Source organism: Camelus dromedarius, chromosome 22 (assembly GCF_036321535.1).
Source record: "Camelus dromedarius isolate mCamDro1 chromosome 22, mCamDro1.pat, whole genome shotgun sequence".
Lineage (NCBI taxonomy): Eukaryota > Metazoa > Chordata > Mammalia > Artiodactyla > Camelidae > Camelus > Camelus dromedarius.
The window spans coordinates 31,353,609-31,627,926 of NC_087457.1; the positions used below are offsets into that span (position 1 = coordinate 31,353,609).

A 274,318-nucleotide genomic window follows, 5' to 3' on the forward strand; every position below is an offset into this window, starting at 1 on the left:
TGTGCAAATTTAATGCCTTTTCCACTTTAACTACGCATTTACTACCCACACACTTCTGCAGTGTGACGCACCACAGCCAAAGCAGCACGAATTTCTTTTTCCCTCGTCACAATTTCAGGACAGGAGGCTAGTTCTTACCGTAGGTCTCAGCATCCTCCGCCTAAGGCTTATTTCTTTCCTAACAAGTGAAGAACGCTCACCTATGAAAGGAAGCACTTTTAGTCTGCTCTTTGGCGTATCCGAATCGTCAGCATCCCTAAGGTAAGAGTCACGTGAACACAAGCGCTCGACGTGGAGCCCGCGGATTCGATGGCCCAGCGGCAAATACGTGAGTAAGGGCGGGAAATCTCTGGACAGCGGGGTGGAAGCCGGCCTCGCGAGAGTTCACCCACGGGACTCAGAGTATCGCGAGATTTAAAACCTCGGACCCGCGGGAACGGGGTGAGTAGGGACCGCTGTACCTGAAGTCCTCGTCAACATGTGTGGAGGGAGTAGGGTCGAATTCCGTCTGCGGAGCGCGGTCAGCCAGTCAGCCGGCAGCCTTTGAGCCCAGGCCATGCTTTTCCCGGGAGGATCCGGGGGCGGCGGCGGGGGAGGAGGGCGGGCCGGGGTACCGCGGCCTGGCCCATCCGCCCAGCTCGGACTCCGCCACAGCGCAGCCTCGCTCGGGAGCGCCCGCGGCCTGGCCGAGCCGAGGTCCTGGCCCCTCTGCATCGTGGCCTGGGCGACAGCCCCTCCTGCACAATCCGGCGTCCCCTTTTTTCTTCCACAAAAAACCTTCCGCAGTCCTGTCTCCTCCCGGTGCCTGCTTCCCAGGGAGCTCACCTGACTCCAAGAGTGGTCCAAGAGAGCCAGAGGAAAGACGCGGTCCCGGGACTGGACACTGACCACCGCCCGTCTGGCAAAGAGGACACCACCCCAAGCAGTGTGGGGGCCAGCAAGAGCCCCGGCACAAAGAGGCAACTTGGCTGCTGAAAAAGGACTGGTGGTGACTTGGGAGCCTCTTCTTGTGGATGGAAATGTGGCTGATACATCTGAGAAGTTGGACGGTGGACTGGGCTGGTTGTCATTAGGTCGTGGCACTAACGAAGCTTAATAATGTTTAACATTAATTGCAAATCAAACATGAAGAGCAGAGTGTCTCCTTGATAGCCTAAAAGAGGCTGATTTTCTCTCTTGGGAGAAAGGGAAGAAAGCTTGAGACACAACTGAGGATTTACACTAGAGTCACCGATCTTCAAAGGCAATTGAAGTTTCGGCTGAAGCAGGTCTGCTATGCCAATCTCCTGGCCCTGACTCCTGAGTTGAGGATATCTGGGCAGATGCCTCTTGGGATTTTGGTTCCCCAGATTTTTAAAAATTATTATTTATAAATCTTATCTTTTTTAGAGCAGTTTTAGGTTCACAGCAAAATTGAATAGAAAGTAAAGAGTTTCCACATATGCCAGTGTCCCAGTTCCCAGCACCCAGACTCATTTGACCCTCAGAGCCCGCAAAGGTGAACCTCTCTCCCTGTCAAGAATGGGCCCACTTCCGTGGAGGAGAAAAGTGCAGCTCTCTCCCCGGCAAGCCCACAGGGGTTTTCTCAGGATATGACCCCACCCCTCTTGTGGCTGCCAGGCCTGTAACCATGGTTAAGTCGTGGCATAACCCAGACAGGGACTTGCTAGACCTGCTAGAGGAATAAAGGGCCAAAGCCACGGAGGAACTGCAGGAATTAGCAGGCACCCACCAGCAGCCACTTAGGATGGCTGGAGTCAGGGAGTCCTTGTGGGATTGGAATGGGAGGTTTCTTGATCAAGGGGTCTGGAATATAAGACAAGACCAGGGAGAGTTTATTAACTTGGAGTGTTCTCTTGTGATTCAGGACTTAACAACCTGCCAAGGACCCCAGAGAGTGATGCAGGGAGCCTCCTAGCAGCCTGGAGAAAACAATGGTCCATGTTGAACAAAACTGAAATTCCTGAATTACTATGACAGATGGTAGAGAACTGATTGAGAGGCTCGGAAAATTGGACCTGCTAGGGTGATAATATTTGTGTGAGGCCAGAAAATCATTCAAGTTTTCTCCCCCACAGGAAGGCTCAGAGGACATTGGATGCTCAGAGGCCTACAAATTAGCCGGTAAGAGGGCATCAGCTTCACTAAGAGTCAGTGGCGACACGTGTGCAGACCAGTGCTGAGAGTACAGGGAGCTGTGATGGAACTTTCCCAATTGATAGCAGCAGAGATGCTGGGCCTGAAGCAGTGAAGCTAGTTACTGGCTTCTAAACGCCAGCATCTGGGGGGCTGGGTTCACAATGATCATAACAACCATCAAGGTCAGAGTACAGCCAGTGGGATTTGACTCATAGGGTATGGAGATAATTAACATTACCTGGGTTCCCTAGCAGAAAATTGTATGTGCAACCAACGAGGGTACTATGTGATCAAAAGACAGCAAGAATTGCTGAGCAGGAGGCAGAGGGCTGTCACACCCTATAAAAAGTTACAATCCTGAGCCCATTTTCAAAGCTGGGAGCCATTAACTAAAGAGATGGCTGTGACCACAGGAGGCAAGGCCCTGCAAATGCACACTGTAGTGATTCTTCTGCTTGTTCCCCAAAGGAACCTAAAATAATTTGCTGAGGAGACTGCACACTAGGAAAGGAGAATGCCCCGGCGTTTCAGGGACACAAGGTCTAAGTTGGTATAGAGGGCCAAATAACCAAATTAACCCCTTGCCCTCCCTATTAGGCTGAGAGCAAAGGGGTTCAGGTAATTACTAGAGTCCTGGACAAAATCCAGCTTATGTTGGGGCTCTGGGTCTGTAAAACCACCCAGTGGTCTTTTCTAAACTTCCCGAGAGTATAATTATGATTGACTTACTTGAAAATCGGAATAACTTTCACATTGGATTCTCAGCTTGTATGGTCAGAGCTATGAGAATGGGGATTGGCAAGTGTTTTAAGTCTCTGAAATTACCCCTGCCCCAGCCAAAAGAGTAAGTAGAAGGTATCGTATGCCAGAAAGGACAGCAGATCAATGACATCCTAGAAGGTGGGGAGGTGGTGGTTCTATTATTGCTCATTTCATTTGTCAGGATGACTCTTGGCAACAAACGGATGGGTCCTAGAGAATGATTACAGACTTCTTCAAGTAGTTGGTTGAGCAACTGTCATGGTCAAGGTGGTATGATGTCTAGAGCAGTGAATATGACCTCAGGTTCATAGCAGGCAGCTTGTGATTTAGCTAATGCACATTTTTCTTTCCCAGTCGACACAGAGTATTAGAGAACATTAGGTTCTCTTGGAAAAGAAACACAGATTTGCCCCCAAGGTTTCTTACCTATCCCACTCTCTGTCATAACATAGTCAGAAGAGATGTGGACTTTCAGGACATCCTACAAAACACTGCATCGATCCATTTTATCAATGACATGGTGCTGATTTGGCAGGATGAGAAAGAAGGCCCTTTGAAGACACTTGTTCTCTGAGAACAGGAGATAAATTCTGTCAAGATTCAGAGATCTGCGGCTTCAGTACAGGTTTTAGGGGTTCAGTGGTCAAGGACATGCCAGGACATTCCCTTCATTGTAAAAGGCAAATTGTTGCATTTTGAGTTCCCTGCTGCAGAGAAGAGAGCACAGTTCTTGGTGGGTCTCTTCAGGGTCTGGAGGCAGCACATTCCAGACATAGGACCACTGTTGTGGTCCATACCTGGGGCAGTGAGCATTCTGCAGTTAACACCTGAAGACACAAGGAAGCCCCAGTTCAGGAGCAACACTCTGTGAGGATGGGGTCCTGTCTCCCAGGGTACATGCTGCACACTTAACTCTAAACTTGTATCAGTGCTGTGGTTCCCAAGGGGAAGATTTGGTTTAGGTGCAGGAGTGAGCCAGCGTCGTTCCCAGTGACCCATCCCAGCACCTCTGGTCTCCACTGGGTTACAGGTCCTCTTCCTCAAAGGAGAACAATGACCATAACAGTTAACACTTAATAGCCCCTCACTATGTGCCAGACACTGTAAGAAGTGGTCTGTGTGTGTTAATGTACTTCATCCCAACATTGCCAGGTATTTACTATCATTAACCTCTGGTTAACGTTGAGACCAAAGCACAAAAAGGAAACTTGCCCAAGTTCACACGTTCACCAAGCGTAAAACTCAACCACTGTGAATACCAAGATGTATGACAAAGCAGGTCAGACAGCATCCAGCTGATACTGGGCAGAAGATCTAACTGTCACATGAGATCTGACAGTCAGGCCTTCACAGTGTTCTGGGGCTCAGTGGCACATCAGAAGCTATTTACTTAAAGAGAAGGCATGATTTTGCCCCAGAATCACTAGAGCCCCCTCTGTTTCTCTCAGCACAGGGTCTGTTCAGCACCCATAGGCTCTGCTGAGCCATGAGAGCCAGATGTAAGAGCTGCTTGCATTGCACCAGCGGGAGAGCATTCTTGTTCTTTGGGTCAGACTGGCTATTACAGCCTCTGCATGTGGATCAGTGCAGCTCACAGATACGTAATTTATTTTTCTTTCAAAACTGAAACATTACTTTCTTTCATTTTGGAAGAGGAGATACTTTGGACCATAGGACTCTCGTAAATCTTATGAAAGTGGAAGGTCCTTGTGCTTCTGTGGCATTTACTTTCCAGGCTGTGGCACTTGTGTGTGTCATCTCACTGAGGTGATAGGGACCCCGCTGTGTTTTCTGTCTGCATGATGTCAGTAGGGTCGTGGCCAGTGTGATGGCCTGAGCATTGATGAGGTAATTACTTGTCCCTGCAGAATGACTTGGGACACAGAACAAGCAAGTTGCTATAACCCCGTGGCAGGACAGTGAAGATGTATGGCTGTCTCTGTCACATGAAAATAAATTTCTGCTATTTACTGCTTTTGGAGATAGAGGGAAAAAAGCATTTATCAAATAAGTGGGTGGTTAGGAAGGGCTATATTGATTTGTTCCAATGAAGAGACCACATCTTGTACAAAATTGCAATATTGAATCCCCACTTGATTAAACTTCTGATAATTTATTGTCATTCGTTGTGATCTGTCTTTTTCACTAGCCAAGCTGGACAGTTAACTACAGAAGTGATGCTGAGCTCCACTCCTACATCTTTCAAGTCTTTAATGCTGTCGCAGATTTTTGTAATTTCATCAGGTCTGTGGTAGTGCCTTTGATGTATTCCTGAAGCACATAGGAAAACCTCCAGAAGATTCCACTTAGCCATTCCTAAAAGTAATAATAGCAAAATCTCCTGTGGTTTTTCAACTGTCCTGACATTATTTTGAGAACTTTGCCTATATTAATTCAGCTAACCCCCAACAACCCTAAGAGGGACATGGTATTATCATCCAACTTTACAGTAGGAATTATAACAGGTCAAGGAGCCAATGTGGTTTCCATGTGTTGATTCTTGTTTTCTCGTTATTCCTGTCAGTTATGTACTGTACAGTAGCCCCACACTTGACTGGTGAATACTGAAACATTGCTCCTAGGGGAAATGTATGCGTATATGTGTAACATAGAGTACACCCTTAACTTCTAAAAACAGCTCATCCTATAGCCTTTATTTTAGAAAAGTGAAAACAAAATTCCAAAGTGTCAGGTCTCCGTCAGTAGAAAAGTATTCCTTTTGTATAGCTCCTGCAGGTTATTCTATGTCTCCTCATCCTTTATGAAATGCTCATAAATGCCATCTTTGTCATGTACCTTTTTTTTATAATTTATGGTAATATGGTAATATGTGACATTTCTATCCCCTCTCCTGAGAAAGAAGTATTAAATGGGTTTTTTTGAAAGTTTACTATGTCCCAGGCATTGTTTTAAGCTGCACACAGGATTTAAATCACTAAATCTTCACAAAATGCTGTGAAGGAGGTGCTAGTGTTGTGCCCAATTTACAGATGAGGAGAACAAGGAACCGAGGGGCTAGTTCACTTGCCCCAGGTCACAGAGCAGGTAGGGAGAAGACCCACCCAGCAGGCTGGCTTCAGAGCCTGCATGTGACTGTAATCTTGGGCCTATATGTTGATCGAAGATGGCACGGCAGAGTTTGCATTCTGTTGCTCATACCAAATGTCCCAGTTTGACTCTCCTAGCTTTGTGGGCTCCATGCTGCAATTCAGCCTTTGTCTGAGTGAGGGCCACAGACCTGGGCATCTTCCTATGTGACTGAGAAGTCAGTCCTGTCACCTGTTGTGTGTGTGCAGTTTGGTGTCTAGTAACAGACCTCTCCCTTGGTCCTTATTGTCAACTTCTAATCTGTTTTAGCTGACATAGGCTATTTTTTGTTTTAAACATGTTGCATATTGAGTCTTCCTTTTTCCTGATAATAAAAAAAATTAACAAAAGGATTAGAGAGTCCTCTCTCACTGGATTAAGTACTCTTAGAATGCCTAGGGCACTATCTTTGTCTATTTGGTTTAAATGATAAGAGGGGTGGAAAATTTACCAAATTGCTATTTAGTCCTTATGGATAAATCTCTGGGATTAGAAATGAATTAAGAGATTTATGGGAATTGGTAAGCATTCTAAATTCCTACATTCAAAGAAAGATAATTGATGCTATAAGTAATAACATGATATAAAAAATTTTTGAACTATTTCACATAAAAAACAGAATCACTGATAAAGTACATCAGGAATCAAATGCTCATTATATTTCATAAAATTTAATTTATTCTTTGATTGCATTTTTACACTATATTGAAAAACAGAATTGGGTGTTGAGTGTTTGAGAAATCAGGTTTAATTGGAAATGTAAGTGAGCCCATCTACTACTCTGTTTCTGTATTCTGATAACAAAACGTGTAAACATTTGGGGAGGCTCCAGGGATTTTCAGATTTCAAATCTTTTTTCAGAGATGCCTTGAAGCATCTTAAAATAATAAATACTGAAGATCCTTTTGGTTCCAAATGTTTTTAATTTATTCCCATGTTTAGACCAAAGAAACATATTAAAACCTGGCAATTCTTTTACTTCTGACTTTTTAAAACAAAATTTTAAAAGTTTCCATGGTTATGGAAAAGAGCAACAGTGTGGCATTTTACCTTTTGTGGCCATTTTCGAAGTATAACTAGAAACAAAGTTCCATTATTATAAAGAAGATAATGTGTCCAAAACAACAAACAAACAGTTGCTGTTTATCTTGGGGAAAATCAAGTAAAAAATTCTTGAAATATGGCAGTAGCTCTATTTTCATAGTGAGCAGTCCAATTTCTTGTCAGTTTTATTCAGGAATCTTCCAAGAAACTTTCTGGCACTTTATCTCACTCTGATGGAACAAGTGAAAGAAAGCCAGATTTATATACTAAGGTGATTGATCCTCCAAGTTGCATGCAACTTTCTGGCTGATCGATTTATACACCTGGTTTGTTTCTGACACAACTGTCTTCAGAGTAGTTCACCTCTTTTAAATTACCAGCAACTCTTCTGATAACCCATCCAGATGTTCACCAACTATATAATCCATATCATTTACAATACCATAATTATCCTTTGTTCTATGTCTAGTAAATATTTTTACTGGTTTTGTTTTGGTTTTTTTGCCACTCACTTGAACAGTCTGTAGCATTTAAAATGACAAATTTGCATTTAAAATTTGCATGCTGATAGTTATTTTATAAGGCAGGCAAAATCTGGAAGAAAAGTTTGGGCAATCGGCAATCATCTTCCAAATCCCAAGAAGATCAGCAAGCGAAGGAGTGTTTATCAATCCATCTGGAAACCAGTGGCAAGGACCTCCCCCCCCCCCCCGACTAGCACATGACAGCCATGAGCTAATGCACCCACCACCAGGCAGAGGGAAGCCGCTGGGGTCATCCCTGTTACAAACCCGTGAAATCTGATGACACGACAGAGTTTATAACCCTGACAGGCAAGGAACCTGAGAAGTCAGTCGAGGGGAGGCAGACAGGGACAGGGGTCCCTCCCTGCTCCACTTTGATCATCCTGTAAATATTTGGTCTAATTTCCATATGCTGATTCGTTTCTTTCTATACCCAGAGGACAAGAAGACATTTTGCAGTATTAGATCTTGTTCATGGCAAATATCAAAACCTCAGTAATTGATTTAGAATTTAATGTCATATGGAGAAAAGGCTAACTCTCCTCTTGATAATTCTTCTCAATAAAAATAAATTGGCTCATCTCTCTCAGTGTCTGCACTGTTTAGTACTTTATTGCCATAGGATTATTAAAATTTGTTTTGAACCAACCAACCAACATTTTTTTAGTTAGTTTAAGATTTTCTAGGGGCGGGAGGTAGGTTGATTATCTCCTTTTGGTTTTGTTATTTTGTAAAACATTCCATCTTTCCAAAGTCAAGGTAAAAATTTAAAATATTCAGACAACTTTAGCTTCTAATCCTACCCCTGCTCCCTGCATCCTCCCTCTCCAGATAGGTGGTATTTTTATTAGCTTTTGGATTAACCTTCCATTGTTTCTTTTTAAAATAAAAGCAAGTATATGCAAACACACACATGCATACACAAATATGTGTGTACACACACATTCACAAACTGATTTTTTCATAAACACTATTCTGAACCCTGCTTTCTTTCAAAAACACATCCTGGGATTCCAGATCCCAGTATATAAAAATATTCTTCATTCTATTTTATAACTGCATCGGCACCACTGTGTGGATGCCTCACAATTTATTCAACCCTTCTTGTCATGATGGATATTTGGGTTGTTTCTTGTATTTTACTGTTACAAATGATGCTGTAATACCCTGTGCTTACATCATTTTTCCTTAATTTCCTGCTAACCAACTCATTTTAAAGAAAAACCAGAGTTCACATATAATCCATGTGATTTGCAATTACCCATCAGGTGTTCCACACAAACCCAGAGGAACCATTTCAGAATTCAATGCAGAGATTTCAAGTGACGCTTCAGAAAGCTTATCCCACTTGAGAAAAACAGAAAAAGTGAACCGAGCACAGAAAAGTAACCAAGTTCTGCGTGGGTTTCCTTACAGGGAAGTAAAACCTGTGAAAGATGTGAGACCCCTAGCAGGCTGAGCCATCTGGTGAACTAACAAGCAGTAAATAACCATTACAGCAACACAGACCTTAGAAAGCCTTGTTGTATTACGACCCTTTATTATCCACCCCCAGCAACAACTGGGAAGTCAAACGGTGGCTTCTCTGAATTCATAAGAACTAGACAGAATGTGTTGAGGAAAAGTTCTGGTGATTTTTAGGACGAGTTTCTAGTAGATCCATTTCATCATCATCATCTCATTTTTACTCACCACCATGTAAAATAGTATTTCAAATAAAATAATGTGAACCCAAAATGCTGATGATGGTTCCATGTTTGGTGCTCTCCAAGAATAAAATTTATGATTTAATTTCAAGCCTTACATGTATTAAAGGGATTGAGATTTTAAAATGTTAAACCACATCCAATAACTTGCTTTTAAAGCAGTAGGAAACCCTGTAAGTTGTTCTTTCCACTCCATTTCTCTCTTTCCTTGATTTTTAATGGTGCATGCTTATCATTCAAGACAATGTACTCTTGTTAAAACGGCCATTGACTAGGTAAGCTGAGGAACCAGGAAAAAAGGCAAGGGAATTAAATTCAGTTTACAGGTGAGCTGAATGGCCGCAGAAAAGGTAGGAGTGTGAAGTCACAAGGCAATAATTCCCATCACAATTTAAGTGACCTTCAGCAAGTTACTTAACATCTTGGTACTTATTTCCTCATCTGTAAAATGAAAATAACAGTAGTGCCTATCTCGTATGTTTGTTGTGACAGTTAAATGAGTTAATATTTGAAGCATTTCCTCTTAGAACAGAGTAAGTGTTCAATAAACTTTAGCTATTGTCATGTCTAAATTATTACTATGCTTAGACCCATATTGGAAGAGACATTGGTGGGCTCAACTGTAACCTTTATATCTTCCCAACTGTCCACATGATTGAGTGGAGACAACAGTCTTCCAAATTAATGTAGGCGCCTAGATGTCTAAAGAGAAAACCAGAACCTTCCCCAGGAAGTAGTACCAGAACACAACAATGCATGAAAAAAAATGTGCTATAGAATCTCCCAAATTCTCCAATATACAAGATGGCCAGAATTGTATTGAGCTGCAAAATTATTAAACAGTCGTTTGCATAACAGAGAATTCAAATGAAACTATCATAATAAGTTAGCTTTAAAACTTCCAGATTAAGCATCCTCTAGTAATGTATTTTCTTTTTCTGTTCTGTTTTGCTCCCTTCCACAAACCTAATTTAAGTTTTTCTGTTCTGTTTCAGTGTCAGTGCAGTCATAATGTTTATGCTGTTTACATCGGTGCTTTGGTGATACTCTTATTTTTATTTCTTCTTTTCTGGATTGAATGAGCCATGAGGGAAAGAATATTTATTCTGTTCACCACTATTTTCTTCATTCCTATTACCAAGGGCAGCTTTTGAAAAAATTACCTGATATTAACCAATTCAGTTTTGAAAAATGTTTGAGAAAGAAGGTATTGGGAGTTATAAAATAATTAATGTTCAAATATTTTCTTTGACAATTTTTAGTAGTTAGTATCTGTTAATTCCAAATTCCAAATTCATCCTTCCCCCATCCTTTCCCCTTTGGTAGCCGTAAGTTTGCTTTCTATGCCTGTAAGTCTGTTTCTGTTTTGTAAGTTCATTTGTATTCCACATAGAAGTGATATCATATGATATTACTCTTTCTGTATCTGACTTATTTCACTTAGTATGATAATCTCTAGGTCCATCCATGCTGCTACTAATGGCATTATTCTTTTTTATGGTGGAATAATATTTCATTATACACACACACACACACACACACACACTCACACACTCACACACACTACATCTTCTTTATACAATCATCTGTCAAGTTCCACACTTGCTATTCTCTGGCCTTCTTAAGACAGTATCTTTGTCCTTTAAGCTGGATTGCATGCCCGGGCCAGGCTGAGACGAAGCAGGCTGGCAGGATGGAGTACATTTCACCTCCACCTCTTTGCTTCTGGTCATCATGAGGGCTTAGGACTGCAGAGAATTCAGGCAATTGAAACAACCTGCTTTTATTAAGAAAGCCAACAGTTAAGTAACTGTAAAAGTGAATATTACCAGGTCATCTTTTTAAAAATGGAGAAAATAAAGGAAGTAAAAAATTTAGGTCATCTCAGCTCCCTTCCAACATATTTTTTAAAAAGCTTGTTGGACGTTATGACTTAAACTGAAATAGGCATGAGTATTAGATGGTAACAGCCCTCTGCTGTCACTCTCATGCTAACAAAAGACTATTTTAAGTTCCATTATGATGAGAACACAGAGTTTAGACAACCCCAGCTTCTCGCACAATAATACACCTTTTGAATTAAGTTAATAGTCAATTCACGTAAGTTGAATCCTGCAGAAAGCCAAGTCTTCTTACTATTAAAATTCAGTTTTGCCTGCTGTTACTATTCACTTGAATTGAGTTTACCGTTAGACCTTTTATTCTCAAAAGTTTCTTTAGGGAAGTTGTTTTGCTGGCATCAAATACTGTGACTGGAACTATATCAATATGTTATAGGGATGTAATTCATCATCACGTAAAGAGGTATTATTTAAACTCAAGCACTAGAGAGAGAAGAGTTCCAAAGTCATATCCTTTAATCTTGGCAGATAAGAGTTGACCACATGTGTGGTAGAGAATACTGAAGAGTTGGTCAAATGTCTACTGACTGTCCTGATGTAACCTCACTGGTTAAACTTACCTCATTGGTGCAATGGTGCGCATCACAATGCTTTATGGGTAGAGTTTCAGGCTGTCAGCTGTCCATTATAATTTGGAATCATGTTTCCAAGCAGTGTAGACATAAAATTTTTTTACTCGTATTTTGATGGTATATATACCTTCATGAGATGTATTTTTAAATCTCACTATATTATATAATCAATATTAAACTAGAATTCAGGGTTTTTTTGTCAAGGATGTTTGCATCTATGTTTATGAAGAATATTGGTCTTTTTCTGGCAACGTCTTAATCAGGGTTTGATATCAGAGTCATGCTGGCTTCATGAAATGAATTGGTGAACTCTTTTCTCCAAGAGTTTGTCTAGGATAGGTACTGTTTTCTGCTGCCATGTTTGGTAGAATTCATCAGTGAAGCCATCATGGCCTGAAGTTTCATTGTGGAAATAAATGCTTTTGTTTATGAATTCAATTTCTTTAATAGATATAGGGCTCTTCTGATTTTCCTTTCTTCCTGTCACAATTTTAGTAATTTTTGTCCATTTCTTTGAAGTTGTCAAATTTGTAGCCATAAAGTTGTTTATCCTTCTGTAGAATTGGTATATTATCTATTGCTGCATAAACAAAAACTTAGAAATTTAAAACAAGCATTTAAATCTCACATGGGTTCTTGGATTCTGGGTGAGGCATCCACCCAGTGTAATTAGCTGGGTGGTTCTGTCTCAGCCTTTCTCATGAATTTGCCGTCAAAATATCACCTAAGGCGGTGGTCATCTGGAGGGTTGACTGGGAATGGAGGGTCTGCCTTCAGGGCTGCTCATGCACAAGCCTGACAGATTGATGCTAGTTGCTGGTAGGAGTCCTTGTCACATGAACCTCACCACCAGGTTTCTTATTTGTGGTGCATGACAGCTGACTGCTCTCAGAGTGAGTGAGCTAATAGCTAGAAAAGTGAAAGTCATGGTGTCTTTCAGGCCCAGCCTTGGGAGTCACATTTGGTCATTTTCACAGTGTCTTTTTGGCCCTGCTTGTTATCTCTGTTAATATTGGAGAGAAATGCCTAAAGGAGGCAGGGATAATTAGGGCCGTCCTAGAGGCTGGCTAACACAGATCTATCATTCCCGATATTTATAATACGTGCTCTCTTACTCTGTTTTTTTCCTTCAATGGTCTAGCTAAAGGTATTTTAAGTTTTATTGATACTTTCAAAGAGCCATCTTTTGGCTTTATTACATTTCTCTACTACTTGTCTGTTTTCTATTTCACTGATTTCTGTTCTGTTATGATTTTGAGGGAGTTTTTTTTTTTGTTTTCCTTTAAAGAGTGTTGAGTTTTGTTTGACGGGCAGATAAGTGCTTTTCAGCGGAGAGAAGGAGCAATTGTAGGGCTTACCTCATTTGTTCCGGTTTTGTCAGGGGGCACAGTCCTGTGCTGCCTGTTGTCCAACATCTAAGAGCAGATTTCTTTCTATATTTTTCTCTTTCCCTTCTGGCTTATGGCTAGAGGGTGAGTCCTGTACCAGTTACTCCACCGTGTAGAAGCAAAAGTCCTAAACACACGGTTGAGTTATGGTCTGGCTAAATTAACCAATCTAGTAGTTTGGTTTAACTCTGTATATTCTGAAATTTGAAGATACTCTTTCATGACTTTTTTTTTTTAAATCTGTGACACCATGACAAATAAATGTCCCATTGATGTTTGATTGTTAGTTTTTACTTGGTCAGCTCTGTGGCAGCTGGGGGCATGACGGTTGAGCACATCCCTTCAGAGTCAGAGCACTTTGGGGAGTACACCGCAAGGTTACGTGGTAAAGGGCATGGATAGAGCATGTGTGAAGAATTAGAACACGATGGCTATCAATCTACCATCTCAGAGATCAAACTGTTGAAGAAAGAAGATGACAAAATCTAAATTGGCTAAAATTCAATAAAATTCTGCCAACAAGAAAAAGAAATACAAGTGAGAAATTTAATTCGGTTATAGAAAAATAAAGAAAATGTCTTGGACATTTTGATGTGAATACTGAGGAAGATACACCTGTTCCTGCTCCTGTACAGCTGTGTCAATACAGGACATCCATAAAGAGCATGGACTGTCAGATCAGACTGCCTGCTTTCAGATCCAAGATCAGCCACTTACTGCTTGTGTGACACGAAGACCTTAAAACATTTAATCTTTTAAGCTACAGTCTCATTATCTACAAAAGGGGACAATAGTTACCTCAATGGACAATGGTGAGAGTTAACAGTGAAAATGTTTCTAAAGTATAGAAACATTTCCACATATGTGACATCATAAACCAAGGTTCAGCAAACTTTTTATGTAAAGGAGCAGGAAGTAAATATTTTAGACTTTGACAGTCATACGGTTTCTGTTGCAACCATTTAATTCTCCTGTTGTCGTGTGAAAGAAGCCATAGATAAAATGTAAGTTAGTGGGCATGTCTGTTTTCGAGTAAAACTTCATTTACAAAAATAGTCAGTGGTCCATATTTGGTCCATGGTCCATAATTTCCCAACCACTGCAAACTATAATTAGTGGATCTATCATCTGTAACTCCATTTTAAATTACTGTACTTCAGAAGCCATGTCCTTATTTTGTTGTGTTTTTATATCTCCTCGCCAGTGCCTGGCATAAAATAGGTGCTTTACTCAAAGATTTTTTAAAAAATAATTATTTATTGAGCCTCTACCAAGCACCAGAGCACCAGTAAAATGCCTACTCATATTCTGATATAGTCTCTGCCTACTCTTGCTTCTCTCCCCAAGGAAGAAAGATGGAAATTCTACCTGAAGAGTTAGAAAGGACTGAGCCCCTTCTAATATAAACAGCCCTGCTAATAAGCTTTATCTTCTTCCAGCATTTAGATCACTTATGTTTCCTTTGCACCTTGCAGAAGCTGTTAACCTACTCCCAGTGCCACCAGGGCATGTTTTCACTCCTCATTATCTGGCCCCATTCTCTGGACAGGACATTACAAGTTTCCTTGCATGATCATTTCACTTTGAACCTAATGGAAGGGTGGGTTCAGTTTCTGATCCTCCAAGTGTTTGAGCCAGGACGGTCTGTGTAACTCTGCTCCATTAATGATGAGGAAAGCAATGTATAATGTTTAATGAAGAGGATATCCTGTCCCTGCCCTGTCCCCCATCCCTGCCTTCACACGCCCATCACACGACTCCGCTAACCTCAACAAATACACCCTGATGGGATTTATGTCCCTAAGGCTCATCCTATCACAAGGTTCTATTAACTTCTTCACCATGCTATTTCAGAGAGCATAGTAGAAAGTAATTTTCATCTTCAGCTCTCTTTACAGATAAAATAAGACAATTATAGTGCCATAAAATGGTCATTTTTGCTCATATTAAGAGACAGGGGGAGTCATTGCAAAACATCAAATTAATTCCATTGCTATCCTGGCCAATAAAGCAAGGATATGTAAACTCATAAATTTTCTGTGCATGTTCCTTTGGGGAAAAAAACGTAGATGGCTACATCACAAGCACTGAAAGCTCTATTCCAGTGTCCGTAAGTGTGTTTGTGTGTATGCTTGTGTATGAGAGAGGGAGAAGCTATAATATAAACACACTTAAAAACCGCTACATCTTAACCAAGGCAGGGTTGGCACCGCTTAACTGGCTTGGGTCATGTGGTAAAAATGACTACTTAGCCTTGTTTAAAATCAGAGCTTCCTATGTTGGCTGCCGGTGCAGATCCCACCTAGAGAAGCAAAAACAATGACCTGACAGCAGAGACATTAGGGATGGGTGTTGATGAAAAGATTTCCTTGTATTATTTTCATTTGGTTTCCTGCTTGCTTCATCGATGCTTGATAGACTTGGGTGCCAAAAAATAGAGATTACTTTTATGGAGCATCTTGTGAATGTATTTCCTCTAAAACTTGATGATCTTCACCTTAGTGATCTAACAGAGCACGGTCTCCACCGCAATTAGAAACAAATGGCCGGGATGTGCGTAATCACAAAATGCCCCAGGGAAATAGGCTGAGGCAGCTCAGATAAGCTCCCGCCCACCTGCGGTCATTGTCTTCCAAGCTCCAGCGGGATGCCACCCACGGCTGTGCTGGTACTCCTGTTGTCAGCATTCCTGGAGACGGTACTCTTCGTTCCAGTATGTGACTAGGACATATTTCTGCTTCACACTGGTAGCCCCTGTCTTCAAGTTCTGTGCGTTTCTCCCTTGGCCTCATTCTAACACCTGAGCAGCCCCATTCACTCTATACTGGGGTTTCCCAACTGCAGCATTTTTGACATTTGAGCTGCATCATTCTTTGTTGAGTGTAGTGGTGGTTACCCCATGCACTCTAGGCTGTTTAGCAGTGCCCCTGGCCTCCACCCACTAAATGCCAGTAGCTCCTCCCCAAACCCCTGCGTTGTGACAACCAAAAATGTCTCCAGATATTACCAAAGTTCCCCTGGGGGTGCAGGGCACAAAATTACCCCCGATTGAAACTTAGTGCTATATATTAAGTTGATTTTTATACCAGTGGTTTCCACAACCACATAAACTCTGACATAATTTATAATTTATCTTGTCCTTAAATAAGCATCTCTCAATACATCATTTTGAAAATAAGGAATGGAGATCCAAGGCGATGGATTCAATTAGCCAAGGTGACTTAGCTCACTGATGACAAAGCCAAGGCTAGACCTCATTTCATCACAGTGCTGCTTCTCACATGTAAAGAGTATGACACTTCTGCTCTGTGCTACACCAAAACCCATCATTAAGTAGCTATGTTCTAAGAGTTAGGATGAACCCCCACAGAGAATCTTCTCAGTTTCTAAGGTACTCTCAATTTATTGCTATAGTTTTTTAAGAACACATTTGGCACACAATAAAAAATATCGTGACACTTGAGAAGACAACATTTAAAAAAAAAAGCAGAATTAAATGGTAGTAAAAACAGATTCACAGGGAACTAAAATTATTATGCTTTTTGAGTTCCAGTAAATAAAAGACAGGATGAAGAAGCTGGACAGATAAGTGGAAAATATAAAAGAAGACAAGACAGAGTTGAAAAAAATACCAGTAATAGCAAAAGTAAGAAAGCAATACGTGGGTTTAAGAGCAGATTACCCAGAGCTAGAATTAGTGAGCTAAAAGGCATGTCAGAATAAACCATCCAGACGGAAATGCAAAGACACAGAAAGCTGGAAACATAGGAGAGAAGGTGATGGACACAGGGAATGTGGACAGTGGGTCCAACAAATAGAGATGGCAATTCCAGGAGAAAAAGAAAATAGGACAGAAGAAAACTTGAAAATACAGTGGCTAAAATTTCCAAGACTGCTGAAACATAAAAATAAGTTGAAGCAATAGACACATGTACAACAAATATTTTTTAACGTACACAAAGGAATATTATACTAACATTTTTGAAACCAAACATGAAGATAAAATATTAAAAGCAGTTAGAGAAAAAGGGCACTTTACTTTCAAAAGAGCAAGAGATGCGCTAATAGCTGCGTCTCAGAAAACACAGTGGAGACCAGAGGAAAAGATAGTGCTGAAATTACATTATGCCAACCTATAATTTTGTCAGTGGGGATAGCCTTCAAGAAAGAAGATGAAGTAAAGATACACTCAGATTAAAAAAAAAACAAAACAGAATTTATCACCAGCAGAAGTACACTAAAGAAATACTAAAGTGGGTTGATCGGAAAATAAAACTCATAGTTGCAGACAAGGAAATGCAAGAAGGAATACAGAGCAATGCAAAGGATAATTATGTGGAAAATCCAACTGAACACTGATTATATGACACAATAATTATAATATGCTATAGGCTTTTAAATGTATACCATTAAAATACATTAAAAACTGAAAATGTACTATTTGGAAGGAGTTAAATGAAAGCCAAGACATGTCACAGGTCCTGACCTCATCCACAAAAGGGGTAAAAATACAAGTCAAATATGACTTTGATTAATCAAGAGTGCATCCTATCATCTCTAAGTGACCTTAGAAAATAAGAAAACATATAACCATGGTGTTTTAACCTAATGAACATGTTAAAAACAAAAACTATTCCCCTCACGTCTCAATCCTCCACCCCCTACCCCATCTCCACCCAAACTCTCCAGTAACTAATGTGTTTCAGAAAAGAAGTTGTGATCAGCTGTTCCAAGTGAGGGCCCTGGTTTGTGTTGATAAAGGTGGAGAAATGACCAAGAGGCTTAACAATCCAGAGTCACTGACGGGAGTTGTCTTAATGGCGTAGGAGGGTGCAGATTTAATGGGAATGAGTTCAGGATAGAAAGGGAGGAGGGAAAAGGGGGACAACACAAACAGACAGCTTTGGGGGGAGATTCTTCAGTAAAAGGGAACAGAACGTGAAAGATAGCTAGGGGTGAAGGCGAGATCAATGCCGAGTTACTTTTTCACTCCGGAGGGTAGTATAGGATGTTTGTGCGCTGGTGGAAATGGTCCAGCAGAGAGAAAACCTAGTTCTGTGGAGAGGGAGGGGAGAGATTTCCGGAGCAATGACTCTGAGAGCAAAGCGATAGAATGCAGTGCACAAGGAACGGGTTGACTTAGGAGGAGACAACTCATCCGTCAAGACAGGAGCAGCAGCTGACGGCTGCAGAGCCGAGTAGGTTGGCGGATGTGGGTGGGACCACGGAGGTTCTTTTCTGGTGGTTTTTATTTTTGCAGTGGTAGAAAAAGAATAAAATAGGATTTCCAGGCAGCATAAAAGATCACCGATGTAAAGTGAGACTAGCCAACCATGCTCCATGTCTTTCTTCAACAGCCTGGATGCAAGTTTAAACGAGAGGGGACTTAAGCAGGTTTGTAATTATTTCAGATGGTGGGGAGGGGAGGGGATGGCTTTATCACATGATTTAAACTGGGCAGGGGTGGAAGTGAGAAGCTCTGAGTGGTGAGGAGGGGGTGAAAAGCTGTTGGAATCAGTAGATTATGGGTCCTGATTAAAAATCACTAGTGTTTGGGTCCTTGAAGTAGAGACCTGGAAGCATCTGAGGTGGTGCTGGGAGACGTAGCTGACGAGAATAGTGGAGCTAGGTCGTGGGCAAAGGAAGTGATCAATCCATCAGTCTTAGAATTGTCAGCTAATACTCATTTAACAGGTTTTCAGATCATTCTAAAGTTCAAACCTGATTGTGCCATTACTAGAAGTCCTTTAGGCTACTCCTCCCAAGCTCTGAACTAGTTTTCAGGATAAAATTCAGCCTCAGGAGGTTGGCAGTAAAGTTCCTTCATTATCTGGTCTCTTCTTCCTCCTCCAGCATCAGCAATAACCTCCTTCCCCTCCACCCCTTTCCTAGACTGTTAACTCTGGTCAAAGTACATCATGGACGCTACTCTTTCTGAGACATAGCCCCACAGCCACGTCCTGTTAAACTGAGCTTAGACATTAGATCTGAGTTTAAGCACTTAAGCTGCATGTTCACAATTAACAGCTTCCCACCAATCAGAAGCTCTTTGAGGGCACGGAGTTATCAGTTGAACTCCTCCTCTCCTGCTACCACTTCCATTTATTTGTGGGTTAATTTCATTACTAAGTGAATGAATAAATAAATGAATTAACCAATGTGCATCTACTTGAGACAGAAACCAAGCTAAGGATTTAGCCTTGAGATAGCAGTTAGAAATAGAGATAAAACAGTTCTTGCTGGTGAGAGGGAGTCTCTGGTGGTGGGAGTTGGGTGGGGGGGGGGAGTTGTGGGAAGAAGCTAACTTATCAGTGCATCCCAGTTCTTAAGAACACAGTCAGTAATATGTTAGTAACTAGTAGCCCAGTGGATGCAGTTGGACATTTATCAGTTAATTCCAAAAAGTGAGATATCATTCAAATTAAAAAAGAAGCTAGAAATGGTGTCAGGGTAGATTCTGTATAAATGCCAGCCACCTCTGATAGTTTTGCCTGTAAGCTGACCATTCAGCACCTCTGTTAATTTTTTCCCCAATCTCAAAATGGCTGTAGTACAATCTCAGTTGTTTATATAAAAGAAGTCATTAACGTTTGGCAAGAAACTAGAAACCATGACGTTAGCTCTACCTTTATTTTAAATTCTATTAAGCATCTTTGGTTTCTATGTTCAACTGTTTATTGGTATCTAGGTAGTTATTTAATTAGCTACCTGTTTAGTGAAGCCATTTATTACTGCCCAGATAGCCATAATCAAGGGCAAATAAAGTATGAAAAAGATTAAAACCAATTCATCAGCCAAATATGAGCTCCTATACAAAGGAGAGATTTAATTATTTCAGGTCTGGTATTGAGATTAGCCTGATTGACTTTCTGACTTTGAATCAACAACCTATTATCTCATTTTGAGATAACAATCTGGTGAGCAGTGGTCATATCCCTTGTTTTGCAGGCACAGTCAAGGGAAGGTATGTTCATTTACCTACCATCGCACCTGGCAAAACAAATTACTGCAGCAAGATGGAACACACTATAGTTTTCACTCTAAACTTCATTCTACACTAATTTTCTGTGCTGTTTCAGGTCTTAAGAGGACCAGAGTTTGGGATTTTTTGTGATATTTATACAGAAAGTGGTTTTGTTTTTTTTTTTTTTTTTTGCATTATGGCATTTGCTCCAACGAACACTAATGTTTTGAAAAATGCTGACCTATGAATTGCAGGAGAAAAAGAATTACTTAATTTTCTTGGTTTTTTTTTTTTCCAAAAAATTTTTAAAAGGAGAAGTACAAACTGAAGAATAATTGAAAAATTACACATTTTTATAAGACTCAAACTGAAAATATCAAACCCACAGCCAAAATATGTACATTTAAATCATGTACACATTACCAAATGATTTTCAAGTTAATGCAGGTTACCTCCACTTCTTTGGCTCCCCATTCCCATAAGATAAAGCTGCATCCTTACCATAGCATATCTGCCAGAGTTTCTTCTCACCGACCCTTCTCATATCTTCAATCCTGAGGCTTGCAAAATGCTCTGAACCCTCCATATCTTGTAATGTTCCTTCCATGATGAGACTAGTTTCCATTGCATGCAGAATCTGAGTTAACTTCATTTAAGAAGGAGATGTTTTTCCTAAGGAAGAGTCAGCATGGAAGTGCCAGGAATTAGGGAGCAGAAAGGCATGTGGCGGAAGGATTAGCATGTGCTTAAAGTGGAAACCAAAAAGGAAAACTCCAAGGAATTTAATATGATTTTAGCACATTTTATTTTGTGTGGTTTTAGTTAACCAGAAAATTTGGTACCTAGAAACATAGTGTTATACAAACCAAACTGCATAGTGTGGGCTAAGGCTCTGTACACTCCAAGTGATTTTTTTCCCATATAAAACTTCAGTCTTTTTACCAACTGAAATATAGATGTATCATTAAATGTTCACTCCACAACATCGCTAAATCAGTTGGCTAAGTTAAGTATAAATAATGTCACTCATAGGATGATTGAGTTTTCCCCATAGTAATTTTCAATAAACTATCATACTGAGGTATTAGAAGACCAAGTGGTTGAGCTGACAGTTTTCAATCTCAGGCTTTTATCTTTGGGTAATAGCTTTAGAAATGAAGACTATGCACACATTCTGTCAGGAAAATGAGGGGGCAGATTGATACCTTCACATGGTGTATTTTTATAACCATTGTAACACACTGAACTTAGTTGCTACAAAAGCATAGTAGTTCACCATTTTATATCTTTCTCACCCATTTAAACCATTTTCAAAATTCAAGTAACTGCGTTTCATTCAAAATATATAGTATATGACTATACCAACTCACTGTTTTATTCAAATATCTTTCCTTATGACAACTTAGCAGTTGAGAATGGGCAACTCAAATTTTTTCCTTTAAAACTCTTGAACAAAATTGGAAACTTGGAAAGTTTATTGACATTTTTATTTGATTTTAATTTAAGATAATTTCTTTCATAGTCATTTAAGCTCTCATTTACACTTGAAAGCTGAGAAAGCTGCCCCAAAGTAAATCCTGCAAAGCTCTGATACTGAAGTATTTCAGCTCAGTTCAACTAGGATTTCCTGATTTCGCATGCTGGACACTGGGAGATTACAAAAGGATTAAGAGCATGGCTCCTACCCTCAAAGGTTAATCTGATTGGGAGGGCACAGCATATACACGTGTGGTTCTGTTTCATACATGCTTATGTGTTGAATACCATACGTGGTGCTGTAACTAATTAATGTAACGGTGTGCTTGAATAGAGGTTCAGTGGACAGGAAGTTATTTAAATCTTAATAGCAAAATAAAAGTGAGTTATGAGCATTGATACCATAAAGCATAAAATAAGATGTTATATTAAAAATGATAAGAGATTAGATGTCAAAACTATAACAAGGCAAGCAAGAAAATGGCACTGCAGCTCCAAAATTCAAGAATGTGCCATGAAAATAAATTTTTATGTATCAACAGGTGAGAGGAAAATTATGGGCACAGCAGTATCATGTATCACTGATGTTGAGATGTGCAAATCTGAAGAAGAAGGATAAGATCTTAACCTTTTGGAGGAAAAAAGTTATTGCAGGAAAGGAAGCTTAGAGGCATGCATTACTTAACTATCCTGTGACCCACTCTCACAAAACCCACTCAAAGTATGAGGCTCCTCTAAAAGAATCCACTGTTTCCACCAGATAAGAGTATCCTATTTCAGCAGCATAGTTTAGATAATTGTGGTATAGCTCACATGGCTGCTTATGAGCTCAGATAGACCAATTCTTGTCCTCAAAACACTTACATCAATTCATATTAACTAATGTGATAATCTGCTTAAAATCCATCCCCACCACAAGATTGTATGATCCTTTAGTGTAGCACCTAGCACCACAACTGGTGGGTAGGAATTCAGAAATATTTGTTGAACAAATGAATAGAGAAAGGAAGGCAGGGAAGAAGGAAGCAAGAATCACCCATTCTGTAAAATTTGAAAGACTTCTGCAGGAAGCCCTCTACAGCTTCCCCAGTTGGAAGTGATCTCTCTTCCCTTGTACCTCCATGTCCCTTGTTATCCAGGTCTGCTTTTTATTACCTTTAATTTATCCAAGCCCACCTCCCTCACCATAATGGAACTCATGAATGGTGACCTGTTTTCCCACAGCGTCTACTCAGTATATTGAACAGCAAAGTTACTGAGTTTTTTTGTTTGTTTGTTTTTGTTTTTTTTCACTGAACTGAACTAGATAAGGTGATGGTAGCCTTCATGCATAATCTGTCATTTTGGGAGGCCCAGAATTTGGAAGGAACCATGCTGGAAGGCCTGGAGAGAACTGTATGCTTTCTTACAGCTAATTCAGAAATACGAAGTTCCATATGTAGCTTGCCTGCACACGCTGTTCTGCCATTGCAACAGCCCATTTAACAGGGAAACTCTCTAAGGAAAAAAAAATTCAAACATGCCAACTAAATACACTGTCTTCTGTCTTTAAAATATAAACCACATGCTTTTTATGTTTTAACAGACTCTGGACTCCATCAGCAACTTTGAATACAGTGAACTTAGAGTACCCCCAGGTTTGGAATTTCAAACGCATTGTTGGTCATATACTACGTTGACCCATAGTAGGAATTCTGACTGCTTTCCCAGGAGTGGGACAGGGTTTCACGATCAGTCCACACTCTTTCACCTCATTCCTTTGTGGGCCAGAGCATCTGGGAGATGCATAATGTGGCTAAGGACCAAATCACCATCCACAGTCCGTCCTCCATGGACGCAGAAACCAGACCCACCAACTGGGTCTCAGCTCCATGTTCTTACCAACTGGGCCATCCCACCCACACTGAATTCATTCAGCTGTCCGCAGGAAATGCCATATTGGAAAATCAGCTCATCAGAATCCCAAAAAGGGATTCAAAATTTGGGATATTTTTGGCAGACTCTAGTTTAATACAAATTACTAAAATTTGTAATTATGGAATTAAGATAGCAAATGCTATACTGCATGCTGTTAGTAGTGTTTTCAAAAGATAACTTCTTTATCTTACTACTACCTAATTTCACAATGTTCAGAAATAAGAGACTTGGTCATCGAATGCTTGCGGTCCAAGGAGCCAAGGATGAGAAGGTGGTTGATCCACGGCCTGCACTACACCCTGAGTTGTTTCAGAACCTTCTGGCTATAGTGGGTTGCCCTTCAAGAACTGTAATAGAAAATTTCATCCTGTTCTTTTTACTAGGACCTCTGATGCCTTACTTTTATCTCCATTTCAAAGTCTAAGGGACAGAAGTGTACTGGACAAGAGGATAGTTCATCTCAAAACAATGTTATCTATTGTCCCACTCAAATGTAACTCCTCTTCCACCCTGAGGTCCCCATGAACCCCCACAGGAGCCACTTCCTTAACTAAAAGCTCTCCTAGCTTTGCCTGCTCTGTGTAAAAGCTAAGAGATACGACTTCCAAAAACTAAAAATAGAACATTCCTGCTTCTACCCCCAAAATAAATAAATGTCCAGTTCCCTGGCATTGTAAAAAATTAGACTTAAGGACCCTGAAATAGTTCTAGGGTATCATGCGTGTGGCAATTGATGGATTATATATACTAGCACTGATGTTTTAGAGACGGGGGAGGAATCTTAGATACCAGCCAGTCTAACCGCTTCATTTTCAAAGAAAGAAATCAAGCTTCCACAGCTAGCTGTGGAACAGGGACCAGAGTCCACATGTGACAGGTTGCTCGCCCCACACCCTGCCCTCAGCCCTGTACTGTGCCATTCTTGAATACACTCTGAAGGAAGCAAACAGTGGGTTCAATCTGATGGCAGATAATGAGCACCTCACTGCTGTCCATTAGAATAAGGTCTCAGGAAATGGGAGGAACAGAAAGGCCAAGTGACCCACGCAGAGTACGAAGGTAATTTGTAGCAGAGCTAAGATAGAATCTGAGCTTATTAATTCTTGCTGTCTTTAGAGGGTGCTGAGTTAAAGAGCCCCTCCTGATAGATTTAGATGTAGACATTTGGATCTCAACGGAAAATTGTGATCAGACTTCTAAAGCCCAGAACAGACAGCCAGTCAGGTAAGCAGCAAGTCTCATACGACGGGGCTTTGAAAAGGTGTCGTATTTCTGCCTCGTGTGACACACGCCATACCAAGTCCTTTCGTCCCAGATCTGAGAATCTGGAGCCTGATGTCCTGCAGAATAATTGTTCTCACATGATGCACAATGTATTACTCCTCCCTCAGCTTCGTCCACAGATGGCAATGAAAGTGCTTATTCCTGCTTTGCACCTTGAATTGTGAGCCCTCCCCAGCAATCTAATAGAACTGTAGAATGAAGAAATTGCATAATGTTACTATAATGAATGAGAAGCAGCACTACCTGGGGTCTCATCTATTTCCAGCCAACCTGGCTTTTCAACATGAATAATATCCTAAAGCCCAAACTGCATTGAGTTGCTTCATTGCCTGGTCTTCTGGGTACTGATAAAAATTACCATCTGTATTATGGTGTGATTTATCTATATTTGATGCCCTAAACAAAATTTTCTCTAGCAAAAAAAAAGACTAATTGTGCCTAATGGCCATATCGCTCATATTACAAATGCTTAATTTCTGATAAATATTCTGGGAGCAATTCCAGAGAATATTGGCTGGAAAACAAAGTAAAAAATTTAAAAGGGGGCTTTGTAATTCCTACTTTGGCAAGCAGTGAAAAACATTTTAAACTTTTAAAGAAAAAAATACTACAAAGATTTCAGTGTAATGAAGTTTGAGATGAATGCTTAAAATTCTTTTAGTTTAGGAACCAAAATATGTAATAATGTAAATGGAAATGTTATGTAAGAATACTTCATGGTACAAACATAACTGTTTAAATAGCTTTCTTTTGAATTTTTACTTCTGAATGCTAATGACCCTAAAAAACATTTTTCCTAATATTTCTGATATAGTTACTCCAGAATGACAAGTGCTGTTTCATTCTGTCCACCTGCAAAATGTCAAGCTTTAGAATGATTAGTGCCATCCATATTCTTGAAGAACATATATCTTTAGGCTTAAAGATTTTTTTTAGATTTCAGTGTTATTAGCCATGAATTTAGTACAATTTTCCGATACTGCTTGCAAGAAAAAAAGTGTTGCAAATATATCTAATTTTAAACTTTAAAAATTTTGCTGGTATTTGATTTTCTTTTCCTTCATACTAGCTACATTTATATTTGTTGCATTGTAGGATTGCCTTTACAAGTCCTGGTGCCTCCATAAAGAAGAAATCCAGGTTACGTTTTTTTAAATTCCCATACTTAACAGTTACTGTTTCCTGTAAGAGGAATTATCTTTAGGTATACTAGCACTATTAGGAAACTGAATATTATTCTTTAATTTTTGTTCAGTGCAAATATCAACCATGCCAGTTGCTGCATAAGTTTGAGTTGGATTGTGCCTGTGGAAGCAGGGTTTTTTGTTGAAGGTCAAGTGTTGGTGCTAACTCTCCCATTCAGGAAGAGAGTGCCTGGAGAATTAAAACAGTAAAATAAAGTCAGGGAAAGGAATCAAAAACAATGAATAATCTCTCCCTGCTCCTAAAACTTCCTTGTTAATTTGAGCCAGTGGCAAGAACATAAGCCTATGTGGAAGCTCATTACATCCTAGAAAGTGGGGGTGATATTTCATGGGACTGTTGTGAGAACTGGAGGAGAAAACACGCAGAGAACATCGAAAATGTCTGGCACGCTGAAAGTCCTGACTAAAAGATAATGAGCATTTTCATTATTATTTATTGTTATTTCTAATAATTTACAGCAGATTCCTTCAGTTGAATAACCAACAGGAAGGTAAAAAGAGGGTGGATTGATCTGCTGGCAAGTTATAATTTACAGTTGCTTTTAAGCAGTAAGCTTTCTTCTTTTTTTAATTAAACCTGTGTCTCACTAGATTTGATAAACACAATGATTTATACACGCAAACCACTGGACTTCAGAGCAGTGTTGGTCTTGGGACTGGGACATCTTTAAGGGAAACGCTGAACAAGAAAGGACAATTTAGAAAACGTAACATGACAATGAGACAACCAGAATGTCTGGTAAACAGTAGAAACGCCCTGTCTTCTCCGGTGTCTGTCAGGTCTTCCAAGCGCATGCTCAAATGATCGAACTTGATCCCATAAAAATCCTGTGAGGACAGCAGACCCCATTCGGGTGGTCAAAGCCAGGTTCCTGGGAGGCATCCAGATTCCCCCATGTCTCATCGGGTGCCCAGTAGGAGACTGGGGTCAGAATGCAGGTGTTCTCCCTCCTGGAATCCCCACTAACCCTAGGCTGTCTTTTATGAAGTGTTCACATAAATAACCATTCGACACATAAAAACTGAATAAACTTCTGAGCATTTACAGGTAAGACAAAAGGGTTCATTGCTTTCAGCAGTCTTTGTAATTGGGGGAAACACAATTTCACGAGGCACAAACTCACTTCACCGCTGCGTATGGCTTAACCGTCCTTGTGTGTAGAAGGAGACCACCAAAGAGGCCTCCATCATTTTGCCTCTTTTCTTTGAGTATGGAAGTTGTAAAAGGATAATGAGAGAAGAGAAAAAAGTCCGCAGGAGAACATGAAGCTAGAAACTCAGTAACACAGAAAGTCATCTTTAAAGATGCTCTGCTCTTCCTTCTTCCTGGCGTGCTAAGGTGCACCCCTTTAACTTCCCTCTTTTCTGTAATACTCGTCAACTAAGGAAACTAAAAGGAGAAGGACTTACACGACAGGGAGGACGTAAAGTACAATTCATAAATTTATCTGGGCCCATTTTCTGCTTTAATCAAGCACAAGTGTAAGAGGTGGTCCGTTTTCACAACCTGTTGAAAGTGACTGTTTCCATCATGTTATTCATGTAACACAACCAAATGTCCTCTTACTACTTCTAATCTAACTAACCAGCTTGAGCTTGCTTGTGTCCCCCCCACATTTCTCTGTAGGTATATGTAACAACCTATCACTGCTTTAAACTGTTGAATTACTGTTTTCATGACATTATTCTTTCTGGAGTTAACTTTATCTTTGCTTGTTTGCATAATTCCTCTCTTCTTGTTTTAAATTCCTTTGTCAAAATATAGTCCTATTTATAACAATAAATACAATTTTTTTTCTATTTGACAAATTTCACTGTGGCCAAATCAGGCAAAAATATTTCTGTATATATGAATATGCCAATAACTGATGTCTATCTGTGATGAATTCTGGAGGAAAAAGCACATTTTTATAGGAACCTGTTAGGTATTAGCATTTTGGCATAAGTCACCCAACTGGGAATTGTCTTCTCTGTTATCATAGTTTCTTAAACCTATTAATTCAGTTCATTACAAGAAAATACCCTTTTTATGGAGCATCTAGCATATGAACATGCTTTTTCTTTTGAGTCTTGAGAAAAACAAAAGTAATCAAGCTGCTTTGAATTTTAAACAAGAAAACCATGCTCATGAATTCAGGTAATGAAAGTAATTAGTCACAAATTTTAACTCTGCAATGGAGTATGAAGATGAGATGTGAAATGGACTTTATAAACACTCCACGGACACGTTGCTGAGAATTTTTCAAGCTTTGCTGGTCACATGGCCATTTAAAATAAATCTGCCCTTAACAACGTTGACTCAGAGATCCTAAAAAAAAACAAAAACAAAAAAAACAAAAAAAAACAAGACAATTGTTCATAACATCAACTCATCCTTACTTTTAAAACAAAATAATTTGCTATTATAATTTCTTCTTAAGCAATGTGAGTAGAGATAACACTGGAAATCTTTTCCAAAGAAATGAGATTTCCTCTCATTGTGAAGATGAAAGCACTCCCTCTTAGTCACAGTGAGTAGGGGCAAAAATCAGTCATTTGATTGTTTCTTGGATTTAGGTGTGCCTTCTAAATTGGATGGCATTCTCAGACACTCAGGATACAAGACAACGACTTTCTCTAAACAGTTCCGAAATACAAAAATAATACTTAGTGAAGAGTTGTATGTTCAAAAGACAGTAACATTTAAAATGGCTCCTGAGGGCTCAAAACAAAAATCAGCTAATAAAACTAATCCCAAAGAACCAAACTGAAGTTTAGTATTCTCAGCTAGGTGACACTGTCATTAAACTAGAATTTTGGTTTTAAAATAAGATAGAAGGTATCTTTGCAGTGGAAGGGAACTCATTTCTGTAATATAAATAAGCCTTCTAATGGCAATGGAGAAGTATATCGATTTTAAAGAATAAATGATACAGCTGTCATTTCCTAAGTATAACACTCTACTTTCTTGAGCCTTGTTTTACGGTGTATTTGCTGATCCTGGAAAATGATTCACGTGCTCTTGTGAAAAACGTGTATTTTGCTGTCGCTGGGTGTAGTGTTGTACATATAGATGGATAATAAGTCAGCACTGCTCTGCATGCATATAAGATTTTAATAAAATTTTTCTTAAAAAGAGGAAAAAGATAATATGGACTTTCCAAAATTTGGGAAAATCTTTAATCTCATTAATAATCAGAATGGAAATTTTAGCAACTAGATACTGATTCTTTCCCTGAAAATTAGCGAAGATTTTTATTCCTATGTTTAATGAAGTACCCAGTGTGGTTAAAGGTGCGGCACTCCCCCTCACTGTTGGTGGGAGCAATTTGGTACAACTCTTTCAAAAAACAATTTGGCATCCCACAGTTTTACTTGTGTTCCAAAATTATATTAAAGTGTTATTTGTAAGAGCAAAAATCAGAAATAACTAAAATGTAACTCTTTACAGTGATGTTTATGAAGAGTTCATAAGAAAACATGGAAAGGAAGCAGGAGATATTAACTATTATTTAATTTCTTAAATAGAGTTTGCCCCAAGAACGTGGCATGACAATGCTTCACCATCAGAAATCCTCTCCATGTAACTCACCGTGTCAGAGAATAACCATGTTCGGTGACAGATAATTTCAGAACATTTCAATATTTCATTCCAGTTAACTTGCCTTGTGACTCGATGTGCCTTCGGAAAATGGATTGTCTAATCATTTCCCCCTCTCTGGGGCCCAGGGTCCATGCTTAGCTGGGCAACTGAGGAGCTAAAGTGGGGCAGGGCCCGGCGTCCGCGTCTGTGCCCTCTTTCTTGCTCTTCCTCACATAAAGACTCAGCAAATAACAAAGTCAGACAAGAGACCTTGAGGCTGAGTGCATGCAAAGCATCTGTGAAATCTCTGCAGGCGTCCGTAATTTTTCAAAAGCTCTTTCACAAATTAGCAATAGGAAAGTGCTTGTATTAATACTTCTGAACTCGTGGTGGATATGGAAAATTGACTCAGTGCCCATTTAAATACCCTCCGGTAGAATTCAGCTAAGGATCAGACAGCTAAAAGCTGTATTTTCTGTACTTTTATTACAGCTGGAGTTCTGCGTGGGACCTGGCTTCTGCTACACAGACGTATTACAGGAGAATGGAGGTAAAATGGTAGAGACTGGCTGGTGGTGGTGGCGGTCAGGTTCTTCCGGGGCAGCGGAGGCAGGTCTCAGAGCGTCCGGTCCCAGAAGACCTGGGTACTGGGTGGCAGGCAGCCGCAGTGGTGCTGTGCTGTGGTTGGACGTTTCCCAGGCTGGTCTGCTCCCAGTTAATCAGTAGCCAAGCCCAGGTGTCTGACTTTCTTGTAGATAATATGTTTTACTGAACCCTTTCCTGCTTAAATTGGCTAGATAGAATCTATGGTCTGCCCCAGAGGACCACAAATGATACAGCCACAAACCCCAAACCTCCACAAACATCATAATTAATGGAGGAATATTAGAATTCGCCTCTTTTAAAATTAGGTGTATACTAAGCAAGATCAAAAAACATAGTACTGAATAAAAAAAGTAGAAATGTTTAAAGAGTAATTTAAATGTGGAGAATGTGACTCTCACAATTATGCATGAGATTATCAGAGACATCACCTGACACCCACTACGTTCATGACATAAGATAATCCTCAGACTCAAACACAATTATCCGAAGAAAAATCATACTCCCAGGACCCAGGAAATTTTGTTGTTAAATATCTCAGCCAAATCTCATACTTACTGTAGGTAAGGACCTCTCTGGGCTCTGCATGAGGGAGGATCTATGGGGAAAATCTAACTTAAGCTTTTCCAGGAAGCCAATCCTTCTAGGCCAGTCGCCCAGAATCTAAGATCTGTGAATTTTATAGGAAGGACTCTCTGAGCAAGAGGCAAAGTTTGGCCGTCTGCCTTTACCACTTCTGGGGGTGAAACCTACTTACGCTTAGTGCCTTCCCTCTGGAGGGAAGCAAGGCATTGCTGCCTTCTTGAAAAGTTTAGAAATCTGCAAAAGAGGCAGTGTAGTCACCAGTCTTATTCAAGGTTCCTTTCTTTTCCATCCATTCCATTAAAAATTGCTTGATTTCCGTCTCCTCCGAACCAGATGTTTCTGGCACCCCAATGATACTAGTGTCACAGTGTTTTTCAGACCTGGACCACAGCGGCCGTTTGCACCGCCTCTGGCTGTTACAGCTTAGACCTAGAAAACCTGTTCTAGAGATGACTCCTCCCGCGTGTGCAGTTCACTCTCTACGTTTAATTTGAGAGCACGTGGTGGGGCCTGGCTTGAGAGCCACCGTACAGGGCCTGGAAGCCAGTGTCTTATCCTTCACAGCCCCTTCCTTGACTCTGCATGCGGGACGGACTTTGTTACAGCTCACCCGGCCCTGCTTACCTAAGCTTGGCACTAGTCACCTAAAACTAAAACCTCACTAAGCCTCTGTTCTGTGAAGGCTTAATTTCTGCTGTCTCCATAGAGTCAGCATCTTTCCTGTGGACAAGGCTGTCGTAAGTGGCAATCACTTGTCAAGATCAAAGTCTCACCACGCCCAAGATTTAAAACCGTCCACCCAGGTGGAGGTGATGATGTGCCAACCCCAGGCCTGCCCAACATGCATCACAGTGGAGCGCCATGGTGACAACGCGGGTCTCGCGCAAGCTTGGCCAAGGTCATGAGCTGCGTTGCTTCTGATTTCCTCCACCTGCCTGCCAGCGTCTCCTGCCCCAGATGCAGGAAATCCTATCAGCCTCTTGATTTGAACACACCCTCCAAAACCTGCGAGCTCACCCATGGCGTCTATCCCCGCCAGCCTCACCTCCGGAGAGGCAGAGCGGACCCTGGAAAGAAAGGCTGCAGAGATATTCTAGTGACCTCAAGCGGGAAAGTTCCTTAAAAAATACCCCAGGCTGTTGCCTGACGTGAGGGAGAAGATTTAAGGAGCGGAACAAGCAAATGCGCACTGAAGGGACTGCATCTGGATGATATATTCTGTTAAGACAACAGTAAAGTTGTTCACGTACATTTTGAGAAATGCAGACTTACATTAAGCTTCCTTGGAGGAGGTGCTGTATTAAAACGCTTAAACATTTTTCACTTTATGGTTCAAATAACCCAAAGCACAGAAGAATGGACACATCTGTCTTTCTATCAACATCTACACTGATTGAAAAAGGAGACTCTTGAGTTCAGCTGAGCAGACTTCAGTTGGCTTTATCTGAGCTTCAATAGCTGGAAGAATGGAAGAACAATCAGATGAAGAGGACTGATCTGGAATCTATCATTTATGTACATGCAGTCATCAGGTGTCCACTGACCAGAGCAGACGGGGCAGACAGCAATTCACAAGGCAGGGAGAATGAAACGTGCCTAAGATGGGGGAAGGAATGCTGGCATCTTTAGGGTTTGGGGCGAGAGAGAACTGCATTGTAATCCTGCATTACTGAGGGGATTCCTGGGTGAAGAGCTCCAAAGACAGGCGATGTTTCGGTTGCCTTGCTGATTTTGAACTATTTGTCCCTTGAAGGGCTCTAATCTAGGCTGTGTGTAGCTGTGCACGCGGCAGTCTTGCGCCATCTGAGGCGGTAGCTATATACATGGACAGTTTTCATTTTTCCATGAAGCCCATGTAGAAGAGGCAGTGGGTACAGTCACTGTAATCAGTGACGCTGTTTTACCTAAGTTTTTCATAGCACGGATGTTGACGTATTACGAAGCTCTCAGCACAGAATAAGCAGATGAAAGCACCGTTCCCCTTTCTCACTGGGGAGGAGAATTAATTTTAGGCTTTAGTACCTAAAATCAAATAGCTGGAACAGTGTTTAATGGACTGAAACCCTGAACTCTTAACTGCTGCACCTCTACGATGTTTTGAGATGCTTCCACTAAAGTTTATTTTTTCCATTTCTTCGGCTGTACCTTAATGACCACTTGCACATGAGCTAAAACTAGTGAATGCCCTGAACTAAACAGCTTCGAAGCCCCGGAGTTGTGTATTGTTTGTGCTAAGTTTTTATACTTCCTAGCATGGGAGGTGGACTGAAAGGAGATACAATAAACATTCTAGAAAGGGAGCAACTGGCAGGCTGGGAGATGGAATTAGACGGTAGTAAGAATTAGATGACTTCTTACTCACTACATTCAGTGAGTTCTAAGAAAACTCTCCCGTCAAAACCCGGTGAAACATTCCACCCTCTATAGTTTTCACCAAATCACTTTTGGATTCAACTAAAGGACTGATTTCTGCACAGATTCCTGCCAGGATGCCTTTTATCCTGATCACCCTTTGTGAAAATTAAAAAGTGATGTTTCAGTCACTCCCTGAACTCAGATAACCCTTCTTGAGTTACCTCTCCATCCAATCAATGCCTGATGTCTCTGCTGACTTCCCTGTAATAGCTGAGTTGTTTACATTTTCTCAGGGCATATTTTACAGAGAATTTATCTGTTTAGCAGTGAGAACAATAAGGGATAAAAGAATGGGTAAGCTGGTAAGAACTACAATTTTGTATTTGACCCCACTGTCCGTATCATCCTTCCTGTCCATACCATCAGAAGTCTCACAGGCAGATAATCTACCTTTACATTTAAATTATTTAATACAACACTTAGTAAATTTAATAAACCTTCATAACTACTGCTTTCCATTTGACAGTATAAAAATAAGGAGAAATAAATAAGAGCCATATTTAATTCTCACTGATTACCTACCTGCATGAAGACATCACAGTCAGGTTTTGTGGCTCTTGGGAATTCATTATAAGGCAGCTGTAGTAGAGCATGACAGATACCTTGACAACGAACATTCTTTCTTGAAAGTGGATTCCAAAAGGTTATAAATATAACAGGCAAGAAGAATGCCATGGGTGACTTCAAAAGCCAAAGATTACCAACATGTGGGCCAGAAGTAGTAAAAACAGCCTGTACGTTGCATGAACAGGGTGTAGTTGCTGGCAGTCAAAGTCAAAACATAAAGGAACTCAAAACCTGAAGCATCTGTTAATAAAGAAGGAAAACACACATTTCGCCAAACGTGGCAACAGCACTGATGAATGATTTACACTCGTATTATCAGAAATATTATGCTTTGCACCCTTCACGATGAGAGAAGACCATCCACCAGGGAATCACACTCAAAAGGCGTTGACTTTGAAAGGACGTGTCTGGTACGCAGATCCTGCTGATTCAGAATTTTAAAAACATACATTAAAAGTATAGTAATTCTGAGAATTCTCAACAATGGAGTGTCATTAGCTAACACTGCTGTCTACCTTATCTATCTAAAGATTCCATATAGGAAATACCATAGAGCTGGTACACTCTGCACGAGCAGAGTTCTCTGGTCTTCAGTTTAATACACTTGGGCAGAATCACCTAGTTAACAAACACATATTCACAGGGGTCATGACCCACAAGAATTATCTACAAACCAAGAGAGTAATGTTCCTAGACTATTCAGAAAAGGGTCACAATCCCAGTAAAGTTCCGGAACCAGATTCCCTGGTGTCAGATGCTGGCTGTGCTCCTTCTTAGCTGTGCTGTCTTAAGAGAGTTATGTGTTTTCATTTTCTCATTCGAAAAGTAGTACTAATCTTATAAGTCTACTGAGAAAGAATGCTGCAACAACAAAATTAACAAGTGTGTAATGAATGTCTATAAAAATAATATACTAAAATTGTTTCTTTTTAAATATGTCATTACACCAGTCAGAATGGCCAACATTCAAAAGTTCACAAATGACAAATGCTGGAGAGGCTGTGGAGAAAAGGGAACCCTCCTGCACTGCTGGTGGGAATTCAGTTTGGTGCAGCCACTGTGGAAAACAGTATGGAGATTCCTCAAAAGACTAGGAATAGACTTACCATATGACCCAGGAATCCCGCTCCTGGGCATATATCCAGAAGGAACCCTACTTCAGGATGACACCTGCACCCCAATGTTCATAGCAGCATTATTTACGATAGCCAAGACATGGAAACAGCCTAAATGTCCATCAACAGAGGACTGGATAAAGAAGAAGTGGTATATTTCTACAATGGAATACTACTGAGCCATAAAAACCGACAACATAACGCCATTTGCAGCAACATGGATGCTCCTGGAGAATGTCATTCTAAGTGAAGTAAGCCAGAAAGAAAAAGAAAAATACCATATGAGATCGCTCATATGTGGAATCTAAAAAACAAACAAACAAACAAAGCATAAATACAAAACAGAAATAGACTCACAGACATAGAATATAAACTTGTGGTTGTCAAGGGGGTGGGGGGTGGGAAGAGATAGACTGAGATTTCAAAATTGTAGAATAGATAAACAAGATTATACTGTATAGCACAGGGAAATATATACAAGATCTTATGGTATACACTGGAATTTGACACAACATTATAAAATTATTATAAATCAATAAAAAATGTTAAAAAATAAAAAATAAATAAAAATTTAAAAAAAGATCTTATGGTAGCTCACAGAGAAAAAAATGTGACAATGAATATATACATGTTCATGTATAACTGAAAAATTGTGCTCTACACTGGAATTTGACACAACATTGTAAAATGATTATAAATCAATAAAAAAATTAAAAAAAAGTTTACCATTCTTACACGTGACATTTAATGTAGTACTTTGTGTCACCCTACAAAGAGTAAATCTAAATTGAAGAAGCAAAAAAAAAAAATTGAAAAAAAATTGTGACTCAGATTCTTCCCCCTTTTAAGTCCTATATACGTATGTAATTTCTAATAAGCAACCATAAAGTTTTCTCAAAAATATTAACTGGTTATATTTTAAATAAAATCTTATCACCAAATAATTTCATAAACAAATTTAAAAACTATTCCCAAAGCAAAATACTGTTTTTAGCATGGGATGTGGGAGTATTTTAACCTAGCTGATAAGTTGAGGATTACGGATTCTAAAATTAAGCATGCCTAGCATCTGAAATAAAGTGTGGCTCAGGAGATGATAGAAAACAAGGAATCTAGTGAGAGAGATGATATTTTGGCCAAAGGTGAAGATAACATACACAGTTCTTCATCCATTTTTCTAACTGTTCATTTCCAATACACATGCATGACAGTATCTGAATTGTTAAGCCCACCCACCAAGGGAACCAACTTTATCAGCTGCAGTCCGTGTATGCAGTTGCATTTTTGCTTTTAGTCTTACAGGCCCTGTTCATTTCCACAGTAACTTAGGTCAGCACCTTTGTCCCACCCCTTCAGTAAGGATGTTTCATATATATATGTGTATGTATATATACATATATATATATACACACACACATAGATTATTTTGTTACACTCCCCACTTCATCCTGAGATTCCCCCACTTCCACAATGATGATGTAAAATTAGCACACATTAAGGTTCATTCTCTGCTGTAAAGTTCTGTGAGCTTTGCCAAATGCATAGTGTTATGTACCCACTATTAAAGCATTACACCGAGTTGTCACCACCCCAGAAACAAAACCCTGTGCTTCCCTGTGCTTCCTCTATTCAGCGCTCACCCACAGGAACCTCTGGCAATCACTGATCTTTTTATTATCTCTATAGTTTTTCCTTTTAAAGAGTGTCATATGATTAGAATCAAACAGTAGGTAGACTGGCTTCTTCCAGTTAGTAATACGAATTTAAGTTATTCACATCTTTTCGTGGCTTAATAGTTCATTTATTTTTATTGGTGAATAATATTCCATTGTATGGGTGTACCAGAATTTGTTTATCCATTCTCCTTTTAAGAGATACCTTGGTTTCCAGACTTCGCTGATCATGAATTAAGCTGCTGTGAGCATTCGTGTGCAGATTTTTGTGAGGATGTAAGTTTTCAAATCAATTGGACAAATCAAGGAGCATGATTGCTGGACCTTGTAAGACCATGTTTACCTTTGTATGACACCACCACGCTGTCTTCCAGAACATCTGTACCATTTTGCCTCCCCTCCAGCAATGCATAATTGCTGTTGCCCCACAATCGCAGCAGCAATTGGTATTTTGAGTTTTTTGGATGATAGCCATACTGAATAGGTGTGTAGTAACATCCTTTTGTTATTTTAATTTGCAATTTGTCTAATGAGAAATGATTTTTGGCATCTTTTCATATGCTTAATTTCCATTCGCCTATTTTCTTTGCTAAGATGTCTTTTCAGATCATTTGCCCGTTTTTTGATTGGGTTGTTTGTTTTCTTATTGTTCAGTTTTAAGAATTCTTTGTATATTTTGGATACAAGTTATCAGATGCGTGTTTTGCAAATATTTTCTCCCAGTCTCTGGCTTGTCTTCTCATTCTCTTAACAAATTCTTTCACAGATAAAAAGGTCTTTTTAAATTTTATTTTAATGAAGTCCAATGTATTAATTTTTTCTTCCACGGATCATGCTTTAGGTGTTGTATCTGAAAACCATCACCAGATTCTAGGTCATGTAGAATTTCTCTTATGTCTTCTTACATAAGTTTTATTCATTTTTTATTTAGATCTATGATATATTTTCAGTTAATTTTTATGAAATGTGTGTGGTCTGTATTTAGGTTCATTTTCTTGCTGGACAAGCAATTTTTCATTGTAAGCTCATTGAATTGCTTTTGCTCCTTTGTCAAAGATAAACTGATTATATCTCATTTATCAACTGTATATTTTTTTTACCAGTGCTAGCTGTTTTTATTGCTGTTACTTTTATAGTAAGTCTTGAAACTGGGTAACGTGAGTCCTCCAACTTTGTTCTTTGTTCTTAGTGTTGTGTTGTTGGCCAGTGTAAGTCTTCTCACTTTCCATATAAACTTTTGAGTAAGCTTGACAGTAAATGCAAAATAGCTTGCTGAGACTGTGTTTGGGTTGGCATTGTATTTCCTCATAAATTTCAGAAGTACCACCATCTTCATAATTTGACTTTTCCAGTCCATACACTTAGAATATCTTTCTATATGTTTAGATGTCCTTTGATTCCTTCCACCAGAGTTGTGTTGTTTTCCCTTTATAAATGCTCTACATATTTTGCTAGGTTTTTATACAAGTATTTCATTTGGGGGGGGGGTGCTAGTGTAAGGTGTATCATTTTTCATTTCAAATTCCAGTTGTTCACTGCTAGTATATAGGAGAACCATTGACTTCTGTATATTAACCTTGCATCCTGTGACCTTACTGTATTCATTTATTAGTTTGAGGAGATTTTTTTTTATTTGTCTGTTCTTTGGGATTTCCTACATAGACAATTATGCCATCTACAGATGAAAACAGTTCATTTCTTCTTTTCCAATCTGCCTACATTTTATTTCCTTTCCTTGGATTATGCTGTAACCAGGATTTTCAGTTATGATGTTGAACAGAAGTAGTGAGTGAGGAAGAGCACAGTTGTCTTATTCCTAGTATTAGGGAAAAGAATCCAGTTTTTCACCATCAAGTAGCTGCAGAATTTTTTGTTGATGTTCTTTATTAAGTTGCTGAAGTTCCCCTCAATTCTTTATTTACTGAAAAATTTGATAATGAATGGGTGTTGGGTTCTTTTTCAAAGGCTTTTCTTCTTAGAATACGATCATAGGCATTTTCTTCTTTAGCCTATTGATGTGGCAGGGTACATGACTGATGTTGACCTTTGAGCCAGCCTTGCATGCCTGGAGTAAATCTCACTTGTTTGTGGTGTACAATTATTTTTATGCATTGTTGATTCAACTTGCTAATATTTTGTTTGTTTTACGTTTGTGTTCGTAAGAGGTATTTGTCTTTGGTTTTCTTTTCTTTTATGTCTTTACCTCATTTTGATATTTGGGAAATGCTAGCCTTGTGGCTGTTCAGGACGGTTGTATCCTTACTGATTTTTTCACCTGCTTGATCCATCCATTACTGAAAGAGGGGCATTGAAGTCTTGAATTTACTCCCTCTTCTTGCTGTTCTGTCAGGCTGTATCCAGTCTATTTTTGAGCCTACCAAAGATATCCTTCATTTCTGTTAGTGTTTTTATTTCTAGCATTTCCATTTGATTCTTTCTTAGGTTCCAATCTTCTTGCATTACCAAGCTGTTCTTGCATATTGTGTGCCTCTTCCATTACAGCCCCTAACTTACGAACTCTATGACGTTTCTTGCCCGGTAATTCCAACACCTGTGTTCTGTCTGCATCTGGATCCAGTGATTGCTTTGTTTCCTCAGACGGTGTTCTTCTGTTGCCTTTTATCCTGCCTTTTAACTTTCTGTTGAAGGGTAGACATCCTGTATTGGATAACAGTAGCTGAGGTAAGTCAGCCTTTAGTGTGCGGATTTACGTTAACCTGGTTCGGACTCGGGCTTTCTTGGGTGACTGCTGTACTTGAAGGTGCCGAGTCTGCAGCTGTTGTCCTTGTTTTGTTTCCTCGCTTGCCCTTGAGCTTCCCTAAGTCGTCTTCCTCAGAGAGCATCTGTGTCTTCCGACTCTTTCCGCTGTAATTCGCTGTTATTGTACTGGACCCCAATTAGTGTGTCAGATGTGTGGGAGGAACGTTCTGTAATCTGATGATAAAATCTCAGTCTTTCAGTCGGCCTGTATCTCTGGGCTGTGACCCTCACAGATGTTTTTCCCACCTTCCATAAGACAAGAGGGCTCGAGGGTAGGGTGGGAGGAATGTCCTGTCCGGCCAGGATAGGGATAGGGCTCTGGTAAAGCCTTTTCCCCTGGGGAACAGGCAGTTGCTATGCAGAATACTCTGGGAGCATTTAACATTGGTTACTTTGCTCCTCCCCCTGCCAGAACTTGGAGGGGAACGTTTTTGGATCTTCACCATGAGAACTTGATGAAATTTCTAAAATAAACCTAGGAAAGTTTGGTTACCCCCTAAGACTGCAGCCCCCAGGAGTTTTCCAGACTCAAGCTGGTCTAGTCTTGGCCTCCAGCAGTTCATCAGAAGCTCCCCTCCAGTGTTGCATCAGCCTAAGGGCCTAGCTGTTACAGATCTCAGCTGTGACTAATACTCACTTACCCCTCTGGCTTTCAGGGTGGCAGTAGGCCCTCAGTTCTCTAATGGGTTCAAGAAAAGTCATTGATTTTCAGTTTGTTCAGTGTTTTCTTGTAAGTATGGAAGCTGCAACTTCCATGCTCTCCTATGTCACTACTGAAATTGGAAGATTGCCCTAAATGTTCAAGAGGGAATTTTAGATACTAATTTCACCAACATCCACTTAATCTGTGGTCCATGGATCACCTAAAAATGCATGCAAGTTTGTACAGCATACATGGTGTGTACTTTTCAAGGGGTCTAAAGCTCTTATTAGATTCCCAAAGAGTTGAATGACTTGAAAAAGCTAAGAACATCACGATAGAGAGTAATTCCTTTCATTTTTGTATGTAAACCTGCAACTCAGGTTTCCAGCTAAGGAGTAACAAGAAAACATAAAATACATCACTTTTTGGTTTCATTTGAATATCTTTTAATAGTGCATGTAAAGTCCAAATTAAAAGGCGGTATCTGCCATATATATTCAGTTTGTGAAAAGTTATCCTGCTTCAAAGCTCATCAAGTACTTTTGACAACACAATTTTTAATTTGGATTTACATAAATTCATCTTAACGCCAGGCAAAATATTTTTTTAAGATGTAATTGAAAAGCAGACTTGTCTAGATGCAGGACTAATACAGGGTTCTAACAAGGCAAGGAAAACACTCAGTGATTTATTTCTTTTTAGCTTTTCTAAAAAACAAGGACTTAGCTTCATCAGTTCACGGATGAGAGTAAGCTAACAATTCCAAATCTGATGTTGGAGGTATCTCTCACACTGTATGTTGTACAAATACTGTTAGCAATAAAACAGCGAGATAAAAGATTACTTTTTAATTTTGTATCACTGTGTAAGTCACTGTACTTATTGTCAAGTCTGATTAGATGGCATTGGTGAGAGAAGGTGAAAAAAAGAACTTACATGTGAGCATTAAGTTAAGACAACTTTTATTAAAAGAACATTACGGTGGCAATATCAAATCCCCAGCTGTTCTCTGTCATCTCTGGCAGATAAAAAGGAAAAGAAGCCCCACTGTTTGCAGGGCCACATCCTGTGACTAGTCCATCACCATTTGCTTTTGCTCCGTATTTTACATTACCATCCAACTTCCTACAGGAGTCTCTGAAAGATGAAAGTGGACTCTCACTGAGAATTTCACACAAATGGATTAATTTGTGTCACCATTTTTGGCATGTCGCCATGGATACGGCCGTCTGACGGCCTCAGTGCAGCTGTGAGTTGATTGACGGTCCATTCACAGTCCAAGGCTTTCAAAACCAGTAACATGAAAGAACGCTCATTAGTGGACAAAGACCCCACTTACACATGTGGGTGATGCTTCAAAGAGTGAATGCTACTTCTCAGTAAGTCTGACCTTCATATCAGTATCACCAGTGAGAGTAAGAATTGTGCCATAAAAGAGTATATTTAAAAATGCAGAATTAGTAGATATTTGATACCTCTCTTTCTTTTCTTTTCTTTTCATTTAAACACAGCTAAATGACAACAGAATAGAAACAGGAACAGAAGAGCATTTGTGTTCTAAATCCTATATTTTCTAAAAAAAAAAAATTGAAAGAACAAAATGCCATTTCCTGTTGTAAACTTGTAGACTGGTATATACTTGGATTAATAAAAGGGAATACTTTGTATCGCTCACTGTGAAATGGAAAGTCTGCTTTCTGCACATGTAGCACATTGTGAAGTGTAACACTGGTATTTTACATTGCCACACATGCAAGTGTGCAAAAATGTAAATGTATTTCTCTGTCGTTAAACTTAGCTTGTGTTTAAGCAGCCCCAACGCTGCTTGGTAGTGAAATAACCTTCCTGGTATACTCAAGGTAATTCTAGCGGCCAGGGTTGATCACTCTGGGGTAGCTCCCATCGGTTCAGGAAGCTTCCCCCTCTCATCTCTGATTCTTTTCTCCAGGGGTGGGGTCTGGGTTCCTAAAGTGGGAGGACAGACTGTCCTGACTCACTGTGCCCTCACTGGCCCCTGCAAGACCTGCCCCTCTGGCCTTGAGCACTGGCCCCAGTCCTGCCACCTCTTCTCTGATACTGACATCTTCTGCTGATACTGACATCCCTCCGTGGCCTCCAGTTGTGTGTCCTTGTTTCCGCATGCTCCCCAGCCTCCACGCCAGCCCCTCTGAGTGTCTGCTCAGCCACTTCTGTGTACTTCCTGGGGTGTTCAGAAATGCTTGTCCACTTTCCCAGGCTACAGGAAGGTGCCTGAGACTATGAGGCTGACCTCAGACCTCACTGCGCAGACATCCCTGTACCTGAGGCAGAGAGAAAGAAGCCTTTTGGCTAATGGGACACAGAGGAACTTCGTCAGACTCCATTGAATCACAACTAGTTCTAACTCTTCCCTTCATGTCTCATCAGACTAGTGAACTACGTGTGACGTTGATTTTGACACTTTGATGTTCTTTAGCCATGAGTCTCCCTTTATTTCTATCAAAGGGCCAGAAATAACAACTCCTTCAGGACTTTCAGTGCTCAAGATCCCTGCTGTTTTCCTTGGAATCAGAATCAAAAGACATCATTTGGCACGTAGCCCATGTATAATGTAAGCTAATCCATCAACACGACAGCATAAATGAAACTGAGATCCTACTGTCCTCTCCATTTGATGAATCCAGTAGGATTTACTGTTCTACATCCTCTCTTTTTCTACTAAATTGGGCAGAAACACCAAATCAAAGTGAACATTTTGGATCTGCTTACTAAGAAATACTTAATGTGAATTAAAATTTTAGTACTGAAATGAAGCAGAGCAGTGATCAACTACAGAATGTAGGAATATTTGTGCACATCGTGCAGGTGCATCTTAAATTGAAATACTCTTTGTTAAAACAGTATAATGAATCCATCCTAAAGCAGTGGGATTGAGTAAACATAATGTGCATCACATATGGGAATAAGTCGTGCAGGTAAAATGTGGATCCTGATGGGATATGAAGGATTCCCACTCTATGTCTTTTTCTCTATGTTGTTGTTTACAAATTATCCAAGTTCATTATGGAACTTGGTGGTTCAGAAAGACACCAGAGAGGAAGGGGGAAGCAGCTGGGGGACCTAATCCATGTGATGAAAAGGAAAGGCAATTAATGAGGAGCAAAGAGCTCAGGAGAGAAAACCCATGCGGCAAGATAAAGAGTATAAGGTAGCATTTCCAAAAGAGAGCAAGCAGTAGGCAGCACAGGGAGAGGCAGAGCTTAATTTCCAGCTGTCTGGTTTGTATCTGCTGTAAAGGCTGTTTTCTCCTTCCTCTTAGGTAGTAATGCTACCTCCAGACCTACTTCTCTCTCTTACACTTGTGTTTGGAATCCAGTGGTAGTTAACTCTGAGACGATATTTTGAACAGGAAATAGTAGAAGAATCTTTGTATTCAGTTTTCGGTGAAGCCTCAATCCCAAATCTTTGAAAAAGAAACATGGCCAGAGAAAGGTCAAAAGTCCCAGGCTTTAAAAATATTAAATAACCACTAAATAAAGGAAATAATGAACAACCATCCACTTGGAAAAAGTTGTTTCATTTATAACAATCGTTGTTATAGATGGAGAGGTGGCCGACATGGGCTGTTTTGCAGGGGCTGACTTTTCCATTATATGCAGTTAGAGAACAGGAATAAGGGAAAACTGCTCTTAAAAGAGAATTAAGCAGTCTTTCATCTTAGGAAGGCCACAGTTGGAAATCTCTGTGTGTATCTTTTAAAAAGCTTTAGTTCTTTCTTTCATATGTGAAACCTCTTGGGTGTCGAAAGGGTTTTGAGCAAAATAAAAATTGAAAAACATAAAGCTATGCATAGAAAGTTATAAATTAAACGTAGAAATACATTGTTCTAGATTATAATAAGCACATGGGTAAATAGCTATTAATTTTGCTTCTGGAAATTTCTGATTGTTTTCACCTTTAGTAAAGGAGCATTTTAGTTATTTTAAATTTTTATACCTATCTGTCCAGACAAAGTCATGACATTTCTCTTTCCTAAGACCTTGCATGTCATTTATCAAAACAAAACATATTGGTATCTGGCCATGATATCAGTATTGACTCCTTAATATCATTAATTTATTAAGAATCAATATAACCATATTACTGGCTGAAATTATAATTTTAGAGGGAATTATAAAATCCCTCTTATATATTGTTATTACATATTATTATAAAATCTTAGCATTGGTTGTGATGACGACACATTCAGCAGTTAACAGCAAAGCCTAAATATTTATGTCAATAAGATACCAATATCAGTAAATTGATAAACAATAAAATATCAATAAAATAATACAATTGGATAGTGTTTATGAAAATCTTTTAAGTTAAAATCAAAAATAAAGATTCTTAAATGCTTTGCAGATATTGAAGGATTATGGGGAAAGAAGTCCGTTTAGCAGCTCAGAAGTAGCAGTGGTGGAGAGAGGAGTGGTTTAGGATGTGTGATTCCAGCATGAACGCCTCGGCTGAGGGCAGGTGCGGCACTGACTGCGGGAATTGTCAGCTGTACCTGCGTCATTAGTGGGCCTCACTGCCTGTCATTTTAAGAAATTGAGAGCAACAAAATGCCTCAGAAACGCCCAATTTATATTTCAGAGTAAAATAATACACACTTGATACATTTGAGGAGAAAATTTGACATTGATTTTTAAATAAAATTATCCATAAACAATTTGAACCCGTATCTCAGAGTTTACATTCTCTGTATCTCAGAGTTTGTATTCTCTGCCCACAGTTTACTCTTAATTAAATACTTGGCCTGACAACTTTGAATTTCACAGATTATTTTCTTTCTCTGCCAGTCGCATTTTACTTCCAATTGATATATATATATATATTTCTTTTTAAACCAGTAACTGTATTTAGTCCAGACAGAGTAATATGAACTAACATTTCTTGAGTAGATACCATTGCCAAACACTCTGCTTCATGCTCTATGTACTTTATTTTATTTAAACCTCATAGAACAACTATACCAGGCACTGTTAGTGTCATTTTACAAATAAGCAAATTGAGACACAGAGAGTTTAAACAATTGGACTGAAGTTTCAAAGCTAATAAATGGCAAAGCAAAGATATGAATCTAATTTTGATTATACTTAACCACTTGCAGACAAAGTTCTTAAATGTTCTTGAAGTCTTATTGTATGCTTTATTAATATATCTATCACTTTATTGATGAAGTAGTTTCCATAAGCTTGATTTAGACTAACTAAATGTGATTAACTTAGGCTAAACTAAATATGAGGGTTACATTTTAATCAATTAAGATCAAAAGGCATCAAGGGAAAGTTTTTCAAAGAGGCTGTCAAGTATCTGGGAGCTGAAATTTTAAGAAATGTAAGTATACAACACTCGGGCTGAAGGCAATAACGTCTGTCTTGAGAGTACACAGTTTAGCCCTCAACCTTCATATATGGGGCATGGAGTGTGGAATGGTTTCATGATCTTAGAGTCACTCTTGTTCCAGTTTCCTATTCCTGGTGAAATCCGGGTCACACTCATGTCGTGCTCTCTAATCTATATTTTCCGCTGCATTGACCCAAAGAAGGAACACAATTTTTTCTCTTTGTTTCCCCAAGCAATTAATATCAAAGCCCATAGTGTGTGATAGAATTTAGCTGAGTATTTGAGAGAGCGTTAGCAGAGTCCAGCTAACGTTTGAAAGGTGAGAATTATAGCAGCCTCTGATTCAGATAATCATTTTGAAATCCTTGTTCATTCCTGAATATCCAGCAGAGCTGAGTGTCTCAGTGAGTTTTCTGTGTTGAAAGCCAGCCAAAGAGGTCCCTTCTCACGTCTGGCATTCCCAGATAACAAGTTACCTTCAGCTTCACGCCTCCCATCCAGTACGATGCTCACGACAGTTCTCAGAGAGGCAGCCCCATGACGCTTTGCCTTAAGAAAACAGATACAAAAAGCAAAACTAAAATGGCAGCCAGTAGAACGTAGTAAAATATTTTTTAATCATAATAACGAGAGGGGAATGTATTCCAAGAATGAGAAAACATTTCAATAGGATGACCAAATTTTCTTTAAAAAAAATCAACAAAGTTAAAAACTTTCAGAATGGACTAAACAGTCAGTGGCCAACAGCAGAATTCTATAGAAATGAATAATTTAATGCTAATTTATAGAAAAATTATTTAAAGGAATAATAAGAAATAGTCCCAATAAAAGTAGTGAGAAGAGACATGAAAAACTTAAGTGGAAGTGTGTATGACGTAAGTGAAGAGTAAATACAGACAGTTTATGTTTATGCATGGAGAGATTCAGTCCTGTGGAGATGTCCATTTCCTTCCCACGACTCCAGCATTGTAATGCGGTGACAATGTAATATCAGCCTCAGGGCGTTTTCCCCCAGTGGTTTGTTTGTTTTCTTTTTTATTACAATTAAAATAAGTTGATAATTCATATGGAAGATATCTCTGACCATATATTTCTGTGAACTATTGTATAAGATATTGGGGATAAAATAAGAAACAATAAGAAAAGACACAGCCCCCAAGTCTTGTGGAGTTTTTATTTGTAGTGTGAAAGTTAAAAAGTACACAGATAGATAAAATTACAGAATGTGATGGATAATCAGGTTACTATGGTAACAGGTCAGACCTCATTAGACAACAAAGAGCTCTCTGAGAAGTAACCTTTAAGCTACAACAAAGAACATCTAGAGACAGACATATACATCTAAAAAGACTGAAAATCTATTTACCCGTTCTGTTGAGAGCGATGAAAGGTGTTGGTAATGTTTTCTTCTTTGCATATATTCTTTAAAATTTCTATGATAAACATGAAAAATGTCTAAGAAAAAAAGACATTAAATTCGTTTTTTAAAGAACCATAAATTAAACAATTGTGATTTTTTCTAGAGGGCCCTTTATGTAAGCCACTGCCTTAAACATCAATATATTCTTTAGTGCCTTTCATATAAAAAATTAATCAATGAATGAATATAGATACAGATGAAACACACTTTCTCATAGTCTCTGTTCACAAACATACTCAGAGTACTCTGAGTACTGAAATATCTACAGTCTTTATTTCAGCAATTTATATAATGTATATATATAAATTTGATTAAAAATACAGAATATTACTACTTACCTGATTTTTTAAAATATTCCATATAATTTCATTATGTTATATTTTTTTAAATCCTAGGTTCAGTTAGGCACTAGAAGAAATTAGATGGGTCTCATTTAATTTATTACTTAACTTTGTTTCTATTCATATTTTTAATTTTTTATGAATGTTTTGAATTCATTTCTTTGAAATTTCAGGAAGATATGGACATTGGAACAAACCTTTCACAAATTAGAATGGATTAAAAATTAGTACTTACTTCTAATATATTTGGCCAATGTAAGCCCATTTATGTATTTTTTTTCCTTCAAAATATGGAGATTCAAACATATTATCGTGTAAGTAGAAAGATCATTTTAATAAGGGTTTTATTTTTTTATTTTTTTACTGAGTAACCTTAAGGTCAGGATAGGTAACAACAGATATTTTTTATATTTCCCTTAATTAAACAGCCAATGTCTGAAAAATATACCTCTTACAAATATTGCATTCTAATGCCTTTCAAATGGTCATTTTAAAAGATGGCAACTTATTTGGAATTTCATGTTCTACTAATGTCTCTTTAAATATAATCTCCTATTAAATAGCCCACGAGGCTTCCAAATAAATTCAATGGGTAAAATCCTAGACACGATGGAATTAAAACACATTTCAGCATTAGAGATGCACGGGCCCATGTGAGTTCTACTTCAAGGGATTGCTCCTTAGAGCAGTAATTGGCAAGTGGTTTAAAGCAATCAATTAGAAGTTTCCACGAGTAACTAGGAGCCAAAGCATTGTGGTCTTGGCTCAAGAATACCCCTGTGGAATGAACGTTTAAATCCATCATGAGCGAAGTCCACTTTGTTTTACATGACACTTGTATACCTCATCAAGGGAAGTACTAATCAACATGCAAGAGCTTTCATTTCAACATTTAAAGCTTATAAAGGAGAAGTCGTGGTAGCTTTTCCAAATGATCTCCAGGAGAGGAAAGAGACGCCAGAATAAGCAATGCACGCCTGTTGCCCCGCCAGTGACCTTTATCTTGAGCGAGAGTTACTTCCTGATGTAGATGTTGGAGACGGTTCATTTTGTGTGTGACTTCAGGCCAAACCAGCTCCCTAAAATGAGGTGAAAATGAAACTTTCAATCCTTTGGACCCAAAGGAGGGGGTGAGGTATGACGAGTGCTACTGCTAAACTAGGCTCACTGGTACTTCTGGCAGGATTTTCATTCTCCTCTTGCATAATATGGGCCCCCCTTCCAAGTGTCAAGTAGAGGAAAGACTATGTGGCATTTAAATCCAATTTCAAATATCTTCAATTCACATTTGCTGAACAAGAATCAACAAAAGAGCTCTATAATGAGAGACTTACTGCCAGAAGTTTTCCATAAAGATCTGTAACAACCTGTGTCTAGAAATCCTTGTGCCAAATAGGATGGGGAGAGAGCTGATGAAATGAGGTCATGGGAATAGAAGAACTTGCTTGGGACGTGTTATTAAACTTATTAATATCTTAGTTTGACTCTATGACATAGAATCCAGCTAGCTTATCTTAGCTGGTTTCCAAGTCAATAGATCTGTGAATGATCTTGACTTACAGCTTGGACCTTATCTGCCTCAAGCTTCCCAGGAAACCAGGAAGTCCAGTGCAGAGCCCTCTTCAGCCACAAAGCTTCCTGCAGGGTGGGAACATGACAGTCACTCCATAGGTATCTGATCCGCAAATTTAGGCCCAGAGGTGACCTAAGTCTATTTTTTTATTTCCTCAAAGATTTGAGGAAGAAAGAATGGAAATAGGAAAAAATACCTCTAGGGGTATTATTGATTTCAATCATCAAAATAGTTAGATAATGGAGAAAAACGGAAAAATGATAAATCTATCTCAGTCTCATTTTTCTGAAAAAGAAAGGCTAATCAGAGTTGATTTACGAAGTGTCAGATTTAAAGAAGTTATATCCTGGGAGAATTCACAATTTCTCTTCCCATCATACATCACAGAAAACTACCTATAAAGGATACTGAAGGAAGAGAAAGGCTTTACAAGTATGATGAATCAGAGTTTGTAAGCCTGGGAGAAGGCTGACATCCAGGAAGCAGGTGCTTTTGAAAAGGACTTCAAATTTTAGTTGAGGAGGGGGTAGACTAGTTGTGGACAGGACTAATAATATAGTACCAAGAGCTTCAGAAAAACAGGGTGAGAGGCTCCTTGGTAAGTAATGTAATAGGAAACAATGGTAGTGTTTTGAGGAATTTGAGCACCCAGTATATTCTCTTAAAATCAACTGAGGGATGGAACAAGGCTAACGTTTATCGATCACCTTCTGTATGCCTGTTGCTCCAGTAGCCACATCTGTCCACATGAGGTATTGATTAATTGTAAATCCACTCCATGCGGTGTGGACTTAATGGAATTTGTTCTTCCATTTTAAATGAGGGGGTAGGGGAAGACTGATATTCAGAGTCAGTGTCTTGCCAAAACCCGCACCGCTATTAAAGACCAGGTGGGCTACATGGCGCTAGTGGCCAATCATGGAAGCAACTGAAGAGAATTAAAGCAACTGGAGAATCTGAATTAAATTCAGGAACTTGGCTTCATCTCAGTCACACTGTACTGCTTTCCTTCTCTGGAAACTTGTGTTCTCTGGCCTCTGGATTCTTTCTCAGGATGACTTATCCTGCCTGGAAAGCCTCCTTCACTCTCCCACTTTCTCCCCCATGTTCTCTTGGCCTCTGATGCTCACACTGGGCACTTCCTTCAGGAGCCTGCACCGCTGTCACTGGGGAAGGTGGTTCTCCCTGAGCTCCTCCCAGTCACTACACTCACCAGCCCACGCCTTGACGTCTCTTAACTTGTCTGTTGACCCCTCTTGGCAGCTGAGCTTCTTAAGAGCAAGAATTGTGTCTTTTTCACCGTTTTAACCATGGAGCCTCATTCAGTGCCTAGAACATAGAACAAGTTTTACACAAATTGTCATTGAAAAGGGTGTGGTATTCAAGATAAAGGGAAGAAACATACTCAAACGGAATTACCAAGGTAAAAAGGCAGACCAAGTGTAGACAGAAGAGTAAGGATATATTCTTGCATGGTTTCTGAGCAACAGGATGGCTGTGCCCTCTGAAGGGGGCTGGGAGGGCATGAGGGACCCTCCGCAGTTCAGGGAGCTTAGCGGAGTGCTTAGTGGCAGGAGGAGGGAAAGGAAGATCTTTGAAAGACTGACTGACTGTGCCTTATCCTAAAGAGACTTTCCATTAAACTTGAAATGATTCGAATTTTTTTACCACCCCCCCGGCCCTCCGTGCTCTGGTGCCTAGCTGCTTCTCCAGCCTCGTCCCGCAATTCTAGTTACCTCTCCTTACCTTTGCTACAGATCCAGTGGCTTTCTGGCTCTTTCCGGAACATGCCGAGCATATTCCTACCTCGAGTCTTTACAGGGCTGGTTCCATTTTAGCATTCAAGTTCTCACCTCTTCCAGGAAAGCGTCAACAGTGACAGTACGTGAAACGTCTTCCCCCACCCCCAAGGACCGTCATGCTCTTTCATACTCACTGATCTCTGAATTTATATTTTTTATTTGTTTTATGAGATTTACTTGCTCTTCTTTGATCTCAGCCCTGGAATTTTAAGCAGCATGAGAACAGGTAGGTTCTTGACGGTTTCCCTCTTGAACCCCCATGCCTGGTGCATAGTAAGTGCTTCATCAGTATTTGTGAATAAGAAAAGGAGTTGACCGGCCACCCTGCCATCTTGCTGTGTGACATCGTCAGTGAAATGGATAAACTTGAAAACAGCAGCTAATAGCAGTTAACGTAGTATTACCATATTACTATATTCTGGGCACTGTTCTCAGTGCTTTATGTGGATCCATATATTTAATCGTCAGAAAAAACCTTAAAGTGATCCCAGTTTTGCACGTGAAAAACTAAGGCCCTGAGAGTTTATATTGTTTAGTATAGAACATAGTGTAATGTAGGTACAAGGGAATGTTAAGGTGCATGAAATGACAGCATCTGGTTTTCTGACTTACCATCTGGCTTTTGCTACAGTTCCTAAAATTCATTGCCTGCACATCTCTGACCTTCCCACCATGGAGGAAATTTGTACTTTACCTTTAGGACTTTGCAGCCACTACACTATTTTATCTAAGGTGTCACCTGCAGCATTAGATGTGCCGAACTCTGTTCCCACAGAGCCCTCCACCTAGTTGTGTTAAACCTTACAGCCCATTTACATGGAAAATGTGTTTCCTTAACTATCTCTTGGATGAGACTGAATTCTTTGAGGGCAGGGATGTTGAATTTTTGCCCTGCTATCATTCATCCTGTCATAGCACTGAATACAGAGCAGATTCTCAGAAAGTGTTTCCTGAATGCCATTGTTCATAAACCAAAACATTTTTACTTGTTTATTCCACCAAAGGTAAGAATCCAAATTTTCTGCAGGAAAAAAAATGTATTTTTAAATAATTAATCTCAAAATGACTAGTTTGATCAGAGTAGTATTTTTTTTTACTTTTTATTATGGAATAATCAGGTTAATTCAGTCACATATATCATATTTTAATCATATCAGAGACGCGCATCTTGCAAATATACATTAGCCTTAGAAATGTACATGAATGTGGCTTTTCTTTGGCCGCGTTATTAACAGCATAACTGTGGGGTTTCAGGTTCCCTCGTTGGTAAGCAGTAGTTATCAGACCACTCCCCTAACACGCAGCTAGTTCATTCCAGATCGGAAGCCCTCTAGCAGTTTAACCTTGGGACTTGGTTAAGCAGATCATCTGAAACAGTGGATGTTTTTCTAAGGCTTATCTGATTAATCCAAACCTCTGGAGTCTACTATACCAGACTAGAAATCTTAGGAGGAGAGGTGTTCTCATAATATTTTTCAACACAATTTTGTTTCTGGCTTTAGCCAAAAATAATGTAAAAGAGATCTGTTGACACATTAAGGTCCAAACTTAGACTTTTTTTTTTTTTAAGATTTCAAGAAAAAAAAATGTCTTTGACATTTAAAAAAGTTCCATTCTGGCTTGCAGTTCAAACAAAATATTGACGCCACAACACAAGTGGTGAGTGCATTGGGCATTCCTCCTTCATTTTAACAGCTTATGGTGCGGTTCCCTTTCAGACAGGGACAGAGTCCATTCAGTCTTTCCCTGCCTCTGGCAAATTCATCTCAACTGAAAGGACTAGGAGATGATGAAAAGATAAGAACTCTAAGGAGGGCAGCCTATAATAAGACACACAATAACAGGAAATAGGTGGTGGACACACAGCATTAAAATGTGCCTCAAGTGTGAACTTGGGGGTGGGGAAAGTAAAAACAAAGCCATGGCCAAGGCCAAGGCGCAGAGCAATTCTTTTGTCCTATGAAGGAGGAAAGGTTTGCCTGCGTATTTAGAGAATGTTAATTTTCCCCTGTCAGGCAACTTTAATTGAACCCGTGTTCTAGGAGTGACTAAAGCAATATAAGGTACCATCTGGACTTGAACTTAGAATCTAGTTTGCACACCTACAGATAATTTAACATTTCCAAAAACATTTTAAATGGTTTGAGTAGCATAGGAGCTATTTTGCTTTTAGTGTTCTGCAAAGCAAAAGCACAATTTAATTATCTCAATTTGATATATTAAATACTTGTTTGAAGTGGACTAGAATTCCCAGAAGCTCGTAAGACCCAGCTCCAGTGACAGTAATTAGGGACATAATTCTGTGCAAACCAGAGCGTAAATAAAACCACAATACACAGAACCTGCATGAGAAGAGAAAAGAACCTACCAGTCAAGAGTCAGCCTCTTCAGAGAGGCATTCTGTAAGGTTACAGCATTATCCCAGTGATGCTATGGTGTAAAAGACCATATGGAGAAAATCTTTCCCATTTCCCTTTATTTTTTAAACAAAGTTGGTATCACCTGCCATGATCATCCACCTTATTCATTGGGCTACTTCTATCTTTGGGTTCCCTAAATTAAAGTCTCTCCTCAAAGAACAAGTTTCTGTCACCACAGGAAATATTTAAAAGACTCTAAACGCGACTTTAAATGGAGCCCCAGATCACACGAATGGAGGAAAATGCATAACATCTCAAGGGAGGGAGGGAGGGTGAGATGACAAGAATGTTGCTAGTGGTGTTGCTTTTCCTTTCTCTTAATCCCCCATATTCACATGATAATTGTAAGGTTGTATTTACCCCTGATTTCTAAATAAACCACTCCTTTTCCATAGTTCCTGAAACGATTTCAAGCAAAACCAAGTACAGTTATAAGATGTGCATCTGTATAACCCACCGGCCCATTTGTGAAATGTGGTGCTCATTACTGACAGTGGAATTGGGAGGGAATTTGAAACCCATTTAGAAATGTTAGGAATTATCTCAGGAGGAGTCAGAACCTTATCTGGACTGAAGCTGTCTGGAAAAATATGAAAAGAAAGACTCAAGGGCTAGATTGCTATTTGTGCATCTTAATGCACGGTAGTCACCGCACAGTTGGGTGGAGGTGGCTCATTCTGCTCTCACGGAGGGGACCAGGGAAGGGAATCGGGGGCACTGCCTCAGTGTCCTACCAGCTGCCTGCCTTTCCTCACCCGAAGCAGCAGAGGAGGCTAAAAAACCTGTTTACGGTGGAGCGATGTCTTCCTGCTCACACTGCATTGCACACAAAGCTAAGCATATCATGGAAAGGTTCGCTGTAGTTTTCCTTTTCATTATGTTCTTCTGAATCCTGGGAGAGTTGGAAACAAGAATAAAGACAGAGAATTACTGCGTTGAAGACAGTAAGGAGTTTCAGGGGGATGGTTCTGCCCAGAGCTCTTTTCAAAGCATAAATAATAATAACCACCAGGGTTTGGGAGCTGCCTGGGAGTCCAAACCCGTGGAACCTGGATATGTCTCTGTGGTGAACTGAATTGGGGTCGCACATACAAACAGGTCAAGCCACAGGCCGTTGGCAGTCTGTCCAAGCCACTTGAGGACAGGAGGCATCCAGAAGCCTTTCTGATTCTAACACCAAGTTGGGGATTCCCAGATGAAGAAATGTGTCATTAGAGTCTTGTGGTGCAGACAGAGGGCTAGGCTGGCATGACTAATCCAGAGCAATTTTTGGACTTTCCCTCCACCAGATCTGAAGCATCTCTGAGAAGTCTTCCCCGATGGCCAGTGCTGGTCAGTGACTGCTTCCTTCTCTGACTTTCCCTTGGGATACACTGGCAACAAACCCCAGCAAGGACCCGGCACCAAGGGGCAGGAAAGGAAAGGAATTAAAAATAAGGTGAAGACAAGATGTTAAACAAATATCCAGCTAGCCCCTTTGATGACAATTGCGACAAGGCTGTGAAGAATTAGAGGACACTGGGAGGCACAGCTCCTATCCGCTCTCTCCCATTCGTCACTTAGCATTCAACACTTCATTGCTTTCTGTGGGTGATTAATTTCCCTGCTTCTGAGAGGTGCCCCTGACCTTTCTGGCTAGACTGTAAGCTCAGGAGCAGCAGGGACTTGATCTGAGAGAACATTATCGAGCAGAGATCCTTGCAACAGCCACTGGAGAAGGCACGATGGTTTACTTTTGCTGAACTGAGTCGTGTTAAAGGACACATTTCTGTAACAGAGGAGGGGGTGACTAAGCAAGCTCCTTGTAGCCGCTGCCCGTACTGGGTGGGGCTGTTGAGGATGGGAAGTTTCTCTGGAGGTCTAAGTGGCCACACCCTTCTCGTTTACTATCTGAAGTGTGTGGGAAAGGAAGATAGAATTAACTTGAAAATCCTCCACCTTCTGTACCTTTAAAGGAGGGACCTATCGTTGTAGTCATTGTGCAGTAGAGACCGACCATGAGCCTTCAGAGGCGCAACGGTAGCAGTGGAACCAAGAAGGGGGTGGAAAGATAAATAGTTTCTGGAACATAATTGAGGAGAATTAGTTGGGTTGGAGGAATGCTGGGGATGTAGTGAAAGGAGACTTCGCACCCCTAACTCCTTGTGCTAAACCTCAGATGTTAAGTAATGTTTTGAAGGAGAATCAAGGAAAACAGGATGCACTCAGCATCCAGGGAGTTTTCGTAAGACAGAATCACTCAGATGTCAAGATGACTTTTTACACTCATTACTTCAGGGGAAGCAGGAACTGAATCAGCGCTGAATCCATCCTACCCTCTTCCACCCGGCCCCTCCCTGGGCCCACGTAGCTAGTGCTGCGGGACCTCCCCACCCTCATCTGCATCCGGGCCAACCTGTTCCCTCAACCAAAACTGACCTCTGTGAGTACCACTCACCCAGGATCCTACGTTCTGCTGGGTTATCTGTTGAACTGATTATTGCTAAGGTAGCGGTGACTCACCCCCCACCCCCGATAACCTGTTTTCTTTTTAATAAGAGCATGAAAGATCTTATCTGAGAGGAATGATGATGGAAGTGACGGATTTGACTATGAAGCCTTCTTAATACCTCTCACATCATGTCACACAGGCCCACACCTGCTTCAGCTGTAAAGCACTAGCTCCGCTACGCCGTTCACCAGAACTCTGCACTGACGTTCCCAGGTTCACGCCAGGCACTTGGCACAGCCCCCCAGGTACTACCTTGCATCCCGGAGCCACCTTCCAGCTGCTAGAAGGGGTGCCTCTCTTCAACTATAGCATAAAGAAGATGCCATTCAGGAGGTGCTGTCCGTGAGCTTGCGGTCTTCACGCACATCAACCAGATTTATTCTGTGCTTTGCCCCTTCATCAGTGAACATGACAACGACCACAAGAATTTTCCATAATTCTGGCTACAAAGCTCTCCAGAAATAGAGCATCTATTAAGTTGGCTTTCAGAGTGTAATGTTAGAAAGACCAAAGCCTTCTTAAAACCGCAGAGAGAACAGAGTTGCAGAGTTCGGTACTGTCGGGGAGGAGCTCCAGGCTCCCCACCAGCTCCAGCCCTGTGGTGGCAGTTTTTGTTCTTTCCAGGTTGGCTCCTACCTGCCAAGACCTGCGCTGCACACATAATGCTTATTGTTTTTCTCCCCCACTGTTATTCATGATTGAAATGGCTCGAGAAGGCAGGTGTGGGAAATGAAATATTATTGAAATATAAGGCGGTGATAACCATTCGATTTCAAGCTAAATTTTCTAACTAGGACTTAAATCTTTTAAACTTCATATAATTTCAGAGCCTACCTTTTTTTCTTAAGAGAAAAACACCTTGTACGTTATTTGGTAGATTCAAATATATTTGAAGGAAACCAGAGGAAATTATCTTTGACTGGCAGCGAGGATAAGTGGTTATATATTATAGCTGTCAAATATAACTATTCCTTATAAAGCTGAATGGCAACTGCTTTTTTCCCTACCCTTCTTTTCCTGGCTTTCTCTTTTTGTTTATTCTCAGATGAGAAATTAAAATATATTTCAATTCTGGCTTAACTTGCTCAGATATCAAATAGAATGTGCAAGGTCTCCTTGACAGGGCACCATTACTTGTTAAATAAGATTGGCACACACGGTTAAGAATTCCTTTAATAGTCATGCAAAATAAAGTAGATCGTGGACCATCAATGCTCTCTCTAGTAAGATAAAAATGAACCTCAGCACCAAGAACAAAACCTGAGACCAAGAGAGGCGAAGATCTCATCAAAGTAAAAATGTGACTCATTCGCCTCTTCCTCTTTAAAACAGGACACCATCTAGAAAGCAGATGTCAGTTGCAGTGGGATGATCCCATACACCACGAACTTAACTGTGACAGTCGGGTGCATTTGTGATGGCAACTACAATGGCTAATAAATGTGCACTCTCTCTTTGTGGAGCCAGAGAGTATTACAAAGATAAGGGAGCTCTCTGTGGTCCTCAAACTGTGCTCTAGAAAAACAAGGATTCAGAGAATGTTCTAGGCCACTGCCAGGCTCCTGGGGTCAGTCATCCAAGAAGACAGGTTCCCACTCCTCAGCTCCACGTCCACCTTATCATCTCTCCTTTGGTTTATTTTATGTGTCATGCTCCAGTCCTGTGAACAGGGCCCAGCACATAGCTGGTACTCAGTAAATGTTGAATGACAGAAATTGAGATTCTACCTAAGATTACATATTTAAAGGACCACAGCTAAAAGGAAGGGAGGAAGGGAGGAAAGGAGGAAGGAAGGGAGGAAGGAAGGAAGGAAGAGAGGAAGGAAGGAAGGAAGGAAGGAAGGAAGGAAGGAAGGGAGAGAGGAAGGAAGGAAGGAAGTTTGAAACACCCTGATGGGGTTCAGCACCTGAGGGGTGAAGTAGCTTGCCCAGAGTTACAGCAAGTTATTGTCTGAATCAAGTCCCGACCTCCTGATGGTCTTTATGACACACTTGGCTGCCCTGCACCCTCCCTTCACAGAGTTACAGCTCATGTAATTACGATGCTGTGTCACCCCAGTTCTGCTTACGAAGCTCCAGGCTTTCCTCTGTCTCAGTCTTCCAAACCTTGACTCAAACAGTTTGTAATGGAATTACAGTCAGTGACGCGTTAAGTTAGTAGCCAAAGAAAATACCTAAATACCGTTTTATATGTGATGGCTGGTTGAGGACCACAAGTCATAAACCTTTCTCCTTAAATGAAGCAGGAGATGCTGAACACCAAAACCACGGTTTGGCTGCCTTTCTCTTGTTTCAGCTTCTTTTATCTCATGATTCTTGTAGTTGTGGAAGCAAAGGGCTAAATCCCCCAAAACAGGGCCTGTTAGGGATGCTTCCACTCTGACTCAAACAGGAAATACCAGAAAGGTCATGAGGGAGCTGGTTCCTGAGAGATTTTTAGCCAGGGTTACAAACCCCAGAGAATGCAGTGTGTTAGATAATGTTCAAAAGAAAAATGGCACTGAATTGTAGGGGTTACCAGATAAGTCCCTTCCAAGTCATCTATTACTAATACTTGGATTTCGTTTAAAACCTTTTCACAGTAAATCCGTTATCTATCATCCTTTTGTATATTTTTTTTCTTTAACTGTAGCCTTGTCTTAATTAGGAATTAGTTCTTATTGAATGATCTGTAAGTTATCAATCACCATTATACCAATGCAATATTAGTCCTTAATTTGCCAGAATTACTAATAGTGTAATTAGTAATCCACACTGAATGTGTTTCTCTTTGGTCACACCTAAAGCTAGCACAATGCCAATGCATTAGCAAACAGTGGACTTGAATGACTCTAAGAGAATCTGGAAGTATAAGAAAGAAAAAGCTATCACCACTTTCTTAAAACTAAAAATTAAGCATGTTTTTTAGATGCTGGAATCTTTGAATATACCCTTAATTCTGCACAATCAAATGTAATTTTAAAAATTTTATTCGTGCTAGAAATAGTAATTTTAAATGGTGCCTTCCAGATTTCTAAATATTCTGAATAAAACTAATTACTCTAGTCTGCAGTTTAAATTACAAGAAAATAATTTGAAATAAAAACAGCAGTAAATATAAATGGGAACCTAAAAGAAGTGAGCTTTGGTATTTTGGAACATGGGGCAACAAGTGTTTATCCAGGTATACACTTCACTAGTGTTCTCACCAAATTACTCTTGATCATGGATTGTGTATCTTGGCTAAACAGCTTTTGAGAAAAAGGAAACTCCACTTTACCTCTGGATCCAGTTCTCCAGTATAATGCGTTAGTTCAGAGTACACCAGTGTTGACCTCGCCCAGCGCTGAAAGTTAAAATTAGCAGCGCTCGACTGTAGCAGAAACATTTGAAATTGCTTAGTAGGTGATTCACTTGCTTCTTTTTTTCTCTCAGCAGGAATGAATACTGCTTTTTGCAAGCTGTTCTCTGAGTTTTTATTAAATACCAACAAAAGTGCAACAGTATGAGACAGTGCTTCAAACATAATCACTGCCATTAGCTAGAGTAAACAACAACCAAGGGGCTAGACCTTGGTTTCAACCTACGGCAGGTCTTCAAGTAATCTTGATGCAGAGCAGATTGTATGGAAGGCGGATCACCCGTCTCACTGAAAATTAATATACTTTACCTCTCTAGGACCACCTCCACACACAAGGCTGCTTGTTTTTCACAAGATTATGTGTATTGAAGGAATTCTAAATCCGTCTGCCAGGAGCAGTTTCTAAATACTGATTAACTTAGCATTCAAACAACATCCTCCTGTTATGGCTGTAACACTGACCAAGGCAGAGTCCAACCCTTGGGCAACCTTACCCCGTGAGGATGAAGTGAACCTCTGGGGAGAAGACACAGATTTAAAAGTAAATGGGTGATTCCAACAAATGAAACAAGTTACCCAGTTGTGGTTCTAAGAAGAGGGAGGGGTAAGTGGGTATTAACTTTGTCCTCAGGACAGTGAGGTCTTTGAAAGGACTTGAGTAAGAAAGGATAGCCACATCTGCATTTAGGAAGATGATTCTGGAGGCGGTACAAGGAATGATGCCTCTCAGCCATTAGAAAGCAGCTAGAAGGGAGAGAATGATTCAGCGAAACAAAGGCGGTGATGGAGGAAGATACTAAGAATGAGATCATTTAAAACAAAGGTGCATGGAATTTACAGAGTCTCAGACTGTCTGGACATCAGGGTAATAGAGAAGGAAGATTCAAGGACGGTGCTTCCTGACATTTCCTGGGTTATCATGCAGACGGTGGTGCCATCCAGTGAGAGAGTGAGTATCGAAGAAAGAGCAAATTCGTGCAGCAGGAAGTTGATCAGCTGATCAAAAAAGCAGTACAAAGTGAGACTTACTAGAAGCACCTTTAGAAAATATAGGTAGGATTTAGAGAAATGGCCAAGTCGTTATTACTGTTACAACAGAATGCATTCATAGTTAATTATCATAGTAATTATAGCCAATTTCATAAGAACAAAGCTTTTTCATAATATTGTTTCCCTCATCCTCACTTTTTGCTCATTTCTTATCATCTCAATACTAATCATTGGTCGTAATGATCTTTCCATCAGACCTTCAGATCCTCAAATCTCTAACATAATTAACACGTTCAGATATGAAGAAAAACATAACACATTTTGGCGTCTAAAGTACTTCATGTAAATTCATGTAAATATGAGTTGTCTAATGAACACATTTCTTGTCTTATGCCTTCATATCCCACGGAGTCTTCCTGTCTTGGTAGTTAACACCGGACTACCGGTTACAGAGACAGAGGGATTATTGAATGAGGTTTTAGAAAGAAACCAGGTCCTGTGAACATCAGTCATTACTGGCATCGTGTGTAAGCACAGTGCTGAGTTCTGGGGAGAAGTGAGATGTAAGAAGTGACCCCTAAATAGAGTCCACCACGTGTCTCCAGGTCAGGAGAATAGATGCACGGATGGACGGATGGATGGATAGATGGATAGACAGACAGACAGACAGATAGATAGATAGATAGATAGATAGATAGATAGATAGATAAAGTGACTTTTTGACTGCCTAAAGTTACATGGTGATATAGAACACACATACCATTGAATTAGAGAAAAATGAGTCCTCTCTTATAGGAGAGTTTTTTCCACTCTGCCACTCACACTGAGAAATTTTAAAATATACATAAAGAATATATTCAACTTAAATGGTATACATATACAGACTGTTTGGTATGTAACAAAGAGATGCTTCTGGGGGAGTAAGAAAAGGAAGAGAGGAGACATGATTCCTGTACCCATTACAAATTCAGCTCAGCTGATTAGAACAGAGACCCCACGACGGCTGGCGATCTCACACACACGTGGTCCACATGTAGGAGGGATGTGTACTTAGGAGTAAGCCCCAGTGAGAACGTCAAATCCTCTTTCCTGCCCTTGTACCAGTGTCATGGCCCCTCACTGGTGGCTTTCATCCTTGTTGCTAAATTGTGGTTATTGTGTTTCCTTTTCTGTTTTCTCGATTTCATCTGACTCTGTTACTTGAATGTAAGACCTGTAAACCAGGAACCAGGTCTGTCTTTTTTCCCTGATGTCCCTGAGACCTAGCACAGAGTGTAACACTTGGTAACATATATACTTGTTGAAAAATACTAATCTTAGGATTTTGACATTAAAATAAAAACTTGTCATTCTTTCACAGGGAATCATGGTTATTCCATATTAATCGCTTTGCTTTCAGCTTTTTTGTTGTTTTGTTTCTTGTTCTTATTTAAGTAGAGTTGATTTACAATGTTGTGTTAGTTTCTGGTGTACAGCATAGTGATTCAGTTATATGCATACAGATTCTTTTTCTTATTATTTTTCATTATAGGTTATTACAAGATATTGAACATAGTTCCCTGTGTGCTTTCAACTTCTTATAAATTAATCTCATGCTCACTAATAAGGCAGGGCCAACAAATCTATAGCTCCCCAGGTTTTTTCTTCAGTCTTCCTGCACCCCAGGATCTTCAGTGGTATAAGCTGCATTTTATTAGTCTTTATCCTTTCAAAGTTTGTTACAGCATCTGACACATAATAGGTGTGTAATAAATATTTATTTTTCAAAGAAGAAAAAAGGAAAGATAGCCAGGGAGGTTTTTGGTTGTACTTCATTAATAGAGGCAATGATTAGAGGAAAAGTACTTTTTATTTCAGTGGTCTACTGATGACTTTAAAATTAATAGTTATAAATAACATTTAATAATAATCTGCCATTATTAAACATTTAATATTTGTTACTTATACACTGATTTTATTTTTTATTATATATATATTTATTATTAAACACTTAATAATGGTTGGTCATCAGTCCTAAGCTTTTACTTCCAGTAGGTTTTTACCAACATGTATTTGGAAAAATGTATACGCTCAGGGATTATGAAAAAAACTGCTGACATGTCTTACAGTTAAATAAACAGGCACATCATGGAAGATCGTGTTCTACTTCCTCTTATTTTATTCTGAAAGAAGTGACAGTTCTTAGTATCTAAATACTTTTCACGTTATTTCCAGGACCAAGTTTAGCTGTTTTACAATGTTTATCCTCAGTCCTTCATCACCTTTTGTCACTAAGCTGTTTGAAAGCATGTTAGATGGTGAGAGGTAATCTGGTTCCCTCACGCCTAAGCCTGCAGTGTCTCACCTGTCTCGGAAGTGAGGTGTTGAATGAGAATATCAGCCCTGAGTGTTGTCAGCTCTGGGGAGTCGGTGCCTCTCCGTCTGCACCTTGTGCCAACTCAGGCTGAACACACTGATCGTAACATACGTCTTGAGAAGGAATTCTAGGGAAACACAGGGATCTCCTTGACTTAAACCCTTAGCGCACCCAAGTACGGGAGCAATGATGGAACAATCATCCTAGACACATCTATTGCATGATAAATGACAGTACACCCACTTTTACGCTGAAGGATTTCAAAGAAATTGACAAAAATCTATGATAAGAACCAATCTACCAAGAACAGATCTTTTAAACTGAAAGTTGCATTAGACTTCATATTTTAATGAATTCATGTGAATGAAGAGATTTGTAAATTGTAGATCAAAGTTATACTTATTTTTAATATTCTTCTCTGACTGTTAAAGATAAATTTAAGCATGTACATATTTATATAGTTGCAGCAGAAATGTACAGTGTGCCGTAATCCTAAGCAGTATTCTGGAAGCTAATTAAAGACATGATCTACTCTATTTAATGAATAGCAGTCCATTACAGTTTTTCCTTTGGAAAAATATGATGTGTAAATCAACTAATATGTTAATGATTGTTTATTTTTACCTAAGATATTTCGGTGGCAACTGGATCTGTATCAGTCTAGTGTATAGTAGCTTAAATTGAAGCAAATTAAATTACTTTAGTTGGGGTGAGTTAGGCCAGGATAGGTATGTGCTGGTGGGGTGGATATTTGTCTCATGGGTAAAGGAGGAGACTTTCTCCTCCTAAGTAATGATATGGGCTCAAAGTCATCAGATAAGAGGAAGTCACAACATGCTAACCTGCAAGAGGCATGTCACAGAATACGAGACCATTTGACAAACAGCAAACAGAAACCTGGAAATTAAACTATTTCCCCAAAGCCAGACCGAGTAGAAGCAAACTGCCAGAGCTCTTCCCTGTATGACCTTTTCCTCAGTGGTACCCAGGGAAGAGGGCGGGCCTTCCGAGGGCCACTGCAGAGGGAGCGCTGGTGGATTCTCTGCTGGGGCAGCGCACGTCACCTTTGGAGCTAACGCGTGGGGATCTTGTCACTGTGTAGATTCCGGTTTTGTAGATCTGAGATGAGGCCTTACGTCCTGCATTTTAAGAAATCTTCTGTGGAACACGCTTCAAGGGCCATCTTCTAGGTGAAAGGAAATTCTCTTTCTTTTTTTTTTTTTTACTAGTTTCCATCAGTTCCCCAGCTCACTTACCTCAGAGCAGCAGGTCAGGAAAGGCACAGCTTCACAACAGCCTGAGCACAGATAAACCTTTGAAAAGGAGGAATTAGATTGACTTCAAAGGAATTGCTAAGAAGAGAATGGACATTTATTTAAAAAAACCAAAGTGCACTCATTCAGACTAAAATAAAAGGATAACCTACCTTTTCAGTGAAACTGCCCAGCAAAAAGTAGCCGTCACATTCTTTGAGAAGGAAAATAAGGCTGCACCTCGGGTCTGCACTCAATCTTCTTAAGTTTCTGCACAGTCCGTTTGAGAGGAACATTATGAAGAAACTTCCAGCCTGAACCTTCCTCCTCCTCCCCCTTCCCTAAGAGTCTAATATTCGCGTTTTCTGCAAAGGGAATTTTTCTATTTTGTGGTCGGCCAGGATTAAAAGCTTACTCAGGCCAGAAACATGCTAAGATGAAACACAGTTGTAACTGAGCAAATCCTTCCCCAAAGCCGTATTCAAGAAGAAATGAATATCAGAAATGTTTAATCCGTACCTTTTCCATTTGATGGCCTTTGCAAATTCTTGCTACTTTAAATACAAAAGTAATATTCATTGGGCTACACTGTTTTTCAAAATATGTGCCTATAATCGATTGTCAAATCCTCTTCGAGTCTGTATGGGCCAGTGTTGGGCTCCTTGAATTTCATTAGCTCTATAGTGAAGCACTAGGTAGATAATTTAATTTGGGACTAATGAAATGTATATATTTCCTCAAACAAGTTAAAAGCCTGATGTTCTAACAATTGTTGTATGAAAATACTTTTATTTAAATAACTATAGCAAAAGTAGCTTGTATTCAGTAAAAAGAAATCACAGATTTGAACTGTATGTGTAAATTTCATTAAAAAATTTTATTTTTGCTCCATTATCTTATAAGTCTATACTTTTAACGGAGGGAAAGTCACAGAATGTCTCTATACACTGGCCTTTTCAATTTACATGAACTGTATTCAAAATTCAGAAGAATAGCAGGAAATCCTAATAGATTTAGCACTTGGAGTCTAGGAAAACAGACACATTTGGTAATAACTCCTATATACCCTAATGTCTGAGCAGGCATCAGACAGTTTACTTTGGTTAAGTAATTAGAAATCTATTACATTAGGGTATTTTGGAAATGGGAAATTAAGAATCCTTTTCTTTGCAAGTGGTTATAAAAGGCAAGGAGTTGATTGCTGTTGATTAAAGAATCTGTTACGAGAAGTAGTTTCTCCTTTCTCCCAAAAAGTTGCATTTTTCCCAAAGAGATACTGCAGGCAACAAAAGCAACTTAGGTAGACTTTAACTTGAGACATGAATCTTACACATTAACAGCCAAGAGCTTTAAAAGTCGCATGCAATCCCATAAAAACAATACTGATTTCATTAACGTTGACATAAATGTCAAACTTGATAAACACAAGTTTAAAAGATCTATACAGAAGATATATGCCCATACAGTAGCCTCCCTTACTTATCTGTGGTTCTGCTCTATGAGGATTCAGTTACCCTCTGTCAGCTGCAGTCCAAAGACACTAAAGGGGAAATTCCAAAAGTAAACAATGCATAAGTTTTAAATTGCATGTCTGTTCTGAGTTGTCTGATAAAATCTCTCTCCGTCCAGCTCTGACCTGCCTGGGATCCCCAACCACGGACATCGTCTGCTCCTGACATCCAGCCATCCACTCCGTCATTGCTGATGATCCAGGGTCACTGGGAGCAGATGATTCTCCTGATGTGTCATCAGAAGGTCCACACTAGCCCAACGCTAAATCACAACGCCTGCGTCATCCACCTCACTTCCTCTCCCATCATCGCGAGAAGAAGGGTGAGTACCAAACAGTAAGACCTTATGAGAGAGAATGGTGACATTCACATAACTTTCATTACAGTATTTGTTCTAATTGTCCTATTATATTAGTTATCGCCGTTTGTCTCTTTGCCTGCTTTATCAAAGGTGTGTGTCTTTATGTACAGCTTGGTACTATCTGAGGTTTCAGGCATTCACTAGAGGTCTTGGAATGCACCCCAAGCGGATAGGGAGGGACCACTGTACCCAAAAAAAGTAGACAAAAGATGTATAGCTCTATTTGCCAGAACAATCTTTCAAGTGAGGGAGTTTGTTATGATTGAAGACAATGGCCATTGTAAGGAGAGGTAAATTCGCAAATTATATATTGTAGTTCTGTTTATAGTCTTCAGTTTCTCAGGCAAATAGTTTAATAAAAGCTTATACCTTAATGACAATTGAGCCAAAAAAGATACATGTCTATACAAAAGATCAGAAAGTCTGTACTTTCTTTTTTCATTTATTCATTTTTAAAATTTTTATTCTTACACAATGTTTAAAGGTTACTCTCCATTTACAGTTATTACAAAATTTTGGCTGTATTCCCCGTGTTGTACAATACATCCTTGAGCCTGTCTTACACCCAGTAGTCTGTACCTCCCACTCCCCCACCCCTGTTTGCCCCCCCACCCTCCCCACTGGTAGCCACTAGTTTGTTCCTTACATCTGTGAGCCTGTTTCTTTTATGTTACAGTTACTAGTTTGTTGTATTTTTTAGATTCCACATATAAGCAATCTCATACAGTATTTGTTTTTCTCTGACTTATATTTCACTTAGCATAATGTCCTCCAAGTCCATCCATGTTGCTACAAATGGCAAAATTCCATTTTTTACGGCTGAGTATTATTCGATTGTGTGCGTAGATATATACATGTGCACCACATCTTGTTTATCCAGTCATCTGTTGATGGACGCAGGTTGTTTCCATATCTTGGCAATTATAAATAATGCTGCTGTGAACATTGGGGTGCATGTGTCTTCTGATATCAGATGTGTTCCAAAATTTTGAAGTAGACTAAAAATTACCATCATGTCTGTTTTAAGATATTCTGTTCAGGCATAACTATCCATAGAGAAAATATAAAATGAATAAGATACATTGTCTCAGTTATCAGTTACTACATAACAAACCACCACAAATCAAGTGACTTAAAGCAACAATTGTTTTATTTGCTTGGAATTATGTGGGTCAGTAATTTGGCCTAGCTCAGCCGGCAGGTTCCCTCCCCCTCGTTTTATTGAGATATAATTAGCATACAACATTTTTGCCTGCAAAACTCCTGAACTTCAGATAAAAGCAGTAGAATTCTGTAGCGTCAACAATAACAAGAAAACAGAACATAAGGCCCTCCCATCACACCACACACAGAAATTCCCTGTATGTGAATCATAGACCTAAATGTAAGAATTTTGAAAAGTAAAAAAATTTAAAATAAATACATACAATAAAAAGGCAAACCACATACTGGGGAAAATATTTGCAAAGCACATATTTCATAAAGGAGTTATGTCAGAATAAAGAGCCCTAAAAATTCAATAATAAGAAAACAAATAAAAAATGAGGAAAGATTTGAATAGACAGTAAGGTCTGAAAAAAAAAGAAAAGAAAAGGAGAAGAGATCAGATTTGTGGTTACCAGAGATGAGCAGTGAGGTAGGGGGTATTGGATGAAGGCAGTCAAAAGGTACTTCCATTTATAACATAGATAAGTACCAGGGATGCGTGTACAATGTAATAAATAATAATTAACACACTATATGCTTTATGTGCAAGTTAAGAGAGTAAATCTGAAGAGTCCTAATGACAAGAAAAACTTTGTTTCTGTTTCTTTAATTTTGTATCTGTGTGAGATGAGATGATGGATGTTCACTAAACTGATTGTGATGATCATTTCCTGATGCCTGTAAGCCAAACCATTATGCTGTGCAACCCGAAGCTTACACAGTGCTCTATGTCTATTGTATTGCAATAAGACTGGAAGAAAAAAAACTATAAAATTTCAAGAATAAAACATAAGAGACATCACCATGCTCTTTGGTTGAGCAAAAAATTCTGAGACAAATACCAAAAGCACAATCCATTTTTTCAAAAACTTGATAAATTGGACTTCATCAAAATTTTTAAAAGACACTATTCAGAAAGGCGAGCCTCAGACTAAGAGAAAATATTTGTGAATTATATATCTGGTAAAGGACTAGTTTGTGAAATATATAAAAATACAACTCGATAATAAGATGAAAAACAATTAAATATGGGCAAAAGATTTGAATAGACATTTCATCAAAAACATATACCCAGCACATGAAAAGAATGTTTAGGGGAAAAAAGAATGCTCAGCATCATTAATCTTCAGGGAAATGAAAATTAAAGCAGCAATGAGATACCATTACATACCCTCTTGAATGGAATAATGGATGGACAGTAGCAAGTGTTGGCAAGGTTGTGGAGAACTTGGAACCCTTGAACACTGCTGGTGGGGATGTAAGAAGGTGCAGCCACTTTGGGAGAGAGTTTGGCATTTGCACAGAATGTTAAACCTGTACCACACGACTTGAAAATTCCTCCCTGTCTATTCAGGAAAACACTAGCGTGTGTCCATGTAGACATCACATGCTCACTACTTGTAGAAGCTGTTTTTATTCATATGGTGTAATCTCACAAATATTGTGGCTAACCTGGTTTTAGCCAATGTGGGAAAATTAAAACACAGATTTCTAGTTTTTAAAGTATCATTTAATTTAATTAACTGTTGCTACATTGAAAAAATATCGAATAGGAACTACATGTGTTGTACATCTTCATAAGTTTGTCAGTCAAACAGAAGGAATTACTGTCCTCTGCACTTCATACGGTATTTTTTTTCATGTATCTATATTGATGAAATGACCAAATAGAGAAAGCCAGACTAGGAAGTGCAGCAGGGAAAAAGGGCTGGGGAACACAGCTGCCAGCAGGTGCGAGGGCTGAGGTGGAGAACACACATGGAAGGTGGGGTCTTTCATGGGAGGGACGATGCCTTCAGTTGAAAGGAAGGACAGCAAGGGTCCTGTTGCACAGAGGTCTGTGGTTGGTGGTAGGAAAGGTGAGGGAGGAGTCGCCTGGTGGTTTCTGGTGTCTTCTAAGTGGTTTTCTTTCTAATGCTTTATTTTCTAATGCTGTTTTGATTTCAAGGATGTATGAAAGGAGGTCATTAGATGGAAACGTGAGTTGGAGAGCGTTTCGAGAGAAGGAAGATGACATGAAAAGTCATCTGTGATAGTGGGAAGGGGCGCTTGAGAGAGAAACTAAGCAGCAGGTGTTTTGCTGTAGTGTTGGGGCCCCTTCAAAGGTTGTGTTTGTGAAGGTTCCCCCAGAATCGCACGCTGGGCGCCGTCCCTATGCAGAGCGGCTGCAGACGCCGTCAGGGACAGACTCAGTCACCATGAAGAGCAGGAGGGTGGGCTGACTCAGGAAAGGAAGGGGGATGCTATTCAGAGAGTTCCCGGACTATTTTGGAGAGGTGAGGGAGGCATCTAGAGACTGGACAGGTTGTGATTGAGCAAGAGAGAACAGGTCACTATTTAGCTGTGGAAATCCTGTCGTATTCCCCAGGCTGAAGTGGACTAGGGGTCGGGGTGGGGCCAGTCACCTTTGACGGTTAAGACTGTGACATTCTATAGCTGTTTGCACTGTTCCCATTTCATCAGAAGGTGATGAGTGATGAGGCCAGGACTGGAATAAGGGGGGGTCTGCCTTCCAGTATTTGGTTTGGTTGAGTTTGATTTGACGGTGATGTATTGCCTAAGATCGTTATTTTGAATCGTTTGTTATTTTTAGCTTTTGCTTTTCCTTTTGGAACATAAATACTGAATGTTTACCATGTTATCAAAGAAGATCCAATCTATGGCGCTGTTATCTGACTCTCCAACCTAAATTAAATGTAATTTGAGAAATTCTGTGTCTCTTATAGGAGATTACAGAATGGCCTTATTCAGCTTCACCAACTTAGAAAAGACCTTAGAAAGAAAAAGCACATTTTTTACTTACTAATTTTCCCAAATCTGAATTCTAAAAGACTTTCTTAACTTAGACAATTCTCCATCCTGGTTCTAAACAATAAAATTTTGCCATTCTCTATATTACGGACAACCTATTAAAGTGCTATCCTCGAAAAAGTTGACAAATTCCAGGAGAATGAGGGCCTCATTTTATCAGTGCTTAAATATTTAGTTCAATAGCCAAAAACCTCTAAGGATTGCTTCAGGAAGATATTAAATCTTGAAACCCAGAGTTTGCTTTGAACATTATTTATCCACTGAGAAGCCGTTTTCAATAAACTCTAAGGATACTTAAATCAACAAGTACTTACCAACTGTTGTAATTGGGCGCCGGGTCCTGATCATGTCACCGGCATTGCTAACAGACCACGTGCTGCTACTCACTGTCTTTCCCCGAAATTTACTCTACAGGAAAAAAAAAAAAAAAAAAAAAGTACAGGATCCCTTGTAAGACCTTTTAAAATTTAAAATTCCCTCAGGAAGTAGCTGTGAGCAGAGGTGTTCACTGAAGCTGGTTGTAAGTTTGCTTGTCATTTGTCCGTGGAGTTTATTTTCACTCTGTTAGTTTTTCAGGCTAATGGAAAAATGACCAGTGACTGTGCATGTGGTCCCAGGGAAAATCTCTGGAAGAACTAGAAGGCAACCTCTAATGTCATAGCTCAGCAGCATAACCGTCACCAGCAGCATAACCGTCACCAGCTGCTGAAAAACACCAGTAGGGCTTCGAATCCTGAAGAGTCAGTTCTTGAATCCCAGAATGTTCTTGAAATCCAAAATGGATGAACAACTTAATTTTACACCTTCATTTTTGAGTTTAAATTTCACTATAAGCCAGTCACTTTGAAGTTTTTGGAAAATCACTTGCCTAGTTAAAGAATTATTTCGAAGGAAAAAAATTAAGGTCGGTTAGGGTCAGTCCTTTATAGCATGTTTATAGGCTTCATACTAAAATACCTTTAACTACATCCTCTTCAGGGTCGCCAATAATCTCAGTCCCTTTAAGTTGCTAGAAAATCCTTATAAACATTTATATATTCCAGAAAAGATCTGGTGTTATTTCTAGCCAAATAGATTTCTATCCAAATATCCAATCAAGTAAATTATTTGCATATTTGATTTAATGTTTTTTTAAATAAAAAAAACAAGTAAAACTGTATGTGTATACAAGCCAGTCTTCACCAAACTCTTTTAATTACTAAACCAATAGAAGTAATGTCAAAATGACGGAAAGCTTAGTTAAGCAAGTATGTCTTTGTTTACTTTTAGATACTATGGTGTGTTCTTGTGATAAACAATACTAGAAAAAAAGGGACTTCAGGTCTAAAAATGTTAGTTCATCAAAACTAACTTGTTGCCTAATGTTAGGTTCAAGACTAACGTAAAATAAGGTAAGGGTCATTTCAGGAAAAGCAAATAAGCAAACAAACTATAATCTGGAATTTGGCTAAAGAAGTCTTAGGTAAATTTAATTTTTTTTTTTGCCAACTTATCCAACAGTATTATGGCCATAACTATGGCTCTAATTAGAGAATAGCTGATATATTATACTGTAAATGGGAAATTTAGCCAGATGGACAGATTCTCTGGTTGCACCTAACCTTTCACAGACAACAAAGAAACATATTTGGACTTCAGGAGCTGCTTTGGGGTTTCAAGACCTGAGTTCTTTTTGTGTTGCTTTATAAATATTGTCTTACGTTGCTTTTCAAGCACTCATGTAACATGATAGGCTCACAAGTATTGAAGCTGGCTCTTTGGAGGCAATGCCTGGCAATTTTTAATTCCTAAGTCTTAAAACTGTCAAAAGCTTCGAAGATTAATTGTATACCAGTTCTCTGAAAATGCCAGTGACATTCAATGCTAAGAATAGGCCATCAGAGAGCAAACGTAGTGTTTGTGTTACGTGTTTCCCTAAGAAAGTTAAGAATGTGTACTTTCCTAGACAAAACTTCATCTGGATCACTCTAATGTTGTAACCTAGGCACTGATGTAAAGTTGGAAATAACTGATTTATGGCAAACCCTCTCTTCAAAAAACCCAAATGATATTGTTACCATCCCTGTAATATTAGTAATTTCAATGAACTACATCAGTTGCATTCTAACTTGATACCTTCCTGCAAAAATACCATTTGCATAGAAACTATATGGAGGGAAAAAAATTAAGCACTTTTAGAGTATCACACTTAATATGTGAAACATTAAATTGATTCATTTCTAAAAATTTTAGCAGAAACAAATATTTTTGGGCAATGTCAGCTCAAAATCTGATGTGTCTCCCTTTTTCTTCCTTTGAAGTTAAAGAACATTTTGTGTATTTTGTATATTTGTTTCTTGGTTTTACTTTTGCCACAAATGGGGCTAGATTTACTGTAGCTGAAAATGAGACTCGTTGCTTTATGTGTGTGTGTATGTGTACATATACACAGACAAAAAGCAAGGAATCAAATGGGCAAGAAAGAAATAAAATAAATATATATAAATAAACCTTTAGGTTAATGATATTTGGTTTTAGTTTTTACTTTGACAAAACAGTTTAATCTACTGAGGCTTTGGTCTGAAGTAGATTTAATTATTATATTGATTTCAAAAGATTGATGCAAGATGTAAAAAGCAAATCTCATTCTCTCGCTTTGTGGTTATTAGTTAAGAGGATAGTGATGGTGAGTGGTCAACAGGTGTCACTGTGAAGGTTGAATGGTGCCCTGCAGAGGTTAGCAAACTTCTCTGCATAAGGACGCATAGTAAATATGTTAGTTTTGCAGACCATATGGTGCCTGTCACAACTGCTCAGCTCTGCCACCATCACCTCAAGACAGCCAGTGACATCATATAGCCAACGAGCACATCTGTGTTCCAATACATTATGCTCATGGACATCGAGATTTGAATTTCAAACAATTTTCCTGAAGGACGAAATATTATTCTTTTGATTTTTATACAGTTTAAAAATGTAAAAACTATTCTTAGGTAACAACAACGACAACAACTTGCTGCAGGCCTGAGGAGTGCAAAGAACGTTGAGTCAACCAAACCGCAGCTCTGAGCTGGGGCTCTCCGAGCTCTCCACTCTGCCACCGAGTGAGACCGCCTCCTTGGGCCTCAGCTTCTTCATCTACAAAAAGCTGAGAAGTCTCCTTCAGTTTTAACTTCTAGGGAGTTCAGTGAGATCATCACCCCATAGTTGATAATTAATTAGTGTTACTGACAAGATATGTCATGGCGTTTATAGTTTGCAAACTGCCTTTGTGTTTTATCTCAGTTCACCCTCAGAATTTTCTGTGAGATGGTGTAATTTTGCCAACTTTTTAGAAAAGGAAATTGAGTGTTTAAGAAATAATCTTAAGGTCACACACAGCTAGTGATAACAAACTCTCACCTTGAACCCAGATCATCAGACTGTGAAGTCTCAGGCCAATTCTAATATTTTGAGAAAATTGTCCTTAAAAACAACGCTTTAAAATATTTAACACTCATGTCATACACATACACACACACACACAGACACACACACATCTCCAAGGTATGACATATATATATATATATGTTGTGTGCATATATATATATATATATATATGCACACAACTCACTACATCACTGGTTTATTATAAAAGGATAAAATTCAAGTCCAGCAGGTGGAGGAGCTGCACAGGGCAAGGTACAGGGAGGGGTGAGGGGCTCACATGCCCTCCCCAGGCAGGCCACTCTCCCCGAATCCTCATGTTCTCAATATTTTGATCACCTTGGGAAACTAAGTGAAACGCTTTCAGTTGAAATTCTGAAATATCTTTCTCAAGATACAGTCTATAATTCTGAGAAGGAGCTAATGATGTCAAAAGAGAGAGAGAGAAAATTACCTGGAACAGGTCGTAAAACGTCTGTGTCTCGTCCACATGTCTTGTGAAACTGAGGCACTGGTAGACACTTACATTTCAAGGTAATAAGCATTACATTTTTTCTTATACCCTCATAAATCCAATGCTCATTTCAATTTGCCTATCAACATGATGGGCTATATTCTTCGTGTAAAGATGGTATCATCACTAAACAGAAATACCAGATCTCTAAGAATTTTGTACTGGGTTGACTAAAGAAAATCTGCATTTTAGGCCTTTTCTTCATTCTTGACCAATTCCTTGACCTTTAAAAAGTTACAAATATGCTATAGGCCTTGGTTTAGCTATCAGATTCTATGAATAAAAGAAATTTGTAGTATTTATAATTATTTGGGGTGAAAACATAGAACATATTGAAGGAAAATAAGCCAATAATACCTTAATTTTCTGATCTTAAGTGTGGATAATATAATTTATCTCATTACAACTACATCCCAAGAAAATCCTTTAATTGTTAACCATTTATTTATTAAAGGACATCCCTTCCCCCAGCTCATTCTTCTGAAACGTAACTTTCGCCCGTTGACGCAACTCTCCTTTTCCTCTCTCAGACCAAAGTTGTGGGTTTACCCGCGTCCTCGAAATTCCCAGTGCTTCAGCTTGTGCTCCACCGTTGTCAGGATCTCCTCTCAGCATGTTGCATCAGTAGCACTTTGTCAAAGCTCTCCAGGACTTCTTGAGGGCTGTGACCCCCTATTTACAGGTTTCCTTTCCTACGATCCTTCTTGGTGATTTTTGCATCCCTGTGAATGAATCGTGCAAACCTGGACGTCACGCTTTCTTGTCCTCCTCTGCGTGAGTTCCTGTCACTTCTGTGACCCTTACAGGTCACACAGTATACCATCTCATCTTCTTCGGTGTCTCCAACTACAATGGTGTGTTCTGAAATTATACCCTTTAAAATAACTTCCTCTCCTAATCCTTGGACCCCCTTTCTCCCTCTCAAGATGTTCTTGAACCTCCCTTGACCATAAGCTCTTCAGTGCTTTCCTGTTCTCTCAAGAGGTCAACTTCTAGTCATTACCTCATTCTTCATTCAGTCGAGAAACCATAGCCCATTATTTCAGATAGACACATAAATAACTCTTGAATGAGCCATAATCTTTTGACATGTTGAAATAAACATTCCATCATATTAGTTACCAGAATGAAATATCTTTTTTCTTCATATGGCGAACCCCACATACCTTTGAAGTTTAATCAACTCATGAGAAGTATTATTTCACTGTAAGTACAGGATCTTTTAAAAGCTTAGTTCTACCTAAACTTTGACTCGTGAGTCTAAGATGCCATAAGAAAAATCTAAAGTAAACTATGTTGCCCTTTTAATTGTCTTTCTGCTTAACATGTTTGAGTTTTTTAGGGGTAATATCATGTATTTGGCTGTAAATATAGTCTAGCATTCCCTATTCATTTATATGAAGAAAGAGTTGATGAGAATAAACATAAAACTGAAATCAGAAATTTTGTTAAGGCATAAGAAACTCACCCCCATGGTTTGGTAAATTAATCTGTTATATTAAAATTAAAACAACCCTAAGTGGACTCCATCTTAAAAGCAAAAGTATCAGTTTTTAATCAATATTTATTGGATATGTCCTTATGTGAATTATGGCAGTCAGTTCTTAATCTGGCATATTTGTAGGCTGTATCTTATGTTATTCAGATAAATTTATGGCATCATTGATTTTCATCTGCCAGTGGGAGAAAATGTGTACAAGTATAATGTATTTCAGAGAGGACAGATCACACTAGAAACTAAAATAAAGGACTGACATTTCCCCTTTTGATTGGGGTGCTGTAAGTTAGATTATTCGTATGGAGTATTAGGTCATATGAGCAAACCTAATTTAAAGATTACAGAAAGCTAATAAGGCTCTATTTTTGGTAGGTCCACAAAAACACTGAAACAGATTCTGTTAAAAGGATTTGATAAATTAATTGAAACCGATTTGAGGAGTACAGAAACCTCAAGATGGCTGAATTTGACAAACAGCTTAAAGCAAAATATAATCTAACCTATAAAGCCTTAGCAACAGCAGTTTTCAGCATGGTTTTGATCAGAATACCACTTTTTCTTCTTCAATTAAATCATCAAAATCAAGAAGTGGCTCCCTGTAAGCCAGGCATTGCCTTAATGTGATCTGCACTTGCCCTTTGGATTTTACATACGTTACAGCATCCAGAGGGGATGATGTAGTTTATTTTTGCTCTGCGGAAATAGTATGAAATCGCCTCTCTAGAGTCATGACGAACCATCCACCATCATGGGGCATGTACACAGCGGAAGTAGTACCGCCTGTGGGCAAGCTGCACGGTGACTCGGTGGGCGTCGGCCACGCTGGTCAGCCGCTCTGTGTCTCGTATGTAAAATTGTATCCAGGTTATAATGAATTGTTGTGCATATTTAATGAGCTAATACACTGTAAAGTGCTGAGTTCGTGTCTGGCATGTAGAAAGTGCTCTACATATTAGCTAAGGGAAAGGACATAGGCACAAATAAAAGTAGATCAGATCACACACGTGAGGTTTTAGCTTCATTGTTATGAACAGTTGTTCTTCAGTAAAACCGTCGAAGGTTCAAATGTTGGTTCTGCCACTTACGGGCTTTGTGACATGACTTTTAATCTTGCTAAGCCTCATTCTCCTCACGGATCTTAAAACCTAATAATTTCCCAATAAATGATTGTAATAGTAGCAGTGTTATCATTATCACCAAAGTAACAGAAAGAAGTGATCATTCTGACCAACTGCTTTTAATACAACAGTCACTGAATAGTTCTAAGGTTTAAACTGGTTAAGTCTTCCTTAGATCTTATTTAAGTCACTTACCCACAGAACTTACTAAACTGTCCCTGCAAACAAGAGTCTGCAAATTGGTCTTGCTGGAAAAGTAAGAGGATGTGATTGCTAAGTGATCTACTCAGAAATCAGCTCCTATAATAACTAGATTTGGGTCATCACCAAGCACTGACAAGGAGGAAGGTCAGAAGTCTCCCTGGCAGAAGGAAAACTGTAAAAGTGTAACAGAGCGTAGACGTTAGGATGGTTCTAACAGGCGCTTTCATTATCTCCACTCTGAACGTGAAGTATAAAAAATACTGCAAGAGTTTATTCACAGCTCCACAATAACGACTCAATAAAATTAATCCAGTTAAAGAATAATGGACTTCCTAAAGAAGTCCAATCCAATTGTTTAGGACAATTTAGTCAAAATCACTACACCAGTTTTCCACCCCAAAACTACCGCAGTCACACATGTGACTAAATGCACAGTGTACCTATGTATTGGAGTTTTAATATTTGAAGCACATGGACTTTTAATTAGATCGATTTCAGTGAGAAATCTAACAAGAGGAATCTTTTTAAAAATCATTCTGCGATATACCAAGATTTCTGAAATACAGTCTTCCAAAAGTCAAAACATGGTCTTTAAAAACAGTAGCACTGCACTGACTCTGCCAAAATGTTCATATTATGCTACATTCCCTTAGGGAAATAGTTGGACCAGCCTTACGCTGTTATACTAATCCACTGAATCCACTCTTAATTGTTAAATAAACAACTTAGCTTTACATTAGACGTGGGAGATGGAGGAAGTAATAGATAGTTGGAAAGACTGGAAAATTATTTTACAAGATTATTACAAGAAAGAATCTGAGCGAAGGATAAAATAGAGTACACAGGACCCATTTGAATTATAAAAAACTGTGTAACTGCGTGAAATGGTTAGTTAACTTACAGCTTTTTGTGCCTTTTTGCCTCCACAATGCTTAGCACACTGACTTGCACTTAGAATACCCTCAAAAATATTTGAGAAGATGTCATATCGATAAATGCATTATTGTGCACTTAGAGCAAGTTCACTGGAAGCATTACATGGCATTTATTTTAATCTACTCCAGTTTGGGAAAGGATAAAAATCCAAACAGCCGTAAACATGGAAGTTCATCCTCAGGACACCATCTGAATTTGAGGATTTCAATAAAAAGAAGCCCTGCATTAGGGAGATAATACTCAGGCAACAAAAACTATGGCACACTTTCATGACAGCCACAGGGTCAGAGGGGAGCCAGCTCTGCTTTAGCCCAAGTCTTTCTGTCTTCCTGCTGGGGGAAGCCTGATTTGTGGGCTGCAACCACTACCCTGATTTTTAGAAGTAAATGGGTCCTTAGTGTGGTCACATGGCCCTTCAGCGTTCAGCGCCCACTGCCCACTGCTCGCTTCCACTCTCCCAGGTCCCAGCGGCCTCTCAGTACCGCTTGTTCCTTCTTCTGGCTTGTTGCTCTGTCTGAAGTTGCTCCGTCTACCCAGCCTCCTGCAAGACCAGCTCATCCGTACTTCTGATGGAAACCCTCTCTTGCCTCCCCTTTGTCTTGGTCAGTAACACTAATTAGAATATGTGCTTAGCTCTTACCGCGCGTCAGGAAATGCACTTTTCCTGTGAAGGAAGAGTAGGATCGTGATTAGAAGCGCAGACGAGTCAGCTACCTGGGTTGTCATCATGGCTCCATTATTTACTAGCTGCGTACCCTTTGGTTCCTGAAGTAACCTCTCCATGCTTCAGCGACTTCCTCTGTAAAATGAGGCTATTGACAGTACCTACCTGCTAAGGTTGTTGTAATACATGCCAAGGGCTTTGTAACATAGTAAGGACTCTGTGTGTGCGTACATGATGTCTCATCACAGTCCGTTTCACACATGAAGCAATTAAGGCTTATGGTTAAGTAACTTAATAAGCTAGCAAGTGGTAGAGATGGGAATTAAACAAAAAGCTCTCCACACCCAAAGATTTGGATACACTCAACCATCGCATTGTCCTGCCTGCAGGAATAGGTTAAATTGCTCCAGATACCAACGTCTCTTAAACACGTCTGTGTCAGTGCTTTCCACAGGCCACCATCCTTACCTGCGTAAGTACTGAGCACCTTGAGAGTGGAATCTGTGGTTTATTTATCTCTGCGTTGGCAGTCACACTTGGATCACCCACACCCCACACCATGTCAGCACAATGCAGATGTCCGATAATCGCTGGAACAAACAGCTAAATGAGCAGTGAGGATGAAGAGGTAATATCCAGAAAGTTCTCTGTGTGTGCCGCGGTCTCCAAGCTGTGCCTGCCATGGAGACGGGTTCCTGTTCAGGACGGGACACCTCGCTCCTCTGCAGCACTGTGTGTGTGGCTCCTTATGTCTATCCCGTGCAGATCCCTGGATTCAAAGTAAATGTAAGCAGTACGCTTACCTTATGGTTGTTATTTTATGTTACCAACTATTCTCAATATGGAATTTCATAAAATCTGTACAGCAAAGGTTCGAGTAACCAGTAGTCTGTCCTGGACCCGTGTTTCCCTGTCTGTGGCGTCATGAGGATTAAGGAGAGACGTTACCCTCACCTCCCTTCTCCTCCAGCTGAGCCCACATCGCCCTTAAAGATGATGCTCCAGATACACCAGTTCCAAAGCCCCTGTCCCGGGGGCTCCAAGCCTGCTTCAAAGATCTGTTTGGGCCTTTAGCCCACAGAGTCCATACACCATTGGTATCTACACCCCTAGGCCCCGGGGGAGGCCACAGGCCATCTGTTTGTTGGATGGGGAAGGTCTAGATGGAGTTTAGAAATGCCTCTGAGTGAAGTTTCCACCCCCATATGCCTGAGGCCGGGAAGAGAAACGCCCAGTCAGCAGTATGAGGCCAGCTGGAACCCCCACCATTTACCTTCATCCTGGAACGGGGCAACGGTCCAAGACATTTCAATTCAAACCTGCATGTCCAAGTTATAATGAAGGCAGATTTGTTAGGACAGGAGAATAGGGACATATTTGACTTAACACGCCATGAGCCTGATTGATAATTTCTAGATATTTAGCCAAGTATGTGGGCCTGCCTTTGTACTTTTACCCTAGACCCTGCCAATGTGAGGTCAGGCCTGCAAGCAATAATATACCTACAGCTAAAACTGGAGTCATTCCTCTCTTCTTAAAGAATTGAGTTGCTTAGTGAGACTGGGAGAAAGCAGTGACACGTGGACAGGAAAACGGCGGTTAGATGTGCGCCTTCTCGGTGGTAGACGTGACCCACGCAGATGGGCAGCCTCGCTCGTACGTCTTTGTAATCGCTACGAAGTGACTAACACGAGAAAGATAATTTTTCAAAACTCTACTTTTCAGCATGACAGCTACCATATTTATTAGAAAATAAATGTCCTTCCTAACAAGATCCACACGCAGGAAGGAGAGACGATCAGCCACGAAAAAAAGAAATTATTTGTCAGGGCCCAGGTTCCCAAGAAGAAAGCCTGCTTTCATTTTGCAGCACAAGGGAATTTTCACTCTCGTCTGCAGAACCTTGTTAGCCAGGTGGCCCTGTCAGGGGTTCGTGGTGGGGAACCCTGGTGAATGGAGGGTGCGGCTGAGTTCCCGCACCAGGGAGGAAGCGCCACCTGCCAGTGTAAACGGGGGCGACATTGTTTCAACGCAGGGTCAGCCTCTCTTATCAGAAAGGGGGCAAGTGGGAAAGGAACGCGGGAACTCTCAGAAGCCCGCCTCCGTTCAGCAAAGCAAAGGCCGTTATCAGTCTGGTTCGTGGTAGGATGGACATTCCGAGTTATAAAACATCTGAGGGGTCCTTTTGCTCTTTAAAAAAAAAAAAGGAAAAGGAACTGTGGGACCTTGTAGGAAAGGAAACTGGCAGTGAATCCAATCTACACAGAAATCAATTTCACACGGCCATAATTCAAGGAAACGGGACGGCGTGCAGTGACGTGGACATTCAGTTTGCTTTTTAAAATGTGAACTTTCTTCTTGGCCACTGTGATATTTTTTCAGAACAGCTGGGGTTTTTTCCCTTCTCATCTCCCTCAACAGGCACTTTTGCTAAACATGGGAATCTGTGAGACCCAGACTCGCACCGTGACTCATTACTGTTGTTTCCGTTAACTTTTCTCACTATCTCATTCTGCATCATTTCCCTTTTCTCAAGAATAAAAAGCAGTAGTGAGAAAAGTCAGTTTCTTAAAACGTACACCAAACACGTAGTGAGAAACATACTAAGATAAATTCAGGAATCTGGCTTTGACTTTCCCAGCAGGGCATGTTCTGAAACACATACGCAACTTTACTCACATAACAAAGTCAGTAGTGCATTTTCATTTCTTCTCCTCCTCCTGTAGGGCTAGGGAAAGAGGGCTATAGGTTTTTTTCTTCTGTCTATTTTTACTGAATGTGTATCCTTGAGTCTTTTTGTGTATCTGCTGTGAAGATAATGTTTGAATACTTTAAGAATCACGATGGCTGTGGTAGCACTGATACCTTAGAAATATGTCCAGAACTTGAAGAGATGAGTAGCCCCCTGTTACCTGTTGATTTGACTCCCAAATTATGACAGCTGGGGCTTTAAGGATGATCAATGAACAGACCACGATGCTCAGGTTACCTCTGGAAGCACAGGCACCAGAACTGTAAGGGTCCCTCTGAGAGAGGGGAAGGTGTGCCGCTGTAAGTCATATGACGGAAAAGAGGGAAACAAAGCATCAGTCCAGCTGTCAGAGCAAAACCTCTCTAACGCGAGGATGAGCCCAGGTGGGCTGGCCACGCTGGGGAGGAAGGCGGCCCAGCACTCCCACACCCTTCCCCAGACCACACTCAGCGTCTCCCTCTGGGCTCCTGAGCTCTGAGCTGTGGCTGTGAACACCCGGGCTTTATCTCCATTGATTCTGTGCAGCCATTGGCGAGATGTGTCCTAAAGGAATTGCTTTGTCACTTTGTGCCATTTGGGTTTAGGAAGGATTTTGTAGGAATGCTCTGTTTTCGGGTAGCGAGGGATACCTGTAATCCCCCGAAATGAGGCGACGGTGGCCTGGAATGGGATGATGGTGAGGAGCCCAGCTTCTGGCCAAAAACCAACCTATGCCCTTTCAAGCCCGGTCATGAGTGGTTGACAGGTGGCCGAGGGAAGTTAAGCCGTTGAACCTGGGAGAGACCCCGGTTCTGATTGCTGTTCTTGTTTTGAGCAAATTTCCTTCCCTCTCAGTCACAAAAAATATAAACTGTATTCGCAGAACATTTGGAGAAGGCTTATTACTATATAAAAATTAATTTTCAATTCTTTAAAGGACGATCATCACGGGATTTCAAATGGAATATAAATTTGACATGGATATACAATGTACTAAAAACCCATATTTCATGGCAAAACTTTCAGATCACTAGCATTTGAATGTAAATGCAAAAGAAAAGAGAAGTCTAAATGACTGCATTTCAAAAATGTTGCTGAAAAACGGTAAACTCTGGGGACCTAAAGTCTCACGCCACGAGGACATCAACTGAATACCTGACATCTCTTTAAAAGTAGGGGTGTGGGCCCAGGGGAAGGAGAGGGTTTATTCACCTCCGCTGTGCCCATCTCTGGCCTTGAATAGTCACGTTCCTGCAAACAGCAGTGGGTGGTTTTCCTGGACCCTCCGTACTGTAAGGACAGCTCTGACTCTTCGCGGGGCTATTGCTGCGGAGCAGCTGTCAGGGAAGCTCGCGGATCAGCGTTCCCGGGACGCCCCAGCGCATCAGTACGGCCCCTCCTGGGAGCTCGCGTCTCTCCCTCCTGCCCGGTCCTGCAGTGTGCGTCTTGTCGCGGGACCATCGTGACCATTTCCACAGTCTGTCTCTTGCCTCCTCCTTTGCTGTCATCTGCTCACTTTCCCATGTGGCCTTAAGTTAGAGGGCTGAGGACTTGGTCACTTCTAGAGCGGATGAAGTGTGAGTAAAGGAGGGACAGGAGGATTGTCCTTGTGAATTCTACTGGATGCATTAATGACGGAACATCTAGGGCATTACTGGGGCCCACCAGGGAAGCATCTAGTGCTCAAGAGTCTTAAAAATCTATTCTAGATCCTACGGTTCCATTGCAAAATTCTTTGCGTATCAGATTTTCAAAATTTAATCATTAAACTGCAGTATTTTCCATAAAGCTGTCGAATAGGTCGTTGCTTGGTATCCAACTTAGTTTCTTCTTTCCTGAACTTTATTAATTTGGCATCTTTGTCTCTGATTGTTTCCTGTCTTCCCTGATGAATAGGATTACTATATATACCCTAAAACTGGCTTTTTGTAGTTAAAAAAGTTGCATAAATTATGTCAGAAGCCAGAATTTTATGAAGAAGTAGAAGCGAAACTGGGTAATTTTTTTCTGGTTGTAAATGGCCGGGAGACAAGGATGCCCGAGGAGCGGAAGCAGGTTAAGCTGGATCCCCCGGGAAGCCTCCCACCTCAGGGTCCCTCCCCCTCCCTCGGGAGGGGCCTCCAGCTAAGCAGAGCACTCAGTGCGGCTGTGTCAGCAAACTAATTGGAAGTACAAGCGTCACAAACAGGCTTGCAGAGAGATGATCCGTTTCCCCATTAAAAAAAAAAAAATCAGGATTGCTGACAGAGAAAGACAACAAGCAGTGTCGCTCCCTCTATTGGACATGCTCTGAGGGTGAACAGCTCACCCCGTCAAAGGAGACAGTACATGCAAACCACGGGGACAGTCCGAGAAGCATCGGAGGCACTTGGACCCTTGCGGGTAGTAAGTATGTTTTCTTCTGAAGACGCACTTCCTCACTCTTAGAAGCTGAAGGAAGCGTCACTCTAGTAAGTGACACTTGCTTTATAATCTGATTTTATAGAATCTGCCCCACCTAACAAGCCGGAGCCAGCACCAGTGGCCGGGTGTGATGGTCACTTGTTCCTGTGGCAGGAATGATTAAAAAGCATGTTATGTCACACACACCGACACGACTCTGCACCACAAACCGCAAGACTGTTTTTGTATTCTAGGCTATAGAGTGAAGTCGTAACCTTCCAGCAGCATCAAGGAGGGATTTCTCCCCTCTCGTGAAACTCCAGATTATTTTACCACAAATGCAAATTCAAAGCCCCTGCATGTCTTCTGTTTCCTTATTAATTTCCCAGTTACACATTTTGGAAACTGAGATGAAGATTTTTTTTTAATTAAATGAGAAAATAGAAATTCATCATTGCTTGAGTACAGTGATGCCTCGAGTCCCTGACAGGCTGATGGGGAGGCTGGTTATTTTTACAGTTCAACAAACATGTCACTTTGACATAATATCTAACGGTGATTTCTCTTCAGTGGGTCCTGCCTAGGCAGGTGCGACAAAGCATGGACTAAATGAAGAGCATGAGTGACACCTGCTGGGTGGTTAGAGCAATGAAAAGAAAACATTCAAGTACACAAGTGCTCACAGCTAACCCTCCTGGAACCCCAGAAGTCTACAATCTGTAACATACCCACGTGGGTATAAATCCACGGGACTGATGGGAGTAAGGTCTGTAATTGTGTGCATTGCTTTATTGTAGGTTCAGTCAAGGAAGCTTCAGCCCCCGTTTTACAGCCTCTGTAAATACTGTGTTTTTGTCGCCTGTGGTTGCCCACATCTTACTGTGGATTTCCGTAATCTGCCGCTTGCCAGCGGCTTGACTTTGGCTGGGTCCAGGGAGGCAGTCAAATGAGCTTTGCAAATCCAGGACCAAGAGATTCACCTGAATAGATCATTGGAAGGGTCAAAACACAACTTAGCCCCCAGGTGGATAGACCCAAGACCCCAGACACTGCTCATCTATTCCTTAAACTGGGATTTTTTTTTCTATTTTTGAAAGTTATTTCTTAATGGGGCACAGGGATAACTCTTTATTGAGAGCCCATCATGTTATTTCGTTTAGGCTGCACTGACTCTCCAGGAAGTAGGTAATTTTAACTGCTTTTATGGATAAGCTGAGTGTCAGAGGTTGCACAAGCTGAAAAGGAAGGCTCTGTGATCCTCTGTTCAGTCCTCCCTGACTCCCGGGCTGCACTTCTCACTGTGCGTGCTGATTCAGGGGACGGGGTGTTTCTGTATCTTCCAGTCCTAGTAACACTTCGCGCCACTTTTTAACTATACAGCTTTTACTGAAGACAACAGATAATTGTCCATACACACTGACCGAAGACCCTGATTGTTCACTCATAATGTGGTCCTGATTTGGGGCACCATCTGTAAGCAAGTGCTTTGTAAAGACCCGCAGACCAGTTAGACTGTCCTCAACATCTTTCCTTTCTTTCTCAAGTGCATTTTAAAATGTGGATCCTCATGACTTAATAAGAGAAAAAACAAACAAGCCAATCCAAAAATGGGCAGAAGACCTAAACAAGCAGTTCTCCAAGGAAGAAATACAAATGATCAATAGGCACATGAAAAAATGCTCAACATCACTAATTATCAGAGAAATGCAAATCAAAACTACAATGAGGTATCACCTCACACCAGTCAGAATGGCCATCATTCAAAAGTCCACAAATGACAATTGCTGGAGAGGCTGTGGAGGAAAGGGAACCCTCCTACACTGCTGGTGGGAATGAAGGTTGGTGCAGCCACTGTGGAAAACAGTATGGAGATTCCTCAAAAGACTAGGAATAGACTTTCCATGTGACACAACAATCCCACTCCTGGGCTTGTATCCAGAAGGAACCCTACTTCAAAAAGACACCTGCACCCCAATGTTCATAGCAGTACTATTTACAATAGCCAAGACATGGGGACAGCCTAAATGTCCATCAACAGAGGACTGGATAAAGAAGATGTGGTATATTTATACAATGGAATACTATTCAGCCATAAAAACAACAACATAATGCCATTTGCAACAACATGGATGTTCCTGGAGAATGTCATTCTAAGTGAAGCAAGCCAGAAAGAGAAAGAAAAATACCATGTGAGATTGCTCATATGTGGAATCTAAAAAAAAAAAGAACATAAATACAAAACAGAAACAGACTCATAGACATAGAATACAAACTTGTGGTTGCCAAGGGGCGGGGGGTGGGAAGGGACAGACTGGGAGTTCAAAATTTGTAGATACTGACAGGCATATGTAGAATAAATAAACAAGATTATACTGTATAGCACAGGGAAATATATACAAGATCTTGTAGCTCACAGTGGAAAGAAAAGGTGATAATGAATATATGCATGTTCATGTATAACTGAAAAATTGTGCTCTACACTGGAATTTGACACAACATTGTAAAATGACTATAACTCAATAAAAAGATGTTTAAAAAATAAAATGTGGATCCTCAGTTCTGTACGTGTTCAGTGATGGACGTGGATTAGGTAATTCCTAAGTTCTCTTCCAGCTGTGTATCTGCCGAAAAGAAACCCAGACTGAGTTGTGGGTTTCCCTGCCATTCTGCAGTCACACACTCGTAGAATCAGTACCTACACACTGTACTCCTCATTCAGGAAGGAAAGAGGTGCTTTCCATGTTTTAGAATTTTTGTTTTGCTTATAATGCCTCATGGCAATTCAGGTGAAGCTACGCATTCACAGGTGGTCTGTTTTTACTCACAAACGAAGCCACTCAAGATATTTTCTTGCCTAATAAAAAAATTGAAAAAAAGTAGGCCCTACTCTTTAAGTAGTCTGAAAAGGAAAACTTTATTTCACCTGCAAAGGAAAATAGCAATGATCAAAACTCACAACATATGTAAAAATGACCAAAAAACTACACTTTTAAATGAAAAGATCATTTATCTGAATTACATTAAAAATATCAGATGTTTTACCGGCTCAAGAAGTTCACAGGGTTTTCAGATTTCCTAAGGTTACAGTTGTGATTATCTTGCTTCCAAAATGAATTGTTTTAAATATTAATGTAGAAGGGGAAAGTAACACAATATAAACGTCCTCCATAATTAGTCAAATTTCTTCATTAAAAGATACAGCAGGTTGAGTTTTGGGCTCAATAGCACCACCTAGTGGAAATAAGCCAGAAATGCTTGTTTTCTTTTGCTGTTGCTCTGAGTGCCTGGCAGTAACTCACCCAGCCTTCAAAAAGGATGGTGGGAGCCTCCCTGCATTTGGTATTTCTTTGAAACAAAAAATGTTATTGGTTTGAGAACAACTTAAACTCACTTCTGGAATATACTGAACAATTTAGCTGACTATTATAAATACATAAATATCTAATTACAAGCTTATTAACAACTAATCTCTCATCATACAAGATGTTGATAAAGTTTCTTAAAAAGAGTTGAGAGAAAGAGACAGTCTGGAATCAATCACCCAGCAAAACTTTACAACAACATGGACTAAACAACATATTTTTTGATAAACAAAAACTAAGCACGACCACCCCCATTTCTTCATCAAAGGAACTCCTAACAGATAGACTTCAGAAAGCCGGGCAAAGCAAGAAGTAATGGTGAGTCAGGAAAATGGTAAATATATAAATAAACCTCAACATAGATGCTTACAGGGATGAGGAGGAGGGTGATGTCAGATTTGTCTTATTAAAATTTTTTAGGCTAAAATAATGGACAGCAGCATCGTGGAGATATGAGCAGGTGCATATGGTCCAAATGTGTTGCCTGGAACTTTTCTAGGTTCTGGGAACACAGCCAGAGACAGAATCTAAGCTCTCCAAGATTAAACAAACGCATATTCTTTGTACTTTACATTCTTAAGAATTAATTTAAGAATCATTAACTTTAAAATGCGTTACACATGCATGGTAACATTTCAAGGTTTACATAATTTTAAATTAATGAATTAAAGATGAAATACAAACAAACCAAAAGGCTCAATCAATTCAAAAATAAAATGAGAAGAGAAATAAGCATAGAAACAGATTGTCCATGAGTCCAGAAAGGAGAGAAAACTCCAAATAAGTTGATAATCATGATAACCACCAAATAAAAGACAGGGATCATCACATTGGATTTTAAACATCCAGCTTTATGCTATTTAAAGGAGGTAGCCCCAACACGAGGACTGAGTAAGGGTGCAAGTAATAAATGAAAACTGAATACTGTGGGGCCCACACTCTCTACTGTGGCCAGTTTGTAGTTCAGATTGCCCAAAAATATCATTTTTTCATAGTTATTGGGTTTATTTTTAATCTGATTTTCAGTGACTTTTAAAAATTTACTTGTTATGCTTCAGCAAGAGGATATTTATGGGCAATGTGCAGACAGATGTGAAGAGACTGATTTATTTCCACTAGTCCCACTCTTAAAGATTTGTAATTATTTTTCCAAAGCACCGGATTTCGAGCCTCGTTTGTTCATGAGATTAGATATTGCTCTCTCTTAACACTCTCACAGATTTGGAAAATTTTTATGTGAGGCATGATTAAATGAGCCAACAAGCGCACACTCTTTGGGATAATTTTTATTTATGTTTTTCAGTGTTGTACATTGCACACATTAGACAGCATTACTACGTGGTGTGACATGCCGGAGACCTAGTGCTTGTCTTCCTCAGCTCTGCCACCAGAGGGCACCAAAGCTCCAGAAATCAGCAGAGGGGATGCGTTTCAGAAACCCGCCACTACCGTGTATCGCTTTCCCACAGCTTTTCATAAGCACGCTCTGGCCAGGGTAAAGAATTTCCTCTTCAGGAGGATAAAATGAGCAGTTATTACCGCGGCTCACACCCTGGTTGGCAGCTCCACCACACGTGGCTACTTCAGCCTGAACACACAGCCTGCAGGTGATTTAAGCAAGAGAATTTCCTTAGGTGTCCACTCAGGGCAAGGAGTCTGTCTTCCCGGAGCTGTTAACCTTGCCGGCCCGCTGCCCCCGTCAGGAGGAGAACGTCGGCCAGGTGATTCGTCGTGATGCCATCCCCCGTCTCCCACCCACGCTAGTGTGTTTATTCTGGCATTAATAATCACTGCAATCACAGTATTTTACTTCTTGACTCCGTAAGACAACTGGAGAAATCTTAAAGGCAGGACTGAGAACTCCCCGGCTTTATTATAAAAAACAAAACAAAAACAAACGTCCCAAGAGCATTTGGAGTGTTTGGAGGTGCTGTGTGTATAACCAGCCCAGCCCACCCCAGTGAGCGCAGTGCCAGGCCCATCAAAGATGCTGAGTATCACACACGAGTCGGCAAAGGAAAACTGGCGAAACCTGAGCGAGGTCTACGGCTTGTACCAGTTTCCAGGTTCTGACACTGAACTACAGTCACGCAAGATGCTACCACCAGGGGCAACAGGGATGAAGGACTTCTCTGGCTACTTCTGTAACTTCCCGTGAACTCTAACACATTTTTGAAGGATACAGGCCTTTAAACAATACATTTAGTCTCCTTCCCATCCACCATCCTTTTCAAAACCGGAATTATTGTCACTCACCAGAAATGTATTTCTAATTGGTAGGGCAGACAGGCAGGCAAAAGACAACTTCTAGAACCTGTTGACAGTCTTGTACGAATATCTTGTCATCAGAAAGATGATCAGGGATTAAGGAGATCGTTAAGTAGACAAATGCCTGTTCTCTTGCTCTTCCATGTCCCCAAAGGAACTGTTCTTTTGCCTGGAATTCGGGAACAAAGAGATACAGGCAGATAGCCTGAGCCAACCCTCAGCCTCCGTCGATGCAAGAAACCCATGTGTGTTTTCTGTGAACCACGGGAGGTTGCCGGTGTTCCCTGCAGCAGGAGAACTGAGAGGGTCCCCAGAGGTGGTGAAGCCTCCAAGCAGAACAAGAGAATAACTCACATGAGATGAAGGAAGTGGGGGGAGAGGTCGGGGCACAGCAGTGGTGCGGGGAGGGGGCCTCGGGGCGGTGGGGGCGTGCTACTGTTGGTCAGGGTGGGGGTTACAGAGGTGAGAGCTTTATAGTTCCTGGTAAAACCATAAACAAATAAATAAGCACTTTTCTGCATTTCCTTTTCCCCATTAAAATAATGCAAAAAAGGCAAAAGTCATAAAATAAACGTTCAAGGATTTACGGTTGTCGGTTGCCTAACTCAATCCAGGTATAAATTACTCCCTCTCCATATCCTGCTCTTCGTTATTTAATATTAAGCATCATCACCAAGAAAGTCTCTTCACTATGAGACACCTTCTTACAGTTGAAAAAAACCCGGTCATTTATCCTTGGAAAATGTTATGCAATGTCCTGAAACGCCATCTTCCGTCAAACAAAATACCTGTATAAGCTAAAAAGACTCAAATGTATTCATCACACTCTAAGTTTCTTGCTTCTCATTAATCCATTCAATAAATACGTGTTACATGTCCTTCTGCAGAGGTCCAGGTAAAACAAACAAGACCAGCAGAGCCCTCCCCACGGAGCTGCCGGTCGGCACGTCTGTCTCTCGCGCGGCCACAGGAGCTGTCGGGAGGAGCGCTGCCGAGGAAGAGGAGGAAGTGACCGAGAACGGTTCTCAGGAGGAGCCGGCGGGGGCTGCCGCGTGTCAGACGGGGCCATGCTTTCAGGGGAACAAGTTCTACGTGTGCTCCTTCTCTTGAAGCTATGGGGCCCCAGCAGTTTTGATGGACCTTCAAATGCTTCAAATTACCTGCCCTTAATAGAGTCTGATTCCCAGGAATGTCTTCCCAGTCCAAACAGCTTGGACGACTCTGGATCAAAGTTGGGCAACAGCTTTGAGCAGCATCCACCGAGACCTTCTGCAGATCTGAGCTGCGCCAAGTGATGCAAAGAGCAGCGGCCTGGAAAGGAGAACATCACCAGGACAGCACCAGGGACCCCTTTGTTCAAACATAAGAAGGAAAGAATTGCTCTAAGTTCTGGAGGACTTGACTAGAAGATGAGATTTGCCAGGTAACTTGAATGCCTGAGAAATGCTTTAAAACTTAACTCTTAAAATCTAACATGCTCACCTCCGGAAGATCCTTAATACCACCATTACGGATGAGATGCAGGAAAATTGTATGAAGTGCTCCCAAAATTAGCAGGTCTGCCCCTGCTGGGATGTAGCGGAAGTAGGGGGGAGAGCTGGGGAGCAAAAGGTGAGAGAGCACCGGCTGTGCACCGAGATCCCTCTTCCCGCCCACCTGGTGGCTGTTTCTGAGAAGTGACTGCCCAACTGCAGCCGCCCCCTGCTCCCACGCAGGGCCGTGCAGTTGGTTCTCACCCCTGGAATATGACTTGGTGGCGCATGGCACCTCGGGGCCAACCCAGCTAAGCAAGTGAGACTTCCCCACTTTTTCCCGACCCTGCTCACCCAGCCTGACGGGGACTGAGAGCCCTGGGGTGGCTCCTAACATGAAAGGCACCTGGGTCCTTCAGCTGCCTGAGCACCACATCAGCTCCTTCCCAGGTCAGGAAATGAGCTCCCCGGTTCTTGACCTACTGAAATTTTGATGTTATTTATGACAGCAGTTAGTGTTATTCAGGGTTTTTTATTGGGCTCTCAGATGTTGAGCTGAGAGCAGGTCAGGTAGCAGCCAGCCTCTCCTGGCAGAGCGGCATTTGCAGGCTTAGTAGCAAGCATGCACGACTCCCAGGTGGAGCATGGATGGTCCCTGCTTGTCCCCGCAGTGTTGCAACAGCCGGGGGCATTTTAAAAGCAGCAGCAGAGGCGGCTGCGCTCGGATGGCCCAGCTTAAACCAATCAGGGAGAAGCCTCGGAACTTGGGAAGGTTGCTAGCGGGACCCGGTGCCTTCCCAGTTCAGGATGCCTTGGTGTCAGGGCCCGGGTAACGCCTCAGAACCCTCCTTCCTTCTCCCTACTCAGCCCAAGGTTCCTTCCCACCCTCTGTACTCACTTAATGTAGCAGCTGATCACAGCCCTTCCCAGCGGCACAGGCAGGGGAGCGGGCTCAGGGCCACAGGGGTGGCGTCCGTGGGAGAAAGATGAAGAGGCTCTTCTGTCTCAAATGTCTAATCACCCCCTTGACCTTCCAACTCCCAGATGTCTATTTCCAGCGTCCTCAACAGATACACCAGTGGGATGTGCATGAACCACACATAGTCCAAGGAGACGCCTCCTTGCTGTTCTCACGGGGGAAGGGAAGGCCCAGCTGAGAAGCTACCTGGAGCTCTGAGGGCTTTTCAGATGGACTCGGGCGGCCCTGCTGCCAGGGTCGCTCTCCTCCTGCAGGGATAACCCACGGGTCAGGCAACAGCCTGCTCAACCCCGTCTCGTTTTGTCTCACCTGAAAAGAAGGGGCAAAGCAGTGAGACAAAGTGTCTTGGGGCCAGAGTCTAACAGAGCCGCGCAGGTTCCGAGACAACAGAAACGAAATCCAGCTGCCCTCTTGAGCATCCCACTTAAAACACACATATAGGTCAAAAAAAAAAAACCCTCTAAATTCAACTGATCTATTTTTTTGAAGGGACATTCCAATTGATTTGGATGTCTGAGTTCACTGGTAAACACTCATTTGAGCAGTCGAAAAAGTTGAATTCCCACAACTCAGTAGCTTCAGGTGTAGCCCAAGGAGCCAGGTGAGTGGCGGCAGTGACCCAGGCCAGCTCCTGTGCCCACGAAGCTGGGGGACGCCGGCACCCTGCTGTCACGCAGAGCCAGCTGTGTGTTCTGACCCATTTCTTCATGAGCTCAACAGGCATCTTGAGATTTTTAACTCAGGTCTGTGTTGTGACCATCTAGTGTTATTTTAGAGCAAAGCAGTTTATACACCCCAGTCGCTAACCCTCGGCTCTTACCGTCAGAGGCCCGGGGCCGGGAGAACACAGGGAATGAGAGCAGCACCGCCTGGACTGGGCGCCGTCCGGCTGCGCTCGCAAGGGAGAAAGAGTCTGATCTAAGGTCACCAGGAGGAGCTCAAGAACCAAAGGGCAGCCCTTACAAAGGAGGAGAGTGTTAACGGCAAAGCTGCCCCCATGGTCTGGCCACATTACAAAGACAATGACTTCATTTGTCATCAGTGTTTATTGGGCGCCTATTATGTGCAGAGCACTCTGCTAGGCGCTGGGGAAGGTACAAAGATAAATCCGACAAGACTGCCCTCAAAGAGCTTACAGTCTAGCACAGGAGCACACAGTCCCTGGAGAAGACAACAGATGTGATTAACCGCCCCCCCTAACCACCCCACCGAAAAAAGAAAAGGAAAAGAAAGAAAAGATCAAGTTCACTAGGCTTGGTTTCATCCATTTTCTTTTAGTTCAGCAGCTTTGCATAAAAAAAGCATAAATCTGAAAGTCTTTTAAAATGCATACTTCTACTTGTAAACAAAATCATTTTCATTAGAAAAATGCTGAAGATTTATTGCAATTAGGAAAATCCTCAAACATGTTTATCTTCAGTATTCTCATGAATTTTTTTCTTACGAGTTTGTATTTGTAAAGTAAACAAGTTCCCCAAATTGCATCAAAACATGCAACAACTTTTTGAAACAGGTCCCTTTAAACCTCCGGCAGTCACATAAAAGGTACACAGGCTCTCTGCTAGAAAGACGGAAAGCTTACAGCTTATGGTTTTTACCCCATTAACTCATTTCATGTCAATTCAAAGCATTACAAAATAACACCTCGATTAACCTACACCCCCAAAGCTTGTGACCATTGAACTTCAGCTGGAACAGTGGACAATCGTTCCTTCCAGCCTCAGAGCCCCATCTCTTAGTGCTGTTACTAGGCTGGCCAGACCCACCAGAGAGCTATACAATCAATCCACGGGCAGAACCTCAAAATAACCCCCTTTCCTATCACACCATAAGGAATTTCTCAGGTTTTCCATTATTTTCCTTGAAGCATAAAGAACTACATGTAATCAACTGGGAACTGGGGCAACACAATACACTCTGAGAGCTGCTTGTCTCGGTTAAACTGCTGGAGCAGAGGGGCCTGTGAGCACTGCATCTTGAAATCAACTCATTTCTAAGCATAATTACTTTAGATCAGCGACTTGCAGTTCTTCTCTGTTCCCAGGACCCGCTCTGGGCTCCGATGTTCCTAAGCACACTTAGGTTTCCTAAGTGTGAAGCCTCGGGTCTTTGTGGACACTTTATTATGATATGTGAAAACACTGACATGCAGGTAGATGTGGGACATGGTTACTGGCCAGACACAGGCCACCTCTGTCAGTGTAGACTTATGGGAAACTTGCAAGGCTGCGCACGCCCGCAAGTGAGCTCGTGAGATGGGGTTCCTATTCCCACGTTGGAGTGTTCTTGTCCTGAGAGGCTTCCCTTAGTTAAGTAAAAGCAAAAAACTATTTCTCCACTGTGCTAGTGGGCCTTTCTACTCCTCTTCCTCACCAAACTCCAAAGGAGTGGGTGCCACGGGCTAAGCAGTAACTCGGGTAAGCTTCCACGTGCACCTTCAGCAAACACAGGTCCACGCGTCCAGGGAGCTGAGCGCCCACAGCTCTGCGCCGGGCTGAGGCTGCGGGCTTGCTGGCGCGCCGTCCTGGGTGAGGACACGCCCGAGGTCTAAGCTGTGACACCGACAGAGTTTAAGTTTCCGGGTCTAGTATTTGTACAAACTCCATGAAGTTAAATTTTCTAGATGTAGAGTCTAACAGAAAGTCAGATTGATGTGAATTATGTGTTAATTCCTTCCTGTCTTCACGTTACTGAGGTGCTTTTCTGTTCAGTCTCTCTGCCCAACAGACACAACAGATTTTATAGACTCATGTGGTGTAAGAGGAGCTCTCTTTAAGTTAGCTAGTGCAGCTCTGCCATCTTACAGATAAAGAAACGGAGACCCTGAAAAGTTTAATGGAAAAGCTGGGAGCCAAGCCCAGTCCAGTATTCAGATGCTGTACCTTGGACCTTCATGGGAACACATGCCCTTATGCAAGAGCTGTTGCCACTAATGTAATTAAACAGAGATTTATTTCATACGAGGTAAGATAACTTTGTATAACCTTCGCTATACAACAAATATTAGCCACTAATACAAACCATTCTTAGAAAATATGAGCCCTTTTTGGTCACTGCTGATGGTGTCACGACAGTGTCTGCCCTGCTTTTAAGGGTGACTGACTGTAGCTGCGTCCTTTGAGGATGTTTATTTGCCCACTGTAGGAAACAGTCATGTTAAGTATGATCACATAATCAATCTCTAAATTATTTTACATACATCTGGGTTCTTACACTTTTAACATGAGTGAAATTAATTTATGCAAAGCATGAGTGAGATATTACCTCTATACAAATTGTTGGAAACTTGAAAATTAATTGCTTCCACATAGGATGGGAAACCTCTTGTACATACAGACAGGATGTCCAGGGTAACAAAAAACTATAATGAAAACTATGTAAGTAAATTTTGATTAGTCTGTAATCTGAGGCATAGAGGAAATGATACTTTAGAGAATCAAATCTGAGTTCAAGAGTTAACTCCTCTCCTTGCTAGCTATGTAACAACCTTGAAGCAGTTCTATAAACTTCTGGGTTTCATTTTCTTTATCTGCAAAGATCCAGCATTTGCACTACTTACCTCATTAGATTATTGAGGGTCACACTGAGTAAAATATACGAGTGCTTGTAAATGGAAAAGCACACCAACAAATACTGATTATTATTACCCCAGTAATTATTAAAATGTGGACCTAGAAAAAATTTTAAATAATTACCACTCAGTGGCACTAGGCATGCTCGCTAGAACACACTCAGTTCGGAGGGGAAACCATGCAAGTATTTTCAACTTTCAATGGCAATGTTAAAAAAAAAAAACACACACACACACAAAAATATAATACCAAGGAACCTTGTTTTGGGAAAGCACTGAAAGACAAACATCTGGTTAACTTAAGAGACTTTAAAATGATTTAGAATGATTTACAGCATATAAAGAGGTATTTAGTCTTTAGTGGAGAAAGCTGCTAGTCACCTGTAGGAAAAACAAGCACTGTGGGCATTTCTAAGACAAATGGAATAAAATTCCATCACTTTTGGCTACTTTGTAGACCAGGCTTCTCACCAATTAACTGTCTTAATTTTTCCAGTATTCAGATATACCCAAAAAGAGATAAAAGAGAATGCTTCTAAATCACATCCAATGTGAACTTGCATAAATGCAAGGCACAATCAGAGTTCTTACAACTCCACAGGCACCTGAAAGCTGTAAGTACCCTCATGCTCACTTCATATTCCGTAAGGAATCATGGAAATACAGGGAACACTTCAAACATAAATATTTTACACATCCTTATTATGTGGTTGTCTTATTCCTGTAATACTTCACTCTGGTGGCCTTTGTTTTTGTTTTTAAAATTAAGTTTAAGTAGCACATTAACCTTTCCCTTCAAATACGCCTTTTGACATTCATTCTTACCCCCCTCCCCCCCGAAAAAGTACCAACCCCAAACAAATGAAGATGCAAGGGAAGAGATAAATGAGATAGGATTCATTAGGTATAAAAATATGCTGTTTCAAATTCAGAATAATTTAATAACTCTTCGTTATTTCATATGTATCTGGAAACGGGACAGATACATGTCCTGATCCTGTCACAAGAGGTAGGATTCCAGCATTTGGTACAACATTCCAGGATAGGGTTAAAGTGACATTCCTGTTTCCCCTATAAAAAGATATAATAAACAGATGTCAGCGGGAACATTTGTAGTTCAATAAAAACGTTTTAATTCAAGCACTGAGGAATCAAATAGTTTATTTTTAGCCAGCTATTCCTAACTGGAATTCTGATCTACAAACAAGTTTTGTCAAGTCTTTTGAAATCCAAGACAATGCTGGGGAACTGCAGCCTTCTCACTGCCTGTGTCCCACAAGGACCTAACTCATACGGTCATGGTTACTCCAGTGGTCAACCAAAAAGCTTAAATGAGTAAAACACAGAGAGTATAAAGAGATCTGAGCTAGGTATCAGAAGACAATGATTTGAAACCTAACTCTATCATTATCCAGATGAGCTAACTTGAACACATCAAAATCTCTCATGGCTGGAGACACTTCATCTGCAAAACAGGTTTGGTTAAAATAGCTCTCCCTAAAATTCTTTCCAATGTTTACTCAAAGAGCTTAAGAGCTACAACTGATTCAAAAGATCATTCCAATTCTTTCATTTTGTATAAAGGGAAACTGAGGTTCAGAGACATTAAGTGAACCAAAACTGGAAACCTCAGAATCAACTCCAGACCACCAACCAAGCTGCTTCCTCTTTAAGGTTCCTCTGACATCCCGGAAGGAGCCTTGTGGTGATCATGGTCCTGCTCCCGGGGCCTGAGCATCCATGCTGCGGGCCCCCCTAGTCTGTCACATCCCCCATAATGCAGAGAACTGATGTGTATATTAGAGCCAGGATTTCCACACAGTCTTTCCATTCAGACGGGTATAAATACTTCTCATCTCTCTCAACTTTCCTCTTTTTACCCTCTAATATTTTTCTTTAAAATAAAAACACATCACATCTTTCTCGCCCCCTTCACATATCATCACGTGTAAAAAATGACAAAGAATTGCTCACTTGAGACCATTTCCATCATCAAAGAAAAAATATTTTGTTTTCATATCTTTCAGCAGCAGCTTCGGATTATCACCTCGCAGAACAATCTTGTCCCAAAGGACAACTTGGTTCAGAGCCTACATTAAAATGAAAATTAATTAGATAACTCATCAGAAATAGCATCTCTGTCACTTCAGAAATACTGGTAAACAAATCGTTTAATTCATATGAATGAATACAACTTTGTGGGAACTGCTAGACATCTTAAAGCAGACAAAAGGATCACAAGTGGACAGACATACCAAGGAATCCAACTCTTCTCGTACAAAGGAAGACCCCCCCCGAAGGAAGTCACCCCTTTTGCTAATGCCCTCAAGGCTAACACAAGGTTTTCAACTTACATGCTCTCCAGTGAGGCGCTAGGAGAAACAGATGGGATTAGCATCCCTGGAAGGGAAGCATTCTTTTAAGCCATTTTTCCCTATAAAATTTCTGAGACCCTCCAACTCAACGTGGGCCCTGCAAGGTGCCAGGGAAACAGAACTAATGCCTGTAGATCACACTGACTACTAGAGTCTCTTATGAAAACTTACATATCTCCAAGGGTTTTAAATTATCAAGGAATCACTAAAGAAATGAAACATCTTTAATATATTTTCCTTTAAATTAAGAAAACACAGGCACACTATTGTTTTACTATGACAAAATCCTACAAGTCAGACAATTCTTTTAAGCCACTGTTTTGATATATTATAAATTGTTTGGAAAATTAGAGACATGAAATGGAGAAAAAACACATTTGTAACCATTGCTAAATCCCAGTTCTTATTAAGCTATTATCCATTGGCTTGTGAGGCCAACTGCCCAGTGGTGGTGACTACATTAACCAAAACAGAATGTGGAGTAGTAGTTAATTTCTAAAAGGGGGTTCAAATCCTCACCTGAAAGCCTCTTACATTAAACAGAAACATCAAGGCTGAAGAACACAATCTAAGATGTGCCAAAGCAAAATGACTTTTTATGTATATTTATTCATTCACCAAAGCAGTAATCTGCCAAATTTCAAACTGTTTTAACTTACTAGTCATGCTGGAATAAACCAGAATTATGAATATGATTTAGGTATACTCGTCACCAAGGTGACATATTTATTTGGATCATTTGCTGAGACTTTTGGAATAATACTTGTGTTTACAGTTGCTACTCTTCAGAACAGCTTTTTCTAACTGTTTAACACTTTCTTGATTCTTAAGGGCAGGGATCAAAACTTTTCAACCTCATATTTATAGTGCCTAACAAAATATCTTCCATATAAGGTATGCTCAAAATATATCTACAATGAATTGAAGTGCAAAAAATCCTAGTTAACTAATCAAACCGATCAACAGATAAAACTGATTAATTTGTCATCCCCTGAAAATGAATACAGTTCAAATAAAATGCAGAAGTAGACTCATCTCTAACTATGAATTCTCTCTAGGCTGGGCCTGATAGCAAGACATAATGGTAACTCAGGTGAAGACAACATAGAAGCACATTTTAATTCCAGATTTCACCTTTAGAGTTTAATTCATGTAGCAGAATATTCACTTTACACTTTTAGGACCTAAGAAGATTTCTGTTTTAACAATATGCTATATAAATCTCTCAACCCTTACTCTGTCTGCAACAAAAGCTCTAAATCAGACTGAGCTAATACATTTCAATTACAAACTAAGTTTTAATATTGTTAAAATAGGTTTTAATGTAATCATTTAATAGCTTTTAATTATAAAACATCTGATAAACTCTAACATGATTAAAGAGACTACCTTAAGAATTCAGGTTGGTGAATCCTGTCCAACTCAACACAAAGTAATGTATTTCTCAAGAGAAATTAATCATAGATATATGGCTTAATAAAAGACTATCAAAACAGCTCACAGCATGTATTTAAAAAGGAAAAATATAAATATTTAGACGGATTTTAAAATAATCTAAGAGATGATTCACAAATTAGCCATCCTTACAGCTTCTGATTACATGACTGGGTAATGACAGTTCTAAGCACAGGTCACAATTTTGCCAATTCAAGTATCTTGCCGTCTAGCTCTCTAATGGTAGCTGTGGAAAGAAACTATTTTAGATGAAAGAGGACTACAGCTGAGAAGCAATTCTGTCCCCCCTTCCATCTTCTCGCTGGTAATTGTCTCCAAAGGTGTTTGAGCACAGGTTGTTTTGAACACCAACCCCAAACTCTGCATCTTTTCTTTTTCTTTTTTTTTTTAACAAATTATGTTCATGAGACACATCACTATTATCATTAGGTAACATTATTGATTGTGAATGTAAAGGTGCATTTCAAACAGCCTTCCTGGCTAATGCTGAAGTTCTCTCAGACAACCCTTTACAAGCTCTCTCTGTTTCCTTAAGCCTTCAGTGTGGCCGAGCCGCTCCAAAGAGGAGCAGACAGCCCAGCTCAGCCGTTCTCCCGCGACTTACACCTCTTCAACCGCTGACTTCTTGCAGGAATCTTTTCAAGCCACTTTTCCATTTGTGAAGATTAGTTTATTTAAAACTAGATAATATAATCTACTCAACTGGGTACATACGGCTAAACTTTGCAAAATGCGGAAAGTGAATGAATAAACGTGCGTAGCAGGGCTGACCTCTTGCCCTTCAGAATTCCTCTTCTTCCTCCAGGCTATTTGCCTGTTTCAGGAGGCATGTGATAATCTCAGTGTCTGTCCATACAGCTAGTATCAGTAAAGTTTAACGTCTTTTCCTTTTATTTTAAATTGAGAAATACATGAATCAAATTTTGGTTTCCAGTGTGATGCACGAGGAGCTTGGAGGCTGCCACTCCATCCTAACATCTTATAAAAAGCTGAGCAAACTGGAAAACTAGCAACTCTTCTTAGATCCATAAGAAAAGAAATAGTAGCTCTTAATCGTTTTCCTTATATACCTATGGACTACCTTGCTCGCACCCCTTTCTTGGGAACCACAGTCCTGGGCACTGCAGAAACAGAAAAGCAACAGAATCTACCAAAGGAGATCACATTTTCTTAGTACAGTCACCTCTCCATGGGCTTGTGATTTTTACTAAATTACTCAGGTCAGATATTTTGAATATATAAAAGTTACATATTCCTGAAGAATGAGGTTTTCAATGTCTACTAAAATACTTCTACATATATACTTACATTATTTTTTGTTGAATATTCTGCTGATAAATAAAGAAACAACTGCTTAACATTCCAATCAAATATATTTTCTAGATGTAAATAAATTAAGGAATATAAAATCATAAAGCGGCATATAACTTTAAAACAGATTTTAGTTATTCTTAAATTAACTATTCACAGCAATACTGATACTAAAATTAAAATTAAAAAAAAAAAAGAGCGGTGGCCAGAAACATACAAGGCCACTAATTTAATAAAAATATATAAAAGATAGTATATTGCTCATTCCAAAATCAAAAATTATCAGTGAGATTATCAGCATCCTCCCCTGCTCCTCTAAGCATCACTACCTGAGATACTTTGATTAATAAGAAAATAACCGAGAAATACAAAATTTAGTTTTCTGTAAAATCAGCCCACTGTCTAAAAGAAACAGGACTTAATATTTCAAGACTATATGACTCCACTGGAGTTCTAAAGTATAAGCAATCATCGCAATACAACTTGTTATACAAAAGTGAGCTAGGCTTAAGTACAGTAAATTGTCCACCACATTGCTTTTGGACACATGCCAGTAGAGATTAGAGATCAAAACGTCTCAATCCATGAAATGCTATATAGTAAGAGGATGCAGCTTACCAGAGTGGAAAAAACTCCCCAGGATTAATTATTAGACTGATGTCACTGAGAAATGAACTGAGTTAATGTTTGGATTTCATTAAGTATCATATGCAAATGGTTAAGTCACTGTATTACATGCATTTAGATACTAACAGCGACATGTTCATGACACTCTGCTCTTAGATGTGTGTATCCACTAAAAATCCCTACAAAATTCAGAAGTCTTGGGTCTCTCTTTAAGATCAGGTACAATTTCAAGTTATTGCAGCAGTATTATGGAAATGTGACTATACCAATGATGAGATAGAAAATACTGAATAGTTGAGATATTAGGAAATTTCACTCTAATTGCCCAGATACAAAAAGTTCGTATTTTTACACTAGATCCAAACTCCTTCTCAAAGGTTAAAAAAAAAAAAAAAAGACAAAGACTTAAAAGCAGAAGTTTAACAAAGGATTTTTCTGCTCGTGTACTCTACTTGCTAAAAAAGTGCCTATAAGAGAACAAATTCCTAGTCTACTTCTAAACCCAGTCATTTATTTCTAAAAAGTCAAGTTAAAAGCTAATTCCATGTAGCAAAGAGGCATGTGAGGTAAACTCCCCAGGTACATAACCTGCTTCCACTGTTCAGACAGCTGCTTTACACAAGTTCAGACAGTTCACTCTCCATAACCAATTCTAATCCTAGGGTCTGGTCAGGTGAGATCCCAGAAGTGGCAGGAACAATGCTGCCAAGATAGTAATCTAAGGCCCTAAAAGGAGATTAAACCGGCCTAAATGATCAGAGTGGTCAAAAGGTGAAAATTCCAAGTACAGAGAAAATATTTAAATCACCTACATTTAAAGTAACTCTTAACTGTTAAGATTTCTCTGACTCGTATTATAAAAGTACTTATAAAAAGAACTATAATGGCAAAATGCTAATAAGGTTTACCATTAATCATTTGATAATGACCTTCTGAACCACAGCACATGCAGTTAACATTTTTTAACATATGCTTCTCTCCACTATCACAAAATGTGGACATACTCTTTGGGATTGTACATGAAATATTACATCTAGGTAGGCTGGGTACTGGTAACATTCCTTCTTCTTTAATCTAAATGATCTAATTTTATTTTCTTTCCGAAATACAGATTCAAACTCTTGTAGCTTAGATCTATTTAATGTTTCTGAGAAGAATTTAAAGTGTGTTCACACAACAGTAACTCATGAATCTGTAAATAAGCTTTCTCAAGGTGTGAATGAGGAGGTATTAAACACGATTATACTGAAGAAAACACAGGTATAGAAATTTCCAAGGTTTGGCTGATTCAATGGGTAAACACAGTTACCGTCCCCCAAATCACTAAACAGCATGTGTATCATCATAAAACTAGAGAAAAGGCAATAAAAATTTTTCTTAAAAGGATATCAGCAGTTATATCAAATGTAATGAATCCCAGATCACTTCTTTCTCTAGGTCCAGTGAAGTCTTCTACATTTTTTCTAGAAGTAAAGATAATAGTTTTACCATCTTTCAAACGTAACAGCATATAAAATTCACAAATGTCTTACATAAAACGAAAGACAGGGACTATCTGGGTGCACAGGTGAGACAGCGAACCCACAAAGAAACAAAAAATCAGAGAAACTTGTAAGTGTGCAAACAGGATAAACACTCCAATCCACTGTAACAGTAGGTCTTCAGTTATTTCCATTTACTTACCTTGAAAAAAATCCCTAACAAAACCCAAGGGGAGATAAAAGCTGCCCAAAAAAAGTGTAAATACTTTATGTCAAGTGATTTGGTAGAATAAGTAGAAGAAAATTACAGGTGACAACAAAGTGGTGTGGAAACCAGGGAAAAAATGAACTGCTGTTTACTGTGCACTTACCGCGTGTCTGGGTCAGATCCACTCTCTACTTTTCCCAATTATCTCAATCCTCACAACAAGCCTAGGGGTTGGGTATCACTTCCACTTAAGACAAAGTAAATGAAGGCTCAGAATGGCAAAAAACATACAAACAAAAAAAGACTTGCTCAAGATTCACAGTAACTAAACCCTCCCAGAGCAGACAGTGGTCGTGTTTTCCAGCCTGGGTCTATATGAACCAAAAAAACGGTATCTAACAGACATGAATATCTGGGGGAAAAAAATTTTTTAAGTGGGGGATACCTATTAGATGATTGGCTTGTTGGCGATTCTGACTTAGAGATAAAACGAAGGTTCAAGAACTAAAGAGCACATGTTGGAAGATGACATAGAGAAGAAAGGAGGACCAGGATTTTTTTAAAAATGCCACTAATCGAAGCAAAAAAGTGTTAGAGAATAAAAATCAGCAAGAAAACAAAATAGGCATTAGCGAAAGGACAATGTCATTTCAAGATTCTACTTTGGGCATTTTCGCAGGTTTAGTCAAGCGGTTGGCCCTTCAAAAATAACATTAAAAACACGCCGTGATCTATCAGGGCGCCGGGATGCCGGATCCTCCCCGGGCATCCTAGCCTCGCCCGACTTGGAGCCGCCGCGGAGTAAGGACAAACGGACACGGGAGGGGCTGTCCGTCCGAGGGGCGAGCTGGGGAGCCCCCGGCCGGCGCGGGGGACGGCGGGCGGCGGCCGCTGTGCTGTTGTGTTGCTCCCTCATTGGCCGCGCAGCCGAGGGAAGTGAGGAACAGGAAGGAAGCGGCGGCACCGACCGAGCAACGCTCAAAATTAAAATTTAAGAGCAAGCCCGGGAATGCGCGCAGAGGGTGGGAGCCCAGGGGGCGCCTGGAGGGGTCGGGGGAGGCCGCCCTGCCCGCCGCCCGCCGCCCTCCCCGGCCCGGGCCCCGGCCGCACTCACAGCATGATCCGAGAGACGTGCAGCCGCACCGGGACGCTCCGGTCTTTGAAGGCGGTGGTGATGAAGCAGCCGAAGGTGAGCGCCGCCATCACGCTCAGCGAGAAGGCGAACAGCGAATTCGCCCGCGACAGCACCGTGTTCATCGCGGCCGAGCCCCCGAGCCCTGCTCCACACGCACACCCGGGACCCCGTTCCGGCCGCGGACCGGCTCCGTGCGATCCGCGCCGACTGCGCCGCGCGCGTTCCGGGGGCGCGCGCCGCCGCCGCCCCGCCTCCTTTCCGGTCCCGCGACGCGCGCGAGCCTCCCGGACACACCCACCAGCGGGAGGGCGCGCGAGCTGAAGAGACTGCGCGGCAAGCGGGCCCGCCCCTCCGCCCGCGGCCTGACTCCGCCACCAACCAGCGACGGCCATAGGCGGGGTTTCGCCACGGAAGGCCCGCCTCCCGGGTCCTCGCTTCCCCTTCTCCGGCCCGGAGCCGCCCACCCTCCTTTCTCCCGCCTTGCGTCGGGTGGTTTGGGCTGCGGCTTCCAGAGCGCTTAGGTTCCGTTCATGTGCGCTTAAAACCGGCGGCGAGGCAAGGTAGTTTGGTGTGTGTCCTGACGTGTCGTGTTTGGAAGCATCACTTAACGAAACGCAGGGGCTTCCCCTTTGTCACTCCTCGTCAATGTTAGAACTTGAACATTTTGGGGAGGGATTGGGGGCCCTTTTACTTTCCACGCCCTCCCTTAGAGCAGTTTCTATTAATACTTTGTCTTCCAGCGGCAGCTAAAGCTGTTTTAGACGATAAGGACGATGGTGCCGGTTCTGAATAGTTGCATTTTAGCAAGGAGTATCCGGTAACTGAAAGGATGACCTCCTTGGGTTCTTCGGATCAAAGGAGGTGATGGCTGTGGAATGAATACGCGGCCCAAAATATAATTTAAGTGCTTATTTATATAAAATATTTAATTTGTATCATATATAGGTAAAGGTAATATATAACCTAAAATAGCATACAAATTCGTAATTTAAAGTGAGCAAGCCATCAGTACATAAGGGCCCTGAGGGGCTGTAGAGTTCAGACCGTGCCAATCCCCGACCTTAAATATACTCTCTTCATTTTGCAGCTAGGGATTTTTGTAATTATAAAAATGGGATTCAGAGGGTCCAGTAATCAGCTGAAATCTTTTTTTTTTTTAAGTTTAGCGTCGATAAACCAAAAGAGTCTAGCAACCCCAGAGACACCTGCAAACCGGAACGTGATGGTCTGACCCTGGTGCTGGTTTCTGTCGTCTATTTGTCGGGCCCTTGCTTTGTATTCTTCATCACTCAGTTACGTTTCGTGCAGCCATCCCGGTAGGATTATTACTGAGTGCCTACTAAGCCTTGTACAGTTCTAGGCTTCGAGAGTAGAGGGCTATTAAGACAAGTCCCTGCTAAGTTGGAGTAGAGCCAAGTAATGAAAAACAGATAAACTGAACTAAGGAGCGATCCTTAGTTGAATTTTTACCCTAAGTTTTCATCTTCCAGGTAGCCACAGTTTATTAGTACAGCAGTGATTTCTTGAATGCCTACTGTGTTGCACATGATACAGAGATGTGTACTAACTGCTTTCTGCCCTCCTGGAGTTTATAATCTGGTAGAGTCAATGAACTAAACACAGAAGTCTGAAACGTAAAATATAAATACCAAGGAAGTCACAAAATGCTGTGGACTTGAGGAAGAAGTTACATCTTCGGTCATGTGAAACAAAGCAGCATCTATAAAATATTTAGCACAGTGTATAAATGACACAATTAGGTATTCTTATTACAGGATGACTTTAAAAAAAAAAGGGTGCTTATTGTAACAAGTGTTGATGTCCAAGATGAGCATTCCGAAAGATACAGGACTGCAAGTATGGGTTTATCTAAGAGATACCCAGTAGTCTGGTCCAGCTAAACAGCACATGTATAAAAGATTAGTTGGAAAAGAGGCTACAGAGGTAAATTAAGGGCTTCTTGTAGAAAACCTGGCCAAGGAGTTGGAATCTTATATCACAGGAAATTACATATTAAGCAAGAGTAGTGTCACTGAACTACGGCCGTTTACAAGTTACATGTTGAGAGTAAGTGACTGAGGTTGACGACAGTAGAACAGAAAAAATGGAAGACTGACAGGGATGTTTCAGAGTCAAAATCTGTGATTTAGCAACTGCTTAGATAGTGTGCCAAGTACAGAGGAAAGTAGGTTGTGAAAGCACAAATGAAATTACTATTATTGTTATGACATGGTGGCTTGAATTTGAGTGACTGGGTGTTCCACAAACACATACAGGTCCACGATAGGGCCAGAATAGGGATGTGGTGGGGGAATTCTCTCATTCTGTTGTAATTCTTTCATTATTTCTTTAGATTGTTTAGATATTTAATTGTATTGTGTACATTAGAGAACACTTTACCTTCTTTTCACTTCTTTGTTTCTAAGTGTTTTCATTTGTCCATCACAGTAGCTAATATTTCTAGCAAAATCCTCAATAAGATGCTGGCTTTGAGATGTGTGTGTGTGTGAGTATATATATATATAAAATATTGATACTAAGGAAATATCCACTAATTCCTTTTTTATTGAGAAGGGTTTTGTTTTTGTTTATGTTTTTTTACCATGAATGAGTGTTGAATTATTTTCAAATGCATTTTCTGTATCTTTGGATGTGATCCCTAGCTCTGTGGTATAGACTGAATGTTTGTGACTCTCCCCACCCCGGAATTCATATATTGAAATTCTGACTCCCAATGTGATGGTATTAAGAGATGGGGCCTCCAGTAGGTGATCAGATCGTGGGGGTAGAACCCTCATGGTAGGGGGAGAGCCCTTTTGAAAGAGACCCCAGAGAGGTCCCTTACCCCTTCCTTGATTTGGGGGCACAGGGAGAAGACTGCTGGTCTGTGAACCAGGGAGCCACCTCGCACCAGATGCTGAATCCACCTGCACCATGATCTTGGACTTCTGAGCCTCCAGAACTGTGAGAAATGAATTTCTGTTGTTTATAAGCCACCCATTCAATGGTAGTTTGTTATAGGAGCCAGAACCAACTAAGGCACTCTGTTAATACGGTGGATTATATGAATGGATTCCTAATATTAAGCCATTGCACATTCCTGGAATAAACTCCACGTGGGCATGAGGAATTAAGTTTTAATATGCTCTTATACCTTGTTTTCTAATTCTTCTTTTAAGCTTTGGCCATAAATATCCATAGTTGACATCAATCTGTGTTTTTCTTTTTTATGGATTGTTATACTATTACTGTATTATTATATTCAGATTAGAAAATGAATTTGTAAGATTTCCTTGGTTTTCTATGCAGTGGGATACTTACGTAGCATTTGGATTATCTGATCTTTAACAATTGGGTAGAAATTACCTTGAGATGTTACTCTTCTGTTTTGATGGTTATTGTTGCTTCTCATTAACCATGTGTGTGCTTTCTTCTTTTTTATTATTTTAATTAGTCTTTTTTCTTTGTGGGCTTTTCAAAGACACAAATTAATTGTGTTTTTGTTTCTCCTCCCATCTTTATATTTCCGTTTTATAAAATCTGTTAAGTAATATTATGTCTTCATAATAAATGGTAGCCTTTAGCATCAGAAAATATTCTTCTTTTACTCTTAATGCTTTTTAATCTGAATTCTAGTGAGTCAAATACCAGGATTTCATGGTAGGAAACTGAGGCTGTTGTTTATCTAAAATGACACTATGGACCTCAGTTAAGGTTTAGTGCTTTTTGACTGAATATCTTTCACTCTTTGATAATTTCTGCTGAGAACCTAGCGGCAGTAATGAGGGGAGGGGCTGGAGGGCTTGGTCGGCGCTTGAGTGAATAGGAAGTGGTCAAGGAGGAACAACACGCTTAGCTATATGTCCCAAGAGTAGGAAGACCCCTAGCATAAAGGTAAGGTTTCCATCTTATTTGCAAATAATTACTCTTCTGTGACACCATCTGGGTACCAGTTAACTGGCATGTCATGGAGGACTGTTTCATGGATGAAGGCAGAAGATATGAGACTTGTGGGTCAGAGACTGAGGACTTTGTTACTCTTGGCACAGCACACAGCATGAGCTTCACATCCCTCCGAGTCCCTCAGGGGTGATGCAAAGGGCCCTGATGTATGTCATGCACACACACCATTTGCATTTCATCCGAGCAATGTTGAGCTTGAGGAACCTACCCTTCCATAGCAAGCAGTAAGCAAGGAGACACGACCTCCTCTGTCAGGTTGCTCACTGCAGGTACAGCCCTGCAACGGCCTGAGTAAGAAGTCAGGGCTGCACATCGCTGGCTTACCCAGCAAAACGTGTGCAAATGTAAGACATCTGAATAAGACTTCTCTTGCAGTACATAGATTCCAAAAGTTGGGTGCATTTAAGATTGTGATAAATGACAAATTGCCTTCAGAGAGATTGTGCCCATTTACACTCCAGGCACAGTTAACAACCATGGAGTTTTTGTTTTTTATGCTGAGCTGATTGCTAATTTGCATTTCTGAATGCAAGTGAGGTTAGATACGAAATATGTTGGTTGCTCATTTCCTGTGAATTGCCTATCCCAAATCTTCAGCTATGAATACCGCCTGCCGCTTCCTTGCTTGATTTTCAAGACCTCAGATGCTCTGAGTCCACCCCACGTTACCGAATTCATTTCTCCAACACTCACTTCTCCCCTCGCTCACCGTCTCCTGGGTCTGTCATCTCCTCACATCCCGTGCCTTCACCCATGTTCCCTTCACTCAGAACGCCCCCTCTTCTGTAATCCCGTCACATTCTTTCTTCGCATTCCTTGGGTTACAACTCAAGCTTCCCTGCCTCTCCCAAATATTCCTTGACAAGTTCTACTTACCTGGACTTCATTGCTTTGAACTCTTACAGAAAGGAACTTCATAAACCAGAATATGTTAACTTGGTTAATGAAAGACCTATAATTCCTCAAGACTGCTAAGCAGACCATGCCAGTCTTACACTTCTGGGAGTCTTATTTCTATGCATTTCTTTATAGACAGGAAACTAGAAGAACAAAACAGTTCAGCAGAGGGAAAAGCACTTTCTGGGCGTTTGAGGGGACACAGGGCTATGGAGTTTTAAAAACTTGCTGCTTGCAGGTCATTTTATTTCTGTCTTAAGTTGTTCCAAGTGTGACTCTTATGGCGCATAAGGAAATTTAAGAATATATTTCAGGTTTTGTTACAGTATGTACATTTCTTTTCCTTCTTACTTACATCAGAATTACCTGTTCAGCCCGGGGCCCTTCGAATGAAGCAAATTGTCCACTCAGGGGACCTTGCGGCTCCTGGAAAAGCCCATCGTCGGCAGCCTTCTGCAGTGTTTCTCCAGGCAGCTACCTTTCCACACTTCTGTCCTGTCCTCTGTCACTCTTTGCGTCTCGGCTTTGCCCTCTGGTTCTCCATTTGCGTCTCAGGCCCTCCTTTCTCAGACTTGCTTTTTGAGCCCAGCCTTCCGGTCCCCTGTCCGTGGCCCCTCTGTGTGGTCTGACTGTCCGCCTGTGTGACAGGTTAGCTCATGGGTTCACAGCCGCCTGCCCCACGTGCACCAGAACAGTATGCAGAGCATCCTTAGGGGTGGGAGTTGGAAGTTTTACCCGAGACCTCTGGTTTCTGTGGATCTGTACCTCACCCTCCCAAGAAAAGGGAAAAGCAAGAAGCCCTTCCATAATCTCTAGAGAGTCAGAGGCATCCGGAAGTTACTGGGATTCTTTAGACAGACTAGGCAGTTAGTATCCAGCTTCTCTGTTCATGGTATCCAGACAGTGGTCCTTTCAGGAAAGTGAGAAGCTGCCTGTGAATCGTGTGACATTCTCTTACTTGAAGAGCCAGATAACCTTTCTCTCTTCCTGGCCACCTCAGACTCACCAGAAACCCACTGTCGAAACTCTCTCTCTGACACCTGCGGTGGACATCTGGTCACCGGGGAGCCAGGTTCCAATTTACATCCCTGCACACACATCCCGAGGAGCTCATGCCAGCTGGAGCAGACGGACCTGTGAAGAGCTGTCCTCCGCGGGCTGGCTTCAGGGCATCACGTGTGAGTGTGCAGTTCGCCCGGGACCCGGTTGTAACACTTCAGACCCCCAAAGCTCTAGAGTCCAGAAGTCCAGAGTTTCAGACCATGCCTCTTGAGATTTATTACCTTTAACTCATTTGAGTTCTCTGGAGGAAAGTCTCTAGATGTCCGCTGGCAACAAAGCCAGCTGCATCTAGGGTGGATATAAACGGGGGGAATAGTTCTAGGGACCGTGTAGAATGCTTAACACCACAGGCCTGAGACTTCTGCCCTGAGAAGTACCTGCTTGCAGGGTTGGCCCTTGCCTGGCACCTGGGCCAGTAACAGTTCCACAGTTCCCTGCACTGGTATAAAACTTGTCCTAAGGGATCAAAATGTCTCCTGCACTGAAGCTGTCGGCAGAAACACCTGCTTTTCTTCAGAGAGTCTGAAATGTTGGTACGTGCTGGGCAGAGGGTCTCTTTACAATGATCCCCAAGTGAAAACCCTGGGCCCCCGTGAATCAAACCTGTAAGGATGATGTCCTGCAGACTTCTCCCCCAAATCAGACGTTGCCAGGTCCTGGCTTTCTGTGCACTAAAGCTCGTGACCCAGCATGTGCAGTCAGGTGGCACCCCACCGTACTGTATTTAGTCAAAACTCCCGGTTTTCTTGAATGCTAAGAATTTCATAGGTCTGTATCTGTTTGTCTAATTAACTGCTCTGATTTGAAAGCGTGATAAAACATTTCCTGACTTCTTGAGAGGGCCACATGCTTATAGCCGGATGGGACCCTTAAGGGCCCAAGGCGCCAGGAGGACTGGGTTCTATCTCCAAGGTATTCATATTTCCGAAGGGATGAAGCCTAGACCCAGGAGACAGCTCTCGGATATGAAAGCCGGGACTGGGTGTATCTAGAGAAACATATTTACATTCCACAAGGGTAGGGTGAAAACCAGCATCCTTCCCGTCCCAAAGAAAGATTTTGTTCATGCTTTTGTTTTTTTCTCTCCCCTTTTGGGAAGGAGAGGACCAGCTGTCTCTCACAGGTGTATAAAGGGAAAATCTGTCATTCTCTGACCACCATGAGGGAGCTGTTCCCATCTGGCTTAAATTCCTTTGCTCTAGGGGTAAAGTACAGGGAGCAGGGTCCCGTGCACTTAACCACTAATTATAATTAATAAGGAAACTGTCTCTGATTCAGAACATTTCATGTGTGCAGCCAGAATAAATGAATGGGAATGAATATTAAAAACCCAGTACTCCCTACCCTGCGTAGCCAAAAATGGTACACGAGAAAGACAAAGTGTTTTCCAACCTCATGGCAATAGCTGTGAATTCAGATGACTCAGATCTAGAGGCAGATGGGGCCAGGGCCTCATGTGACAGGTGCAGGCGTGGAGAGAAGATGCCACAGGGGACCAGAAGCAGGGGGTCATCAGTGCCACTCTGTGGGTGGTCTGAGTGGCATGAAGTAGTGCCTAGTGCCCCACACTGGCTCTGCCACAGTCAGATGGGCCAACAGAGCTTCCATGGAGAGATTTGCTGACAGTATTCAAATCTCTCTGGGATATCTCGACGGAAGCAAGAAATGGCATGAGTGGAAGCCCTTTATTATGCAGCTAAGAGATATTGTTAAGAACCTACTCTTAAAGGCAGTAAACAGACCTGTGGTCTCTGTGCTGGTGAAACCTAGGGGACCTTCTTGCTATTTGCTGCTAGTTGAGAAACTTTGCATTTTATACCAAGCATATGAAGAAAGAAAGAGAGGCGATCTGGTGAAGAGAGATCTCAGAAGCAAACTGTAGTCTTTAATGAAAGGTCCAAAGAGGGAGCTGACCCAATGCCTTAAACACTATCATTGCTGGATTTTACATCTATAGCTGGACAAATGCACTAAACTCACGTACACATTACACATTCGGTAGCACTGGGGCGCTCTGGAAAGTTGGGCGTGATCCAAGCATGCTCCTCCATGTGCAATTACAGAGTATCTGTACAGAGTGTTTATCTGGGATCCAAAGAAATGCCCTGGGATGAGCAACAGGGAGCGGGAACAGGTGCTTGCTTTCTAATTACCGTGTGCTGTTATCAGTCTTCCAAGGTAATGTTTTTGGCTGCTTCATATGTTTACCACTTACGAGTCGTTTTGCTGCTCACTTTCATAATGCGTCTTCAGTTGTAGACTAAACCACGCCTGTTCTCAGCAGAGCTGTTTAGATCTCAAAATGAGAAATACCTGTTAGTGTCTGTCATGGTTGCCTAAGTAAAATCAAAATATTTAATGATATCAAATGATTGAAGCCACCTTTTTCGATAATGTAATATGGGAGTAGCTAAATTGACGTTTTTATACGTAGTGTCTAGTCAGCCCACACGGTGCTTCTGTTCCGTCAGTGCACTATGAGAATTAATTAGACAATGTTTTAAAATTATTTGGAAATGATAACATTATGTATATTTATAATTCTGTTAGCTTACATATATATATATATAACCTCCAAACCCAATATTTATATATATGTATATATAAGCTAATAGAATTTTTACTGTTAAATATAGTAGTATGTCATTAGACCGTTCAAAACATAATTCTCTGGTTAAGCCAACTGCGTTAAAGAGTAGGAGTCTGTTTTATGGGCCTTGAAACACTGGTTTACTATTCCCATTGTGTTTTTTAATATCTGATTGCTGCTATGCTAAGGAGATTCTGTCTTTTTGGAAGACTTGCTTTAATGAAGACGTGTTCATTATCTGTTTTATTACTGCCTAAAACAACCATGTTTGGTAACAAAGAAGAGAATCTGCTTTTTTTCTTTTAAAAAAGGTGAACCATGGCAGGCAAACTCACTATTATTACAGAAAAGATTCTTACAGCACCTCCTACCAGAAATTGTAACAGTTAGTTTCCAAAAATCTGCTTTGGAAGATACTAGAACAACTGATGCCAGTCAGCCTATTTCTGAAAATTCCTTTGCCGAGAGATGAGCTCTAGAAGCAAAGAAAACAGAAAGCCCCAACGCCAGCTTTCTGAGCTCGCCTGCCGAGTGTGGTGCCCGCTCGTGACCTCACTGCCTCTGATCCACCGAGGGGTGAGTTATTTGAAGGCCCTGCGGGATTGTAAAAGAAGCATTTCATTAGATTGTCAGTCTAGTGTTTTGATCTGAGACACTGTAAATAAATCTCTCAAGCAGCCACCCTCTCCAGTGAGCTCAAATAATCGTTTACAGTTTTATTGAGAGAAAGGCTGACTTTGCCAAAAAGCAGGCTAACAGCTGATCCATTCCTAATTTATTGGTGCAGATTCTCAGATAATCATTATTCGTAAGGAACACTCTAAGTCAAGCATCCACAATTCTTGGTTATTATATTTTTGATTACATCAGTGGTCAGTATATATTATTCAGTGGAAAGCTGAGTACATTGGTGATGGAATCAGTAGAGCTTAAACTCCAGTGAGGATTTTGAAGTGTTGATGATGGGGGGCATCTGTCATTCATGTCTGCTAAATTTTTTTCAGTGCTCTGTCCTTGCAGTGATAGTTCTGCACCTTGCGCATTCTGCCTCCCCAGCACAGAATCCAAAAAACTGCATCTCCCAGCACTGCTTGCAGCTGGGGTACGGACATGTGACTTAGAGTTCACTGATCAGCTCTGGCCTCATGAACCTGTGATTTGACTGCCTACAGAAGAAACAAGGGCCTGACGCCCCGTGTGCAGGCATGGACGCTTGAGTCTGAGGGTGGGCGAAGCCGCGTGGGGAGTCCCTGCGGAGGCTGTGGAGATGGGGTGCTCGCTGGTGGCAGCAGCACCTTCTAGATCGTGGTCTGAGGTCAGAGGAGGCAGTGCTCCTTGTTCTCCGGTCACTCACTAATGCTGAGCTTGTGTGACGCTCTTGTGCAGCGGTTGGCGTGATTTCAAATCCACTTGTTTACGACAAATGGTTTTTAAGAGTGAAGTGGCTTTCGAGAATGAAGTCAGTGTTTTGATGTAGAAGTGACATTGAGCCTCGGGGTGTCACCGTCCACATTTGTGGCTGCCAGTGAGCGCTCAGCTCGGCTGCCGAGGGTCCCCGCGGGGGGCTCGTCGGTAAGGATGGTGAAGCAGCAGCTCTGGCGAGGGGACCTTCAGGTTATAAATGCTCGGAGCTTGTGAGGGCTTCCCGAGCGTTGGGTCTGGGTAGGGCCGCCCTCTGCCGACCCAGACAGCTCCCCAAAGACCTTGGGGCATTAGCTCCTGCCGTGGTGACAGAGGTGACTCCTGTACCAGCAGTGGCCCCAGGAGGGAAGATCGTCTGGCCTGCCAGCACCGCTGTGGCCCTTCGGAGCTGCGGGCTCGGCAGTGGGGGGCTTTGCGCTTTTGTGCCGGCAGCCGGCTGGCAGCTCGAGCTGGTCCAGCCATCTCCCCTGAGAACCAGCTCACAGCAAGGTGCAACTCCCCTGGTCTGGAGCAGCAGTGTAATTAATCTACCAGTGGTTTGGACATGTTATTTCTTTATTGGTGTATTAAGAGAGATTATCCTGTATCCTATTGGCTTGTTGAATTATTAGAATCCCCCTAGTGAACCTGTGTTAGATAAATCCGTGGCAAAGACAGTCTCCATCTCTCAGCATAATTTGTCCTGAAACAGAACAAATACCTTTTCGAAAATGACATTTCATGGCATTAGACTTACCGTTACAAGTCTATTTTCTGGAATATCCAGCCGTTGTTGACTTCTGAGCCTTTGCAGGTACATAATAACGCGCAAGAACCGCATTCTCTTTTTTGTCCTTCAGTTTACAGTATTTACGCTCAGCTTAGTTACAGAGTGCCAGATGACAGCTCATTGCCGATACTTTATTAAGCAAACACCATGTAGTAATATCTAGGACTGCCACAGGGACTCCATAGTCATCTGTGGCCATGTTTGAACACTTGTACTAAGTAGATATTTCTTTGGGGACAGTTTTCTAAAATGAAGTCCAGATATTATCTCGCAAGATGTTTAGCTGTGGAGTCTTTGCTCAGTACTTTCCTTTATGCGCTTGTACCCAGGCTTCACAGAGCAGCGTTGAATTCTGTGCCCTGCGTTTTCCGCTGCCGCACGTCCACGCTTCTGTTGTGCCGTCACTTTGATGTTGTTCTCTGATGCCTGCCTTTCTTTCACTATCCGATTAGTCACCAGGTTCTGTCAGTTCTGCCCTGAAATGAATCTTGCATTTCACCACGTTTCTCAAGTGTTACTTCATTGCCCTAGTTCCAGCCGTCACCTCGCCTGGATGACTGGGGCAGCGTCCCCACCCGCCCTCTGATTCTGTACACACCAGCTAACAGCATCCTCCCTCGCGTTGAGTGAAGCCTTTCAGACGCCTTCCATTTAGTTTAGAATAAAACCCTGTGGACTTGTGATCTTGCGTTTTGGTTCTTCAAGAGGAAGTCACGGAGACAGAGCCCAGCACGCAGGCGGTTTTGCAGGGGGCACCAGGGGCAGTTCCCCAGGGGGCTGACAGCCGAGGGCAGGTGTAGGCAGCACTGCTGGCTGGAGAAGAAGAGCTTCAGTTCCCAAGGGGAATGGGGTACATCACCGCGTCTGCTGTCCGTGGCACTGGGACAGTGGCCGGGCCCCTCTTCAGCACCGTCCTGTGCCCGGCTTCCCTCACACACGCTTCAGGCGCAGTGGCCTTCTGTCAGGTCCTGGGAAACCAAATCCTTGACTCCCACAGGCCCCTGAGCCTCCTCCACTGTGCCTGGCACCCTCTTCACGTGGCCGGCTCTCTGGTCCTTCTGATCCCTGCTTAACGCTCTCTGAAAGGTATCCCCTGGCTTCCCTGTTGTGGATCACCACTGTTACTCTTTGTCACAACACTGCGTTTACTTCTACAATGTACCCGTCAGTTGTATTTATCTTTTAAATCATTATTATCTGGCTTCTTCACGAGAATACAAGACCCATGGCAAAAGGGAAGCCTGTTTTGCGCATGCTTGTTTCTCTGACATCTGACATGGTGTGGGCACTTGAGAAGTGGGTATAAATCTATAAAGCACATGTTTTCCTGTCACGGAAGCTTGGCAGTCCATCAGACTGGTCCGTCAGCCAGGCTGCGTCGTGCGGCGGTAAGAGTGCTAAACCTCAGTGACTCGAAGTGCAGAGGTCATGCTCCCCCTCTGTGTCCCTGCTGGGCACACCTGCTGTCCTCATGCGGGTTCCCAGGCCAGGGGAGGCTTGATCTCCCGGCTGGGTGTCTGCTGAGGTGGGGAAGGGGGAACAGGGAGGGCTGCGCGTCTGCTCTGCAGGCCTCTGCCCAAAAGAGCAAGTCACGTGTTGGCGCCCGGGTCCCAAGGACAGTGGGCCTTCCAGGTTAGCTCTTGTCTCACAGGTGTTGGCCGAGAGCAGCTGACTGTGGGATTCAGTCTGTTCACTGCTGTTAACACAGTTTTGACTTGTGATGAAACTGTATTTTTTATTTCTGGGCAGTCACATCTGGGCATATTACATTAAAGTATTCATGAGATGCCATTGTGAGGCACAAGGCTAATTGGTGTCACCCCCACTGACACCAAAACCTCCGTGGAAATAAATAAGGAACTTAAGAAAACCTGTTGATGTTTGAGAATCACTCCAAAAGGGGAGAAAATAGAACCTGCTTTAGAAATCCATTTACAAAGTTACTCCAAGAATTCCAGATTATACCCCAAAGCTGTATTGTCAAAATTATTTTTATCATTTGTATTACCAGAAAATATAATTTGTGGCATTATTTCTTTAGATACCTCAGTTAAGTTTAAGGAATTTGTCTTAAGAATCTTTTCCAAGTTATCATCAACCAACTCTGTGTGTGTTTGTGAACACATGTGTGTTCTCGTGTGCTGACAGTTGTATGTATTGTATTGTAGCAATGATTAACACTAATAATGTATCAAGCAACTTTAAAGTGATTATTAAAAGGACAAGAATTATTACAGTAACTGTCTGACTAGAAGAGCACAATGTTGTTGCCATACATTATAATAACAAGTTAACGACTGAGCTGTCCCTACTAATGAGTTATTCAGGTACAAGAATGAGAAGATGAACGAGATGGATTAAAAACAGAGCTTGATATACAGGTGTGTGTGCACTGGAAAGCGCATCTGGTTGAACAAAACTTAAACGATAATTACCTTACAAGGTCACCTTATACGAGGCCTAGAACATAAATCTGACTAGGAAACTTGGCCAGGCGTTTACTGATGAAACAAATCAACCTCCACTAAGACTGAACACATCTTGGCCCAGGTGGACATGAATTGATAAAACGGATTATCATGAGATAAAACGGAAGAAGCAAAAAGCCTCAAGACTTCAGGTATTAAAAAATCTCTAAAATGGAATGTCATGAGCTATGTATTCCAGTTAAATTACTATAGAATAAAGCTGCCCCGTTTGACTGTGACCTGATTATGGTGATTCTGGGCTGGCGATTTATGAGGTTGTATTTTTCTATCTACGTGCAGGTATGAAAGAGAGAAATGGGTCAGTAATTGATAAGGATATTGAGGACTCATAACTGACCAGTAAATACCGTTTTAGCAGTCAGAGTCGTCCCAAGAGTTCAAAGGCTGCTCTTTACCTTCTCAACTGCCTTCAAATAGTATTTACTATTCGTCCTTGCGGGAACAATGGATCACAGTTTGGGCATAATTTCCTCTCAGTGTTTAAGCCTATGAGCCTCCTTTGTTTTAAGACAAGCGTGTGGGTCCATGCGGGCAGAGACTGTCGTGTTGACCACCGTATCCTCATTAACGTGAAGAGGCCCTCAGTGAATGTTTTTTTAATTGAACAGTGAACATCATAGAGATTTGATGGAGTTAGACCAGGATCTTTCTCTAATAATAAAGGGCAACCTTGTCAAAGACTTGTCTCCACCTTATTTGTTTACTTTCAGTGCTACTCAGTCTAGCGGCAGAAACTCAAGCGCGAGGAATCATTTTCATTTTTTTATGTATGTTGTGATTGTTAAACTCCAGGCAACGCCTAGTCTTCTGTTACATGTGTTGAGGAAAATGCTTCAAGTATCTTCAGTGACCTTTATTTCCAAGGACTTAGCCATAACCACCTGCATGAGTATTATTGGTTTATTGAGTAAGTGACATCTTTACCTTCATTCCCTCATTCTTCTGCCAGAGGATTGTGCTTAAAAAGTCAAAATAAGGCTAAGCACAATTCCTCTCCTATTCTACCAATCCTTTAGAGTTTCTAAACACTCTTAACGCCTCACAGGGACTTGGAGGGGATACCTCTTCTGAACTCCTGATACCTTTCTTTACGTGTAGAGACACAGCTGACTCTCTCCCCCGCGCTGAGCGACCACTCTGACTGTTAAGTGTGGGGAGGAGGACAGTGTGGACACGCTCACCTCCATTCCACAGTCCGCCTCTCAGGAGCTGGCTTCTTACCCGCAGGAGGCATCTGTGCTGCTCCTCCGGGAGCAAGCTCATCCCCGCCTCACTGAGCAGTCGGCTTCAGTCCAGAACTGCCGGCAGCTGGGTGGATAAATTTTCCTAATTCTTTCAGTAAATGGATGGGATCCTTCAGCTTAGCCTCGCTGGGTCACCAGGGTGATGTATTGACCCCCCTCTTCCTGTTTGTCTTCCTCCTTTGGGAGGGAGAAAAGGTGTTCTTTATGGGACACCCTCAAGCCTTCATCATTTTGTTATGTTGGCCAGGATCACTGAGAAATGAATTATAAGGAAAAAAACCCAACATGGAGTCACCAGAGCCTGGGCTTGGGGCTTGGACTTGCCGTGCGGCAGGGTGTGCTGGCCTGACGTCAAGGATGCCTCACCCTGTGGACGCAGTAGGCACATGATGCCTAAAGCCACGATCCTTTCAGGGGCCCCTGAAAATGCTTTTATCAGCAGTAGTATTCACATTGCCAGGGAAGAACTGAAGGCACAGAGAGCTTAAGTAACTTGCTGGAGGTCATGGAACTAGCAAGTCAGAGGATCAGGATTCAAATCTAGATAGTCTGGCCTCTTGGGAGGCATTCATGTCTGAGCGGGGAACGCCTCAGCCTACAGCCCACCCTCAGGTGACCCGAGAGTAACTAGGCTCGTTCCATATACCGCAGATGTTCTTTGTCATAAACCTTTGTGCGAGAAAATGGGTCAATATTAAATGTGCTTGTTTGAATAGCAAGATCGTTAAACAGAGGAGACTACAAATCAAAGATGCAGAAAACATACACTTTCAATACCTATTTGACCCCAGTGAACTCCTCACTAGTGTTCACTCACTTATTCAGAGAGCGATCTTTCACTTCCTCTGTGTGAGTTCCCAGATCCACATGACAACATGCCAGGGGATGGAAGGCACCATCGTCTTGCTGGTGCCCTCGGCGTTCTTATGGAGTCTGCCTTCTCTTCCCTTGCCATCTGTAAGAGCACCTTGGTTTCAGGGACCTCAGGGTTCATCTACAGATTCATGTTTGTTTCTGCTAAATATCTACCAAGCCCACCACTGCCATTGGCGATACTGCAGACCAAGGCCAGGTGGGGAGCTCCCCTAAAGGATGCTACGTAGAAAGCTTGAGTGGGATCAAACTTGGAGGCGGTTACCTTGAAACAAAATCAAACCAAAGCGTAACTGGAAGGAAAAGCTGAGGCTTGAGAATGGTTCCGGCACCGAGTGAGGAAGACAGGAGAGAAGACAAAATGGAGAACCAACGCTGAGGTTGGTGGTCAAGTGAACAAAGCCTTCTCTCGACTTTGGTTCCTTTTACATTCTGGGCACTAGACAAAAGAGCTACACAAGTTGCCTAATCTCAAGAAAATCTACTGTTGAAAACTGGATGCTGTATTTGTTCCAAGTCCAGGCTGAGTCAGCTGATGCTGATTTAACACCACGAGAGCAAGCACCTTCTCTGCTCCACGCCGTCTCCCCGTGCACAGGACCCACACCCGCGGGATGTGTTGGACTCAGGAGCCCTCCCTTGACCTGCTCAGCCGAGGGGTAGGTTGTGGTTACTTAGTACTGGGAAACTGGAGTTTATTACTGGAGGGCGAGCTGGTTTGTTATTTTCGAAACAGTGATAAAATCAGGGGCTCACAAATTGAGGGGGTGCCTTTAAAAGGAAGTTAAACTAAATGCAGGGCGGATTCTCATACACTCTTATTACAAGTGTGAAATAGAACCATCATTCTGTTTCATAGGTAAGAAAACAGACCCAGAGATTTAAGAAACTTGCCCATGTTCACAGCTGGACCTGGGTCTCCTAAAGACCTCACTCTAGCAATTTCTGCTGCCTTCCCCAGTGTCTCCTGGGACATGCACAATGCCAGCTGCTGGATGCTCCTCAGAAGATGCCCAGGTTTAAGACGGCCACACAGCTTCCGCGGTCTGCACTCCCCTGCTGCACAACTAACTCATTCATGGGCTGGCTTGGGGTCGCGGTCTTACGTAACAAATACAGCCTGCTGTTGCCATTGCCTTATTAGCACTGCAATGACCACATCTTCAGGTAACGTTTTACAGTTCTGGAACCTTACTTTCTTAAACCAGGAAACACAGATTACAACGTGAGATCAGCTTTACTTCTAAGTCCTGGAGTATCTACTGTCTTCCCTGTTTATTCAAGACTGCTGAGCATCTTTGCCAAGGACCTGGGAAAATGAATACAATATTTGAAAACATTTGTGATGAACAAATTTCCTAGGAAGTTAAAGCCACTCTTGAGATCTTAAAGCAAAAATATATCATTTATTTCATTCAGAGCATTAGTTATGAGTCCCAGTTCTAGAAATGGGTCTGTCTTCTAACACCAGAGGGAGTTGGATGGATTTCTTTATATGAGTACCTGTTTATAGTTGGCAGAAGGTACAGTGCTTCTGGAATTTGGACATTTAAGACAAACACACAGCAAGTCATAGTGCTTATTATGCAATAGATTCTAATCTAAATAATTTAATGGAAATAATAGAAATCATTACAATATAACTGGTATTTGCTGAGCTTTTATCATGCAACATAAATGCTGTGTATTATTGCATTTAAACCTGACAGCATGTGAAATAGATCCTTCCCTTATGGGGCTCAGAATTAGAGATAAAAATCAGATTTGAAAGAAGCGCAAGCAAGGCAGCACCTATGATGTCAAAGACACTGTGATCCTGATTTTCTGAGCCAGTTGGCGGCATCTCAGGGCAACTGGCACGTTTCACGTCTTTATTCATGCTGAAAGTGCATCTATAAAAATGCTGGTGAGGTGGCCTTGCTGCACTTGAAAGACCACTCGTGCGATTTCACTGCTGATATGGTCCCACGCTTTGGATCTAAAAATCGATGCCATAGTGAAAGGTTTTCCTTTAAGTCGTCTTTAAAATAGGTGGTTTGTCAAAATGACATGGTTACAACAAATTCTCAATCACCAAAGGTTTGGGTGGGGCCGGTTGGCTTCAGCCCAGTGAACTGCACAAGCATTTAGTCCAATACTGTTTATGGCACAAAGGTCTGCTGTGGCTCAGGCTGAGAAGGTGGGATAACAGTGAGTAAACCAGAGAGCACGAGTGTTTCAGGTCTAAGCCGTGAACGATGGCATGGAAAGAACTGCAGTGAGAGAGACTCGGGTTGGAGCCCCAGCACTTCCCTCTGAAGAGGTATGATCTTGGGGAAGTGACTTAGCCTTTAAGTCTCTATTTCCTCATCTTGTACAGAAGGGGTGATGACACCTACTTTGAACTGTCTTTATAAGGACTCTAGAAAATATAGATGTCTGGACTTTGCCCCTAAATGTGAGAGAAACACCAATTCAGATTGGTCTAATTAACAGCTAAAAGGAATATATTATTTCATATAACTGTCAAATGCATATGACCCTCAAATCCAGCTGCTTCAGGTGCGGCTAGATCCAGGTGTTCAGATGAAGGTGCCATGACACTACGTTCCCAGAGCTTGTCTGCGCTTCCTTTATATTGGCTTCATTCCTAGGCAGGCGGATTCCTTCCCAGCAAGGGTGGTGCCTGACATCTTCGGGGTTAGATCTTGCTGTCTTAATTCCCCTGCCAGGTAAGAGCGTCTTTCCCAAAACTCCAGCAGAAGTCCCAGAAATACCCATCACTGGCCTAGTTTGGTCAAGTGTCCTTCTCTGGAGCCAGGAGATCAGATACCCGGACTGAGGTTGGGTAGATGTGATCCTCGAAATAAAAGCTGGGTTTATAAAAAAAAAAAAACTTGTAATAGATGAAACATATAGAACAGTCTGCGCTTGGCACATAGTAGGTGTTAGTAAGTATATAGCAATTTAAAGACAATACATGTAGAGCTACCAACTTTCAGCCACGTTTTCCTGGACTGCACACAAATAACTAGAATCTGTTCGACCTAAAGTAACCTCTAGTCTGGACTGACCACACATGTGAGATTTAATGTGACACAGTTTTTAGGATAGAAGCTGTTCTGAGTTTTGAAGAAAGCCTGCGATTTCCCCCTAAAGAGCCTAGATGAAGTCTAAGTAAATGACAACTTTGTGGGTAGTATTTTACTTTTTTACTTTTCTTGTGGATTTTCATAATGCTAGCAGGAATTGCTCTTTTGTTCCATTATACTGGCAGTGTGGCTAGGAGCCAAAAGCAAGAATTTACCCCCAAGTAGTGCGGTCACACGGGATACAACAGCTCTCACTCCAGCTTTCCATCTAACACTGTGAATAATAGTATGATGATTACAGCCTTTAGGAGGGTTTATCCTTCATCAGTGAGTAAAGATAATCTAATAGGCGCCTGAGACATCGTACCTCTAGTTCTGCTGGGAAGACGGTACTACCTGTGACAGCCGCATGGCCTCACAGGGTCTAAGTCTAGGCCAGGAGTTTTGACAATGCGCTACGTGAAGTATCTACTTCCGTGATGACAGCTTTTGGGTAAGCGTGGATAAACTGATTAATCAGAATCTACCAAGTCTACAGAATGGAGATAAGGCTAAATTCAGCTGTTCATTCCCTTTAAGGATTTCAACTTAAAGTGTAAACATTTCTGTTTAGTTTTGAATTCCTATGTATGTAAACATGTAAAGCTCCAGTGTGTTCTAACCGTCTAAGAGCTTTATTTGCCCTTATTTTTTCTCACACGATTTCACAACATTAAAAAACGAGGGTTGTGTTTTCAGTGGTGCTTTAAGCACAACAGTGAGCTATTATCCAACCATAACAACGTGCATCATTTTTCCATTCATTTTATTAGCCACCATTGACCTTCGGATTTATGAGCAAATGACTTTTCTCAGTTTGTATTCACTGTGCACAAATCCTCCTCAAAAACAAAGTTCTGAGGCTGGGACGATGCCTGCCATTGTACTGAACGTTAGCAGCCTTGCTGTTTGAAATGTGTCCCTGTAGTTTTATTGTTTGCAATATTTGGAATAAAAAAAGTCCACTAGAGCCTTTAGATTTCTGCCATAGAGTAAGGGATCACATTTTTTTAAAAGGAAATGGTTATTTCAATGGTGTCCCTCGATTTCCTTTCCATAAAAATATTTATGCTAAGATTTATCAACTGGAAAGCACTAGAAACAGGCACTTTTTATTATGTCCCCTTGGCATTTTTAGTCTAATAACTTGGATCAATACTGTAGCTTGGTCAAAACAGTCTGGCGCCGTAATTTCTGGAAATGAGATTCTTGTATCAGAATTTGAAGACTAAGTAAGTCTCTGAAACACACACACACACACACACACACACTGTCAATCCATGTTGTGCCTGGGATGCTAAAGGAAGCTGAGTGAGAGACTTGAAAGGGGAGGGTTGGGTCACCCAGGGGGTGGCCTCATAGAGGAACTCTCCTCAGTCACCTGTGTGGTGGAGAGGAGCAGAGACAGAGTATAGAAAGTTGACAAAAGGAGGAAGCCCAGGGGACTTTTTATTTGGCAGTTGCTTCCAGGATCACCCCTGAACACGGATGTCCCGATTCCCACTCCATTATCCTACTAAAATGCTGAATTGAAGGTCACCAGTGAGTGCCTCCTGGCCAGACCTAATATCTTTTTCATGATCTTCATTCTTTTTGTTCTTACTCAGCCATTTGACCCTGTTTTGAACACTCAACATGGTTTTTAAGGCACGAACTCTCGACTACCCTGTACTTTGGTCCCTCCATCTACTTCCTCTCTGCTGCTCTTACGGGAGCTGCTCACCAACCCTTAGCTTTGAATAATCCAAAAGTGTTAGCCCAGTCACCAGTCCCCTTTCCTTTATTCCCATGTATCAAACACAGGATTCCATCTCATGTAATCATCAGAGCGCGTGTAACTGCCCTAATTTACGTTCTAATTTGGGGACCTGATTAAATACAGATGTCTTCACTGTGTGTGATCCTGTGTGACTGCCTCACTCTCCCTCCGAAGGAACAGTCCTTGTTCATTCAGACTGTGAGCGCTTAAAAATAGAAAACATGGGCAGTAACTTGAGCTTGCATTTCAGAGTCAGAACTGTGTTCAAATAGCGCTGTTGCTCAGATGAGCTTTTACACATCACTAAAGCTCTCTGAACTCAACTTCCTTCATCTTTAAAACGGGAATAACAGTAATACTCACCCCTCTGAGACAGGCCAACATAGTAAATGAGAAGATTTATGCAAAACATGTAGCATGAAGTAGCATGTAGCGACCTCTCAGTAAGTGATTTCTTCCTGTGTTTTTAACTCCTCTCATCACTCAATCTAGGAACACAATTGTTGAGCCCCTCTTTGGTTTGATGGATTGATTGATTGGTTGATTGATTGATTGATTGATTGAAACTAATAAGATTGGATGTGTTGGGATGTGCTGGATAATCAGCCAGATCACTCCACCACATCCTCTCTGCGTGGTAAATTATAGAGCTCTTTATCTCAGTCCATCACTTAAATTACTAATCAATATTTTATTTTTTAAGAAAATGTGAATGCCAGGGAAATAGGTGCACAGTATTTTTCCTATGTCTTTTAAATATTAATGAAATTATTTATGGTGTTACTTGGACGGGCCTACAATGTGAAAAATACAGCATCTAGTTTATTTTTGATGACTTCACTTATTATGAGTTATCTTATTTAGCCTTAATTTTTATTTAATGATTAACGGAATTAGAGATGGTAAAAGTTGCCAAAGGAGAGTTTATACTAACCAAGGACACAGGTGGGGATCACAGAACTCACTAAAACAAAGCATGACAGCTTGACACAAAATCCTACCTATTGGATAGCAGTATTTTTCTACTGGTAAAACCACAGAGAGTTAACCTTAGTGCCCCAAAGATAGCAGCCTTATTGAAATAAAAGTGATCCTCAGCCCCAAAGAATCCAGTCCCCCGATGAGCCGATGTGGAGATAATTATTTATAATAGCACTTACTGGAAAAGAGGAAGGAGTGAAACCTTAGACGGACACTGAAGCGTGACTTGGGGGGGTTATTTCTGATTCTAAAGCTCCGGAGTGGAAGTCGGGGCAGTGACTCAGAGCATTGTGATGGTGCAGCTGTCCAGGGGCTGCCCCTCCAGGGCATGTTCCTGCATCACCCACGGGGCAGGGGAACCGGAGGGAGATCTTCCTGTAGTCACTGAGCTGACCCCGCCTCACCACTCTCTAGTTCATTTTCACTGATTCCCAAAGCACGTGTGAAATGGCACACTGGCCCAATCAACGGCCGCTTTAGTCTAGTTCTCTGCCTGTGAAAACAAGACCAAGGGCCATTTTCATCAAGGGTAGTAACTGTTTTCTAGTATACCAACCTAATCTATTTTTCTGGGAACCACCCAGTCATTAGGGAAAGAAGAAACCTGGGTTATTTGACCCATTTACTTTGCAGCAGGGCCTTCTTTGTCTTAGGAATGTTCCATGTCAATCAGCGCAACCAGAGGAGGGTCACGGCATGAAAAGCCCGCAGTGCTCACCAGTACGACCAGTCGTCGCCGTGCTGCTTTACCCCACGAAGAGCCACTTCCGTTTGCTTATGTCTCTGTTATTATTTGATCTTGGAACTTCTCAGGAGAATTGAGAAGCAGTACAACAGTTAACAGGCCCCAAACGTGGTCATAGAAGTTATAAATAAGCTCCCTGTGTAATGTTCCATTTTGTATTTGGGCATATTGTTCCTCATAATTCACTCTATTTCTCTTCTAAAAATATAGCTTGTCGAAGGATGCCGTTAGAGACAGTTGGATTTCTTTCCTAAACTAAAGCAGATTGGGGTTAACAGAGATTATCGGCCTAAGAAGTGTATCGTTTTGCTTCGTTTGGGAGAGTCAAGATGAAACACTGCAGTTTACTTGATAATTCTCTGGATATGCAGCCTCCTCCAGGAAGCCTTTCTGTGTTCTTCTCTACCAAGATTAGGCCCTTCCTTGTATTTATCTGTTTGTCTGTTTCCTCCTCTGGACTCCGAGATCCTTTTGGCAGGGACGTCCTTTGTCTCTTCAGCAGCTAGCAAAACGATTAACACAAAATAAGTGCTTAAAAAGTGTTCCGCGGATGGACGAACAGCCTAAATACTTTATGGCTTTCCAGGCTATCCACGTATAAACTTCTTCCCTGACCACAGTGAAAGCAATATAATTGGCTAATTTGATGAGTGGTCACTAAATCATCAAGTCACAGACTACTTCATGATTTAGCTAGTGGTGGATAAACAGGGCCGTTGTAAAGGCGTGAGCCGATGGACTCAGTTACACCTTGATGTCTGAATGTCACATTAACACCGGGAACCCCCTGACACAAAGGCTCCAAAGCATTTGTGACAACTAGATACCAAAAACGGAAATCATCCGTATATGAATTTCAATACCTGGATTTTGAAACTCGGAGCAGGGAGGCGGGGTGTCATCTTATATGGGCACGGGAAAGCCAGGAGTCTCGGGAGCCGGGCACGTGTTGCCTTTGCTTCCCTGGAATATTGTCAGACCAATAGGCGTGTGCGGAGCACTTTTACGGACAGTATAAATATTTTGAGCCGGAGGCATCATTCCCAGCTGATACTCTCTTTCCGCAGGACCAGCTGTTCAGGGGCACCCCGGCCTGGAGCCAGGCACGCTGGAGACTTGGATCTAGCGACAGGCAGCGGCGGAGTCCTGTGCAGCCATGTCGGTGGTGGAAGAGAGCCGGCCGTTTGCCCAGCAGCTCTCCAACGTCTACTTCACCATCCTGTCCCTTTTCTGTTTCAAGCTTTTTGTGAAGATCAGCCTCGCCATCCTCAGTCACTTCTACATAGTGAAAGGCAACCGCAAGGAGGCGGCCCGGATAGCCGCGGAGTTCTACGGAGTAACCCAAGGACAAGGTACGTTTTCGGCCCTGCGCTCTCGTTCCCCTTGACTTCAGAACATCGCGTGTTTCCTTTAGGGACTGCTTCAAAGCGAGGATTTTGTAAACTTCTCATTACAAAAAACATGTAACTCTCTTCACAGCCTCATAGAAAAGAAAATCACTTTGCTGTCTGAATGTCAGGGTCACTAAAATCAAGGTATCATTGCAAATTAGACTAATAACATTACTATTAAATATACATTTTTCTGTTATTAAATGTTTTTAAACTTTTAACGTTTCATTTTCCAAGCCACAGTCTTACAGGTTTCCGTTACTGATCGCTCGTCCCTTGTTCTTTAATATACCTGAGTGTTTATGATTTTTAAATCAAATCTTTAGTTATATGTAAAATAGCTGTTGTAAGAGAAGACTTAAAGATTTTATTTGTTTTTCATAATTTTTATTTTACCTGGATTAACCACTTGATTTTAAGATAAAGCATGAGGTGGCAAATATTAAGATTTCTGGCATGTGCTTTCCTGATAGAATTGTTGTTGCTTTGCTTAATTTGTTTAAAAAAAAAGATTATTAAAGGGCAGGAAGGTGAATTAACAAACATTACCTGCGTTTGGCCAAGTACATCCACCCATGTTCCATAGAAGAAATGGAGTATGAGACCAAATGAGAAACAATCACTTTAACCACAGACTTTAAAGGTTGTAAAAACATTTACATTCTATTGGACTGATATTCTGCATGATAAAAACAATTCTTATGATTGGCTTCAAGGTGACATTTTAATTTCTTAGAGTCTTTTAATTGATTTCTGGTTTGAAAATCATCAGGCAAGCATGCACATTTTAGAGCCCCAGATACCTCTGAAGTAACTTAAATTTTCAGAATCAAAGTATACCATCACATAATTAGAAAATGTAATTAAAAAAAAAAAAGAAGAATGCTTGGAATAGAAAGCTTGCCTTCTTACAATCTATTTTTCTGAATTTTTTGATTTGTGGAATAATTTATTTTGAAATCTAGCTGAGTCTGTAGGCACGTGGGAAGTTGAGTAAAGGCAGAAAATATTTTATGGCATGTGAAGGAAGACTGTTCTTATGCGAAGTGGGGCATTTATGTACTCATTCAGAGGGAGGAAAATCCATTTGCCAGGATGAAAGTCTCATGAGGAAGAGGGGACCTAGAGGAAACAGGCAGCATTTAATCCCTCGCCCCCCAGCGCTGCTTCAGAACACGCATAACTATTTCAACGTGGCGTATACTGTGTTGGTGAATGGAGTATTCTGCTTAAAAAAAAAAAGCAAACATAGGAAACTAGATTTTAAAACAAAACCTGTATTTTTAGATATAAGACTTAATTGGGTATCTGATCATAAGGTGACAAAGTTGACTGTCGGGCAGCCAACAGCTCATGACTTCATACTCAGATCTGGTCTAGGTTTTATGAGAATTGCCACACATAAAAACTGAAATACCGGCTAAAAATGCACATTTTTGTGTGTGTGGATCCACAAGGGTTTTAGAGGACGCAGTGGGAGCTCCTTGTGTACTTACTTACAAATCAGAAGGAACAAGTGTCCCCTCTTTGGCCTGATCTCAGTCTGCTCATGTTGGGAAGTCACCAGAACAAGTGAAATGGCTCTGTGTTCCTGTCTCCTTTCGTGCGTCTGTGTTAGGATAGAGTGGAGCTGAGGGCTGTGTCCCAGAAGGGGGAGAAAGAAGTCCACACTCACTAACAGAAAATGCTTTTCCTAGGAATCCCCATGGGGAACATAAAGTTTTCAAATGTTTGTCTTTTGTTGTTTTTTCATATCTATTTAATAAAATTCTCCGAATATCTTGCATTATTCTATATACTAAACAGTGCAGTATGTTATTACAGTTTTTATTCCATGTAAGCATAGTTAGTCTCCAATTTTATTCTAATATTAGGAGGACAATCGGGAACCTTACAAACCTTCTTGATCTGCCTCTAAGAATTAATACTTCTTTGCCCTGGAAATTATTACTTTCTCTATTTTAACATAGCCTTTTCTTTTACTTACTACAATTAGACTATTTTTATTTTGTTTATGTTTTTGTAATTAACTAATCGGGCTTAATTATCTTTGTTTAATCTAGCAATTTCCTCCTTCCTAGAAAAGATTATCACCTTCATTCCACTTTGAATTAGGTTTCTCTTTCCTACTTTTAAGACTTAGCCAGATTGTTCCCCAACATTTCTGATGTGGAGTTGCCAAATTCCATGAAATACGAGATGATGTGTGTATTTTCATGTCTTTCCTAATCACAGAAGACCCCGTTGACAGCATTCTGGACGCCCTCCCCGTGAGCAGCAGTACTTTGTCATGAAATAGAAGGAACCCTGTCTTCCCAGATACTGTTGCAAATCAGCTCATCCTATTAGACAAATGTAGGGTGATCTTCTTTAATGCATTTTCCAGTCAGACTTGAGACCAGGGAATGATCACACAGCCAGAATTCTGAAAGGCTAAATGGAAACTAAAGTCACTTATGATTGTTTCCTTCTTGATCCCTTTGCGATTCCAATAAACCTTAGAGATCTGCCCTTTCATCTTTTTATCAACTCCACCGTCCTGTTGACAGACTTGTCGGGCTTTTCTGTGTCGCTGCCTCCTGTGTTGTTCTTGCTGTTAAGTACCCTGAGTGCACTCTCTGCCTCTCAGAGATCTAGCCTGTTTTTAAAGCTAGCACTGTACTTCGAGACTGACAGTGAGACTAACAGGAGCTGAAAGGCATGTTCAACCGTGATATCGGACAGTCTGGAGAGCAAGTGAGGATGTGGGGGAGAAAACTGATTTTGTGAAATCACTGAAGGGCCTGGAAGAAACTATATGCAACTAATATCCCAAGGACACTTGAAGAGGCAGCTCCCCTCTTCTGCTAAAAATAATACTTTTCAAGTTCTGTCTTAGGCTCTGAGGACAGTTCAGTGGTTTTACCCACAAGGTCAGCACTAAGCACCTGTTTGTTAAATATCCCTGATATTGAAGCCCTGAAGAAACAAGATATAAAAAAGGGGCAAAATGACTTATTCCCAAGTATAGGTAGTTTATTCCAATTGAGGAGACAGTTTATCTACACGTAAGAATTACTTCCCAGCTACGCTAAATGCCAAGCGAGTCTGAGGAGCAGGAAGGTCAGTTTCAGACGTGGGGCCCCCCTAGCTGTTTCCATAGAGGAGGCGGATCTTGAGTTGACCTCAGGAACGCGCAGAGGCAGGAGTCAGGGGTGCACACACATACTAGGAGACAGTAGATTTGACTGGAGTCAAAGGTTTTTGTAGTAGAAAAACGATAATAAATTGGGCACAGATATGAAAGCATTTGAAAAGCAGGCTAAGAAGTTCAAACTTAACTTTGAAGGCGGTAAGAGTCACTGAGTGTTTTGGTTTGAGTGAAGGTGGGAAAATGGGAAAAGACACATAGAAAACGCTAATTTCAGATCAGTTTGTACAGTAGTGATCTTTGGAGTTGGGCAGTGGGACAGGTTTGAAGTAGGTAGACCAGTTGGTCCCCCTGCCATAAGGCGGTAAGGAGGACCTAGGTTTGTTTGGAGGTGGTAATGTGGATAAAGGAGAAAGAGTGACAGCAAAAAATAAATGAAAAGAGGAAGAAAAAAAAAAAAAGAATCTGATGATACCTTTAAACAGCATTGGCAGAGAGAGTAGATGCTATCTTAGGGTCTCCCAGAATTAGACATTCACGCATCTAAAGGGAAAGTGTGCCAGTCAGAAGAAGGATTTATTAGCCATGGGGGCGAATCTGCAGTTCCCAGGCAATGCCACCCCAGAGAGGGTGGTCTTCGGCTCCTTGTTGAGTCTGGTGGGTCTCCCATCCCTCGTGTGAAGTGTCGGGGTGAGTCAGGAAGTAGCAGAACTAGAATCTGAACCCTGGTCTTACATTTGACTTATTTCGTGTTTATTCCCTTTGCTCCACCTTTTCATCGCCAAGTAACCTTGTGGGTGTGACTTGGCTCTCCATCTCCATCTGTCCACAGAAAGAGAATGTGCTGGCTCTCCCCAGCAGTGTTTCAGTCCATCTGACATTTATGGTCCTCGTTGTAAATTAATATGTTTGCATCTTGACATCACTCTTTAGTGTTCTGTGCTCTTGGAGCTGTAAGTCCACCTCTGAGATGTGACTTTGCTCCAGCTCTGCTGACAGATCAAGTTTCCAAGCCTGCAGGGCCATGGACCAAATTTTAGACGGTGGAAAATTCATGGAGGTAATGTCTCTATGAGGCCACTTAAAAAACAAGCTTGTGACACTCAGCCTCTTTGGGTACCCCTTTCATGGCTGAGGCTTTATATAGAATGTGTGTAGAATCATCTGGTAGAATATGTGTGCTTGTGATTTCATACATTTGGTTTCAGGGTTGCAATTAAGCATGCTTTTTTCTCTGGACGGTCTATTGTTGACACTTGGAAACAGGATACAGGGTAAACGTGCACCGCGAGTCAAATGGCGAAAAGACTTGTCATTCCGGAGAATAGGGTAACCTGGGCAGGAAAAGCAGCTCGAGGGTTATATGATGTACTGCTCTTTCTCCATCTGTAAAGTCCGTCCCAGGTTTAAAAACAACTTCAGGAACTGACCCCCACGGCGGATGCCAGCGAGGGCAGCAGCCATGTCCGTTATGCACGTTCCCAGGGAACAGCTTGTTTCCTGTGACTTTTGGTGCTGTTGCGTTTATTGTGTGTGGGCTTAGTTATGGTGGGAACATTTCTCAGAATCTCAGCCATGAAAAATTTCTAGCCAACCTGTAGGATGACTTCTTTCACGGTGCTTATTGTATAAAGGTATAAAAATACCTCGGAGATGTGAGAGGTCGGGGACACGTTTTCTGTGCTTAGGTGGAAGAACACCACGTAGGAATAACTGGGCTCAACAGAGCTGCTCCTCTGGGGCAAAAGACGTGACGTTATTATCAGAAGTGCCACCAAAACAAATTTGACGAGACTTTGATTTTGCCCACGTTCCCCTATTTTTCATACATGCCAGAGCACTTTTTTGGGAAGAGACCATTATAATACTGTCAATTAAAACAGGAATCTGGGAACAAAGTTTACAAGTTTACAAAAGACTTTGTCATATTTTAATGTATTCATATCGTTCCTCTTCCTCTGTTTGGAGAAATGCATGAATTTTTGGGATGAAAGAACTTGGCATGGCTCGTGACAGCTTAGAAGGGATCCGTCTCCCTGAGAATACCCGTCCCGTGCCTTTTACCTGTGGACGTATCTTCTAAGTCAAAGGCACTGCACGAGGCATCAAGGATAAAATATACAGACAAACCACAGTTCCTCTCCTAAAGGCATGTCTAGCCTAGTGGGAGAGACAGCGGGAGAACCAAGCAATTTAAGCACGGTGAGTGTGATGTTAACAAAGGTAGAGAAGGTGCCCTGGGAGCACAGAGGAGAGGGTGCTGAGAGCAGAAGCGTTCTGCCTGGGGCACGTCAGTGGAATGAAAGCTGTGCTAACCTCGTGCTTCCTCTCTCGTGATCACGCACATGTCCTTAGTCATCATGCTCGAAAGCTTCCCACTCCCCGTTGTCACTCCCTGTTCATTTTTTCGTCTCTCAACCTATTATTATTATTTCTAACACATATATCTCCTGCCTAAATCTTTCCCTAAAGGCCCAAGAGTTTTATTGCGAAAAGAATTTATTTTTTAGGAAAGAACAGGTATGCTCATTGCTTGTCCACTAAGCCTTTTGAAAAATGACAAGCACTTTAGTGAACAATTTCAAAATGAATTTTGTAGCTAAGTGACATAGTTACAGTCAACTCTGAAATTTATGTATAATGAGGACGGTTAAAGAGTGAAAACTGGATCTCGACCTTCTGCTTTCCAACTTGCTATTAGATGATGGTAAATTATTCAAACAAGCTACTTTTCTTATTAATGGATGTAAACGACACAGTTTTGAATGCAGTTCAATTCAGTAACTACTTGGATACCTGCTCTGTCCCTGGCACAACATTAGGTGCTGCATGTGCATAGAGGCGTGCGTACAGGTGTGGCCGGGCGTCCGTATGTGTGTGCACCACATGCAGTATATGACTTGCTGTTTGAGTGACAGGAGTCTTGGATCAGTGGAGCCAAACCTCGCACATGGAAAACAAGCAAGCAACAAGTAGAAACTCATAACGTTTCTGAATTGAACACAGGTAAGTTCTGCAGCCAGTGTTCTCTAAGGAAGTCCGTTGAGGGTATCAGGCCTTTCCTAGAGAAGGTGGAGCTTAAGGTAAAACCTCAAAAGCAGAATATATCTGGTTCTGTACAAGTGCAGATGAAACCAAGCTGAGTGTAAAGGAAAAAAGAATGTTTAGATGTGGAACTGAACAAGCCTGGTTCATCGGGGGCAAAGGCTGAAGTCTAAGTGTTCTATAAGGAGACAGAGGTGGGTGGTTCTTGCCAAAGTAAAAAACAAATGCACGTGTCCTCAAATTGTACATCCAAAAGTAAGTAGTTCTCTTAAGAGGTTCCTAATGCCTTTACTGGGTTCAGCCTACAAGAAACAGTCAGTAGCTGATGACGGAACTCACCACCACCACGAGTATTTTACAAAACCCTGGGTGTCATGAGTCAACGTGTCATTACGTGTCAAGCACCTCTGGACACTGAGTCAGCAGCACGTATACTCAGAGTGATTCCATGGCAGTTCTGTGGACTCCTGCTCCCATCTCAGCACGTTAAGCTCACTTTCTAACTTGAGAAAGAAAGAGTAAAGTTTATCCCCAGTTTCAGACAGACCGTGTCATTGAAAGCAGGTGGAGTATTTAGAACGCCTCTTCCCCTGGAACCACTCCCAAATCAGTTTAAAAAAGAAAGAAACAGGAAGGAAGAAAGAAAGGGAGAAAAGAAAGAAGGTAAGGAAGGAAGGAAGGTAGAGTGGAAGGATTTTGGCATTTCTTTTTTACCAGCTGCATAAAGAACAAATCATTCATTCTTCCCAGCCTTCTCTCAGCAGTGCTACAAAGGAGACCATTGGCTTTTTAAACTGGAAATGCCCCAAGAATATCAGGTCAGGGAAGGAGAGGCTTAAGGAGGCATAAATTGTTCAATTGTTAACACTTCCAGGTGGCCTTGTGATTAAACAGGTCCATTCTGTGAAATCTAGGTTGAAGAGGACATATGTTTAGAATCATCTCTTTTCTCAATCCTGTAATTCTTCAGTGGTTACTGTGGGACAGGGTTTTTAAAATCTGTCCTCTAAGTAGATTAGGAGTTTTCTAGAAGAGTCTCAGGGACTGAGGGGCTGGAGCAGTGTGAGGGAGCACGTTCCCCTGGCCCCCTTCCCCTTTCTGGACAGAGCAGCTCTGCTTTCATAAATCTCCAGACGTTGGAATTCAAGAGCAATTTTTTTTTTTAAAGAAAAAGGTAAAATAATATTTAAAACTAAACTGTCCCACTTTATTTAAAATATTGTGAGTTACACACATCTTTACAGAACCTCACCACCCTATAAAAGGATATTCATAACTGAATATCCATTCAGCATTCTTTCCTAGGGATTAGAACAACGGTACACATTTTGGGCCCATCAGGAACGGGCAGAACTATGTCAAACGGCACGAAGGCATCCTCTCTCCATCAGAGCAGCTAAAATTTCCATGTCCCCGTTACCTGCTGAGCAAAATAGAAACATTCAGAAATACGTAAACTCTTTCCAAAAGGCTTATAGTCTTAAACTATGGGCAGAGTACAAAACAAACTGAAACTCAGCACCGAGATGCCATTGATGTTCTTAAATAGAAACACCAGCTCAGCCCGTTGTCAAATGTGCAGCTTGACTGAAGTGAAAACTGACGGCGATGCAATTAAAGTGAAGGCCAGCGCACCGAACATCGGCCCCTCGCCCCCGCGAGGCCGCGACGTGCCCGGTTCGCGGGGGGCAGGGGGCCCGCCGCCCACGTGCTGCGGGGCGCGCGCTCCTCCCGCAGAGGCCGGCCGTGCGCGGTGAGCGGCGCTCCGGGGGAGCCCGCCGCAGCGGCCCGGCGCCTCTTGGCCGAACACGGCGAAGGCTGATGAGCTACTTCCGTCCTCCAGACTCTGCCTCCTTCACCAGAGAAACGGTGCTCACATCGTCCGTCGAGTGAGGGTCCTAAGGCATGTGCAGAATGAAAGGATGCACCAAACGATTTCTGAATTGGAAAGCTGTGTGTCTTATTTGAGCCTAATTCCAGGATGGCGAATTAGGAAAAGGAGAAAGTGCTGGAACCTTCAGGGCTCAAATACATAGAACCACAGATCTGTTGAGTCCAGGAAGAGACTGAATACTTGTTCATGGTGACTTCAAGAGCCCAGAGAAAGGGAGCTAAGTGAAAGTTCGAGCGTCTCTCTCTCTCTGCTCCTGAAGTTATGATGAAATTACTCATCTAGTAAAACCTAGTATAGGAGTTCAGTGTTACAGTTACTTACCATTACTCAGAGCCATCAGCAAAACAAGACTGGTTTGAGTTGGAGAAACTCTCTCTCATATAGTGAATATTAAGTCCTAAAACAATCCTTGCCTATCTAATTAGTGTGACATTTCAGGAATGTGAAAAAAAAGGGACATCTGTTTAAGGAAGCTCAATATTTAGGGCCCACTGGAAGTAAAGAAAATACTTCAAAAATAATTTTTGTTTATGAAGGTTAATTGGATTCAATGATTGAGATTCTTAGAGATCATTTAAAACTTTATTTTACAAAGCACACACGTGACCACAAACCCATTTCTACAGCAGTATAATGAATATTTTGATTATTTTTTAAAAAAGAAAATTTTTTGAAACATAGAGTATTTAACTAGAAGGGAAAAAAAAGTTTATAATTACCTAAAGCTTGTGAAGCAAACTTGGTTCTTGCCAAATACTTGGGTACTGAATTGTAACAGGACTATAGGGAAAAACTGCTGTTATTCTAGAAAAGGAGATTGTAATTTACTGAGTGAAAAGTCACTCTGTCTTTATAATAACTGCCAATGGCGTATAGAAAAACAGTGTCTTGGATACCAAAGAAACTCAGCAAATATTTGTGGAATTAATAAAAGGCGTTTGCAAAATCACATTGCAGAGAACACAGTGATTTAGCTGCATATAAACTCTTCCACCGTGGTGCTTTCGAGATGTGTGATCTTAGGAAAGTTGTTTAAAGTCTGTAGCCCTCAGTTTCTTCATCAGTAAAATGGACATAGTGATATTTATTTCAGAGTGTTACTGCAAATTTTGTATGAGATATATTTCTCACCTAAACCACATACCACAGTGTCTGGCTCCATAAATCTTCATTCTTTATATTGTACTTCTTAAAAATTTCAGAAATAGTACCAAAAGTCCCACAATTTAGTAACACAGAGAAGCGTCAATAAGAAAAGATGGTGAAGATACCATAAATTATGTTTGCTGAACAGTTGCTGTGCGCCTGTAATAATACTCGGACAAGCAGATGTTCTGCCCTAGAATCGTGTGAGCTCTTCAGGCAGATGGCTGCAGATCTGACGTGGTTGGTTTTGTTGATATGTCGATTTGAGAATAACAAACCAGAGCTCTCTGAAAGGTTAAGTACGTTGTCAGCTTTTCTCAGTTAGTAACCGAAAGCATAGAATTTCAGCCCAGCTCCCACTGGCTCCTGAGATGTTTCTCTCCACCTGTTGCCTCTCCCACTCCTGTCTTCCCCACGGTGTGAACAGGGGTGAAGGCAAAATCAGGCCTCATCAGGTCTCTGTGCTGCCCAAGGGATTTGTCTGCTGGCCCTTTCCAAACAATTTTAACTCTTTAGAAAGCATTTAATATGCAAAATTTCCCCACAGTACAAGCAGCAGTCAGTTCACTTTGTGCCTCTAAGACTCAAGATACTCTTGTTATTCAGACATTTTCTCTGACAGGCTTCATGAAAGAAGCAAGACATCCTGAGCCATCATGGGATCAGGCAAAGTGGGGCAGAAGGCTTGGCTAGGAGGGGAGGCCCTGGGGAGGGTGCTGTGGCTGAAGGGCTAGTCCACAGCGGGCAGTCCTACATGACTTGCGGGCATTTTTCCTCCCATCTGATTACTCTGCCAAAGTGACTCCTCCAGGCAGAAATTGTTTGGACAGAAATGCTTCCCTGGGCAAACCTGGTCAAATATCTGGTTATGAGTATACTGCAGAAAACCCAGGTTTTCCTGGGAGGGCTGTGCGATGAGTGTGTCATGGCTGTCACAATGATGTGAAGCGGCGCCCTTCCAGGGGCTCTTCTAAGGGGGTTCCACCGGCGGAGTTGAAGTCCTTAACCTCCAGCATCACAAAGCGCCAGATATTAACCTCTGCAGCCAAACTGTCCTTCTTGCCCTCTTATTTTTTTACTCTTAATCCCTGGCAGCTGAAAAGGGAAGACAAAAAACAATACTGACAGCATTCACAGTAAAGAGCTGAGTCAGGCTGTTCGGGGATTTGGCTTTTTTCCTTTGTTTTCTCTGCTCTTTTCTGCCAGCTGGTCTCTCCAGGAAGCAAGCAAAACATCGTTTTTCACTGCACATATCTTACAAAAAGTTCTTTTTCTTAAGAGGAAAGAGAAAAATAAACTTGAAAATAAAAAAAGCAGAGTATATCTGAGAGTAGGATGCAGAATTATGTCATAGAATCACTGGATAACCTCAGACTCTACCAGGATTTTAAGTTATCTGGGGACCTAGGCACAGGATCGCAGACTAGCCCCCCAGGAGCTTCCAAGCACACGTGCTTTTTTATCAGGTCACTGCAAGGACTATCTGAAAGGTGACTTAGCCTCTGCTGAGAAAATAATAAATCACAAATAATGATTTTGTCTTCTCTCTTCAAAATGAGACCATTAAACTGAACATAGTACCGTCAGGGGACAAAGTGATGGTCCAGCAATGGGAATATTAAGGCTGTTAGTTGCCAGGTCTCGGGGGCTGAGCTTCCCTCTGACAGTGTCCGTGACCAGGGCTGTATGTCAGGCCCAAGTCAGGTTGTACTACTAAAAGCATGGCAGGAATGTGATGATGGACAGAGAACTTTCTCAACTCTTGGAATGTCTTAAAGCAACTTCACAAAGTGGAGAGCAGCATTTCTGAGCAACACCCAGTACGTGACACCCGCCCCACTCCCGATTTTCAGAAGGTAGCTCAGTCTAGCCTGGTTTCAACAGACGCTTGAGGAGTAAGGCTGCCGGCACAAGAGTAGCAACTTGTTTTATGAGATGATAGAAACCCGGTTCCACACTGTAACATCAGAGTACTGTTCTAGCAGAAACGCTATTTTTCAAAACAAGTAAATAAATCCTAGGAGCTTTTGAAACAACGTTTAATACTTGGTAAAATGTCAATCAAATGTGTATATATACACCCTGGGGTGTGTGCATGGTTTTTTTTTTAATAGAAGTTGTATATAAAACAACATTGGTAAATGACTGAATTTTTGTCTAATCATGTAAACTTGTTACTTAAAAGAGTTTTCCTTTGGAATTAAGCACTCAGTTCATTTTGTTAATATACAGCTTCTTAAATCGAGGTACATCTATGTGTTGCTTTGCTAGTTAATATTCTGTGGTTAATATTGTAGGAGGAGAAAATGAGAAACAGAAAAAAAGGAAACATCCTCTTCAACATAAAGTGAATCCCTGTTTCTCAAGCTCCCTGTGATTGAACTTAACAGACGCAGTCAGCAAGCTTCTTTTGACACTTTCTATTCCGTGCTTTGACTCGACCTGCCCCACCCTTTCTACTGATAATATGTCATATTTTTATTGTAATCCACAAAGTCCTTCCATTCATGCTGTCTCTTCTCCTCTCGCCATTGTCCTCTACAGACTACGAGGTGGGGTTCTGCTTCTTCTCTAGCGATGCGAACAGAGGCTTAAAAATACAGAAGACTTATTCAAGGTTATTGGTCGAGTTAGGAGAGTCAGATGTGAGCCCTGTTCTTCTGTGTTGCCTTTGACATTGCTCATTCTGACCAGTTGTGAGAAGCAACGTTCTTTTTCCAGAACTATCCCTGTGTCAAGTTGCCATCTTTCAAGGTCTTTGCAATAATCCTTCCTAGACCCAGAACTACTCAGTATTTTTCTGTGCTGCTTTCTCCCCGTCCGTGTGACTCCCTAAACAAATTCAGCATCGACTAGCCCACCAAGTCCATCATCACCAGCTTGTACGTCTCCTGAAGACAGAGGTTCATTTCATCCTCAGAGTTTGGGAATATGCCAGCATATGGCAATGCTTGATAAATATTCAAGGAAGGAAGAGATAAAGGAAGCAGGGGAAAAGGAAGGGGGAAGGTGAAGGGCTTCAAACTGAAGGACGTGGGTTTCATGACCACTTCCTGCACAGGGCATCACCTGTCCTAATGGTGGCTCGGCCAGTGGGGTGGCCCCTGAACACACTGCATAAAAGTTAACGGGGAGACTCTGGGAGTTAATTCTCAACGATCCAATGAGGACAGAAAATCAAAACTGTCCAGAAATTAAATCTGTCACTAATGCCCTCCACTCCTCCTCCTTCTTAATCAGACTTTCTCTTCTTTTCCCCTGATTTCTTTTAAGTTCACGAGTTGGCATTAGCCCTCCTCCCCAAATAAAATAAACCCTCTATGTATATTTTAACTGGTACCAGTTAATGAGTGTTACTACATTCAAGTATCTTCATGTCATATTAACTCAAAGGTCACTTGCCTCTTGGTGAGAAATGCAGTTTGTTTACCTTTGGATTTCTCATTCTAAGTGAATGTATTTTTACTCTTAATTTTTTAAACTTTTTAAGCCAACCTTCAAATATTATTAAATTTTTTTCTTTGTTCATTTAAAGTTGAATGCTCGGTATGGTACTTCAAAGGGTGTACCGTGAACAGAAAACACCCCCGCACAGGGTAGCAGGAGAGCCCTCGTTCTTCCCTCTGAAGCAGGTCAGAGGAGTGTCAGGTGTCGGAGGCGTCACAAGAAGGGGTTTGGCTGATGCAAAACTTAGTATCGATACCTCCTGAGAGCACGTCCTCTGGACTTCGCTTCTCCACGCTTCTAGCCCCTCTGGGTGTTACTCCCGTGCCCCAAGTTCTTCAGCATCTGTTCTGGTTAGCAAAGTGGTAGGAATGATAAAAATAAACACATTTTGTAAAAATCTTGGCTCTCCCTGTGCGCACGGCTGGCTCCCTCATACACAGGCAGCGAGAGGATTACAGCAGGAGGGATGGTCTAGTTCAGTGTCTGGAACTCCCTTCGCTGTGGTTACGGCAACACAAGGGAAGGAGAGAGCCCCAAGCCCTCCTGTTGGGTGATCACTGGGCGGGGACGGCCTGACTGCAGGACCCCGGGCTGGTCTGCCCGGTGTGTGTGATGGCACCTCGGCATGCAAAGCTGGAGTCGAGGCCAGCACACCTGGGAGTCCTGCTTTTCTAGGCTTTCTGCTCTAAGACTGACTTCTGCAGGTACGTTCAACACAGCAGAAACAAATGTCAGTACACCTCTCTCTTCAATTTGCCCGAAAATATCAAGATAAAACACTCCAGTTGCTGCCAGCACCTAAACCTTCCACAAGCACATGGTTAGCGTTGATAATACTATCCGTGGCTAGAACCATGGGGAGGAGGTGGATTATGTGCAAAATTGTTCTTCCATTAAGTCCCCATCCGTGGTGCGTATCAGGTTTTCTTCCCAGCAGCTGTTGTCCTCAGACTGGAGAACACAGATTGCTGATTCCATTCCTTGCATGGATTCGTGGCCTTTTTTAAACTTCACTCTGGCATTGGGTAGAGATGGAACGTGGTGTTAACAAAGTGGGTAAAGAGAAAGAAAGGACGAGAAGAGTGTCAACTTGTGAGAATAGTAAACACTAACCCAGGTCTTGGTTTTGTGCCAGGGGCTGTTCGAAACATGTACAATTATACACTCGTTTAATCCTGGCAGAGCCCTGATGCCGTAGGTGCTATTGGTTAGTAGATCTGTTTTTGCCTTCCCTGTTTTGTGTTCACTGGTTTTGCTCTGTCTGCCCAGGTGTTAGCTAGCAACACCGCACGTGGGAAGAGCACAGGCAGGAAGCGGGCACTCTCGGCTCCGGTCCCGTGCCTGGTAGCGCCCTGGGTGGGTGACTCTGAGGACTCCACCTACCCCCTCTCACCTTCAGGTTCCTTATCTGCAAAACGGAGGCGTTAGGCAAGATGCGTGGGTTTCAAATCCTCTTTTTTAAGCCATTGACCTTTTTTTGTTTGTGGTGATCCGGAAGCTCAGATTATAATCTGCTGGGGTGGCTGCTGCCCCGTCTGAAGACAGAGCCCGTGCTTAGAGGCCGCGCTCGAGGTGGCTCTGTTGAACGGATGGGGCTCTTTGAAGCCGTTGGTAAATCACTAAGGTAGATGATACCCTACGTCCACTCTTAGCTCTGAAACTCTGTGATTCCTTCACGTTATGTTGGCCACTGATGAAGCCTATTTGAACACACAGAACCCAAGTTACTCTTTGTGAATTGATCACACCCATGACCTCACCTGCCCTATTCAGGAACACAGAGAATGTCCTGAACTGAGCCGCTCAGAACAACTGTTGTGAGTCACCAAATAGCGTGGAATTACAGTGACTTTAGAACAGTCCCTGTTCTTGCAAAGGAATTTGTACTCACTCACTTCAAGGATCACCCAAGGTCACTAGAGCACGTTGACTCAGGAGCCACAGTTTGCTGTCCTCTGATACAGAGCATATCCACTGCCCTCAGTAAAATTACGGTAGAAATCATCATTAAAATGCAACTAGAAAAAAACTCATTATATTTGGAAATTAAGAAAATATCTTTTAGTCACTCATAGGTCAAGAAATCAAAATTATGAAAAGAACAACACAGTCAACTTCCACAGACTAAAGGAAAGAAAGGACAAAGCTGCAAGTAGAAATGGATAAAGTAACTTTTTATCAACAAATTATAAACAAAGCTAAAAGATGATCTGTTGAAAAACTAATACGTTAGTGTGCCTCTGTCAAAACAGAGCCGCAAATAACAGCAGATGGAATTCAGGAGAACATAATAGCAGATGTTCTGAAATTTTTACAATGAGTGGTTATCACATAACAACTGAATGCCTGCAATTTTGACTGTTTAGATGAAATGGACAATTACCTAAAGTATACAACTTGTCAAAGCTGAGGGTTTTTTAAAGAAATGAAGAGCCTAAATAGTCCCAAAGTCACTCGCATGGATATAATCACTACTTTTTAAACTTCCTCAAAAAAAAATTCCAAAAGTGGATGATTTAACCAGTGGCTCCTACCAAGCACTGTAGGCAGAAGTATTTCTAGTAGGTAAACCTTGACAGAGGAGAAAATAAGAGACTAGTCCCCAGTTCAGCTCACAGAGTCCGTGCCCACTACCTGTGGTGTCTTTGTGCAGTGTCGCCTTACTGCAGGGTGCCAGCTTAGTTATGCTGAACCGCTTCCCAGAATCACCCTCCCGTTACAGCCCATGGTGACTTCAAGTCCAGCATACGTGCGAAGGCAGCAGCCTCGCAGGGACTTCGTAGCCTGCGGCTGTGGGAGGAATGACTGGTATCAGAAACCCCGCATTCCGTGTGTGACAGTCAGAGGGATCAAAATGTGACGGATACACTATCAGAACTTGAAAAGGCAGTACCAGAAAGGGAGATTACAAGCCAGTCTCACCCATGAATGTAGCTGCAAAAATCACATATGGAATATCAGCAACCAAGTCTAGCAGGAGGAATCTTTTTTCTTTCTTTAAAAAAATTTTTTCAGTGGAGGTGCTGGGAATTGAACCTGGGGCCTTGTGCATGCTAAGCATGTGCTCCACCACTGAGCTACACCCATCTTCCCCCCGAGAGGAATCATTTCCCTAAGAACTCTCTTGTAAAAAGGTTTCCTATTTGAAATAACATCCATGCTCATAAATTGAGGAGAAAGATAATATCCTGTTAGGAGACAGACTTGCTTTTGCAGAAGCACACAATCAGACCTGCAAAAGTCACCCCGGAATTATTTTGAAGCAGATCCCAAACATACCACGTAGTCCACAAAGAGAAAATGGACTGGACGATGGGCAGGAAGGAGGTCGGGAGAACAGGGAGTGACTGGTATGCTGCAGTGACGGACAGTCACGGGCCAGGCCTTTGACTCAGGAAAGGAACGTATGTGGACGAAATCAAGGGAATTTGGCAGGAAAAACTGGCCTGATGAAGTAACGGATTGGTTTAAGCACCCTTCCTCATCCACATCTGAAGGCCCTGGGGTGATGACAAAGCCATTAAAGCACCTCCAGGCTGAGGCATGATAGCGCCGTATTACACATGCGGGAACTGTCATCCGTTCTTTGTCTGTTAAGGAAAAAACTTAGGTAAAATTCAGCTTGCGCTGAATTCAGTTCAACTCAGCGAACTTGGGGACTGTCCAAATCAGCCGGCTCCATCACCGCTGGAGAAACCTTCCAGAACCTAGGGGCCACCGATGAGGACGTTGGAGAGACGTCCATGCTTCCAAAATATTGCTGCTTCCAATTACTTCACAGTTCGTGGCTTCTTGCTTTTTTAAAAAAATTTCCTCACTTGTAACATTTTAAGTGTCTTCTAAATTTTTGACTTTTACATGAAAACGGCTGGTCTGTTCCATATTATGTTAACGAGCATTTCTTTGCAGCCAGCAGACTCACCTGTGACATGGGAGTGACGTTACAGAGCTTGCAACTCTCCCGCTGCAGTGTTTCTTGTTGCTTCTTTTTCATGGGCTGTTTTTGTTTGGCAGCTAATTTTGTTTTGCTTTGCTTACAAAGTAGCAAAGTTACCTCTGGTGTACCAAGGACTGGCTCGTATGCAGAGTAGTTACTGAACAACTAATGATCCATGCAGATCTGTGTGGTTTACCAGTAACTGAAGCGCTGGAGGGTCTTAAATTTGCCTTTTAAGTTTAGTACTAGATCGAAAGACAAGATTTGATGAAGAGAGCGTGAATGATACACTAGTAAGAATGAAGTCATAAAAACTAATATTGGGCGCACTGTGTGCCAGGCATTGTTCTGATTTGTGTAGTAATTCATTCACTTAACAGAAATCCTGTGAGGTGGGGTTGTTATCCCACTTTCCAGATAAGGAAATTGAGGTTCATAGAAATTAAGTAGCTTTCCCAAGGTAACAAATTTAGTATTTGGCTGAACTAGGAAACGACCCAGCTTTGGTAGCTGGATTGCAGAGTGGAGGCTCCCTATTAAGACACTAATATTGGAACAAGCAGATCTATTAGAAAGTGGCTCTGCGGAGGTCTGTTAGATCAAATGGAGCTAATTGCTGATGCAAGTGAAATTGGTAAAAGCAAAAACAAAAAACAGTCACATCAATGAGAATTTAAAATCTTTTGTTTCTCTATATTGTGGTTAAAAAAATAAAATCGGCAATTTTTAAAGGCAATATATATACTTCTTCTAAATATATGTTTCACAGAAGTCTGGAGAAATATCAAGTCCTGTTTTCAAAACCAGAATCACGATCCTTGGTTAGACTTCCCTTGTTTACTTTTTTCTTTCACAACGGCATCCTTCATCTTGGTATCTTTCCAGTGATTTCGCAGCTTACACGCGAGCCAAATGCTTTCAAAGATACCACACTAAGAATACCAGCAACAGCGAAAATAGTTTTTGCCTTACTCTTCCACAGAGTTCTGAGCTTCAGAGAATCTCAGTGATGAAAATACACTATGATAACACCGTGTCCTCTTTACTGAGAATCACTGTTTACCGCTTACGATTTATTAATCTTCATTGAAAATTACATGTAAATCAGATAATTTATGGGTATCTCCAGCAGTGAAGGGGCACCACTGCAACCCAGCTATGGGATCTCTGCATTTGTCATGACTTGTAGAGCTTGTGATTCCCAGAGGTACAGAGGTCACTCAGGCAGTGATTGCGGTTCAGACAATTCTAAGATGCCTCTGAGGAGTTTAAGGATCAAGTGGGCGGTAACCATCCTTCTGTCTTTCTGTCTCCAGGACATAGCGCCTGGTAGGCACCGAATAAAAACCGAATGAATGGGTGAGTGAATGCATGGATGACATCTTGCCTCCTTTACTCGTTCACTACATCCATTCATGACACAACTAGAAATTAATGTACTTTAGTAAAGATTATGCTAGTCTCTAATGGCTTAATAAGCATTTACGTATTTTGAATTAAAGTTGCATTTTATGATTTTCTTTCTACATACAGGGATTCTTTGTGTCTTTAAAAAAAATCACTTACGTCATTCGGTATAGTTTAAAATAGTCCAAATTCAAGGACATCTTTTATAACATCATACAAGATGTTTTAAACAGTTTGAGATTTTAGCTCTCAATATTAACAAACATTTGGGTTTGGTAGAAATCACCTGTAAAGACAGCTAAAGGAGAGTGACTCCTTATTGTTAAGCTTCCTGGACAATGGGGACAGGTATATTTTTCTCAATAGAAGCCCCTTGGCATCTGTTTCAGAGTCTACCGTGAAAATACGTTTTGTGCAGGCATATGTATTTTTATTTCAAACTATATTTAACTGGAAGTTTTTTATGCTTATAGCTTTTTTCATCATACCCCCTAAAGTTGGTAAAATTGGAAGGACCTCGTATGATATTTATTCTCAAAGCTGTGCGCACACAAGCTAATAAAATATCCTTCACACAGCCTTTAGCCAACGCTGTTATATGCGTGGTTTTGTAATGATACCAACCATATTTTTGCTAATTGGGCTACTTCAGACCCCTGTGCTGTCTCCTAACCACTCATTTCCAACTAAGAGAGGAGCTGTCATGGACCACAAGATGCCCCTGTAGGTTTCCCAGCAACCTTTATACAGGACGTGAATGACCCTTGAAGCAAGGGTCAACTGTTAGGTAACAATCCCTCTGCTTTTCCCAAAAGCCTTGGGTCAGGTGTGCCCTCAGACCCCATCTGCCCCACTCCCCATCACTAGGCCAGTAGATGTAGGTACTCATGTTTAGATAAAACAACCCACAGTAAAATGGAGCAAGGGTGGGGCTCACAGATGACTCTTAAGAGCTATACGTATGCCTGGTTTTGTAAAGAAACCTCCAACAAGGCTGCTGCCAAGAACTGAACGATGGTCTTTTCCAGATGCGGCTTTGCAAGGGTGGAAATTTGGCACTGGCAGGTAAAGGGCTCTCCCGTGGCTCTGGACTGGCTTAGGGTGATGGTTGTATCTTGTACTGAGTGAGGCCTTGGCACTTTAGAGAAAACAAAATTTTTTTTAAAGGATGGGAATTCTATATTTTTTAAAAAGACGTTTAGAAAACGGAGAGACCACAGATTTTTGCCCCAAAGTAAGGGATTTAAAGGTTAGATCAATTTAGGTATCATTATAGAAGGTAGTTTATGAACTCTTTAGAACATTAAAATTGCCCACCTGTGTATGCTGACCTGTTGGAATGACTGTTTTCGTGGGACTAAGACATGGTAGTTATGATTAAACAAGTTTGCATCTTTTAGAAATACCTACAGAAATATTTATGGGTGAAACGATAATGAGATTTGCTTCAAAATAATTGTAGGGATGGGGTGGGGAGGGACATAGGTGGGTTGCAGGTGAAACAAGACTCACTGTGAATTGGTGACTGTTGAACTGAGCGGTGGATGGTGTACACGTTTGAAATATTCCGTAGTCATTAAGTGGGCGAAAGTGCCAACCGATCCGGGATCATCCTGATCTCCTTTTTCTGCATGGAGGAACTCCATGCCCTCAGTCCCCCAACTCAGGAATACACCCTCCGGAATCTTGACCTGTGGATTACTCACTCATTAGGTTAGCTTTTGGGCGCAGTGGGCTCCTAAAGTTTGTGATTGTTTGTGTAAACGAGAAGTTTACGTTTGTGTTCCAAATTTAGCTTTTAAAACTCTCAGAAGGTGATCCAACTTTTCAGTGTTGCAGAATTTCTTGAAAAAGTTTACTCTCGCCTATGTGTGGTTATGTACATTTCTATCATAAATCCTTCTTAGATTTCAACTTTCCGTTTTGAAGTATCTGTGAGTGTTGGGATTTCTCTCCTGTAGAATGCCTCCGTCTCTTTGATGATTTCCAGAGTCCTTCTGTGAAGCTTTTCCAACCTTAACATCACTCAATCACTGAGGATTGGTTACCAGACCAAACATAGGTCCCCGTGTTTTCAGACACATTAGCGTTGTTAAAATAGAAATAGAATGGCTCCTGGAAATAGAATTGCCCTGTTTCATCTCCTACATCCTTCCTACAGGGTTTAACATTTCATTTAGCCTGCATGGGTAGTAATGTTATGCCATCTCCAATCTATAATATAGCTCAGAGACTTTTTCTGAGGCATTTTCCGAGTCCATTATCTTCTATGAAATATAATTTTTATAATTTGCCTTAGTGGTTTGTCTACCACTGGTTTGCTTTAAAACTTCTGCCTCCTCACAGACACTGATGCAGTTTCAAAATCCACGTTTGTACTTGCCCTAGGGAAGATGCTAGATTCTTCTATATGTCTAGAGATTTCACAGTGCATTCTTATTTATACCATCGTAGATACCCAGCATTTAAATGATTTTGTCCCAAGAAGATTCACTTCACTGAGCATTTTTAATGAAATCATACAGCTGAGCCTAACTGACTCAATCTTCTGTTCCTTATTTTTTCCAGTAAATTAACTGAAACATTTTCCTTCAATTCCATGGAGTTGCTTTTTAAAATTATTTATACTTTTGATGTATTTAAAAATTTTTGGAAGAAGTAATTGTGATCTCCTCAGTCTATCTGATTATTTGTGTGAGTTATTTCATGTATTCCGTAGGCCAGCACGCATCTCAGTTAACCAAGTAAGTGGTTATGGTCAAATCCAGTGCCTTCCCCTTCCCTCCACCGCCCTGGAAATTTGCTTATCATCTCCCATGTGTTCTTGGGAATTCCATATTCAGGTCACTCCCTGACATTGTTTTGCAGTTCCCATTATAGCAGGTGCAGCGGTAGACCTGCTGAACAATAGATGTATGTGCCCAGAGTGCACACAGCCTAGTGGAGGGGACAGATGTAGAAACAGACCATTGTAAGACCAGGTGTCCAAAATTATTAAGACCAAAAAATGCCCCAATTCGCATAATAAAGCATCCTGTTAAAACTAATATGTTATTATTATAATAACTGATGTTATTATTTTATAATAAAAGAAAAATAAATGCAAAGCCAAAAAGTCAAAAGCTTAAAGTTGGAAACAAAGTAAGTATTTGCTTTTACTGTGTGGCTCCTCACCCACCCCTTATGGGTACCAACTGGGGACGAAGAACCCACGGTCAATGACAACTGGCTCCTGTAAATACCCTGGACTGAACCAGCCCCTTCCTTGATCACCCTTCAGGGTTTTCTCACCACTTAGGAATGTCCCCTCTCCACTGAGCTGGCCCCGAGCCCCAGTTTTATTGGGAATGCCTGGCCTCCTTTGTGCTAATATAATATTATGGGAAAGCTTCCCAAAGCTCACATACCACATTGCCCTTTGTACGTTAGTCCTAGACTCTGGATCAAGGAATATTAGAGCCAGAAAAGCCCCATCTTCTCCCAGCATCTCATTTTATAGAAAAGGAGACTGAGGTATCATCATGCTATTTGCCCCAGGTCACATAGTTCCTAGGATTAGAAATTAATCCAAGATAAGGAAAAGATATTCTTGGTATTCACCCATGATTACTTTGAAGTAAGTACTGGCAGTGTTAATACGGCAGCGGATAGCAACAGGGAGTGTGTGGGAAGTGACTCCACTCCTGAGATGGTCTTTCTCTTACCCAGCTCGGAAAGGGAAGCCAATACCCCGGTAATTTTTTTTCTGTGTATACCAACAGAAGGTAGAGCCTAATAAATCGTGATTTAAAAATGTAGATAATAGAGTCTGTGACCATTCTTCATCTAGACCAATCTCAGTAGGTTAATACCGTGTAACAGGATCACCAGCTCATTTAATCCTCGGAGCCCTGTCTAGTTCAGCGCCGGCTCCGACTCATGGACCGTGTGCCTCCTTCAACTTGACGCACCAGCAAAAAATACCAGGCACAGGCTCCGTTTTTCCTCTCTTCTCTCCAGCTACTCTTTCCTCTGCCTTTTAGGGTGAAAAATCTCCGCTGTTCTCTAAATTGACTGCTGACGTCTTTTGGTCCAGAAATGACCTCCAGAAAAATCACAATAGGGAGCTATGTCTATATAAATAAGAGGACTGTGATTCTGTAGGGAAGCCAGCTCTAAACTTAGGTCCTTACAAGATGAAAACATGAGCCAGCTCCCAGCTGACCCTAATGCACAGGCACTATTTATTCCTAAGGACGGAGGAGGCAGGCTAATTGGTCACTGATCACTGCTGAGCCTCCTGGCTGCAGCGTCATCTGTTGCCGTCCTCAGTGGGCGATTTTGCATCGGATTGATCTGTAGACAATTCAGACAGGCTTTCGTGTCTTAAGACAGCTCCTTTCTATTCTGTTTCCGACTGGGAAAGGTGATTTTACACTTTTTTTTTTTTTTAACTTTCTATATCACGCAAATAGTTAAATACTTCTGGCGGCAGCTGAGTTTCCACTTTAAAAATAGAAAAGCTCCTTATTGCTTTTCTGGCCCAGCCCCCACACCTACCAACCCAGCTTCCAGGGTTTCTGCACAGAGTTCAATGTGAAGGCCCTCCTCCAGTTAGCACAGAGGGATCTCTGTGAAAGTCTGAAGGGGAGGAAAGAGCAGTTAGAAACCCAGTCGCTGACATCTCTTCCGGCTGGAGCCCTTGCCCTGTGACACCCGGTGGTCCAGGCCGGGACGTCAACCACACGATGCCCGCAGACATTGCTGTTGGAGGGACCTGCATTAAGCAGATCCTCCCGAAAAGAAGGCTAGCGAGTGTAGAAGAATGTTCTTCTAAGCGAAAAGCTAGCTGGGGTGTTCTGACCAGTCAAGGTTAGTAGAGCAGCCCTCGCAAATCTGTGGGTGCCCTGAAATAAACGGTGTTGACCTGTTTTTGCAAATACTAACTTGGAAGCTGGGCGCTTTCCAGAACGCGGACTCTTGACACGTTCAAGGTATGGCATGGCCAACGGCTGCACTGTGTCTGCACTTTTTAGCGTTTGGAAAAGGCACCTGCTGACTCAACTCCCGTGACTGTGTGTTAAACACCTGGGTAAACTCGCAGGCTCTGGGTTGTTTACCTTTCTGGTTCAGAAGGTGTTTCTAAGTTGGCGCAGGAACAAGAAAAGCAGCTATTAAGCAAGAAAAGACTGTTTCGAAGCAATTAAATATAGAAATTTTGAATCATTTGAATTGAACCCTAAAGTAGGTTTGGCGATGTAGGCAGGAAAATGAATAGAACCACTTCCTTAAATCACTCTGAAACAGAGGTCTTAGTTTTAATAACAGAAAATGCGGAAACGATAGAGGAGAATGAGTGTCGTACCGAGGAGCTGTGTAAGGAGATTATTCTTAAAAGAATAACCTAAGTGTAAATTTTAGTAGAACGTCAAAATGGTCGATGGTCAACTTAAAGGTTGAACACGCAGATTTAGAGATAAAAATGATCCCCTGCTCCCCCGAAAACCCTAAGAGTTGTATTTACTATATAATGGTTGGGGTCTGAATATTATTTAGAAACGGTTATAAGTTTTTAGAACATGCAAAGCATATTTTCAAATAGGATAAAATGTTATCATTTCTTTAAAAGACTGAGAAAGGAATCTGATGCCCCTCCGCCCACCGCAGTAGACGTCTCCTTCTAATTACTTTTTAACAACACAATTATCAGGAAGGATTAAGAGCAAATTAGCTTGGGTAGAAAGTGGGTGACTACACAGAAGAGGGGTTAACAGTGTGATGAGCGTTACTGAGTTCTTACTCTGTGTGGGCTGCGCTGGGTGCAAGACAGCCGTAATAAGGAGTCGTCACTCTCAGCATCCTTAACGTCCAGGAGGAACACAGGCAGTCACTGTAGAACAAAGGTCATTCTGTCGTTTCTCACACGAAGAGTCAGTTACCTAAATATGCACTTGACTGGGGGTAAGAACAACGTCACAGAGTTGGACACGATGGCAAAAAATTTAAAAATAAGTACATTAATTCACCTGGATGCGTCGCACACATCTTCAATGAAGATAGACTCCAGAGGAAGTTGAGGATAAGCTATAAAATTATATTAAAAATCAAATTTTGTGTGAAGAAAAATTGTTTTACACAAGCTTCTTTGACACAGCTTAAATATATTGAAAATATAATAATAATAATAAAAAGAAATGCTCTATGCTTTGATTAAAAAAAGACAAAAGTCCTGGCAAACTTTCATTAGGTTTAACTTAGGTTTTTCCAGCACTCTTGATGAGAATGTCAGTAAAGCCAGCCTTGCTGGAGGTAATTTGATGACATATATTGAAATTTTAAGAATTTACCCTAAGAAGATAGACACATTTGCAAAAATAAGAAATAATGTCGATTCTCCCAAACTAAAAGCCACCTAAACATCATCTAGTAGAGGATTAACTAAGTAAATACCAGTGCACCTATGCAATGACCTACAATTCTACAGTAGTTTAAATGGCTAATGTATCATATACCTGTTACTTAGAATATTGTAGAGTTGTATTTTGTGAATTGGAACAATGACCATGTGATACCCATAAATGAATGCGAGGAGTTAAAAGCAATATGAATAGTAGGGTTGCATCTTAATTTAAAAAAAATGTGTATTTAGAAACAGTTGAGAAGAATATACAGGCGTTTGTAATGGTTCTATTTGGAAGACAGCACTGTGATTTTTTGTGCATTTTATAATTAATTTACTGTCCTGTTTAATGCACCACGTTTATAATCAGGTGACGCGGTGCAGCTCTGGGGCTGTTGCTGTAGTGCAGCTACCGTTTCAGACAGGCGTTGTTACGCTATGAGAATGTAGGAAGCAGAATTCCGCGGTTCTCACTTTCGGGAGGTAACTCTCCTTTAATCAGCACGTCAGTTCGTTATGATACTCCTTATGAACGCATTACGAGTCAGCAGCCCACAGAGTGCACTGTGAGTTCTGGGCTTGAAGAGAGACTGTTGTATCATAAAATTTCATCGAACCATCAAAAAAGCTGAGTTTGCTTCATGCTTTGTCGGTTACTGCTTGTAACTTGCAAATTGTTCCATCTCTGTCTCCGCCTGCTCGGGCAGCCATTATAAAACCCGCAGACTGGGGGCTTAAACTACAGAAGTTTACTTTCTCACAGCCTCAGAGGCTGGCAAGTCCAAGATCAAGTTGTCAGCACGGTCAGCCTTTGGTCAGAAGTCCCTTCCCAGCTCTAGAGAACTGCCTTGTCGCCGCGTGCTCGTGTGGCCTTTCCTTGGCGCCTGATTGGGGGGGGGGGGGTCTGTCTTTCTTTTTTCACAAGGCCACCAGCCCCATCCTCATGGCCTCATTTAACCGAATTACCTCCTAAAGCCCTGTTTCCAGACACACATTGAGTGTTAGGGCTTCAGCATTAGCATTTGGGGTGGGAGCAGGGGAGAGAGTTTATTCCTGCTTTAATCCATTCAGGCTGCCTTAACAAAATACCACAGACAGGTCAGTTTAGAAACAATGGAAATCTATTTCTCATGGTCCCGGAGGCCGGCAGTCCCGAATCAGAGTGCCCGCTCCTGAGGTCATGTTCTGGTGAAGACCCTCTTGTGGGCTCAGTGTTGCCCCTCCTCCCTGTGTCCCCATGTGGTGAGGGGCCAAGGATCTCTCTCTGGAACCCTTTATAAGGCTCTAATCCATGCATTGGGCTCCACACTCATGGCTTAAGCACCTCCCAGATTCTCCGTCTCCTAAGACCATCATGCTGGGCATTAGGATTTCAACATAATAACTTTGGTTCAGTTCAGTCCATAGCACCCTGAATCTCAGTGCAATGAAAATGATCATTTTATTAAGCTTTAGCAAGTTTTATTAAGGACATGCTTTGTGTCCCTCACTTCTCATGCAGGGTCATTTAACCCCAACGACAACAGAGATCCAGTCCAGACATGCCCTCCTCCACAGCCCGTTCTCACCCCTGATACACAGCTCCCCACGGCCTCTCGGACGGGGTTCTTGTGCGGATCAATGGCATGACGTCTGAGAAAGCAGAAAAGCTCGCTGTGGATCAGCGGCGGGGGAGCCTCTGATTTAGGAATATCCGAGTTTGCAGACTCAGTACTAGCAGTGTGGCAAGGCCAGCATCAGTGCTCCCACACAGAGGAGCCGAGGCGACCGGAGCAGAAGGCAGACTGCTGCTGGGGCCATCGGGGATGTTCAGAGGATGAACATTGCAAGATGGGCGGGATGGAGATCAGGGAGAAACCATTCTCGTCTTGTGAGAAAGAATCTTGCTCCAGGAATTGACATGGTCAAACATGCCAGCCTTCTTTAGCTTCCAAGTTAAATCTGGCGGCAAGCCCCCGTGCCCCGAGCTGCCTGGGAATTCCATCTTTTCAGTCTTGTCTCCCCGTCTTCTCCCCCTTAGACGTGGTGCAGAGGTTGGCGCCGATGCTGCCGCCCTGGGGAGACACCCCCGGCCCTTAGGCCACAGGCCTCCTGCTGGTGGACCCCTTGTCTAAGCCCCTTTCATCCCTGCATCGTTACCCCCTCTTCTGTGTAATCACCCACTTTTTATCCAGCAGATCTCTTGCCTCTGCCACACTAAGGCATGTCACAGTGTCCTGAAGGGGACACAAGAGCCCAGAGCCCATCTGGTGCCTCTGCTCTCATCCCTTCTCAGGGGCGCGGCCAGAGTGTGGACGGGGGCCCTGCTGTTACTCAGGACCAGGGAGAAAAAACCGTCGCTCTCACTCTCGGCCCTTGTCCATCCCTTTTGCACCTTCCTCTTCTCTCACATGCCGCCTCCCCCTTTTTTCTTCTTTCTCTTCTTCTCCGTCTCCCCCTCCCCTAGTGTACCTTCCCCCCACCAGGAGCCTAACTCTTCTCTTCAAGAAGCCGGCTTCAAGCCAGTTCTGCTGCTGGGACTTAATCAGTCCCTGCAGGATGAGCAGGAAAAACACAGACCAAAGGACCGAAACACAGATACACTGCAGTAAATTACTCTGCAGAAGAGTGTTGAGTTGAGGGAAGATGATAGAAAAGCGAAAGAAAAAAGATTGGGGGAACATGGACAACAGGCCAGTGTTTAGCTTCCACAGGGGATGCTGTGAAGGTCGGTAGTAGAAAATAGAACAACAGTCGAATCCATATTGTCAGTGATCTTTCAATCCAGGACAAGAACGTTAGACTGTATTCAGTGGGGAGCCATTAACGTCTCTGAGCCTGAGAATGAGAAGGTCGCCGAGGTGGTGTCAGGGCAGCCACGTGCTGCTGTGGAGACTGGGCATGTGTGGGTGGGGGCCTGGCTGCCCCAGGGGAGGGGCGCCCTTTTCCGTTTCCCAAAAGGCACTGCATGGGCTAGCCGGAACTCCGGTGCATTAATGTAAGTTTAATTCCGTGGCGGTATTCAGGCAAGATTGGTGAGATGGAGGCTGAGGGAGGCCATTCAGGAGGGTAGAGTCCAAGCTGAACTCAAGTGGACACAGGCCATACTTAAGTCATCTTTGTGTATCTCCAGCCTCCAGGAGGGTTCCGAGTGCCTTGTCCACGGATCACCAGAAACGTTTAATGAGTGGATAAATGGTGGGTGGGTCTGGGGCACAGGATTATTGCTTCAGGGAGTACCCCGGGGCCCATCAGTGGGGAAGGCAGAGGAAACGGAGGTTCCAGGGGTGAAAGAACTACCAAAGCTCACAGCACTCGTGCCCGTGCTGGGCGCTGACCTCGGGGCCGGGGACGGAGGCCGGCGGGCTGGGCCCGGCACTGACGGTCAGTGAGGGCCGGCCGAGGGGCTGAGTCGTCTCCCAAGGGCAGCTCTGATTCCTGAGGCGTGTCTTCAGTATCTCTCTCTCTTGATTTTTGGGTATTCATGGGGCAAACCACTATCTTCAGTTTGTTGGAAAATTTGTCTTTCTTGAGATAAAACCACAGCAGCACTGTTTCACATATCTGTTGTTTTTTTTCTGTTCGGGCCCATACACTGTCTTCTTATGAGATGATGGAAACGGGAAAATCGATCAGAGTAGATGGCACGTCCATGCAAGTCAGCATACACACCTGAGGTGCCCGGGGCGCAGCTCCGGCTGGTGGTTTCCGATCCGAGCTAGCATCGTTCTCAGGAAACGAAAGACGAGGACGTATTCTGAGAACGAAAAGACAAGGGCCGTCTCAATCTTTGAAGAGACTGGTTTTGGCAACACGTTACTTCCCTGCTTATCAGCCATCTCCTCAAGGATTTATGTGGCTCTGTGAATCTGCTAAACAGAAAAGTACATGATCAGGGTCAGTAAATGCCTAGTGACTTTAAAATTATTTTATAAACTTGTGACTAGGGGTGGGTCAGATATTTTTGAGTCTGAAGCTTATCCACATTTTTGGATCTTCTTCGAGACAAATAACATGAAGTTGCCCGCACAGTCTTAGAGGGTGGCCATGCAAGTTATGGGTTCTAGACCTAAGTTTTATTGGCTTCACGGTGAATCTATGGCCATTATGAGGAAGATCGTTGATGTAATAGTTCAGGGAGCTGTACGGGTATTAGCATCTCCCACTCTGATTCATATATGAAGATGTCATGGCTTTTTGGCCGTCTTGTAATCCCATTTGTGACAGCTGTCCTGACTTTCCTGTTTTGAGCCCCCTGGGGAAGAGGGAGTGTGGCCCAAACCCAGAGAGCCATCCATCTGCTAAATTTGCTCTCAGATGAGTCTGCTCCCCACCTCTGCCGACGGAATTAGGGTGGGGACAGGCAAAGACCTTCTGAAAAATACAATGCTCTCACCACCGCCATGGGCAGAGATCTAAGTGTAATACTTTTATCTTGTGGCAGAGCACATACTGTAAAGAGAGAAAAAAAAATGAGTTAGGAATAGCTGGTTTCTCAAAGAGCAGTGAACAATAAGAAAAGGCAATTTTGAAAATAAATCAGATTTTCAAAAGCTGTTTTTCTTTTTGGATGTGAAAGGTCATGTTACAAGGAGCTCAGAGCGCCATAAAATGGCCGAATAGAGCCAGCAAATTACAAGCGATTTTTTTTTTAAGCTAATCAAAAAAGATATGAGTCGGATTTACCTCAGCAGTGGCTGGCTCGAAGTGCCCTGGGGAGATGGTGACTTAGGTATGGTACGGACCCTTACCGATCTGTAAATACCTAAGAATGTGAATGTTTTTACTCTGTAACATGATGTTTACAGGCAGGGCAGGCTCTCTCCCTGTAAATAATATACCAGATGCCTGGGAACCAGTGTCGTTTCTAAATATAGTCAGTCACCTTCTGTGGAGCTGCGGAGAGACCACAACCGTGGGCAGCGATCAGCCTGGTGAAAGTTACAAATATTTTGTAAAACAGTTTTCACACTGTATAATTTATCCTAAGGAGTTAAACTGAACTTTTTTTTTAAATCTTCGATACCTAAAGTTACTGAATTGTTGTAAATGAAGATGTTAATCTTTTGTTTGGCCTTGAGAAAGCTTATAAATTTTTCTAATATAAAGCATATCTGTATGGAAAGGTAAGATATTTAATATTGAACATATCTGAATAGAAATTTGCAGTTTCTGAATTTCAGATTTTGAAGGGGAGAAACAGGGAGGGAGGGGTGAAGGTTTAGTTCAAAACAGAAACGGGAGCCTGATGTGTCCTTTGATTCCCCTGTGTTACCAGATTAATTCGAGAAATTCACTTAAGGAATTACAAGGAAGCAGATGAGGTGGGGTTGCTTGGGAGTTAAGTAAGCAGAATGCAAAACAGAAAGCTCTTCCCCGAATAGGGTGCATGTGCTGAGTCACTTCAACGGACGGATGGGTCTTCATGTCTCATAGCTGACGGGAAAAGCATGCAGGAGCTGTGCTGATTGTTGGCTTAGATGCACTTGTAAATCATTCCGTTGCTCTACGTGCTTTACTGAATTAAGCTGATAGCACTGAAAATCATGTTGGTCAACAGATGCTGTGATATATGACTTGAGTTTCCCTAATTTTGGAGGAAAAGGATTGTTACCAAACATTCATATTAAAATCACCCCTATTTGTTAGTTCTTACTTGGCAAAGAATGCTGGGTACTATTTCTTGTGCGTTTACATAGCAGGCACTCACTGCGGGTGCTCGTTTCTAATCCCCCTGAATCCTGTCACACAGGCAGGACTTTTCCCATTTTATGAGTTTAGATACTTCCCAAGGACCTCTGCCCTGGAGTGGGGAGCAAAGCCAGGCCTGCCTGGCCCCTCAGTCTTTTTCATCCACGAGCTTCTGGGCTCTCGACCCCATGTCGTTTCTTACTTCCTCCTGGTCTCTGTTTCCTTCCCTTCCTCCTCCTCCTCCCACTCCCAGCCTGCCCATTCTTGAAGGCACAGAAGGCAGCAGGGGTCCATGCAGGTGAGCAGGAAACAACAGGGCAGTCACTCCTACAAGCCGCGCCCCTGCCTGAGGCCGAGGGACCCCTCACCCAGCACTGTACTTTCTGGGTGGTTTTGTCACTGACCACCGCCCGCCCGTGCTTTCCTGCAGACTGCTGTGACCTTTCACCCCTTCCTGCCGGTGAAGGTCGCATTGTTGGCAATAACAGCAAATGCACATATGGAAATCTGGCTTCAGCTTTGTTTCTTTCACCTTAACAAACTTAAGTCTTGGTGATAAAGAGAATGACAGTGGGGACAGAGAGCTGTGTGACAGTCTTGGGGGAGAAGTGGGGGCGGTGATACGGGAGGTTCTGCACACACTAACATTTCTTGATTTTGGCCCTGGTGTGGCCTATTTTCTAAATGACCCTTTTCCTTTTTTACACTTTTTTTGTGTGTGTGTGTGAACACCAGCAAGCAGTGTTGAAATTGTTCAGAAGACTAATGCAGTCATTTCAATGGAAAATTGTATGCAAAAGTACTCGTCAGCTGCAAATATTGTTAGCTTTGCTGCCCCTTAAATGTCTCCATAATGTACTAGAAAGAAATGAGCCCAAAATGAACCCCAAAGGCCATTTCTCTAGGTTTTTCTCAGTCCCAGCATCTGGTTAATTGCCACATTAGCTAGTGACAGTGGAAGAACAGACAGTGGTGACAAATTGGCGCCATATAATTCAGCATACAGCTTTAGAGATAAATTAGGAAAATGCGATTTATCGACTCCTTATACAGGAAGGAACACAATCATTTTAAGTATTATAAGTGAATACTGAAATTCAAACATATATTTAAACATTGATTACTTAAAACCTTACTAATTTACTACTGCTCTGCTGATTGAACTGAATGCAGTGGTTTCACACACACTGTTTGGAAACAATACTATAATTTTCTTATTTAAATGTTCATAATGAAAACATAGATATTCTCAAGTCCTCCGGAGTTTCACTCTGCAATCAAGCTGTTTGCTTAGTGATCAGACAGGCAGAGGTCAGAGGTGCATGATTTTGAAAGCATCAGATTTCATCCCAGAAGCTGGAACTTGGCGCACAGGTGTTCCCCCAAAGAATGTTATTTACGATGGTGACTCTTGTGTTTTATTTAGTGAGGACATAATATTCCAATTTCTTATAAATTATTATTTTGTCACCAAATTTTGTTCTATCAACAAATATTTACTGGCATGCAGTAATTCGATTCTGCTTTTAATGTAACATAGGAGTGCTGCGTACTGAAAACAAATAATACATAAAAACTAGTAACCATAACTCTTCTTCCAGTTGAGAACTCAGAGCAGGCGATGTGCGGCTTTCCCGTTTTTTTGGATAAGCTAGAAATAACACTGGATGGAAAAGCACAACGACAGTGCAGTGGAGTGAGGAGCACCAGCCCTGGGGTTAGACTGTGTGACTCTAAATGATTTCATTTCTTCCACATAATTGTATGGACCTCAAAGGACTGTGAGAACTAAACCGGATTTGCACACAGTGCTCAGCCTAGAATCGTGCGCACGGTAAACACTCTTCAGCATTAACCGTGGCTTCCACAGCAGTAAGAAGAGAGATCTGCACTTTGAGTGAAACCCCGTAATACTGCTGGATATAAAAAGATCCGCTGGCATTTGACTTCTGCCCTCTAAACAGGTTCACTTGCTCATTTCATCAGCCTTGTGATGTGTCCTGCACTTTATCCAGTAGAATTGTTTGGACCTCACTTGTGGCAAAGTTCCACTGTGAGACCGTCGTGCAGAAGCAGGGTTGTATGTGGGGGCTTTTGCAAGGGTATGAAGTGTAGGAGTGGCGAGGTGGTTTCTGAGAGTGCCACATGTTACTGTGTTTCCAGTCATTTTCCTGACCTATTTAAACAAGCTTTAGACATGCTCTTCATGGAATCTATGTTTCTGACCGACAGCTAGATGACTTTATTTAAATTGCACTAGGATCGATCAGCAGCTTTTTTGTTTCTTGGGTTTTTTTAATTTCTATCTGTTGCATCCCATGGATCCAAAAAAGGGGGAAGAGGTAACAGACAAGGAGACAGATATTAGCAAACATTACATCCGGGGAGATTTTCTCTCCAGTCAGCATTGCTTTGATTTATCAGTGATACCCATTAAGTGAACGTTTTTCTTATTGGCATCGTCTCGTATTTCATCATTCCAGCGTGATCTCTCATGTCCATTAAATCAAACTGGCAGCGCTGGACCTGTTTACAAGAAAATCACTGTGCACCAACTCAGGATCTTATAAAGCCACCTGGGTGGATGGACCACAGCAGGGAAGGGTGGGAGAGAGGGTGTACCTCTGGGTGGTGGCTGGGTGCCGAGAAGGGCCTCAGAGAGAAGGAAAGGGGGCTTCTACATGGAAGGGCACTGATTTTTCTAATGGAAGAGGCACAAAGGCCTGTCAGGAGAGAGGGTGGGGGGGGGCATGGCAGATCAATGCTTTATATCCACCAGAGTGGAAGGTCGGAGGCTTCCATCCGCCCACCACGGAGCAGAGAGGACCGGTGCCCCCTGCGTGAGCCCTTGCACACCGATGACAGCCTGCCGCTCCCAACCTGTGACACCCAATTTCTAGGACCCACTTGGCTTGTCCAAAGTTTCAGGACTTAGGGCTCAGCTCCTTGGAACAGTTGCAGCCCCTTCACCCCTCGGGGCAGGGCAGTTGGGGTGCAGAGAGCAGGGGAGCAGCAGGGTGCCCAGGAGTGGGGAGAGGTGAATGTTCCAGCTGCTGTCCCAGCTGACACTGCCAAAAAATTTGTTTTTCTGGGGTCTGCCCAAAAAAGCGTGAAACAGAGTGGGGTTTTTTTTGTAGCAGATCTAGTGACTTTAATCCTCCTCCTTTTTGGAGAATAATTCAAAAGATACAGCAATCCCAGGACATGCATTGTAGCCCTCTGGATTTGGAAACTGCAAATCCAGGTCCTCTGGAGAAGCATGCATTTCCCAGGACCTTGGTCACCTTGCTGCACGCGGACTCTGACTGGTGTCCATTTCACAGCCATGGACTGTATCTCTCAGGGCTTACCCTGACCCACAGGTTTCTATTCTCTTTCTTTTCTGACAGGTTCCTGGGCAGATCGGTCACCACTCCATGAAGCAGCAAGTCAAGGTCGTCTTCTCGCTCTGAGAACATTATTATCACAGGTAAAAAGCGTACATAAACTTTACAATATGCCCCTGTCCCAGGAGCGTAGAGCATTCGTTGTCAATAGTAATCAACTCAGAAATAATACCGTTGCTTAGTGTATTTTAGTGATCTTTTTATTTTAACTCATATTATCAGCCAAGTCCAAAGTTCTTCATTTATCTTTGAAACTTCTTTTTAACTATTTTGGTCTTACGTCTTAGTATTTCAGATTTCTCATACAGTACATTTATTCATTGATAGGCATAGTTAAGCAAGAAATAGACGTATGCATTATTCATTATGCATTTAAAATATGCTTAACTCGGTACAATGTGTAGAGCTAATCGCAGGCTTAGTTCATTCATACACCATCCAAGAAGGGGTAATGATACCGGAAGGCTAAGCAGTCTTTTTCACATGATGGTGATCGGTAACACATTACGGGGAATTGCCTGTGAAAACTACAGAACAGTTACGCCTACCCCTGTCTGCTTATCACACTCATGGGAGGGAAAAACGGAAAACACAGGCTCCTCACCGAAGCAGGAGGGACCCTGGCTTGGCCAGCGAGACTTAAACACACCCCCAGGTGCTTCCCAGCGGCACGGAGACGGGAGTTTTCTCGGCTGGCCGCGAGGGAAGGGAGGGTCGTGTCGCCACGCGGAGGCCTGGGCTGCAGGGCACCCAGATCCAGGCTGGCAGTCTGGGTGAATCTCAGCCCATCTGGGCCTCCTTTTTCTCACCTGTGAAGGGAGGACGTAGGACAAGACCCTCCCTCGGGGCTTCCAGTTCTGTGATGACCGTGGGACTGTGTGGTTTGCTCATCACCTGATGAAAAATAAAATAAAAACTGCAACAACGTCACCAACTTCTAAAGGGTAGCCTGCCCCTGAAAGCATCATGCAGTTCTCGGAGGGGAGAGGAGTCTCGGGTTATTTGCCAGCTTGCGCCTCGCGCCGCGGGCGGGCGGGTGGGGAGGAGCCCCGTGGGAGAGGGCCTCTGGCCTTCGCGGGCCACGGCTCTCTGTAGGGGGGTAGCTGATCTGACAGCCCCAGTCCAGACAGGTGGTCCAGCCTGTAAACGGTCTTGCGTTCTACCAAAGAAACCCAAAATGACAATAGCAACCAAGACAATTCATGAAGACAAAAAAAAAAAAAAAAGAAGAAGAAGAAGAAAGCAAAATTTAAAGAAAATATTCAAAATCTGCTGAGCAAACCTCTCCCGGCAGAGCCGGGTGTAGATATGACGGTGTGACAGTGAGGCTCGGGGCTTCTGACCTCTGGCTCTGGGCCATCTGAACCGCTGTTCCTGCTCAGCTTAAACCCGATTTGCCTGAGCGTCTCTGAGCTCGTCTGTAACTCTCTAATGACAGTCACAGAGAGGACTGTATACAACTCTTCGCTCATGTTTCAAACTTGTCCACATCCTCCTCAGGGTTACAATGTAAATGCAGTCACCATAGACCACGTCACCCCGCTGCACGAAGCCTGCCTCGGCGATCACGAGGCCTGTGCCAGGACGCTTCTGGAAGCCGGAGCTAACGTAAGTCCCTTTAAAAAGCATTGACCATTTCCCACCCACTGGCGGAGAGAATCATGCCAAGTTCTCATTTTGCTTCGTTCTTCCTTAGTAGTTTTCAAAAGTAGGACAATAAAAATAAAGCTCTCAGATCGCCTCCCTGCACTCTAGGAAGGCTTTCCAGTCACTGCAAAAAATGGAGCTGCATAACAGAGGACGTTCCCCAGGCTATGTCCTGTGTTCGTGATTCTGGACAGCAGTAGATGGACATCTTTATGCCCATAATGTCTGCTCATCTTTTCGATGATTTTTTTTTTAAATAAATTTTCAGAATTTCCAGTTTAAACTGCCACCAGCAAAGTGGCTTCATCACAGCTCTCATCACTATTACATTTGCTGACTCCCCCTAATTACAAAGTACCTAATCGCCGAATCCATTTCTGTGTATTTGATTCTCGAGTATTTTTTTCCCCACGATCTTCACTAGCTGCACGCCCAGCCCTGTGGATCATCCACGCGTCCGATTTCTCTTTATCTCTTGAAGTTTCCCAGCTTTGCTGACTGACGTGTGTGAGCTGAGTACACTTTGTCGTCTTCACTGCGCACACCTTCCGAGTTACCTCTGTTCCCAGATCACGTGCCTTTTTACGTGCCCACCAGGGACTGCTGTGCGATTCTGTGACTCACTGTGGGAGCTCTGCTCTGCTGTAGGTAAACGCGATCACCATAGATGGCGTGACTCCGTTATTCAACGCCTGCTCGCAAGGCAGCACGAGCTGCACGGAGCTGCTCTTGGAATACGGCGCCAAGCCGCAGCTGGAGTCCTGCCTGCCCTCCCCCACGCACGAGGCCGCCAGCAAAGGTACCGGGGCGGGGTCCCTCGGCAGCCCCCGGGGCTCCGCTGGCCTTTCAGGGAACGGCCTTGCGGGGGAAGCTCAGGGTGAGGTGCGCGTGTCCCGGGACAGGCGTTAAGAAAACGCACGCTCGCCTCCCCTTTGTGTTGGCAGGTCACCACGAATGCCTAGAAATCCTGATCTCCTGGGGCGTAGATGTCGACCAAGACATTCCTCACTTGGGGACCCCTCTCTACGTGGCTTCTATGTCCCAGCAGTTCCACTGCGTCCAGAAGCTTCTCTACGCTGGTGAGTTTCTGGACAGCATCTTCCGTTCTGCCCGCGCGCACAAGCACTCACTCAGCTCCACATTGATTTCAATAACCTGTTTCAAAAAATTATATCTCGTGGCTAAACATGTTCTTATTCTAAGCATTCTCACGTAGAACGATACAGCCCGTGAAAGGAACCTCTTTCATGGTATCTCCACTTGGCCTCAGAGCTCCGAAAGCCCTCCTTGGAAAAGGGCATGAAATTAAGATCCTCGCGGCTGAATATAATGGTGCCACGTACGTGTACTTCTGTGAACAAATCCATCCAACAAAGTTCTAGGGATGATAACCTTATCCTCTACCAGCCACAGGAACTGCTGCACTCGCCAGACTCCGTTCTCTCTGACCCTCCTACCCGAAAGACTCACTAACTGCGTGAAAAAAGCCAGTTCCTCAAGGTTCATCTTCAGCCGCAGGAAACGATTCCTAATCCTGTGAGACCGTGGCGGCCGCTGCCACCACAGGACTGGGGGCACGTGGCCCTTGTCTCTTTCCCGCCATCTCTTTTCTCTAAATATTCGCAAAATGAGTAAATGGATTTCTGTGCTTTTTATTGTTTATGACACTCGTTTGGCCTCTGATACACACTGATGTATATTTTCAGTCACCGCTTTATGTGTTACTCACATCATCTTGGCTAGATTAGAAACCTCAAGCAGCTTCTGCATGTACTGTTTCTTCCCTATTACATACAGATCATTGACAGATTGTTACTTTCTGTATAAATTAATAGAAGCAGAAGAGTTCACTCTGTCATCTTTCTTCACTTTGCTAGCCATATTATTCTTTTCCAAATATTTTATATTGGGTAAAAAAATGGAAGACGTATTGTTAGTAATTATGGATTGGTTGTTATTCTCAGGCTCTGTTCTCCCATAAAGTTGATATAACCAACAGAGTTTATGCTTTCTCTGTGGAGATTTTGTTATGGAATAGAATTTTCTCCACTAAATGTTTTATATTTGATTTAAAAATATTGAAAACAGTTACATTTATTGAAACTTAAAAGTAGCAGAAGGACTGTCAAGGGACTCAAAATGTACGGCTTCTCACGAACATCATTAGTTTTACCGACGGTATCAGAAAGCAGAGTTGAAAAGGACTTAATGGATTTTTATTAATAGACATTTCTTGGTGTTGTAACCATTTATGCACTGGAAAATGGGATTATTATTCTTTACAATATTGAACAGTATGTAGTCATTGCACACGCATCAGATGACCACCATGTGCCAGGGGCTTATACGCAGATAAAATAACTATGTAATAGGTACTTTAACATCTAAGGTTTTTTAAAAATATAAGCATTTAAAAAACTGACTTTGCATGCAGACATACAGTGCACCTTTCCATGTAAGAGGCTCAGAGCCTTTTAATGTTTACTGAATTAAACTACATGAGACATGAGAGGAAAATCTATATACATTTTACCGCAAGAGCTCACATATTTGATGCATGAGTTTTCCAAGAAGCCAAAGAGCTCATTGCCTTAAAATAAATGAAAAGAATAAGAGCAAAAACCTCCTGAATAACCCTCAGAACTATCCATCACGATGAAAATGCTTAAGAGTCGACCTAATTGTGCACTCTTCATAGTACTAGTTAATATGATTACTTTCCCAAACTGTTTAAAATTTGTTTTAATTTTTTTTTTATTATGCGATCTTTCAAGCATAGGGGAAAATATCCGAGCATCCAACAGAAGTATGCACCTTCCATCCAGATGGACCATGTTTTAAGACTGAGTACATGTATATAACGTATGTCTGAAGTATGTGTATGAACTGTGCATGGTGATATATATTATACATAAAGAAATAACTCATTACAGAAGGAGCTGAGGTCCTCTGTGTGGCTGACACACCCGCCTCCCCTTGCTGATGTAAGTGATTCGTCTGACAAATTCTGTCCGTATTGACCACCGTTCCTTATTTCCACGTAGGCGCTGACGTACAAAAAGGCAAATACTGGGATACCCCGCTACACGCCGCTGCTCAGCAGCCCTGTACGGAAGTTGTAAACTTGCTGCTAGAATTCGGAGCGGATATCAACGCCAAAAACACAGAGCTTCTGCGACCCGTCGACGTAGCGACCTCTAGCAGTCTGGTGGAAAGACTGTTGCTTCAACATGAAGGTAAGGAGGAGACATGTGGGCATTAAATTTTTTTTTTTGCCTGAAGTAGATGAAATTTAAAGACTTTTTGTTGGCATGTCATGTAATGATGGCATAACATTTGGAATAGTTTTTGAAAGAAGATAATTTTTTAACTTAGGTTCCAGCTATAAAAAAGATACCACGGTGATTGTAATTTTCTTTTTTCTCATCCTACCTGACTTTCATATTCCTTTGGTTAAGTTAAATCTGTTGTTTGTTTTGACAATAAACAATATGCAATTCTGTTTAATATTTGCTAATAAATATTTGAAAATGTGCCCCATTTTATGGGGGTATTCACCATCTGTGACATGTTCCAGAAACAATCATAAAGTATTTTTGTTCTAAAATAGAAATCCTAAAGCCTGGTCTAGACACTACAGTGAAATTTGCTTTGGCTTAAATAGTAAACCTATTTTGAGGGAAAAAAAAATTTTTAATTCCCCTTTCAGTGCATACCTCTTCTTGGGGCTTTTGATTGAATATCTCCTTCAAAAAGCAGAATTTGCCTTTGAGGCTTTACATGCAGCAATAATTTCATAAGCTTGAAGATAATGTGTTAAAGAACATGCATGGACTATACTTCAGTTGTAATAAAGTCTTATACATAAAAGCCGTACAAAGGCTTATATAAATTTCCCTAGGGTAACGGTCATACTACCCTAGTTTACTGCAAAACTAGGGGTTTGGGGGGGGGGGCGTGATTTCACATGTCTTACAACACAGAAAACCCTGTTTTGATTTTAATTAACAAACACTTCTGCGTCTCTCGCAGCCACCCCCAGCCCTCTGTGCCAGCTCTGCCGACTCTGCATCAGAAACTGCCTAGGAAGGTCCAGGTTGCACCTTATCCCACAGCTCCAGCTGCCGACCTTGCTGCAGAATTTCCTACAGTATCGATAAGGCAGTAAAATAATTCTAAGTATTTGAAAATCAAAAATTTCTGTCATCTGCGTAGTGTACATTTCATATTAAAATATGCTACAGCTAGGGTAAAGCGAAACAAGCAGCCCCAGGCAAGGAGCGACATGGCAGCCTGCGTTACCGCGTGCCAGTGTGCGCTGCTACTTCATGCGTTTGCACTGGTTTGGACTATAATATTTAACACATCTACATATTATTAGCTGCTCCCTTATATCCGTTTGTTGATTTAGAAAAAAATGAGAAATTCTCCATTTCATTTTTTTTTAGAGTGAAACAGAAAAATGTGAACCTCTACTAAAAGTATTCATATATTGTATTTCTAAAGGCCTATATTCTTCAAATAATGTGTTAACATTTAAGTTTTGGCAACTGTAATTGTTTATCTCTGTATTTTGATATTAATACAAAGTAGAGTATGGTTTAGAAAAGAGAAACATAACCTTTTTGAAATAAAGATGACCCTCATTCAGGAACCCACCATGTCCAAAAATTATAATAATCAGTTATTATAACTGATTATTGTCATTATAATAATCAGTTCAGTAAAGAAAAGGTGGGTTGCCCCAGAGACCCCACTGGTCATATCGGCGCCTTAAGTGGACCTATTTCCAAAACTGGTAGGACTCAGAGTTACCGCTGCTGCACCCTCACCTGAGGGGGTCTGGAGCATGAGACACCTGCTCAGGCTGTCTGAAGACCCTTCCTTCTCAAGGGTCGCCTCTCAAGTCTCCCTTCCTGCTTTTACGCATCTCACTCCAGGCTTCCTCCACTTGGGAAACTGCTGATGCCTGGACCGAGGAACGTGAACTTCATGTCTAATGGATGAAGACACCCTGGGTCACACCGCAGGGATCAGGGCAGTCCGAGGCTTTCAAAAACAGACGATAAAAACGCCTTAAATTGTGAGGTTTCCAAAGAAAAGAAAAAGGGAGTGCCACTTAGCAAATGTAGAAACCTTAGAAATTTTACCTGTTTGTAGGCCTTCATAGCGGTGTCTCTAATCCTCCATCCGCAATCATGGGTCTGGGGGAGGCGGTCCGAGGGAGCGCTGGAGGCCGGAGGACGCTGGTGCGTGGCGTCCTCTGCCGGGGCGAGTGCTGCGTGCTCTCGCCTGCTTAACTGTGCTTGAGTGCGACATAAAGCACCATTTTTGAAAAGTTACACCTGCTCTGTAATTTAGACTAGATTTGTGTCTTTTATGGATTTAGAAATAAGATAATCAAGATAACACTATAAAGGAGAAGGAAATATTTTGATGAGTTTTTTAAATTTATGAAATTTTCATAAAACATTTTGACCACTTTTGATAAACCAGGGGCCTGTTTTCCTTTTTTCCTTAGCTCTTGGCTGACTTTCAGAGACATGTGGGGAATAAACTATTATTGTACACAACCTCCAAGTCACTAAGATTGCATTAAAAACCATTTGTTTAGATTTTTAAAAGTAGAAATAAGGCTGTAGTGCGTTTAAGAAATGGCTTCTATGTGGCAGAGGCTTTTAAGTGAGCCTGTTTTACTAAATAATTTCAGCCTAGCAAATTTATAATATCCTCAGAATAGTGTACATCTCAACTTTTTTTTTTATTATAGAATAAACCTATTAAATATAATCAGGTATTAAAACTGCGTTTAGTAAAACAGCTTTCTACTAATCCTTCCCCCTGAGTCAGAGGCAGTCTCGGAGTTTAAGAGTGATACAGCACATCCTTCTTCACTGGTCTTGGGCCAACAAAAGAAGTAAATATCAAATATTAAAATAAGGATAGACACTTTAAAATTTTAGTATGCTGGTACCTTGTATCTTAGTTTGAGTACAGTTGTCTTCTCAAAGAAGTGTTCTAATTAAATGTATCTTTGTTAATATATTAAAGTGTGATATTTATTCCCTGGAATAAAACACTTTTTTCCTGTTCTAATTAGTACTTGATTTTGTAATGGAAGGTGATGGAGAACATGATTCCGTTGCCCTAGCTCTGTTTACCACTGGTTTTCCGATCACTGTATCGCGGGACAGTGAGAACAGAATGGTGCAGACTGAAAACAGTACCTCGAAGGTCTCTTAATCCAAACCTTACTGTATACGCATATGGAGGTCCAAGGAGAGAGTTCCACAAAGGCGAAGACAAAACACAAAAACAACCTACGGGTTTCCTATACGTCGGGTGGGGTTACCTCCTGATTAACCTACTGTAAGTTGAAAATACCATGTTGAAAATGCACTTAAATTAATGCACGAACCTACGGAATATCATAGCTCAGCCTGGTCTACCTTAAATGTGCTCAGAACCCATACATGAGCCTACAGCAGGGCAGCACCATCTAACACAAAGCCTAAATGTTTTATGAGAAAGCATTGACTACCTCATGTCACACATTGAGTACCGTACAGACAGTGAAAAGCAGAGTGGCTGGGTCCAGGACGGTTGTAAGAGCATCCGCTGTTTCCTTCATGGTCAGCGGCTGGCTGGGAGCTGTGCTGCTGCCCAGGACCCGACAGCATGTTCCTGGTCCGGGGGGAAGATCCAAGTTCAAAATCTGAAGTGTTGTTTTTACTGAAAGCACATGGCTTTCACACCATCGTAAAGTTGAAAAATCGTTTGGTCAAGGACTGTTTTTGACATGAAATTAAAGAAATAGAAATAAATAGTGGGGTAAAGCACTACTGAGACATTTATTTTGCAGGAAAAATTATTTCATTTCTATTATTGTTGTAACCACGCAGTATTTTCCATGCTTCTGAGTCAGTAAATAGAAACACAGTTGAAAGGCTGGCCTCTTCCAAAAAGGTCTAAATGTATCCATGATGTTTCCTTGGATGGCCCTGAACCCAGCTGACTGGTTCTCCATTTACAGGTTACCTAAAAATGTATCCTCTCCCTTGGGTTAGCCTCACTCTTTCACTCCAGCCTGTCTACTTTCTTATTCTGTAGTTTATTTTAAGGTTTGCACCCTCTCTTAAAAACCAAAATAATCACTCTCAGACTTTTCCAGGTTTTCACAACTGCTCTGGTATGGGGGCTCCCTGTCAGTGTGGGGGCCAGCCCTTCTTTTAAGTTCTATTGCCCAGCGGGTAAATTAAACCCCAATACAGTTCTGTACTTCCCGAGGGCAAATATTAACTCTCAGGGACAGCGCAATTCAAACAAGAGGAGAAGAAGTATTTCCCTAAGGGTCTCATAATTCTTGAGGCTTCCCTCTCAAAGCCAAGGCAGCACCGTACGCCGGTAGGGTTCAAATTACTGTGGAGAGCCACACCTATTGTGCACACAAAGACATGTCGCCTTAGGCAGGAAGTTCCTCTTCCAGAAGAAGGACTCAATTTAATTCTCAGCCAAACAGTCTCAGTCTGGGGGAATGGAAGGCAGTAATTTTTGTTACATTCTCCTTAGGAAAAACAAATGAGAGTATTAAAAAGAACCCCGGGAACTTTCTTCTTGTGCTGCACACGAGGGGAACAGTGACCTGATCCAACAGCGGCATGTGCCAGTTTGAGTGGCATCCGGCGGGACTCAGTTCGCGGCTCCACACTTGGCCCCACGCTTGGTTTAACGATCATCTTGAAATGCTTCATTTTTAAACAACGGCCCCCATGTTTTTACCTTGTGCTGTGCGCTGCAAATCATGTACCTGTTCAATTCTGCTTTGAAGCTGTAATTATACCAGTAAGTAACAGCCATCTTGGGGCGCGGGCTGTTCCTCTTTGGGTAAGTCACACGGAACTTCCTCGGGAAAATCCTTTGCCCCATTCTGGGACTTAAAGGAACTGAAGAGAGAACTTAAGGTGTCTGTTCAAATGTCACCTCAATAGGGACGTAGTGGAGCCAGCTGGCTCGTTCTGGAGCCCAAAAACTCCCACCCTGGGGCTCTCTGTGCCTGGAGCCACTGACACCTCAACCCCTGCTCCCCCTGAGGGACCCTTTGCAAACCTGCATTCCTGCAAGATACGAAACACCTTCTCAGGATGCGCGTTTACCCCAACAAATCTAAAGGGCCCAGGAGATGGCCCCGCTCACCACACCCTAGGCAGACAGGCCTCACATCCTGCCCTTAACAGAGCTGTAAACCCTATTAATTCAGAGTTGCTCCTGTCAGATCCTGTAGCCAATCAGGTACCTGTGCACGAACTGACCACACAGCCCCTGCTCCTGGTATGCACAGCCCCCTGCCCCAGTAAAGGACCCTGCACGGCCACACTCAGGGCCCAGTGGGTGAGCCTGGTGTCTGAACTCCAGGATCAGGAAAATGCCCCACCGCCTCCATGGGCAGAAGCAGACACAGACAGGTCGCCCCTAGAACAGCACAGATGCCTCTGGTGGAGCAGAACACAGGAGGCGCTCACTCTGCATTCCCCAGACTCCGAAGTGGAAGAGAGGTGGCTAAGGTGTGGGGCCGAGGAGTGAAGCTCCGGGCCACAGTATGGAACTGCAAACACGTGAGCTCATGCACTGAAAAGGAGTGTAAGTTCCCAGGGATCAGTGACAATAGAAAACCACCTACAGTGGCCCCTCAGTATCTGTGGGGGGCTGGTTCCAGGATCCCCAAGGATGCCAGAACCCCAGGCATGCTCAAGTCCCTTTTAAAGAAAGGCCTGGTACTTGCTTATCACCCATGCATACCCTACTGTACATTTCAAATCATCTCTAGATTCCTTATATTACCTAATACAATGTAAATGTTATGTAAACAGTTGCCAGTGGGAGGCAAATGCAACTTTTGCCTTTTGGACCTTTCTGGAGTTTTTTTCGTTAACATTGTCCATCTGAGATAAGTTAAATCCACCTATGTAGAACCCTCAGATCCAGAGGGCCGACTGTATTCACACATTTATGCTTTAGAAACTGCAATATAGTTCCTCAAAGCCAGCTTCTAAGCACTTTCATTCTTCCTCTTTGAGAACTTTCTCGATCAACAAAATACCCATATCAGGTAAAGCGCTCGGAATCTTCTTCCGACACTTACGTGATAGATCAACAACAGTTACTGGCTTGGATGGCTGTTTGCCTTTTGCAGAAGTTGGATGTGTCTTAGAGGATAACAGTGGATTATTGTAAACTCAGTCAGGAGGTACCTTTGGTTATAGCTGCTTTTCCATTCGAGGTATCTTGGCCGGAACCAGTCTCCGCAGCAATCCCTGGCAACTGTTATGCTGCTATCGATCTGCAAAGTGCTTTCTCCCTCTGTGATAATATGCAAGAATCACCAAAAGCAGCTTGCTTTTATCTAGCAGGACGAATAGTGCACATTCATCATCTTGTCAGGTCAAATCAATTTTCTGGCTCTTTGCCACAAGATCAGCAGAAGTTTTTGAGTGTCTTAACATCCCACACGACATCCGGCTGGTCCACTCTGATCGTGATGCTGTGGATCTGATGAACAGAAGTAGCCAGTCGCTCAGCTGCCTTGGCAAGAAATAGATGAGCTGGCAGTGGAGGGAGACCTCACTCCCACGTATGAAGCAATGGGTCATTCAGCAGGAAAACAGAAGTCTGTCAGGCAGTTAGATAGAAATGAGCGCTGGGCGGGGGGAGAGGAAGGGGAAAGGAGTAACCCAGAACACAAGAACCTGAGCTGCCAACCAGCCTGAGCACAAGGCAAGGGACCTGAGCTGTCAATCAGCCTGAGACTCAAAGAACCTGAGACGCAAACCAATCAATCGATTATGAAAACGCCCCTAAGCCAAGATATAAAAATAGGGAGAACAAGGGAGCGTGTCATTTTTCCTCTCTGGGACTGGCCGGCTCCCAGCTCTTGGGAGCACACTATATTCTACTACCTTTTTACTTTACTAATAAAGGCTTGTTTATATCACACATTCTGTCTCTCGTTAAAAATTCTTTTTTTTTTTTCGGGTGACTAAGAACAGAGGTAATTCTTATTTCCCTTTTCCCAGTAACAAGTCCATGAATTCAACAAGAATTAAATATCTGGAAATGGTTAGACGGATGCTGAGGAACTAAAAAGCTGAGACCATCAAATTAACAGAGAGACTCAGGAGGCTTTCCTAGCTGGGGAGCGAAGGGAAGCAGTGGGGGTTCTAAGAGCCGAGCCCGGAGGGAAGCCCTCCAGGCTGACGTTTGAAGGGGGGGCCAACACAGCAGGTGCTGATTCTTCACCAGTTCAGAGGAGGGGTCCTAAAGTAAAATCTGGGACGTGGAGTTCTGAGCGCCACCATGTCCCAGTGGTACTGAAACCTCTGTGGGGTACGACGACACTGGCTCCAGGAATGCAACAAACAAACAAACAACAACAACAACAACAAAACCCTGGATACTGGACCCCCTGCCACTGACCGGAGAAGCTTCGCTGCCATCGTGACATTCCTTTGAACAGCCCTCTCCCTTCCCCGGGCCTCCTGGTCTCTCTCTGTCCCCCACTACTGGCAGAATTTCATAAAACTCAGCAAAGGAGAAACCACGTTGCTGAGTTACACTTTCACAGGGCAGAACATGGAAGACTGTATTAGAAACAGATCTATTTGCTTAACAGTTGGCACATTTATTATAGGAAAAATACTAACCCCGTAGCAACACTGTTCTCAGTCAAGTTCCAATCTATAGCCCGAAGTGACCTCTCCAGCCATGGCCCCTAAATCTTGGGTCAGCTCACCCACTAAAGCCTACACTTTCTATAACTCTAATGGGTTATTTGTTATTTCCTAAAACCCATTAAAAAATTCTCATAGCATAGATCGCATTGCCTGCTTCTGCTCACAGTCCCCTCCCCTCTTCATCCACAAGTTCCTTGATCATCTTGGAAACGCCACTGATACTTAGGGAGCCTTTACAGTGTGTACACACTGTTTCAGGCTCTTCCCTCATTTAACTTAATTTAATCCTCAGCACAACCCTGGGAGGTATATCCTACTTAATCCCATCTTTTACAAATAAAAATGGTCAAATAAGTAATAAAAAGTAAAGCCGATGCTCCAAAGCCTGTGTCAGAACCAACTCAAACGCCGCCTTCTAAGGTCCACATCCGAAGTCAGCTCCTTTGAGAAGACACCTACCCTCCCTTGGGCCAAGTTACTTGCTTCCTCCTTGGTACTAATATATTCTCGCCATGGCAAAGCTTCTCAGGGTACATGATCTTTGTCAGATATTTATATCTCTGCTCCCTCTATAAATAATCCAGAGCACAGCTGTTGAACAGAACCGCCCGCAACCACAGTGCAGTGTCTGGGCTGCGCAGTGTGGGGACCACTGGCACCTCGGGGCTACTGAGCTGTTGAAATGCAGCCACTGTTACTCACTTTATTTAAATTTATTTAAACTTAAAGCTGAATCCACATGGGGCCAGTGGCTCCCATACTGAATAGTGAAGATCTAGTGCACAGCAAAGTTCCTCAGAAAAAGTTCACTGAAGGAATGACTCACTCGTGAAAAACTACACGGGGTGAAGGAAAAGCACCTGTATAGCTTCGCTTTCGTTTTTCTTTTTAACCATATACAAACTCACATTGGTTTACTTTAATAAACATGTATGTGAATAATTCGACAAAATATATAGCTCCACTCTCAATATCTATTCCATATTTAATCTTGGAAAATACTATGTATTCAAATACCACTATGTATTCAAAAACAAATACATTGATTTGTTTTTGCTGTAAAATTTTTTTAAAGGATTTTAATAGTTCTGCTATGTAAATGTTTAATTTATTATTGTCTATGCCTGCTCTGCAATCCTTTTTTTCCCTCTGCATTTTTCACTGATAAATCCCAAGTGGCTAGATCAGGGCCTGCCATTCACTAGGGACTCAGTAAATATTTGTCAAATGAACGAATCATGCATACTGAATCACATTTCACTGTAAAACGTGAAAATCTAGTTTACTTCCAAATTCTTTTCAAATATTTAATTTCTATGAACACAATGCGGTAATCAAGGAAATAGTTATGTTAAATTTTGTAGACATTAGCACTTAATTTTGAACATTTTTTCGTTAATAACGTTAGAACAAAAGCCCTACAGTTTCCATTTCCAAACAAAAACCGTCTTTGTCCTCTGAAAGGTCCTCATACCCTTCTCAAAATGCTTGACTTAAAACAGGCCTTAGGCAGGGCAGAAACCACAATATTCAAAATGTCAGCTTCTAAGGGAGGGCGGGCTAGGTTTCCCTTCAGGCCAATAAAAACTGAGATTCAAAGTTCTGCCCAAGGTCCAAGCTCCCGGACTGCACCCTCGCCCAGTGGGGCCAGGGATACGTGTCCCCAACCCAGAGCGTCGCGTCCCCAAACTGGGGAACCCACGAGGCCGAGGCGCCCGCCCCGAGGCCCCGCACCCGCGCTGAGGCCCCGCCCCGCCCCGGCTGCTGCTATAGCAACCCAGAAAGCGCCATGGCTGCCGCCGGCCGGGGAGGACGCCTTTCTACACTGCCGGCAGCGGCCGAACCCAAGTCACCGTCGCTTTCGCCACGTCCAGCAGCTCCCACCGGAGGGAGGCCTAGGAAGTGTCTGGTCTACCCGCATCCCCCGAGGAGCTCCCGCCTGTCTCCGTCGGTGCTGCGCTGGCTCCAGGGCCTGGATCTCAGCTTCTTCCCCAGGAACATCAGCAGGTGCTGGGGCACGTCGCACCCTGGCCGCCGGGCGGGCGCCCGGGCCCGAGCAGAGCGGCCCCGGGTCCGCCCGCCGCGCCGCCCGCAGGGGCTCTCGCCTGGGACCGCCTGCCCAGCCCTCTCGGCGCGCACGCGCACACACACGCACACACTCCTTGCCCTCTTACTTTCTTAGGGAGCTGAACAGAAAAATCAGGATGAAGCATTTCATTCATTCAATCAATCAATCAATCAATCAATCAATCAATCAATCAATCAATCATTACGTTTTAGACCTAAGCTAATATACAGTGCTTTGGTGACTACAAAATGAATAAATAAATAAAATAGCCCAGGCTCTTTTTCAGGGCCCTTGGACGTTAGTATCAGCGGGGATGCGTTTACCTTTTGTTAGAGATGGCATCTGGTCTGAGGGTTATCAGGGATTGAAGTCGCTTAACTGCAGCCACACTGAACATCACAGCAGTTAACGTTGCTCTGGAATGCAGATTAAAATTTCCTAAAAATAAAATGACTTCTTTTGCAGGCAAGGACGCTGGCTCACTGATTTCTGTATTCTGTATTCCTTAAGAGAAACACGTGTGAAAATTACAGCGCATAGACATCACCTGTGGGTCTTGTTAGAATGCAGATTCAATACAAATTAATAGTTTGGGTTCATGAAAAGAACACCGTGACCTTTGGTGTGTGTCTAAACTTATCCAAATGCTATTCTACAGCAGTCCTCCTCTGAGCAATGATTCAAAAAAACCCTACATTTACAAGTTACTGGCTGTCAGTATAGAATATTATATTGGTGTGAATTAACTATAAAGTAATACAAACTGTATACGTAACTATTTTATTTCATTTTCTTATTGCTACGGATCAGAGATTTTTCAAATGGCTTCCTGATAGCAGAAATATTCACTATCCATTACCCCCAGGACCTTAAATTGTCATCCTTTAAAAATGGAACTTCTTTAAAAGTCAAGTTGGATAACTGGGCACAGCTGGAAAAGGTAAATTAGCCATCACTAATTGTTAACTGTGGAGAAGTCTGTGCTTGAAAAGACGTATCCTCGAGGTGCTGGGTTTCTCTGTATGTGTCTGCGGGGGCAGCGCTAGGTCTGCAGCCTGTTTCCCTGCATTGAAAAGAAGGTTATGAAAGCTTCTGTCATGCGTCACCCACGGAACAGCATACTTATTTCAGGCTGGAGTGGGATGGATACAATGGTTGATTTTCCTGCTGAGTAAAAATATGTTTTAATAATTAACACTCTAGACCTTAAAATATTAGTTGAGGATAAAAGGGGGATGACAGTGAATTTACAGTCATTGGAGATTTTTATAGAACTTCTTATGGTGAAAGTATTTTCTTTCTACTATTAAAGTTCCTGGCAAGAAAAAAACTTAAGCTACCTAAAGAACTAATCCACGGAACAATTCACTGTAAAGCCGGAGTGCCTGAAATACTGGTACAAGAGGTGTACTCCTTGTTAACACATCGAGAGTGAGTTATTTGGAATTTCCTAGTAATACGGTTTAATATGAAACTTTAATAATACAAATCTTGTTACTAAAATGTGGCTTTCTAAATTTTTTTTCCCCAGAATTCAAAGTATCCAGGATGACCTCGTGAATTTCACAGACTACAGTTACCAGAGGCAGTTGCCCCTGGTTCCTAGATCGACAGCTTCAAAGTCTATTAAAGATAACATTAGGTTATCAGAATTAATAAGCAATCCCAACAAGCTCAGCAATGAACTTAAAGTGGACTTCCTCTTCCTGTTACAAATGCTGCAAAGACAATTGAGCAGAAGACTGAATCCAAGTAAGTTTTCATTGGACACAGTCAACTGAATTCTTCCAAGCTTAACAAGGCTGTTCTTGAGCCCCGATGAAGGAAGAGCCTCGATATTTTCCTTCTTTTGGACTGAATTTTTTCCCAAAGACTTTTTCCTCTCTACTAATTTGGAAAACTATACATTTCCGCTCTTTTTAGTGAGACCCTAGAAATTTTAACATGGATATTTATCTTAGTCTAAAATTAATGTCTTTACTCTCTTTCTCAAACTGTAGGGACCTTTGAATACTAGGCCACAGACCACTCCCCGCCAGCCCCTTCCCACCTTAAGTTCTTTTGTTTTCCAGCATTTTAGTTCTGTCATGTTACTTTTTAAACTCAGAAGTTAGGCATCATTATTTGTTATACCTAATGTTTGCTTACATTTTAACTATCTCCCTATTACTTCTACTCATTGGTTCTTGTTGGAATTCCTGGAACAAAACACAGTCATTTCATTTAAGCTTCAATTTGAAAGTCCGTCTTGGTGCAAAGCTGACCCGTATCTGTGTCATCTTCTTCGGACACAATTCCTCCTTAGTCATGGATACCTCAATGCTTCAGATTCTTGAGTAGAATTCTGTTATCCCCAGTGTTGATTTTTGAGACTGCGGATCTTAAGCAGCCAAAGTAATTAATTGTGATAATTGCAGTTCTGGGAATGTTACTGACCAGAGTGGTTTTGAGCATAAGCAGGGCTTGGCTGAGGAGGAGAAATTACCCGAGACACATCCCCAAGCCTCAGTGAGCGTGAGCTGCAGAGGAGTAATCGTGACCTTGAGAAGCACAGTCAATCTGATGCCCCATGCTACGGCCGATAGAATTAGTTAAAAGGAATAAAGGGAAACATGGAAATAATTTTGTCACCATATTTATAGTATAAATAATGCCTGCAAAATGAAATAGATACTGTGTGATTTTGTTTAAATGAAATATAAAAACATGTAAAACTAACCTACGACAGTAGAAGTCAAGGCAATTTTTTTAGGGTGCTGTAGGTAGAGACAGGAGGGCATTTTGGGGAGCTAGTGCTATAGGATTTCTGGATCTGGGTGATGGTAACCCAGGTATGTGTTCACTTTGAACATTCATCAAACTGTAAACATATGATCTGTTCATTTTTTGGTACACAAACTATTAGTGAATAAAAGCATATCAAAAAACTAATAGAAACATTAAGATACTGTCTTTAAAGTAACTTTTTAAAAGCAACTATTTCATGCATCAGAGACGTGAACCATGGTGGAGAGGGTTCTTAACCTATGTCTTCACACTGCTCTTAGGAATATGATACAATTGACGTTTAACAATTTGCTTCATTTAAAGTTGGTTTGTCTTATTTTGACAATGGCCATAGTGATTTTTTAAAATTATTTTTATTTATTTATTTTCGGGGAGAGGGTTGAGTTTATTTATTTTAATGGAGGTACTGGGGACTGAACCCAGAACCTTGTGCACGCAAAATGTGCACTCATACCTTCCCGCCACTGGCCACAAGGAATTTTTAAGAAACAGTTTTTGTATTTATATTTTATAGAATGGTTTGAGGTCAAACCAACAGTGGGAGAACGTACTCTCAATCACCTTCCTGCCCGAGCTACTGGGTGCAAATATAAATCAGCAATTTCAAAGGAAAGAGTTGCTCCTGTTTCCAGTAAGTTTTTTAAAAAGATTTTTACTTGTTAAAATTGATTTTTTTTTGTTTGTTTTACTTTCTTCATTTAAATTTTCAAAACTAGCTAAAATGTTGGTCCAGGCATCCAGTCTAAAATGGTGTAGCAGGCTGATGTGTGTGCTTTTTCATAGGTGGTGGGGACGCATTGTCGGCTAAAAACCAGTCACAACAGGAGAGGGTCCCAGTCCAGGCTGTCCCTGTCTGCCACCACAGGAGCCAATTCACTTCCAATTTCTCCATAAAAAGGTGAGTCTGAAACAGGGGAGATCCTCTGCCAGAGCTCACGCAGCTGCATGAGGAGTCAGTCCTAAGGCAGAACACCCAGACTTCCCAGCCACTTGCGCTGCAGGAAGCCATGTGTTTAAATCCTGGTAATTCAGAAAGCATTTATACCACAGCAAACTGTAGCCAAAACAAGGGCCAAAGTCAGTCTCTGCCTGTTTTTGTATAGCCTGCAAGTTAAGAATGGTTTTTTACATTTTCAAATTGTTGAAAGCCCACATCAAAAGGAAAATGGTATTTCCTGACACATGAAAATTAAAGGAACTTCAAATTCCTATGTTGATAAGCACAGTGTGTCGGGACGCAGCCCTGCCTGTCCCTTCTGTGCCTTGTCCGCGGTGGCGTCTGAGCTACGACAGCAGGACCTGGCAGCTGCCACAGAGACTTTCTGGCCCACGGCGGAGGTTTCCAGACTGAGCGAAAGAAAATACAGGCTAATCCAACCAATCATTTTGAAGACATGTTGAGGACATACACTTTTACTAAACATTCTTCATTTTTTTCCTCTGAAATTCAAGTTCGAGTGTCCCATATTTGGTCTGATATCCCTCCTCAAAGCCTAAAATATTTCCTCTCAGGCCCTTGATGGGAACGATTTGTGCACCTACAGAGCATGTTTCCGAAAGTGTAAAGGCGGATTTCTTGGGGGGAACAAAGGCCTTTGCTTACGTAAGGTCTTGGGAAGCAATGTCAACAGATTCCTTTTTTAAATATATGACTTCTCAGAACCTTTAATATGCTAATATGCATTATAAATATTAACGAAGAGAGGTACAGAGTGAAGCATTTTCCAGACTCCATTTGATCACACGTCACTATCATGTAGTTTCGTTTCGCCAGTGCCTTGGTAGGACAGCTGTTCCTCGGAGCACACTTTAGCATTCAGACATTAGGCCAGTGCTTCAAAACACCCCTTTAACTCACCACGTGTCCGCGGCATGGTACTCAGCAGGACAGAATCTCACAGGAGTGAGTTACAGTGTTTCTGTGGGGAAAAAAAGTGTCCACAGTTTCACCTTCAGGTTCGGGAGTCTCCTCTCCTTCATCCTCCCCTTCCACCTGCCTCCAGCTTCCTCCATCAGGGATGTGTGCAGTGACAGTTCCGCAGGGCGGGGGCTGGAGCCTGGCAGTTGGCTGGGACGCGGGAGACGGTGGTGATGGGCAGACAGGCGCTGGGAGGAGGCTGCAGGGGGCTCTGCTGGTTCAAGCGCTCGTCTCTTCCCCTTGTGGCTAATGCGACCTGGCTGGGGGTGGGAAAGGGCAGGACCACTGGCGTTGGGACCTGCAAGTTAAAGGTAGAAGTCACATGATGATAATGAGGCACGGCAAGGCTTTTCCTGTGTAACAGACAGAAGAAAGCACCGTGTTAAAAAAAACAAAGACGCCTGCTGATAACCAGGTTGCTAGAGTAGTCTTCATTTCTGCTAGCTTTTTGGAAAATTTTCAAGTCTCACACATGAGTTTTAGAAAACCTGTCAGCTATCATTATTTCAGATCAGGACTCCAAGTTGAATGCATTCTTGCTTTTACATGTTTAACAACGTATGGACTGCTACAAATAACTCCTCCCTGTTTTAGTCTCTGAACCTTCTCTTCTATGATCCCCTCTCACTTTAATGGTCTTTTCCTCTCCTTTTCAAAAACGCTGGTGGGCGATGGGGGTATTCACTGAACAGGGCAGACCGGGCTGGGAAGGGGCATGCTTTTATCCCTTTACTTCTCTCAAGCCTGTTCCAGACGCTTGGATTGTCTTAATTTAAGCACAGCAGTAATTCATGAACGGTGCGGATCTGACTTTGGTAATTAAAGGGAGGAGAGCCATTCGGCTAAGCTTTAAATCATTTTTTTCCCCAAATTTGTCAAAGAGATTCCATTTCCGTTGTTTTTGGTAAGAGCAGAGTGATGAAGGAGGTCAGTTAACAACTGGAAGTAACATGCAAGGGAGAGGCAAGAACTAGACTGCAGGAACTTAACCCAATTTACCATCTAAGATTGCGCAAAACGGCACTGAAATCACAGGCTGTTCATCTGAAAAGCTTCTAGTTATGAAATAAGGTGGTGAAAATTAATTGTAAGACAGGCTGTAACCTTTGTTCTTTTTTTAAGTACTTACATTCCTCTCTTTGTTTACCTCAATTTTGCATCTACAGAATAATGGGCCAAAGGAATGTCCATTTCTCAGTGGTCACCGGCCCCTCAAATTAGAACTGGGAGTCCTGAAGACACTGAGTGGTCAGCTTGGATGCCTCAGCCAGAATTCCAGAAACCAGACTATGAATTATTTATATTTGCCAAATCTAAGCACTGTTAAAATCATGGCACTGTTGCCTCAGCTGCTTTCTGAAGCAACATCTAAAAATAGTTGAGTCATATTCGGTGTCAGATGCACCAAAATAAGCCCTGGGTATTTTTAGGCTCTGCTGATGACTTTCAGAGGTCGGGGGCATCCAGGTTTTTTATTTCTGACTACTATAATGCATGCTTTAGACATTCTGTTTACCACACACTTAGATTAACCTGTGCTCAGCCTACTGCCAATCACTCTGCATGAGTTTATAGGTTAGAAACATTGATGGCTGTGTAAATATTTAATAACCACAAATGGATTTTAATTTTGCTTATTTAAATCTTCCACCAAATACAGTTAATGGTGGCAATCCACTTAGAGAAATTCATGGGAAGTGACCTTGAAAACATTCTTTTGACTCTAGGAAACCAATCAGACACATGGAAAAGGAACCTGGAAGAGCATCTGTCTAATGGCTTTGAAGAAGTGATGCCACCACCCCCGCCCATCCAAAGGGGTACAATCACCCAGCCTTGGATGTATGTCAACAATAAGTAAATGAAAGTGGTGTCTTGTCCATAGTTGGGCTGAAGAACATTTTTTTTTTCAATTCAACAACCACTTATTAAACACCTGTGCCAGGTACTGTTGAAAATATAAAATCAGTTTAATTTGTACAGAATGAGCAAAGATAATTTCAAAGGTACAGTTAAACCCATAATTCTCATGACGAATAATAATTCTTTCTCATAAATTTTGTAGGAACAGTAAGCGGGCTTTGTGATACATTTTCCTCCTTAGAAAATGAAAAGGGCTCTGCTACTAGTTTGCCAGATAGTATTTATTTACAAGTCATCCTCATTAATAAAAATTTATTCTGAATGATTATTACTATTACACATTGGCCCATAGAAAATCTTGCCCACCTTCTTAAATACCTTTAATTAAGCCAGTTTTAAAAAACAGGTGTCCATCCTGTTGACACTGAGTTGTGGGGAAGGAAAATCGTGCTTTGCTTGGAATTTCATTCTGGTGTTTAGCAGTCCAACTAGTTAGGTTAAAAGGCTCCTACTGGGTGTTGCTATGCCCCGTGTTCTTACTGAAGGGGAACAAAAGCAGCGTGATGTCCTGAAAGACTGCTTATCTTTCATATATTCTTGATAATTTTATGTTCCTATTTGGAAAATTTTCTTCACGTGGAATTAGTCATGTTTTTCTGCCATCTCATTACCAGTGCCATCTGACTTCCAAGACGAGTATTACTATTCTGGAATCCCATGACATGCTCATCAATTTCCAGCAAAACTCTATTAGTTTTTCTGCATTTTTGAAGGTTAGACAGTTTTATTAGAATTTCTACCTCCAGAGATTTCCTTGTTTAATCTTACACTTTTGGATGGAGAATATTTAGTAAAAGAAATTGAACAGAGCCTGACAAAATAGATGACTTCTTGGGAATGTGGTGAGGAAAGTATGAGAGTAACTTTTAAATCATAAAATATAGTTCCTTAGGAAAGGGTCTTGGACATAAGTCTTCTGAAGCTCAGCTAGGGTAACATCCAGAGAGAGTTATCTATGACGGTATACAGTATTTAAATTCAACATTAAAGTACTTTTTTCAATTATTTAGGTACCCACTTTTCACAGAGAGATACGGTATAATAAGTACCTATTAAGAGTTGCCTATAAAGGTATATTCTGCATTAGTGGTACACTAAATATGAAACCCTAAATTTTACAAATAATTTGTGAGACATTTACTATATTCAGAATGCCTTTTGATCTAAGACCAAAAAAGGGTCAATTTTCCTGTTACAAGGACAACAAAATATAGTCATTGCTCTAATGCAACCATGTTCCTGAACACATCTGGATGATTTCATGGAAATATATGTATTTCATTAATTTTGACTGGCATAAGAATCATACAGTTTCACAAGATGTAACCAATTTTCATGTTGCAGTTTTGTTAGCCATATCATAATTTTTATAGACAAAATATTTTTCCATAGCTTTTAAAATCATTGTCTAATGAGACTTCTTTCATAAAGGCATATTTCAACTTTCAAAATAATTTGTCCACATTATCAGTAATATGGACATCTTCAAATCATGAAATAAGTTCATGTTATTTGTTGGGTTTCTATGTGTATTAAATATAACAGTGAAATTTAATTTACAAATTTTAAAAATTGCTTTGTTTTTCAAATTAAGACACATATACAGATGGATATATTCAAATGGCATAGTTCTGTGAAGAATTAATGGTAATAATGTTAAAGTAGAGCACATCGTTGAAGTCAGAGTAACAGAACTGCATCTGAATCAAATTTAGGTTTTAGACAAACATTGGGTTACACCTCTGTCATCTTCATATGTTAAAGATTTGTAAGTTTTTTAATACTTTATATATAAAAATACTATTTCCTGCATTCATAAAAAAAAAAAAAAGAATGTAACACTTACCTACGTATAACCTAAACTCGGTATCTTTGAAGTATTTAAAGAACAATGTAGGGCTTCTTAATCTATTTTAATACAAAAGAAAGAGAAGGACAGTGGGATTTAGATTGCACTTTTAAGTGAGGAGACTTCAGTTCATATGTGCCAATTAATAATCCCCTTACCTAAAATGAAATCCGAGTGACACATATCACTAAGGGGTAAAAGAGTACTTCTCAGATACACTTTATATTAGCCATGGCCTCTCTGAGTTGCATACATCTCTTCTATAATATCATCACTATTTTTTCTTTATAAAATAGAATTTAAGCCTAAAATGTTTTTTAATGGAGTTAGAAGTGGTCATTATGAAAAAGGTCCATAATATATGTTGTCTTCTGTTTTAAGAAGCTTATTGAAGAAAACTTGAAAAATATTTTAAGTGCAACAAGTTTAAAGATAATAAAAAATCACAATCATTCTAGTTATATGAGCTCACTCCTTAGACAAAAACATGTTTGTTACAAATTGTGTAAAACAACTTGAGTATCAAAGTGCTGCTCTCCTGGTCTACGTTCATTTCATGGATTTCGAAGTCAGAATTCCAGTACAATTGAAATACTTGTACTCATGCCTCAGCTTTTTGTTTTTACAGATTTACTCTTTTAATAAATATTTTAAAAACCTAAACTTACATAATATACCCTGAATTTCAACTAATGTCCTGTTTACTTACAGAAACTGATTTGAAACTGATTTTCGTCAAATAAGTTATGTTTATTATATTAGAGAGTTCATATAAGTTGATTATATTATATAAATATTAAATATATTAATCAAAATTAATATTCATAAACACCAAATATCTTTTCAAATGGTCAACTATAATCAAATAGAAATTCTCCTGTGGACGTGACTGCACTTTGTGGTTTTCACTGCCCATGTCTTTCATACTTGCATAACCTGTTCCTTTATAATTGGACGTTTGAGTTTCCAGTACAAACCTTGGGAATGCTTTCTTTTTAAAAAATTAACACTCAAAAATATTTTGACTGTGTATCCATGTATTGATATATATATTAGACTTATAACCGAAAACTTTGGTTAAATATGCGCTAAAATGAACAGTTTACCCTGCATTTTACAGAGGACAACATAGGTGTCTGCTAACTTGAAGGCGAGTTGTGCGTGTCTCACACTTCGATGCTTCGAGATGCTCAGTCCTCCAGATGTTCTTTCAGCGCTTACCGCATTGCCAAGCACTGTATTTACCGCATTGCCAAGCACTGTATAAGGTGTTACACTATCTTATACGTTTCAATGTTTCAACAAAAGTCTACGTGGTACCTTTTAGGCTTTGTGAAACTTTTATATGTGCTTTTAGATTTGTCAGTCCTTTATAATTTAAATACTACCTTCCCCCAAATACAGCTATTATGTTTGATAAAGGAGACACCTTTTTTTTTTTTGAAATTTTTTTTTGAAATTTTTTTTTTGAAATTGTATAAATTTTTTTTTCCTTGAAATTTTTTTTTTTGAAATTCTATAAATATTTCACTCTTTGAAGTGAATGAATAAAATCAAGTGTGAGTCCCTACCTCCCCCTCTCCTCCTCCGGAACTTTGGCCCTTGGACAACACAGGTTAAGGTCATACTAACCCATAAAGTTCTTTAAAAAAAAAAATTAATTGTGGAGAAAAACCTTCTATCAAAATGGGTTGAGTCGTATTCCAGTCCCCAGAGGCGAGAATGGGTTCACCTTCGCCCACATCAAAGCATCATTCAAGGAGATGGTGGATTTCCCATCTTCAAGAAAAAATACAGGGCCCTGCACCGTGAGAGTTGAGGGAAGAAAAAATGAGGTTATAAATCTGCAATATGTTTTTAAACTCTCAGAAACTGAACCACTCTAATAAAAAACCACTAGTGGTATTTAGGCAATGCTGATAGGAAATTTTAAAATACGAGAAAAAATAGATTTTTTTGAATTGCCACCAAATAGAGAAACATTTTAAAATATCTTAAAGTTATGCCCCGATCTCTTTCAAAATAGAATTTAGTTTTATAATTTGAATTCTTTGATTACAGTAGTGCTGTCAATGACAATGGGGACTGTTAATCTATTCATTGCTATCAAGTTAGCATTTTATAAAGGCACATATGCCTAAGGAGTAGACTTAAATACACTTCACTCTTTTAATCCTACAGCCTACATCAGTACAGCCGGGGACATTATTTAAGACAGAAACTCTCAAACTGCTCTCCAGAAGATGAAAAATACATGCTGTATATATGTATATGTAACTTAAAGTCACATCAACCCTGTGATTTACCAGCATATTTATAATTTAGTTATATCAGCTATTTTGTATGTTAAGGGTGGTAATTCTGAGGAACTAAATCAAATACTCCTTTCAGTTGGTATCTCCTGGCTCTCAGAAGGAAAAGCATGATTTGAAAAACACAAAAAGGAATAAAAACTTATTTTCTTAATTGAGTTCTGAGGTTATCAGGTTTTCGATCATTATCTCAAATGACACAGCTTGTCGTTAGCAAATGATGTCTAGATATCAGACAATGCATTCTATGAAGTAGCCTGCTTCTCATTCACAGGTACTTGAAGTTTCAGTTGTAACCAGAATACATGAGTTTTCTGCTGGACTAGAAATATCCTGGGAGGGTGGCACTCCCTCTGAGTTAGTCACTGGCGCCTTGGTGTATAGACAATAATTAGTGGGTCCTTGCCTAAGAGGGGTTTGGGTGCGGAGAGGTTAGACAGCCTGTGGATTGGGGCGTTTGTCTACCTCAGATGGAGAAAAACAGCCCTGAAGAGAAAGAACAGGAAGGTGTCACGTCCTAGAAGTGGTCCCTGGAGGGTGCGGGGCGGCACGAAGCTGCGTAATGGTTCTGCTCTTATTATAAGTTATTGAATTTCCTGCTTTGGTTCCTTATCTCTGAACGTAAGTGAATAGTAAGTATATTTACAACTACGTGTGCTGTCTGGTTTTTGGAATATACTGGTGTGTTCTGAAGACTTAATTAGTTTTCAGTGTCAAGCGGAGCTACCGTTAGTGTTTACGTCAGTTGCAAGCTATTTAATTTATTTTGAGAGTTTATCCCCTAAAATACCTTTCTCCAACGAGCTTTAAGAAATGTAATTAGCTACGTTACATTAGAGATACAAGAATCCACTTAGTAACATGTGAATATGCCTGGGAGGTGGAGTTCTTTCCGTCCAACCTAGTCTCAGTCAGCATTTCATGGGGATTCTTGGGGACACTCCTACAACCGGTCCTGGCTCTGGGATGAGGAGGGCGTCTCCATTTTCCGGAGACAATGGCACCCCTGGGTAACACTGGGAGGTCCTGGCACCATTCACCATCATCAATTTGATGGTATATTAGGGACCATTCTTTGGGAATCAGCCATCTTTCATGATTGATTCCAGTATTTTTAATTGCTGAAAAGTTCAGTAAGTCGATGTAAGAATATGCATAATATATCAACGACACACTATACATCTATCAGTTTTTAACTGCTTTCTTTGTGCTTATAAAACACAAATGGGGGCTATTAAGTGAATCTCCTGAGACGCACTCATTTGTAACTGTGCTGACTGCTGCTTTGCCTCTTACTTAATTTCCCTAAGGATATCATCTGTATTTTAAAACACTTGTTACTAAGTACACATATCACTTATTACTAAGTGTACCTATTACGTGAGTTGCTTTTATGATAACAGATAACAATGACTATGTCTGAATTCACTTTAAGGAGAGGGAGACCATTTATACTAAATATGGAAGTATTAAGGGCAGCTTTTTCTCAGTGGTCTCGGGTCTTCCTATGGGTACCGACTTTTATTCAGATTATTCTTATTTTAAGATCACATTTCAAAAAATAATGAAACAAATGAAAACGATGGACATGAACAATTTATGCCTGGCATCAGGCTGTACCTGGATTTTCGATCCCGTGAGGCAGGAGAGGTGAGTATCGGAATGACTGGGAAGATTTGATCCAGTCACATAATCTGGTCCAACAGGTCCTCTGAGTGGTTCTTCTTTTAGCCTCTTCAGTAAAGTTGCATAAACCGTTCTTTGTGACTCAGAAGGGGGTGTACATGGAGATTCTTCTGATGATCTATATTTTCAACAAATATTATATTTTTATTTTTGTAGAATCACAGAATTGTTAAGGTGTAGACTAAAACCAGTCCCTGATAATGATTCAGTCCTCCTTTTTACACGGTGGTAAATCAACTTTAGACTTAATTTATAGTAAAATGAAGGACTTAAAAAAAGCAGGAAAGAAAAGCACTGTAAATTATTACTGAATATATGGTATACAAACCAAGATTCATTATTCTGCCAAGACATTTAATAAGAAAATCCACATTTTCAATATTTGTCTATAGTATTAAGTGATACCTTCTGTATTCCAATTTTTATATCATGTTTACTCACTGGTTGATGGACTGTGTGCAAGCTCTCCACGCATCCAACTCCTCAGAAAGGTGTTCAATTTTTAAAGGCACCGACACTTTCCGACGTTTTAATAGTTGGCTGAAAGATGTGAAAAAAGAAATGGACACCTGACATCCAAGACGAAGGTATCAAAAAAGCGAATGAGCTTTAACTAACTGCAGTTTTAGATTTAACAACGTTGTTGGCAAATCCATGTGTATATACCAATATATACGCATGTGTGTGTGTACTTATATATTTAGTCTTTAAGTCCCTGGCAAGTCAAAGATGCTCAGTAAATCCTGGTTGGATGACAGGCGGAGTGAGTGAGCACATGGATGAGTGAAGTGGGTGATGTGCAGGCAAAGGCTGGGCGAGTCGGGCGATGCTGAGTGATACCCACATCCCGCAATTGTGTGGTACATGGCGTCTCCGTGTTAGAAACGAGTGTCAGGAGTAAGAAAACAAGAGGAACAGGTGAGAGAAGAATGTCAGCCAGCAGAAAGGAACGGAAGTGCTGACTTAGTCCTCTAGAGACGTGTGAAAAGAGCAGTGGAACAGCGACAGCAGAGACCCACCGCACCCGTGTGCACAAAACTGGAAAACAGACCTAATTATTATTATTATTATTATTCATGAGGCTGTAGATTTACTAGTCCCAGTTCTATACTAAGTTATAAACTCAGTATGTTTTTCAAGGAACTAGTTACTTGAAATTTGAAAGTAAAAGCTGTTTAGGAGATGAAAAGAGAAAGGACGCAAGACCTTCCAGATGAAGTAAGAGGAGCACGTCTGTAATTCACATTTTTTGGTCACTCTGGCTAGTTGTCACTGAGCTGCTGGGACATGATCAGAGCTGGTGAGAACAGTGTATAAACACCCCCTCTTCCTGACACACATATTCCTGACATTTCAGTAATATTGTCTCAAATCAGTGAGCAGCTTTGTTTTTCAACCCCAAGTTACCAAACTTAAGAAATTTTATTGATAATGTAGCCCGGCTCCCAAATACATTCCTTAAATAACGCAGCTTCCCTGTCTACAGTTCTGCACTGGACAGTGCTTCACCTGCCCAGGTGTTCTCCACGATTGACTCTATGGAAAGCACTGTTAAAGAGCGAGGGGAAAACCCAGGTAAACAGGTGGAGAGAACACCGGGAAAACGTCAGGGGAGAGCTTACACACATACCGGGAATTACACGTTAATTCAGGCTGGCTGGAGCGGTGGGTGACAAGGATGGAGCCCAACTGTGGAATTTCAAGGAAGACTAAGGATTCAGAACGTTACCTGTTCCGTCGTGGGGCGTCTGCTAGGCAGGAGGGCTAAGGCAGCCGCAATAGTGGGCGGGTGAAAGCAGGAGGAAGGGGAGGGACAGGGTGACGGCCGGAGGTGACAGCTAATTAGGACTAACTGGGGGGCTATAGAAAATGAGAAGTGTGGCTGTGGGAATTTACTAAGTAATTGGATGTTGACAGTGAGGAAAAACCCTTAATCCTGACCCTGCTCATGGAATTCTGGGTGACAGAAGTGTAATGATACCATCAGAAGAGAGGACACGGGAGGAGTGGAGAGGATTTAACTCTGAGCACACGGAGTTCTGAGCTCGGGCTGAGTCTGGGGCCCTGCTGGGCGGCGCGTCCGCTTGGTGCCAGGTGTGACATGGAGGTGAAAGGGCAGAGTCCAGGCCAGAGAGGAGGCGAGCCGGGGGAGGGGAGAGAGCTGAGGGCGCAGCACAAAGGGAGGAGAGAGCGAGAAGGAGCAGGACGGACTTGGGGAACGAACGGGGTGCGAGGTTTGGGGACCAACACAAGCAGCAGGACGAGACGACAGAGGTACAGTCAGAAGTCAGAGTGGCCCTTCAGAACTGGGGGCTCTGGGTTTCTCCTTCTGAACTAACAAGCTTCTGACCTAGACGCCTCCTCTCGTGTCTCCCCTGCCTTATGAATAAAAAGCTGCCTTTTATCTGCGGTATTACCTCAAGTGACCATTTTCTCTCTCTTTACCCCCATTATTACCGGTCATACAGAGCTGAATATATTTCATTAAATAACATGAATTCCATGTGATACATCCTGTTCTTATAATTATTTTAACATGGTTAAAAGTTGCTTTCGAATTGTGGTCACACCGCCTGCATGGAAGCAGGTTTCTCCTTGAGCGCCCTGCCCTGATGGCGTGAACTGCCTTGGTCTGCTCGGCGGCAGACCCCCAGCTACAAGCCCTCCCCCTGGGCGAGAAGGGGAAGGGGCCCGGGAAGGGGAAAGCGTCGTTCCTCCCAGAATCCTCTGCCCCACGAAGGGTTCTCAGGAAAGTGCTCAACCACAGGCTCAGCGTTTTTAGGTGTAACCTGCTCTGCCATTCAGTGAACCAGCAGGCTTGGAAATGGTTTTTTAGGGAAGGCACTGGACTTTCTTTTTGAGTCTAACAAGTTTTAAGCACGACGGCTGAAGTTCAGCAAAGCTGTTAGAAAATATAGGTATTTCGCAGGTAGGTTATACCTGAATATAAAATAGTGAGTTACCTGCCACTCACCAACCCTCTTGACTTTGCCTTTTTCTACTATTGAGATGGGAAAGCTTAAAATACCCAGCTTCTCATCTTCTTTACAAGTAGGGTCACACAGCACTGGCCAGTGGGAGGTCGGCATACAGCCCTCAAAGAAACTTTCCTTCCTGAATCCAAGGGCCTTGCCCTCTGTGGTCTCCATCCTTTCTCCCTCACCTCTCTTTCCTGCCTCGAATGTAGACATAGTACACAGCGGGCTGGAAGCTACCTGGTGTCCCTGGGCCACTCAAGTAAGAGGAAGGAAGCCAAGCAGGTGAGGAATCCAGATCCTTGATGGAATCCATCCTGGAATGCTTACCTCGAGCGTCCTGACGTAAGACCAAGAAACCCTAGTGTTTATGCTAGAGTTAGGGTCTCTATCATGTACACCCTGATTCACTACTAATTCTTATCGTTTATTGCTGCTTTAGTATAAAGCACATGCTCAGGAAGTAAATGGATGGATGTGTGCTGAATGTCGCTTCTGAGACGCACTGAGATACTAACCATCTTAGAACGGAGGGGAAACTGCTTTTACCTCGTGTATTCATAGAGTGCTGGGACGATGCTTCGGTACTGTCTTACGATAGCCAGTAATGCACCAACGTACCCACATAAAATGAGCAACTCATTTCGAGCTCTGAAAGAGAAAATATTTACGCTTTTAATTACGTAATTTGAGGTGCAGAACATTGTTCTCATCTATAGTTACTGTGCTTGTGTCTCCGTATTTTGATGAGTGACATTTACAGCAAAATATGCTTAGAAAAGTTTCTAAACCTGAAGATGTCTTAGTCATCAGTTAACTCCTATTCAGACATGAATACAATAACACAAACTGTAATTTAAAACAGAAGTCTTTAGAATATTTAACTCTTGCCTTCTCGCTTTTCTCTCTTCCTTGTCTGGCCCTCCATGTAATTTCTCCCTAAGTAACTCCTTTGGTCAGATTGAGGGATTCCTGGTGTACTGTGTGGACTCTAGGGAAGGCCAAAGAACACCCCTGCAGCCCCCGTGGGGGACACTTGCCAAAGTGTCGCCAGCTGCCACGCTGTCTTTTCCACACGGCATTGCAACAAAAGTGCCCAAAGCCTCTATCACAGATTGTCTGTAGTCTCCGGGGGCCTTAGTTACGTGGGCGACAGTACCTGAAAGGGTATCTGAGTCCAGGGATGTTGTCTGTTTTTAATTTCTAGCCCTTTCACTTTGTCCTCTAGCCTAGCAGGCTTTGCACACGTGGATATTGAGATGTGACCACTGGACAGACCACTGAGGACATGCGGTCCAAAAGCATCCCGAAGCTCTGAGCTAGCCCCATTCACACCAGGTGTGTCCGTGTGTGTCTGTGTGTACATACACATATACACGCACACACACCAGGTATTGGGAAATGGGGCCACTAGGATTTATTCTTTGTTTCCAATTGACCTCTGTATTTTCACTTAAGACTAAAACAAATAAAAATGTAATTTTTCTACATGTGCATCTACGTGTCCAGGATGAGCTCATTTCTTGATCTGAACACCAAAACCAACATAGCCATTTTGAAACATTACGTTAAGTTCAGCTACGCATCTTGGAGAAAAAGTACTCACTCGGTACACGTATGCAACATTAACTTCTCAGTACGAATATAACTCAGTAGGTCGAGAACGGGGTAAACGGTATCCAAACTCCAGTCTGAACTACCGATGTGTTCTGGCAAAACAAAACCAAATAGAAGTTTCTCTAAATAATAGTACTAAGCTCGTTCGTCCAATTTTTACCATATGTAACTGATTCTTTTCTGGTCAATACTGTCCAGCTCTTTATCCTCTAGATCACAATCAGGCCCCTACACCGTACAGTCAGCAATCTCTTTCCTTTTTAAATTTAGGATGACTAGCGCTGGATTTTAAGGCTTTTTCTCAACATGAGTGAAAATATCAAATAAATGAGTAGATTTTAAATTATTCTACCAACTAAAAACTTACCTTTGACGAAGTCAATACCAATAGGAAGGGCTTTTTCAGGTTCTTGACTTAACAAGTAATACTTTACACTTTCAAACGTATTGCCATCGGCCTGGGCTGTCTCAGCTAACCGCATACATTCCTCCACTGTGGGCAGCTTGCACTAGAAAACCATTGGTTTGAAGATAATGTTACTAAAATTTACAGAGACAAAAGCCATCATATAAGTACTAAGTCATTTCTTATGCCTAGTAGGTTTTTCTTATTAAGGCTACTCAAAATAGATGTAAATAAAATAATTTGTACTAAGAACATACATTTATGGAAATATCCTTAAGATCAAATAACAATACAACGGGTATTACCTAATGAGCCAGTAGTTTTAATCACACAAATATTGAATAAAAGAGGTAAAAGTAAATTGTCCTGATGGTGAAACTGGAATTAGTACCCGCCAACGTGATTTAGCAGGGAATGCTGAAATCAGTTATTTTGGAACAAACATACTGACCAGTGTCAAAAACTATATTAAATGCAGAAAACATAAAAGGTACGTTCTTACATCACTCTTACGTGTTCTCGTTCTCTACACGGTAATTCAATTTCACTTGGCCTTGAGACAAAGCAACTCTATATTAAGCAAGAAGGCAAAAAAAAAAAAAAAAAAAAAGGCCCAGCTTCAGCTCTGACATTCTGAAATGCCACAAAGTGGAGATCTCAGCCCATGAAACTTCAATACTGTGAAATGAAAAGCAATGCTCTCCACTTTATCAAATAATTTGTTTTTCTGTTAAAACTGAGCATTTACTCCCCCCTCGGGTAAGTTTTCTGCTCCGATAACGCAGGCAGGAATTAAGTTCTCTTCTGCAGAAGCTCTGATGTGCTCCTGACAGTCGACATTTCCGTGCTCAAGTCTGTTGTCTGTCGCTCAGCACCACGTACACGGCTTGCTGCTGCCTCACTAGCCGGGTGCCCGCAGAGACCGAGCGTCCACTGCAGGAGACACTCTGCATCGTGGCAGCGGGTGATGTGGCTCATCCACAGTGAGGCCATCCATCTCCTCTCCTTTGAGATCTGTCACTCTCGTCCCTTTCTCACCATTTTTTTACATCCCCTTAGGTTACTAAGATGGTTTCTTCAATTTACTTATTAATGCATTTATTCAATAGTTTCATACTTTCTGGTGTTTTAAAGTTAAGTAAATTGAGTATTTTAGATCCCTCAATCTCTCCCCCCAAAATGACGACAAACTAAATTAAAAGAGCTCTTATGTATATGACATTTCCTATTGTTTCTCCATCTTTATTCATTGATGCCGGTTATTTACTGAGCAACTACCATGTGCAAGGTACATGCCTGGTCAGACAGACAACAGTTTCTTCACTTTGATACACGCTCCAAGAGGAGAGGGAATAAAAAAATGATCCCACTGAAATTTCATTGTGACACAGACGATGATAAACAGAGTAGGCTGATCATTCCTGTAATTCTTATCCTATCTTAAAACTCTCAAAGTTATATAACTCAATATTTCAATACAAGTTTTAGTCTTACTTGTGGAATTGTCCAGAGTTATGAACACCTTTACACATAATAACTAGTCTTTCTAAGGAGTCATTAGTGACTCTAACTATATCCTTTTAGAACGTGTGATGAAAAGACCAGTGGGCACCATGCTTGTCCCGTCACCAACAGTTTTATAAACACAGACGAGTAGTTAGCTTCTCTTGGCCTCAATACTAACACTGCCATCTCTGGCCTCAGAGGAAATGTTAGCATACGCTGAAACACTACACAGTAAATGTCAAGCATAATTTAAGAAAACAAAACACTCCTGCCTCTTTCCATATGCATTTTAATCTCAACAAAAAATAGCTTTTATTTGTCATGCTTATAAAGCAAAGCACAGCTCATTTAAAAAGTGATTCACAGAATAAGAAGTGTATAAAGAAGTTAAAATTACCCATAGTCTCACAAGCCATTGGTAACTTTGAACATTTATCCTTTCACAAGTATGTTCCCTGATATCAAAAACACACACTCACATATACACACGCACTCACTCACACACACTACCTGGATTAACACAATACTCAGCAACTATGCCTCGCTGAATGAATAGGGCCACTCACCCACTGTGGGGAAAATCAAGGCTCATGTAAGTGAAACAAATTTCGTTATTTTCAGTTAAAGACGAGAAAATGTTTTACTTCTATCCTTTGGGGTTCTAATAAGAGCTGTATGGATCTTTTAAAACATGCTATAAATACAATAAATACATACACAGTTAATTCTCAAAATGAAAAGGATATGATGTGTGCATAGTTTTATAATCTGCTTTTTGTTTACCTGTTTCATAGCCATCTACCAACATCAGTAAAAATAGAACTTCATGATCTTTTTATGGATTAACAGCACTGAAATATAGAAATGTATTGTAATTTATATAAACCATCTCCCTCTGGCTGAACATTTTAGTTGTTTTTATATATAATCTTGTTATATAAATTCCCATATTCTGTAAAGGAGCATTTTTAAAAAGTACTTTAGAATAATGCATGCAAATTTCATTATACTTCATTAATTCTTTTTAAGAGCCTAAGTTGCCTATTTGTAAAAAGTCAGCATACGTGTACCTCAAGGTACCTCAAGATGCGAGTGGAAAGGGCGTGGGAAGGGGGGTCGCTGCACCAATAACTCATTAAAGCAAGTTCCTCACCTTCTCTGAGTTCACTTTCTTTCTAAATTAGGAACAACACCCCTTGCTTTCCAGGGTTTGATGAGAATTGAGTAAATAATGATAGATGTGAAAATTTAGAACAGTTCCAAGCATATAGCAGAAACTCATAAATGCTTTCTTACTGTTGCAATTTTTGTTCTCCTTATAAGAGGGTCCTGAGGGGACCGTTTTTCTGTTTCTCTGTGGGAGTCCCTATTTGACCGAACCCAACACTGATGACATCGCAGCCCGCACCCCAGACCAGGACACTTAGTGTCCCCAGCGCACCTTCTCATGAAGATCGTTCAGCTCTTCAGCACAGCCGGGGCAGAAAGCACAGAGCTTGACTAACTGCAGTTCATTGTCAGGAGTCATGAGGAGGAGATCGGCTGCCAAGTTCCTATTCACACAACAAGAGGGGAAACGTCAATGAGGGAAAAAATCTAAAAATACCGGTTTAGAGCTATTTCAAAGGAAGAAGATCCTTATCACACTCCCCTTGCTTTTCTGTTTTCATAAACAGCACTGATTTCTACTTAACAGTGGAACTCCTAGAAATGCAGGTTACAGAAACCAACGGGCATGAAGGAAAAATATATTATGAAAATCCTAAATATTTTTTAAAAATCTAAACTGAGTCTTTACATGTTTACAGTTAGTTTTGTTACAATAGACTAATTCTCTAACCAGACTAAGTAGTGTGAGACGTGTTCTCTGGAGCGAACAATGAAGCAAACTCCGTGAGAGCTAATTTTCATCAGCTTCTGGTATACCTGCCAACAGCGGACACCTGCATTTTCCAGCTCATGAAATCTAGGGGATACTGAGATACTTTAAGTTTAGATATTTGGGTAGTCTGCATATTTCTTAAACTTTAGGTGGGAATCAAACATAGAAGTGTACTTTTCTGACATGGTTGCTAAAGATTTAATCACTGGAATAAATCATTTTTAAAATAAGACATTTAAAAATGCATGAACTTAATTTTACATTAAGATAGTGTACATAAAATCATTTTCAAAAATCACTAGGTGAGGAGGTTTGGATTTTATGCCTCATAACTGAGACCTCACTTATTTTTAATGGGTTAAGATATTATTATTCAGTTTTCACAAAACTGATACATAGACACGCAGCATGACTTTAGAACAGGCAATAATCCACACGTTAAGTCACAAGGCTGTGCGTGGACTCAGAGCAAAATCCTCCTCCACCTCTTTTGTGAAGCCTTCAGAAAAATCTACATCGGTCATTCATGTACATAAGTTATTTTAAAAAATTTCAGAGCTGTTTAATAAAGAATAGAGCACAGAACAGGAACAGAGATAATCCATGTGTGTCAAATCTTCTGTCATCATTGGGCAATTAAATCTGTGGGTGTTTTTACAGGTTCCAAATTAGAGTAATTCATCTGTTCTTGCTAAAAAGAATAAATGCCTTTATGTTTTCTGATACTAACATTTAATAGCAGTTTTTAATAATGTCCATGAGAATATAGAAATTATCATTTGGTTTTATACCGCATAAAAAACCTGTGCTAAAATTCTACTTAAACATCTATGAACTTCAGACAAAAACCTGACTTTCTTACCCTAGAATTATATCCTGACACAGTGAAATTTACAGCAATGCTAACTAATTTTATCCACTCGGTCTAATTCACTATTTACTGAAAATTCAGTAGACAACAGAGGAAATATACAGCAGACAAATCATCTAAACTCTTAAATTTCACTATTAAACAGGGATTTTAATTTGCTTAGCTGAGTTAACTATTGTTTTATTGCAGAAAGCCACAGTTCATTTATTATACAAATTTAAAGTATAAAATCATGAGTGATTTTGCATCTAGGTTACAGGAACCATTCTCATTACTTTGTAGTTAGGTTTTATAGAAATTATATAAATGAACTGACATTCTGTAAAACAATAAAGCAAAAACAGTTAGTGATCATTTTTCTTGGTAAAGAGTTGATATTCTAAAAAGAAAACAAAATGATATATAAACTTTAATTAAACATTTTAATAAAACTGGATAATACCTGTATCCAACAGATGGAAAGCTAAAAAGAAAATGAATGTGAAAACCATGAATATGCAATGAGAACCGAGAAAAAGCAAACTTTTACCAGTAAATGTAAAAAACACGAAGTGTTCTTGGTTTACAAAATCATATTCTCTTGGGAGAGAGTATAGCTCAGTGGTGGAGTGCATGCCTAGCATGCATGAGGTCCTGGGTTCAATCCCCAGTACCTCCATTAAAAAATAATAAATAAATAAAACTTATTACCTCCCCACCCCCAATTTTTTAAAATTATATTCTCTTGAAAAAATGCAGCTATCTTAATTTTTTTAAATTTGTGGAGCTCTAGTAAGAGCCACAGGGGTTATAGGTTTCCTCCGGAAATAAACCTGATTAGCACCATGCATTTCAGAGTCTGAACTTTATCCTGGTTTCTCGTACATAGAAACCTGGTAATCTTTTTATGTTTTGCTACTTTTTGCCTTTACTTTTTAAAAAAAGTAACCACCTTTTATTGGAATTAGACAACGGCTTTAAGCAGTCAGTCACCCTCGTGAGTGAACAGTCTGAGTGAGACCGCACGCTTTCCCATGGGTCTGAGGCAACCACCACAGTTCTTGAGAGAGGGAGCCAGGTCCTCTCAGAGGATGATCAGCATTAGACACTTAGTTAAGTTTGCGTGAGGTGATGGCGGAGTACCCACCACTACATTGTGGGGGGGGGGGGGGCGGGGAGGGAGCCTGGTATCACAGATAAGGGTTAAAATTAGAAAAACTCAGAGATTCCTGATTCACTGTGAAGCCAGCAGAGCCAACAAAAGAGGACACTGGGAAGCCCTGCTCTTTTCCTGACTTAGCCCCGGATGAGGGGGTGACGTGGTGTGACAGCTGCTGTAGACTGAATGTTTGCGTCCCCGCAAAAGTCCTATGTTGAACTGTAACCCCCAGTGCGATGGTATTGGGGGGGGCCCTTTGGGAGGGAACTGGGTCATGAGAGCAGAGCCCAGTGAATGAGATCAGTGCCCTGATGAAAGCGGCCACAGGGAGCCTCACCCCTTCCACCACGGGAGCACAGCAAAACGACAGCCAGTGAGGAGCCCAGAGGCCAGCTCTCATCAGACACCAAACCTGCCCGTGCTGTGGTCTTGAACTTCTCAGCCTTCAGAACCCTGAGAAACAAATCTCTCCCGTTTGTACGTCACCCAGGATGCAGTATTTGTGACAGTGGCCCCAGGTGACGACAACAGTAGCTAAGAGTGCAAACTGGAGCCAGTTTATGCGGCTCTGAGCCTCGGTTCCAGCATTTACTGAGACCTGAGGCAAATCAGTCCCCACTGCACGGTGCCTGGTGAGTTGCTGTACGTCAAGCACGGGGACCCAGGAAGCAGGACAGAAGTGTTGGTGAGCTGTGACGAGGATTACCACCAGCATCCTCTAGTGTCCACAGTGGCCTGTACAGCTCCATCTTAAGAGTGCTGTGTGTGTGCCTGGGGTGGACAGCGGGGAGACATGAAAGTCCTGACAGACAAGCTTATTTAGAAACCTCTCGAGGTTCAAGAGAGGAAAGAGAAGACAGATGTCTAAAATCATCCTTATTCAACAAATATCTATTGAGCAACAGCACCGTCTCCTTCCTCCACGGTGAAGGGCTGTCTGCCCTGAGCACAGGGCCCAGAGGAGACAGGAGGGACAGCTGCTCTGAGCTGCGGACCCAGGTTCCCCGGGGACTTTCCAGGGTCTGCCTTAGAGAGCCGCCCGAGTGGGTTCCAGGCTTCCAGCTACGCCACCTTTTTACTACTCTCTGTTATGAAAGTGGATTTATTTTCTCCCTTGAACCAGGACACAGGATCTGACAAGAAAGAGTGTAGATACGCAGAATTTAAAATGTGGGAATGTGTGGTCCCAATAGTTTTAAGAAGGCCATGTTATCGTCTTGTGATGCTTTATGCCCTTGAAATAGTACGAACTGCAACTGGGCTACTTCAGAATGAGTGATGGGAGATTTCATTATGTAACCATGGTAGTTCTTACTATCAATTCATACTCATTGCACCATTTCCTCCCACAATCTAATCTCTTATTTAAAAGGAGCTCCTATATTCTCCCAACACGCCTTACGGAATGCAACTTACAATATTTTAAAAGTTCATTCCATCACTAGGAAACGATTCTTTGGATTTATAAGTGCTTACCACGTTGGAATCATCATGCATTTTCTTGCCAGTAACTCCAGGGCATAATGGGTGGCCGGGGCTGCAGGCTCTCCCAGGACTGTGCCCACAGAGATGGCCAGCTCCAGTTCATTCCCACGGATCAGGTACGCCATCGCCAGCTTGCGCAACAAGAAAACAACTTCTTCAGTTTCATAGATGCTGGGTAGGATCAGCATTCCCCGCCAAGCTCGTAAAGATGATAAAGTTGTATTAACCCACGGTCAGTTATTCTTATGAAATGTTGAGTGTAGTATTTCTATAAGGTACTTATGCGAGAGCAACTACAATTCTCAGGTGGAAAAGCTTTGATAAAGGGACATACGGGCAATTTTATAAGATCGGAATTTAAGAGTTCTAGAACTTTCACTCATATTTTGTAATTAATTAATAGCAGTCTCTCTGCAATATCCTCAAAGTCTCCTTCAGTCTCTATCAGAAAAAAATACACAAATTCTGAAAATCTTCTTCAATAGTGTATAATGAAGATCAGTTATCCCTTAAGGCCAATATATCTAAAGATACATGCAAAATAGAATCCATATCTGCACTTAATGGTTTATTACATTAGTGGGTCAAAGGAAAATACCTTAAAAACATAACTTGTGAAGAATATACTAAAGTATTTATTAAAATAACTGCTTTCAAAACAGGTGTTCTGAGTTTAACTGCAATGATTTTCCCCCTTGCCACACTACTGCTTCTCATCTATGATGAGACGCTTAAAGTTAAAAAAAAAAAAAGGCTGCTACAACTGTGTATCTTGCGATGAAATAAATAAACAGATAAATAAAAGATCTTCTAGTCTGTAGAGTTCATCTGTGTTTATCAGGCACGTAATCGCTCAGGCATGGAAAGCGTGCAAAGCTAGATGTCACACAGAAAGTCACCGTATATCTTCGCCTCAAACACCATGACACATCTTGGGAGTTTTCATTCACATGAACAAGTCTGAAATGTTTTACCTCAATATTATCTACAGCGAGGTGGCAACACGCGGCCAGGACTGCTCGGCCCTCCTGGAAATACCAGTCTGCCAGCTCTTTGCAGGCTTCCTGCAGGAGTCTGGGAAGAAAAAGTACACATAGTCGATACAAAAACAAGGACTCCGTCATGAAAGTGAACTGATGCCTTTTTACAAGAAGCTGATTAAGGGACTAACCAGGCTTCAATGTGACATTCTTGGTTTAGGTATAAAGCCTGATCTGGGGGGAAATATCACGAACACAGTCTTTCTTAGTAGATGAGCTGAGAAGCCACCTCCCCCTCCTCCAATTTTTCTTATTTCAGAAGAAAAGCCTAATTCTCAGAATTTCCCATCCTACGCTCAATAATTTATGCCTCAGTCAGCTACAGAGGCAGCTAACCTTAGAGAAATTACAGGCTGAACTGAAACTTCTCAAAATTTAGGTGGCGATCGGAATAGGGGTGGTTATGTTAGATCTTTAAAATGCCAAGTTTAGAAATGGCAGAGGATCGCAGCAAAGGACCAGAAAGGAATACGTTAGTCCTAACACATTATTTGCTTAACATTTTATGATCATGTTTTTTACTTGATAAATATCCTAAACATTTAAATATCCTATTTTCTAGGGTAATAACAGGAGCTAAGAGAGGATGTGGGGGAAGGTACATTAAATTTGAAAAAAGTCAAAAGGCTAAAGAATCCCAATTTCCATTTCTTTTAAAAATGAAAGTATTTGGACTTCATCTTTAAAAGGGGCCTTAATGTAATTCTAGACACTAATACTGGGTTGTGCATGGTGAGCAATGTCACCAAGATGTTAACTACTCTGAGTCTACAGTGAAACACTAATCTTACCTTTACTGTCCCCTCCTCCCCAGCAGGTTTGGTCAGTTTTTAAGGACTCAGCTTCTCCTGAAATGCAGCCTGCTTTTCTGGAAGCTGTACACATCGTGCGTAGGCTGTGTCTACATGCCTGGCGTTTCCCTGCACATCTAGGGAGGGATGCTGTGATGGTACTAGATGGTGGTGAGAAACCTGGTTGAGGAATGAGACAGCCAAGTCCTCTGTGTATAAAGAAGGGTGAATGACATGGCCCTCAAAAGCTCCTAAAGGGAAACCAGCCACACACACACAAAAATTGACCCCAAACAAAGACTGAGTCGCTCACTCATTGAAGTCTTCCTTGCAGGTGTCATCGGAACACCAAGATCCTTTAGGTGTAGAGACGTGCAGGGTTTGCAGGTTTCCCTCACAAGCAGCCTGGGATTTAACACAACGTTTAATAAATCTTTAGCTAATTGTGGATAACTGACCAATCTCAGAATACTGTTTTGAACGAAGTATACTTAAATCATGTTTGAAACTTATATTACAATTTGGAGATAGCCTCAGAATTTGAGAAGGAAAAACTGGTGAACTCCACTGTGAATACCAACATGAAGCTCCAAGTAAACGGTTCAAGTGTACATAGCGTTCAGGAGCGTAGAGTAGGTCAGAGTTCAGGGATGCTTGTACGTTTAAAGATCCAAAATGAGCTCAGTGTGACCCGAGCAAAGACAGCGTAGCTGAGATGTCGAGAAAGAAGGCCGGGAGGTGGGCCGAAGCCAAGCCATCTACGACTTCACTCTGTCATTCGACGCAACCCCCACCCCGTGCGCCCCCCGCCCCCCAGCGGGTGCAGCCCCTGCAGTTATGTGGTTGTACCTGTGCAACAAGCAGGGCTTCTTTAAGCTGACCTCTTGACATTAAAAAATTGACTAATTTTTTCACATCACCAATGGCTATGCAGTATGGAATGACATCATCCTTATCTTCCTGGATTAACTGATCCGCTCTCCTAATAAGACAACAACAATTTGTTTACACTATACTGATTTCAAGGTTCTGGGCTGAGATTTTCTGAAATACTTAAAATATCTAAAATTTGAATCAGATTTCACAAAGACTTCGATTTTATAACCACGTTGTATTTGGAAGACAAAAGTTTCCTGATATAATAAATACTATAGGTACTTGTTTTCCCTCAGAACATTATATAATTTTGTATTATAAATGCACTGAATATTTCAGGTCTTAAAATCAATGCAGCTTATTTATTAAAATGGGGACTATATCTTTCTGAAGATAAATGGAGCCTATTATGTGACATATCTACTCTCAATTGGATTATGCACATGTGGGTGTCCATTCATTAAAGAGAGATAATTTTAAATATTTTTGTGAGCACAAGAATGAATAAAAAGCCTCTAAATGCAGGTAGCCTCAAAATCATTAAAAAGAATAATACAAGAACATAAATATCGATAATAAAATGCAGAATACTGTCATTGCCCCCAGCAAGGTAGTGTAAAGAAAAACAATGTTCCAGATACGTGAGGGGAGAGGGGACCTGATCTTGGAGATTATGAAGGATATGTATGTGTCATTCTGTAGCTGTCACAGTCCGTCTGTCTGTCTGTCTCTGTTTCTCTTACCCGATCTAAGTGCCAGGTACTTTCTCACGGACCAGCCTTGTTAATTCCACGCTTAATACTGAACCTCAGTTCTGTTGAAAGCTAATCAGGTATATTTAATTTATGCTGGCAAGTGCATTAAACTACATTTCAATTGCCAACATTTGGGTGTGTGTAGTAGGTACTTTTTATGTTGTTTGCATCATTCACTCTTAAGTCTTCAATTCATTTGGAGCTACAACTGAGAGACTGCCAATCAATCTCTCTGAATGGCTGGATTCATAAAACATAAACTTATGAGTTGCAGGCAGATGATTTTCTGGCCACCACGTGAAGCAGGGAACAGAGAAAATCGGGCGCTGGTTTTCAAAGATAAATGGAAAAGATTTTTTGCTTCTCGCGTTGAAACAAAATTGTTTTGTTAAATAAATATCCTCTGCTAAGTGGACTGTATTCAAGATTCAGTGGGAGCAATGACATTTACAGCTGTGCAGTGAGGGGACGTGAGCTCAGAATGACTCTGGATTCTTAGAGTTTAGGATAAGGAGCCTGGAGTCTGAGGGCTGGAGCCAACCTGTTGCATAACTGATTTGGGGACAGTAAGTGCGAGGCAACAGCCCACTTTCCCAAGGCTCACGCGTTAATCCTTCTGGATTTCATGTTTAGCCTCTGATTGATTTTATCAGTACGTGTGAACCACAGTGGAATCTGTTTTCTAAACCATGTCCCGTGAAACAAAAAACAAACTTTTATTTTTAATGCCAGAAGCAAGGTAGCTACTCATTAAATAGAACCCCACAGTCATTGGCATGTAGTGAGCACTAAATGTTTGTGGAATGAATAAACAGAACAGAACAGAGAATAGTCTTCTGTTATGGGTTGAAATGTGTCCCCCCTCAAAAGGTACGCTGAAACCCTAAACCACAGTACCTGTGAATGTGGCCTGATTTGGAAATGGGGCCTTTGCTGACATAATTAGTTAAGACGGGGTTATACTGGATTAGGGTAAACCCGAAATCTGATACGACTGGCATTTTATTAAAAAAAACAAAAGGGTAATTTGGACACAGAGGCCCACATGTGGGATAATGCCACGTGAAGACAAGGCAGAGGCTGGAGAGCCAAGGACTGTCGATGACCACAGGAAGCCAGGGGCACAAGCATGGGCCTAATTCTCTCTCCGAACCTCCAGCAGGAAGCAGCCCTGCCAATAACTTGACGGCAGACTTCTAGCCTCCAGAACCGTGAGAGAACACATTTCTGTTGTTCTAAGCTCTGGGTTTGTGGTCCTTTGTTACAGCAGCCCCAGGAAACCAATGCACTCAGAGGAAAACTGTGTCCCTCTACTGCGTTCCAGAACAAGGACATTTAGTCAAGCGTGTTCAGGGGTAAGACTCTTCTTTACCATCAGCACCCACCTTATGTCCATGTAGGGGACATGGCAGGAATTAGTATCTACAGAGAGAATTTCTGAGATTGTTTATAGAATATTTCATGAACTGTTCGTAACCTTCAAAATGTCTTACCACTTACATTTCAATACCAATACATTAACCAGTGAGTATGTTGCCTGATCTGTCATTTCTTCCACCAACTCAAGGAAATTTGCCTTCCACTGCTTTTATCAGATGTCAGGGCAGATAAAGAACACCAAAATGACTTATGACTGATTCGTTTAATTTATTGTATAAGGAGATAAAAATTATCGTTTAAAACAACTTAAAAGTAAAAAAAAAAATCTCAAAAGCTACTATCATACTTAGACATTGCCTCTATTTTAACAAATCTTAGATCATCTGTCTGGACACGCACTCTCCGCCTTACCTCTGCATCAGCTTCTTCCAGTATTTCACAGAGACCCCTGGTGCAACTGAGAGGGCTTTGTCCCACTAGAACCGGAGAAAGCAAAGCAGAAACACACCCACTTTGATTGTTCGGTCTAACTCTTTACAGAATTTTTAAATGAATTCATATTTATACCACAAGTTTTTTGAGTGCTTTTAGAGTGTTTGGATTTCCAGGAATATTTATACTATCTCATGCATTCTATACAGTACACATATTATTATACTTTAAAATGCATAAGATATATAAATTCTATAATTTAGCAGGGAAAATCTCAAGCCTAGAGAAAAAGAGAGAGAGATTGGGGGGCAGAGAGAGTGAGAAAGGAGGTGGGGGAAAGGGACAGTATGAAAAATACACTAACTCACCTTCCAGTACAACACCAGACTCTGCACTCTACGCTCAAAATCATATATACAGAAATTTTTATTTCACTGTTACTTACATTTAACAAATAAGATATTTATTTCTATTTTTATTTTTCCCTACTTATTTTCATAAATTTTATTTATTGGCATTTCTCCCATTATAATTGACGTGCCTGTCTTCATATTTTAAAAATTAGATCACTATCAAAAGAAGCTCACTGTTCAATTAAGGCCGATTGTGATTGTTACATGAAAATACAGATTTTGCTGAATTCAAGTCTACAAAGGAACTGAGGAGAAAATATTCTGAAATATCACTACATGAATCAAAACTTCTTTTTAATTAAAGCTCTCCCAAACAGGAGAGTTCTACTACAAGTAAGGCTAGAAAATTGGTAATTAGCCTGAAAGTAATAGGTTCAGTTTTAAATAGGGAGTTTTTAATACTGCAATATTTATAATTATGGTTTTAGGGGAAATTTGTCTTTATTACAGTAGGGGGTGAATGGAAGAAAGAAGTTGAAATGTAGGTTAAGTTAATTTTGAAATCACCAAGCTCTTCCAATAAAATCATGTGTTATAAGTGAAAAGATTAAATGTTCCTAATCTCATACTATTAATTTTACAGACATAGAAACTATAAGGAGGTGATCATGAACGACAGTAAGTTTTTAAAGAGGGTAAAAAAGCACAGCTTTTTGGATCATTAAATCCATTGATGAAATTGCACAACAAAATTATCAGCTCCACAAGTAAACAATTGATTAACTTATCCTTAATTACACTGGAATTATATATAGTTTAAAATTGTATATACCTAAATATAGAACTCAGAAAGATAAATTATTACACTGTTCCACCAAATTTATTTATTTTTTTGGTTTACTTTTTGATAAGATGTTCTTTCCAGCAGTGTCCTGTTAAAAAAAGTAACTTTTAAGTCATATCTTTATTTCCTCATACAAAAATTTTTACATTGCTCTAAACTAAATACTTTTTTAGTTTGCAATCCCTTTTCAATAATATTTTTAAATGGCACACTTCATTATTTTAGGTCAAGCACCGTAATTCATTGTTTGTGTCTAATGTATGGAGAATACAAAGGTGACAAGTTTAATTTTGATCTATTTTAATGTAATGTCACTGCTTAGTTTTACTTCATGTCATTTATAAGTACTGTTAATATCATGCTTTGTAATTATAAAACTGATTAACCTAGAGCTTTTCAAAAATTATCTGCCATGAAATGAGTCCACGCCATTCTAATCTTTTTTTTCCTGGATGGATGGGGAATTTCTGCTGAACCAAAATGCACATGCAGAAACATGAAAGGCTCAGTAACTTTTCACAAACTGCAAACACTTATGTAACCAGCTCTCAGATCAAGAAACAGAAGCCCCTCCTCTGTTTTGCTCTGTTTCAGTCACCACCCACCTCCCCAAGGTAGCCAGCACCCTGAAATTTAATAGAGCAGGTTCACCCTGACCTTCCTGGAAAACTGCTTTGTTGAGCTGGTGCGCCTTCAAGATCAGGGCATGCCTGCAGAGCACCTCCCGCCAGCTGATCCTCAGAGTAGACCCTTCTTCCGTCCAGTGTGGGGTTGAGTTACAACAAACGGTATTAGCAAGGGGAATCCACTGAGAGCAAATTCGCCAACATGGATTTTCTAGGACTCAAAGACTCTAGCCTGGAGCAGTGGTTCTCAGACATCAGCCTGTGTGAGGACAAGCTGGAGGGCTCTGACTAGCATGAACTTGGGCTCCACCCCCGGAGTTCCTGATTCTGTAGGTCTGGGAGGGAAACGCAGGTCTCCCAGGCCACCAGGCAATGCTGATGCTGCCAGCCTGGGCTGTCACCTGCAGAGCTACCGTTCTAAGGTCTACACCTGCTAGCAGGTCGGCAGAGAGCCAACCAGACCTGGAAAAAGATGAGTTTACTATTTAGGATTTAACTAATACTTAGAACACTGTGTTAAACTCTCATTTTGCTTTAATCACACATTACCTCTCCAAGTTCAACCATCAGTTCACAGTATCTCTGGATCTGTCCCAATCTCAAGTGTATTTCAGCAGCTTCCTTCAGTCTCTCCTCTTTAGTCGGGACACCAATACCACCACCAAATTTAGACATCTTGACTGTGGTTAGTTCTTGGGCTTCAGACTGGTTAAAAAGAGAATGAAATTTCCTAAATTTTGTTACACAAGCATGCGGGATAACAGGTGATTATAGAAGCATGGGGGATAACAGGTGATTATAAAAGCGTAAAAGCATTATTACATAGATAAATATTTTATAAGCACACAGCACTGGAAATTAGATATTTTAAAAAATCAATGCTTTTCCTCTATAAAATATAATACCCCTTTAAAGACAAGATGTTGGTGTGGTGGAGAGCAGAGCCTGGATGTGTCTAGTGTGAGTGGGAAGAGGCTAAATCCATTTTTCTTAAAATTCACCGGGAGTCCAGGGGCCAAAAGGTTGTGAATGATAAAACAGTATATAACGGTGAAAAAACATATAAAGGCCTTTAATAAAGACTAAAAATTACTGGCTGACTCTAATTGGCTTTATCCAGTTAATAGATAACTATTATAGTCACTGGGTGTTTAGTCTGTGATTCAAGAAAATACTTCTTTATGGAAATAACTGCTTCTCGTCATATCGAATCCACCCTGCTGGCATCATTCTCCTCATGGTCCAGCAGTTCAGTTACACATTATTTCCCTGCAAATATAAAAGTTCTTCTTCTTTCTGGTCCCAGGACTGGTTTGTTGTTGGTACTGCATTTTGCTCCTGGTAAAAGGTAACTCATAGTTTCGTATTGAGATTAATTAAGAGCTAAACAGATCATCAGTTTTTTACAAAACCTGTCCTAGAATATAGCCTAGTAGGCCTCTGAGACAAGAATCAGGAACGCCCACAGGACAATCATCTGGCGAGCATGTAAAGGTAAAGCATTTCAAGTGCTTTCCAAAGGACCTTTGGAAAATTTCATAAGATTCAACCAATGGAAACCATGGTTGCCCAAATCTGCTCCCAAATAATTCACACTCTCATGACCAGTTCTTACTGAAGATTCATCTCCTCAATGTTCATTCATTTCAGTCTATCAACTTTAATTATATACATTAAAATAATTTTCATATTTTAATAGTGAAAAGGCAAAAATGACTTTTGTTTGAGTATATCCCCTTTGCAGCCTTTACTTACCATTCTGAACTTAATCAGATGCTTCAAATGCATTATTCCCTTACGGTAGTTCTGAGGAAGCAAGCTTTCATCCTGCCCTTTTACCACAGCAACTAAATTCCATAAATTGTCACTGCCACCTGGAGGCTAAAAAGTTGATACAGAACAACCAAAGATATAATAATTAATTAAAAACCCCACAGCATTTTACATCTTCAAAAATATAATGCAGGCATATCTAAATTGAAAAATTAAAATAATAACCATACTTTGTCTTATTTATTGTTTCTAGTTTCCGTTTGCTTGCTTCCTTTTTTTTCCATCTTTTTTTAAACATTTCTTTATTGAGTTATAGTCATTTTACAATGTTGTGTCAAATTCCAGTGTAGAGCACAATTTTTCAGTTATACATGAACGTACATATATTCATTGTCACATTTTTTTTCTTGGTGAGCTACCACAAGATCTTGTATGTATTTCCCTGTGTTATATAGTATAATCTTGTTTATCTATTCTATATATACCTGTCAGTATCTACAAATTTTGAACTCCCAGTCTATCCCTTCCCACTCTCCATTTGCTTTCTTCTACTGGGATGACACGTGTAAATATGTGATGACTTAGTGACAACAGCTGTCATAATTCGTGTTGGCTAAAGGGGAAATATACACGTCCAATTCCTATAATACTTACTGATAAACATTCTGAAAACCATCTCAGTTTCTTCACGCGAGGGTTGCCAGTTTGTTTCTCTATTTCCTGTTTGATATCTCTTGATACTTTACCGCACAGCAGAGGAGGGGTGCCTGGTTCTATGGCGCTATCTGGAGAACAGGCATCACTCAGTGAGAAAAGAGTGCTTATGAGACAGTGCTTAGAAATAAACTCTAACACAGGCAGAGTTTCAATACCAGTGTTCCCGATAATTTCTTCCCAAGATCTGTCTGCCAGAATGTTTATTTGTAAGGGCGTGATTAAAGGTGTTAATGACCAGAGTCTCACTGTGGAGTCACGGGAGCAAGAGGCCATAGTGAAGGGGCGGCTTGGATGGCAGGTCAGACCTGATGGAACAAGCAAAGCCATTTACTAAAGAGAGCACTGAAAAAACATTTTTTTTATTTATATGTACTGCGTAACACTTCCACAGGATTGAGGTTACATTTTAAATAACATTTCCATCTTGGCTGAAAATAATACAAGAAAAAAAGTACTTGGCATATTTGGTAGATATGAATACAAAGCTGATTATTAGAAAGCAGATGGTCCTGGATGAAAATGTTCAAATTACATTTCAGTTGGTTTATCAGCAAGCCGACTGTAATAACAACGGAATATACAGTAATCTGTGAGTTAACGGATGGATGGATGGACGTTCTCATTACAAGATAAATAACGACTTGGAGACCTTTCATTTTCAAATGTCCAGAAATGGGATTCTCTCGGAAACTGAGCCCCACACTGCAGTAACTAAAAGGCCATGGCCATTTGGGTAAAGCATATGGATACAGTGGTGAGGTTAGGGTTACCTGCTCTAAATAATCATTTTTGCATTCTTAATTCACCTACTTAATGTCATCAAGTTTAGGGTGCTACAATTGAGAATAAAGTGATGTGTAAAAGATAAGAAATCTGATTTTCCATTCCCAACTTGATTATGTTAAAAAACCTTTGTAGTATATTAAAAAATAAAACATTGCTCTAAACATCCAAGTATAGGGTAGAGGAATGGTTAAATAAGTCATAGCCAAGTTATTACTGATTTCCTGTTTTACGACCTACCTTTGGAGTGATGGTTAGGTAAGGGAGAAAAATTCAAGCCATACATGTAAATATGTGCACGGGTATGTGTGTGCGTGCACGTGTGTGTGTCTGTATATATTTCTCTGCAGAGGTAGATGGGCACCACAATGCTAACCATAGTTATCTTCTGATCATTTCTGATGGTATTTTCTATTATCTTCTGTGTATTTTGATATTTAAGTAACAAGCTTATATACTTTCCAATAAGAAAAATGCTATTTTAAAATCAAACACCGTAAGACTTCTTTGAAAAACACTGTATTGCTCAGAAATTCTATCAATATAGCAAAATTTAAAAGTACATGAAAAACACTTTACCATATACATCTGCACCATGATCGTACACAGTATCCACACAAGTTCCTTCTCGAGTGTCCCATACTTTTATAGTGTAGTCCCAGCTGCCGGAGACAAGTAGATACGGAACCTCAGTATTCCACATTAACCCCCTCACCGGCGCGGTGTGCCCACTAAGAATATTTACGCAAGCATCTTGAGTATAATCCCAGACTCGAACAGAACTGAAAACAGAACATTATGTGTACAATGACATTCAAGTTATGATTTATCTAAAGTATTAACATATTCTTAATGGAGGACAATGATTATTTCTTATTGTATTGAAAAAGCAATTTATGTTTCAAGATATGTTATGATCCTCTTTGTAGAAAATAAAAATGAGTAATTAACTAGGCTAGAGCCAGCCTATTCTAATACATTTTTTTCTTTACTTTTTTACTTTACTTTACTAAATACATTACTTTGCAGTTTATATGTTTAAAAAATTGCTTTCTTAAAATGAAATGTCCAGAACAGATAAAACCAAAGAAAAAAAATGACTAATAACAGGGATACAATAATTTAAGAGCACTCAAATTATATGCAAATCATGAAAATACAGCATGTCGGTTGATGGCTATTATTTGAAAAATCAATTCATATCTTTGCTTTTATCAACACAGAGAACACTTCATGTTTTTGTCAGTAAAATAGGTTGCTTAGTGTCGAATCGCTCTCAGATCAAGAACAAGATTTAAATATAACTGGATTCATATTACTTGAATCTACTGATTGTATGAAGTATAAATGTTACTGAAGTAAAATTTGAACTCAAAATCAATTTAAGACCTGCAAATGCCAATTCCGCTTGGACAATTCATAATAATCTTTCAGTCACAGACTTACATCAACCCCCAAATACCAAACTATTAATACTTCAAAGGTTGTATTACACTCACAGGAGATGCATCACATATTTTTATTTCTTTAAGGGATAATCTCTTTCTGCTTTATACAAAAAGACTTCTTTCTTCTTTTTTCCCCTTATACTCGGCCAGGACAATGTGGTCACTATATACTACAACTTTTACTTGCACAAAGTGAGATTTTTCTTACCTAAATTTATCTCATATTCAAATAGCCCAAATTATGCTATGCAATTCTATCTTGTCTGGATATAAAATATAAACAAGCTTTCAGAAACTTTCACAAACCCAGAAAAGAAATGTTAAATCACTCCCATTTCTAAAATACCTTCTCTTCATGCTAACATAAATGATCATCTTCTATTATTCCGTTCTTAATGAAAACAGAGTACAGCTGTTTTCCATGTTAACTATGAGAACTTTATTAAAAAACAAACTCTTCTCTGTATTTTACAGAGATTTATTGTTATCTTTTTCCTTTTCCCAACAGATCCCTTTACAATTTTCCTTTCTGTTAACTTTGTTGCCAATAAGATAGAAATTAGCATCTATGGCAAGAAAATAAGGAAACAGAAATCACGAATATGATGATAATCTAAGTACGGGAAAACTTAACTTACCTTTAGTTAAATGCAATTAGATGCTTGTTAACTGCCTACTGGTTAAGTACACATTTAAGATATTTTCACATACAAGTTGGAGCTTATAAATAAGCTCTAGAAAAGTACAAGCTTATGATTTTTAAGGAGTAGAAATTTAGAATCTAAAACTACATACCCATCATCAGAACCACTGCAGAGGATTCCCTCCCTCAGAGGAGACCACTTAACGTGGAACACTTTCTCCGTATGCCCACTGAACACTTTCAGCGGCTGGTCGGAGCTGGTGGCCACGTAATAGACGCGAACATTTCTGTCTTCACAGCCAGTGGCTATCATGTCTCTGAAATACCATCAAAAGCACATTAAAAAAATAAAAAAAACCCTGGCATTTGTTACTGGTAGTTTTTATGTATTTATTTTTATTGATGTGTAGTAGATTTACAGTGTTATTATTGGTAGTTTTTAAAAGTACACAGTTCTAATTTCTAAAACTAGAATTTTTTGCTTCCTTAATGAAGTTAGACTAAAACTTCACCTAAGTAAGAACATCTCTTACAGAAACTGCTCTAGCACAGAGTGTCTCAATTAAAAGTTTACCTTTTGATCAGTTGGATTTTTATTTTATTTACCTTAGACCAGAGACAATGGTATATTTCTGTAAGTTCTTTTTCAAAATGCCCAGGTTCATAACTTGAATTTTTCTCAGACCTTTATATGTTGCAACCACTGGGTCTTAAGAAGGGTCCCTAATGGTGAGTGATTAAGATGTGCTTAAATGTTAGTAAGAAGTTATTAACTATTACATGCCCTGACCGTTGGTAAATTTTTTTGTGCTTCGGGTACAAACAGCAATGTTTCCCCTGGACATGTGCTGGAGAAGCTCCTCCCTGATCAGCATTGTGTCATCTGACAGTAAGTCACAGTCCTGGTTTTCCAGTTCTCTCTGATGGCTTCTCCAACTTGAGATGCTTAACTGATCGAACAGAAGAATCCTCTAGAAATATAACAGGTGGGTCGGATCTTTTAATGATAGTGGCTCATCATTCTCAGGGGAGTGAAATAAGCTAAGCTCTTATTTGGTGCCCTAGTGGTCACGCTTGGAATATTGTTCCAAATGGAATTAGAGAACCAGGCAGACCCGTGGAGTCATGTACCTGCCAGAACAGTCTCCCTGAAGAACAGTAACAATCACATAAACAGTCTCCATGCTCTAAAGGCAAAGAGGGGAAGCTACACATTTTGGACTCAATTGTCATCAAAACCTTCCCCAAACTTCAAATTGTTGATTTTTGTCACATAGGCTATGATATCTATATTTATTTAGGCCTACATGCAGAAATACACCAGTTTGAAAGCTGGCATGTGGATCTGCAAATGTGTAGATTATGTGTGCCCAAGGCCCACTGATGGGAAAACGTATTTTGCATAATACAAATATTTACATGTATACACAAGTATATTTTTGTATATATCTATATGCAGATGCATAAACATAAAATCTTAGAAATGAAAAATAAAACATTCAAAGAATGTGCATACACACATCCAAATTATAAATTCAGAAATATGAATAAGACTCAAGGTGTTTTTCACTTATCTCCTAAGATGCTAAGTGGAATATAAATACAACAATTAGAACATTTAGAAAAGATTTTTTAAAATAAAAATGAAATTTTGAAATGAAAAATGAAATTTATTAGGTAGGCTTTGTAGTAAACATAATCGTTCAGTATAAAGGACTTTTTTTTTTTTTTAAAAAAGCTTTCTTAACCAACAAAGCATATTGCATTAATACCTAATTTTTTTCCAACTGGTCAAATTTTTATTAACCAGACTCTTATTAACCAGAGAAATAAGAATGTGGAACTATTCTGTTGATCAGATACAGGTAATTCTATCCATTTGTATATTCAACATATATTTATGAAACATCTACTTTTTTTTAAGGCAGAGGGTTAGCAGCACAATGTTTTGCTAAAAATAGGTAACAGTTGCTGGTCTCATGGGGCTTGTACATTGGAGGGTAAGGCAGCCAATTCACAACTAAAACTTAATTTTATGACACTAAGACATATTGCACTACAGGGGAAATTCACCCTGTATGAGGGTCAGGGAAGACTGTTCTAAAGCAGAAGTGGTTTTAGAGCTGAGAGCTGAGGATGGGGACAGGCTGTCTCCCGCCAGCCCAGGTGGTTGTGTGGGGTGGGCTGAGGGGCAGAATCCTAGATAAAAGAGGTAACATGAGTGAAAGCCTTGGGGTGAAAATGAACTGGCTGGTTATAGAAGCTGAGGGCCAGTGTGGCTGGGTCCAGGGAACAAGAGGACCAAGGCCTGGACTGAGACACTGAAGTGCAGAGGAGCCGCAGGCCATGCAGGGCCTCCCTCGTAGGGCTGGCTGAGATCCTGCACCTTACCCTACAGTCAGCGGGACACCTTTGAAGGATGCAAGCAGTAAAACGCTGTGCTCACACTCTCATTTTTAAACTCTCACGCTGACTGCAACCTAGAGAACACAAAGGAAGTGGCTGGGGATAAAACATGTGAATTCTGGAACCGATTAAGAAAGTGTTTGCAGAAGCCCAGAATCAAACAAGTATCACTGGGTTAGTGGCTAGGGGGATAGTCGGAAAAAGAAGAACATTTAGAAGGAGGATATGACAGGAATTGACGGCTGATGGGAAATGAAAATCCAGAGATTATCAGGTCTAAGAGAAGAGGCCAAGGGCTCTGGACTTGTCTGCATTTTCAGGCCACTGAGGTGGGAAAGACTGCGGAGGACCAGGTCGTGAGCTCAGTTAGCACAGAACCTCTAACAGTGTGTTGTGAATTCTTCTGGTTTTCTTAGAAGAAATATACAGACTCATCATTTTGTATAATATGTGATTTGACTCAGAACAACCTGAAATAAGGTTTTGTTACTTTAACATGCATATTTTACACCTGTAAGATGAAAAAGTATATGATAATTCATACCGTTTTCACAATATCTAGAGAAAGTCTGAATTTTTAAATATAATTTATATCCCATCAGAGAGAGGTTTGAAACACAAGATTCTTTGAAGTGCAGTGACTTAAAGGATTAATTTTACTGGAGGTTTGACTGGGATTAATTTTTAAATCTAAGCTGATCTTTATATGGTAAATACCAGGCTCTTAAGCAAGGCTGACCTTTCAAAACCATTCTAAGTTCCACATCTTGGGAAATCACTCGGTGCCAAGGCATGAGCATTAGGTGGAGGGTAATGGAAAGCCACGGGGAACAGTGCCATTGCCTCCGTTGCACAGATGCCGAAAAGGTTCTAGACAAAGGGCCATGTTTCCCTGGTAGAAGCCACACACAGACTGGACTGATTTCCACTTGTTGTTAATTGGCCGTATGCTTTTCCCTAAAGCAGCAGAAAGTTGTTTGAAAGTAGGAAATCGATATTTCTAAATCACGTAAAAACCTCATGGAATAAAAAGTTAAACATGCAATTACAAGGCTAGGCAAGGGGAATATTTCCTAAAAAAAGTGATGAATACTTCCTATGGGAATAACATTAAACTTTATGATGACTCAAAGTCTCTGAAATGTAATTACTACTTATTTCAGGAAAAAAGTACTTACTTGTTGTTCTGGCTCCAATCACAACCAAACACTGCAGCTGGATGTCTGTATTTGTGCAGGACTTTACCATCCACTGTTCGAATAATACTGAAATTAAGTAGAATATGTTCATAGAAAATTACAGCATTCTAAATAGAGTATTCAAGGGAAGAAAGCCTGAACTGTATAATTCAAACAGAAGTGTTTTAGGATAGAGACCTCGTCTCCAAAGCACAGGGAACATCTGAAGTAGTCTGTTAATGACAGTGCCCATTATGAGTAAGTGTATTTATACCACGTAGTATTAATCACAGTAATCCACTTAAATCAATTTAAAGGTGATAATTTTTATGTAGACACTATTTCTTATAAAATATTTTAATTGAGGAAAAACAGTTTAATACATATATTTTAAAACATAATGATATAAGTAACATGTGCATTAGATTTTCAGCTTCAAAATTTAACAGTTCGAAACTACGTTTAAAACCACTCATTTATAGTGCTGGCTGCATGTATTACTACACCAAGTCCAAGATATCTAAGTCGTAACCTTTTTCATGGCATTTTCTAAGTGTGTAACTAGAAATTCGGAGGACCTCTTCTCTCAAAACGAATCCCATATACTTTCACTGCAAAAAATAATGGAAGTTCTATATATATCCTTCTATATAATGCAAGGGCTACTGATTCTGTTTGGAACAAAAACCTGTATTTTAACGTAGCGCAAAGTTTTAAAAAGTCTCTGGAAAAGACCCTTTTAAAACATTATGAGGCCCATCAAAATTTTTGAGGTTACTGGGGAGTGCTGGTGACCCATGCTTCCAAATGTTTAGTCAAACACCGTGGTGTTTATCAAACAAGCAGTGCCCTGAAAATACACGGTAGAGCTAATGACATATCACCTAGTCCAGAAACTCCTAGGCGCATCTTCTGTATTTTGGTAAGTATCAATTAGCGAACAGTCATTTTCAAGTGCAAAAATTACCAATATTGTTGTTTCTGAAAAATTTAACTTCCTTGTAAAGATCTTTGATTGCCACAACTCCTGTCTCTTCCACTGAAATTAAAAAGTCGGGATGAGAAAACTGGGTGGGCTGTGGCAAAACCTAAGAGGAAACACTTTACTGTTTCTTAACAACCATGAGTGCCTGTACCACTGGCAAAGACGACTGTGCTACAGCTAACGGGTGGCACTACCTGACTGAAAACTTCCTTTTTTTAAAACTAAAAGGCAATCCTTCCCTTTCATATACTTCTTGGAAACCTACTTTTTCTGGGGACTCAATAGAATTTAAGAAAGCAAATCTTTCTGAAACACAAGGGCAGAGTAGTTAGCATCTAAAAAAAGGCCTTTGCCACAAGCATTACCTTATTCCTCCCTGCAAAGCTGCTTTATCCTTTTCTAAATAATAACAGCTACTGGCAACAGGTTTCTAGAGCATGAGATATCTCCTGAATCACTTGGGAAACTGAAATATGACAAAAATTAAGTCATAAATGGAAGTTTGACTAAATTATATTATTCAGGGTTGGTAAATTTCACGCCAGCCATGGTCATACGATTAACCCGAATTAACAGAAATCCGGCATAAAGCATGTTAAGGAGCTTCGATAAGAGTTAAGCCTCGGCCACTCCCTGAAAAATGGGGTGAGAATTAGACTCTGTGAAAAGTCCTTGAAGTTTCTTTGGGGCAAGTTTCACAGTATTTTAGTTATAATTTGGGTATTATTCTCATTTAGAAAGCAAGTAGTAGTTGGTTTACTTATTTTTAAACATTATTCTATTGTTATTTATTACTGATACAGCAATGTCTCATGTGCCTATATGGGCTTATGAATAACACTTGTGAGAATTGGTAGAGCTGCACCAATGGAATCTCATTGAATAGTGTAACGTATGTACTAACGTGATTCAAATGTATCTTCTGCAAACAGTGTGATTTCATAGACAGTACTTACCAGTAGCCATCGCCACTGCAGGTTGCTATTCTTTTGGAATCTTTATGACTCCAGGCAATGCAGAATATTCCACTTTTTCCATGCTTCAAAAAATGCAAAATACCTATCAATAAGAAATAATTCACCCCTTTTTTTCTCTTAGTTCTTTACTTCTTGTAATACTACTTTTCTGTTAGGAATTTGCTCTCAGTGCTGCTCACAGAGACGTTACTGTCAACGAGCAGAAGGCTGAATATGTATTTTAAGAATGTTTAAAGCTATCATACTTAAGAAACAAAAACCATCGTTTTTAAGACACAACTTGGGTGGCCCTACTTCCTTCTGTGTGGACACTGATAAAGCACAGATCCCGCGTCCTCAGCTGTCTGTAGAATTAAGCTCGGCGTAATGCCGTTTTCTGTAAAAGCCCATTTGGAGACCAAGGTGGCTACCCATCTGCTTTCTAACCCACTGCCACTAGAACTACAAGAAAATAAACGCTGCAAACAACTGTTATTACTGATTGTTCTTCTAAATTTCAAAGTCTTACCTTTCTAAAACAAAGGAGAACAGAATTAAGACTATTACTGTATTTACCTGTGCTCTGTACTTATCTGTATTTGACTTGGGAAGGACAGAGGGACACAGCTGAGAATTTTTAAACACACTAGGAATATATTTTACACAGAAGAATGCCGCTCATCAACTGGGTCATGGGTGAATTAAGATTGCAATCAATCCATTTCCAAATTTTATTTAAAACATTTCAATTTTACGTACTACTTAAACTGTGGCTGCCATTAAAGGAAGACAAAAGTGACTTTTTATCCAGTGCTTTAAGGCTGTTTTACTAAGGTGGTCTCTAGTTTGCTATTCTTACCTTTTGGGGGTCAAGGTGGGTAGGTTTATAAAGATGGACACAAGAATGGAGGAGGTCTCTAGACTCATTCGGCTGAAGGCACAGAGCCTCCCATCAGCTGTGTTCATCCTCACGAACTCATGGCCCCCTAATATTCCACATTTTATTTTGTGAGGTGTATGTAACTTAGTTAATTGAAGCTGGCACTGCTAATTTTTCCCATATTTATTATCCTAGGTTTAAGCAATTTTGATACTGGTCTTAACTATACTGTTGGATGCTGGGAAAGACATGAATGGACATCAGAGATGCCCCGGACGCTGGAGGCTGGGTCGCTGGAATCAGACTGGGACTGTTCTGGTGCTAATGGGAAGATTATTCACTTCACAAGAGGCCAAGACGCTATAAGAAGAAATCAACAGATCTGACATCCAAGTGTAATATTTTTGAATTGGGTCAAAAGTTTCTTTTTCAGGTTCATCTTTTCCTCTCACATCCCTATTTACTATGGGATCAGTGTTGTTCTGGTGATGGGGAGGGCAGAGGGCAGGCTGGGGCACGGCTGAACTGAAAGATCACTGTTGTTGTGCAGAGAAAGGGAAGGATGTTGACAATATGGTCCTTTGTCAAAGTTTATTCCTTTGAGAGCGACCTGCTCACCGGTGGTTGGTGATGTGTCCCTGCTGCCCTATTTGTCACATTACTTCACATAACCCCCAAAGATCAACGCTGCTTGATTTTCAGAGAGAGAGCAGTCTTTTGTATACATGTTCTAAAACCTCAAATACATAAACAATTTTCAAACAAAGTATATATTTATTAAACTTCAACAGTCATCACTTGAAATGAATGAAATTTCAAGAGTGAGAGACAACCCTACATCTTGTTCATATTTCCCTCCATCCACAGCTAACGTATTGTAATGATATCGTAGGTGTTTTCCAAATATTAATAGAACTCAGTAAATATGAGATGACAATTTAACCCCCAGCAGAAGGAAAAGTACAGTTCGTGACACTACAAATAGGAAGAGGGGCGTTTTTAGGGCTTAATGGAGTTTGAGAACCGGAAGGAAACCTAAGAGATCATATAATCCAACTTCAGCAGCTTCTAGATGAACTATCAAGGCCATAAAAGGATTTTATGTCAAGAGCTAATCAGTAACAAAACAGGGACAGTAATTTGGGACTTGCTCTGGGTTTAATCTTTTCCCAACTACTGAATATTTGCCTAGACAATTACGTGGAAGATGACTCAAAATTCCTTAGAATCTCTAACAGTTTTTGTTGAATTTTTATATCTTAGACTCAGCCACATGTTTCAGAATTCATTTTAGCACGTGCACGTCCTCTTGGATTTTCTTCTGTTTAAGAGAACATAATGCCCCTTAGTGACTAACTATCAAATTAAGAGAGAAAAGCATTCTAAAAAACAAGAAGCCAAATAAGACATTATGTTATTCTGCTAGCAACAGACACGTCTTACCTCATTAAATCGTTGTGCCATTTTGCCCTTTTTAATATCCCAAATAAAAGCACCATTTCGGGAAGTTGCTCCAGCAATACAATTTAAATCACCTTAGGAAACAATTTGTTAGAAACTATATGAAATATTTGCCATAGATGTAATTATTTTCAACAGTGTAATTTCTGAACATCTCTGACCTCAGATCTTTAATAAATGTTGGCTATCACGATCAAAAGTAAAATAAAGATGGTGGTGAAGAAGGGAGCAGACAAGAGAACCAATTAGTTCTTTTTGTTCTTTCTTTATTACTGAAGTAATTTATTTTCAGTTAGTCCTGTATCTACAGTGGCAGTACATATGTTCTGCTTAAAGGGACAGATACTGTCATTAAGACTTGGAAGTCAAACCTCCTTCTAGGTCTTCTCCTCATGGCTGGTGATGAAGGCTATATAGAACTGTGGTTCTTTCCCTTTTTTGTATCATGGATGTCTCTGAAAATCTGATTGCTATGGTAATTTTCTATTGACACAGAAACGTGCATACATACACTAAAAATTACCCATAAAAGTCCAACAGATTCCCAGATTCTCTGGAGACATTCAAAACCCTTCCAGCTCATAAATTCAAGGCTAAACATCCCCGTGTGTAAGGAGGTAAGCTGAAAAATAACCTGCATCCTGGCTATATGTGGGTTTTAAATTAATATGTTGGTATTAAGACAAATAAGTAAAGCATTCTGCATATTTTAGAAAGTGAAAAGTTCATTTTAGGTGCGTAAAATTATTTATTGTAGGAAAATAATATTTGGGGAGAAAATGTCAGAGGTTTCATAGGACACCTCTTCTCTTCTTTTATGTACGGGAAGGTATAAAAGTAGCATCGTTCTGAGATCAAAGAAAAGACCTATGACAGCACAGAAACTCTTCAGTATACAAAAGTGGAATATATAGAGAACTATAGACTCACAATTAAACTGGATGATACATAATCATTCATCTTTGCAAAACAGATGTATCAGGGAAAGATACATATGATAATTTTTAGAAAAATAAATATTTTATTTTCCTATATTTGGTTCACATGAAAATTTTTGGGAAAACTTCTACCATGTAAAATGTGTTACACCTTTAAAGGCACGGGTATACAAAGGCAGCTCACATTAGACAGGTCCGTATCTACTGTGGCTTTTTTGTATGACTACGTCACATGAAGGGCCCAGAAGTCAAAGTGCCCTTGCAGGCAGTCTCTTGTAAAACCCCACAAAAACCGCACCAACAAATACGCTGGTGCCAATTTGCTTCCGCAATCATTTGGAGCAAGATGGTACTGAGAGGAAGAAGACAGTTCAAATGAGAATACAATTTCACTGTAGTCCTGGTTTTAATCAAATGCTTCTTACCTGGAGCCCATGAGAGGGAATAAATGACCCCTTCATTACCAGGGGAAGTGTGCACGGCCGTCAGTGTGTTGATATCCCAGACTTTTATGGTGCCATCAAACGAAGCTGTGGCTAAAAGATTGGGATCATCAGGTTTGAATTTGCAGTCAAAGATGGTTTCCACGTGACCCTGGGAACGCAGAGGAAAATGTCACAACTACTGAGGAGAGTTCACATTATCAGTAAGCAGGCAGTAACGTGTGATCAAGTTGACACATGTAATACGGTTTTCCAAACATTAGTGCCAAAATATGTAGGCAAGCAAACACACACAACTGGATTTACCACTGTGGTTGTTCTCTGTGCTGTTATTACTGTGATATTTTGCACAGACCTAGATTTTATTCAACCATAGTTCCTCAAATCAGCAACATTTTAAATAACAAAGATGTTCAAAAGTCTCATTTTCAACCTCAATATAATATCTTTTCTGACTATCATACACAGGATACTATGCTAGAAATTTATAAAGCAATTAACCATTAACAATTATGATGTCATTACGGTAGTATAATAAAAGACCAAGATAAAACTGAAACTAAAGTTTCTTTAATGCAAATATTCCTTTTTTTATACCAATGATGAACTCCAAAAGAGCTTTACAATTTTGGCAGAAACAAGAAGAATCCAGCGTGTCCTCAATTTTTAATGAAACTTGTTCCAAAATTTTCTAGCAAATTTATTCTTTGGAACTCAGAATATTTGTTCCTGTTATATGGTGATTTGGATCCCAAACATCCCCAAAGACTCTGAAGTGGTATATATACAGATATATGTAAACATACACTTGTAAAGTAGAGCTTAACTACTATGCACTTAAAGGAAAATCTATTAAGAATCTAAGGTAAGTAACCAGAGTTACAATCTGCCTTCTCCCAAACGTCCGGCGTGGGAACTGAAACTCCTCCTCCAAGCAGCAGAAATCATGACACGCTGGGGCTGGGGACAGAACTGCAGCATCGGGCTTCTGTTCCCCAACCACTCAAGTAAAGGCACAGAGGGAGCCCTTTAATCTCGACACATTTCCATTAATACCAGAATCCACCTCCCTTAGAAAACTGCAGACATGCTGCTAGTCTTATTTATTTATTTATTTATTTTTGGTGAAAGAGAAAGGAGAGAAAAATACCAAGGGCTAGAAGAGGAAAGAAAGGTTGGCATAGTCTCGGGTTCACTGGGCTGGTTGTTATAGGTCATTTCCAATGTTAAGAACTTGTGAAAAGGGAACCCTCCTACACTGTGGGTGGGAATGCAGTTTGGTGCAGCCACTGTGGAGAACAGACATTAATATTTAAAGAAGTTCAATGTTCATATTTTAAATAATTTTAATATTTTTGCCATCATTCTAAACACTTTTCTAAAATGTTTCAGCCAACCAAGATAAAGTCCTCATATATGATTCTGTATAAAAGTAATCTTAGAACAATATTAACACATAAGTAAAAGTAAGCGTCATTTTACACACAAAGTAAATGTATATAGAAGAAGGGACAATCACAGACATACCAGGTCCCTAAGAAAATCCCATTTCTTGGCTCCCATGTTATAAAGTCCAACTCCACCATCCAAGAAACAGCATACTGCATGACCAGGGGGAAGAGAAAACGCTTGATTCTGGGTCAGGGTTGGGGGTGGGACTGCTTCACTCGTTGAGGATGTATAATGATTTTTGGTAGGGGACTGGATTGAAACTAAAAAAGAGGGAAAAATAAACAAGTAAACATTTATGCCAATAGCTTCCCATATGCTGGAATGAAACCATAGGACCTGATTTATAAAGATGCTCCTTTGTTTTCTTTTAACCAGAATTTTTATCAGTAAATGTAGGGGATGATCAGGTGTTCTGCAACAGGAGTACTTCTGCCGTATACAAAATGAGAAGTGCAGGTGGAGCAAAATGAATGAAAATGAGTGTGTGAGGAATCACAATATGTGGTGACCACCTGGTTTCTTATTGCCCCATCAATTAAAGCACAGCACAGTTATTTCTGAATCAGAATTTACTTTCAAAACACTGATGGAACAGCTTACTTCCTCCTCTACAAGCACAAACACACATGGATGTGAACTAGTTTCTTTTAAAACTGGTAACTCTCTTTCACTAATTTCCATTCCAATGAAAAGTAATTATTTCTGAGATTATTTATCATTCTCTTTAATTTAGCATCAAACTGTCTGACATATGTTTGCATCTTAATTTTTCTTTCTTCTTCCTCAGGCTTTACTGTTCATAGACTTCCACTTCCCCAACTTTCAATTACATAGATATCCCCTTGTTTAGTTATTTTCTGCATATTCTTTATTTCATATTTTGTCTTCTTTCAAAAAGCTTTTCCTTAGAATATGAATATACTCTTGCAAATATGATTCAAAATAATGATACTGCTGTAAATTACCAGACCAACTATATTAATTACATACTGGAATATAGATACATATTGCCCAGTATATTCTCTTTTTGATTCAAATACAATAAATTCTTCCTATTGCATTCATTTGTATAATATTCATTTCTCAGAATCTGAGAATGACAGGAAGTCCAAACTAGAATGAATTACTGACAACAAAAGAAATATTTGTTTGGTTCAATGAAATTCTGTTGAAAGTTTGGTTAAAATTAGTATGATCCATGATTGGTTTTTCTAATATTTTAATTTCTTGATATCATGGGTGGTTTGGGCACGTTTTTGTACCTATCTAACTATATTCATCTTATTTTAGAATTTGGTGAGTATGTCTACATTTGTTTTTCATTTTCACTTAAGTTTTCTTACTCCACACTCCCTTGTTACATTAAAAAATTGGGGGTAAAAACTATTTAACAGTCGGTATAGGTAGGAATGCCTCAAAAATGACAAGATTGCTATGTGCTTCTTTATATTTTCTGAGTTTTCTCTAACGGGCATGGACTATTACTGCAGTAAGAAAAAAATTAGGAAGAAGAGAATCTGTAATACTTCAGTCATCCCATGAGATGGATGTTCACAGCTACTAAACAAAGAAACAAATAACTCCAAAAACGCAGGGTGTATAAACAACATGCCGGCCTCCAGCATGGGACTCCTCCAGTCAGAATGTTTCCAGACCCTCCAGTTTCCAGGGTGTATACGCATCAGGGCTCCACAGAAAAGCTTAAACTTGTGAAAAGGCTGGAGATTCAAAGACAGATTTTCTACTACTTGTCTTGCCCACAAAATTAGATACTAAATTTGCTGACCAAAATAACACGATTTTGAACAGCCCTCGCTAAATATTCAGGATATGATAGACAGCAGAGAGTAAGGAGGAATCAACAACTGTTCAATCACTAAACTCCTTTCCCCGTGTGTTTTTACAATGCACACAGAAGTGAAAAACACCGCCAACCATGCAGAGCAACCATGGCTGACTTCACAGGAAGTCAATTTCTTTTCCCTCTATGGAAGAAAAATTCCATTTCTAAACCTCCCCCCAAATTCCAGATTTTTCTTTTATACCTTAAATGTATTTGATTATTTTTTCTTAATTACAGAAGAAATAAAAAGTAATTAGAATAAAATACAAAAATAAATGAAGAAGATACAGAACATCTATAATACTAACTACTAGTCAAGTGACAAACATGGAATAAATACATTCAAACATGGAATATATATTCTAGATCCTCTATTTCCAAAATTTAGGTTATTTCAACTTTGTTATAAATCATACAGATTATAAAAGAGAGCCACCTTTGAAACATGAAGTCTCCTAGTTCAGACCAATTCTATTTAATCCCACTACTCTTGATATTTCTTATTTTCACCAATATCATTGTTTCATTTTCCTCATGTAGATAATTTGAGATTATCTTAATATCCTCATTTAATAGCAATTAAAAATGTAACTCTGCTCTAAATATTTTTAATTTAGCAATATTAGACATTGTGCGGCTTTGATGGTAACTTCAGCTCACATATTATCAAAAGCTATTTTTAAAAATTTGTTTTTCAGTAGCACACAGTATTTTCTATGTTTATATCATTATATCAGTCATTTTATTTGGTAGCAGCAAATATGATATTTTTAAATGTTAAATTCTGATGTTTTTACTTACATTTTTTCCTTGGAGGAGAATTAAGTACATGTAGGCAGTGAAATCCCGTTTTCTTTAATTTAAAATTATCAACAGGTGTTGTTCTTGAAACATTCCAAATGCGCAAAACACCCACTTGAGAATCTAGTCAGATCAAGCAAAAAAGCATTATATTAACAAATTTTATTTGAAACCTAAATTGCCTAGATATAAAAGTCATAACAACTAGGGGTTGTCAAGAGGGGATGATGGAGAGGGACTGGGTACAGAATTTATTAGGGAGATGATGAAATGTTCTGGAATTAAATAGTGAAAATGGTCATACAATGCCATGAATATAAAAACCACTAAACTGTACACGTTAAAACGGTGAGTTTTATGGTATGTGAATTTCACCTCAATAGTATTAATAATCGATATATACAGAATGCCCAGGTCTGTCATTAATTATATTCTAGCCACTACTTTTACTGTCATCCTGCCTCAGCTGAAATCGAACTTTGCCTTCTGTGTGCCCACAAACACGGACAAGCACACCGGTGTGTACATATACAACAGATTACAGTTTACTACCAGAAACCTGGAAAACCGGGCCTTGATTTCATTTTTGTCAGTCATTGTGTTAATGACACACTGTATAAATAAAATTATAAATAAAAGTAAAATAAAAAGTATAAATAAAAGTAAACTAGAGATTTACTATAATAAATGATAATATTTGAGATATTGGTAAGTTTTACACAAAATCAACCAATAAAAGAGTACAATTTCCTTGACTCCATTAAAGACTATACATACACTGAAAACTCTGGGGAAGAGGGTAGACTTACCTCCAGTTATGAACATCCCAGGAGCACTGGGGACCCAGGCCAAGCATTGCACTGAAGCTGCCGCACTGGGAAAATTAAATGTTGTTATGCAGCAAAGGGATTCCGAATCGACGAGGCGAATCCCATAATGCAGATTGGCCACAAGGAGATACTCAGTGGACAGCGGGTCCCACTCCAGGGCGGTCACCGGGTCCTCCTCCTCTGTCCCTTCAAGAGATTCAGGTCTCAGAACATGTTTATGGCTTTTGTTACCTATTAAAACATAAAGAACATGATTTTAAACAAAATTTCGAAAAAGAAGATTAATAGCTGAGATCACGTGCATTTTCTCCTGGGTCTACCCCTGATCCCTGAGAGTTCTGAGAATACAAATCCGGCATTTTGACGCTGAAGTCGGAACTGACAGGTGAAGGCAGGGAGGGCAACCAGAGTTTGTCCTAATGACGGAAGTCAGGCTGAACGCCTTGCTCTGGAGATCCCTAGGACCCTGCATGTTTTTGTTACTGGAGAGCTGCAAGAAAAAGACAGAAAAATAACACACATGATGTTGACAACAACAATCTTACTGAGTCACAGCGGCGTGGGATAAGGACAGTGCTTCTCGGAGGGAAGAACCTCGTGTTCTAATTAAACGTACAGACTTTGGAGCAAAGCCGGATCCCACCCCTTATAAGCATGTGTTCTTGGACAAGGTGTTTAATCCCTGTGTGCTCAGTATTTTTACAGTGGAGAACATACCAATGCCTCCTTCATGGAGTTTTCAAAAAGATTAAACGAGTTAGTTGTTCAACGCTCTTAGAACAGCGGGCTTCCCAGAACGAGCACAGCGGTATTTACTGCCCCCCCCCCATTCATCCTACCACTTGTCATGACCATGACTCACTCCTGACCACCAGCACGAAGTGGCACCAGAAAAAGAGGGAGATAAAACAAGTGGGATTAAATGAAGAGACAGATTACCAAATAATCCTCTTGTTCTTCCAAATTATATACACACTGTCAATATGGAAAAAAAGGCTCTTGCCTCCACGGGGACTCCAACTGAACAGTATACTCTCATTCTCAAAGGAGAGGCAGTGAAACAAGTAAGTTTAGAGACTACAACCTTAACAGAAGTACCAATTATTCCTAAGTAGTGTGAACTTTAAAAGAAGTGTTTATTTAAAAAATTACACAATTGAAAGATACCACAGCTCTTTCTGCGATGTCATCATTACATATTGTTTTTCAATATATCCAAAATATAACAGCAGAAAAAAAATAGATTTCCTTGAATACATAAAGTATTTGTAAAGTTAACTGAAAATCTTATACTTTCTGGCTTGAGGATAATTCGTTAACTCACTACATTTAGAATGTAGTGTCAAAATTTAAAAGTAGTGTTTCCTTCATGCCCCATTAGCTCTTGTACATGCAAAAGGAAAATGCGTAGCAGGATTACGCTAATGTTTGGTGCATATTAATTACTAAAAGTCCCATAGAATTGTGAAGTCAAGAAGTCTGTATTGGGCTGTAATGTGTTGAATTTTGTCCCCAAAAGATGCTGAAGGCTTAGCCCCCAGTATCTGTGATGTGACTTTATTTGGAAATAGGGTATCTACAGATGACTGAGTTAAGGTGAGGCCATTGGAGTGGACCCTACGCCACTAGGACTGTGTCCTTATAAGAAGGGGAAATTTGGACACAGACACACGGGTACGGGGGAACGCCATGGGAAGACTGGGGCTATGCTGCCACAAGCTAAGGAACCACCGGAAGCTAAGAGAGAGGGCAGACCCTTCCCTAGTGCCCTCAGGGGGCCTTGCCGACACCTTAACTTTGTATTTCTGGCCTCTAGAATTGCGAGACAATAAAGATCCTAAGATGTTCACCAGATCACAAACAGAGCGAGTCTGCGAATTATGTCGCTTAACTGTGAGCCTTAGTGACCAGCTATAACCAGAACCTGCTCCCAGTGCAGAGGACAGAAAAGACTAGGTTGAGGTATCTGAGACAACAAATCCAAATGAAGTGAAAAACAATCAGTGATCCCTCCTCATTCTGCTCTGAAACAGATGAAACTGTCCCCGTGTTAAATGAGGACAACCAGGAGGGACAAGAAGACATGCGGGAAGAGCACAGAGGGGAGGTGGTAAAGAACTATATGCACGTTTACTCTTATGTTTCTTAAAAGGTAAATAAGAGACCTTTTAAAATGTATTTAAAATAAAATGGTCCTACGTTATCAATAATTTATATATTCTTTATTTCTTAACTTTAGAAAGGTCATTCCCTAAGGAAAGGAAAGATTTATTTGGATGTTCACAATGTCTTTTGTTCAATTTCAATTTCTTCTTTCTTCTATTGATTTCAGATAAATTGAATGTAATGCGTCTTGTGAAAGAAGTTGTCCTAGTCCTGCAAAAGCACTTTCGTCCCTCTTTCTGGTCAACCAGGAGTCACATCCATCAGTGGAGATGCCAGACGGCTAAATGCACTCTTTTCAGATGTCAGTGGTACTCATGAGTAGAGAACTGCTCAGATAATTTTTCAATACTTTTCTATACATTTTATTACTGTTTCAATTTAAAAAATAAACATTAACTGCTCAGACCTTTCTATTAAACCAGATTAATTAACTAACAAGGCTATAAAGAGCTACTGTTCCTTTTTATCCCAGCTTCAAACTCTTCGCTAAGGAGTTGTGGCATCAGAGTGATATTTTACAAGCAGGTGGGAAAATATTTTTGAGTAGTTTTAGTAAGTCATCATATAATCCAGCTGTAGGTCCTTTTTCATTCAGGTCGTTTTCTTAGCAAATGTGCAGAAATAAAGAAAAGACTTTAAAAAGTAAAAATAAGGGACAAATGACTGGGGTTAACTCAAAGTAAAATCTGCACAGCCGAGTTACATGTACTACAATGCCTTAGAAATAAAATTTACTTCAAATGGTTATTTGAAATTGGCACAGTGCTGGATAATATTTGCACAACTATTATTTCAAAAATAAAATACTATTAACTTTTATGTTGTATATAAGAAATTATATATGCTGAGAAAAATAAAATGTAAGAGACCTAACTAATAAAATTCTTACCTGGTTGAAAAATTGATAGACTTCCATCAATATGGCCAAAGACAACTTTGCCCTTTTTCCGGGTGTGCCATCGGAATATACAGATATCAGACAGGAAACTGTGAGCGTCTCTGTGTACGGTCACCCCACTGTCTGGTCCCGAGATGGTCCAGATGAAGAGCGGGCCTCTGTCGGAGGCAAATGCCACAGCATCGTCTGCGTTCCAGCACCAGCTAAGGGAGGCAGGAGTCCCTGCAAGAAATCAAACACAGATACACGACAGAGAGACGTGGCATAAGATCGATTTGCATCCTTCGTGTCTAAAACAACTAAAATACAAGAATATGCTCATTATTAAGAGTAATGTCTTCTTACTGAGGAATTTTATTTATAAACTAACCCCAAAGACTACAGGGAACATATGGAGGACATTTCCATCATAAAAGGAAAAGTACCTAAAACCACTAATATGATCATATGCTTCACATACTCAAAAAAATTTACAGAGTTCTTTCTTTTAGAAAACTATATATTAAAGCAATAAATGATTACTGAGGTTCTGTGTGTAAGACCTGATTTAGGCATTGTAGGTATACAAGTTAGTATGGGATACAATGCCCACTTTAAAGGATCTTACATATAACTTGGGGAGATACGGATTAAATGTATGAAAAGTGAAACGCCACTGTGAGGATTTAATACCAATAAAACTAACGCTACCATCCATGCCTTATCAGGAGCTTAGATTTAAATCTCAGCTTTGCCTCAGATAGACTAAACAAGTCACTTTACCTCTCTAAACCTGTCTTCTCACCTATAAAACGGACATTAAAAACAGCTGACCACGGTTTCACATAAATGTGAAGGCAAGAAAACATAATAGTGCACATAAAATCCTTTTTAAAATATAGGACAAAATACAAACGTTAATTGTTAATTTCCCCATTATTACTGTGATCAAATAAATAATATGTAAAGTAAGCGTTATGGCAAATTTACAACTCGGGAGGGGAGTTACGGCTCTCCCCACGGAGACGAGCATTGATCAGCTGCGTCAGAATCATCAACCTGAGTACGCGTATCAGGACCCGTGCAGTTAGGGCCCAGGAATCTATTTTTAACAAGGTTCTCCAGATGATCTTTATGTGTTAGAAGGGTTTGAGTCTGTTGGGCTACTGTCCTGGGAAGAAACTGGGTTTGAATTACACCTTGAAGGAGCAGTAGAGTTTAAACATATGGGATGATCAGTATTTCGCAGGAAGAGGAAATGCTATGAACAAAGACACAGAGTTGAATGTTGTTCATTGACAGTACATTCAATTTGTGTCAAAAGTCTACCATGTGCCAAAAGGCAGAAACTGGAAGCCTAATGCGTATTTCAGGGCCTGATGTACAACGGGAATTCCATAAACATCCATTGAATGAATGAATGAATGAATATACGAATAAAAAATGAAAATAAAAAGCTGGTTGGTTTTAGGATACATGAATAGAAGTAGGATGTCCTGAGTAATGGAAAAGACACGCTGTGTGGGTCAAGCCACCACAGCACACTTGAAGACAGCCACCAGGATGCTGGCTAGGACGTGTGTTTCTGGAAAGGCAGCAAGGAAGAGAAGGAACCAAAACAACGTTAGGTAACAGCAGACAACACTTCTGCAGTGGCTTGGCCCATGCAAGCACTTCTAGGAACTCTGCAGTGTCAACTCATCTAATTCTCCCAGCAATATTCTGAGAAGGTAGGGAGTGTTATTATCCACTGTTAACGGTTCTTTTCGTTTTTCCCCTGGAAGGATATTATTAAGTGTGACATTTTTCAAGTTGGTGACAATTTTAACATTTTACATTTACAAACTAATATTCATTTTCTTTTAAACGACTTTTCATTATTAAGAAAAACATAATGAAGTAAAGAAATAGAGAGGCATTTTAAGTTCAACTGCTGGATGTGGAAGTTCTAATATTTATTTTTCTAGAAGTTGACAATGCAAACTTCTACTTTGCTTCACCTGGATACTGAAAAGAAAAAATGGAGTCTAATCCATTTCAAAGGGGATTATTTGAAATGAAAATGACCAAAAACATTCATAATATTTTCTTGCAAATAAAACATAAAAAAATAAGGTATCTGAAAACAGCATGAGGAATTTATTGCCTTTGAAAATTTTCAGAAAAGGGGGAAATATGTAAAATTGATCAAAACTGCTACTAAAATTATTTAATCATTCTATAAGTGTTAATGAAAATGTCTTATTTAATTGTATAGTTGGTGGCAAAGGAAGTAATGAACAAAAATCTCTTCCACCATGAATGGAGGTAACACGGTGTTGAATGACAGATTTGCAGATAAACTAGGTAACAATATGCTGTCCAATCTGCACTTGTGCATAACATTTATAAAATGCTATTTTGCAGCTTAGTCTAGTATAGATTTTGTGTGACAACACTGTTAGAACAGTGACAATGTGCAACATCTTCAGTTTATGTCACATAAAATACGGAGAGAATCTTGAGTATTTAGTGTGTTACTTAAAATTAATCTCACACAAAGCTGGATTTATAGTATTGGGGAAATGCACTGTTGATCAATATACACAATACTGGAAAAACTTGTAGGATTTGTGATTGGCTGAGAAATGGATATGACCAGAAAAACCTGAAATCTTGTTCGAGGCTATCAATCACTGTTTATACCCCTCAAAGCTTTGGACCAAAGGTGATTTGGCTTTTTCTCATTGAAGTATTGATAATCTTAAGGAAAACTGTTACTTATGTTAACAGAAGCTCACTGAATAGCTGACTTTTAAAAAGATCTTGCTCAGAGATTGAAGCAAACTACTTACTGTCTAATACTGAAGTTCACTGGTTGTTGCAATTGAAAATAATAAGCAGGGTATGTGAACTTGGAAGGAGACTCACATTTTCCTAGCTGAAAAAATATCTGGCAAATATTTTTTAAGATGAAAGTTTATGTAACAAAATTGGTACACGTTACTGGCATTTTCAGCATTTCTAATGACCTAAGTTTGAAAAGACAAGGAAAAAGCTATGCTGGATCTCTGTTAAATATATCCAAAGGTTCCAAAAGGCATTATTATTATCATCTGGGAGGCAAGATTTAAATATAGTTGCCTATGAATTCTCAATATTGTGGCCATATACTGAAAAGAATATTATAAAGAAACTGAACAAAGTAAAGTTAGAGACATTGTCACATCTCAGTTCTTTATCTCAAAGTTAAAATCAGTATTTTTTAAAGAAAAGGCTGAATATGGAAAATACATCCAGCAATTGCTTTCAAAACCATTATCAATAATTGAGCTACACTTGGTGCTCAAAAAGAGGCTGAATTATTGTGACATTTATCACAGAAAAATGACTACTTAACTTCATCGTTATTATGGGATAAGATGCCAGGTAGGAAAAAACGTACTGATATTATTCAATTCATGAAGATCTATTTGCATGAACTAGAACTTTCTACTTTGACCTAAAAATATAGGAAAGAAACCAACTCAGTAGGACAGTGACCATATGCATAATATTGTCCTTGTATGTATTCCAATTGGAATAGAGACAAGGCCAAGTGCCCCGCTGAGAAAACTGTATCTAATGATTAGTTTTTTATTTCTTTTGGAACTTTTATGTTATATTTAAATATTAATGAAATTATTTGATGTCGACTATGGTTTTTAACTGAGCAGTGTACTAAGCCTAATTATTTCATGAAATTTTGTTTCGGTTTGGACACATGGACACACACAATAATGAGTCATGATGTGAAGTGTGTTTCTTACATAGATTACCCTCAGAGAGTTTGAAAAACACTACTTTAAAACCTGAGCTAACTGAAATAAAATATTTTGCTTATTGAAGTAAGAATATTTCATCCAATAAAATAAATCCCAGTTACAGATATACCTTTTGTGTTGTCGAGTTTAGCAACGACTTTTTGTTCAGCAACATTCCAAATGATCACTAAATTATCGGTACTGCCACTTGCAAACAGATCAGGGTTGTGTGGACACCAAGAGATAGCTGTGATTGTTTTTTTATGTTCAGACATAATTGAGTGAAGTTTGAATTCATTGTAACGGTGATCCAACTAAAAAAATATATAAACAAAACACATCAGTGCTTCTTTCTAGGTAACACTTTCCATTAACAATCGCATTATTTTTGAAAAGCTACATACATGAGAATTAGTCAACCTGAGCACAAGACATGGACACAATTCAAGCCGTGATCTGATTTCAGGTGAATTCAAGTGCATTCAATCAGCTGAAAGAAACCCTTTTTTCAAAAACCAAGAGAGAACTGAAATTAAACATATCAATTGTAAAAACAAATAAAAATAAATATGGTATATTTAAATGTGCATAATAACTCAGATTTATTATATTTTCCATAGCTCTATCTATTTATGAGGGAAAAATACTTGTGTCTCGAAATGTTCTTTTCTGCAATTTTTCATCTACATTTGCATTTAAAAAATTAGGTCAGATAAGCCAACTGCTAATTACGACTTTATTAAGATGTCCAAAGTTTGCAGAACAACGGTATCATTGGACCTGTTTTATGTTCTTGCTTTTTGGAAGGAGAATTATGTTGTGTTTTTATATGTAAGTGGACCAAAGGAACAGCCTAATTTTCCTATCTCCTTTGTAAATGTGCCTTTAGTAGGTGGGTCAATTAATTTATCATCTTTAACATGTTTGGGATTATACTATATATGTCATTTTATTGAATCTGGTTTTTCCCTTTAACATATAATGAATCCTTCTCAGTGTTATCGAAGAGTTTTCAAATCATTACTATATTAACTGTTTATTATACCAACCTTTCTTGGACCGTATACTCGCAGTAAAATCCTAACAACGAACAAGCCTTCAATGCCCAAGATCATGAAGCTCTGCTTTCCGGTCTCATCTGGTACCATATTCTTCCCTGTTCACTCCGACCTTCTTGTTTCTCTAATTCGGCAAAATCACTCCTGCTTTGGGGCCCAGGCTTGCTGCCCACTTGGCCTGGAATGCTCTCCCCACTGATCTGCTCATGGTTATTCATTTTCCTGTTCAGTCTCAGTTCAAAAACACCTCTTCCCAGAACCTGTCCCATGACTCTATCTTTTTTAAATTGAGATATAATTGACATACAACATTCTATTAGTTTCAGGTGTACAACATACTAATTCAATACTTGTATATATTGCAAAATGATCACTATGACCAGTCTAGTTAACACCCAGCACCACATGCAGTTACAAATTATTTTCTGTGATGAGTACTTTTAAAATCAAATTTCTTAGCAACTTTCAAATATGCAAGAGAGTGTCATTAATTAATAGTCACCACTCTGTACGTTACACCCTATGATTTGTTTTGTAACTGGAAGTCTGGACCTTATGACCACCTTCATCAACGTTGCCTATCCCCAACCCTCCATACCTGTTCTCTGCATCTATAACCTTGGTGCTTTGTTTTGTTTTTTAGATTCCACGTAAGAGTGAGATCATTTGGTATTTGTTTGTCTCTGTCTGATTTATTTCACTCAGTATAATGTCCTCAAGGTCCTTCCATGTTGTCGCAAATGGCAACATATCCCTCTTTTTTATGACCAAATAATAGCCCATTATATACATGTACCACATCTTCTTTATCCACTCATCCACGGATGAACATTTTGGTTGTTTCTGTATCTTGGCTATTGTAAATAATGCTTTAGTGAACAGGGAGGTGCATGTTATTGTTTTTTGAGTTATCGTTTTGGTTTTCTTTAGATAAATACCTCAGAAGTGGAACTGCTGGATTATGTGGTAGTTCTATTTTTTTTATTTTTTGAGAAACCTTCATACTGTTTTCAACAGTAGCTGCATCAATTTACATTCCCACAAACAGTACACAAAGGGTCCTTTTTCTCCATACCCTCAACAACACTTGTCATTCTTTGTTTGTCTTTGCAGTACAGCCATTCTAATAGGTGTGAGGTGAACTTTAAATTGGGCTATTTAAATATCCAAATGCATTTTCTGTGCATTTAGGAATAAATAGATTTGTAAGTATTCAGTGATTTAAGTTATCTTTGGCAGATACTGTGAATGTGTCTAATGTACCCAGTAGAAAAAACTGCTATGTAACTCAGAAATTCAGTGGAAGACTGAACACAGTGAATGCCTGAAGAAGCCACATTGCACATCAGCAATCTTCACTGACTTTACTATAAAATTATCCATATAAGACTTTAAGCACAAAATAGAATATTGAACTACTTGCAGGGATTAACCCATTAATATATTCCTATTATATTTTCAATTCAGTATTATGAGACTGTAGTGCTACATTGAGTTGGACCATAAATTACTCTACTTTTAGAGTATTTAATACAATATATTAGTGCTTATAATTCAATGGTTAAAGAAAAATGCTAATTGCATTTACAAGTGTCATTTACTAGTTCAGAAAAACCTAAAAGTGCATCAGTGTCATCATACAGACTGTGACAGATTCTCAGATTTTGTGCATCACTGCTAGGTATTGTTTAATAAAAATTCCCTCTGAAAAGCATTATAATATTTTTTATTTATATAGTATAATTTTCAATGGACTTTATTTAGATGTTCACATTTAAAACAATACTTATTCATATAAGTTTAATTAATGTTAATGTAACTAATAATGTAATTTTTGATGCATATTTTGAAACAAGGTTTTACAGTGAACTCTGTAATGAACTATTACCTAAGTTTATTTGTATTAACTTCTAAATCAGGGTAATTTTTAGTTTGTTTCAGCCATTAATGACACACAAACTTTCTTCATAGGTTTTTTTATATTAAAACTTTTAGCTTTATCTTCCTAAATATTCAAGTCATAAAATGTCATCATAAAACTTAAGACACATGCAAACTTAAAAAAAAAGTTCTACCTTCATCTACTTGTTTACCTTACTGACTCCTTAGAGGAATGATAAGTCCTCTGTCCTGCCTGGTAAGTTCTCTTCTTTAGGAGGAAATAAAACGCAAGAAAATAGGGACCTAAAGCTAAGAGAGAAATTTTGTAGTAGGAATCAGGGCGTGAGAAGCTTAGCAATACGTGCAGATTGTAAGAAGGTGGAGAGGAAGACAGAGGAGACACCTAGCAGGCTTCTGCTACTGCCTTCTGTGGGGAAGCGAAAGTGAGAAAAACGTTCCGTTACACTGGAGCTGCATTTTCACTGCTGGAGGTTTCCTCAATCTTGAGAAATGGACTGCATGAATCTTATTCAATATTGTGGAAAATTAACTCATTTATAGATTAATTATCTTATTTTTTAAATTTTCAATAAACTACAACAGTATTAGTCATTAAAAGGAATTTTTACTCCAGGATAAAGCAATAATTTTCTACTCTTGACTGAAATGAGTTGGTGTTTAAATATTAAAAAAAAAAAATCATCAAAGAAACATTTAATAAGTGGCGAGTGAGTGCCAGAGAGTGTGCAGTAACTTGAGAATTCAAAGATGAGGAATACTTGTTCTGGTCAAGGAAGTATGCAGAGAGGCAGTCCATTTTTATAAGGTCCTTCTCTGAGAAGGAGGAAATATGGGAAAAAAGCTTATACAACTGAGCTGAGATTTGAAAGATGAGAAAATGTTCTCTGGACAGGCTATGTGGGAAAACTGAAAAAAATCAGTGAAGAAAGGCAAGATATAAGAGTCTGAGATTTTTTAAAAAGGCAATTCTCTTGGTCTGTCTGGAGCACAAGGTGAGAGGGAGACAGCGACAGAAAGACTGAAATGATGGCACACCACGAAGCGATCAGAAGCAACTGTACGTTTAAAATTTTAGATCTGTATGATAGATGACTGATGACACTGAAGGATAAATTACAGGGAGTCTAAACAGCGGCAGAGAATATGAAGAGACTATTACAGTAGTTTAGGTGAGAAGGACAGAAAGAAGACAGTACAAGACAGAAAGTACTAGAATCGCTCTGGCTACTTAGGGCACAGAACGTGAGCAGAAGGAGTCCCTGGTAACGCTCACAGCTGTCCTTTAGGTGAAAGGTTAGCTGTTGACACTGAAATACTGGCTTGGGTCTAAGAAAAACTGGACTTGGATTTAAGGTGCTTATGGAGTCTCCACATGAAAAAATTCAAAGGCCACATTGGCTGTACAGATTGAGAACTGATGCGAGCTGTCTGGATGGAGAAAGGACATGAAAAAAAGTACTTATAAAGGTTCTTATCCTAAGAATTTCTCAAAATACATATATACTATTTTTCATATAATGATCTCTAATGGACTAACCAATTCTTCAGCTGATAAGACAATTTTCTCATATCAAATGTTACTGAGCAAGGTTTAAAACAAATGAATAAATAAATTCCATTTATTTATATGAGAATATAGCTTAAAAGAATTAAAAACTACTCGCTCGCCATTCACAAAACAGGACCTTTTAATTCTTTAAGAAATTCTTTTTTCTCAATGGCACATAAAAGATTATTAAATCAATTAAGATATTGCTTATATAATTTAATACTGATACAAGCATTTTCTAAAAGCTTGACTTATCAAACCAATATAGTATAAACAGTAACAAAATATAACATAAATATAACAAAACATATATATAATATAACACCAGCAAAATTAGAGCATTAAGCTTTTCATGTCACAGGAATTTAAAAATTAGTGTTAATTAAATATTAATTTTATCTGATACAATTAAAAATCAAAACAAATCAGGACCCCTGTACCTGATAAACATAGATGGCCAGGGTAGCGCAGTATGCAAACCTGTCGCCACCGGCAGCACACACATCTCTGCTCCACGGCTGACATCCGGCAGCCAGCAGCCCCACCTGCCTCACCTGAGACATGTTCGCCTTGAAAAACAAGTTTAGAGGAATATCAGTCATTTCCAGTACTTAATACGCTTCCTCTTCATTGTTTTACATTTGTCTCCCGCAATCAAATCTTTATGCCCCCCCCCCCCCAAATTTTCTGCCAGGACTATGAATCTCAATGCTTTCAGAGAACAGGAGTTGAAATCACCAAATGGCAACAGACATCAAGGCAGGCCATTTAAATTAGGGAAGCAAGAGATTATGAAATGATACATGACAACTGACATTTGACCAGGGTTGGGAATTCTAGGAGTGACAGGGACCAGAATAAAATAGTGATTGCATGTCCTATCCAAAGGGTCTAGTACGGCTGGAGAGGCCCATCTCTTGTTGCCAGATTTATGGAACCTCCCAGAGAAATGGAAATATCCAGATTTTTATGTAAATGTACCAGTTTTTAAATACTAACAATTCATTCAAGGCAGTAAATTCAAATATAAAAAACTATGAGCCAATATTGGGAGGATGGGGACCTCTGTCTTAGACCTTCACCCTCTTCACATTAACTATATTCTCACAAAAAACGATCCGAGGTACACAAGGCAGGAACACAAAGTGGGTTAACAGTCTGCTCATTGTGAAGAGGGGGCAGAAGGAATCTGGAAACTGCTGAATACAAGTCGTCTGTGTGGCCAGGCAGAGAATTTCAGAGCAAACAAGCCCAGAATCAGTTACGTTATCTCTCGTTTATTTATAAAGCTACTTTCTTCTTTATATCTTTTCTACTTCATATTTCCAGCTCCTAAAAAGATCTTTTCTTTTTTCCTTTCTTTTCTTCTCCAACTCTTTCTATCTTCAGCCCATTAAATCCCCTTATCTGCATGGAACTAGCGATATATTTACAAAAAATCAACAGATAAATTGCCGTGAAATAATATATTGCAGTATTATTGGCATGATTAAAAAAAAAACAACTGTGCTCTCCACCTTTGAGTGCTTACAAGTAAAAATAAATGGCTACAAAAATCTGTTTTCTTCCTCCCCTAATGACATCTGTATTTTCTCAGGCACTAGCATTCTGGATAAATAAAAAAATACATATACTTTTTTCCAATTAATAATGTTACAACAATATTACTTTTCACTGAAAATATTCATTATTTTAACCACATGTGCATTAAATAGGCTTTTATAGTTTATCCTTGGGATGTGTGATTACTCTTAATAATGTCTGTATGTAAAAGTGCTTTCTGATTTATGTTTAAACACATTTTAAATTCATATTTGGAAAAAGAAATATAAGAAAAAGATATTTAAACAAACAGGTAAAACTGAGTCATTTAAAGAATTTTCACTTTCTGTTAACTTCCTCAATTTAAAAAAATTAATAAACTTTATTTTTAGAGTAGTTTTAGGTTTACAGCAAAACTGAGACACAGATTTTCCATTCACTCCTTGTCCCCCAACCCACACAACCTCTCACACTGTCAACAACCCCACAATGTCCCCAGAAGGCACATTTGTTATAATGATGAACCTACACTGACACACCATTATCACCCAAAGTCCACGGTTTACATTAGGGTTCACTCTTCGTGTTGTACATTCTGTGAGTTCTGACAAATGCACAATGACGTGTATAGTACCATGAAGAGTAGTTTCACTGCCCTAAAAATACTCTGTGCTCTGCCTGTTCATCCTTCTCTCCCTCCTCACTGCTGATAACCACTGATCTTTCTACTGTCTCCATAGTTTTGCCTTTTCCAGAATATAGTTGGAAATCATACAGTATGGAGTTTTTCCAGATTGGTTTCTTACAGTTAGTAATATGCATTCAATGCTCCTCCATGTCTTTCCATAGTTGGAAAGCTCATTTCTTTTTAGCACTGGATAATATTCCATTGTTTGGATGCATCATGCTTTATTTACCCATTCATCTATTAAAGGACATTTTTGTTGCTTGCAAGTTTTGGCCATTATGCATAAGGCCACTATCTGTGTGCCAGTTTTTCTCTGGACATAACTTTTCAATTCATTTAGGTAAACAGGAAAGCGTGCAAAAGGAGGAGTTGCTGGATGCTGGTAAGAGTATGAAACAAATCATCAAACTGTCTTTCAGAGTGTCTGCACCATTCCCATCAGCAGTGAATGAGAGTTCCTGTTGCTCTACATCTTCACCATCCATTGGTGTTGTCAGTGCTTCGGATGGGTCACTCTAATAGGTGTGCAGTATTATCTCATTGTTCTTTTAACTTACAATTCCCTAAAAATTTATGATGTTGGACACTTTTCCATAAGCTTATATGCCATCTGTCTTCTTCAGCTAGGTATCTTTTCAAGTCTTCTGTCCATTTTAAAAAAATTGGGTTGTTTGTCTTCTTGTTGAATTTTAAGAGTTCTCTGCATATTCTGGATAACAGCTATCAGATTGCTTTTGGCAAGTATTTTTCCCCAAGTCTGTGGTTTGTCTTCTTATTCTCTTGACATTTGTCTTTTACAGAGGAGGGTTTTTTTTTAAACTTAATACAGTTTATCTTATCAATTATTTATTCCATGGATCATGCCTTTGGTGTTGAATGTAATAACTCATGGTCAAACCCAAGGTCACCTAGGTTTTTATGTTTATCCTCCAGGAGTGTTATAGTTCTGTGTTTAACCTTTAGGTCTATAGTCCATTTGGAGTTAATTTTGTGAAGGGCGTAAGGTTTGGTCTAGTCTAGATTAATTTCTTTGCACATGGATGTCCAGTTGTCCTAGCACCACTTGTTGAAAAGACTGTCTGTTCTCTGTTGTATTGCCTTTGCTCCTGTGTTGATTATATTTGTGTGGGTATACTTCTGGGCTGTCTATTCTGTTCCATTGATCTGTTTGTCTGTTCTTTCATTCCTACGACACTGTCTTGATCACTACAGTTTTGTAGTTACAAGTCCTGAAGTTGTGTAGTGTCAGGCCGGCACTTTGTTGCTCTCCTCCAACACTGAGTTAGCTGCTTTGGGCCTTCTGCTTCTCCATGTTAACTTCAGAATCAGTCTGTCAATATCCATAAAGGAACTTCCTGTGATTTTGGTTGGGATGTTGTTGCATCTATAGATCAAGTTAGCAGTAACTGACATCTTGACATTATTGATTCTGTCTATCCCTGAATATGCAGTCTCTCTCCATTTATTTAGATCTTTGATATCTGTCATCTGAATTTTACGGTTTTCCTCATATTGATGTTGTACATATTTTGTTAGATTTAAACCTCAGTATTTTTTACTTTATCAATTTTTCTTGGTTTACTGCTTTTAGTTTCCAAATTCAGATAATATAAACATTTCAATATTGTCATACAATTTGGTATGCCCTGGTATGTTCCTAAGCAGCTTTTATAAATCTTATAGTCCATTTTTAAATTCAGAGTTGAATAATTTGACCAAACCAGCCATTAAAATAATGGGTAGAAACAAAACAAAATGGCAGCTTACTAAAAAAATCAGGATTTTGAATGAAATGTTAAAATGTCATGCATCATTAAACATATGAATACTATTGCATTTATAAATCTGAATTATGTATTTAAACTGCTAGTATTTGAAACTTCTAGATAATTTTTTAAACTATTATAAAAATATACAGATAAAACACTAAGCAGCCTTTATTAAATGGTATCTATAGTTGCCGAGGAGATAAAAAGAAGTGTCCAGAAGCTTTTGTGGTCTTTGCAGTCAGCATGAATGTTTACACAATTAGTGATTCTGCATTAGTGAAGATAGAAAATGTTCAACTGAAGGTGCATTTCAAAATATATGTTTATATTTTAAATATAAATCCTACAAAACATGTCATATTTATAGGTAAACAAATATACTTTAACTGTATGTGACAGGTGATATTACACACTTTTTATCTTTACTTAAGAATATGTTTCATTTTATTGTGAACCATTTAAGAATTCTCATTTCCATTCTAAAGATCTGTTGTTTCAAAAAAATTAAAAAGATTTGTTATTTCAGAAAACATCATCTTTTTGGCCCAGAAACAACATACACACCTTAAAGATGAAGTACTACACCCTGCAGTTCACTGAATGGTGCAGAATTACAAAGGATTCAGGAAGAAAGCCTGAGCACTGCGTCACATCACATGCAACCGACAGTGTCAGCAGCCCGGCAACTACAACCCTGCAGAGATATGATTTTAATTTTTTAAACTAAATTCTAGTTTTGGTCTCAATCTCATATTATATGAAATACACAAAACACAGTATAATTACAGTGAGGTGGTGTAAGTGTATGTACTGTAAAAAAGCAAGTGATAAAAGTGTGTTTGCATTAGATTTGTACAATGGTAAAGCTCACTTCCGAATATGCAAGATTATGATATGCCATAATCATGAAATTTAAATATAGCTAGAGTTACAGCACTGCCAAAAATAAAATTATAAAACCAAGTCAAAACAAGTTGATATATACATTATGTGTGTGGGTCTGTAAAAATACACACACATGACATTAATATTAATTATATCAAGGTATAAAGGCCAACTGAGTATCTAAAAACAAAACTTTAACTTGTATGTTATTTTTAAAACACTACACCTCTGAATTATAATTTTTCACTAAAAAATCCAACTTTTCTTTTCCTGTAACATCAAAAAACAACTTGAAAAATCTGCTATGCTGAATGCTGATTATACAGAGATATACAGACTTACATACGATCTGAAAAATTATAAGCTGGAATTTTAGAAGAAATGAAAGTCAATATTCATGTTTCAAACTCCATTTTTTTATAATAAGATCTTTCACTGTCATCTAAGTTTGTATAAGAACTGATCAAACTTGAGCCAGAAGAAGCTCAAACTCAGGAAGATGATTTGGTAGTTTTAGGGTTGAACTACATCTGTGTATGAGATCAGCTATTCTTTAATATGTCTCTGAACCAGGAATTCACTTATAAAGGCCAACAGCGTATTAAAGGGCAGACTGGGGTTATGGTGGAGGAAAAGATTTTGAATACTTATAATCTCCATAAGTTGTCCCCAAATCACTATAAAGGAACATGCAATTTCAGTAAAAAGTATTGTCTTTGAATCAGTCACTCCTTCCTCCCAAATCAGACTATCATCCATATCCCTTTCTGTAGAGAAATAAATAGACCACACTTGGAAAAAAAGCCTTCTGTTTGAACATCAGAAATACACAGTTATTACATTTAAACTGCACACTCACAATACAAACCCTTACAGTGCGTGCGTGCGTGTGTGTGTGCGCCCAGGGGACCCTGGAGTACTCCTGCTGTACTCGTAAGCTGAAATCCTTCCATCGTTGGTGGGTAAGGGTGGGACTCAGGATGGAAAGCTACCCACTAACTCTCAGCCTCTCTTCTGAAGAATGCTTTAGGATTCACAACATGAGCCTTATTCTCCAGAGTTAGGTATTTACTGACTCCAGAGATGTTTACCAGCTTGTTTCACCGCTGAAAAGAAAAATACTGCTGAGAATTTATAACTAAAAAGATAATTAAAAAGAAGTAAAATACTGAGAAAATATCTTTGATTGATGTGACCAGAATAGGTCCCTGAAGAAATAAGGAGGAAGAAAAATTCAGTGCTGCATGTTGTTAACAGTAATATGCCTTCAAACAGCAATGGGGGAAAGCTGGTAAAACTACGTAAAGATACTCTGGCTCTTTCGTTCCACTCATCAGTGGAAAGGAAAACCCTTAAGTTGCTTTCATTTAAATAATTAAGAAATCTTTCATTCAAAAGGTGAACATAATCAAAGAGAAATCCTTTTTTACTCTAAACTAAATCCATTTTGATAAGGTGCATTTAAAATGGCAGTTTTCTGCTATTGCGATAATAGATCAGGATAGCTATATTCAAAACACTATGCAGAAGTTGCCATAGTAACAATGCAAATCCCTTTGAAACATAATTAATTGCCTAAAAATTTATCAAATGGAACATGGCACTCTTCTTCAGAAAATTTTTTCATCTTCTTTTACAATATTATTATAATCATGGGATTATCATACAAATTTCTACCATTAAATGTTTTTCTCTATGTCAAATGACTTTCTTGAAATTATAGCTATTTTCATACATTAATCTCATTAGAAAGAACTGTTTTATCTTTAAAGCCTAAAGACAATCTGGAAACATTAAGAATTCATCTGGAACCCGGACAGCAAAAAACACCTTTTCTTTAATATATAGGTAGGACTATCCTTATACATTATCTTTTTACCTCTGCTTTTTAAATCTATCAAAATGTATCTTATTTATCCTTGGAATCTGGTAATGCAAAAATGTCCACAGTATAAATGGCACAGAAATATAGCTGCCATGAGAAACAATGCAGAAAAAAAGTCACAAAAATTATAATCACAACATAAATATATCTTACTCTTTGTAGTCCTTCATACCAATCATCTTGCTCAAACCAATGTGAAATGTAAGTCATCCAAGCCATAGGATGTTTCTACTTTAATCAAGGCAATTGGAAACCCGGCATCAGAATCGTCAGCACCTAAAGCAATAACAACGTGTTTCAACCAAGCAGCTTTACCGAACTCTGCCTTATGAAATGTTATTCAGTGAACTCTGCCTTATGAAATGTTATTCAGTACAAGAGGCCAGACGTGCACAAACATTACAGCTGAAACAGTTTTAATAATTTATAAACAACAGTATCTGTAAAAATAATGCTGAACCAGAAACCATAAGCCTATATTCAAATAAGAAATAAATCAAATAGTAATTCTGTTGTATAGTCCTGGAGAATGTTATGTCAAACATTTTAGTAGGCTTTCAGTTTTCATTCTAAAAACACATTCTAGATTTAACTTTTGCAAGAAATAGGCAAAGTATTTCTAAAAGTTACCAAATTAAAAATAGAAAGACCACAAAGCAACAAGAGGGAGAAAATTAGTCCTATATACAACCTCAGGAGCTGGACATAAAACTAGAATAAAGCCTCCAGGTTACAAGGTGTACAAGACAAGGCCAGTTCTATATTTCTACGTGCTTCCAGCTCCAGTTGAGAGTTAAATCCTCTCTCAGTTAGCTTACTGCCAATTACCTAAGTGCCTCCGGAAGTTCAGAGACAATGCATCACTTCATAGAGTGCTGAAGCGTCCAGCAGAGACTCAAAATCACATGAATCTGACTTCATTTTAGTTTTACTCACTTCTGGGAGAAATTATTTACTAGCCCTACTAAAGAAGAGATTTCTTGGTGTACTGGAGAATATCTGGACTTCAGAATATTCTCTATAAAGTTTAGGTACTTCATCCAGTATCTAACAGGTTCTGAGTGATCTTTTCCTGATCAAACTCATCAAACCCTTAGAGCTTAGTGGAGAAAAAAGGAAGAAAGGAAGGGAGGGAGGGATGAGAGGCGTGAAAAGAAAAAGAAAACAATTTGATTAATTTGAGTGTTTCATTCTTCATATCCAAAAAGTAAGACAGCTTTTGTTCTGGAGTAGAGAGATTGCCTGACTTATGAATATCACCGTTGCTGGCTGAGAACAGCCTTATCTCTAAAAATCTATGAGATGCAACATGGCATTCCTCTTCTTCCTTATTCTCTAGAAATATTTTCAACAATATCTGCCTGAAGCCCCAGGTCAAAATACCTGGGAACATGCTCTCATTGCCACAGGATGTTCCATGACTGGTACAATCTCCAGCTTAACTGGCTTGCATCTTGATGACGTCCCTGAATGTGGGCCGAGCTTTCTGTTCTGTCCTTTGAGCTCCCACAGAGCCCTGGGTTCCTGCCCAGCAGCTCAGAATTTGCATCCCCTGCACTGTCCTGCCCTCTGGATTTGTGTCCTTTATTGCTGTCTCTCTTGGCTATTGCTTATTCTGTTTTGAGTTTCAATTCTGTGTCTATGTCCTGCCTCAAACTTTTTCACCCAGCCTTGAACCTGTATCTAGCACTTGTCCAAAGGATATCTAACTACCTTGCCACCATTTCAGTGGTTCCAGTCTCTCAAGCCAAACCCTTAAAGTCCATTTCAATGTACCTACCCTGCCTAGATCCCGCAGCCTTCTATCTGGCAATCTCGCGATGAACACTACTAGTAAAGCCACGCTTCTCTCTTTCAAGTGATAAGAATCCCATTTGACCACCCTCAAACGTTCTTTCCTTTGTCCTGAATCATCATTATACTCTAGACAGTCACCTGAAATAAAAACATCACACGTCTTTGATTCTTTCTTCACCTTCCCCTCCACCTCCATTACAACTGATCACCAAGTCTTAACCTTTAAGATGTCTCTTCAAAAACCCCTTCTCTCCATCCCTAACGCCAGTGTTTTAGTGAAACCCTTCACTGTGTCTTGCACTTTCCCTGCCTCCCTGCTTTCAATGCAGTTCCTAAACATGCTCTATGCTATCATGACCTTACGCCTTGAAGTTTTGAAATGCTTTTGCCTGATCTGGCCTTCCCCTCCCCTTTCTCTGTGAATAATGGGCTGTTTCATTTTTATCAAGACTCAACTTAATATCTGTCTTCTTCAAAGTCTTTCTCAAAGGCACCAAATCCCCCATCTGTGTGCCTCTAAGTCTATATTTGTATTGCACTGGATAGTGATTATTTGTGTAGACAAAACTGTGAGTTCCCCAAGACTCTTGAGATGGAAGCGTTTCTGGCAGGTTTGAGAAATAGTAAGAAAACTCAATAGAAGTATATAAAAACGTGTATTCAAAGGTCAGAGACATATCACGATGCAGAGATCCAGGGTAGTTGTGTTGAACTCCTCTTTACCCTCTTCAGAATTTTGCAGATTTTCTTAATACAAATCTATTGTCTGCACTAATAAATTTTTTTAAATCCCAAACCCTAAAAATATCTTGTTGAAAATTAGTGTTTAAAATTTGAAAACACACATGCTCAGTTATGCAAAAAATTCTCATAAGCACATATAATGAATATGTCTTCATGAGAAAACATTTGGAAACTGCAAAAAAAAATTGGAAAGTTTTTTTTTTTAAGCAGCCATTAGCCTACTACCTTGAGATCTTCTTCCTCTGTCTAGTATCCATAATTCTAAATGACCACTATTCTCACTGATAGGTACAGCCACAGATTATCAAGGATAAATATAATCTTAAAGATCTCTAAATCAGTGCATCTCAAGGGGTGGTTCTCAGGTATCTTGCATTACCCGAGGAACTTGCTAAAAAGTGCAGATTCCTGGATCACATCCTCAAAAATAGTGGATGGGAATCTTGGGGTGGAGTCTGGAAATCTGCTTTTTAACATCATTCTCAGATGATTTATAGCACAGTAAAGCTTGAGAACTACTTGCTCAGTTCAACAACAGTAAAGATAATTCAGCAGATAAACTGCCTCCGGTATCTGCTACTGACTGAGATTAAGCTCTTAAATTTCAATCATTCCTAAAATTACCTTTCATGTGCTTGGCAGGGCATTTTATCTAAGCATTCTTCCCAACATATGTCAAATCCTGATGTTCTTAAAAGCTTAGATGATAAAATAGGTCACAAGTACAGCATTAACCTACGTTAAAATCCTGGATTAGACAGCAAATAGAAAAGAATAAGGTCATTATGGTAGTTCTAGTTTGGACTCACAGACTGACTGCTTTTACTGGTAGGAATTCCAATTTGATCAGCAAAACCCAGGATTATCTGTAAGACCAAGAAGACCAAGACACTGATTCAAAGATGTGGCAACGTGAATGCAGTGATTTTATTATCCACCTACATATTTATTTTATACTTTTCTACATCTTAACCAGCAATGTGAAAATTATATGGATTTGAAATCTGGAATTAGATTTTCTAGGTGCCTGGAGGATTGCAGAATCTCTTGAGCTGCAATGTGAAAATGATTTTTAATGTGATCAAAGGTGTAATCCACTTTTCTTGAACAATAGGGTAAACACACCTTCTATGAACCAGTCTAAGAGAGTCAGCCAAAGAAAAACAGAGGGGTGAAATCACATATTTTTACCCATAAACTAAGAAGTCAGAAATAAATATTCCATTGAAAGAGATACTATGAAAGTAAACATGTAAATGTTTGTCATAAAAAGATAAAGGATTATTTTTATAATAGAGTATGGCAAAAATAAGTAGCATTATTTTTACAAATATGATCATTTCTCATGAAAGAAGAATTGAGAAGCTATGGCACGAATCGTTCTATAAACCTGAGGACCCCCATCCCCCTTATAAATAATCTGTTTTGTAAGTTGGATTTTGTATATGAGTTTTTAAAGCAGGATGGGCCTTTATGCTTCTCTGTCTGTGAAAATCAGATGTCTCATTTGGCAGAAACAGTCAGTTAGACTGGTATTTTCATGTTCTGGGCCAAAGGTGTTAAAAATTATTGTTGGCAAGTCAGTTGAGAAAAACCAGCAAAGGAAATAAAATGGATCTAAAGCTTGAAAGCTTTAAAATGAAAAGAAATAGTGACATAAAGTCACTAAATCAAAAAATGTCTTTAATATACGCATCAATCCATCCATTGATACGAGGCCTGAAATAAACCCTAAAGTTTGATAAGTAAAGAGTTGTATCAGCTGAGGCGAGGCCAACGCCTGCTGGAGACAGGTTGCTAACTAGTTAATAGTCCAGTTGTCAAAAATTATACCCTTAGCCAACATAAAACTCCCACAAAGACAAACTAATGTGATTAATAAGAAAATGAGACAGTATGTCCAAAAAGCTACAACTGAAAGGTAGATGTTTATGAAATGTATCCACAATTATATTTTCAGGAGTGAGTTCATTTATTCTGCAGTTCAAGTAAAGTTTCAAGAGTGAAACTGTATACAAACATCTCCAGGTCCAGCGCTGACCCGGTCCGAGGGCACAATGCACCTGATGTCAGTACTTCTCAAGCTCTATCTTGTGTAAGAAATCACTTGAGGCTCCTTAAAACACAGGTTTCAGGTGCTCCCCCAGAGATTCTGATTTGGCAGGGGTGGCCTGAACATGTGCATTTCTGACAAGCTCCCAGGAGATGTTGATGTTTCTAAGGTGCACATCCAATAACACTGTTCCAGGGGGCATCTGGTACCAAAGAGGCAGAAAGCCTAGACAATAAATGCATCCAATTGCAAAATTCTACCTGGTGGTAACCACAATCCAGGCTTCAGACACAACTTTCCAAAGCTTCTTATTTCTAGTATTCTTAACATTCAGTCACAGACGTGATGGTGGTGTATAGCTGAGGACTACTGGGGGTATTAGGATAAAGAATTTAGAAGCTACCTGGATTCCCCAAAATCACAGGAGACCTTGAAGCAAAACTTAAATTGTATTAGTGAGCAAATAAAAAAATCGTACAAATTGTAGGAAAACCCTTTTATCTAATATTTGAAGCAAACTTTCTCTATGATGAGACCAAACACATGCAATTTGTTCATCATGTACAATAATCATTTTAACAATAAAAATGTGATCTGAAACCTCATGACTCAAACTTTTGAATCAGGCACTTAAAGAAATATCATAAAAAAGAAACTGATTTTGGTGATACATTTTGCATTGACATCTCTTTAGGGAGAAACACAATGCTGAGTGTTAAGAACACAGGGTTCTAGACTAGCTTTCTCACTGACTAAGTTGAAGCAACATCATCTTGATGTGTTCAGTGACCTCAACTACAAAATAACTGTGTTGATTAACTGGTCTCTAAGGATCCTTCTCGCTTAAATTCTGAAATGACTCTTTCAAACCTGCTACCATGTCTACCTTAAAAGTAAAATATTGCATAACTCTCTTCATTAAGACTCATTCATAACGTCTTATTTTAAGGGGCCAACTTAATTAAATATTATCTATTTCTTATTAGCCAACTACTCAATTTTTAGGACTCCATGTGCAGCTAGCTGTTTTATATTGGAAAATGAAGTTTTTCCAACAGCACATCAAACACAAGCGCTCTGTGTAATGAGAACTATTTTCTACTTTCCATTTGAAAGTAAGCTTTTTGTGTGTATGAGATATGAAATTAAACTTATTATACATAATTGCAAATGAGCCTGCCTGCCTGGGCTACTACTGTACGCTCACAACTTAAAGTGTCAACAGCAGATCTGAGCATAAGGAAACTTATTTAACGACCTCTACTGTGAGTTCTCCTTGTCTGCGCATTCAAATTTATAAACCAAGTTTTGAATGTTGTTAACATCCTCACCGAAGCATGGAAAACTATTTCGTATATCTTTTAGTTAGAGCTTTCTTGAATATGAGAATTATCAATTATTATTTTAATAGCAAATAACATTGATGAATTATCTCTTATGAGCTTACTGTACGAGATTTATATTACTGTTTGCTTCTGTGATACACACACACACACACACACACACACACAGACATATTTTAAATTAGAATGTAGGGTTCCAGAGTTTTCAGAAATAATTAGGCTACTAAATCAACTTTGCAAGTACATGTAAAGTAATAAAAAGTAAGACTTTTATCATTTAAAAAATTTTTTTCTCACTCAAGTAGCTAATAATGTGACACTTGGGTGCAAGTGTCACCTGTGGCTCCAATTTCAGGTTGCCTTTCTTTACAAAGTCTAGCCTATTTTAAGTGTTAGCATTTCTCTTCAGTTTTATTTGTTTCGTCATTGGAATCAAGTGAAAACAACCTGAATTTTGTCTCTGTATGTGACAACCCACTTTTACTACGAGAACTTTTGAAATTTTTCTAGTCCATCATGATGGGATTTTTTTCTTTTCATATACAAGGGCCTTGGTCAAAGCTGGTCGTTTTACAGCATTTCCCTACCAATTTCTATACCTGAAGTTACAAGTCCTTCTTAAACATTTAAGTAACCTCCACCAAGAGAAAGGTTTTCCTTTAGGGTTCGTTTCTCTACAGAGTCAGTTCTCTGGGGAATGTCTAAGAGTCTCTCCAGGCACCCGTATCTAATTTCTTGCTCAGAACTCTCCAAGGAACAGTCTCATCAACAGTGAGAGAATAATCTTTATGTGATTATCACAGAACAAAGTACGGTCTTAGATGTTGAAAAATGCCAGCCTAATGTATGTTTATACATATGTCTAACACGTTTCTCACACGAAGGTAAATGAGAAGTCAGTTAGTAAGAAATCCCTCCCAATCTCTTAATACGATTTCAATGGATTAAAATATTATCACTAAGACCTCTGTTCCTGAAGACACACTGGAAGCTACAAACATGACTTCACTTTAATATTTCAATCTGCTAAATGGAAAAGATATACAAAATATAAAATGAGCTAATTTAGCAATTGCAGAAAGTGGCAGTAATGTTGGTATGCGCATCATTACCATGAAAGGCTGGGTAAACGTGTTATTCAGTAACCTGGTAAACTGTTAACGTTTCTTGCAAATTATATCTAATTTCAAAAAAAAATTCTTGGATATAGGAAGGACATGTGAATCCTTCAAAAACTGTTCAAATTTCACTTTAGTCTTCATTACAGAGTTTAGGCAAGTAAAAATAGGTCTCGGAGAATCTGCACATATTGTATGGATAACGACAATCTAACTGTTCATGTTGGACTCCCAGGATCTAGCACGGCAAAATAGACAAACAAACAAAAATAAAACCATCCCCACTCGTCTCTGAGTAATGTAAATGCTGCCACAGCTCACTCATGAGCAAGCTAAGGGGTACAAGGTAGAGTCTACGGAAAACAACAAAAACACTCTGGCCCTAGTTAGTCCTTCTACTGGGAGCAGAGGAATTTCAAAACATTATTTTCTAAGCTAAATTAATTTGTGACTTTCTAATATATACAATTAATATCTGATTAATGGGTAACAAAAGTTTTTAGTACAGCAATATTTAATTATTAAAAAGAAGGAAGAATTTTTAAACTTAAGTAAGGATACCTATTTTTTAAAGAGATATCCACAGTTCTTTAAGTATTCCTATTAATATCAACATAGGGGAAAACCAGATAAAATTCACCCAGCCACTTTAATATAGAGTAAGTTTGTGGAGCTCACTTAAGAAATACATGAATTTTCTTTCCATGTGTGCCCTTTGAAACAGGCCTATTCCAATTTAGAAAACTTGTCAGGAACTCTAAACGCAATGACCTAAAACTAGCATTTGTAACATTAATTACTAAACAATCCACTAAAGCATGTTTCCCCAAATTTTGTTGAATGAACTGACAATTTTTCATAGGGATTTAATTACTATATTTAATTTTAGATCAGAACAGGAAAGACTGTCAGTTTTCTCAGATCTCTGCCTTCACGCAGGTAAGATGTAACCATGCCCACTTTCTCGCACACTTAGGCCAGTGAGGCAGAATCTCAGAAGGACGCCAGCGCTTTTCCTATAGTGACTGTAACCACCACACGCCCAGAACCAGCTCTCCGCCTGCAGGATAGCGATCAGACAACCTAACATCCGAGCCATGCTGTGTTCCATGATAATCACAGCGAAATTACTGCTGAGACTACACTTGGAGATTTGTGAGCAAGAAGTCAGATATGGACACCTGAAGAGAATCTTAAAAATTCCACAAAGGATTTACTCTGTAGAGAAACAAAACCTAAAGGAAAACATTTTCCTTACTCGAGGCGACAAAATGTTCCAGGAAGACTTGGAATTTCAGTTATAAAAATAGGGAAATGAGGGTATTTCTCTGCAGGGTATTTCTGAAAGATTCAGAAAAGTCATCTCTCTCTCCAAATCACTGTTGGAGACTCTCAAACAAATATATACGTATGTATATGGAAGTTACAAAAACAAGTGATTTTTTTTTTGACACAAGACCAAAGTTATCACTAACTTTCATTCAAATCTATTGCTTTTAAGTAATATAGTTTAAAAAAAAAAAGCTCAAATGCTTACTCCTTTTAATATTTGCATGCAAAAAAGTCTGGATTTGTTAGTTTTTGAAAAATAGGAAATATATTTTTATGATTTACTTAACACGTACTATGTCTCTCGCACTCAATACTGTCATTTTTTCTGGAATACATTTCCTTTTTCCTCCAAGGGTCTTGGTACAACCTGAATGTGGAGACCATCTTCAAAAGGGCAGGGGGTCCAAACAGAAGTGACGAGAATTACAACCTAGTCTCTAGACGTACACAGACTGAATACCCTGAAAAAATAAAAATAAAAACAAAACGATGTCTCCCGTCATGGTCTCCAGTGACCCTCAGGGCGAGGGCCCTGTAACCAGCAGGTGTGGACTCGCCCCGAGGCAGCGCCCGCAGGACCCGCACGCCGGCACGGGGCCCGCACGCCCGCCTCGCGGCCGCAGCCGCCCCCTCCAGCCCGCGCCCGCCGGCCCTTACCTGAGGACGACGCGGCCGCAGCGGCGGACAGCGGAGGTGCTGAAGCGGGCGCGGCGCCGCGAGCTCCGTGGCCCGACAGGACCCGCCCCTCCCCGCCCCTCCCCGCCCCTCCCCGCCCCTCCCCGCGCCGCGGGCTCGGGGCGGGGCGGCCGGGCAGAGGGCTCCGAGGGCGGAGAGGCGGACTCCGCCAGCCGGGCCGCGCGCGCAACTCTCCGGGCCCCTCCCCGAGCCCCCACGTGACAGCCACCCTGACAGCTGATTGGAGCGCCTGGGGAGAGGCGGGAAGAGCTCGTGGGCACCGGAGGCGGTTACCTGGCAACGGGAGTCTGCGCCGAAGATGTGGTTCCCAGGCCCTGACGAGGCTTGAGCAGAGTTTACGGTGAGGCTGAACGTGGAGGAAAAAACAGTGAGCCACCAGCCTTGTCACCACCTAACACCTTCCACACACCCGGCCTGCACTTTGCAGGAAAATGAGTCCAGTATACAATAAACAAATCACCCTGTCTCCTTCTTGAGGAGCCTGAGGGAGGGAACCAGCCTCCTTCAGAGGCTAGGCTGCCCTAGTGTTGAACCATCGCCTGAGATGTGAGTACAGAATGGATATCTCTTCTGCCCTTCGTTATTGTCTGACTGGGCTCGAGAAGCTCTGCGCGAGACCCCTGTGAACGCCATTATTTATCTCTCTTCGTGGAGTGGTATGTTCGGAATCTTTTTGCCCTCAATTTATGCAAAATGACATTTTCCTTGTGGAATCTGGTTGAATGGAAATGGTACCGCCAGTCATATTTTCTTCTTCATATCTCTGAAATATTTTCACTACCAGTGGCCTTTATCAAACACACGGGAGAAAATAAGCCTTCATGTACTCGGAACAAAGTGTGTTTAATAACATGTTTGAGCTTTAATTCTATGTCAGACTCTGAATAGTAAATAAATTTATGGTCTACCCCAACCAGCCAACCAGGGAAGTTCCCTGGACATAATTCCACCCCTCCCATGCCATGGACTTTTCTCTTTTTCTTCCAAAGTATTCTGTGCAAACTGTTCCCTACCATGGAGCTTAACATTCTGTTTTGCAAATTAAAATTGACTTGAAAGTTGCCTCTCCACATAGACAAACCTGTCAAAAGCTAGAGACAGTTCTTGCAAGTCTGTTACCTGCATTCTAATAAGGTGCCTGATGAATAGCAGATTTTCAATAAATGTTTAACGGATGGATGGATAAATAAATCAGCACATAATCTACAGAAAAAGCATAGAGGACAACAGCTAAATATATTCAATGTATTAAGTTCTAAAATAGGGTTATATAAAAGTTTTGTGAGATAATTTTACATAAGGAAAGGAGAAATTTTTCTTCTGGTGTTTTCAGAGAAACTGTCACAAAGAGTGATATTTGGACAGGAACTTAATAAACAAACAGATTTCACCTGATGGAAAAGGGGGACGGACATACTGCAAAGCAGGAACAGCATGGCCAAAGCACAAAATGGGGAAAATACGTGATTGATTTACTACTTTTGACATGTTTGCAGTCTCTGGAGGAGGTGAAAGTAGGTATCTAGAGATATGGCAGGAAATTTTAGAAATTGGCAAAAGATTCAACTGGAAAACTAAGAAAGCCAGATTGAAAAGGGCATTGGACTCTCTAATTAGGTTAGACTTTAACCTCTTAAACCAATTTTTTCTTGAGAAAAGATATCTTGGAAATGTAGGTACATAAGGGTACAGAGAAATGAAAAGCATAATCGATTAGGGGAAAAATGCAAAACTTCATGGAAAAATTGAGATGATGAAAATAAAAATGATAAAGAAGGGAGATCGAAAGACACATTTTTGGGAAAATAGACTGTCATTTTCATTTATGAGAGATATTTGCTTGGTACAGTGTCAACAGTAAACCTGAAGAGAAAAAGTTGTCAAAGGCACAATGTCTAGCTTGGTTCATCGGTTAGATAGAAAAGTCTTTAACATCAAATTTGTTCATAATTGCTCCAGCTTTCCAGTTAAGAGTCATGAAACATTAGAAATTGTCTGGTTACATGTTCACAGTTTAGAGGGGAAGGTCTTGAGACCTGGAAAATCATAGAATTTGTCAAGATCCTACAGCTATATTAGCAGCAGAACTGATGTCATGATCCCAGGGTCCCAATTCAGTTTCCTTCTCCCTCTGCTGTGATTTGGTTCATTAGTTTTGAAAGGGAGGTTTAAACAATCACAGATAGAGGTCAATCCAGAACCCAAAGAAATGGTATAACCTGATTTCTAAGGAAAAGATCTTTTACTGTGATTTTTTGTTCTTTTAGTCAACAGATACTTAATGTGATGCTCTCATTTCACACCCGAAAAAGCTGTCAGTCACTCAGGCTGACTGGCGGTTTCAGGGCAAACATTAGTTCTTAACGCCCAGGGTACACAGAGTTCTTCATGATTAAATCTAAGAGCAGACTGACTAGGGGAGCCAACTGACTCCAATCAGTTCATCCTCAAGGCTGGACGTGTTCTGTGAGCACACTGTCTTTGAAATGTGTTGAAGGCCACAAGTGCGTTTTTAGTGGAAATTCTAAATTAAAAAAAAAAAAGCAACCAGGAAGAACTTCTTAAACTTAAATTTTAGGAAAATTTAGCTGAAGGTGCTTTAGATTCACCTAAGTGAAAAACTTTCTTACACTATTTTTAATGTAAAAATAGTAAGAGAACAGAAATAATGATTAAAAAATGTTCAAACTGAGGTGCAGTAAATACACAGAGAACAAAATACTTAGATACTTAACTGTGGGCAGAAACACTGGCAGAAGCCAGATTGCACTGGCTTGACAGGCTGTCATGTGTTTCAGGGTTTCAGCAACCCACTGTTAAACACAGCTCTTATTAAAATTAAATGATATAAACTTATAATTAAAAAGTTATTAAAAACAAAGTAATAAAAACTCCAAATTCATCACTTTCTGATTATTTTTAGTATTTTACTTGTATTTATGCTCTTAAGGTTATATATGTGTATTATGTCTATTTTTGGCTAAGTCTGTGGTAGAAATACTATATAATATTGTATATTTTTTACCAGCTTGTCATTCCATGATGCAATATTGGAGACTTAAATCTGGCCAAAGTGGATGTGTTTACAACCCAGAAATCAGCAAATGCTGCAAATCAGGGCATGATTAATGGTTTTTTAGACTGTCTAGGCCTATGCTGTCTGATAAAATAGCTACTAGCAAAATGGGTTTTTTTAATTAGTTAAAATTAAATAGAATGAAAAGTTCGGTCTGTCAGTTGCGGTAGCCACATTCAAGAGCTTAACAGTCAGTGTGTTTAAGTGACTTCTATGTTAGTCAGATAAAGAACATTTTCATTATCACAGAAAGCTCTGTTGGTAAGTCCTGGTTTACTTCCAGGGTAACAAAACTACTTCTGGAAGGAGCCAGATAATAAATCTTTTAGGCTTTGCAAACCTTGCAGCCTTCATCTCAATACTGAATTCACTGTTATAGCTCAAAAACAGTCAGAGAAGACGTAAATAAATAGGTGTGACTGTGTCCCCCCCAAAACTTATTTACAAAAACATGAGGCCAGCTGGATTTGACCTACAGGTTATTTGTCAATCCCTGGTATAAACTTAAGAAAGTGATGAAGAAAATATTAATAATCCAATTCAACTGTACATGGGATGTGTCTGTGGCTATTGCAATATGAATAGCACAAAAAATGAAGGCATTCTGCTTCTAATGTTCAAAACCCATTACCCAGAGCTGCAGAGAAGTTGGTAAGGTCAATGATGAAGAAGCCTTCATTGTTTTTACTTTTGACACATTAACAAATATGAAAATATCAGTCAACATTAAAGCCCTACATTCGTTTGTCTAGTGCAACTGTATGTTGGCTACGAATACAAGAGTTTGGCAAAAATTATGAAAGAATTCTGTGAAAATCAATTAGCTACATGGAGTCTAAAATGAAATACCGTATTATTATGTGTAAATTTTGTGCAACACACCCTTTATCTCAGCAAAATCTGTAATAAACTCGTGCATGTGTATGTGTACGCGTTGTTTTATTCAGAGTGCTGGTTGTTCATTAGCATACCACTACAAAGTACTTAAATGTGTCTAAAAATGTGACATGGTGCATTAAGATTCTTGGTGTTTCTAAGGCCATCAGTCTACGTATCAATTGATTTATCTTTCTTTCTGTTTATCTATCACAGCCTTGAAAATGTGCCAGTCACTTCCAGCTGTGGGAAGCATCAAAGACAGATGGACTTCGGGTGCTGTGCTCCGATCCACCACCACCATGTCTGGCCAGAACCACACTTCCCAGTATGTACATTTTCTCTCAATAATTATTGTTTGCCCTTGGCAAACAACTGTGTCCAGTTGATATTAAAATGTCCCAATAGTATATGGTTGACCCATCAGGTTGAAAGAACTGTTTGGGTACATTTTTTATTTTAAATAGAAGATGCCATTTGAACATATATTTGCATTGACTATTGGGAGTTAATAGACACATAACAAAATTAGTCTTGTTTACTTGGATGGCCACCTGAGCTTCTACCATGTTCCTCTTAAATAATAATATATTTTCAGCTTATTATATCCCAAATAGAAATATTTTTTGGTATAAGATACAGGCACCTTTTATCTAAGATAGATATTATAACTCTCATTATGGGCATTCATTTGTGTGTGTGTGTGTGTGTATGTGTTATATATATAAAACTATCCATCTATTTAGATAAAATTTATCAAAGCTTTATAAAAAGCATTGAAGAAATATATATAATGTTATATATATAACAGACTAAGCTGAAGCAAAATAAAGCAAGGTTCAGACTTCTGGTTATGGAAAATGTGCCTTAGCCCGTTTTGCTGTGAAAACAAGCCAAGAGGTTGCTATGAACGGGAGTCCCGTGTGAAGCAATTTGCTGAAAGTATCTCAGAAGACTTTGGGCCCCTAAGACAAAGCTTTTTGTTCTAGGGATGACTGCCAACACCTCATCTTTAACTCAGTTTTAATCTTTAGGTGATACCAGGTTGAAGGGCACTTAATCATTTTCACCTGTTTTTAAAATGCTTACGCTCACAAACAATAATAGGATAAAACCTAGCATTTATAAAATCTGGTTCAGTGCATGGCCAGATTTCCTTTGGCTATGCTTTTTGAGAGCAGTTGTAAAATTAAACCTTAGAGGATTTCTTCTGTGTTACTGGATTTCTAACCATAGCCATCTTTCCAAAAGGAAAAAAAAAGAAAAAGAGAAATGAAAAATACCTCTGAATATGTATTTTATGACATATGAAAACAGTGTATGTTACAGTCTACGCTGTGTATGTTGTGCTTTTCTCGAAGGCCAACTGATAAATTGGTTGATTTCATGGCCAAAAATTTTTTTTCTAAGGAGTGCAACAGTTTAAATTAATAAAAATAGGCCCTTTTTTTTTTGCATGTTGTTTTTCCACACTCCCTTCTCCCTGTGCCACTCTGCCTCCACGACTAGAGTTTTGGTTTTTTTAGAGACAAAAGATGAATAAGAAAGCAACGGATCCAGATTCCCTTCTGGAGAAGTTAATATTGAAAATTATTATTTTTTTTTCTCAAAAGGAGAGTGTGGGCAAAGTAAGTAAATAAGCAAGTCGGTCTTGAATGCAGGCCAGTGAATGTCTAATTCTGCCACTCACATACATTGTTCTGTTAAATTAATGTTAAAATTTTTAACTTAATGTTTGATAAATTAATACTTAAGGAGATGATTAGCTTTTCAAACCTTTGCATTGAATAATGCCTTGTTTTTAAGTTGAAACTTAGAGAATGATCCTGAGGCAAGATCCTTTGGGATTAATTTATAAGTATTCTCTAACTCTGTAATTGCCAGAGCCTTTTGGTGTCATTGCCTTTGGTATACAAATGGATTTTTCCCTCGAGTTCATGAAAACATACTTAAATTTTGAGAAGTGTGTTGCTCAATCATATGTCATTTCCCCAGTTACCAGCATTTTACTTGTGTGGGAGGGAACCAGGCAGATGTTATAACTGGTTCAAAACACATGTCAAAACTTCACAAATCTTTACCAGACAAGATAGAATTTACATATTTATCAGTTACCTACAATTTAAAAAGAAGTGCAGAATAGCTCTAAGACGATGGACAGGGCTGGAATCAGCCAGGAGGGTGGATTGTGGGCAAAGCATAGATTTCCACGGGCTTTTCAACAGGTTGTGCTGGTGACACTCGGGGGGCTAGTTTGGGGCACGTGGTACACTCGCTGAGCTGACAGATATGTAGCCTTCAATTGACGAGACTGATTCATAAAAACATCACCTACAGGCTCATTGGAGAAAAAAGACAATAGCCGGGTATAAGAGAACTGAAATAGTATTTACGACAGCTCGACATTGCGTCTACTGATAACTAGACTGTCTGATGGCTGTCAGGGCATTAAAAGAGGATTTTAGTCTGTTTATTCTCCAACCCTTTCCCCAAACCTTTATTGTCAAATTTCCAGTGGTTCATAGCTGAGATTTTTTGGCGGAAGAACCAGAGGGAGTGTATTATGATTGTATGTGATGGGGAAAGTATTAATCTCTTAATAATGAAAACAATCCTGGCGATTTTTTTTTTCCACTTGGTTAAAGCATGGAGTTTAAAAATAAGGTTTCTGACATTATGCAAAAGAGGGTATAGATTGTCCTAACAGGACGATCCTGGTTTTTCTAATGATTAGGTGACAGTGTTGAGTGGCCACGGGATGACAGTACTGACGGCATCCTTAGTCGGTGCAGCAGTTGGTTTCTTGTCATTTGATGGTCCTGAGGGAAATGCCTGGGATTCCCAGCCCCTCCTTTTGCTATTCTCTTTGTTCGCTCACAACTCATAAGGTTCCACTCAAAGCAACAGTTACAGCTTGTTGCCCGTTCAGCCCTGACACGATCTGTTGATTCTGGTAACTGTGATTCTACCTAGCCGAGACCAAACCGCTGTGCCCCTGGCATTAGTCTTGCTCTCTCCCGGGGCCGGCTTGCTCGGTGTTGGATCTGTCTGCAAAGCGCTAGGCCCTCCCTAGATCCCTGCTCATGTGCCCACTTGGCAGCTCTGCCCTAAACTGTCGCTGCACTGTGGTCACTGCCTGGGCTGCACAGCACCAGTTCTCATCACCCAACAGCCTTGGTCTCATGGTCTTTTAGTCCCCAAAGATGCTGTGTTTCTGTGGGCTGTATCCATCGATATTTACAGCATTAGAAAGTAAAACTGAGAGTTAAAAATTTTTACTTATTAACTTATTTAGAAGCAACAGCACTAATAAACCCAGTTGCAAGTTAACATAAACAACATATTTTCTATGGAAAATAACTCTATTTGCCAAAGCAAAAAATTTAGTGAGAAGAGTGGCATTGTTTGAATTTTTTGAAATCTTCCTAATGAATAGCTTGATAGAAAATGCTGCTAGATTCCCACGGCTGCTTCTGCATTCAGTCGATCTATTGTGATGTCGCATGTCACAAGCTCTCTGGAAAACTATTATAAAGGAATAAAGCGAGAAAAGGGCAAATATGCCTTGGTATTTTCATGAGAAAAAAATTGGAAATGATTTTAGGAGCCCCAGAGGTTTGTGGGTCACACTTTGAGTAGCACTGATGTAGCACGTGGACTCTCCCCACTGCAGTGCTCACCGGACTCTTCCACTGGATCCTAGAATGGTCTGTCAAGTTCCTGCCCTTTCCTAGTGGGAGATCTCAAAGAGTAGGTATTCTGTGAACAGAAGCAATCAGCAGTGAATCCCTGCTCATTCAGTGGGCTGGTTCGCAGAGGGTGAAGGGGAGTGGGGACTGCATCTCACCCCCCAGTCCGGCTTACGAGGGCAACGGCCACAGGGAGACGTGGAGGGTTGCACAGCAAGGAAGGGAGGACATACAGGTAACAGGCCTGTAGCTCCAGCGTGCCTTTCAGCTTAAAAATGGAAGGCTCATGAAGGTGGGGTTGCAACGTATTTATTACTTCGTTAGCTCTTCACTGAAATTCTGAAGAAGTGTCTCAGTGTAGCTGCAGAGGTCACACGTGCTTCGAAAAGATAACACAGCACTTGTCCAGATTTCCATCACAAGGAGGCATATACATATACTGTGCAGCAGGTGGGGCCTCTCCCAGTCATAGCATAACTGGACAAGACGAAGGCAAATTTCCAGGTGCGGGAGCAGGCGGAGGAGAGCCCCAAATTTGTGGATGAACTGTAGATGAAAGTCAGACTCAGGACAGCAGTGAAATGAGAAGCAGGGAGCAAGGAGAACTGTGACACCCAAAAGAAATAAGAGGTATCATGGTGGGGGTGGGGGAATGTGAGGGACAGAATCCAGGGAGGAGCCCACTGGCATTTCCCACCTGGTTTCCACCCCCTGCTGGTGACACAAGACTTCAGCTGGTGGGCCCATCCTAACTAGACAAGGGTCTACGTGATGACTCAACACTGGCTTAGCTCTCACTCAGCTCAGGCTTAGGCCCAGCACTTTCTTTGTGGGCCCAATGAGGTCATTTAACTTCAAGGCTGAAGTCTCAAAGGAGACAGCGCTCGGCTTGATGTCAATGCAAACTAGTAAATGAGCAAGTTTAGGGTCTGGAGGTTCCGTACCTTTGGCCTGTGCTCAGCAGTACAGAATCTGTATTTGGTGTCTTAATTATTGCTGAGAGAGAAAAATATTTCAGACAATCGCCTTGTGAGTGATACATCTGGCCTCTTTAATTTCTCCACCAGTGCTTAGAGAAAGACACTCTGGAAAGAATTAAAAAGTTGAAGTTTGAAGATGGCATGGTTGTTTTAGAGAAAAAAAGAAAGTGGGTTTTTCAGTCATAGACCTGTGCTTGGATGCCAGGTCTAGCTGTTTGGTGCAAGAAACTTATTGAACATTTCTGAGCTACAGTATCCCCATCTGAAAAGTGTAAAAAATCGTATCTATTTCATACCTTTATTTTAAGGATTAAATGAAAAAAGATGTAAACATGACTAACACCCTGCCAACATCTAGTAAGCCATCAATAAATAATCACTATTATGATGCTAATGTAGGCAGTGTTATCAACTCTAAATTGCTATTTTTTAAAAATTTCTGATGGGTTGACCAAATATTTATCTTTATATATAAGTCAATGTAATAGAGGATAAATTATTTATTGCCGAGTAAAAGCAATTTTTTTGGAGGGCGGAGATAAAAATTAGGTCATAATAATATATTGTTCTGGTCAATCACTGTGTGTTTATATTCTTAAGCTAACATTGTGTGCCCCCCTTTCCAGAGAATTTAAATACAAAATCTCAAAATCAGTGTTTCTGAAAGCAAAGTCTACTTGTAGCCAAACTACCAAGAAGCTTATTTAAAATTCAACTTCCTAGACCTGCTAATCAGAACTCTTGTGTTGCCCAGCCCAGACTTCCAAAAAAAAAAAAGGTTTTGCTTAGCACAAATGTTTAGGAGGCACAACGGTGGGGTGCCCACCTCACCCCAGTTTGCCCAGGGCTTTCCTGATTCTAGCACTGAAAGTCCGGCGTCCAGTGTCCTGAGGAGTCCCTGAGTCCCAGGCAAACCAAGGTGCGTGGTGGAATTTATCACCAAGAACTAACTACGGTAACAAAAACAGCACAGTGGTTTACAAGCCTTACCATTTTAATTAGGTTTTTGGAAAATAAGTAGGAAAGGAGAGATTTATTTAAGTCACAGTTTCACTAAAATAGTGTTTTGTAGAGTTAAGGCCATTTACCTTGAGGATCCACAGTCCGTGCGTGTGGTTAGGCTGACCTCTGGTGGGCATGTGCTCTCAACCACAGTCACCTGAGAGGCAATGAAGTGAATTAGAATTTATTTTTGAGGTTTTTTGTTTCTTTTTCTATCCTGAATGAAACATGCTTCACACAAAGTTTCTCCTCTGACGTTGGGTGTATGGAGGAAGCTCTCTATAATCTGCTGGTGGTGTGCTTTATCAAGCTGTGGGGCCGGCCACGTGACCACGGAGCAGGAAGATGATGCCTGTGGTACCCACGCCGTTCCTAGTTGTTAGTAGGGAGAACCTGCTTGACTGTGAAATCTTTAACAAGATATTTAATTTAAAGTCAAATCTCTCAGCACTGGTCTTTGCATCTGGTGTGCCCTCCGCCTGTGCGTACTGCTCTCCCAAATGTCTGTGTGTGTTTCCCCTCTGCTTCCTTCAGATCTCTGATTAAATGTTGCCTTATCAGACAGGCCTTCCTGACTTCACCGCACAAAAAGCAACTCTTTCCCTGATATTTCCTGTTATCTTTAGCCTGCTTTAATTCTCTTTAGGCTGGTCCATCACACCTGAAATCTGTTCATCTCTCTCTCTCTCCTCCCGTGTCTATTCATCCAGCCATCCATTTATCTGTCCGTCCATCTACCACTGTTCCTCCTAGAAAAAGGCAGGGGCTTTGCCTGTGTTAGTTGCTGCTATATTTGCAGCATCTTGAATAGGACATCTCATAGGTAACAGTAGGTACACAATATATATTTTTTGAATGAATGAATGGTCAGTCTTTAATTAGCATGATACCAATTCTTTTTGAACAGCCAACCACAATGCATAAGTCCTTGCAAGGAAAAGTTTTAGTTAAAAGATATCACACTGCAGATGGTCCTTCCACAAGTAAATGGCCTAGTTACCCAATTTCACGAAATGGAAAAGAGTGGTAATGACAGTCACAGGCCCCGGCAAGCCCGGCAGAGCGCTGGCTGTGAAGATGGTCCAGGGACCCCACGCGCCAAGCTGGGTCAGAAAGATCTCCCAAGCTGTCTCAAGCTGCGTGTAAATTAGGTTGGGCAAGGAACCAGGAGACCAGGGCTAGAAAAGTGACATTAAATTTCTGGGTGACTGGGTGACTCAAAGACATAAACAGGCAAAAAGGACGGAAGGCAAGTGGCAGGAAGGTTAGGAAGTGCCCAGTTAGGAGGCCAGGCTCCACGTGGTGTGGGCAGGTTAGGGACATACTTCCGTGTGGTGGCAGGTGCTTAGGGACTGACTGGCTATGTAAATGAAGGCAAGTGAAGTCTTGCTTCATTTTTCTCATCTTGAGGTGAGGATGAACAAATGAGATAATCCGTGTAATCACATGGAAGTACTTGGAATGGGTGAGCTGTCTTGTTGGTGCTCACAAACATGCACAGAGATCTGGTAAGTCGCAACATCCGAACTTGAAATGAATGCTAATCCATGCTGTCGGCACCTCCCTGCACCTTCCCTATGAAATCTGTCTGAACGTTCCAGATGTTACCTGGGGCGTTCCCAGTCTTCTCTGACGTCTGTGTATCCCACTAACTTTTATTCAGTAGCTTGCAGCTGACCAGACGATCGGAGACTAGCGTGACAAAGAGCGGTCACTGCCCAGCGCTGTGGCCCTGCGGGACTCTTAGATTCTTCTTTCACTTGTCAGTCGGCTGTAGCAGCAGACAGGCTTTGAAATATAGGGGCGTCATAATTCAACAATCTCTTACTGAACTTTGTAAAAAGTAGCATGAAATCCATGTGTGTTTTCGCTATTCTTATCCTCTTTACCCAAAATCAAAGCACAGTGATAACATTAACTGGATTTTCTTCTCCAGCCTCACAGTTGATAGGGCTCTTTACTGCCATTTGGATGAAACTTCCCTTTGCAGAAAAGTCCTCCACAGTCCTCATCAGCAGTTGTGTGGATTGCTTAGCATCATACTCACAAATAAAACTGCTTTTCATTCCACTGACGTTTTATCATTCCTTTATGCTGTGTTAATCACAGTAACATAAAAATGATCCATAGTGAAGACTTTAGCGAAGAATCAGAAAAGAACTTTATAAATGCTTCTGTTTTCTCTAAAATTATAAGCACTAAAGCTAGCACAATTTTATTCTGAATCAAAAGACTACGGAGCAGCATTCAGAGCATACTAATTCTGCTTACAAGCAATTCTAACAATTGTTTGAATGATCAAACTTTTAGCTCATTGGAAGCTCTCAGAAATGGGGAAGGCTGGAAAGAATCAGTAAATTGGACATCATAAGATAATAAAAATCCCAGGAACAAAACCTTCCATATTACTACATCAATTGGAAAGTTCCTTAGGAGCGGTGATGAAGATCTTTCCTTTTGTTTATACTGTTACCAGGTCTCTGAATGCAACTTTGTTCATAAAACAGGAATTCTGTTACTGTTGTTGCTGTTGTTCCTTTATAAATCAAATTGCACCATAATTTCAGGGCAGTGAAAGATTCTTCTCCCACTTATCCACTGAAATTAAATCAATAAAAATACTATTAGGTGTATATATTTTGCCCTTTGAAATATGTTTACCACATATAGATTGCTAATGTTGTCCTTTTTATATTCTAGCTAAATTGCCACTGTGCACATATAAAAACTGCTTGTTGCTTATGCCTGAGGACATACAAACAGTAAACCATGCTACACATTTGCAATATTAGGCAGAGAATAAGAACTATTTTCCTTGTTAATCTTCTTCAGTTAAACAGGGTTTAGCAAAAAATGTGTGGACTTTTAACTGAAAATACATCTACGATGATTTTAACAAATGATAATGCTTGAGAAAAATGATAGAGTCATGCTTTCAACTTCTTTCAACTTCTTTGACATAATTTCGGACTTGTAGGAAAGTTGCAAGAATGTTGAAAAGAATTTTCCAGATTCCCATGATAACATTTGCTACCTTTGTTTTGCTCAATTGCTCTTTTTTCCTCAGATATGTTACATGCATACACACCAGAGTTTAATCTTCTCTCTCTTGTGTATTTTTCTTTACTGTTTTTGAAAGTAAGCAGTAGACACGATGCCTCTTTATTCATAAATATTTCAGTAAGTATTTCCTAAAAACAAAAACATTCTCTTCCTAACCGAAATGTAATTACCAGAATAAAAAAATTACTGTTGATATCATGATCTGATTTGCAGGCACTATCCAAATGTTGTCGATTGCCCCAATAATATCCTTCATAGCAAAAGAGAATCCTGGCTCACACATGGGCCCCTGTTGTTCTGTCTTCTTGGTCTGCTTTAGTCTGAACACTTCTCAGTCTGTCTTTGCTTTCATAGCTGACAATTTTGGAGAATACAGGCCAGTTATTTTGTAGACTGTCCTTACACTATTTATGGGACACAGCACATGATCGGATTCAGGGTATGCATCTTCAGCAGGAATATTGCAAAACTATGTTGTGCTCCCTGTGCGTCCATCACATTAAATTAAACTAGTGATATTGACTTTGATCGCTTCATTACAGTGTTGTCTGCCCATTTTCCCCATGTAAAGTTGTATGTTTTTTCACTGTAATAAATAAATTATGGGAGGTAATTTGGGAGTAAGGAATATCAGTTTCTTGTAACTCATCAGACTTACTTTTACCCACTAGTTTTAGCAACTGCTAATGATTCTTTTGAAATCAATTGCTACTATAATTGTTGCCAAATGGTGATTATTTAATTTCATAATAGTGCTGCTTTAGTCAGAAATAAGATGGATTCTATACTTGTTTTTATCTTTTCATAGTTTAATTATTTTCTTAATGGATTTGTATGTTCTCATTTTTTTTTTTCCTACTGTTAGATCTATAAAAATTGCCTAGGTCATTTGGTATAAAGCTACTGATTTTATAGTTAATTTCCTTCTTATCATAAGTAATTGTTTGCATTAGCCATATTATTTTAATAATTTTAAAAGTAATGATGCTGTCTATTTTAAGAATGCAACTTTTTTATATGTAAAGGGATGTCACTCACTAACTTGAAGTTAGAATTCTTCACTAAAGCTTAAATTTACCAGGCATGGGTCAGTTTTTTGACAATAGTCTGATATTAGCAGCAGAGAACAGTAGCTGTTGAAAGATTTTTCTTATCGCAAATGGCATTCATTTTAATTTCTTTCTTTTTCTTAACTGTATGACACTATGTGGTTAATATGACATGATACAGCAAAGAGTTTTCTGTAATTTTTGTGTAACTCTAAGTTAAAGAAAATGGCATGTTAATAACAACACTACTGGGCCAAAAATATTTTTACGGTTATGTATTGTTGTGTAGTCTTTGCAATGGCATTTAAAAAATTTACCAACCCGAATAGACTAAATTCTGCTCCGACTCTAGGGATTTTTCTCTATCTATATATCCATATATAGAGAGAAAAATCCCTAGAGTATATACACAGAGTATGAGCAATGTAAATGGTGAAGATAATATTTACCAATCCACAAACATTACCTCTAAGTTTATACACTTTATCTGGCTATTAAAATGTCATAATTGCTAAATTTTAGTGACCCAGTTAAGAGGAATGGAAAAGGTCTTCATCTTTAAAAAAAAAATCAATTAGTGATTGTACCAAGAAAATTTGAAAATTATTTTGTGATAAAATGGGAAAAATTCTAGCCTGGAACTCTGGAGTGGTATTTATTGGTAGTTTGCTGATAATTGTGTAGTGCTTCCATTTTATTATCAACACCATCGTCAGATCATGCTTGTATGAAGACTCAATGAATACTTTTGGACCTATACTTTTTAATGTGTGATTTGTTGTGACCTAAGTGTGTCCCTAATATTTGCTCATGGGGATAATGTTTTAAGTTAATAGCACCTTAATATATTCATTCTTTGTTTCTTGATAATTCAAATTTAACTTACTTGTTTTGCTGTTGTTTCTTTTTACTTTGCACTGGCACGTGTTGAGGAGATAAGTTTATTGAAAGGATTTTAGTTCTCATTTTTATCCAGGATAAGACTGGATGACACTGCAATGAAAATTAAATTTGTAGCAAGGAAGACAAAGGTGCCATAATTTTGTGAGGCTAGCAGTCATGTACACTTTTTCTCTCTCTTCCTTTAGAACTCTATAATAACTGTACAATTTTCTCTGCCCCATCCCACCTCACCTCCATGTGCTCCCCATTCTGATTCCTTTCTCACTCCCTAAGCATTCTTGACCTGCTTTTCTTACGGCTTAACTAGAACTAGTTTCATCTTCAAAGTTGAGTATTTATAATACGTAGTTTTCACAGATTAAGTATATTTCTGGAGCAGAAATGGAGGCTTTATTCTAACCATCAAGAACTTTTCCTAATTGACCCCAAAACACTTAAATACATGGAAATACAAAGATTCAAAATGTTCTATGTTTACAATCATATTTTAGAAACCTTAAATTATCTTAGTCTTAAAGTATACTATTGGCAGTGAAATAAACATGACATATATATTTTAAATACTTATAAATTATTTAATCAATTGGCTTCTGTTTTTCAGTCAGTGCAATTTTTAACATGAATGCAGCCAACAGATAAAAAACAAATCTCTAATTCTGATTAACTCGTTCATTACTACAGCTTAAAGCTAGTTTCGTACAATTTAAAGATCAATAAAGTGACAGAAAAATGATAAGAGGCCTTTATAGCCTCGTGTCTGTCCTTTGATCATATTTTCTTTTTTTTTTTTTTGGTGTAAGTAGGATGAACTGGCTTCTGATTTTAGCAGTTTGCTGCATTTGGGACAAATAACTAAACCAGCTTTACAGTGTTTCTCACATGAAAGTCAATTGTTTTTTCTTGAATGATTTCTCTTTCCTATTAGCTCTCCGATTTATCCTCCGCCACAATCTTAATTGCTCGGGCGCCTTTTGTCCACTCTGATTCATGCTTAGCCACAGTGCATGCCTGTCTGAACCGCAGGGAACCCTCCCAAGGGCGGCAGTGAACCGTGCTGAGAAGAGCCCTGACTGAGGAGCCGGAGGCCAGAGGGCTTGCAAGTCTGGTGGGCTGGCAACTGATAAAGCCCCTTTTGAGTCTCCCCTGCCCCTTCAAGCAGGTGACAAGCTCTGTGCTTCCTTGTCTCATTGGAATCTTCCTGCTGCAGGTAAATGGGAAGTCTCAGTGTGTCAGTTTCCTTTTGATGTACAAGCAATCACCCCAAAATGCCGTGGCTTAAAGCAACAGTGATTGACTGTTTCTCATGACTGATTGGCTGGGCGGTTCTCCCCATGCGGTGTTGGCTGGAGTCACTAGTATGACTGCATGCATTTGATAACTCTATTGAGGTCCAAGAAGGTCTCTGTCACTTGCCTGGGTCCTTAGTGCTGGCCATCGGCGGAGGCGTCTCATTCTCTCCCCATGTGTTTTCTGACTCCACGTGGCCCCTCTTTCCATCAGGACATCCTGGACTTTTTACCCTGAAGCTCAAGGATCTGAGAAAGCAGAAGTCACAGCTTCCGGGCCCATGAAGGGCTAGTCCCCAGGCTGCAAGTGCTCCTTGGGCGTGCCACTTTCCAATGGGCAAGGCCAGCCTGGTTCAAGGGGTGGGGAAATTCCACTCTTGATGGAATTGGTGTCATGTGTGCACCAGGAGGGGCGGAACTGTTGGCAGCTAAGTTTTGAAACTATAGGAAAGGTACATTGTTATTCATGCTGCCCAGATTAATTTCTCCCAGGTTTCAGCAGTCATATGCGTTTTCCCTCAGGAAATTATCCTTCCTGCTCTCAGTCTGTATGCTCTGGGTGAAGTCCCATCCCTAGCTCAAGTGTGGACCTGGGTTGGGGCCACTCAGTGCATCGTATTACCTCACCCACTGAGGTCAGGGGTGAACGTGTGACCTACTCACAGTCAAGCGGGTGCAGTGAAGTTTGTTTTTCTGCTTTTTCTGGGGAGGAGAGCGGGTTCTCTTCCCTAGTGGTCTTGAAGCTAAACGGTGCTGCTAACCAGAGATAATGAATAGAGAATCCTCAGAGAAGAGACTGAAGCAAGCAGTAGAACCCTAAGCTGGAGAGAGGAAAGCCAGACCCTGATGACATAATGGAGCCCTGGAATCTAACTTTCTGGAAGCCAGAACCCCACCTTGGTTTTCTCCGTGCTGTAACGCTGTTCATTTCTGTATGCACACAACGCCCACACGTTCACATGACCAGAAGAGTTCCAGCTAATAAAAGTAGAAAGCTGAAACTGTCTGCAACTCCATTCCCTTCTTGGCTTTTGTAGCCCAAAGTTTAAATGCCTGGAAGAGAAGAGAGTGAGGAGAAAGAATTCCTCTGTGAGAAATATAAAGAGAGACTGGAGGATTTTCCCAGTATTAAACCAGAGGCTTTGTCAGGTTGCATTTCGGAGTGGGTGGAGGACAGACCGGTGGGGCCCCGACGTTGCTGTATGCCAGTGCCCTGAGGAGGCAGCCCGGCCTCAGAGGAGATGACAGGGTGGTGCATTAGGAGAGGCAGGACCCTCGGCTCTGGTGCACTCACCCTCTCCGGGGAAACCACGGCCAAGTGTGATGTGGAAGCTGCATAGGACTCATGGAGAATGGGACACCGAGAGCCTGAAAGCGTGATCTGAAAAAGACACACTAAGACTGCTGGGACTCTGCAATGTCCCTGTGGGACACTGTGTCCTTGGGGCCCTCGAGGTCGAGTGGCCTGGCATCCCGAGGGAGTTTAGATTTCAGCTGGTATTCGATTAGCTTGAAAAAATAAAACAACCACTGTTTTAATACCTATGAATTTGTGGCCTGAGATTTATGCTTATTAAGCTCAAATTCAATATATGTACTAAGGCCAATTATTTACGATTTCTAGGTAGCAGTGTTCTCCTATATACAAGGTGGAGGATGAGGAATAATAAAATCAAAATATCTTGTTTGTCTACGATAGTTGGAGATTGTATATGTGTGTGTGTGTGTCTATGTGAAATTTCGGTTGAAATGTTGAACATCTGCTATGTGTCAAGCACTGTGCCGGCGGCTGGGAGCCCAGCAACGTGAGGAGTAAGCCTGGCACCCGCCGCCGCCCCCACCCCCGACAAAGCCCTGTAGTTTAATAGAGACACAGCAGGTGGAGATGGACCTGCAGGGCAGTTGGCTGAGCTCTGTGATGGGAGGAGTCCAGGGTGTGCTTGGAGCAGGTGGACCACGTGCGTGTCCAAGTGTGTAGGTCACAGCTGAGCCACTGAGTCCAATTGGAAAATAAAGACGATGGATGTTTGCAGAGCAAAGCCGGGGGGAGACATGGTTAGGGCAGGTACTGTTTAAGTTGAAGGAATAGCATATTCAAAGGCCTGAGTGGAGAGAAAGCGTGGCCAATTACAGGAGCCTGAATGGTGATGCACAGGGTGAACATAAGGACTCATGCGGGGAAAGACAAGCCAAAGGATCTAGCACGTAGTAAGCATTACAATCCCTGATTATTGATCACAGTTGATCTGACCTTTCATGCAGTTCCATCCTCATAAGACTTGAATGTTCTTCATTTGTGTAATTGTAGCTCCTTGCTCTGATTACCTAGAATAAACATATAAAAGGAATCAAAATAACTTTAAACCATATGTAGGTCTGTCAGCACAAAAGACAGTATCATAACTCAATTGTTGCATTAGAAACATGATACCAGACATCTGCAAAGAAGCAAATAAATAAAATCTCTTGGAAGTGCTTATCTTCATTAAGGAAATAGATGAGGTGTGACTGAAGTGATGTGGCTTATATGGGATTTTGAAGGCTGGCGCCACAGCCATGAGAACAATGAACCTCCTGATTTTACAGTTCACAGCAGGAATAGCAGAGTCGGGGTAGATAAGGGATGTCTGGTTCTTCTTCATTAGGTGTAGATCTCATTTGAATTGCATTTTAACTATTGCGTCTTTGATGTCCTGACATAGCTTATTATACTACGAATATTTTGGATTCCCTTTTTTCTGGGAATTTTCTGGGAATTCTGAAAAAAATTTTTTCTGAGATTATTAAATCATTTTTATCCTTAACAATATCTAGAGTAAATTGAACAACATTTAAAACTGCTTTATTGGTGGAAAAAAATATATGTCTCATTTGCTCCTGGTAATTGGACCACATTCCACAATAGACTGAAAGCTTCTTAGCTTTTCCCCAGTATCCTTTGGGGCATATAGAATGGCATATTGCTAAATGAGCTTATTTTATATGCAGAATCTACATTTCTTCTTGCACAAATCGTTCTAACTTCTGCCTTTTATGTTTTTACTATCTAAAGGGCCTCTGTGATTTCTTTTTTTTTTTTTAACTTTTTTTTATTGAGTAATAGTCATTTTACAGTGTTGTGTCAAATTCCAGTGTAGAGCACAATTTTTCAGTTATATGTGAACATACATATATTCATTTCACATTTTTTTCACTGTGAGCTACCACAAGATCTTGTATATATTTCCCTGTGCTGTACAGTATAATCTTGTTTATCTATTCTATATTTTGAAATCCCAGTCTGTCCCTTCCCACCCCCTGCCCCCTTGGCAACCACAAGTTTGTATTTTATGTCTATGAGTCTGTTTCTGTTTTGTATTTATGTTTTTTTTTTTAGATTCCACATATGAGCAATCTCATATGGTATTTTTCTTTCTCTTTCTGGCTTACTTCACTTAGAATGACATTCTCCAGGAACATCCATGTTGCTGCAAATGACGTTATGTTGTCGGTTTTTGTGGCTGAATTGTATTCCATTGTATAAATATACCACATCTTCTTTATCCAGTCATCTGTTGATGGACATTTAGGCTGGTTTAAAGGGCCTCTGTGATTTCTTAAACATTTTTATGTGACTTTGAAAGGTGGTGTTGGTTGTGCTTACTATATAAGGCATACATGTGAACATTTACAACGCGCTATGTCGCCTAACACTTTTGGATAAAATTACAGATCATAGTCATATTTCCTGATTTTTCATTTAGATCAATATCAAACACTCATAAAAATATCTTTTTAAAAATTTTTTTCTGCAAGTCTCGGAAGACAAACACTAAATTTGAAAAGTATGTTTTTATCTTGAGGACAATGAAAATGTACTAATGTTACCCATAAACATGTATTGGTCTTTGGCAACTCTTTTTCTAAATTATTGTCAGTGAGCCATTGTGCACATCTTTCTGGCATCACTACTTTTAAAGGGAAATTATCACTCTTATTCCATTTTGTCCTGATGCAGCATCAAATCTAAAACTTTGTGTGCAACATGCCCTCTGTCCAGCCCTGACTACCGTTCGGAGGACAGAGGGAAGGTTGCACGCACTGATGGTCGTGTGTGGCGCTCACGACAAAAGTGATCAGCCCACGAGGGTCACATGACCCAGCAGAGCCAATCACATTTCTCCACAGACGGGCGTACAGTATCTGGAGTGAGAAGCCCCTTTGCCGTAGGGCTTCTATGCTGGGAAAAGGTGACGGCGGAAGATGAGTGCCATCTTCCCTGTCACCGGTAGAAAACAGTGACTTAGAGAGAGTTTACATCTCAGAGGCACAAAGTGAGTACCTTGGGAGGAGGAGAAGTGTACTTGGTATTGAAAAGTGTTAAGACAACAGTTACAAGAATGAATTGTTCTGTAGAGAAAGGAAAGGGTGAGGACATTCCAGAGGCAACATCCTGTGAAATCCTAAGCTCATAGGCACCTGTCACATGATGCCCCCTATTTTGTCCTCCGTAGAGGAGAGAAATATATATATTTCTATTTTAAGCCATAGATAGTATTTAATATATAGTATATTTTAAATGATAAATATGTATTTATTATATGTAATATTAAATTATATTAAATATGTCTTAAAATTATAAATATATTATTTATATTATATATTTAAAATTATAAATATAAGTATGTATTATATATAAAATAACAATATAATTTAGTATACATTATAAATATATTATTAAATATATTATCAAAACATAAATATTATAATAAATTTAGGTATATTATTGAATATATTATCATAAAGTTATACATATATTATTTATTATATATAATAATATAAAATATTTATTGCATAAATTCATTTAACCCTCAAACTAGCCTATAAGTTGGCACTATAATTATGCTGTTTTCCAGATGAGGAAGAGAGAATTTAAGCCACTTGCCCATGTTTACCTGTTCAGTGAGTGGCCGAGACAGGAAATGAACCAGGTGGCTCGTAATGGTTGGTGATTACGAAACTCAGACTCTAGACTCCAAACCATTGCATAGCATTGCTTCGAACATCCTAAGCCTACCAAACTAGAATATATACTTCAAGCAGGCCCAGTGCTATTTATGCATGTGACAGGTTTATAAGCTATGTTCTAGAATAACTGAATTCTGAGAGCTCTTATAATTATGTGGTTTTATTACAAAACTTCTGAGGAGCATTCAGTGGCCACAGTTGACACTTGCTGAAACTATAAACATTTAATTGTGTGAGGATATTAGCTAGAAAACTCCTTTTTTCCCCTAAAAACAGGGTGGGGATGGGGCAAGTGGAGTTAGAAAATACCTCTTGTGGGTTAAACTTGTGAACAATACATGAAATAAGGACTGAAATGCACACTGAAGGACCTTCTAGCGTGGGTGTTTTTAAAGGTACACAAATAAGCCTAACTCAGGAGAGATGCTAAAGCGATTGAAATGTCTATTGCATAGAGGACCCGGCAAGAAACATACCACATTCTTTAAAAGCGTATGAACACGAAGGAAGGCACAGACTGTAAAGAGCACTGAGGCCTGATGCTTTCAGGGCCCTTAAGTCTGTCAGCTCTAAACCCTGGTGTGTTGTGCTTAGAAGATAAGTGTGGATACAGCCCAAACACTAAGGCGCTGAGAACAGAAGTAATAATGGGAACAAGCAGAAGAGAGGAATGAGGTCACCATCCAGAGTTGTAAGTTAGGTCAGGGGTCAGGTTTGCCCAGACGTCAGGGCCGGTTCTGACTCTGGGACTTAGTGGTTCTTAATGTTGGCCATGTTGCCAGACAAGTTTGAATCTCAATCTTCCTGTCCGTAAAATGGGAATAATACTAACACCTTACTTATTGTTTTGTTGTACGGTTTTCAGGAAATAACTATGTAAAGAGGCTAAGGGAGTGTGCTCATTAACAGCCTTTGAATAAACATTAACAGTGTATAATTCTGGAAGGAATGCACTTGAAACCAAATTCAGCTTTAGAGCTCTCAAAAATGAGGCCAGGAAGCAGGGGAAGAGGCCTGGCACAGAGGCGCCAACCCTGAATAAACTCGGACTCTTTCAAAAATGGAAACTCATGACCAAAAGTGAAAATACATTTAAATCGAGGTGGGGCCCCAATGTAATTTTAAAAGTTCCGCGTGGCTGCAGTGTGGCTCCTATGAGAGTCAATAAACTTACACTTACATTTCATAATATTAAAATGGGC

At 40.5% G+C, this 274,318-nt stretch overlaps 4 protein-coding genes and 2 long non-coding RNA genes across 24 annotated transcripts; 3 read left to right on the forward strand and 3 right to left on the reverse strand.

The window, feature by feature from the left end:
• The first annotated feature begins 17,892 nt into the window (after nucleotides 1-17,892).
• On the forward strand, nucleotides 17,893-64,931 carry LOC105084414 (uncharacterized). Of its 2 annotated transcripts, none has more exons than XR_010377376.1 (3): nucleotides 17,893-18,517; nucleotides 30,024-30,081; nucleotides 64,877-64,931. It is a non-coding gene; the product is annotated as an uncharacterized LOC105084414 (long non-coding RNA). The 2 variants fall into 2 exon arrangements; XR_010377375.1 differs by lacking the exon at nucleotides 64,877-64,931 and adding an exon at nucleotides 34,652-35,486.
• LOC105084415 (uncharacterized) lies at nucleotides 52,601-64,961 on the reverse strand. Of its 4 annotated transcripts, XR_010377374.1 has the most exons (6): nucleotides 64,884-64,961; nucleotides 64,727-64,787; nucleotides 63,421-63,517; nucleotides 63,251-63,307; nucleotides 58,568-58,633; nucleotides 52,633-53,710 (listed from the first exon to the last, which is right to left on the reverse strand). It is a non-coding gene; the product is annotated as an uncharacterized LOC105084415 (long non-coding RNA). The 4 variants fall into 4 exon arrangements; XR_010377373.1 differs by lacking the exons at nucleotides 64,727-64,787; nucleotides 64,884-64,961 and having other exon boundaries at nucleotides 52,601-52,828; nucleotides 53,601-53,710; nucleotides 63,421-64,005; XR_836689.3 differs by lacking the exons at nucleotides 52,633-53,710; nucleotides 58,568-58,633 and adding an exon at nucleotides 62,584-63,133.
• Nucleotides 64,962-91,696: 26,735 nt separating this feature from the next.
• SPCS3 (signal peptidase complex subunit 3) lies at nucleotides 91,697-103,070 on the reverse strand. Its single transcript, XM_064477584.1, has 5 exons — nucleotides 102,812-103,070; nucleotides 101,396-101,471; nucleotides 99,379-99,453; nucleotides 96,215-96,330; nucleotides 91,697-95,311 (listed from the first exon to the last, which is right to left on the reverse strand). Exons 1-5 carry the CDS (start codon nucleotides 102,952-102,954, stop codon nucleotides 95,179-95,181), a joined length of 543 nt encoding a protein of 180 aa, XP_064333654.1. The 5' UTR covers nucleotides 102,955-103,070; the 3' UTR covers nucleotides 91,697-95,178.
• A 166-nt stretch (nucleotides 103,071-103,236) lies between these two features.
• On the forward strand, nucleotides 103,237-167,311 carry ASB5 (ankyrin repeat and SOCS box containing 5). 6 transcript variants are annotated; one of them, XM_031440352.2, is made up of 10 exons: nucleotides 103,237-103,392; nucleotides 105,702-105,796; nucleotides 108,693-108,870; nucleotides 125,804-126,088; nucleotides 159,572-159,651; nucleotides 161,069-161,176; nucleotides 161,864-162,014; nucleotides 162,160-162,294; nucleotides 164,260-164,451; nucleotides 165,248-167,311. In XM_031440352.2, the coding sequence occupies exons 4-10, from the start codon at nucleotides 125,893-125,895 to the stop codon at nucleotides 165,373-165,375; spliced, it is 990 nt and encodes a 329-aa protein (XP_031296212.1). In that variant the 5' UTR covers nucleotides 103,237-103,392; nucleotides 105,702-105,796; nucleotides 108,693-108,870; nucleotides 125,804-125,892; the 3' UTR covers nucleotides 165,376-167,311. The 6 variants fall into 6 exon arrangements, with proteins under 6 accessions (XP_031296212.1, XP_031296214.1, XP_064333652.1 ...); XM_064477582.1 differs by lacking the exon at nucleotides 103,237-103,392 and adding an exon at nucleotides 103,428-104,148; XM_010974539.3 differs by lacking the exon at nucleotides 103,237-103,392 and having other exon boundaries at nucleotides 104,161-105,796.
• A 6,420-nt stretch (nucleotides 167,312-173,731) lies between these two features.
• On the forward strand, nucleotides 173,732-180,597 carry SPATA4 (spermatogenesis associated 4). Its single transcript, XM_031440355.2, has 7 exons — nucleotides 173,732-173,949; nucleotides 174,821-174,950; nucleotides 175,323-175,441; nucleotides 175,542-175,762; nucleotides 177,312-177,428; nucleotides 177,581-177,695; nucleotides 180,443-180,597. Exons 1-7 carry the CDS (start codon nucleotides 173,732-173,734, stop codon nucleotides 180,489-180,491), a joined length of 969 nt encoding a protein of 322 aa, XP_031296215.2. The 3' UTR covers nucleotides 180,492-180,597.
• WDR17 (WD repeat domain 17) lies at nucleotides 177,680-243,507 on the reverse strand. Of its 10 annotated transcripts, XM_064477591.1 has the most exons (32): nucleotides 243,256-243,507; nucleotides 236,774-236,902; nucleotides 231,955-232,138; nucleotides 228,055-228,285; nucleotides 224,979-225,230; nucleotides 224,170-224,292; nucleotides 221,601-221,785; nucleotides 220,056-220,224; nucleotides 218,675-218,766; nucleotides 216,352-216,434; nucleotides 214,411-214,497; nucleotides 210,979-211,143; nucleotides 209,315-209,517; nucleotides 208,108-208,257; nucleotides 207,890-208,020; nucleotides 207,218-207,343; nucleotides 206,012-206,167; nucleotides 203,619-203,683; nucleotides 201,046-201,178; nucleotides 200,510-200,601; nucleotides 199,340-199,439; nucleotides 198,357-198,496; nucleotides 196,185-196,205; nucleotides 194,431-194,542; nucleotides 191,445-191,586; nucleotides 191,067-191,169; nucleotides 190,010-190,111; nucleotides 186,927-187,025; nucleotides 186,420-186,603; nucleotides 184,120-184,288; nucleotides 182,485-182,546; nucleotides 177,680-179,013 (listed from the first exon to the last, which is right to left on the reverse strand). In XM_064477591.1, exons 1-30 carry the CDS (start codon nucleotides 243,319-243,321, stop codon nucleotides 184,169-184,171), a joined length of 3,945 nt encoding a protein of 1,314 aa, XP_064333661.1. In that variant the 5' UTR covers nucleotides 243,322-243,507; the 3' UTR covers nucleotides 177,680-179,013; nucleotides 182,485-182,546; nucleotides 184,120-184,168. The 10 variants fall into 10 exon arrangements, with proteins under 10 accessions (XP_064333661.1, XP_064333662.1, XP_031296210.2 ...); XM_064477592.1 differs by having other exon boundaries at nucleotides 207,890-208,257; nucleotides 209,315-209,397; XM_031440350.2 differs by lacking the exon at nucleotides 196,185-196,205.
• Nucleotides 243,508-274,318: the final 30,811 nt, after the last annotated feature.

Bases quoted from the DNA above. Each gene is read 5' to 3' on its own strand.
- SPCS3 (XM_064477584.1), bottom strand. From the start codon at position 102,954: ATGAACACGGTGCTGTCGCGGGCGAATTCGCTGTTCGCCTTCTCGCTG. The intron at 96,331-99,378 runs GTAAGTATATAT...ATTTTAATGTAG, and splicing joins AATATTCAACAAAAAATAAT to GCTCTGAACCAAGTTGTCCT. The intron at 95,312-96,214 runs GTGAGCAATTCT...ATCTTTTTATAG, and splicing joins GATGATGGAAATGGTCTCAA to GGGAAACAGGAATGTCACTT.
- ASB5 (XM_031440352.2), top strand. From the start codon at position 125,893: ATGTCGGTGGTGGAAGAGAGCCGGCCGTTTGCCCAGCAGCTCTCCAAC. The intron at 126,089-159,571 runs GTACGTTTTCGG...CTTTTCTGACAG, and splicing joins CGGAGTAACCCAAGGACAAG to GTTCCTGGGCAGATCGGTCA. The intron at 161,177-161,863 runs GTAAGTCCCTTT...GCTCTGCTGTAG, and splicing joins TTCTGGAAGCCGGAGCTAAC to GTAAACGCGATCACCATAGA.
- SPATA4 (XM_031440355.2), top strand. From the start codon at position 173,732: ATGGCTGCCGCCGGCCGGGGAGGACGCCTTTCTACACTGCCGGCAGCG. The intron at 175,763-177,311 runs GTAAGTTTTCAT...TATATTTTATAG, and splicing joins GAGCAGAAGACTGAATCCAA to AATGGTTTGAGGTCAAACCA. The intron at 177,696-180,442 runs GTGAGTCTGAAA...TTTTGACTCTAG, and splicing joins TCCAATTTCTCCATAAAAAG to GAAACCAATCAGACACATGG.
- WDR17 (XM_064477588.1), bottom strand. From the start codon at position 243,321: ATGGCTTGGATGACTTACATTTCACATTGGTTTGAGCAAGATGATTGG. The intron at 225,231-228,054 runs GTAAGAATTTTA...ATGTTTTAATAG, and splicing joins TCTATCAATTTTTCAACCAG to GTAACAAAAGCCATAAACAT. The intron at 191,587-194,430 runs GTGCGCTGGGGA...ATGGTTTTCTAG, and splicing joins TGAACGATCTTCATGAGAAG to TGCAAGCTGCCCACAGTGGA.